Below are 258,260 nucleotides of genomic sequence, written 5' to 3'. Positions count from 1 at the left end.
GCGACCTGTCGCAGCGGCTTAAAGCATCAGAGATGGCAATTCCCTCTCGGGGGCCGGAGGGGTTCGGCTGGGTCGCTGAGAGGCAGGCAAAGCAGGGCAACCACAGGAAGACGCTAGGGAACAATCTAGAGAAATTGCCAACACCTGTACCCTTTGACACCCTGGTCCAGCTTCTAGGGGTTTCTCCTGGAGACCTCCCTCCAAACACAGGAAATGAATTCACAGAAAATCACTGCCGTGTGGTTTGTACGAGTAAAGTCTGGAAACCACCCAAATGTCCCGTCCACAGGAGAGACTGCAGAGGTCTGGACACACCAGGACGTGTCCACACAATGCAAATTCGAGGTGACTGCAAAAGAAAGGTTTGCACGGGGACCTTCTCTGTACAGATGGGGAGAGCGCCAGGATATACCAAGAAAATAGGTTTAGAACAATATATGCATATAGCGTGCGTATCTTTGTGTAAGAAAGCAGAGGAATGTATGTATTCATAACAACCCTGGAAAGATACACGAGACACTAATAAAAACAGTTAAACAGTTACCCGTTGTCTTCTCCTGTTCAAGGTGCTATAACAAAGCACCGTACATAGGCTGGGTGGCTTATAAACAGCAGCAGTTTATTGCTCACAGTTCGGGAGGCTGGACGTCTAAGATCGGGGTGCCAGCATGGTCAAGTGAAGGCCCTCCTCTGTTTGGGGGTTTCTGTTTGTTTGTTTGTTTGTTTGTTTGTTTTCATGGCCGAATCTGTCACTCACGGAAGTTCCCAGGCTAGGAGTCAAATCGGAGCGGCAGTTGCCGGCCTACGCCACAGTCCAGGCACATCTGCAACCCACACCACAGCTCATGACATGCAGCCTTAAAAAGCAATCCATCAGTCAATAAATTAATTTGACAAGGGATTAGTAATAGAATACAGAAGGAACACCAGCAAATCTGTAAGAACAAGCCAGGAACCCATGCTGGAAATGGGCAGGATTCAGGGGAAACTCAAATCGATAACAAACAGGTCAAGGAACCGCGTTACATCTGAGCGACAGGACAAGTCAGTCAAATCTAAGGATGATGGGGAGACAGGCTTCTCACTGATGGAGGGGGATACGAACATGGAAAGGGTGAAAGCGGAATAAACCCTGAGGCCCTGAATGGGCATTGGAGCTCTGTGAACCCAGGGAGAGAACACGTATAAAGGACTTTGTCTGTGTCCCTCCTGCTGTCCCCACGGACTGGGCTGGAAGCAGTCACGCTCCAGTCAAGGACAGTTCACATCCAAATCCGGTTTCCACATAACCCTCTCCCTGAAAGGAACCAGGGCTTCTTGGAGGAATGGCGAATTCGACCCCTAGCCTGGGAAACTCCATATGCCACAAGAGCAGCCCTAAAAAAATTTTTTTAATGTATTTAATTTTTTATTTAAATTTTAAAATATTTTTAAAATAATATATACACAGGGAGAAAGATGGATAAAGCTTTGTTGTGTTTTTCGTCTTTTTTAGGGCCGCACCTGTGGCATATGGAGGTTCCCAGGCTAGGGGTCGAATCGGAGCTGTAGCCGCCGGCCTACACCAGAGCTGCAGCAGCAACACCGGTTCTGAGCCGCATCTGCAGCCTACACCACAGCTCACCACAACACCAGAGCCTTAACCCACTGAGCGAGGCCAGGTATCGAACCCGCAACCTCATGGTTCCTAGTTGGATTCGTGTCCACTGCACCACGATGGGAACTCCATATACCAATTATATCTTAATAAAACCGCTGAAAATTTAACATAAAAAAATAAAGGGATATGGTATGAACAAATCTTGTGATGAGGGCATTTTAACCAAGTCACAACTTCCCACATTCAAGAACTGCATCATAAGAAGGAAAATACTGCATCTAAGTAATTCAGTAGTAAGTGTTATACTAAAAATGATGAAGACCAAGAGAAAGAGAGGAAAACATTATTTCAAAATAAGAACACACAGGAGGAGTTGCCCTCATGGCTCAGTGGTTAACGAACCTGACTAGCATCCATGAGGATGCAAGTTCGATCCCTGGCTTCGCTCAGTGGGTTAAGGATCCAGATGCTGCGAGCCGTGGTGTATGTTGCAGAGATAGCTCGGATCCGAGTTGCTGTGGCTGTGGCATAGGCCGGCAGCAACAGCTCCAATTAGCCCCCTAGCCTGGGAATCTCCATTTGCCGCAGGCACAGCCCTAAAAAGACAAAAGACCAAAAAAAAAAAAAAAAAAGAAAGAAAGAAAGAAAAGAAAAGGCAACATATTGAAAAGAAGAAAATATTTGCAAATCATGTATCTGATAAGGGGTTAATACTCAATGAATCAAAAGCTCAAACACCTTAACAGCAAAAAAACAAACAAACAAACAAAACCCATACTAAATCAAGGGTATATGTCACACTTTTTAAAAAGGAGGGCTCAAGCTGTCCCGGAGCTTTTTCCCTCGACATCTCCACGCTCTCCTTTCCTCAAGGATTTCCAGGCGCTGAAGACTGGTTTTTTCTGGGCTCCCCTTTTTTGCTCCTTTGGGGAGAAGCTGAGCTTTCCCGGCGCCGCCGCTGGCTGGGCGCTAGGTGGCGCTGCTGCTCCCTTAGCCTCTCCCCGCCCCCACAATACAAGGAGCGGAGGTGTCCTCACCACAAGAGGTTCCTCTGCCTTCCTGTTGTTTGCACCCCTGGGTCCAAATTCAAGGTCCAGACAGGTGCATCTGGGGAGGCCTGGGCGGGGTGGAACGCTACCGAGTGCCCAGATGCCGGCGTCTTCTCCAAAGCCCAGCATTCACATCGTATTCGTTTACTTCTTCCCCTCCTCTCCTCGGGGGTCCATTCCTCCTCCAGGACCTTTAAGGACGTGTGTTCAGCCGGTTCCCAAACCTCCTGGTTGTCTCGGCCCCCCTGGTGGTTCAGTCCTGAATGTGAAGAGACAGCAACACGTTCGCCAGAAAGAGCACCCGCCCCAAAGTATCCCTGACCCAGGAAGTTGCTGCGGGTGTGGCCAAAAAAAAAAATTTTTTTTTTTTTTAAGTACAACAGTCCTATTGTTGAAAGGAGAGAAGCACCAGGGAAAGAAGCACAGATCTGTTGAATTAGTGAGTTATTTTATTCACTAATAAATTAGAAATAGATTAGTTTCCTCTTGTCTGTAGTTGAAGTAAGAGAACCATCTCCAACTAGGGTAAGCATGACAGGAGACCGTATTGTCAGCCCAGGGGGCTGTCTCTGCATAACTGGCCATAACAAGAGAATGGGGATGGGGGGGAGGTGTGGGCGGGCCATGAACTATTTCTGGAATCTTGGTACCACACACACCATTACCCATCTCTCGGTCGGAGAAAGATAACCAGAGACAGATGGGAATCACAGAAGTAGCTTTAGGAAGTGACAAGCTCAGAGTTCCCGTTGTGGCTCAGTGGGTTAAGGACCCAACTGGAATCCATGAGGATGCGGGTCGGATCCCTGGCCTCGCTCAGGGGGTTAAGGATCCGGCATTGCCACCCGCTGTGTCGTGCATCACAGATGTGGCTCAGATCTGGCGTTGCTGTGGCCGTGTGGTCAGGGGGCAGCTGCAGCTCCAAGTTGAACTGTTAGCCCAGGAACTTCCATAGTGGTTGTATCAGCTTACATTCCCACCAATAGTGCAGGAGGGTTCCCTTTTCTCCACACTGATGATTAAATAAAATAAAAAGAAGGAAAAAATGAAGTGACAGGCTCAACACTTTGGCTGCCATTCAAGAGGAACCCCCCCACCCTGCCCCCGGCCAATCAGACTTGGCCGTCAAACTCAGCAGGTAAACAAGGCGCAAGGAGAAGGCACAGAATCCTGCTTCCTCCCAGATCCCCCTCCCCCGCACCAACTTTCTACTCCATTCTCCAGGGGGAGACAAGGGGAAAATTAATCTGCCCACAGGTACAGCTTGTTTCCCCCCGCCCCCCCCCACGCCCACCCCACCTCTCCTCCCAGGCTAGTGCCAAATCTGAGACAGTTTGGGCTTTAAAGGAGGCTCACAGAAGAGCCCTGCACCCCACCCCACCCCACCCCGACCCCTACCCCCACGCCTGCCTTCTGCTGTAGTCTCCCCTACAGGCATTGGGGCCACCCCCGGTTGACAGCTGCTGTGAACTTGCTGGCCTCTGCTGGTGTTCCTGCTTGCCTACACCTTCCCCCCGGACTCCAGAGAGGCAGGATTATTCTGGTGTTTCTGATATTCAAGGGATGTTAATTAAGCAAAGGTTTGCATTGTGCTTAACGGTCCAGAAACCTGGCTGAATAGCTTTTATTTTTACGGCAGTAAGAAGGTCACATCTTAACGCTTTCATCTTAACACCATCAAGACAAACTTGGGCAAAGCACTTTCATAACCACAAATACAAAGTGTAAAACATCAACAATTTTTATCCTAGCCCGTGGTTTTTTCACTTTGAGATTATCTGAACGGTGTTTCAAGCTGTGAAACTGCTAAGAGACAAAAGATGGCGCATGTCTCTTAAAAGGAAAAGGAAAATACCAAATCTTGCAGCACTAGAGGGAAAATCTACTCTCCTTAAACTGAAAAAGGAAATTCAATTCAGTGGAAAATAACTTCTGGGGAGTTCTCATCATGGCTTAGCAGTTACAAACCCACCGAGTATCCATGAGGTTGCAGGTTCGATCCCTGGCCTCGCTCAATGGGTTAAGGATCCTGTGTTGCTGTGGCTGTGGTGTAGGCCAGCAGCTGTAGCTCCTATTAGACCTCTAGCCTGGGAACCTCCCTATGCCACGGGTGTGGCCCAAAAAGTGAAAAAAAAAAACACAAAGAGTAGTTTGCACCCCAAGCCACAGCCATCTCTGCTTCCACACCAGAATTCCTGGCTGTGATCTGTGAGCGAGCCATGTTAGCAAGAGAGAAGGGTCAGCACGAGAGTGAAGCCCCAAGGACCTGGCTGCTGGTTCCCAACCGAGGGTCTGAGGCCCAGCAGGAAGCTCTGATAAGTTGGGTCACTGCAGGAAAAATTTATAGCCAAGAAGTAATTGAAAAGATTTTGTGTGTGTGTGTGTTTAGGGCCGCACCCCCAGCATATGGAGTGGGTTAAGGATCTGGCATTGCTGTGGCTGTGGTGTAAGCTGGCAGCTACAGCTCCTATTCGACCCCTAGCGTGGGAACCTCCGTATGCAGAGGGTGCGGCCCTAAAAAGACCAAAAAATAAATAACCAACAGTGGAGTCTGCTCTCAGTGTTATTAAGGCCCAGTGGACTCAGGTGTAGGAGACAAACCCTGGGGCGCTCAGCACAGAGTCCCCTGAAGTCAGGGACCTGGCGGCTGGGGTGACAGAGGCGCTTAGCAACAAGCAAGGCAGACATTCCAGAGACCAAGGTTATGGGAGGCATGTCGAGCCCTGCTTTGGGGACGGAGGGAGGAAGTGGGGTTCCCAGACCCAGCAGCCTGGAGGCTGGACCCCAGGGGCATCTGTCCGCAGCTGGAGACGGATGGTCGCCCCAATATCTCGGCAGGGCCTCCCGCCCTCAGACACAGCCACAGCCACAGGGCCTGTCCCCAGAGAGACAGAGGAGGGGAGGGTCCCAGGACCTGCCCAGCAGGTGGAAAAGCCTCCGTTTCCACTTGGCTCCTCATCCAGCTCAGACTGTTCGATAAACTGCCTCCTGCCACGTTGGCCCCCAAGAGGCGGGACCCATGGTGCTGAGACAGGAACGCCAAGGGGGGTGACCCGAAGTCCCATCTGTGGGGCTAACCTCCGGAAGGGGGATGCCTAGCCACACCCTCTGGGGAGGGCAGACTGATCTTCAGGGTCATTTTTGCCTATGATTTGCCTCCCAGGTGGCCCAGACAGGCCCACCGTCCTCTGGCAGCTCGCAGGTCCCAGAATATAGGGACAGCGACAGGGACACGCCAGGGCTGCCTGGAATGTGCTGTTGGGGGGGGTCCCCAGGAGGGGGACCCTTGTTAGACACCTGCCTCCCATCCCATCTGCACCTGGGAAGGCCTGGACCCTGGGGTGGGGCTGGGGAGTTGCTGTGCGTTTTCCCCGGGACAGGCCACAGTCCCAGCTGTGCTGGAGGAGATGCTGGCAGGCGCCCCCAGGCCAGGCTCCCCACCCAATCCGGACCCCAAAGGACCCCCCCCCCCGCAAGAGAAGTGAACAGAGAGAACACGGGGGCTGACCCTGCCAGCCCCAGCTCCCCTCCTCCCCACAGCAGACAGACTGTTTTGTTTGTGGCTCTTCCACTTCCAGGTGGCGATGCAAATGCGACAACAGAGGGCGGACCAGACTAAACATAATAAGACCATGACGACACGGAAGCCTGGCGATCTAGGGAAACCAGAACCTGCTGCTTTGAGGGGTCTTTCAGGAATAGGCAGCAGTGTAGGGCCGCCTGGGTCAGAGAGAGCATTTTCCGGAAGGGGGGTGGGGGTGGGGCGGTACTATGACCACACCGAGGGTCCCCCTGTCTCAGGGCAGCGTCAACAGGTGCTAGGGTTTCTTTAAGAATTTTCTCATTTGTGGCGTTTCCATCATGGCTCGATGCTAACGAACCTGACCTGCATCCATGAGGACTCGAGTTCGATCCCTGGCCTCGATCAGTGGATTAAGGATGAAGCATTGCCGTGAGCTGTGGTGTAGGTCGCAGACGAGGCTCGGATCCCTCGTTGCTGTGGCTGTGGTGTAGGGCCGCTACAGCTCCTATTCGACCCCTAGCCTTCCCACTCTCTGAGTTCTGATCTCAGGGAAGCAGGACTCTAACCCCAGGGACCCGCAGGCAGGAGCACCCCCACCCCAGCCTCCTTGGGAGGTAGAGGGCCTGGGCCAGGCCAGCTCCACCAACAAACACCACCTGAGTTTGTGCAACTCACACACCTCTGAGATGTAGTTTCATCGGCCCTTAAATGACTGAGTTCCTTCCTGCCAGCCTGAGGCGCACGGCTCCTGCACTGGGGGGTGCTCTTCAGGCCCCCAAGATCTCATCTCCTCTTCCTGCTCTAGCTCCTCCACACAGGCTGCCCCCCTCATCCTGACCCTGGGGCTCCTCTATCTGCCCCCCCGGACTCCCCCCGACTCCTCCCCCTACAGGTCCTGACTCCCACCACCCCTCCCCCTACGGGCCCTCCCCTGGGAAAGCCAAGGACCCTCATCAATCTGTGGAAGCCCATCGCTTCCCAGGTAACACCGACCGCCCCGCACAGCAGGTGTCTGTCTCATTCCTGCTCCTGGTTAAAGCTGGAGAAGAGTATCTTCCTGCGCTGGGACCCTGTGCTTCTCCCCCGAAGCCTCCGCTGTCTTGCCTTAGTGACATAGGGTCCCGCTTATCACACAGGCCAGGGCACGGACACAATGTCAGGGCTGGAAGATGTCCCAGGCCTCCTGTTTCAAATGCACCCCAGAAAGAGAAAGCGCGCACCGGTCACACACCGTCCGTGGCCAGACTGGGTGCAAACCTGTGTGCCCGAGTGCCAGGGGGTCTTTCCACCAAATCTCTACAGTTTCTAAACCTCCAAGGCTGGTTTTTGTGACTTGAGCTCTGTCTGCTCTGGACACGGTGGGCCGTTGGGGCTGGTAGCAGCAGTCAGCAGAAGGAAGCATTCATCAGCTCCCCCACACTTGGCCGGCGGCTGCAGCCACCACAAATCCATTAGCTGCCAGGTTAGGCTCCCTTGATGTTCATTTCCTGCTTGGAGAGCCAGTGAGTCATCTTCCTCTCGCTTCTCCTCGTCTAACTATTGCTCTGAAACCAGAGTCTGCAGAAGGAGAGGTCACATGGAATCCTTTATTTAGTACAGAAGTTCTCAGCCTGGGGGCGGGGCGCACGGAGCACGGGGAGCGAGAAACAGCCCCTGATGGTTCTGAGAACGCACCTGAGCCCGGACGCTCGGTGCAGCCAGGAATTCCTGGAGTTCTCAAAGGTCCGCTGACGCTCTGGATTTTGGAGCACTCATTTTGTCCGTTGGCTGAAAGATGACTTGGGGGTTGTGGTCAACTTCGTGAGCTGGGGTGCGCACGGCTGGTAGAAGCCCGGCAGCCCAGGAAAGCGTCCCCGCTTAAGCGCTTCGCCTGCTGTCTGCCGCATGTCCAGCAGGTGGCGCAGGACCCCTTAGCCGTCAGCTCCCAAGAGTTGTCCGGCAGGTGTTCACCTTGAACCCCGCAGAGACGGAAAATGCCCACGGGTGCAAGGCTATGGCTTAACCAAATAATGTTTCCATTGGGACTAAGTTCAGCCAAATTTAATAGAAAAATATAACAGCGACATTAGCAAGAAAATAGTTTTATTTGTTTCTATGTGAAAAGCAGCCCTGGGCTGGAGGAGGAGCTCCATGAAGACATATTCAGGGTGCAGCCTCCTTCCTTTTCAACAGCAGCCACCTAGGATATGGACCTGGGCTTCCTAGTCCAAAGTGACTGCTGGAGCTCCAGCCATCACATCTGAGTACCATGTGGAAGATAGAGTATGGCAGGAGGACAGCTGGGCCAGAGGGTCTGGCGGGGAGGTAAGGACTCAGACAGGATGTCGGCTTGAGCAGAAGCCCAGCGAAGAGAAACATCATGCTCTGCATTGGGAACTGCAAAGTTCCACATGGCTGGAGGAAGAGAAAAAGGTGGGACTTGCCATGTAAGACTCAGAGGGCCCTTGGGATTTCCTTGAGGCTGGAAGGCCCCAGCAGTGGGTGGAGGCAGTGGGATCCATGATTGTACAAGAGAACAACCAGGAGGGTGGGTTTAAGAGGAACCAAAGTGGAGGCAGAGAGACCCTTTACAACTCGGAAAGTATTCCTGCCCTCGAGACAGAAGACACTAAATCAGGGTGGGGGTGGGAGGGTTAGAACAAGAGGCAGATTCCAGAACAATCCAGGAAGTAAAGCCAGGTGTGGTGACAGGATGCAGAGAAGGAAGGAAAGGGAATAACCCTTGGGGCTTCGAGCCTAGGTGCAGAGATGGGCCAGCAACCCAGAGAGGGACCCCAGGGTGAGGAGGGGAGGAGAGGGGGGGGGGCTGTTGTGATGAATGAGGAGGGGAGGTCAGGCCAAGGGCACACACGCCTAGAGCATGGACCCCTAGGCGGAGAAAGCCCAGCTTGGGGCAGGGGCAGCCTAGGGGAGACGGCAGGTGAGGAGGCTTTGGAGAGGGGCCAAAGTTGGAGCCTGAAGGCTGAGAAAATGAGAGACAGGAGAGAGACAGAGACACAGAGAGAGAGAGAGAGAGAGAGAGAGAGAGAGAGAGAGAGAGAGAGAGAAAGGGAAAGAGAAAGACAGAGAGGGAGACTGAGAGACAGACAGACAGAGACACAGACGGAGAGCCAGCGCACACCTGGGGAGGCAGGCTGAGCCCCCGCCCCCTCAAGGGGAGGCATCCTTTGCCGTCTTCCACCTGCCACCCTCCTCGTGGCGCCTCTCCCTTTAGCTCCTCATGACCACTCATATCTGCTGTTTTGCACTTCTCAGGACCATTTTGGTTGCAAGTGATAAAAACCCAGCCTGAATGAGGTTGAGGAAAAAGAGACAGGCTTTGAAAAGCCGTCGGGCATCACTCCCAGTGACGCTGGGCGAAAGGACCAGAACCTGGAGAAGGACCGACCCGCTGGGACCCAGGACTGGACGGCCGCCAGAGGCCACTGTCCAGACCTCCTGCCTGAGCCTCCCCGGCCGGAGTCCATTCTCACCAGAGGAGAGTTCCACGGGCGGGGGTCGAAGCCCGCCGCCTGAGAGGGAGTGGTGCGGTCCTCCAGGGCCCTTTGCACATTCCCCATGACACTTTTTGACCGGGATCCTTGGAGCGAGGGCAGTGGGCAGGAGCTGCAAGGAATCTGCGACTCACCCTCAACTTGATTGGGGTGAGAAAGGGCCGTGCCCGCCCAGAGGAGTGTGCCAGAAACCACGGACAAGACGTGTCAGCAGCCCTAAGTCAGCCGGTCCCCAGCAGGAGCCTCCTCCCCAGCTGAGGCTCCCCTCTCTCCCCTTCTCTGCCCTCTTTCTCCTCCCCCCTCCCCCGCCCACCCCCAACTCCCCGCCCCCCCACCCTTGGCCCAGGGCGTCCCCCTCCCTGCTCTTCCAGCCCCCTCTCCCTCTAGATTTCGAAGCCCTCCAATACTTTCCACATTTTTCTTCCACCGGGACAATGATGATCCCCATAGTTACCTGAGCCCAGAGCTAAACACAACTCTTATCTAAACTCAGGGTCTGGCCAGTGCCAAGCAGGACAGGGCTGTCACCTCCGGCTCCGGGCGCTCCGTGGCTCCCAAGGCCACCAAAGACAGCGGCATGCGCTCTCTTGGCAGCCTTGTCACAGCTGAGTCACCCTGAGTTTTTGTTTCCATAAAACACGTTTTAAAGTTTATAAAGGGAGTTCCCGTCGTGGCTCACTGGTTAACGAATCCGACTAGGAACCGTGAGGTTGCAGGTTTGATCCCTGGCCTCGCTCAGTGGGTTAAGGATCTGATGTTGCCGTGAGCTGTGGTGTAGGTCACAGACACGGCTCAGATCCCACGTTGCTGTGGCTGTGGTGTAGACCGGCAGCTACGACTCTCACTTGACCCCTTGCCTGGGAACTTCCTTATGCCGCAGGTGTGGCCCCCAAAAAAATAAATAAATAAAAATCATTAGTAAGAGAGAGTGGAACCAAGGCCTAGGATGTCTTGTCCCACAAGATATTAACGTAGTTTATAACAAGTGAACGGAAGAGGGCACAGAATCCTCTTTAGCTTTTTTCTTTTTTCGCTGCCCCACTGCATTTGGAGTTCTCAGACCAGGGATCAGAACCAAGCTGCTGGTGCGACCTATGCCCTATACCACAGCTGTGGCAACGCCAGATCTTTTCACCTGCTGTGCCAGGCCAGAGACGGAACCTGCACCTGGCACTGCAGAGATGCCAGGGATCCTGTTGCCCCAGAGCGGGACCTTCCTTACATCGCTTCCCTAGAAACCTTTGCACGCTCGCTGCTTGACGCTATCTCTGCGAGAGCTCAGAGGAGGCCCCCTTCTCAATTCCCCCAACGAGGACCGGAACAGTGCAGTCATTGTCATCAATCCACGTGGGCAGAAAGAACGGGTGCAGCCAGACTCCCTGGAGAAAAGCAGTGATGTGGCTGCAACCCCCGAGTGTCCGGCACCCGCCCCTCTCGGCATCTCCACTCCTGAGGGCAGAGACTGGGAGGTGGTGGGGCACCACCATGCCGGGCACAGGGGGACCTGCTCCGGGGAGGGGCTCATCACCACCGGGGGTGGCAGCCAATTATTCCGCGATGTGCCCTTCACTGGAAAATAGAGGGATTCGGTTCAGAAAATCCACGCGGACTATTGTGTCTCTTAGAAAGTGGACGCTTTCACGGGCTGCCTTATAAGCAGAGCCCAGGTTGAGCCTAGCTGGGACTATAAGGAGGGAAGCGCCTCTGAGAGTGGGTCCAGGAGGGGGGGTTGGGGCTCTATTCTCGGGCTAGGGCTGCCGGATCAAAGTACCTCGGACAGGGTGGTTGTACCACGGAGCTTTATTTCCTTACTTCTTCCATTGCAGAGGCTGGAAGTCCAAGATCAAGGTGTCACAGAGCTGACCTCTGAGGCTTCTCTGCCCGGAATTATGCCGTCCTCCCTCCGCGTCCTCACATGACCTTCCCTCTGCATGTGTCGTGTCCTAACTGCCTCTTTTTGTTTGTTTGTTTGTTGCCAGGCATGGGGCCGAATCAGAACTGCAGCTGCCAGCCTATGCCACAGCCACAGCAATGCCAGATCTGAGCCACATCTGTGACTTCTGTTGCAGTTTGTGGCAACGCCAGATCCTCAAACCCCTGAATGAGGCCAAGGATCCAGCTGGCATGCTGAGGGATACTAATCAGGTTCTTAACCCGCTGAGCCACAGCAGGAACTCCCAAACCTCCTCTTCTTATAAGGACACCAGCCATATTGGATTAGAACTCACCCATATGACCTCATGTTCTCTTTCTTTTTCTTTTCTTTTCTTTTTTTTTTTTTTTTTTTTTTTTTTTTTTTTTTTTTTGGCCTTCACACAGCATGTGGAAGTTCCCAGGCCAGGGATTGAACTCATGCCACAGCAGCCACACGAGCTGCTGCAGTGACAACACCAGATCCTTAACCTGCTGCACCACAGAGAACTCCTGACCTCATTTTATCTGAATTACCGCTTTAAAGGCTCATCTCCAAATACAGTCACATTCTGAAGTACGAGGGGTCAGAGCTTCAACCTATTAATTTGGGGAGGGAGGGAGGAGGCACAATTCAACCCATAATAGGAGCTTAAGAAATGTGGTGGATACCAGCTTTCATGGAGCGTGTATTAGAGAAAAGGCAGGGATTAAAGCCCTAAGCTGTGTCAGGTCCACTGAAACTAGAGAGCTTAGACCTGCAGAACAAATCGGCAGAGAGCTGTAACCTTCTCCAGAATGACCTCGCAATGCAGGGATCACACAGTGGGAAGCAGTGTGGCCTGCAGGGCACCTGTGAGAGCCAGGCACGCTTGCAAAACCCTCAGAGCCAGCAGCCCACTCCTAGGGATTTTTTAAGAGATAATCAGAAAATTCTCAAAGATGCTTACCCAAGACGTTTTGCTACAGCCCTACACATAATATCAAAAATTAGGGTGTTCCCACTGTGGCTCAGAGGAAACGAACCCAATTAGCATCTCTGAGGATGCCTGGACCCACTCAGTGAGTTGAGGATCTGGCGTTGGCACAAGCTGCAGCCTAAGTTGCAGACGCTGCTCAGATCCCACCTTGCTGTGGCTGTGGTGTAGGCCAGCAGCTGCAGCTCCAATTCAACCCCTAGCCTGGGAACCTCAATATGCCGCAGGTGCAGCCCTAAAAACAAAACAAAAGGCAAAAAAAAAAAGATTTCAGAGTCCGGAGGACCCCCAATTCCTCCCCTGAGGGGTAACCAAAGGCCGAAACACTGCAGGCTGGTAAAGTCAGCGAGCCCAGGCCACTGGTGAGGGCCGTGGTGCCAATTGTTGTCAGCATCTCAAGATTACATCCTGCAAGGAGTGGCTGATGTAATGAGCAGGATGTAACCCACCCTTACCTCCTGCAAGGGTGGGTTTATGGAGTTGTTGATGACATAGAACCAATGGATGGAAAGTACAGGAAGACAGGTTTAGCCTAGTAACAGACAATGTCCAATAAAGGAGATTATGCTTCGTTCCGGTCAGAGGTCCATCCATCTGAGATTCATTTCCTGTGGATATGATGGAATAGTCCAAGGGTAAGGAATGTATATATAGCCCTAGCCCCAATTCTCTCCCACAGTTTTTCGTCTCTGTAAGCCTTTTCTTATTTCCTTCATTTCTCTGATATATTTAGCTATTTCTTGTAGAAACATCTTTCCCACTGCCAACCTCCCCTCCCTATCCTCTAGGTCATGACCCCAGGTCCTCCCCCGATCCTGGCCTGAGTCCAAAAGCTTGAAAAGCCCCTTTCCCGATATTCCCACTGAGGCAATGTTGGTTTGCATGAAAGGAATTGTGATGAGATAATAATTCGAAGGACAACGCAGACAGAAAGCTTAGCATGTTTAGGGAGTAAAGAGACCTGACATGCCGAAGACCCTATGCTCACCCAGTGTCCCTGTGCTGCCTTCTGTTTCCCAGCATCCTTTGCATTTAGGGGGAGCGGCGGACCCGTCTCCACCCCAGGGATGAGGAGCTGAGGTGTCCCTTCCAGCACCACAGGGTGCCAACTATAGAGATGCATGTTGAGAGGACAGAGCCAATAAGCAGAAGCTACTCAGTCCCTGTCACAGCATGAGCACAGCTGCCTGGGCTTTGCACTCACAAGAAATTAAGCCTCTGAGATTTTGGAGTTTGCCTGCTCTGGCAGCTACCATTGCTTAACCTAATGATCTGCCAAGCTTTTTCACACATCCTTTAAACTTCCAGAACTGCGTGTGGGGAGCTGAGAGGACTCCTATTTTGTGGATGCAGTAACTGAGGTTCTGAGACTTTTAAGTTGTATCTCCAAAGATAAATAACTGGCATGGATTGGAGCTCATATTTGAACCCAAATCTGTCTGAGGCCAAAGCAAATCTTTCCATCAGTGCCTTTCTTAAAAAAAGTGTCGTCCCACACGACATTGCAAATCAACTCCACTCCAATAAAATACACTTTTAAAAAAGACTGCAGTCCCAAACTGATTTTGTTTGTTAGGGATTTAGCCCCTCCCCGAAACCCAGCTCCACGTGGCCCTATTTCCACTGAGTGGGAAAAGTACAAGTTAACAAATTCCGATTTTTTAAGTTTACAAGGTTAATTTTTTCCCGCATGAAAGTGCTCTGGACCCTAACCGTCATAAACCTCCTGAAAATATCTGGTCCAGGAAAAACTTGCCTGCTGCAAATAATATTCAGAGCTATACAAAATGTACACAAAAGTCCTAGAGCATAAAAATGAAAGGATGGCAGATGAAAAGCAGTCATCACAAATGTGCTGGAATGAACAGATGAAAATTGTATCCAAATATTTTGCCATGAATTTTTTTAATTTAATGAAGCAACAGCTCAAGAAAGAGATGGTGGGGGGGGAACAGTAAGATATGAAAAGTGAGCTGGCAAACTTCAGAAAAGAATAAAATCAAAAATAAAATCATCGATGGGGAGAAAAGGGAACCCTCCTGCACTGTTGGTGGGAATGTAAGCTGCTACAACCACTACGGAGAATAGTATTGGAAGTATCTTCAAAAACTGTACATAGAACTACCATATGACCCAGCAATCCCACTCTTGGGCATACATCCGGACAAAACTCTACTTAAAAAAAAAACACATGCACCCACATGTTCATTACAGCACTATTCACAATAGCCAAGACATGGAAATAACCCAAATGTCCACTGATAGATGATTGGATCAGGAAGATGTGGTATATATACACAATGGAATACTACTCGGCCATAAAAAAGAACAAAATAACGCCATTTGCAGCAACATGGATGGAATTAGAGACCCTCATCCTGAGTGAGGTAAGTCAGAAAAAGAAAGACAAATACCATATGATATCACTTATAACTGGAATCTAATATACAGCATAAAGGAATCTTTCCAAAGGAAAGAAAATCATGGACTTGGAGAATAGACTTGTGGTTGCCAAGGGGGAAGGGGAGGGAGTGGGAGAGACTGGGAGCTTGGGGTCAATAGATGCAGAATGTTGCCTTCGGGATGGATGAGCAATGGGATCCTGCTGTGTAGCCCTGGGAACTCTGTCTAGTCACTTATGATGGAACACGTAATGTGAGAAAAAAGAATGTGTACATGTATGTGTAAGTGGGTCACCATGCTGTGCAGTAGAAAAAAATATATATGTAAATAAATGATAAAAATAAAAAATAGGAGTTCCCATCGTGGCTCAGTGGTTAACGAATCTGACTAGGAACCATGAGGTTCTGGGTTCGATCCCTGGCCTTGCTCAGTGGGTTGAGGATCTGGCGTTGCCGTGAGCTGTGGTGTAGGCTGCAGATGTGGTTCAGATCCCTCGTTGCTGTGGCTCTGGTGTAGGCCGGTGGCGACGGCTCTGATTTGACCCCTAGCCTGGGAACCTCCGTATGCTGCGGGAGTGGCCCAAGAAATGGCAAAAAGACAAAAAATAAAATAAAAAATAAGTAAATAAAAATAAATAAATAAAATCACCACAGAAAACGAAGATAAAACACGAAGCAGTGTAAGAGAAACTAGACATGGAAAAGGACACATAGGACATGAATCAGAAAGGAGAGCAGGACATGAATCCTGTCATGGCGCATCGGAAACAAATCTGACTAGAATCCACGAGGACGCAGGTTCGATCCCTGGCCTCGCTCAGTGGGTTAAGGATCCGGCCTTGCCATGAGCTGTGCTGTGGTTTGCAGATGCAGCTCAGATCTGGCGTGGCTGTGGCTGTGGCTGTGGTGTAGGCCATTGGCTACAGCTCTAATTGGACCCTTAGCCTGGGAACCTCCATATGCTGCAGGTGCAGCCCTAAAAAGACAAAGAAAAAAAAAAGACAAACAAAAGCAACAAAACAAATATCTAAATAAATACTTAATTTTTTATTTTAAAATTTTATACATTTATATATAATTTTAAATGTTTTAATTAAATAGTTAATAGATATCTAAATAATTCATTTGCATTTCCCTAATGAGATAAAACACTTTCTCGTGTTTATTGGCCATGTGACTTTCCTCTTTAGTAATGTGCCTGTTCTCTCCTTTTATCCGTTCTTCTATTGGTTTGTCTGCCTTTTTCTTACTGATTTATAGGGTTTCTTTGTGCACCCTAAATGTGAGTCTTTTGTAGGCTATAAGTACTGCAAATGCCTTCTTCCACTCTGTGGCTTAGCTTTTTACTCTCTTAAAGATTCTTTTTTTTTTTTTTTTTTTTTTGTCTTTTTGCTATTTCTTTGGGCCGCTCCTGCGGCATATGGAGGTTCCCAGGCTAGGGGTCGAATCGGAGCTGTAGCCACCCGCCTACGCCAGAGCCACAGCAACGTGGGATCCGAGCCGAGTCTGCAACCTACACCACAGCTCACGGCAACACCGGATCGTTAACCCACTGAGCAAGGGCAGGGACCGAACCCGCAACAGCAACCTGAGCTGCGGCCGACGGGTTCTTAATCCACTGCGCCACAGCGGGAACTCCATTGTCCTATTTTTTTTAAGCATAAAATCACTTCCTTGGTTAGAAGTAATCTGAAGTACAACACCGTCGTGATGAATAAGAGATTTGATAAGAAGTCCATGGATGCCGATGAAGACTTGGCAACCACTTTATAAACAGCCAGTCTGTGTGTTGAATCCCTTTCTGGTCCACGTCGCTAGAGGTGCTCCTTTGGTGTGCAGCTTAAGCCTGCCTGATACCCTCGATGGACAAAGGAACAGAGGGAAAGCAGACTAGACAGATCAAGTTACCAGATGAAGAGGAGAAATCAAAAGGAGAAAGACCAGAAGGGGAAGAAGAATGTGGGAAGATACACAGAGACAGAAATATGCTTACGAGAACAGACGCAAGTGCCCGAGGGATCCAAAAGCCCCATCCATTAGAGTCCCAGGGCGATGCTCCGTGTAAGAGTCAAACGAAGTCCGGCGGCATCCGGCCTGGGCGTGCTGGTGGCCATGGCAGGAGACTGAGTGACGACTTGCTGCTGATGTCGCAGTGAAGGGCTGACTTGTTCTGAGGTTGGTGGGAAGCTGGTAGGACGTCAGCCAACAACGAGACTGTTGAGAATGGGGAAGGCTAGCCTGGGACAGACTGGGCGATTGTGAGATTTCGGAGAATAAACAGCTAGCTCTACCAGAACAGGCGACCTCAGATCCCAAACATTCGACATGTGATTTCCAGCAGAGTTAAAGTTCCTGGAAAAGCTCTTCGAATCTTTTCAAAATGAGGCATAAAGGCAAAGGGCATATTAATCAGGCATAAGACCGTGTCAACAAGCTAGGCCATTTCGCCCATGTATTCGCTGGGAAGCAGCTGGAAATGCTCTGAAGACATAAAAACACTGCCCAGAAATGGTGAGTTGGAATGGAGTTGTTGTTGTTATTGTTTTTAAAAGAGACGGATGAAAAAAAAAGAAGAAGAAGAAAAGAAAAAATAAAAGAGATGGATGAGAGGTGGGCCTTGAGGTGAACAGAGAGGTACAGTTATAACAGTTCTATTTATAAGTCAGAAAAGTTCCTTGGGATATTTCTAGACTGCTGAGAATTTGGCTGACACCCCATGCAAGAGCTGGGACACTCAACTATGCACATCCAATTAATTAAATAACCAGTGCATCCACCTGAACTGGTGGATGTGACTGATTTACTTTGAGCTGCCAAGCAAGTGCCTGTGGGCGATGGAATAATGGCCCCAGACAGACAGAGAGAATTTATAGCCCTTGGCACCTATTCTGACTCCTTGCTTCCTTCCCCGCATGGGTGAAGGTTTCGGGCTTTTAAAAAGAAGCTCATTTGTAGGGATTCAACGGTCAGAAGAGGGAGCACAGAGCAGTTCTTTCTGGCTCCCCATTCACTGGGGCCAGAGATAGAGGCCTTCTCTTTGACAGCTTTTCAGGTCACAGACTTCCTAAGGATGGCAGAGGCCCCAGCCTCACGCAAAGTCCACGAGGCGACTCGCCCAGAGGAGACCTCCAAGGGCACAGCAGAGCCGCAAGAGGAGCCCGGAACCGATGAAGCACTTGTCTCCAAGGCCCTGGCTGAATCACGGCCACATGCTTCTCGCTTGATGAGGAGATAGGAAGACCTTAAATCTTCTGACTCCCTTCTTTGGGAGACGTTTTTATTTCTCATTACCCTAGAAATCCCATTATATCTTTATTTAGCCCAAGACTCTTGTACCGAGTGGAAGAGCACCCCCTAAATGTCCATGTGCACCTGTACCTGGGAATGTGGCTTTACTGGAAATAGGGTCTTTGCAGATGTCATCAGGGTAAGATGGGGTCATATTGGATCAGATGGACCCTAAGCCAATGACTGGTGACTTCAGGAGAAGAGACACAGACCCAGACCCAGAGAGAATGTCCCGTGAAGACAGAGGCAGAGCCAGGAACTCTGCAGCCACAGGCCAAGGATGGCAGCCACCAGAGCGAGAAGAGGCAAGAAGGATTCTTCCTTAGACCCTTCGGAGGGGGCGTGGCCTGCCAACACCTTCCCACTTCTGGCCTCCACAACTGGGGGAGAATGCATTTCTTTGGTTTTAAGCCAGCAAGCGTGTGGGACTTTGTTACAGAAGTCCTGGGATACTGAACACAACCCCTAATCCTTATTATGTTTGTTCAGTATGTGTCCTTTTAGACACATTGTCCTGGAGAGGACATTTCTAACACACAGGATACTGGGATCACTTGGTATTTCACTGGTACCCCCAGATACATACTTACACTTCAAATGTCTTTCTTTTTTTTTTTTTTTTTTTTTTTTTTTTTGTCTTTTTAGGGCCTCACTCGTGGCATATGGAAGTTCCCAGGCTAGGGACGGAATCGGAGCCATAGCTTCTGCCCTACGCTACAGCTCATTACCACTGAGCTTCGACGGGAACTCCTAAATTTTATTAATAATTTCAATTAATAAAATGTATGTGATGGGAGTTCCCGTCATGGAGCAGTGGAAATGAATCCAATTAGGAACCATGAGGTTGCAAGTTCAATGCCTGGCCTCGCTCAGTGGGTTAAGGTTCTGGCATTGCTGTGGCTGTGGTGTAGGCAGGCAGCTATAGCTCCGATTAGACCCCTAGCCTGGGAAGCTCCATATGCCTTGGGTGCGGCCCTAAAAAAAAAAAAAAGAAAGAAAATGTATGGGATGAATATACATGGCCCATATTTTTTGGCCACACCCACTGCATACAGAAATTCCCGTGGCAGGGATCAAACCCACGCCACAGCAGTGACCCTTAACCACTAGGCCACCAGGGAACACCGGCTCATCTTTTTTTTAACTTCCCCAAACCTCTTCATAAAAAGAGGATAGGAGTTAACCTCCATAGCAGGTTAAGGATCCAGTGTTTTCTCTGCGGCAGCTTGGGGTCTCTGCAGAGGCGCAGGTTCCATCCCTGGGCCCAGCACAGTGAGTTAAAGCATTGCCGCAGCTGTGGCTCAGATTCACTCTCTGGCCTGGGAGGTTCCATGGGCCGGAGGAGCAGCCATTAAAAAAAGAATAAAACAAAATAAAACAGAAGATATAATAGGCAATTAAAAATCTTAAAAGTCATAACTTGCCATCTTAATACTCAGCAAAGTCGAATTCAGGCCAAAGAAACAAAGTAAGACACTGCATAATTCTGAGTCTGCAGAGCGTAATGAAGATTTAGTGGTAATACTATGTAGGCATGCGATGACTTAGCAATAACTTTCACAAAGCAGAAACTGTGGGAGAGGACTGAAGAAATATACAGAATCACATTAAAAAAAAAAAAAAAACCACAAGAAGTATTTAGAACATGTATCTCAAACCAGATGAGCCAGAGCTAGAGGAGATGCCTGAAGAAAGCTTAAAAACCCAAACCGTTAAGGTTGGTCTTATAGAGAAATTGATTGACAAGGGTGGGTGCTGTAATGTGGCACCCATTTTCCATCCGAAAGGAAAGATTTAATTCCCCAGCTACTGCAGGTGCCACCAGAAGATGGCCCTCGGCTGTCAGCCCTCTGGTAGGTCTATCCCAGCAGAAGAAAACTGCCTGGTCCAAGGTCGTACCTCCTCCCAGAGCAGCCCTCATCTAATGCTGGACAACGTGGAGGATAAACAGCCCTGCCCATGATCCCAACTCAGAGCATCTCTGAAGGACCTTCCCAGCTCCCGAGCCCCCTTTGGGCTTAGCTGGGTCCTCTGTCAAGATGGCTCAATTTGTCCCTCTGCCCAATCCTGCTTCCTTCCTGTCCAAATATCATTCTTTTTTTTTTTTGCTTTTAGGGCCGCATTCATGGCATATGGAAGTTCCCTGGTTAGGGGTCAAATAGGAGCTGTAGCTGCCGGCCTACACCACGGCCACAGCAACATGCGATCTGAGCCACATCTGCAACCTACATAGAGCCCATGGCAATGCCGGAACCTTAACCCACTAAGCAAGGCCAGGGATCAAACCCGAATCCTCATGGATACCCGTTGGATTCATTTCTGCAGCACCACAACGAGAACTCCCCAAGTATCATTCTTTAACGAAGGCCTTACAGGTTAGTCTGTCTCAGAGTGTGTTCCCGGAGAATTCAACTAGTGACAGAAACATACAACTTAAAAATACACTGAGTACAATTTCTCACCTGCCAAATTGGGCCCAAGGCCAAAAGTGTGACACCGTACTCCATTGGCAAGGCGAGAGGAAGAAGTGCTTCTCCATGACTGGTGGGAAATTTAGTAATCTTACACAATTACACAGGCAGTAACCTTTTGGGAACTTATCCCAAAGATAAGAGATGTGTGCCCAAGGCTGTTGGTTGTAGCACAACTTTGTAAGAACAGCAAAGGGCTGGAAACCCACGGCAACCAGGAAGGGAATGGTTCGGGACACAAAGCACATCCATGTGCTGGGGCCTGGGAGCCATGAAACAGAGTGACAGGTGTCTATTCCTACTAATATGGAAGCCCTCCAGATAATAAGTGAAAAAACAAGGGAGAGAAAAACGTGCTGGTAACCTTTCATCCACCTAAAAATAGAACTAGATAGACAGATACAGACAGACCTTTGCTTCCTTTTTAAAACCGTGGGAGTTTCCCTTGTGGCTCAGTAGTAACAAACGCAACTAGTATGCATGAGGACATGGGTTCGATCCCTGGCTTCACTCAGTGGGTTAAGGATCTGGCGCGGCTGTGGCTGTGGTGTGGGCCAGCAGCTGCTGCTCTGATTCAACCCCTAGGCTGGGACCATCCATATGTCAAGGGTGCAGCCCTAAAAAGATAGATAAATAAATAAATAAATACAAACCATGGAAGGGAGAGTTCTCATGGTGGCTCCGTGGGTTATGACCCCAACAAATATCCATGAGGATGCAGGTTCAATCCCTGACCTCGCTCAGTGGGTTAAGGACCCAGGGTTGCCATGGTGTAGACAGACAGCTGCAGCTGCAATTCGAACTAGCCTGGGAACTTCTATATGCCTCACGTGCAGCCCTAAAAAGGTAAATAAATAAATAATTTTTTTAAAAATTTTTAAATAAAAACCATGGAAGGAGGCACAAATATGCCTTAACGGTTATCAAGAGTAGAGGAAGGGAACAGGATAGAGGAGACAGAAGAGAAACTAGACATCTTTGAATGTACCCTGTTTGGTAAATTCAACCTCAGAATTAAACTTAAAAGGTAAGCCCTAGAAATGAAAAGGGAAATTATACAAATGAACCATAATTATGCAACATAACCACCAGTTGGTAATATAACCTCCCAAGAAGGAATTATTCCCAGTGACTTAAGCACCGTCATTTGACTCGATACCCCTAGGGGATACACTGTGAGGACAGAAAGAACTCCGAAAATATCACAAGCTGTTTCCTGTAATCGTATTGTTAGCTGCCGTGGTTCGTATTGTAACTCAGAGACTGCTGTGTGTGTGCACGTTGTGGGATAAAGCAAATGCATAATTAGAATCGGTACCATAAAGCGTCAGGACTTTGAGTGTGAGGAAAAAGGAGATAAAAATGTGAGATCCAGGAGGTGAAATTAAAACTCTATCGTTCTGAATAAGAATTAGTAATATCAGTATAAACACGCTCTACATTTTCTCTCTTAAAACTAATACATATTTCCAAGCTATGGCCCCTGAAAGGGCTCAAAAGCCATGACCAGTCTAGTGGCAATGAGCATCTCTGTCTGTAAATACATTTTCCATTAAAAAAAGAACCAGGATTCGGAGTTCTCACCATGTCACCACACAATGGGATCAGCGGCGTCTCTGCAGTGCCAGGACGTGGGTTCCATCCCCAGCCCAGTGCAATGGGTTAAAGGACTCAGTGTTACCACAACTGCAGCATAGGTTGCAACCATAGTTCAGATCTAATTCCTGGCCTGGGAACTCCATATGCCGCGGGATGACCACAAAAAAAAAAAAAAAAAAAAAGATTCACTGGAGGAATGGCTATTCCCAAGATCAAAACAGGAATGTACCCAATACTTTGTCTGGAACACCCTGTCAAGTCGTAAAACAAGGGAACTATCAAGACACCTAGGGTCGTGTCAAAATAACTCAGGAACCAACTGGAGTTAAGCTCCCAAAGATGGAAACATGTGACCATTAATTAATAACTACAAAAGATGCAGGCTCTGCTGTGGCCTTTCCTGCCTCCTCTGCTGAGAGACTTTCTCAGACGGCCCCTCACTTCATCTCAACTTCAGTCTCAGCCCCGTCTTCAAGGAATTTATAGTAGTGTTAGGAAGACAAGACTCGCACGCATTTCTGTTTTATCTTGCCAAAGGTGAAAAATGCCACCTTCTCCGCAATAGCAACCAGTAAAACATATCCTCAAAATAACTTGGCTTCTATCAGGTCTGTTTCATAATTTGTAACCCTTAACGAGAGCTTTTAAATTCTACTTGAAAATAGACTCACCGACATAGAAAACCAACTTATGGTTACCAAACGGGAAGGGATAAACTGGGAGTGTGGGATTAACATGTAATACATAATGTAACTTATAATACATATAAAATAGAAAAATAGCAGGAACTTACTGCATTGCACAGGGAACTATATTCAATATCTTGTAATAATGGATAATGGGAAAGAATACGTATATGTGGGTGCGTATAACTGAATCGCTTTGCTGAACACCTGAAATTAACACAACATCGTAAATCAACGATACTTCAGGTTTTTTTTAATTTACCAAAGAAAAAGATGTGAAGGAAAAAAAAAACGTAAAAAGAACAACTCCATCATTTATCATTCATTTCCAGACCTCTTTGCTCTCCCTCTGGCTCTCCGGAGAGCAGGTGGCTCTCCGGTCCACAACAGTGTGCCGGCTGGTCTAACTGGACCTTCCTGCTATGGCTGGTCCATTCTGCTGTGAACTAAAAATATTTGTGCCCCCCAAAATTCATATATTAACACCTAATCCTGGTGTTCCCTGATAGTTCAGGGGGTTAAGGGTTCAGCATTGTCATTGCCGTGGCTTGGGTGGCTGCTGTGGCATGGGCTTGATCCCTGATCTGGAAACTCCTGCATGCCATGGGTGTGGCCCCAAAATAAATTAATTAAATTTTAAAAAAAGAAATGGAAAATTAAAAAAAAAACCTAATCCCCAAAGTGATGACAGCGTTAGAATGGGGGGGGGCCTTTAGGAGGTGAGGGTGTCATAAGGGTGGAGCCCTCGTGAAGGGGGTTAGTGCCCTTGTGAAAGATGCCCCAAGAGCTCCCACACCCCTTCAGCCACCTGAGGACGGCCATCCATGAACCAGGAAGCAGGTCTCTCCAGGCAGAGCCTTGCTCCAGACTTCTCTGTCTTCAGAACTGTAAGAAATAAGGAGTTCCCGTCACAGCTCAGCAGGAACCTAACTAGGATCCATGAGGACGTGGGTTCGATTCCTGCCCTCAATCAGTGGGTTAGGGATCCAGCACTGCCGTGAGCTGTGGTGTGGGTCGCAGACCCGGCTTGGATCTGGCGTTGCTGTGGCTGTGGTTTAGGCCTGTGGCTACAGATCCAATTCAGCCCCCTAAAACCTCCATATGCCGCAGGTGCAGCCCTAAAAAAAAAAACAAAAAAAAAAACTGTGAAAAATAAATTTCTTTGTTTGCAAACCATCCGGTCTGTGGTGTGTCTGTTACAGCAGCCGGAACTAAGACGCCTCCGGCCCCCAGAAATCCTCCAGGTGCTGGAGTCTGAATGCCTGTTGTTCCCGCCTCTCACTCCCAGCCAGGCACCCTCACAGAGCCCCTGGAGCAGCAGTTCCTAGTGACCTGGCCCCACCCACAACTGTGCAGGTGCCATCGTGCCTCTGGGTATGACTTAGGTTGGATTGTCCTCAGACCGGTCCTACCTGAGGAGTCAGGGGGCTTCAGGAAAATGGGAACTTCCCAAGAGGGTCTTGGAAGGACTGAGAAGGCGGTCAGTGAGAAAGGCCCTGACGAGGAAGTGGCCGAGACCTTGGGACTGGGATGCCTGAGAGCAGCTTTGAGGTTGTTTCAGGGGCTGTGCGGAGAGATGACTTCCCCAGCGTTCACAGTGGCCCCCAACAGCTTGACTCATCATCCCCTACAGGCAGCGGCTTGTGGTTCACGGTGCTCTGGGATCATGAGGAGGGGGCAGTGTCCACCTTGAGTCAGGGGGGCTGGAAGACAGGTGGTAGCAGGCACAGGAGCTACCTACCACCCGCTCTGAGGACAGATGCCTGCAGGGACGCAAGTCCCAGGGGGGTTGGCCCAGAACAGAAGCCTCGCGCCTGAAGTCGCCCCAGAGACGTGGCGAGGGAACGGACACAGCCTACGCCCCTCAGGACAAGGCTCCAGCCGCTTCTCGGCATCCTAAGGGAAGGAGTCCCAGGGCGGGGGGATGCGGGGCAGCTGGATCACGGCACTGATCGCTGTTTAACCTCGTTCCTCACGCTCCTGTCACTAACCCTGAGAATAACACCTCTGTGGCCCCTCGGAGGCCCTCGTCAAGCCACACCTCCCTGCGTGACGGTTCACGGTCCAGGTGCCTAAGGCAGCCCTCTACGTCCATCTTGCCACCTGCTAGGAGTCTCAATCCACGGAGGCCTCTTCGGACTGTGAGCTCAGCTCCGTTTGACCTTCCTGGTGGCCTGAAGATCGAGTTCTCTCTGATCCCCCAGCTGTCATCGCCTGGCGGAGCAGACAGAGGAAGCAAAGCCGTGACATGTGGCTGCCTCGTGCCGCTGGCCCTGTCCAGACTGTTTCCCTAATGACGGATTCTCTTGCCAGTAAGCATCGAAGTCTTTTGCAGCCAGACCTTATGCTATTGCTAATTTTAAAATAATGGTAAGACAGTTGAGCTAAATTCTTCTGCTCTGGTTTCTAAGCGATGGCTCTTGCCAACTTCCAAGACACTCATAAGGTGTGATTAGAAAATAATGAAGCTAATTATTTAAACAAATGCCTCAGAATGCATTCTTTTTTTTTTTTTTTTGAAAGACCAAAGTTAACCAAAAAAAAAAAAAAGGCCTTGACCTGTACCTAGACTTTCAGAAAATAAAGTATCAGGAATCACTTTATTTTAAATACCCCTGGGACAAGAAAATCAAGATAAATTGAGGCTTTGTAGGGTCTAATAACATGCACTTATACGGCTCAAGAAGCCTGTGAAGGGTCAGTCTTTTACTAAATCTTCATTGATTTTTATACCAGCCACTCCTGTCTGATATTCGATTATCTAAAAATATTTCCAAATAATCACTTTGGAAGGCCCTATACTTCAAATTTGTTTTGACATTTTTTGAGCACTTGGATTGATTGTGTGCTTTGTATGGTCCCCGTGTTATCAGACCAGCAGGAGGCCTACGAGGAGACTGCCTCTTCCCATGTGAGCCTCATGGTGCCCCAAGCAGCCAAGTCCAGCCCCCTTCCTCTTCCACCAGACGAGCCACCCCCTGGGGGAAAGGGGAAAGACCTGAAGTTGGAACAGAAAGGCCCCAGGAGGAATTGATCTCAGCCAGGACATCAAACGACAAAAGAGCAGCCACACAGAGGGAGGCGAGCAGGAGCCTTCCAGGCCACAGCCAGTTGGGACCTAGAGATGAGGCAGCACATGCTGGCAAAGTGCCTGCCATGTCCCCAGCCTCACGAGAGAGGCCTGTCAGGGAGATGCCAAGATGAATGGGACTCTACAGAGAACAGTATGGAGGTTCCTTAAAAGACTCAAAACAGAACTACCGTATGATCCTGCAATCCCACTCCTGAGCATATATCCAGAGAAAACTCTAATTTGAAAAGATGCCTACACCCCTGTGTTCACTGCAGCACTATTTACAATAGCCAAGACATGGAAACAACCTAAATGTCCATCAACAGATGGATGGATAAAGAAGATGTGGTACATGTATATACACAGTGGAATATTACTCAGCCATGAAAAAGAATGAAATCATGCCATTTGCAGCAACATGGATGGCCCTAGACATTATCATACTAAGTGAAGTAAGTCAGAAAGAGAAAGACAAATGCCATATGATGTCACTTACATGTGAAATCTAAAAAAATGATGCAAATGGACTTCTTTACAAAATAAAAAGAGAGTCACAGACTATGAAAACAAACCCACTACTATATATAAAATAGATAACTCACAAGGACCTACTGTGTAACACAGGGAACTCTATTCACTATTCTGTAATGACCCATATGGGAAAAGAATCTGAAAAAGAATGGATTTGTGTATATGGAAAACTGAATCATGTTGCTGTACACCTCAAAGTAGCACAACATTGTAAATCAGCTATACTCCAATACAAAAGAAAATTTTTTTTAATTTTTAAAAAGATGAGCAGGAGTTCCCGTTATGACTCAGTGGATTAAAAACCCGACATAGGAGTTCCCGTCGTGGCGCAGTGGTTAACGAATCCGACTAGGAACCATGAGGTTGTGGGTTTGGTTCCTGCCCTTGCTCAGTGGGTTAAGGATCCGGCGTTGCCATGAGCTGTGGTGTAGGTTGCAGACGCGGCTCGGATCCCGCGTTGCTGTGGCTCTGGCGTAGGCCGGTGGCTACAGCTCTGATTCAACCCCTAGCCTGGGAATCTCCATATGCCGCGGGAGCAGCCCAAGAAATAGCAACAACAACAACAGACAAAAGACAAAAGACAAAAAAAAAAAAAAAAACGACATAGTACCCGGTCCAATCCCTGGCCTCACTCGGTGGGTTAAGGAGCCAGCATTGTCCCGAGCTGCAGCATAGGTCACACATGAGGCTCAGATCCCACATTGCTGTGGCTGTGGCATAGGCTGGTAGCTGTGGCTCCGATTTGACCCCTAGCCTGGAAACCTCCATATGCCACAGGTGCAGCCCTCAAAAGACAAAAAAAAATCTAAAATATTAACAAAGATGAGCAGTACTCAGCGGGTCCCCTTTCAAGGACAGGCAGGCTGTGTGGGGTGCTAGCAAAAGCCTGAGCCAAGTGCAAGAGAAGGTTTAGATCAACTGAGACACCTAGAGAGGTCCTCCTGGAGGAGGTGACATCTGAGCTCGGACTCAAAGGAGGGAAGGGTTTCTTCAGGCCACGAAGGACAGATTTACGAGAGGAGGGAGAGACAGGCAAAGGCAGTGAGAGCTCAAGCACAGTTAACAGAAGGTGATCTCGTGTCCCTGGAGTCTCAAACACGTGGCAGGAGGAGGTGTAAGGGCAGGTACATCTGGAAAGGAAGACAAGAACCCCCTGTGCCAAGAGAGCATGGAGGGCTTTGTTCTGCAGGCAGAGAAGGGAGCCGTCTGGGCACGCTCCAGTCTAGGTGCTCCTGCCATGTAGGCAGTGGGGTGGCACAGAGGGCCTGGCCCAGGACCTCCTCCTCTGCACTGTGGCAGAACCGACCCTGGAAAAGTCAGCAGGCCGCAGGGGCTCCTTCAAGAGGTATGGACAGGCAGGGACGTGCCATCTATTAGGGGACAAGCTTGCTGAGATGGGACGCAGAGGCAGGGGCTCCCCAAAGCTCGGGGGAGTGATAGCCAGCACAGGAGGTCCAGCTGTCCCCAGGATGCCCACCAGAAGAGATTCCAGCCCCAGAGGGCACCAGACAAGTTCCATAATCATAACTCAGAGCCAAGACCAATCTCCGTGCGCTGAGCCGAGCCAACAGAAGGGGGTGGAAGATGTCAACAGCGGGGACCAGCAACCACACTGCCGCGAGAATAATGCGCGCCACGAAGGATGGGCTCCATGTGACCCATGACTCCTATTTGTACCTGAAATGTGAGAGCTGCTGCTGCCTGGGCTGAGCAGCGGCAGGGTCCAGGTGAGGACAGGTGCGGGGGCAAACTTGCCTAAACCTCCGCACCACAAAGGGAATTTCCTGGTGATTTCTATTAAAAAAAAAAAAAAAAAAAAAAAAAAAAAAAAGCGAGATGGACCTTAAAAGAACTGGCAACGCATGGGGAACAAAGGTGGTCTCTGGAGGAAAACAGCCTGAGGTGAGGCTGTGACCCCAGCTGGCCCACAGAAGGACCCCCCCCCCCAAACACACCTGAGAGCCTGCCCGGCCCCAATGAGGCAGCAGGACCCTGTGAGGTACAGCCAGCCCAGGGCTGGGGCCCCGCAATGGGCTCTATACAGACTTCGGCCTTGAGCAGACCCTGCCCAAGAACTTGATCCAGCCCAACAGAGGCACAGCTGCCGTTCACAGTGCCATTAATGTGCTGGGTGGAGCATGGTCCCCGAGAAGGGTGCGGCCACCTGGCCAGGGGAGGGGAGGGCCAGAGCGGGCATTGTCCCCAGAATGTGCTCTGAGGGTCACTGCAGCCCCTCCTGTTGCAGCCCAGAGCTGTGCACTGCCACCTGCCACCATCAGTCAGTCGCTGAGTCTTATTCTCCTCGCGTGGATTAGTGACACCCAGGCACCCACCTCTGTGGGTTGTTAGGGGTTAAATGACACAGCTGGGTGAGAGGAACCATCAGTAAAAGGAGCCACGGTGACCTTTGTCCCCTGCCCACCCTCAAATTTCAGTGGCAGCTCCTGGCAGGAACCTGGCACTGGTGTCCCAATGACACTGGACGCTCCTTCAACTAGACTGAGCGGACTGACCCCGGGCACCCAAGTGCTTCCATGGAGAACAAGCATTTAGAGGCTTCCCCTCTGCTGGCCCAGCCCCCACCCCGAGCCCAGATGTGTGCACCTGCCCACACCCACCCACACCCACCCACACACTCATCCCAGGCAGTGCCCTCACCTGGTGGCAGGTAGCCGCCTGTGAGGGTTACCATGGTGCCCCAGAGGAATAGCCAGTATCGAACCTGATACAAAGCCTAGAGGGTGTGGGCAGAGGCTTCCTCCCCCTCTCCTTCCCAGGCCCACAAACACCCAGCCTTGACTCTAGGGGTTTGACTCTCAGGGCTGGACCCCTAGCCCCTCCCACCCCCTCCCAGCACCCCCCAGCCTTCACCCTGAACAGAGCGGTGTGAAGTGGGGCCGAGCTCCCCGGATGAAGAGGCTGTAAGGTCAGGACGGATGGTAAGAGGGATGGAGACAGTGCCAGAGGGCAGGGTCTTGTCAGCACCTTGGCCCCAGTGTGCCAAAGGCAGAGAGCTCCATCTGTTCCTTCAGGTCTCACCATCAGCCTCCCCATGGCCTCTGCCTGTGTCCGCCGAGATGCTGATGAGATGCTGAGCTGACCCTGAATCTAGGGCATCCCCCCCTGCCAGCTAGACCCTCACACGCTATCCATCAGGAAGGTCTGAGTGTGAGCTCCCAAACCATGAACAGATGTGTGCTCACGCTCCTGTGTACACACACATACACATGTGGCGGAGCCTAACACGCAAAGACACCCGGGGTGTCCTCCTTCTCCCTGTCTTTATGTCCCATGCCTGTCTTCCAGGGCCTGGCCCCCAGGGCACACTGAACTCACAGAGGGACAGGGGCCCCCCTCCCTGGTCATGCCCTGGGGCTGAGGGATGGGCAGGGGAGCCAGGGCCCTGGTGCAGAAGCACGGGGAACTCCTCTCCCACTCAGGCTGGTGGCTCAGAGGTCAGGGTCTCCTCCTAACACCGCCCCATCCCAGGCACCAGGAGCAATGTTCGTCTTCAAAGCAAGGTCAGCACACCACCCCCAAGGCTCAGGGGTTGGAGGATTAAGGGGTCCTGGGAGCCTTGGGCAGCACGATTGCCTGCCCCCAGAACTGCCCACTGGCTCCTCCTGCTGGCTGGCAGCTGCCCTGCCTCGGCCACTGCACAGGGGCTCGTCTGGAAGGCTATGTGTGTACACAAGACCAGCACCTGTGCACACACTTGCACACACAAGGCCACCACCCTTGACTAGGCCCAGGGCATCTGTTCTGTCCTGTTCCTCCAATCACGGGAATGAGACACCCTGAAACTTCCACCCTCTTCAGGCAGCTCCTCTGGGTGAGGGTCACCCGGTGACCAAAGGACAGAGGTGACCAAGGTGAGGCCCATCTGCAGCCAGACACCAGGGGAGCTCTGGTCAGGGCTGAGAAAACCCACATGCCTGGAGACGCTTCCCTATGGGGACCCAATTATAGAGGGTCCGTGTGGGTCGGGGTTAAGGTCAAGATAAGGTGACGATGGGGTTTGGCCAATACAGCCTAAGGGTAAAGTCAGTGTGGGCTGGGTTCACAGACCATGTGAGGGACAGGAGCACAGCCGCATCACCAGTCAGCGTGGGGCCAGCTTCAGGGGCCAGTGTGCCACCCACTGGAGCACCACAACCCCAAGGGGCGGGACTCCAGGCCTGGCATCCCATCAGGACAACCTGTTTTCAGACCAGTCCAGGCGGCTCTCTGCTCCCCCAAATCCCAGACACTCAGAACCAGGGCCCTCCAGAGGCGAGAAGCCCTGGAGGTGTCAGCCCCCAAGGGGCATCCCCACTGCACGCACCCCACACCCAGAGCTGCCCCCGCAGGCCCTATGCACACAGACAGCCCAGCCCGGATTCCCGCGGAAAGGCCAGTGCACGTGACATTGAATGTGAACGTGGGATACGCTGTGCTGATGCTGCACCCTCCCAGCACCGCTGGAGTCTCCTCTGGATAATTATTTATTATTCATAGTCATCAGCATCTTCATTAATTATTCATATGATCCTTAATTATTATCCTTAACAATAAGAGCAGTAAATAGCAGAAAAGTCCTTGAGGTGCCTAAGGCCCAGGGCCGGGTGCCTCCGGGCAGTTAGACCAGCTACTGCCCCCGGGACAGTGGGGGGGGCCACAGACCCTCCAACCACGGCCCGGCCCTGCCCCTGCCCCCACACCGGGGCCCAGGGGACCACAGGAGAAGCTGGTCCCAAGGGCTGGGGGAGGCGCTGTGCCTTCCTGGTCCTCTCCCCTCCGCGGCCAGGGCCTCCTGGGCAGGGCCTCCACGGGGAGGGGCCCAGGCGGTGCGCTGAACCCTGGGTGAGCCACGTGTCCACACTGAGCAGCCCCACTAACTTCCCGGGTCTGAGCCGTGTCTGTGCAGGGGCTGGGAGGTGAGGGCCCCCAGCTGGCCCGGCAGGGAGAGGCGTCGAGCGGGGCCATCTTGGGGTAGCTCCTCGCACGCCATGAACTGGGAAACCTGCAAAGAAAACGGAGTGTGAGGAGCTCCCGTCGCGGCTCAGAGGTAACAAACCCAACTAGTATCCAGGAAGACGCAGGTTCGATCCCTGGCCCTGCTCAGTGGGTTAAGGATCTGGCGTTGCCGTGAGCTGTGGTGTAGGTCTCAGATGTGGCTCGGATGCACTGTTGCTGTGGCTGTGGTGTAGGCCGGCAGCTGCAGCTGATTCAACCCCTAACCTGGGCGCCTCCATATGCCGCAGATGCGGCCCTAAAAAAACCAAAGAGAAAAAAAAAAACGGAGTATGGGAAGCTCGGAGTGGAGGGGGGTCAGGTTCACAGGACAGAGAGGGTCTGGAGGCTCTGGGGACAGACAGAAAACGGCTGCAGGGGACAAGGAGAAGGGTCAAGGCAGGCAGAGCCGGTCTCCAACCACAAAAGGGAGGCCTGAGGCTGGCAGAGCAGAAACGCACTCCCTGTGGGCCAGAGCCAAACCCGACAGCTGGGGGCCCGGGAGCAGGTGCCCGAGGCTGGGAATAACCCGAGGCCAGAGCCGCTTCCCTCCCCAGGGTACACAGCAGCTGAATCCAAACCCAACCTGGAATAAGGAGCCCTGAGCTGGCACAGCTGGACAGAGAGAAATATGGTTCTGTCCTTCAATCTAGAAAGAACTCGGGGACCTAGAAACAGGCGGGCTGGCAGCCAGGCCTCGGAAGGCCAGGGAGAGCGCCAGGGCCGGCGGGAGGGGCTCTGTGGGTGCTGCCGAGTCTGCTGGGAGATCTCCGCGGGGGCGGCTGTGAAAGGAGACTGGCACATTCGCTGACGTGGGCCTGGTGTCTGCAAACAGGAGCAGGCAGCATATGGGAGGGGAGCAGATGCCAGGGGAAGGGGGAAGCAGATCCCCGCCACCTCCGGTCGCCAGAGGAGCCCCCTTCTTGGGGCCCAGTCCCAGCTGCCCTGTCAGGAGGCTGGGAACACACATGTCCACTCAGGAAGGGACAAAGGGCCACAGAGGCCCTTGTCCGGCAGAAGGGGAGTGATGCGGGCCGTAAGTGCTACCCTGGGGCTCAGCCAAAGCCTTCAGGACAACCCAGCAAAGTGCCGAGCGTGCGCGCTTTGGGTTGGCAGTAGAGCCAGACCCAGCGGGTGTCAGTCACAGCAGGGACCTGGGACCCTGTCGCAATGGCGCGCTGGCACATAGCACCCACCACCAGGCCTCGGGCTCAGCAGCCCCCTCACTCCCAGCCACGACACAGGCACCTGATCGGGCCATTCAGGTGACTCTGGGGGAGCGCATGCCACCCAGCCTGCCGGCCTCCCTGGCGCAGCTGTCTGGGGGCTCTGTTTCGGGGCTCCCCTGCCTTGCTCTGTGCTCACGGCTCCTGGATACAGCCTGGAGGAGGGCAGGAGGAGGGTGGGAGGAGGCTGGGGCCCAAGGCCAAGGGAAAAGGACAGCAAAGCAGGTCTGGGGTGGAAGCGGGGCAGAAGAGGCAGCGCCCCGGCTCGAGGAGCTTACCTGAGAAAGCGAGTCCAGGGTGAGGGTGGGGATGGGGCTGACGGGCAGCAGAGGGGACGTGGAGGCGGGGCCAGGCCCCGGGGTGGTCACAGCACTGTAGGCAGGGGGAACCAGTGTCATCTGCCTCTGCAGCAGCTGCAGGACGGTGGCCATGTCTGCACTCAGCCGGGTCTCCAGCCTGGGGCAAGAAGGAGGCGGGTGCCCTGGGTCTCAGGCAAGTGGAGACACCAGTGACTAGGACTTCGGGACCACCCTAGGGACAGCCAGCTGGTCAACCCCAGGCCCCCTCTTCATTCTAGGTGTGGCGGCCCCTGGCTCAGCTCTGAACACAAGGAGAGGATCAGGCTGCTGGACACACAGACAGGCCTAGACAGAGCAGACCCCACCTCCACCCTACAACACTGCTGGAAACCCGCAGCCCACACGCCCTACACCTACTGGCCCATCTCCCCAGACGTACGCAGCGAGGCCTCAGCTGGATCCCAGGGACCACCCTCACCTGTTGAGCTGCCTCTGGAGGGCATCCAGCCTGCTCTCCACGTCGCCCCGGGGCCGCCGGCCGGGGCTGGAAAGAGGGATGTTGAGGAGGCTGGGGGCGGGGGCAGGGGCAGGGCAGCGAGGCAGCTCCTGGTACTGGCGGCCCCGGCTGTCCCCCCAAAAGCTGAAGATGTTGGACACTCCTGAGAAGGCGCCTGGAGCCAAAGAGCTGGGTTGAGGCCGGGGCAGAGGCCACATCCCGTCCGCCCCGGGTGGCCCTCACCCTACCTGACAGTGGGTTACAAGTGTCGCTGCTCTTCTCCACGTCCTCGGTCAGGGGGTCCCCACCCGGCAGCTCTCCGGGGGGCCTGGGGCTGGAGAAGGGCACCAGGCGGAGGGGGCTGGAGCTGCGGCCTGGGCCCTCATCCTCACTGCTCTCGGGGCTGGAGGGGCCGCTGGACAGGCTCTCCCCCCACGGTCCCCCCTGCTGGCCCCGGCCACTCGGCCCTGCCCCCGCCCGGCTCGGCCCCAAGGCTGACACCTCCCCTGGCTGTTCCGGGTCTGTGGGAAACAGAGAACGGGCCTCAGAGTGGGCAGGAGGCACAGGAGGGGACAGGAGGGACAGGAGGGAGGGGAGGGGACCAGAGAAGGTCTGGAAGGTTTGCCCCATGTTTCTTCTGCTCCCTTCCCCCGCTTTCAAGAGGACCGAGGACTCCAAGGACGGGACCAGTGGTCTCTGCCCACTGGCTGCCCCAGCCCGGGCGGGGACACCGCTGGCGGGGCTCCCTGGCCCCAGGCGCCCCCCGTGCTGACCTCCTTGCCCCCCTCACCCCTGCGCGCAGCAAGACGCTGGGAGTTGAGGACCAAAGAAACCTGGGCAGGCCCTGCCCCGGGGGTGGAAGGGGGCTTCCTGGAAGAGGCCCTCCAGCGGGCCTGAAAGCGTGGACAGCGATCCGACATCTGGGTGAGGCGCGGGGCCCTGACGCTAGGGGCAGAAAGGCCTCCGGAGATGCCACATGGAGCAGAGCCGTCGACCCCACCTCCCCACCACCCCCGCCCACCTCTCACCTGGGCCCCGCCCTCGCCCCTCCCTTCCCCGCCCCTCCCCTCCCCCGCCTCACCCTTGTCCGTGCGCCTGCGGAAGGACAGCTTGCGCTTGCGTTGCCTGTTGAAGCCGCCCTCCAGCTCCGTGCTGCCGGGAGAGCCGGGGATCATGTTGGTCTGGAACCGAGAGTGGTGTCAGGGCCCTTCTGCGCCCTCCTGCCTTGCCGGGTCCACCCGGACTCTCTTATTAACAGAGAAGGTGGGGCTGGGCGTGCTCCCTCTGGGGCTGTGAGCTCTGCCCCAGGGCCAGGGCTGAGGCTGGGACTGTGGCATCCTGGTCTGCCCCAGATCCCATCTGACAGATGAGAGACAAGCCCAGAGAGAGGGTCGCCCAGGGAAGCGACAGGTGCATCCCGCCGCACTGCCCACTCACATCTCGCAGGTTGAAGGTGATCTCCAGGCTGGACCAGAAGTGGTCGGAGAACTCTGGGTACATGTCCAGCACCTCCAGCAGGTCGTCCCGGTGGATCTTGTGGAGGTCGCAGTAGGTGAGGGCCCGCACATCCCCGTTGGACTTCCCGGGCCGCGCGTACAGGTTCAGAGGCTCTCCAAAGATGTCGTTCTTCCCTGGAGGCCACCGAGAGGGGGGCTCAGCCCCTGGGTGACAACAGAGGCAGCAGGCGCCTGTCTTCGGGGCATTCTTACCTTGGTCACACCCAGCCAGGTCCCAGCCCCCAGGGCCAGGGAAGCACCAGCCAGCCCCGTCCTCCCCCCAGCTCCCAAAGGCAGGACGTGCAGTGCAGTGCCCTGGGGTACAGTGCGGGACCCTTGTGCCTCTCAGCTACTGGGCCAGCCGGCGGCAGATGCCCAGCTCGGCCCATGGCCCTGGCTTCCTTGGGTTCTAACTCCACTGGGAGCCCCCCTCAAAGCCCATGTCCCAGTCACCATCCTGACCAGTCACTGCACGCTCATAAACACTGTCCTTCAAGCTACAGATCACAACACAGTAGTGAATCGAGGACCAGCCTTTTGCTTACTGAAACAAAATAGGACGGCATAGCTTAGCACAAACCAGAATGTAGTAAGGAGACTGCTGTTTAGTGAAACTCCGGTTTCAGTTGTGTTTGGGAGTGTCTGTGGCATATGTGTGTGTGCCGAACTGAGAAATAAAAATCTAAAAAGGCCCACCGTGACACACCTGCCCTGGGCCAAAAGAAGGACAGGCAGAGGGCAGGCGGTCCCCAGGGCCCAGGCACACCTGCCCACCTGCCCACCTGCACAGGTAGGGCAGGAAGGAAGGGGTGAGGGATGGAGGCGGGCAGGACTCCCTGGGTTTTGGAGGGAAGGCCTGGTGGTATTGCCCGAGGCTGCGGGAACCACGTGGCCCTTAGTAAAATCAGCTGCATGACCTCCCTCCACTGCCCTCCTCAGAGCATCTGGATTTGGTCCTGTTTTAAGGAGCAAGAATGTCACTGTCCTCTTCTCTGAAGAGACCCCAGGGGGAAACAGGACCTGAGAACCCCCAGGGTTCAGCAGCCCAACCCCGTGCAGGGCTCCTCTCCACAGCCCCCTCGGAAGGCCTGAGCTCGGGTGAATTCAAGGAGCCCCAGGTCCCCGTGGGCATTCCCAGCTCCAGAGCCCCAACAGCCGTGTCCCTAGGGGGCTCGGATCTCTCCAGGCCGGGAAGGGCACTTCGGGCCCAGCTCCCGGTCCCTGCCGTACCCAGGATGGCCACGACGACGTCGCCCCGCAGGATCTCGATGGAGCCCCGGGAGATGAAGTAGAGGGCGGTGAGCAGGTCCCCGGCGTGCACCAGCGTGTCCCCCGGTGGCGCGTGCGTCGTCTTGAACTTCATGGCCAGGGCCCGCAGGCAGCCCTTGGTGGCCCCGCGGAAGGGCTTACAGTGCTGCAGCAGCGAGCGGTTCAGGTGCAGGCAGATGTCAGCCTGCAGGCACTCCGGGAAGCCCTTCAGCACCTGGGGGCGGGGGGCCGGCTCAGCACACCCTCTCCCGGGACCCCACTCGCACCCCCACCCGGAGATCCAGCAGGGATCTACCAGGGTGCCCACTCTAGCTCCCCCTCTTCTGGCTGGGCACCCCTGGGGACACCACCCCCCTGCTCTAACCTCCCAGTCCTTACATGCGTGAGGCCTGGAAACCGGCTCCTGCCTGGGGTTGTTGCAAAGCTTAAACACAACCACCTAGAGCCTGGTCTAGCACCTGCCCCCAAATGAGAGCTCTCCTGGGAAACAGGCTCCATGAGCAGCAGGAGGTGAGGGCCTCTCAGGGTCCTGCCCGGCACTAACTGGCACCACCTGCACGTGGAGCGTGACTCTGGCTGCCCCAAGGAGTTCCCGTCATCACCCTGCTCCCTCCAGTCCACCACCACCAGCCCACGGCCAAGCCCAGTGGCCTCACTGCATTCATGTCGATGCCGTTGGTGTAGGACCAGGCGTGCTGGAAATACTCCTCGAGGCGCTGGCGCAGCGGGTTGGGGATCTGGTGGAAGCGGATGAACTCCCGCACCCGGAGCATCTGCGTGTGGTAGCGGGCAGTGCCCGAGTACAGCCGCTGGATGATGGCCGACACGTTGCCGAAGATGCTGGCGTACATGAGGGCTGGGGGCGGGGTGGGTGGGGCCGTCAGCATCTGAGGGACCCCGCCCGCCCGTGCACCAGGTCAGTGACACACGCAGTCACGTCTCAGGGTAAGCACACACGCCAAGATGCACAAACGCGGAAGCCGGGGCACACGCGCCCCTCGGCTCCGCCTTGCGCCTCTACCTGCGTGTCCCGCCCCCAAATACCCCGTGATGGAGGCCCCCGGGGCCTCTGCGTCCCAGAGCCCCACTCGGGCCCCTCTAGCCCGCTCCCTCTCTTCGGACGAAGGCGCTTCCCAGACCCCGGGCCACGGGCTGGCCTCCTCGCCCGCCCCAGGGGCGCACTCACAGCCGATGAGCATGACACAGATGGAGAAGATCTTCTCGGAGTTGGTGTTGGGCGAGACATTGCCAAAGCCCACGCTGGTGAGGCTGCTGAAGGTGAAGTACAGGGCGGTGACGTACTTGTCCTTGATGGAGGGGCCGCCCAGGCCGCTGCTGTTGTAGGGCTTGCCGATCTGGTCGCCGAGGTTGTGCAGCCAGCCGATGTGGGAGTCCATGTTCGGCTGCTCCATGTTGCCGATGGCGTACCAGATGCAGGCCAGCCAGTGCGCGATGAGCGCGAAGGTGCACATGAGCAGGAAGAGCACGGCCGCCCCGTACTCCGAGTAGCGGTCCAGCTTCCTCGCCACGCGCACCAGCCGGAGCAGCCGTGCCGTCTTCAGCAGCCCGATCAGCTGTGGGGGGCGGGGGCGGGGGTTGGGGGGGAGGCGGCGATGTTCAGCGAGGGGGGCAAAGGAGGCGTGGGGGTGCTGCGGCTCTCCGGGGCGTAAGACCCTCGAAGACATCTCCCAGAACCTCCTCATCATAGAAGCACCTCCCACGCTGGGCCCAGCACAGAGCCCCATTAATCGCTCTGCGACAAAGGGCTCACGGTCCCCGTGGCGAGAGTGAGGAAACGGGGCCTCCGAGAGGGACCCCCACTCTCAGGGTCCTCGCCAGAGCGCCCACTAGCTTCAGAGCGCCCTCGTCTGAATTAGAAGACAGCGGCCACGCTGGACAGACGCCTTAGGGAAAGGCGAGGCCCTGCAACCAGCGAGGGGCTCATACGGATCAGGAAGCAGGCACGGGTCACCTGGGGCCTGGCCGTGCCCCTGCCGCCCTCCTTCTCGCGCCTTCCCCGCCGGCCCCGCCACCTCCCACCCGCTGCCCTCCCTTTGCCCCCGCCTCCTTGCCAGCCCACCTCCTCAGAGCCAGAGCCGAAGATGAGCAGGTCGAAGGGGATGGCGGCCACCATGTCGATGAGGAACCAGCCCTTGAAGTAGTGGACGGCGATGCGGCCGGGGTGGCTGACCACCTCCTCGTTGGCGTTGACGTAGGTGGTGCGGAAGTTGATGAGGATGTCCACGATGAACATGATGTCCACGATGAGGTCCACCACGGCCAGCGGCTGGCAGGCGTAGCCGCAGTCGGGCGCCTGGGAGCCCTCCTCCGTCTCCTTCAGCAGGAAGGCGGCCGAGTAGGGCGTGAAGACGGCCGTGTAGATGACCAGCAGCAGGATGAGCCAGTCCCACACGGCCTTGAAGGGGCTGTAGTGCAGGATGGTCCAGCGGTGGATGCGTGGCGCCTGCAGCTTGTACTCCGGCAGCACGTCGGCCCCCAGGGACAGGACCTGGGCGGGCAGGGAAGGTGGAGGTAAGAGCAGAGGCTGTCCAGCCGGGGACATGATGTCTGGGCAGGGGAGGCCAGGCCACGGGCCCTCCAGAGAAGAGGTCACGCAGAGTGAGGGGGGAGGCCCACCCCCAGCCAAGCGGCCAAGCCACTGAGCAGCCCTTGACCTGGGCACTATGGTTCCCCAGGTGGCACGGGACCTGGAGGGCTACCTGAGTGCAGGGACCGGGCAGTAGCCCGCCAGTACTGCCGGCACTGCCGACCCATGGCTGCGGGTATAACTCCCACTCTGCGATCCCACCCACCCCCCTAACCCCACCCAGACATCCCACCCACGCCACGGGCTCCATCCAGAAAATGCTCCAAGGATACAGCTCCCAGCCTGGGCAACGTAAATGGTGCTGGTCACTGCAGTTCCTGACCAGTCCCACTGCTGGTGGCCCAGAGACGAAGGGCCTAAATGTCCCTTCATGCCACTGGCCCAAGGATACCAGCCACCCAGACTCAGGCCCCTTGGCATCCAGGGGAGAGAGACCAAAACACCCGCTCCCCCCTCGGTACTCGCCCTGGCCCGGGGCAGCCGTTCAGCAGTGACCACCCAGCCGTTCACAGGCTGACCTTGCGTCCTGTTCCCCCTCCCCATCCCTTGGGCAGAGGCAGGCTCACCATCCAGACCAGGTGGCAGCAGCCAAACCCCTCTCTCCCCTCAAGCCGAACCACGAAGAGCTGAGGCCAGCTTTCCCTCACTATGGTGGGAGCCTCATCTGCCCCCCTGCGGCCTCCACCTGTCCCCCCTTCCCCCCAGAATCCCCCAAACGCTCCCAGCCTGGCCGGTACTAGGGCCAGAGCTCACATCCTCAGGCCTCCGTGCTGGGAGGGCCATGGTGGGTGGAGCCTCAGAAACTCCTGTTCACATTCAAGCTGGGGATCCCTTGGAATCGCCCTCGCCAGATGGACTGTCTGGAGGACATCTCCCTAGAAGTAACTGGAAGCTGAGAGGGCCCTAATTAGGGGTGTGTCCACCCCACCAGGTGTGCACACGCACGTGTGTGCACACACACACACACACACGTGGGACAAGCCAGGGAAGTCAGACCTGGAGCCGCACACCTCATCTTACAGGGAGCCGGGCTCAGCTCTGCCACCCCCGTGCCACCGTCGGCCTGTGTGGGACCTCCCGTGACCTACGTCTCACAGAACAGGAAAGCTCATTTAAGCCAAACCCTGGGTCCTCCCCTGTGGCTGGGAAGGATGCCCCCCACCTGAACCCCAGCTTCAAGGAGCCCGAGAGCCAAGGCAGAGAGAGTTCAGGTGCCCGGTGATGGTGGCAGGGGTGGGATTCTTGGACTCAGCCCTGCACCACCACCAGCTCCCCCTCCACCTCCTCCCTGAGTCCCTGGCTCTCTGACAGAAGCCCCTGCTGGTAGAGAGGTGGCTCCCAGAAGGTGTCTACAGAGTCATAAGCCTGGGCCACCAGCACCTCAGGCTGCCCAGAGGAGGTGAGCCAGGTGCCTGGCCCAGCCTGTCTTCCCCACTCACCCAGTGGCCTCTGACTCCCAGCCTCCTCAGGCTCCAGCCCCAACCCCGGACCCCAGAGGCAGCCCACGCCTCCCTGGCCTGGCCCACTCCCAACACCCAGTGCTGGAGGGGCGGAGCCACAGTGCCTCCGTGCCAGGCCCGCTGCCACCCGCCCGCCGCTGGGGGAGGTGGGGTGGAGGCAGAGGCAGCTCCCCTCCTCCCCGGTCTCCCTGCCATCCTCTCCGGGCACCCATTTCACTCCTGTCCTCCTTCTCTACCTTTCGCATTTCAAGCTGGAAGACTGGGCCGTGGGAGCCCAAGGAGAGGGGAGGCCCTGGTAAGAAAAACCCTGTCCACCAAGGCCCAGCGGGCCTGAAGAGCAAGCTGGAGCCAAGGGTGGGATGAGCGGGACCAGAGCCCCCTTGGCACCCCAAACCATCCTGCATCTCAGAAGCCCCAGCCCCGGAGGAAGGGGGAGGGGCTGGGGGGTCACCTACCTCCTGGGCTACCAGGCTGGAGATGCGCACGGCCCGCCTCACCCGGCCTTTCCGGGCCCTGGGCTGCAGAGCCCCTGTCCTGCTCGCCTTGCCCACTGGGGCCGCCATGGAGGACTTGGCTCCCCCCAGCCTGCCTGCCCTGGGGCCCGAGGAGGGCCCAGCCAGCGCCTCACCTGCACCCCAACAGCAGTTCCAGCCCAGTCTGCGCCCCAGAGACGGGCGGCCTGGCTCCCAGGGCAGCCTCTGGCAGGAAGCCCGGGTCGCTGGGGCTGGGCCTCAGGGCTGGGGTCACCCTGGCAGTGAGCGTGGACAGCAGCCCGCCTGGCTCGGGCTGCCCATGGTCCCCTGGTGCGGGCCCCGCTGCCCGGGTGCTGCGCTCTGCCCGCTGCCAGCCCAGCAGCGGCGCCGCGGTCGGAACCTCGGCTCCTCCGGGCGGCCCCTCCTCCTCCCAGGTCCCCACCCCCACCCCGCCACACTGGGCTCCCCCGCCCGGCCCGGCCCAGCCCGGCCCGAGGCCCCCTCCCCCGCGGCCGGCTCTGGGCTCCTGCAGCAGCCGCTCCCGCAGCCCGCGCCCCTCCCCCTCCCCCGGGCGGCCCGGGCCTGTCACCGCAGATTAATGGTCTCCCCGACACCCCCGCCCCGCCGGTCCAGTGCCCAGCCAGCCAGAGTCAGACAGATACCCAGAGATGGAGAGGCCTCCCGGTGACCAAAAAGCCAGGAACACACGCGCACGCTGACACACACCGACCCAAAAGCACAGACCGCAACACGACAGCACAAACCGTGGGCACAAGAGCAGGGCAGACGCCCGGCGGGGGGGGGGGGGGGGGGGAAGGGCCCTCCAGGTGGAAACATGAGAGGCGGGGGCGGGAGAGGGTGAGGAGGAGGCTTCCAGATATGGGGCCTAGGGTGTGGAGGAACGTTCTGGAGTCAAGGCCAAGGGGCTGGAGACCTGGCAGGAACCCAGACAACCAGAGGCAGCAGCGGGAGCAGAGCCAGGAGGAGGGACGAGGAGGAGCAGACGGATGGCTCCCTCGCTCGGGCCAACTCTGTGGATGGGGCAGGAGGAGGCAACGGGGACAGAGGCGAGGCAGGTGTGGGGCAGGAGCCCCCCACCCCCAACACCCGGGTGTCCCTGGCTTCTCACCCTTAACCCTACCCCCACCCCCAAGGCCACGACAGGAAGGAGCTGGGATGGACCGGACAGTGCGGGCAGTGCAGACAATCCTGCTGCCAAGAGGGGGCAGAAGACCAGGCTGGCCTGGCCGCCAGGCAGTGGTGGGCACTGCCCCCCAAGGCTGGCAACCCTCTCCAGGGGTTCCTTCCCTCTGAATCTGTGCACCCGCACCATACCCTCCCCTCCCCACGTGCGAAGGCAACTCTCCTCTCCTGTGGAGACAGAGGCAACTCTAGGCCATCTTGGCCCTGGCCCTGGGTCCCCACCCTCTGCCTGGCTCATCACAGGGGCCTCGAAGAACCAGGACCGACCCCTGACCTTGGCCCCTGTGGCCACTTCTAATTTAAAGCCTCCTGTTGGACTGCCCCCCGCAACTGTCCTCACCACACCCTGCCAAGAGACCCTGCTGTGCCCCTTGGCTGCCTCCTCCCACCCACCCCGCCCCTCCCAGAAGTCCAGCCTCACCCACCCTGCCCTCCCTGAGCCTCATCAACCTGGCCTCTGTATCTGCCTCCTCCCCTCCATCTGATCTTCTCTGGGACCTCTCAGACTGTTCTCTCATCTCAGCTCTGAAACTCCTCCCCCAGGCCAGCCAGCACGCCTGCCACCTCCGGGAAGCCCTCACTGACGGCACCCCTCCACTGGGACTTCTGACCGCAGGCCACTCCCATCCCCTTCCAAGTTCCTCCCAGGTAAGCAGAGAGCCAGGGAGCTGGGCGCCTACCTGGGTGACCTTCTCAGTGACGTTATGGGTCCGCTCCTTTATCTTGGGGGCTATGATCTCCCGGTCACTGGTGGGCGAAGCCAGGAAGGGGTCGCCCTTGAGGTCCACAAAGTTGAGGGTGATTTGGGGAATCTTGCTAATGGTGCGGTAGCGCACGAGATCCGAATCTGATGTGGAGTTAAGCAGGCCACTGCGCAGGGGGTGCATGGCCCCTGGGGTGGAGGGGAAGAGAGATCAGGGAGGCAGGGGGTGGGGGCGGGTGGAGGAGCGGGGCTGTCAGGTCCCGGATGTAGAGCTAAGGCGGAGACAGGCCTTGCGTGAATGGACCATGGGGTTGAGCCAGTCAAGGAGGGCGGCTCCGGAGACAGGGGCAGAGTCACTGAGACACCAGGGAGGCTAGACCCCTCCCACTTTAAAGAAGCACAGAGTGACACACCGCTGTGATGCAACTTTGAGCTAAGGACGTTGGAGAGCCGCCATAAGGGTCTGTTCTAGGGTACTGGCAGCGGGCCAGAGGCCCAGGTGGTGGCAGGGACCCAGACTCCCTGCGGGCCTCCTTGCTCCAGGAGGGCCTGGGAGAGCCAGCTCCACGGACCACCACCGGCTCTGAGAGTGGAAGAACGCCATGGGATGAAGGCAGGTTTAATGGAGTAAAAGGCCACTTAATGGGATTAAATAAACGCTTAATGGGATTTCCATCTCCCAGGCCCACAGGACCGGCCGGAGAGGGAGGAAGCTGAGGTCCTGGAAGAGGCAGGCCTGCGAGAGGGGACTCGGGCCGGCCGGGCAGTCCTGGCAGGGGTGGGGCCGACCCTCACCGGTGCTGGCGTGGCGCGGTGGAGGGGGCAGCGCCCCAGCGCGCATGGCCTCGATGTCATCCGCCGACGAGGCGCGGCGCACGCTGGCGCAGCTCTCTCGGGAGCGCGTCCGAGCCAGGCTGCAGCTGGAGCCGGAGCCGTCGGGGTTGAGGCTGTGCGCCCGGGGCGACGGGTGCGGCCCGGGAGCGCAGGCGGGCGGTGAGCCGGAGCCCACGAGCGCGCGCCGCTCCTCCGCCGGCCCGATCCCGGCCACGTGGTTGTCCATGGCTGTCACCTCGTCCAGGGCCAGCGACTCACTGCTAGGCGCCGCGGGCGTCAGGTCCACGTCCACCACCACGGCCCCCGGGGCGCCTGCACTGCCCGCGCCACCCGGCCGCACCGGCGTCTCCCGGGCGGTCAAGGCCAGCAGCGCAGGCAGCTTCAAGCGGAAGGTCTTGGCGCGGCCTGCGGGGAGAGGGGAGACGCGGGGTCGCCAGCAACCCCGGAGAGGGCAAGGCTTAGGGGCAGTAGCCCCAGTCACCAAGAGGAGGAGGGAGGGAAAGCCAGAGAAAGTCCCCATAGATAGCCGGCAGCAGCCCTCCCGCCCTACTCCTACGCCCAGAACTCGTCTCCAACAAAGTCTTATCTAAAGTCTTATGACTCTGACAATAATAAACCGCCATTTCTTGAGCCTCATCACCAGCGAGCTCGGCAGAAACCATCTGGGACTCTCACAACTGCACGTGTGGGCATAGTTATCTCCATCTGAGACTTAAGGAAACGTCTGGGAGTTCCCGCCGTGGCTCAGTGGTTACTGAATCTGACTAGGAACCATGAGGTTTCGGGTTTGATCCCTGGCCTTGCTCAGTGGGTTAACGATCCAGCATTGCCGTGAGCTGTGGTGTAGGTGGCAGACGCGGCTCAGATCCCACGTTGCTGTGGCTCTGGCGTCGGCCGGCGGCTACAGCTCCGATTGGAACCCCTAGCCTGGGAAGCTCCACATGTCGTTGGAGCGGCTCAAGAAAAGGCAAAAAGACCCAAAAAAAAAAAAAAAAAAAAAAAGGAAACGTCTGCATCCCTGGGTTCTGTGATTTGCTGGAGGTCACACAGTAAATGCCAGGAAATCTGGATGGAGGAGGGATGCCTCGGGTTCCCGCAGTACCCTGCCCCACCGCCGCCTCACAGATGGCGCCCGTGGAACTGGTAGGGCCAGCGGGATGTGGGGGGTTATTTATTTATTTACTTACTTCTGAAGCATGCAGAAGTTCAAGGGCCAGAGATCGAACCCACGCCACAGCAGCGCCTCCAGCCCCAGCAGTGACAATGCCAGATCCTTAACCCACTGAGCCACCAGGGAACTCCCAGGGCCAGCGTTATTAATTTTATTTTAGTGACTTTTGTTTTTCCATTATAGCTGGTTTACAGTGTTCTGTCAGTTTTCTGTACATGTATACATTCTAATGCTGTCATCTTCGAGCTTGAGACACCAAGAAGGGGTTTCTTTTGCTTTGATTCTGAGAGAACATTTACAATTAAATCCAAAAAGGCCATGGCGGGGGAGGAGGAGGTCTCTGCCTTTGAGTCTCGGGAGGATGAGGGGAGGCCTCCTGGCTCCAGCCACAGGGAACAATCCCCTCCCATCCTCTTCTCAATCAGCCACGGCCACAGCGGGGAGCTGCCAGTCCAGGATCGAGGACCAGAGGCAGAAACTTCACAGGGTTGAGTCCATGCGCAAGACACAGCTTTCTCATGAGCAGTGGGAGCCGCTCAGAAGTGGCCGGGGCCATCTGGGAAGGGCGCCTTCCCCATCCCTGGGGCTGGAGAGGCCCACTCCCAGGGGAATGCTGTGGCGGGAACCCAAGCAGCTGAAGCTACGAAACCCGTCGCGATCCTGCCCCCAAAGACCTGTGGATCCCGGCTCGAGCAGTCACCCCGCCCCACCTGTCCATCCTGAGCCAGAGGGCACCAGCTGTCTCCTCCGTGTCCTTTCCCCCATCTTTGCATCCCTTCCTACAGAGCATCGGCCTCGGGTAGCCTCAGGGCCCCAGGGAAGGGAAACCACGTATCCCTGCACCAGCTGGAGGCGCAGCTGCACTCACCTGGGGCCAGCCAGCTGGTGGGAGGGGCGCGGTGGTTGGTGTCACGGGCGGGGGACCCCACCATGTCCTTCTCCATCACCACCTCAAAGTTGAGGATGAACATGATGACAGCCCCATCTTCATTCTTCACGGGCACCACGTCCACCAGGCACAGGAAGCAGCTCCCTGTAGAGCAGAGACACGGGCCACCGTGATACCAGGCGGGATGGACCCCCGAACCTGAAGCGGCCTGTCCCCTTCTGCCCCTCCCCCAGGGCTCCTACACAAGGTCCCCCCCCAACACACACTTCTCGCCCAGTCCCGCCTCCTGCCGTGCACCTGCCAGCTTCTTCCCCAGTCAGCTGCCCCAGCTTTCCGCTCTCGAAGCTCTCCCCTGGCTCTGCTGGCCTTGTGTCTCCAGCCCTCTCTCCCCCCGCCACCCCCACCCCCGTGCATTTTCTCCTCCCACCGGCTTCTGCTCCTTTCTTCCTGCATTGTCTCATTTTTTCCCCCATCTTCTCACTGTATCTTTGTTTTTTCTCATGCAAGGCAGTGCAGCCTGGTGGTTAAGCCCACAGACTTTAGGCCCAGAAGCTCGGGGTTCAAATCCCAGCTCTGCTGCCCAGTCATTTCTGCGACTTTTTTCTTCTTCTTTTTTAATGGCCGCACCTGTAGCATGTGAAAGCTCCCTGGCCAGGGACTGAATCCAAGCCACAGCTCATAGCTGTGACATACACCACCGCTGCAGCAACACTGGATCCTTTAACCTACTGCACTAGGCTAGGGATCGAACCTGCACCTCTCAGCAACCCAAGCCACTGCAGTCAGATTCTTAACCCACTGCACCACAGCAGGAACTCGCTCATTTCTCTGATTTTTTTTTTCTTTTTTTTTTTTTTTTTTTTTTTTTTGCTTTTTAGGGCCACACCCGTGACATATGGAGGTTCCCAGACTAGGGGTCGAACGGGAGCCGGCCCCCTACGCCACAGCCACAGCAACGACAGATCCAAGCCATGTCTGCAACCTACACCACAGCTCATAGCAACACCAGATCCTTAACCCACTGAGTGAGGCCAGGGATCGAACCCGCAACTTCATGGTTCCTAGTTGGATTCATTTCCACTGTGCCACCACAGGAACTCCCCATTTTTCTGAAATTTTAACCTGCCTGTGCCTCATTTTCCTCATCTACAAAATGGGAATGATAATGATTCTTTCCTCGTGAGTTAAATATTAAATAAGTCAACATGTGCCAGCTGCCTAGGGCAACGCCTGGCGTGCACTGAACGCTGTAGACAGGTTAGCGGTTACCGTCTCTGTTTCTGTCGTTGCTGTCTCTACACTGGTACCCAGCTGGTGGTCATCCATGACAAGTTCAGAAATTGAGAGCAAGTGTTTCAAAACCTTTACAGCAAGTTACTATTGCCACAATATCCAGGCGTGTGACTGTTTGTTTTGGCTTTTTAGGGCCACAGGTGTGGCATATGGAAGTTCCGAGGCTAGGGGTTGAATCAGAGATGCAGCTGCTAGCCTACACCACAGCCACAGCAACACGGGATGCAAGCGGCATCTGCGACCCACACCACAGCTCACAGCAACGCCAGATCCTTAACCCACTGAGCGAGGCCAGGGATCGAACCCACATCTTCAGGGATGCTAGTTGGGTTCGTTACTGCTGAGCCATGACAGGAATTGCCAAGCACGTGACTTTTGTATTTCACACAAGCATTGGTCTATGACATGTTAGAAATAAAACTGACCCTTCACCAGAGTCAAGAAGCGCTGCTTTTAGATCTTTCATCTCTGTATCTCGTCCTCTCTGGTCTTGATTTTTTTTCTCCCTCTTAATCTCTCTCTCTCTCTGACCATCAGAGCCCCTATTTCAGGTGATATGGCCGAATGTACCCAGTCTGTCTCTGCTCCCTGTCACCTCTGCTCTGTCACCTCCACTCCTTGTCCAATGCATGGCCCTCCTCTCTGCCGATTTCTGAAAGAGACCCTGGTGTGCTCTCAGTCTCCACCCAAAGGCCCAGCTCAGAACCCTCGCCCGCGGGAAGCCCTCGCTGATGCAGCAGGAAAGGGCATCAGCATCCCGGTCCTCCCTCTCCCTGGACCCTGTGGGAGCCAAGCACATTCCTCATCTTCTCTCCCTGGGCAGACACTTCTCTCCCTGTCTCGGCTCCCCCAGGCTCACTGTCTTCAAACTGCAGGGACCTGACTCCCCAGTGTCTACGTTCTCTTGGAAGGGCCTGGCACCCAGAGCAGTGCACGAGGGAGCAGGCACTGGCCAGTGGTGTTGGTGATGAGGCAGCGCTAATGCTGGGTGCAGGGTCAAGGGTCAAGACTGGAGGAGAGGAAGTGGCTGGGGTGAGCTGAGTCAAGGCCAACAACCTGGAGGGGCCAGCAGCCCATGGGGCCCTGGGGGGCAGGTGCAGCTTCACCATGGACCTGAGGAGGCCAGACACAAAAGGGCTGGTTCCTGGGAGACGCTGGCCAGGCTCAGGGAAGACTTGCTGGGACAGGGCTGAAAGGGGGAAGCAGATCGGCGATTCTAGCAGCTGTGGGATTAATCTTCTAGAAGATCCTCTGAAACCGACGGCAACGGGATGGCACTGAGATGAGGGGGGACGGGGCCAGGGAAGGGGCTGGCCAGGAATTCTCCGCCCCACCCCAAAGCCCTTCCACTCACCGCATCCCAGGCCCTCATGGCTCTGCCAGCGGGACCTGAGCTGGGGGGCTCTTTCTGGGTCTCCCTCCAGTAGGTGTCGTTCCTGCCCCCTGACCTCCGGCCTCTGACACGGCCCACTGAAGCACGGCTGTGGTGTCAGGAGCTGCAGGAGGCCGGGCCCAGCTGGAGACCGTTTGGCACCCAGACAGCCCGCCCAGAGTTTATGCCCTAATATGGTGATGGCCAGCAGCGGCCTGAACAGGGACTGGCCCTCGCAGGGACCAAGGAGAAGCCAGAGACCAGGAAATCTTAGCCCTGCAGACCCCCTAACACCCACCCCAGGGATCCGAGCCATCCAGGCCCCTGATCCCCGATCCAACTCATCTCAGATAAATCCAGAGTCTGGAAACCTCATGAGCCCAGCCCTTCAGGATGGTCTGGGGATCCCGCCCCCAGGGCACAGCCTCAGGATTTTGAACTTGAGGCCTCCACGCCCCACACCCACTTCGGTTCCAACTTCTCAGCAAGAGAGGCCAGAACGGCAGCCCAGACAGCCCAGGACCGGGCTTCCAGGATTGCCACCCACCCGCCGCCAGACACAAGGACTCCAGATACTAGCCCCCCCAGAAGCACAGGCCGGCTCACACCCACTCACACTCAGAGCGCCCCCCCCTTTGTCGACATTCAAGGAATTTTTCTTTCAAATAAGTCTGGAAAAGCCCTTGTTATTCCAAAAATGTGAACTGGAGCCCTGCCTGAGGACTGGGGTGGGTCAGCCCCAGCTGCTGTTTTCCAGGGGACGTGGAAGGAAAGAAGGTGATGCTGGGGTCAGCCACTATCCCCTGGGGCTCGGCCACCCTGCCCGGCTGCCTGGGTCTTCTGGGAGCTGCCCTCTCACCCACCCTGAGCTCTTCGGCCAGATCTCCCAGCGGACCCCACCCCATCACTGGCTGGAATTAAGGCGGGTGGAGGTCCCTGGGGCAGCTGGAGGTCAGCAGGCCAGGGGAGGTGCACAGGGACGGAGGGAACGGGGCGTCGCCCAGAACAAACGGCAGCCTGCAGGCCATGGGGCTCTGACCTTCACACATCTCGGCAGAGAAGAAATGTTGCGAGTCGGTAGCTGGGCTGCCTCCCGGGAGCCCTCGGCCGGCCCCGCACGCCTGCACCCGGCCTCGCCCTCCAGGAGCCCGCGCCCACCTAGCCAGGCCCTGCTCATCCCTCTGCTCCTCTGGTCCCTCCGACTCTGGTCCCGGAGCCGAGGCCGACCTCAGCCCGGAGCTGGCGGAGCTGCAGTTCCGCCGAGCGCCGCTGGATGGCAGGCACGGCCCGCGCTCCCGAGGCCGCCGGCGCCTGCAGCGCTTGGGAAGGAGCAAACACGGACTGCAGGGGAGCGGGGAGCGGAGGACCCCGGCCCCGCCTACAGAAAGCCCCGGGGTTCCCGGGCGCAAAGCGGCGGTGGGGCACAGGCGAAGGAGTTAAGCGGCCCTTGGCGCATTGCATCAGAATGACTTCGGGCAAGTCGCCTGCCCTCCCAGAGTCTCAGGCTGCTTATCTGCCACACCTGGAGGTGGCCACGCCCCCCAGTCCTGGCGGGAAGGACAGGACACCTGCGAAGCAGGAGCCGGGAGGAGAGAGGTCTACAAAAAGTGCGAAAAAGGAGGGAGTTCCCCCTGTGGCACGGCGGGTTAAGGACCTCGCGTTGTCTCTTCAGCAGCTTGGGTCACTGCTGGGGTGGGGGTTCAATCCCCAGCCCAGCACAGGGGGTTAAGGATCCGCCGTTGCCGCAGCTGTGGTGTAGGTCACAGCTGCGGCTGAGATTCAGTTCCTGGCCTGGGGAATTTCCATAGGCTACAAGTGCAGCCACTAAAAAATAATGAATTAAAGGGAGGAGGAAAGGGAAAGGCAGGGGGTGGGCCTCAAGGACACAGCGGCCCCCAGGGCCAGCCTGGCTCAGGCGGCTGAAGAACACCCTCCTCAGACCCGCCAGCCCCAGCCCCGACTGAAGTCCCCAGCTCGGGGTGAGGAGGCTGGATGCCCAGCCTTTGCCTGACTCCTGGGCTCAGGGCACCCTGGGCCCCGTGGGGATGGAGACCAGGAGCAGAGAGCTGATGGTGGCTGACAGCCACACACGGACAGGCTCCTCTGCACCATGGAGCATAACAGCCACAGAGGTCATGCCCATCAAGGAAGGCCACTGAGGAAGGGAGAAAGGGGAGGCCCCGGGGACCCAGGCCTGTCCACCTGCCAGGTGCAGCAGGTGGAGTTCCCCCTGAGCTCGGGGAAGGGTGCCATCTTCATCAGAACGCAATGTTGGCTTGCTCTCATCTGGTACCAACCCACGCCCCACAGTACACCCAGGGGCATTGTCTCCACCCAACATCCCAACCCATCCGGGGTGGGCCCCAGGCAGGAGCTGCCCTCAGCTTCTTCAAAGGAAAGGCTTGCCGGGGACCTGAGTGTCCTTGGATGAGCTTGAGGTCTGAGTCTCTAGAGGCTCGTCTGCAAAACTAGGTGTCATCACAGCTCCTTCGCAGGTGGCTCCATCCCCACTGAATATTCACCGAGCACACGCAGAGGAGCGTGTAGGACGTGGTGAACAGAGCAGCCTGTCACCGCCCTCACTGAGCCAAGGACTCCACAGGACCCCAGTCCGGAGTTGGAGATGACACGGCAGAGAGAGGGGTTCGGGGGAGCTGAGCCAGGCTCCGGCAAGGTGGACCCTGGGCACCTGCTGTGTGACTGTGGGCAGGTCGCCCACCTCTCTGAGCTTCAGATTCCCTGTGGGTACTGCAGGGACAAGTAAGCCCTGCCCCAGGTGCCAGATGAGATGACAGATGGCATTGTGGAAGCATCCAGGGCTGTAACCAGGTAGGGTGCCAGGTCCTTGCGGGGAAGGTGACCTCAGGGAGGCAGCCACCCTCGTCCCGGTTGCCGTCCTGCCTTGCTGGAGCAGGAGGAGCTGGGCCCAAAGTCACACTGAGGGCAGGAGGCTGGGGCTCCAGGCGGCCTGTCCGCCCCCAGGCAGAGGCTGTCTCCGCTGGCGGCCCAGGGCTGTGCAGTGTCAGGTTATATTTAGCCTGGTGGCGGCGACAGGAAGATGCAGCAGGAGCTGCTCCTGGCCGGGGGCCACCGTGTCGCTAACACTGCTCTCATGGGCAGGGGGCCAGGGGAAGGCCAGGGACACTGCAGGCCCCGGGGACAGAGCAGGGGAGCCTGAGAGGCCAGTCAGTGAATGAGTGTGTGTGTGTGTGCATGTGCATGTGCGTGTGCATGTGTGTGTGTATGAAGGGGGTGCAATCCTATCCCCCTGAAGCACAGACAGACTTCCTCGGGGAAACTCGCTGCAGGGTGGGGGCTGGGAAGCCACCGTCCAGACCCCAAATCCCACAGAAAGACCCTCTCCAGGCAGACCCCTCACCAGCCCTTTCAGCCTAGCACCTTCCCAGGGGCCTTGGGGGCCTCTGTGAGTCATCGGGACCCCCACCCAAACCCACCGCCTGTGGCCTGTGCTGCCAGCTTTCCCCGGGGCCACTGCGATGGCCTCGGGAGTGGGGCTCTTTCTAGAAAAGCTCTGGGGCTCAGCCCCACCCGCCCTCTGGGGACGCAGCCTCTTCGTCTATAAACTGGGAGTCACAGCCCTGCCCTGCTCCACAAAAGCCCGGGAAGGTGAAACCAGGCCATGTTTATTCGGAGAAAGCTTCTCCTCGTGGCTCCAGCCCATTCCCCGCCTCCCGGAGGCCTCTGCCACTGTAACTCCCTCCTCCTGCTTCCTGCAGCCTGCCCTCCTCAGAACCGCACAGGATCCCCTGCTCCCAGCCGCGTCACAGCCCTCAGCCTGCGCCCCCATCCCCACACACCCAGCAGGCTGGCCTCACGGCCCCTCCAGTACACCCCAGCTCCACAGACCCTCCCACTCCCCACAGCCCCACGCTGCTTCCCCCCAGGCCCCCAAGGACCCCCTCTACGAAGATTTTCTTGACTCCTCCATCCGGCCCCCGTGGATGTTTCCCATCGAGAACTCTTCTAGAAAACTGTATCCCTAACGTGGGGTGCCTGTATGCTGGCTTCTGGGGTGAGCTTCCTCCCTCCCCCCACCCAGAGCCGGAGCCCCGAGGCCAGGGTCAGGCTGGCCTCACCAGACCGGACGTGCTGGGGAAGCAGGTGCCTGAGCGCTGAGCGCGGACGCGGGGCAGGGACCCTCGCTGATGCAGGTGTGGACAGGGCCATCTCCCCCCTCTTTAAGTGCCCTTTCAGACCCAGAGCCACTGACTGTCCTTTCATAAGAGGATTTGCCCCTTTCAAGCCCACCGCGAGCCTGGACAGCAGTCAGAACCCCCACGGGAGTCACGTGGTATCTTCTGCTGCAGCACTTTAAACCCGGTCAACAGCATGGAACCCGTGGGCTGACGACCCAGGAATCCGGACAAGGGGCCAAGGTGGGCCTGAGCCTCAGACCCCTACCTGCCCTCTTCACGAGACACCCATACAGCCTGGCATGGGCAGCAAGGGCACACAGAACCACAGGCCCCAGGAGACACGGAAGGTCCCTGCCCTCCTCCAGGGCTTGGCAAGCTTCTAGAACAGGGTTCCCTCCTTGGCTGCCAGCATTTCCCAGAGAGCCTGTCCCACCAGCCACCCATCGGCCACGGCTTCTCAACCATTAAACCAAGACTCACAATGCTCCCTGACCCACAGGACCAGGACCGACAAGTAAATACAAGTGCAGGTGACAGGCTGCCGAAAAGACAGATGGAACGTTCCAGCATCTACACAGATGGCAGTGACCCAAACATTAACAGAGAAAACCAGCGTTATTTGCAGACGATATGATCGCCTCCTTAGAGAACCAATAAAATCAACAGATAAACAATGAGGACCAGCAAATAATGAGTTCATCCAACAAGACTGCCAAATTCAAGGTCAGCCCACAGAACATATAGCATTTCTCTCCACCAGCATTAAGCTATTAGAAGAGATGTCAAAAATAAGCTCTCTCTCATAATAGCAGCAAAAACTATGAAGTGTCTAGGAACAGACCAAGAATGCATGAGGCCTCTATGTGGGGAGAAAAGAGTCACACCTGAGTTCTCTGGTGACACAGGAGGTTAGGGACCTGGCACTGTCACTGTGGCTCAGGTTGCCAGTATGTTGAGGGTTCGATCCCTGGTCTGGGAACTTAGGCATGCTGAGGGCATAGTGCAGGTTCAATCCCCAGCCTGGAGTAGTCGGTTAAGGATCTGGCATTGCCACCGCTATGGCAGAGGTCACAGTGGCAGCTCAGATGGGACTCCTGGCCTGGGAATTTCCATATGCCGAGGGTGTGGCCAAAAAAAAAAAAAAAAAAAAAAAGCTTAAACTAATAAAGGATACTGAAATAATCTGATAAGTGGAGAGACACTCCAGACTCTTAGATTGGACCAATGTTATAAAGATGCCAATTCTCCCCCGAATTAACCTATAAAACCAATCTAATTCTAATCAAGATACTAGTAGGCTAGGGTTTTTCTTCCCAGGAATTTGATAAACTTTCTCTAAAATTTATAAACATACGTCAACATTTCAAAAAAAGAATAGAGAGGAGTCCCCATTGTGGCTCAGTGGTTAATGAACCCAACTGGTAACCATGAGGACATGGGTTCGATCCCTGTCCTCGATCAGTGGGTTAAGGATCCAGCATTGCTGTGAGCTGTGGTGTAGGTAGCAGATGAGGCTCGGATCCCGCGTTGCTGTGGCTGTGGCGTAGGCCGGCAGCTGCAGCTCCGATTCGACCCCTAGCCTGGGAACCTCCAGGTGCCATGGGTGCGGCCCTAAAAATACAAAAAAGAAAAAAAAAAAAAAGAATGGAGAGGGAAGACTTGCCTTTCAGATACTAAAACATACTAACTGCCTTTTTTTTTTTTTTTGTCTTTTGTCTTTTGTCTTCTTAGGGCCGCACCTGAGGCATTTGGAGGTTCCCAAGCTAGGGGTGGAATCAGAGCTGCAGTCGTCAGCCTACACCACAGCCACAGCAATGCCAAATATTTGGAACGAAACAGAACTCAAAGACAGCTCCGTGGATATACGGGAAATTAACCCATGATAAGGGTGGCCCCACCAATCAATGGAAAAGAATAGGCTATTTATTAGGCGTGTTGGGAAAATTGGCTCAGTACATGGAAAAAATACAACTTGATCTCTCTTTGACACCACAGAGGTAGGCTCAGGGTGGATTAAAGACCCAGCTGAGAAAGGTAAAACAATTAAGTTAGTAGGAGAAAATGCAGACCTTTGCAACCTCAGGACAGTCAAGGATTTCTTAAACAAGACTTTAAAAGCACAAAGCAAGCCAAAAATTCATGCAGGTTTGTTTGCAGCAAAATTAAGTATCTTTGCTGGATAAACTTGACAGATGACTGAATGGGAGCAGATATTTGCAATATCTTGATCAAAAGCAATTAATGTCAAGACTGCAAATTGGAGGAGTTCCCGTCGTGGCTCAGCGGAAACAAATCCAGCTAGTATCCATGAGGAGGCAAGTTCCATCCCTGGCCTCACTCAGTGGGTTAAGGATCTGGCGTTGCGGCGAGCTGCTGTGTAGGTTGCAGACACGGCTCAGATCCCAGGTTGCTGTGGCTGTGGTGTAGGCCAGTGGCTACAGCTCTGATTCGACCCCTAACATGGGAACCTCCATATGCCGAGGGTGTGGCCTTAAAAAGACCAAAAACAAAAAAAAAGAGACTGCAAATTAGGTATTTAACTGCATGCATTTGTATTTTTAAAATCCACAAGCAACTCCTGCAAATCAATGAGAACAAGAGACAGCAGCTTCATAGAAAAGTGAGCAAAGAATATGAGCAGGCAATTCACAGGAAAGAAACCTGAACAGCTTGGACTCGCACGAAATCAAAGAAATGCAAATTAAGGCAGCAAGATATCACTTTCACCTATTAAACTGGCATAAATTAGAAAGGTGGATAATGCCAGGAGTGGCAGAGCTGCAGGGGAGTAGGAATCTCATGCTGTGCTTAGGAGGGCGGGGATGGTGCAGCCCTGCTCAGGTACAGTCAGTCTGACAGTACTTGGTGGAATTAAGTAGGCACATACTCGGAGTTCCCGTCACGACTCAGAGGTTAACGAACCCGACTGGCCTCCATGAGGATGCAGGTTCGATCCCTGGCCTCGCTCAGCAGGTTAAGGATCCAGCATTGCCATGAGCTGTGGTATAGGTCATAGATGTGGCTCGGATCCAGCATTGCTGTGGCTGTCATGCAGGCCGGCAGCTACAGCTCCAATTCGACCCCTCGCCTGGGAACTTCCCTGTGCCACGGGTGCGGCCCTAAAAAGACCAAAAAAAAAAAAGTATGCATGTACTCTGTGAGCCAGCAATTCCACTCCTGGGGATCAACCCCAAGCGCATCCTCACACGAGTTCAGAAGGGGCCGTGGATGAGGACGTTCACCGCGGCATCATTTACAGAGACAATCTGGAGGGCCCTCCACCCCGTCTGGAGGTGGGTGCGAGCACCCCGATACAGACGCTAGACTCAACGTCAAGGAACAACCTGGGGGACTTCCAGGCGTATTCCTGTGTGACAAAAGCGAACACCGGAATACAATATAGAGCACATATCATTTACATAAATTAAACCTATACGCAGCCAGACAAAACACACATTTTGCAAGACCATATGCAAGCCACACATTCTCAGGAAGTACTTTTGAATGGTTGCCTAAGGCAAGGGTAATGGGCCGGGAGTGAGAAAAAAGGAAAAGGAGAAAACTCAGTGAAAGGGAGAGAAACAACCCATAACACAAATGCTTTGGTTTCCATAATGTGGGGAAGAGGCGGGAGCGGGAGCCGGCAGAAGCCTGGCAGAGAGAGGGAGAGGCAGGCAGGCAGGACGCGGGCAGGGCACAGGCAGGGTTGGCTGGCCGAGACCTTCAGCCATCCGGGTGCCACCCTGCCTGATGGCGAGGAGAATGCCAAGAGCCCTGCACTCGACACTGCTTTGCATCTATCCTCTTCTTTGCTGAACCTCCCCCAGCAGGACCCGGAAGGCAAGGTGTTACGATCCTACTTAGTGAACGGGGAATTGCAGCTCTGGGAACCCAAGATAAACCCCAAACTTTCTGAGACCCTGAGCCCACCATGCCTCCACCATGGCCCTTCAAGGGGAGTCAGGCTGCGCAATGGTGTTCCGGGCTGGACGGGACAAGAGGAAAGAGGAAAACCCAGAATAGAGTTCCCGCTTGGGCACCTCCCAGCTAGTAGGTCCCCTTAGCCTTTCTTTTCTTTGATTATTTTTCCTTTTTCTTTTTACAGCCACACCCACAGCATATGGAGGTTCCCAGGCGAGGGGTCGAATCAGAGCTACAGCCGCCGGCCTACACCACAGCCACAGCAATGCCAGATCTGAGCCGCATCTGTGACCTACACTGCAGCTTGCAGCATCGCCAGATCCTCAACCCACAGAGCGAGGCCAGGGATCGAACCTGCATCCTCACGACACTATGCCAGGTTGACCCGCTGAGCCACAATGGGAACTCCCCCTTTAGCCTAAGTGAGAGTTTGGCTCCTGTAAAGCGACGGAGAGGAGGCTCCCTCTGAGGACCACCTGCTGCAAAGCATGCATCTCGGCTTGCAGACTAGAAGGGCAGTCACAGCAGGGAGGGTGCCTGCGAGCGCTGGTTGTGCAGCCGCTGCCACCCCGCCCCCAGCTCTGCTCCCTTCCTCTTCCATCCATCTCTGAGCTGGGAAGGCTGGGAATCCCCAGATGCCTTTCCTGTACCCCACAATGTCCCCCCCCACAGAGCAAGGCTGAAGGATTCCCAGCTCTCGCGGTGGCCACCTCAGGCCACCTCTCCCGGGCCCACCTCCTGGCCCTGAGAGCGTCTGCATCCTCTGGGACCCCTCCCAGCCCTGGCGTTCTTCTTTTTTTTTTTTTTTTGGCCACGCTCAAGGCATGCAGAAGCTTCTGAGCCAGGGATCGACCAGCGCCACAGCAGTAACCAGAGCCACGGCAGTGACCCTTCACCCACGGAGCCATCAGGAAACTCCCTGGCATTCTAAGGCTTTTCAAGAGGGAGAGACTGAGGCCCAGAGATAGGAAGTGATTTGTCCAAGGTCACACAGCAAGTCTATGACCAAACCCAAAACAAGCTCTCAAGGCTCTGACTCCCTGTATAGAGATTCTGTAACACAGCACACTGGCCACCACATTCGTTCAATCATTCATTCACTCAGCAAGCACTGAGCTCCCCCTATGCAGTAGACCCATAGATACAACAGAGAGCAAAACAGACAGGGCGCTGTCTGCCCTCTCGGAGCCGGTGGGGGAGGGGGCCACGGCAACCTCACCCAGAACTGGGAGCGAGGGAGATGGTCAGTCAAGGAGAAGACACCACCCAGCCCTCAAGGTGCTTCTAGTCCAGTAGATACGCGGTCAACACGGAGAGGGGTCCATTTGAGGCCAACCACCGTCCACAGCACGGACATCTTTATGGACCCTGGACTGAGGACAGGAAGGGACTTTAGGGGGACAATGGTTCATCCAAAGCCTCTCCCACACTCATCGCTGTCCCAGGTGTCCCCTCTTCGGGACCTGACCCCCCAGCCTCTTGGCCTCCTCTCTGCACTGAGGGCTAGCTATTTCCGTGCTCCTGCTTACGGGGAGAGGTGATGAGAGGGACAGACCCCCTTTTTTTTCTTTTTAGGGCCACACCCAAGGCCTATAGAAGTTCCCTGGCTAGGGGTTGAATTGGAGCTAGAGCTGCTAGCCTACATCACAGCTCACAGCAATGCCGGATCCTTAACCCACTGAGCGAGGCCAGGTATCGAACCTGCATCCTCATGGATGCTAGTCAGGTTCTTAACCCCCTGAGCCACATCGGGAACTCCAAGAGACGGTCTTTTTAAAGAAAAAGGTTGGAGTTCCCGTCGTGGCGCAGGGGTTCACGAATCCAACTAGGAACCATGAGGTTGCGAGTTCGATCCCTGGCCTTGCTCAGTGGGTTAAGGATCCAGCGTTGCCGTGAGCTGTGGTATAGGTTACAGACGCAGCTCGGATCCCGTGTTGCTATGGGTCTGGCATAGGCCAGCGGCTACAGTCTGATTAGACCCCTAGCCTGGGAACCACCATATGCCACAGGAAGCGGCCCTAGAAAAGGCAAAAAGGCAGAAAGAAAGGAAGGAAGGAAGGAAGAAAAAGGTTCCTTCTCCACCACAGGGAGAAGGTCCCAATGGAGGCATTTTGGGCGCTGTCAGGGAAGATGTTTAGTTGTGAAAGGACTTTTTTGGACCATTTCAAGTCCCTCTGCCCTGAAAGCAGCCACCTCTGGGCAGAAAAGAGGCTGAGTCTCCCCCGTCTCACACCCCCATGCTGGCCCTCCTGCTGTCCATGCCTCCCTCCCCCCAGAGCCCAAGGCCACCATCAAACTCTGCTCCCACCCCAGACAGCTCTGCGCAAATATTTACATAGCTCCTCTAGGGGCTACAGCAGACGCAACATGGTGGAGCCACCCTTCTGATGCTCTCCAGACCCCAGAGGAGGCCAGGGGTTGCCCACACCCTCAGGGGGGGCAGGCCTGGCAGGCCCCCAAGGTGGGACTGGGACAGGGAGCCCCGGAGCAGGCCAGGGCACCTTGCCCCTGCTCAAGGATGATCCCTCCCTGGAGCCCCTGGAGCTGCAGGGGGAAGGCACTGCGAGGGGAAAGCTGCTGGGCCCCGAGGCAGCCCCCTGCCCCGCTCCTGGCCACCATCCTGCAGGTGCCCTCACCTGCCTGGCCCCAAGCTGCCCCCAACCCTGACCAGAAGGCCCAAGGTGGAGGGAGACCCCTGATGGCTTCCCCACCCCCCTAAGAAAAGTGCTACCTGTGTCTAACTGCAGTCACCTTGGTTTGCTTATCTCAAGGACATGGAACACACCCGGGCACCGGCCTCCGTCTGACCCGCCTACCAGCCTCAACACACCCAAGGGCTCCTTCACCAGCTCCCCAGACTGATGGGGGGCGGAGACCTGAGGATCGCAGCCTGGATGCCTGGAGCGGATGGAGGAGAGCGAGTGTCTGAGCTTGGGGCCATGAGGGAGCTGGGGGTGGTGTCACAACAAAGAGTCTGATTTCGGGGACCAGGAGGAGATGGTGAAATGGACTGGGCTGCGTGAAGGACACTGGTGCCGGGGTACCTGCCTGAGCCTCTGGGAAGCTGAGGTCTGAGTCTGGGGACCACCAACCCGTGGGTGTGAGGCCACCTCTGGGGCTCTGGCTCCCCTCTGGCTCTGGGGACACTGGGGAGCACACTGGCCCTCCGGTCTCCGCCCCTCCCCCAGCCCACAGCTCAGCTGTTGCCGTGGGGGCCCCCCCCCCGCTGACCCTGTTACCATGGCAACCGGCCCGCAGCTGGAGTGGAGAAGCCAACAGACTCTTCTCTAGAGACACCCCCATCCCCACCCAAGCACAAGGCCCCCAGGGACACAAGGACGTGGAGACCAGGACAGGACAGGCAGAGGTATAGGGAGCTGGACAGAGATGGGAGATGGAGCCCAGAGAGGCGGAGGAGGCCACCAGGGCCGCGGGAGAGAGGCACGGAGGAAGGCTCGGGGTGCTGACGGTAGGGAAGAAGAGAGACAGCTGCAGGGCGAGGAGATAAAGACCAGGGAAAGGCGGCAGGGAGGCCTGAGCCGAGGGGAGAGGCCCGGAGACACGGGCTGAGCGCGGAGGGGGCTGGGCAGAGGGACGGAAACAAAGAGTCAGGAGAACACAAGGGACAGGAGCGGGGACCCAGGCCAGGCCTGGCAGGAGGAGGGGAGCATGTGAGGTGGAGTCACGCTCCAAGGGGCCCCCAGCCCATTCCAGGGCGACGTGGGAATGCAGGTGTGTGCCAAGGTGCCACCCAGACCCCACGAGGATGCCACCCCCTGGCAGCCGCACGCCTCTGGGCCCTGCTCCCAACTCCACCTTAATCCTCGGCCTGATGTGAACAGGCACAGGCACGAGGCCAGTGAGCCCCTGGCACCTCGTGTCTCTCCCTCCAGCCCACGCCCCCCAGTCTGGCCTCCCCACCTCCCAGCAGTCCCAGCAGCTAAATAATGGGGCTGTCTGGCTCCAGGCCCTGACACTGCACAGAGCTGGGCTAGAGGCACCGACACGGCACAGCTGTCCACGGCGGCGCCTGCCAGCAAAAGGCCCCACCTCCTTCCCAGCCACCCACCTCCCCAGAGCTGAAGCCCAGGGACCCACTCTGCTGTGACCAGCCCAGGCCAAGACCCTGAGAAAGGCCTGGACAGAAACAAGGGGTGGCACTGGCATTTATCACTTCTGCCTCCCGCCTCTACCCGGGCCCAAGACTGTGAGCACATGCACACCTGCACCCAGAGCCCAGGTCGGGCACAGAGATCTGCCCGAGGGGCTGAGCAGAGGGATAGGGAGGCAGGCGGAGGAACACTGTCTGCACCCTGGGCCTCAAGTGCCAGGACAGGTAGGGCCCACACCACCTGAGGGCCAAGGCCAGCCTGTTGGCCAAAAGGAGAGACCTGACTGCCATGGGAAAAGGTGAGAGCAGAGGAGGGGGCAGGCACAGACCGCTGGCACGGGATTTTCTGGGTCACAACCCCATTTGGGTTTTTTTGTTGTTTGTTTGTTTGTTTGTCTTTTTAGGGCCGTACCCACGGCATATGGAAGTTCCCAGGCTAAGGGTCAAGTCAGAGCTGCAGCTGCCAGCCTACCCCACAGCTCACAGCAACACTAGATCCTTAACCCACTGAACAAGGCCAGGGATCAAACCTGCATGCTCATGGATCCTAGTTGGATTCATTACTGCTGAGCCAAACGGGAACTCCCCACAACCCCATTTGGAGTACTACCCTAAGGTGGGGAAAGAGGCTGAACTTGGGTAGGAGGTCTGGGTGCCAGTCCCACTCCCACCCTTATTCCCTGGTAACTGGACCTCAGCTTCTCAGTTTTTCCGTCTGTTACTTGAGCGGGCTGGATTAAGTGATCCTGAGTCACAAGGATTCCATGACAGCACCTCTGCAGAAGGGGTCTCATGGCCACCGCCTCCCAAAGGAGCCACCAGCTCCTCACATACTGCAGCAAAGATAGCAGCACTCAGGCCCCACCACCCAGGGCCCCAGCAAGCACACTATCCCAGAAGCAGAAACAGGCTGAAGGCAGTAACCAGCTTGGCCCATATCACAGAATTTGTTAGACCTGAACCCATTCTTTACATTACACTGATGGTTTGCAAACTTCTAAAATAAAAGTGTGCATAAAGGAACATGCAGTATATAGATATACCTGTGACTACTTCATGTCATTTTTAATATATGACAGCACAGTGAGAGAGGACAGGGCTTGGATCAGACAGATAGGGGTTCCATTCCCAGCTCGGTACTCTTTAGGGAGGTTTCTCTATCTCCCTGAACCTCACTTTCCTCATCCACAAAATGGAAAAATAACAGTATCTACCTCCCAGGGTTGTTGTGAAGATTCCACGAGATGACACACATGAAATACTTCGCCCAGCGTCCAGTGCATAGAAGGCATCCACTGATATTAACTAGTACTGGATAACGATAACCTGGCAGTTATAAAAGCAGATCTGCTCTAAGGTTCTGGGGAGACATTGGTGAAGAGCCAGAAAGAAGGCCCTGCCTTGAGAGTTTTCACCTAGTCTCCCAGCCCCTGCCTTCGAGCCAGAACACGCATTTGCTGTGAGCAAACCCTCTTCCATGGGGCCCCAGGGACTGTCCCCACCTCTAATTCTATCCAGGAATCTCACGGCTGGGCACCCCTGCAAAAGCAGGGCCGTCAGGTCATGTAAGCCCTTGCAGGGAGACCTCGGCCAACCCTGAGCCTCCAGGGAAGGTTCTAAGGGACAGGGCCTGAGGCCTACATGGGCTGCAGGCTCACCCTTCCCCCAGGGAGAGGCACAGAGTGCTCTCTACAGCAGGAAAGCTCGCTGTGGGCAGGCGCCTCCTCCGTCTTGTACACTGTTCCATCTCCCAGACCTTTTGCTGCACCTGATTCACAGGGTTCAGGAAAGGCTCATTAGATGCACACTGGTGAGCATCAGGGTTCAGGCACCTGTCGGCAGTCCAGTGGCACTTTCTGGAGCCCCCTCCCCAGCCCTCTGATACCTGCAGGTCCCCCAAAGCCCTGCTGCACTGCCCTCGCTGAGCAGAGCCCACCCCACCAGGGCAGCCCAGGGCCAGGCGCGGTGTGGGAGCAGCCCCGCCCAGAGCTCTGTTTATCCGCTCTCCGGAAGCCCAGAGCAGCTGGGCCGGGAGGCGGTGGCTGAGCAGAGACACCTGGCGCAGGAAGGGGTGGCGGGCGGGGTGCGCAAAAGATGAGACAAAGGGAACTGAGGTTGTGGGGAAAGGCACACACCTCCGGCCAGGTGCAGCTCAGGTGCAGAAGAAAGACGGGCCAGGAGAGCGGGAGCCGATAGCGAGCCAGCCCTCCCCCGCCTCGCCCCCCCGGGACAAGTCCCCAGACCAGTCACCCGGCAGGTGCTGCCCTAGGGTAGCTAGAAGCCGGTGACTGGAGGTCAGCGCCCAGCCGCCGGCCTGGACACCTACTACTTCTGTCCACGCACGCACCTGCCATGCCAGTACTGCCGTTAAACTCCAACCCACTTAGCTCAACTTGCCCACATCTGCCCAGGGAGGAAACAACCAGAGGCGCCAGACCCGCAGCCAGGCAGCCCCTTGGTCATCCCCTAAAGCACCCCACCAGAGTACTTCAGGTAAAGAGAACCTGGCCGCCTTGCAGCCGGAATACCCAACCCGCGCCTCCCACCTGGCCCACCTCAAAGGTTTCCGCTAGAGTCACGCCCCCATGGAACCCTCCGGCCAATCTCCGGCAGCCCCCAACTCCCAGGCCCCGCCCCCACCCTCGGCCCCGCCCCGCCCCGCCCCGCCCCGCCCCAGCCCGCGCCTACCATCTTTCCGGTAGAAGGCAATCTCCACTTTGCGCTCCTCCGCGCCCAGCAGGGCCTGCGCGATCTGCGCGGCGGCGCGGCGCTGCGTGCGCGGCCCATGCAGGAAGTCGCAGGTGCACGGTCGCTGCATCACCTCGGCCCGCGAGTAGCCGCACAGCTCGCAGAAGCCGTCGTTGCAGTAGATGACAGCGCAGTTCTCCACCCGAGCGTTGGCGATGATGAACTTGCGGCCTGGGGGGGCGGGGATAAGAGGGCACGTGAGCAAGGACCCCAGCCTGCCCGGCTCCCAGCCCTTCCCCGCATTCTCTTGTCATACATAGCTGCCCGCTGGGGAACTCCCCGCCCCAGGGAGCACCACGGGGACCAGCGCCCCCAGCAGGGGACGAACGCAGCTGTACCCGACACAGGTGCCTCGGCCGGCCTGGCGGCGCACCCCCTCCCTCGCCCGGCCCGCGGGCTGGCTGCGCGGCTTCCCCCTGGCCGGCTGCCAGCGGCCCGCCGCCCCCTCTACGCCCGGGGCCGAGGCCAGCCTGGGCGGGTGTCAGCAACGCGTGTCAGCAGCCGCGGCGGAGGGATAAACACTGGGCCTGGAGACGGAGCCTGGGAAGGGCCAGAGATGGCGGCCAGCCTTCCCTTTGCACCGGCTCCGGCTCCTCTTCTGACCCCAGCTCTCTAGACTGGGAGGCGCTCCCTGGGCACTCCGTACCCTGGGGATCCCTAGGAAATCACTCCCCCAAGTATCTGCAGACACTGCCAGGGCAGTGCTTCCGGGGACTTCTGCACCCGCTCCAAGGGCAGTCAGCTGCTGGGGAGTGGGCGCCAGGAAGGATGAGGGAAGCAGTGCCACGTGAGCACTTAGCACTTTTCTCTCATGTGTTACTTTGACAGCCCTATCATAATCCTCGTTTTATAGATGAAGAAACCGAGGCTCAAAAGAAGTTCATGTCCTCATCTTACAGCTTGCAAAAGACAGGGCCAGCTTTGAACCTGGGTCTGCAGAAGGTGAGGCATACGCTGAGGGTCAGAGGCAGAAAGCCAAGGTCATAGGGAACAAGGAAAGGGACCTGCAGCTCCAAACCCTGGCAACACCCAGAGCCCAGGGCCAGCCTGACAGAGTGCCCCACTTGGAAGCAGGGAAAGGGGATCTCCCCCAGGAAGGTGAGGTCCCCCAGTGGACTCACTGCAGCTAGACTCAGCTCACGCCCTCCACACCTGCCCTGAGAGCCAGGCTGGTGGGTGAGCAGCAGGGAGGCAGCAGCCCCAGCTTGTGCCAGGAAAGATGCTCTGGGGATAAGAGCTTTTTATAAACACAGAGGTTTGTGGCCACTTTGGCCTTACCCTGGGGCTTTCAGGAGCAGTCAGAACTCTGCCCCCTCCCTCCCCAGTGGGCACAGCCCTCAGGCTGCAGCCCTCGGGCAATCTCAAGGGTAAGGCCCAGGCTGCTGCATCAGGATCTGGCCTCCTCCCGCCTTCCTCCCCTCCCTTACTCTGGCCTCTGGGAAGTTACTTTCTGAAGTTGGGTCATCTTTAGGTCGGTTGCCCAAGCCCCCTAAAACTCCCAGGCAGCCATCGACCCCAGAAAGCAGGGCTCCCTGTCCCAGGAAAAGACCCCCGGACTCAGCCTCCATCTCCACCTGAGCCCAAGGCAGTCCCCGGTACCAGCCACATATGCACCAGCTGCGGAGAGGAAAAACCACCTGGCCCCCACTCCCAGGCTGGGAGAGAAGAGCCTGTTTCTTCGAAGGCAGGCCCCACCCCCACCTCCTTCACTGAGCTTCTGGAATAACCAAATCAGAAGGGACCTAAAGGACCCCTTCGGCCGCCCCCTCCTTCCCAGATGTGGAAGAGTCACTCAAGGTCACACAGCTGGCAGTAGCAGAAGTGGGGCCAGAAGGCAGGCCCCCAGGTCCTAGCCCAGGCTCTTCTCCTGCCTACAGTCTCCTGGAGCTTTTGGGGAAAGGAGGGCCTCACCACCCTCCACCATGGCCGTCTCCTCCCCCTCAGGATCAGCTTGTTCCTCTGCTTCAGACAATGCTGCCCGTCCAACCGACCCCTCCCTCCCCCCACCACGCTTACAAGCACACGTTGTCCTGTGCTCACAGGGTCATGGGCAAGGAATGTCACCCGCTCCCAGGGCCCTTGGCAGTCACACCCACCACAGCACATGCAGCCTTGGGGACAGGCACACGTATGCCAGGAGGGTGCAAACACCCATACGCAGAACATTCACCTAGCCCGGGACACTTCTGGAAGCGTCCCCTACTGGGCCAGCATGAGGGGTGCTGTAGTCTGAATAAAGGGGCCCAGGACAGGAAGAGCAACAACATGGGGTCACTGAACGGAACCCGTTAGACCCCCCCAGAGCCCAGCTTCAGCCCTAGCTCCCTCTCACCCCAGGGTCCACAGTTCCCTGCCTTGTCAAAGATACCTCCCCACTGCCCATGCAGGGTCGAACGCATGGGTGACACATACGCACACCCAAGAGCAGGTTAGGCACCGACCCTACAATGCTTGGCTTGCACTCCGGCAGCACAGTCAGGACTGGCACATGCAGGGTGCTCTTAGGATCCCACAGTTTGGGCCATGTACATTCTCCTGGTCTTGCCCCCGCCCGGCCCCATTCACATCCAGATGCCCAGAGTTAGGGCTCCCTGCACACTCAGGGCGTCGCATACACTCCCCCGATCCGATCCGGAAGCCTAAACTGAGCCTCCCGCCGCGCGCCCCAACACCAGGCCCCTTGGTCCCGAAGCCCACAGCCCCCAGCACCAAGGCTCGCCCCGCACGACCCCTGGCTGGCGCCTTGGGGCCGGCAGCCCCCACGGACTCACTTGCGGGCTGCACACGGCCCGGGCACGCCCCCCAGCCGCACTCCGGCGAGCTCGGCCCGCCCCCAGAGCCCCCTCCCCTCGGGCCCCCTCCCCCACTCACTCTGGCCCTCAAACTTGCGGATGATGGTGTCCAGGAAGGTGTTCTGCGGCGCGACGTGGCCCCTCCGCACCGGCATCCTGAGCCCATGGGCGGGCCGGGCGGGCCCCCACCCACCCCGGCCCGGCCCGGCCCAACACAGGCTTCGGGTAGCCCGGCCCGGCCGTGGCCCCCGCACCCCGCGGCCAGGCAGAGCACGGGCGGGGCCGGGACTGGGTTGCGGGCGCCGGGTCTCCGCTCGGCGCCGCCTCTGAACCGCGGGCCGGGCCTGGAGCTGCCTGAGCTCGGGCCGCCCGGCCGCCCGCACACCTGTCTGCCGGCCCCAGCCGAGCCGCGGGCCCCGCTCCGCCGCGTCCTCGCGCTGGGTTCCGCCCGCCCGAGCGCCGGGCTCCCGGCTCCCGGCTCCCGCCCGCCGCGCCGACAGCCGCTCCGGCGCCCGCGGCTCGGGCTGCGCCTGCGGCTCGGCCCGGCCGCGGAAGGGTTAACGCGGCGCGCGCCCCTCGGGCTCCGGCCCCCGCCTCCCGGCCCCCTCCCGCCCGCCGCGCGCCCGCAGCGCCGCCCTCTCCCCCCACACACCCCGCGCGCCCGCCCTTCCCATTGGCTGAGCCGCGCCGAGGGCTCCCCCCCAACCCCAGCCCCTCGCTCAGCCCCGGAGCCCCCAGGACTCGCGCGCCCCAGGAGGGGGAAGGGACCTTTAGGTAGGGGAACCGTGAGGACAGGTGCGACGGCCGGCCCCGAGGCGGCCAGGGACGAGACCGGGGATTCCTCTCTCCTCCGCCCCCGCTGGAAGGGCTGTGGCACCGGACTTGAAGGGAGAGGGCCGGCCCCTTGTGCCCGGTCCCCCTCCACGCCGAGCGCTGGCTCGTACACACTGCATGTGCTCAAGGCCCAATGTAGGTGACACGGGCAAAGCCTAGGCCCTGGGAGGACGCGCCCGGGGTCAGCGGAGACCCGAGAAAGGTGAAGGGCAAGACAATCTGGAGGCCCCCAGACCACCAATTTTTGAGATAAGGGTGGGTGAGATTTAGGAGGGGCGCGCCCCCCTAAAAACACATACACACGCAGAGCCCTGTCTGGGGTTATTCCAGGCCCTCCTGTACAGAGAGGGCCATTCGGACAAGAGTTTTGGCCTCCTCGCAGCGGGATCAAAGAGGCCCCCGAACGCGAGGTTCCAGCCTGGGGATCCCCTTGTGCGAAGGGCCCGCCCTCCCTCTGCAGCGCGGGGCCAGCCGAGCAGGCCCAATCCGCGGCCTCGGGGCCCTGCGGCGCTGCGGCGGCCCAGCCCCTCGGAAAACCCTGGCCTAGCCGCAGGCCCCTCCCCCCGGCCAGCTGGCTCCCTCCAGCTGCAGCTCCCTTATTTAGGCAAGGAGGCCTGAGGATGCTCACGGGCAGGCCGGGTGTCTGCCCACAGCCTGCCCACCGCCTGCCTGGGTCTCACTGAGGGTCTCCTGGGCGCCATGTCCCCGGCCTGAGCAAGCCAGGCAGGGCCTCAGGACCGCCAGGGCCGGGAGGCGAGTGTTGACAGCTGAGCTGGCGGGTGGGGAGGAGTCGGCAACAGAGCAGCCGCCAGGGTCGCCTCCCCTGCAGCCGCATCAGAGACCCGGGCGGCAAGATGGATGGGGCCATGTGGGGCCCTTGAGGGCTTGCAGCTGCCTCTGTCCTTGGAGCAAGGGGGTGGGTCTTGTCACCAGGGAGAACTGTCATGGGATGTGGAGGGAGGAGAGGGACAAAGGGCAGGGAAAGAAGCCGCTCTGGAAGGAGAAAGGCCTGGAGGAACAGGTCTTGGTGAGACCACCCCACCCAGACTTTCCCCTTTCACCCAGGAGCAAAAAGAGGCAAACCCTGGGGCCAGATGGGGCCACTGGCCAGAAGATGACGCCCCTTTTCTATTTGCTGGTGGGTGGGCAGTGACTCAGGGAGGCAGCCAGTGGGAGAGAAGGAGGTGGCTCCACCAGCTGATGCTAAAAAAGACCCGAGGCTCTTGCCTGTACAGTCATTTCTTCGGCCCTCTCCACCTCCGGCAGCTTCCTCGCTCACACTTGAAGATGCCCAAGGCCTTCTGTGGCACAGACTCTGCCTCCTCTGTGACCTGGCATCGGGCACACGAATCCATCTGGGTACCGGGAGGAACCCAGTTGATGACTGGCCCAGTTCCTCCTCCACCCTGCAACCACCTCCCCCCCTGGATGCTGCTTGGTCCCTGTCACATCCAGGGTGATTCACCTGCAAGCAGGGTCAAGGGATTGAGAAAGTGAGAAAGGGCCTGCGGTGAGAAGAGGCGTGGGGAGAGAGGCCTCAGACAGGGCCATCTGTCGCAGAGAACCAGGCCGAGGGGAAGGGGGCTTCTCATCTAGCCTGGCCAGCTGTCCACGCTGAAGTACCCAGGTGCCCAGGACAGGCCTCTGATCCTCCAGTTAGAGGGGAGAAATGGAAACAGAGTAGCCCTCCTCCTGTGCATAGAGGCGGCAGCCAAGGAGAGCTGTTCCCTTGGCTAAGGAAAGGCCAATCTCTCTCTCTGTCTCTCTCTCTGTCTCTCTCTCTCTCTCTCTCTCTGTCTCTCTCTCTCTCTCTCTCTCTGTCTCTCTCTCTCTCTCTCTCTCTCTGTCTCTCTCTCTCTCTCTCTCACACACACACACACACACACACACACACACCCCTCACTCAGAAGTCAAAGCTGAATGCACATCACTGACTTTCTGGAAGCCGAGGAGAGGGCCTGAAGGCCGTCCTGCTGAGCCACCCCCATGGCCAAGGACTGGGACAAGGAAGAGAAACTGTGGGAAGAGGATGGATGAGCTCACCCCCAAGGCACCCTTCCTGGAACCACAGGTGCCAGGCCCCATGGGGTAAGGGGCAGCACAGGGGCTGAGAGAGAAGCCTACCCTGCCCCCCACCTCCACTCCCCCTAGATCCCGCAGGAAGAGGAAAATGCTCAACCTTAATACCCAGAGCAACCGGAGCCCGCCCCAACCCCACTGGGGCTCGCTGAGCCATTCGCAGGGATCAGTCCCTGGAAGAGCTCTGCCCCACCGCCTGTGACTGTGACCGCCACTGTGATGGAGGGAGGGAGGGAGGGAGGGAGCGGCTGTACTGACCACGAGACACGGAGGCACCTCCCAGCTCCCACAAGAGACAATTTAGGGAGAAAAGACTTTGGAGAACATCCTGCCCACCCCGCTCTGTGCTCCGTCTGAGGGCTCCTGTCCTGGGAGGACAAAAAAAGGAATCAAAGCCTGCCCTGCTGGTGGAATGCCAAGGACCAGCAGAGAGGCAGCCAAAATGGGGCCCAAGAGAGCCAGTGACAATCACAGGGGACCCCAGAGAGCAGTTCCAGTCAGGTGGGCGCAGGAAAGACAGCTTGTGGAACGGCTTCTCAGAAACCCCGAGGGACTGAAGGCAGAGTGATCCCTTGCTGCTCAGGGAGAAACAGCCAGCACGGTGGGGCCTGTGTTTCTGTGGGTGACTGGGTCCTGAGAAGGAAGATCTCAGAAATGAACTGGGCTTGAGGAGAGGATGATCAGAGAAGCAGCATGTTTCTCTCCAGAAGCGGGGTGCTCAGAGCTTGCTGAGAGCAGGAGGGGGGGGGAGGGAGGGACCCGGCACAGAGCCCTAGCCTGGAGCCAGAGATCGTCCCTTGTCCCTCGGGACCACCTGCAGCTCCACATGCAGTGATCCTGTCAACCCCCTGTCGTAACCAAGGTCTTCCCCCACCACCCCGACACCCACCATTGCTGAGACTTCTCCCTGCCCTGCTGATATCCAAAGAAGCAGCTAAGGTGCTAAAGACTGGGATTCAGGACGCCTGACTTTTAATTCTGGTTCTCTTCCTAGTGGCATCAAGAAATATTTACTGGGGGGTCTCCTTGGTCCTGGGCCCTATGCCAGACACTGGGAGGGACAGGAGGGACAAGCCAGCCTCCCTCCTCCAGGGACTCACGGTCTACTGAGGCTGGAGAGAGGCAGTGTGCAGACAGCAACTGCAGTCTGCAGAGGTGCCCTAGGATTTCAGGAGGTGGCTTGCTTTCAACTGGAGGAGTCTGGGAAGACCTTGTGAGGGGACAGGGTTTCGGAGCAGTTCTTGAAGATTGAGGTTGGGCAGGAGAGAAGCACTGCACGTAGAAGGGACAACATGACCGAAGGTCTAGAGAGTGGAACCTGAAGATCAGGTCTGGGGACAAAACAGCTTGGTATGGTGCCCGTGGAGCCATAGGCTGGAGCCATTCACGGAGGGCTGAAGGGTACAGATTTTATCCTGTTTGCAGAAGAACAGCAGTAGCAGCTGAACTGTATTGTCCTGAATACAGAAATCATGTCTTTGTACAGATCCCAGCATATGGCTTGTGTCTGATGAAGGTCTGTTAAATTAATGAAATGCTTGGAGTGGAGTTCCCGTCATGGCTCAGTGGTGAACGAATCCGACTAGGAACCATGAGGTTGCGGGTTTGATCCCTGGCCTCGCTCAGTAGGTGAAGGATCCCACAGTGCCGTGGGCTGTGGTGTAGGTCACAGACGCGGCTTGGATCCTGAATTGCTGTGGCTCTGGCGTAGGCCGGTGGCTATAGCTCTGATTAGACCCCTAGCCTGGGAACCTCCAGGCGGGAGCGGCCCTAGGTAAGGCAAAAAGACAAAAGAAAGAAAGAAAGAAAGAAAAAGAAAGAAAGAAAGGAAGGAAGGAAGGAAGGAAGGAAGGAAGAAAGAAAGAAAGAAAGAAAGGAGGGAGGGAGGGAGGGAGGGGACGAAGAAAGAAGGAAAGAAAAGAAATGCTTAGAGAACTTTGGAGAAACTGAGACAGATACAAAATGTTTCGGCTACCAAACCCCAATGACTTAAATCCATGACGGCATCTCTTCTGTTCAGGATTTCTTGGGCAAGTTCAGCCGGGACCACTTGTGTCTGCTCCACTCAACTTGGAACCGAAAGGCTCATTCACTCACGTTTGCTGGTTGCTTCTGGCTGTCAGCTGCGACTCAGGACTGAGGCCAGAATGCCTACATGAAGGCCAGAGTGCCTTTCCTCGTGGCTGCCTGGCTGCCTCACAGCGTGGTGGCTGGGTTCCAAGGGCAAGTGTCCCAAGAGAGGTCCAGGCAGCAGCTGTACCACCTTTCATAACTTAACCTGCAAAGTCACATAAAATAACTTCTGCCATAACCATGGCCCATCAGAGTCAAAGAAAGGAACATAGACCCCCCTGCTTCTCCAAGGAGGCGTGTCACTGACATAAGAAAAGCATGAGCAATGGGATCTAGTGGCATGACCGTATTGGAAGAATATAATCTGCCACGTGAGGCTATGCACTAGTCCAGGGAGAGATATGGAAGACTTGAACTGGGTCAGAGGTGATGGAAAGGGGCCCATTTGTTGGGTAACTTTAGGAGGATCAGTAAATCTCACTTTCCTTACCTGTAAAATGAGGAGATCAAACGAGCTGATCCCTGAGATCCCTTCCAGCCCCAACAGTGAATGACTCCTTAACTCTACCCAACCATGATCTCCATCCATCCATCATTCCTCCATTTTCCCTTGATATCCATCTCATCTCCACCTCCTCCTCCTGCCTCTACTCTCTGATCCTCGGTGCCCTTGAGGCCAAGGGTCACTCCACAGATAGGACCCTGATCATCCCACCTGTTTACCTCAGACTAAAAATAAGAGGAGTTGGAGACAGCTTAAGGGCCAGGTGAGAAGGCCCTCGGGTCCATCCATCTCCCACTCCACCCCGCTGTGTGCTGCTCACTGTAGGATCTCCTGAAAACAGACAGACAATACCGTATGGACTCCACCTGCCAGGAGATCATGGTCTCACTGGGGAGAGAGACTCAATGGGCATGAAATGTCTTGAAAATGATCTGCTGTGATCCTGTGCTACTGACAATATGCGCAAGGGAATCCAGAGGACATAGGGCTCTGAGTGGGCTGTGGCAGCCAGGAGGGCTTCCTGGGGATGCTTGCTCCTCCTGGAGTGTGAGGGTTTTCCTGGGCACAGAAGAAGGGCGTGAACATCTTCCTAAAGCAAGATGCCCACAGGAGGCAAGTGTTGAGGTCTCACCCTGATCTATTTACCCTCAACTGAAAAAGAGGAGGGGCTGGCTCAGGTTTACACTGCCTGAGAACTCAACAGCCATCTGCCACCTTGATTTAAAGATGGGGTGTTCCCTTGTGGCACACGGGTTAAGGATGCGGCATTGTCACTGCTGTGGCTTCAGTCAAAAAATTTTTAATTTTTAAAAACAAAGATGGAGCTCAGCCTCCCCAGACCCAAGAAGGGGCTCAGGTGAAGCTCCAAAACCTAGCAAGTAGCAGAAGCTCCAGAATTCTTATTTAGGAGGTCCTGATGAGAAGGGAAAACCTAATGACGAAGGGGGGGGTCTAGGACACTTACCTGGAGGCTGAATTTGCATGTATTCTTTTAGAATAAGTATTTACTAAGCACCTACTATTTACCTGACACTGTCATACGATGTGTGGTGGTGGTTGTTGTTGAATTACGCCCTCGGAGTTTGCAGAATGAGTACACTGTTTTGACATTGATTGGGGGTTTATTTTAGAGTGTCTTTGAGAGACTGAAAAATATCAAGGAACAAGCCATGTTTTAGTGCCACGCCGCAGGGGAAGCTGGCCTGGCAGGCAAGCCCAAGCTCTCTTGGCTGCCCAGGAGCTCTGTCTCTGTCCAAGGTGCTGAAAGCACTTCATGCCAGGCTCAGCAGGAAACCAGGGAGGGCAGCTCAGGTGACCAAGGCTGGGGCTCTTCTCCAGACACAGTGAATTATACAGTCACCCCAAATGATGAAAATGCTTCTGGAACTGGACAGTAGCCCCAGGAGGCAAAATATGGTGACTCAAGAGCTGGCTTTGCCAGGGGAGTTCCTGTTGTGGCTCAGTGGAAACGAATCCAACTAGCAGCCATGAGGATGCAGGTTCAGTCCCTGGCCTTGATCCATGGGTTGGGGAACCAGCATTGCCATGAGCTGTGGTGTAGGTCACAGATGTGGCTCAGATCCCACATTGCAGTGGCTGTGGCTGTGGCTTAGGCCAGCAGCTATAGCTCTGATTTGACCCCTAGCCTGGGAACTTCCATATGCTATGGGTGCAGCCCCAAAAAGTAAAAAAAGAGAGAGAGAGCTGGTTTGCCATGAGTTCCCATTGTGGCTCAGCAGATTACGAATCCAACTAGTATCCATGAGGATGTGAGTTTGATCCCTGGCCTCATTCAGTGGGTTAAGGACCCAGCATTGTCATGAGTGGCAGAGTAGGTCATGGATGTGGCTTGGATCCGTCATTGCTGTGGCTGTGGCTTCTGGTGTAGGCAGCTGTAGCTCAATTCAGTCCTTAGCCTGGAAACTTCCATATGCCGAAGGAGCCACCAAAAAAAAAAAAAAAAAAAAAATAGAGCTGGGCTTGTCAGTCGGCACTAGGAAGCCTCTTCCTCCTCACCCCATCAAGTCATCAAGGAAAAGATATGAGTCCTCCTCTTCTGAAGTTTACATTTGCCGCTCTTTCCCTTGAAGGTTTCTGTTGCTTTCTGAAAAACTAGAGCCAGAAAGAAAGGCTTTCATATTTTAGATGAGAAAACAGACTCAGCAGGGCAGCCCCTTCCTCAAGATTGTGCCACAAATGAGAAACAGAGGCAGGTCCCCCAGTTCCCAGTCAGGTGATTTCTCCCATTACACACACCAGGCAAAGTCGGGGGTCATCTACCACATATAACAAGAGCTAAAAGAACTTGAGAATTCAAGATGTGTTTGTTTGTGTGCCTGAGGGAGAGAGGACACAAGACCTAGAGCGTTCTAGATGCCGAGGTGGCTATGCCAGCTCTCCAGAACTGTTCCTGGTTCATTTTGCTAAACTCATCAGGCCGAATTTAGAGGCTGCTCCAGCTTGGGTGGAAGGGATAGCATGGGAATGCCAGCTCAACACTAACTCCATATCCTGAAGGGCTTCTATCCCTGTGCATGAATTAACAGCCAACGTGAAGGACCAGAAAAGAGAACTCAAGTCCAACCCGATCTCCCACCCCATCATCTCCCCAATATACTCACAGACAATTATCCATCACTTTCTATGTCTCCCATGCTGTGAGAGACCCCTCGAGAAATACATGACATACAATCCAGCCCCCAGGCCTTTAAAAGTCTGCAATTAGTTGGAAAGAAAACAGACTCACACAAGAATAGATCATATTACAGGAGCCGAATACAAATAATGGCAGCCAACAAGATAAAGTCACATGGTCGTAGATCTCAAGTGCCAAGAAGTAGTTCAGACCCTGAATGCTGACTTCAGAACAGGGACAGATCATTTTAAGGCTGGAAAGGGACGGGAAGGCTTCACAAAGCAACAGGGTTTAAGAGGAAATCGGCTGAGCTGAGAGCAGAGATCAGGACACCTCACCTCTGTCCCTCTGGAGAAGAGCAGTCCAGCATGAGGCCTTTCCTAGGAAAATAAAGCTGGTGAGGGTGTGAAAGTGACAGCGGTGGCCAATCACAGGGCAGGGGCCCAGAATGTCCCAGAAGCCAGGATTCTTTGTCCCAAGGAAAAGAAAAGGCTTGGAGAGCTCCCTCTTCTGGACCTACAAGGCAGAACACCATCGAAACTAGGCTCCTTTTAAATCAGCGTGTGGACCTGCTTGACAGCAGCCTAGACGGAAATTAAGGAAGCTGGACAACAGAATGAGGACACAGAAAAGGCCCAGATCACCATCAACAGCAAATATACCAGGAATCACTGGTTTGCTCCTCATTGGGAGTCAAACGGCTTATTATCAGGTTGAGAGGACACAAAGAGAAAGCACACAGTGACTGCAGGTGTATCAGGGTTCGGGATCAGGTTCTCTATCTTACAAATTAGTGGCACAGATATAAAGGCTTCTCCTCCCTCCCCTTTGGAGAGAGAGCCTGCCCTACCCCTGCCCCAGGGCACCTGCCAATCCCCAGTGATGGTTGCTACGGAATTTCCATGCTGGGCACACTGGATGCTCAAAGCCCCAGTTCCCGAGAGACCCAGCACCACAGCAACCACACCAGGAAACTGGGCCAGCCTGAGGGATTGAAAGAGAGACAAGGGGAAGAGGAGGAGGGAGGAAGGGAGTGGGTCTTGTCAGACTAATCCTTAACAACCACGACCTTCTACGTAGAAAACCCCCCCTGGCCTGACACAGGGACCCCCATAGTCATCAACCAAGAACCCTCAGCCCGACCCTAAAAATGCCCCATCTCCCCTCTGGATCCCAGGAACAAAGGGCAATTATTTGAAGACTCCATGAATGTGAAAACATTCAAATCCACCAGGTTCTTGGTCCAAATTCACTTTGGAAGGGCAGGAGCCAAAAGAGGAGACAGGTCAAGGAGTGAGCCCCAGGTCATGGTGCCCAAGGGCTTCTGCCCATGCAGACACACAACCCCCACACACCACCTCAGATGTACCCACCCATCCACACACAGGCACTCACAGGCACAGACCCCACTCAGGGCTGTGGTTCAGAAAGAAGATTTTAAACCTTAAGGAGGGAATTCTTGTTGTGGCTCAGTGGGTTATGATCCCAACGTAGTATCCATGGGGATACGGGTTCAATCCCTGGTCTCACTCAGTGGGTTAAGCATCCGGCCTTGCTGTCAGCTCTGGTGGACATCACAGATGCGGCTTGGATCCAGTGCCGCTGCGGCTGTGGCGTAGGCGTAGGTGGGCAGCTGTAGCTTCAATTCAACCCCTAGCCTGGGGATGGGGTTCCATATGCCCCGGGTGTGGACCTAAATAAATAAACAAACCTCAAGGAGAATCAAGACCTAGAGAGATAGGTTTTCCCTCAGGAAGTTAGTGCCCCTTCTCCAGGCAAGGGAGGCCCCTGTCCCTCCCTGGGTAAGCTCTCGGGAGTCTCGAAGGCCTTTCAGCCCCGTGACTTTCCTACCAGTCTGAGGGCCAGGAAGCAGAAGAGTCTCCATGACAGGGCGGATGCACCCTAGGGAGCCCACCTGTAGGTCCAGATGGCTCTACCTGCACCCCCGCCCCCAGCAGCATCAGAACAGCCTCCTCTCACGAGAGCCCCAGGGCACCTGCAGCTCACGCCCAGGCCCCGCTAGACGTGCTCCTTGCACCTTCAGTTAGTTCCCCACACCCACGTGGTCTGCACAGGTACAGGGAGGTTTCCGGGGAAGGCACCCATCCTCCTGAGTCACAGCATCAGGAACTTCAGGTTTAATGTAGATGGCCCACTTCAGGTCCCAGAGGGCTGGTGTGGACCCACCCTCCCAGCCAGGCCAGAGGCTCAGGCCACTGTCCCTGGCTCCTCCTCGGTGGCATCGTCTGAGGGTCTGGCTGGCTGAGCTCAGGCCTTTGCTCCAGCAGCTCCTCTTCGGCTCTCTGCTGCCTCCATGTGGCTTCCTCAAGCACAGACAGGCTGCTTGATGGCACCCCAGTGCCCGCCAGGAGCCCTTTCCAGGCGAGACAAGGGCTTCCAAAGCCTGAGCCCTGAACACCCCCAGGCCCTGCCCAAAGCCCTTCCCCAAACATCCAGCCTCCACCTTGCAGTCTGGAAGCTCAGGAAGCCTCTCCTTCCCAACATGAGTTATATCCTGAGGAGGATGGAGGCCTCCCCCAGCTGCTCCCTTCCCCTCGCCCGCTTCCCGCCTCCCTACCCCCTTTCCCCTCGGCTCCCCACCCAGGCTTGCCAGCAGGCAGGAAGGAAGCGGCTCATAGTGCGGAGGGTGGGGCACTTCCAGCTCACACTGAACAACCCCGGGCTGGGCTATAAAGGACCAGGGCCTTCCGCTCCCATCACCCGCCACCCACACCCTCCACAGCCCCAACACCCCCCACCCCCCCCACCCCCGGAGCAAGGCCTTTCCTCCCCCCAAGGTTGGAGCATCACACCCCAAGCTCTGCACAGCTTTCAGCTCTGAGCAGGAAAGCAGGGCTAAGGCTTGCTCCCTTCTGAGCCAAGGGCCTGGCCACTCACCCACAGAAGGGTCTGTCACCCTCACTGACCAGGGTTGATGGGGCTGGGGGCTAGGCTGGCCTCCCCCATGTCAGAAAATACAGCCACTGTCAGAGACCAAAGGGCTAGATTCCCAAAAGGTGTCGCTCCAAGGCCCCTTCCAGCTTGAAATCCCATGATTTAAAATTGAGTCAAAAAAAAAACAAACAAGGGGTTCCCGTTGTGGAGCAGTAGTTGACAAATCCGACTAGGAACCATGAGGTTGCAAGTTCAATCCCTGGCGGTGCTCAGTGGGTTAAGGATCCGACGTTGCCGTGAGCTGTGGTATAGGTTGCAGACGCGGCTCGGATCCCGCGTTGCTGTGGCTCTGGCGTAGGCCGGTGGCTACAGCTCCGATTGGACCCCTCGCCCAGGAACCTATATATGCTGTGGGTGCAGCCCTAGAAAAAAAGACAGAAAAAAAAAGTTAAAAATAAAAAATTAAATTAAATTAAATTAAAAGTCTTTCCTATCCGTGGAAACTCAACTGTGTGGGGTTTGAAAAAAAAATTTTTTCAGAAATTACTCTTTAAAATGCATTTGCTTGGAGTTCCCTAGTGGCCTAGGTGGGTAAGGATCCAAGTGTCACTACTGTGGTGCAGGTTCAATCCCTGGCCTGGGGACTTCTTCATGCAACAGGAAAAGTCAAGAAAGAAAGAAAGAGGGGAGTTCCCATTGTAGTGCAGCAGAAACGAATCCAACTAGGATCCATGAGGATGAGGGTTCGTTCCATCCCTGGCCTTGCTCAGTGGGTCAGGGATCCTGCGTTGATGTGAGCTGTGGTGTAGGCCAGCAACTGTAGATCCAGGTCAGCCCCTAGCCTGGGAACTTCCATATGCCTCAGGTGCAGCCCTAAAAAGCCAAAAAAGAAAGGGAAAGAAAGAAAGAAAGAAAGAAAGAAAGAAAGAAAGAAAGAAAGAAAGAAAGAAAGAAAGAAAGAAAGAAAGAAAGAAAGAAAGAAAGAAGGAAGGAAGGAAGGAAGGAAGGAAGGAAGGAAGGAAGGAAGGAAGGAAGGAAGGAAGGAAGGAAGAGCATTTGCTAAGAACAGTCAGCCACTGAGACACATAAGCCTAAATGCCCAATGGGGATGGCTGGCAAAGAGGAAGGCAGAGCCTGGGGAGGGACAGAAAAGACCCCCTCCCAGAGGCAGAATAATCAAAAACCGTCCCTTGATGGAGATGAGGCTATGCAGGGCAATGTTGGCCGAAACTCCAGGAAAAGCAGCCAAAGGGAAACTCCCCGGCAGTAGAAGCCACACTTGACTTTCTCTCGCTCTACTTTTTCTCCCTCTCTTCCTAAACCCTCTGCCAGGGCTCCCTCTGCCTAGATCCACACCCGTTCAGGTCCACTCCAGCCCCTGCCATCAAAGCAGCTGCACTGAACGGTCCCCTGCCTCCCTGTGGCCGGAGAAGGCCCCCTCTTGTGGTCATCACCTTACCAGGCCAAGCCCTCCTTCTGCCCACCCAGACCCACCAGCTCCCTCCTCAGGGGCCCCTTTCCAACTGCCTCTAGGACACAGCTGTGGCCCCCTGGGCATCTGCACGCATTTGCAGCTGAACAAGCCAATGTTCACCAAGCACTGACTGGGCGCAGGGGACTCAAGCCTGGTAGGATCCCAAATGATCAGAACCGGCTCTGTCCGTCCAGAGCACACAAGTTCACTTAAGGGAAATGAGACCCAGAGCGAGCTGCCTAAGACCTGCCCCTGGAGGAAACAGAGCACGCGATGATTCCGTGGCCTGGGGGGTGTGGAGAAAGGAGCTCGAAGAAGGTCTCACGAGGAAACATAGTGGGGCCACGAGTTGGTCAGGTCCTCCAGGAAGCACACCGAGAAGAAACAGGAAGCTTAGGAGATTCATGCCTGTGAAAAGTACCCAGGAGGCAGGGGAAAGCCTCTGGCTCAGGATGCAGGGCTGGCATCTGTGAAAGGAGAGGGGAAGGAGGACCAGATGAGGACAGCCTCAGACCACAGTGAGTGCTGAGTGGCCTCACCGAGGAAGCAGAAGGGCCACGGGAGCGCTGCCCGTGGAGGCCTTTGGTGAGCAGCCACGGCAAGCCCGCCTACCCCCTACCCCGGGCTCAGGGACTGTCGGGCACCCTGGGGGAGCACGTGGTCCTGGTTTGGCTGCTGGACAGATTCTGAGGCCATCACCCCTGCACCTCCTACAGCGGGTTCTCGCTGGGCAGGAGGCCTCCTGAGCTGCCAAGGCTGGGCCATGAGGAAGGAAAAGAAAGATCTTTAGGCAGAGGGCAAAGGGAGAGGAGGAGGCAGCAGCAGAAGCGAGGGCCCCGGGGACAGGGAGACACAAGGACCATTTGGGAATCTGTGTGGAAGCCGATTAGTCCAGAACAGAGCGGAGCATGAGAGCAGCCCATCTGGGAAACTGCGGGCTGGGCCAGTGTGTTGGAGTGACCTTGACCTTGAGTTGATGGCGTCAAGGAGAGCCAAAGCATGAGGTTAGCCCCGATTTCGAGATGAATCTGGGAGCAGAGTGGCCCACGGATGGGAGGGGAGACGCCAAGGTCAGGAGACCACAGGGATGGGCTGTGGTCAGTGTTGCAGGCAGGACGTCATGGAGACTTCAGCCCCTCCTTGCTTGTTGCCACCTTGTCCCCGAGGAGGCCAGCCACAGTACTGTTCCCCGGGATGTGGAAAGGAGAGTCATTCTCAGTCATGGGCAGGTTAGGTGGGGACTGAATGGGAGCCAGACATGGGGTCTGTCGGCTTCAACCGCAGTGAGGGAACAGGTCTGGGAGGCAGGGGCCTGCGTCCCATTTCCGGCCTCAATGCGAGAAGGGGGAGAGGGGGGTGGGGTCTCAGGCTCCAGCCATGGGGGTCAGGCCGGGAGTGAGCACGGCCTCGCAATGCTGCATCACTTGGCTGAGGGAGGGCAGCAAAGCCTTCTGGGAGCCCAGGAGTTCAGGCCTGTCCATGTTTACAAGGCCCCCCACCCTCCTCCCCCCGACTCTGGCAGACCCCACCTTCTTGGTGTGACCCCAGAACTCAGCACAGCCTGTTCCTTCCGGCTGGTCCGCCCGCCCGCCCCCCACCCAGGCCCACACCAATCATATTCTCCGTTGTTTTTCAAAGGAGTCCGGCCAAGACAAATCGACATGTTTGTTTATCTGCCGGTCTGCCTCCCCTTGTCTCTGCCTATCCCAGTCTCTCAACTTCCGTTTCTTTCTCGAAGGTCCTCTTAGTCTCTGGGGTCTCCAATCCACGAGGCTTGGACCTCTGCAGAGCCAGGTGCCCCAGCTCATGGTCCTTCTCCAGCCCCTGGATGGCCTAGAACTACAAACCCCAGCATGCACTACTACTCAAGGTGCCTGAAGCATGCCTGTGCGTGCCACCTGCATTCTGGGACTCGTAGTTTCCTATGCTCTCGCTAGGGCTTCGAGATCTCCCCCGTGGGCAGTCTCCGCCTCTAGCCCTGACTGCGGAGTCTATATGCTGACCTCCCGCCCCCAGGGAAGCATGCGTCACTGGATGACAACGTGGGGGCGGAGGCCCTGGATGGCAGCTTCCTGCTCTTTTGTGTCCCCCACTTGAGTCACAGGGGGTGGAGGTTCCAGGAAAGTGGGGCTGGGAGGGAAAGGGATCCCCGAATGATAGAGCCAAGGACAAAGGGTCAGTGCATCCTTGCTAGGCCTGTATCCCCAAGAACCCCAAAGGACTGAAAGGTAGGGGTCCAGGAGCAGAGACGGAGGCAGGGAGCACCGGGGAGATTCCTACGGTCGCTCAAAGTCTGGGGATCATCGCCTGCTCCCGATACAGTGCCCACCTTCTGCCCACCCCCTCAGGGCAAGGCCAGCAAGGGCGATATGGAAGGCCTCCCCTCCAGTCAGACGCCTGGGTTCCCACTTATCATCCCTCGGCCTTAGAGCAGAGCCCAGGCATCCGGCCCCCCAGCCTCTGGGCCTGTGGGCATGGAGCCGAGGTTTCGAGCCTCCCAGCCAGCCTGGTTCCTGTCCCATTGTGTGTGGGGCAAGGGCGGAGCGAGGGCCAGCAGCGCAGAGCCCCTCCCACTGCCCCCTCCCCTTCTTAAGGAAAAGACTCCGGCTCTGCCCGGAGCAACAGAGCTGACGCCTGGCCAAAGCCAACATGGGCAACTTGAAGAGCGTGGCCCAGGAGCCCGGGCCACCCTGTGGCCTGGGGCTGGGGCTGGGCCTCGGGCTGTGCGGCAAGCAGGGCCCGGCCTCCCCAGCACCTGAGGCCAGCCAGGCACCGGCACCCGCTCCCGCGCCGGCGCCAGACCACAGGTGAGGGCCACGGAGGCTGGAAACAGGTGGCAGGAGGGCGGGTGTCAAGGCCCGAAGACCGGGCTCAGAAGGGCTGGAACCTGCAGCCCAGTCAGGGCCATGTCACCAAGCCGAAAGGCTGTCAGCGTGGAAGAACAGGATGGTCAGGGAGGCTCAGGGGACCCGGCCCAGGGCCAGCAGGCCACGGACGAGAGTCAGGGGTAAGGGTGCCAGCTTTCCAGGTGCAAATGGCCAGGCCATGAATGCTGCCCTGCTGACGAGAGCTGTTTGACTCTGAGCAAGTGCCTTAACCTCTCTGAGCCTCCATTTATATAAAATATGGATATAGCAGTACTTACCCCACGGGGTTTTTGTAGGTTTCTAGTTCGCGGCAAGACTTCAACAAACACCATGATTATTTAGCAGGAGAAGAAAGGAGCTGGGGAGCAGGTACAAGGAGATGAAAGGATGGGGGAGAGAGTTGGGCTGGAAAACTGAGGCCCTCCGTGAGGGACTAAGAAGGCAGGGCAGCTGGGCCCTCGTCCCCTGCTCCGGTCGCCTCCTCCCACCAGCCATCTACCCCAGGACTGACCCTGCAGCCCAGCCTCCAGAAGGGGCCCCTCTGGGGCAGAGGTCCCTGGGACTAGGAAGGCCACAGCCCAAGGCCAGGTGGGGCACCAGGCCAGGCAGAGGAGCTCAGTGGGGAAGGGCTCAGGGGCCAGGGGCCCTGGCGCACAGACGCACCAGAGGCCTGAGTCCCTCCCTTCCTCCCCAAGGCTGGGCTGGCGGCTCTGGGAGGAAGTGATAAGGCCTCTGAGGCTTCCCTTCACAGGACGGCTACTGTCAGGAGGGGTGTGAGCGAGCGAGCGGGAAATCTGGGCTGAGGAATCCCAGCTGGGGCTTCCTTGCCTGGGCCCCCAGCTCCCTCTGCTCAGGGCTGGGTCCGGCTCAACCTCTGGGGCTTGGACACCCTGTGCCGGAGTGGGGGGGGCAGTGGTCATGAGGACCCAGCCATGGGCCAGGGGCTCAGGATCCCAGTGCCACCACCCCAGCAGCCCCGGGGTCTGGCTGAGCATTGCCGAGAAGAGTGAGACGGGCCTGGGTACAGAGGGGACCGTCCTTTCCCAGGCGCCCCCTGAGCCTCAGATGGCACCTCTGTAAAAGGGGCACCGTACTGTGTACCTCCTAAGGCAGTCATAAGGGCTGTGAGAAAAGGTAAGAAAACACACGGGGAGTTCCCGCTGTGGTACAGTAGATTAAGACTCTGACTGCAGCAGCTCCAGTCCCTGTGAAGGCTCAGGTTCCATGTTTGACCCAGAGCGGTGGTTAAAGGACCCAGCGCTGTCACTGTGCGGCGTAGGTCATAGCTGTGGATCAGATTCAATCCCTGGCCCGGGAACTTGCTTGTGCCACGGGTGCAGCTATAAAAACAAACAAACAAACAAAAAAACAGAAAAGAAAAAGAAGGCCCATGGGAAGCCAGCAATAAGTCACTGGATTCGTCACGCTGTTGGGGGGGTCTCCAGAGCGGCCGAAGGTGACACGCTTCTCTCTCATGACCCCAGCCCGGCTCCCAACAGCCCCCCGCTCACCCGGCCCCCAGAGGGGCCCAAGTTCCCTCGCGTGAAGAACTGGGAAGTGGGGAGCATCACCTACGACACTCTGTGCGCTCAGTCACAGCAGGTGAGGCCCGAACCCCTCGGCCCAGTCCGGGTCCAGGAGGCTGAGGCCAGGCCCCTCCGGAGCCGGCCCCTGGTGTCCAGGAGGAGAGGAGACCGGGCCGAACCGGAGGGCTGAGGGATGTGCAGGGGACGTGGATCACACTCAGCCTCCAGCCCTGGCCATTTCTGCCCCCTTCTGCCCGAGCCCCGCCTCCCCGTTATTTCCAGTCTTAGCCCAGGCCCCGTCCACCTCCCTTCCGGACCCTCGTTCCCTCTGCCCCAGACTCCACCTCCAGGCCCCAGGCCCACGGCCCCTGCGCCCCCATGTGGTCCTGACTTTTGTGCCACCTGCTCGCTCGCCTCCCCCGCCCCCAACCCAGGACGGGCCCTGCACCCCCAGACGCTGCCTGGGGTCCCTGGTATTTCCACGGAAGCTGCAGAGCAGACCCTCCCAGGGCCCTCCACCCACGGAGCAACTGCTGAGCCAGGCCAGGGACTTCATCAACCAGTACTACAGCTCCATCAAGAGGTGAGACCCTCCGCTGAGACCCGCAGCCCATCCTTGTCCTCCAGCCTGGGTCCTGTCGAGACCTAGAAATGGTGACAGGTCCCCCCAGGACCACTCCCATTCCTCCCATCCTGACCCCACGCAGGGCTCAACACCCACCATGCCACCCTCCCCCCAACACTCACACAAGCCAGGGGGCTCCCCCACCCATGACTTCCTCCTGCTCCCCTTCCTCTCCAGGAGCGGCTCACAGGCCCACGAGCAGCGTCTTCAGGAGGTAGAAGCCGAGGTGGCAGCCACCGGCACTTATCAGCTTCGAGAGAATGAGCTGGTGTTTGGGGCCAAGCAGGCCTGGCGCAACGCTCCCCGCTGTGTGGGCCGGATCCAGTGGGGGAAGCTGCAGGTGTGGCAGGCTAGCAAACCGTCCGTGTGGGGACTGGGGGACACAGAAGAGGAAAAGAGGGTGTGGTGGCTCCTGAGGTTTCAGGGAAGGGGGAGTCGGGGGGGAGTGGGAGATGCCTGTCCGTTCCCTTAGAAACTGGTACCCAGGGTCTGTGCAGGTGCAGGTGGTCAGGGAGCCTCCGCGGAGGAGAAAGAGCCCTGGTTCGCAGCTTGGGACACCCCCAGCCCGGAGACAGGGCCATGACTCCCTGCCCTACCTCCTCCCCTGCTCCTGGGGCTGACACTCAACAGTCCCATCTCCCTCCTGTCCCCTACCCTGGGGGCTCAGGTGTTCGATGCTCGGGACTGCAGCTCTGCACAGGAGATGTTCACCTACATCTGCAACCACATCAAGTACGCCACCAACCGGGGCAACCTTCGGTGAGTGTCCCCAACCCTGCTCGAGGCCCCGCCCCTCCCCCTGCCGCCACCGCCGCTGCTGCCGCCAGGTGGTGAGGTTGGGATCTGACTAGCTCTTGTCCCCACATCAGCTCGGCCATCACAGTGTTCCCCCAGCGCACTCCAGGCCGCGGGGACTTCCGGATCTGGAACAGCCAACTGGTGCGCTATGCAGGCTACAGGCAGCAGGACGGCTCCGTGCGGGGGGACCCAGCCAACGTGGAGATCACCGAGGTGGGCACAGGGAGGCAGAGGAGGGGGAAGCCATCCCATGAAGGGTGAGGTAAGGGGGTCCAGTCGAGAGCCGTCAGTGAGGAGTTCTCGCTGTGGCACCATGGGATCAGCTGTGCCTCTGCAGCACCAGGACGCAGGTTCAATTCCACCCGGCACAGTGGGTTCTGGCATTGCCACAGCTACGGCATAGGTCACAACTGCTGCTCGGATCGGACCCTAATTCCAAATGCAAAGGGGTGGCCAAAAATGGGAGGAAAAAAAAAAAAAAGGAGCTCCAGTGGTGACTCAGCGGAAATGAATCTGACTAGCATCCATGAGGACACAGGTTCGACCCCTGGCCTCGCTCAGCAGGTTAGGGATCCGGCGTTGCCGTGAGCTGTGGTGTAGGTCGAAGACGTCGCTCGGATCTGGCATTGCTGTGACTGTGGTGTAGGATGGCGGCTGCAGCTCTGATTTGACCCCTAGCCTGGGAACCTCCATAGGCCCCAGGTGGGGCCCTAAGAAGACCAAAAAAAAAAAAAAAAAAAAAAAAAAAAAAAAAAGAGCAGTCAGTGAAGCAGGGACAGGAGATGCCAAAGAAGGGACCCCTCAGACCCAGCTCTGTCCTTGCTCCCTGCAGCTCTGCATCCAGCACGGCTGGACCCCAGGAAACGGCCGCTTTGATGTGCTGCCCCTGCTGCTCCAGGCCCCAGACGAGCCTCCAGAACTCTTTGCTTTGCCCCCTGAGCTGGTCCTCGAGGTGCCCCTGGAACATCCCACGTGAGCACGAGAGGGACTGGGTCCCACGGAGGAGGGGGCTGCCCAGGGGGGTGGCCAGGCCAGTGAGGCTCCGCTGGGGCTCACCCTACACCTTGGCATCCACAGGCTGGAGTGGTTCGCGGCCCTGGGCTTGCGCTGGTATGCCCTCCCAGCAGTGTCCAACATGCTGCTGGAAATCGGGGGCCTGGAGTTCCCAGCGGCCCCCTTCAGCGGCTGGTACATGAGCACAGAGATTGGCACCCGGAACCTGTGCGATCCTCACCGCTACAACATTCTGGAGGTGAGGACCAGCGGCGCTGCGGGGGGAGGGCAGGGAGCTGCATGCCCACCCCCTCGGGCTGACATCGGATCCACAGGATGTCGGTCACAGGGAGAATCTGAGCGAAGTCAGATCTAGTTCTAGTCTGCCTCCTAAACTAGGGCTGCGGAGGAAGGTGCTGGAAGCACCAAGGCTGGGGCTGGTGCCTTCGGGTGAATGTGTGGTTCTTCATCTGGAGGTTGGATCTATAGGTCTACATAGCTGTCATCAGGTTCTCAAGGCGGATCTTGACTCGAAGCATGTTAAAAACCCACTTTAGAGATGAGACCTTAAGACCCAGGGCTGAGCAGTACCTGGCCCCAGGTTCCTCTCTGCTCTGTGGTGCCTCTGCAGGCAAGAACCTGAATCAGCCCCAAATGAAGCAGTCAGGCCTCCTGACGGCCACCCATCCCCTCCCCCACTCCCACTGCCTAACTGGAGACCAGATGCTCTCCACCCACCCCCGCCTCCCCCACCCCTGCCAATGCCATGTGCCTTGCTCCCAGGATGTGGCCGTCTGCATGGACCTGGACACCCGGACCACCTCCTCCCTGTGGAAAGACAAGGCAGCTGTGGAAATCAACCTGGCTGTGCTGCACAGTTACCAGGTACACAGGCCCTGACCAGCCAGGAGCACATGGGACCGGAGCTGAGGCAGCTAGAAGGAGTTCGAGAGCCCCACACGGGGCACATCGGGCCTCCACTTCTGTTGTTTTGTTTTCTTTTCTTTTCTTTTTTCTTAGGCCACACCTCCGGCATATGGACGTTCCCAGGGTAGGGTCGAATTGGAACTGTAGCTGTCAGCCTAGGCCACAGCCATAGGAAGGTGGGATCCGAGCCGCGTCTGCGACCTACACCACAGCTCAGGGCAACTCTGGATCCTTAACCCACTGAGGAAGGCCAGGGGCTGAACCCACATCCTCACGGATACCAGTCAGTTTCTTAACCCACTGAGCCACAAGGGGAACTCCCGGGCCTGCAGTGCCGCGGGGATGCAGTACAGCGTCCCAGGCGCTACCACGTGGGGGCCCAGCGGATCAGCGCATGCTCAGTAATCCCCTCCCAGGGCATGCTGGGTATCGCGATGTGGGACCCGCTGGCTTCTAGAAACTGTAATTCCAGGATGAAGGGCAGGCTGAGCGCTGGAATTTGAGGAAAGTGGTGCCTGCTGAGCACTCAAGTGGGGTCTCAGGAGTTTGGGCAGTTTTGGTGGGGGGCACGCAGATGGCGGAGATGGGAGCACGACCTCGCCTGCCGCAGCAGTTACAGGCGACACTGTGGTTTGAGGTGAGGGAAGTGCAGGGTCTGGGGGCCGCGTCTGAGCCCCTCCCTCGTCCCCCGCCTCCCCGCAGCTGGCCAAAGTGACCATTGTGGACCATCACGCCGCCACGGCCTCCTTCATGAAGCACCTGGAGAACGAGCAGAAGGCCAGGGGCGGCTGCCCTGCCGACTGGGCCTGGATCGTGCCCCCCATCTCGGGCAGCCTCACGCCCGTCTTCCACCAGGAGATGGTCAACTATGTCCTGTCCCCGGCCTTCCGCTACCAGGTGACCGCCCCGCCAGCTCTAACGGAGCAGCCCCCAGGGGCCTCCAACCTTTGCGTTTTTTTCCCTCACTTCTCCCTCCCCTCCCGCCCCCACCCTCACCCCCATCACTTCTCTGCAGCCAGACCCCTGGAAAGGGAGCGCAGCCAAGGGCACCGGCATCGCCAGAAAGAAGACGTTTAAGGAAGTGGCCAAGTAGGTGCCCTGGGAGTGCTGCCCTTCCCCCACACCCAGGGGGCTCCCCGCCCCTCCACACCCACCGCGACCTTACTTGGGGCACACGCGCGCGCTTGGGGAGGCCCTGGCTCCGTGCGCCTGGGACCCCCTCACCCCACCCTGGCTCACTCCCAGCGCGGTGAAGATCTCGGCCTCACTCATGGGCACCGTGATGGCGAAGCGAGTGAAGGCGACAATTCTGTACGCCTCCGAGACCGGCCGGGCCCAGAGTTACGCACAGCAGCTGGGGAGGCTCTTCCGGAAGGCTTTCGACCCCCGGGTAGGACTGAGCCCCTAGGGCAGGGGTCTGAAGTGGGGGGGGGGAAATGGCCTCTGTCCCATCTTCAGACACACCTGGAGGACAGGAAAGGGTCACAAGTCAGGGCCCAAGAGGAACCCCAGAATCTGAGTCGGGACCTGCGGAGGGGTGGGGGCGAGGGGGGAGCAAAGAGTGAGAAGGACCAGGGCAGTCAGCCCGCAGGACATCTGTCCTTTCCTTGCCTGTAGGTCCTGTGCATGGATGAGTATGACGTGGTGTCCTTGGAGCACGAGACGCTGGTGTTGGTGGTAACCAGCACCTTTGGGAACGGGGATCCCCCAGAGAATGGAGAGGTGAGGGGCCCCTGGGAATGAGGGGCGGGGCCGTACTGGAGCGCTGAGCAGGACTCCCGCCCCCACGATGGAAATCAGAGATGCCCTGAGAGGCCCCCACAGCCGGAGCGTGGACCCGAGGGCCTGCCAAGCCACACTCCAGGGCCATCCTTGTGGCTGCACCCCCCCCACCTGCCACACACACACACACACACACACACACACACACACACACACACACACACACCCCTGCTTACTGGGTTCCAAGTCTTTTCCATTATCAATCAGAGTAAGTGCTTAATAAGTGGAAGGCACTTTCTGGCTGGCCAGACAGTGACAAGTGGGAAAGACAACACCTAAAATGAGATCTCAGCTTTGTCTCTTCTTTTTTTTGTTTTTGGTCTTTTTGCCATTTTCTTGGGCCGCTCCCGCGGCATATGGAGGTTCGCAGGCTAGGGGTTGAATCAGAGCTGTGGCTGCCAGCCTCCGCCAGAGCCACAGCAACTCGGGATCCAAGCCTTGTCTGCGACCTACACCACAGCTCACGGCAACGCCGGATCCTTAACCCACTGAGCAAGGCCAGGGATCGAACCCGCAACCTCATGGTTCCTAGTTGGATTCGTTAACCACTGAGCCACGATGGGAACTCCTGTCTCTTCTTTTCTTAATGAAAGAAAAAGAGCACCGCTCAGATGCCAACAGAGATTAGGGAACTTCACTTTCTAAACAAATCCTGGAAGAAACAAACTAGAGTCCTACCCTTGAATGTTTTGTTTTGTTTTGTTTTGTTTTTGCTTTTTGAGGGCTGCACTACCGGCATATGGAAGTTCCCAGGCTAAGGGTCCAATCAGAGCTACAGCTGCCGGCCTAAACCACAGCCACAGCAACACCAGATCTGGGCCGCATCTATGACCTACACTATAGTTCTCGGCAAAGCTTGACCCTTAACCCACTGAGCGAGGCCAGGGATTGAACCTGCATCCTCATGGATACTCGTCAGGTTTGTTACCACTGAGCCACAGCAAGAACTCCCGAATACTCTGTTGTTAACCATCATCTCTGCTGCTTCTCTGTCTCTGGCTGCCCCTCGCTACTCATTTCTGGGGCCTTTATCTGTTTCTGCTTCTAAATGCCTTCTCAGCATTAAGTACCCCGGAGCAGAATTCTGAAGGAAGCCTTCCCCCTTACCTTGCTGCCCGTTTCAGTCCTTCTGATCTGCCTTTTAAAGAAAAATAGAGCAATTCCTGTGGTGGCTCAGTGGGTTAAAAATCCGACTGCTATCCATGAGGATGCAGGTTCGATCACTCAGTGGGTTAAAGGATCTGGCTTTGCTGCAGCTGGGCTCAGATTCAATCCCTAGCCCGGGAACTTCCATATGCCAAGGGTGTGGCTGAAAAAGAAAAAGAAAGAAAAATAGAGTTTCTAACTTTTATAGTGTAAAAGTAATATTTACATCCATGTGACCCACAGTCATAGCTAAACATTTTTATCACTTAGAAAGTCCCCTTGTTAATTCCCCAGGTCAGCCCGCTTCCCCATCTCCCACCAAAGGTGACCACTCTCCTGACTTCTGTCACCTGTTCTAGAACAACCTAGATGGTGGGGGGCTGCAGCATGGTATTCTGGCTTCTTTCCCTCAGCCTGTTTCGGAGGTTCCTCTCACTGTTGAGTGATTCAGGGGTTCATTCCTGTCCACGGCGGAGTGGCGCCTGGGGCATAAACAGTTTATTTCCCCCCCACCCCCCACCCCCGCTGACGGACACCTGGGCTGTTTCCAGCACTTGGCTATTGTGAATTAAGCTGTTATGAACATTCTTGTGCAAGGCTTTTGTGGCCTTATGTTTTCATTTCTCTTGGACAAATACTTAAGAGTGGGATGTCTGGGTCAGTGGGTAGATATGTGTTCACTTCTTAAAATTTATTTTATTTATTTTTTTAATTTTTTGGTCTTTTTAGAGCTGCACCCACAGCATATGGAGGTTTCCAGGCTAGGAGTCGAATCAGAGCTGCAACTGCTGGCCTACACCACAGCAACCTGGGATCCGAGCCGCATCTGCGACCTACACCACAGCTCAAGGCAACGCTGGATCCTTAACCCACTGAGTGAGGCCAGGAATCGAACCCATGTCCTTATGGATACTAGTTGGGTTCATTAACCACTAAGCCATAACAGGAACTCCTACTTTTTTTTTTAATGAAACTGCCAAAGACTCAAACAGATTGAACTGCACACTAGTTCTGTGCATTTCAATGTGTGTGTACATCTCACCTTGAATTTTTTTTTAATGGAGCAAACCTAGGAATTTGCCCCACAGAAAAAGGCATATATTCACTAACACAAACAAGAATATTTATAGCAGCACTGTTCATGATATCTCCACACTGGAAACAATTCAGATAACTCTCAACCATAGACTGGAGAAATGCATCATTGGCTATTCAAAGGAAATGCAACAACAAGGGCGAACAGATTTCAACCACACTCAGCAAAATAGATGAATCTCAAACATCATGTAGAGGGAAAGGAGCCAGACACAAAAGGATCAGTCCATAGGACTCTGCGTTAAGTTCAGAAACAGGCAAAACTAATCCATGGTGTTTTAATCAGGAGAGTGGGTATTTAACAGGGGGGGCGGGGTGGGGGGTGAGCACGAAGGTGACAGGTGACCTCTGGGGTGCTGGTGATGTTTCTTGATGGGCTGCTGATTACACCAGTAGGTTCCATTTGTGAAAATCTATAAAGCTGTGTGTTTGGGGAGTTCTGTCGTGGCTCAGCAGAAATGAATCTGACTAGCATCCATGAGGATGCAGGTTCAATCCCTGGCCTCACTCAGTGGTTTAAGGATCCGGCATTGCCATGAGCCGAGGTGTAGGTCGCAGATGCGGCTTGGATCTCACCTTGCTTTGGCTGTGGTATAGGCTGGCAGCTAAAGTTCCAATTTGACTCCTAGCCTGGGAACCTCCATGCGCCTCGGGTGTGGCCCCCCCAAAAAAAAGACAAAAAAAAAAACTGCGTTTATAACATGTGGCTTTTCTGTAGGTACATTGCACTTCAAGAAAATGTTCAGAAAATAAAATAAAGGTAGTACATGCTAGTTACAGTGAACCCATAAACCCAGCACCTAAATGCACCTGCAGTTAACTCAGGGATGTTATGGCCTTGCCATGTGTTGTTTTTTCCTGTGTAAAGGTTGTTGCACGTAGTTCTAAGCTGTTTCCCGGGCAGCACGTGACACGTCTCAGCCTTTTAGAAGATGTCAGTGTCACCAGCGATCACGGCAATGCAGGGAGATCGAGAGCTGGTTTCTCCCTATTGCATCGGCTAAAGCGTTAGCGGCTGGTCACAGCCAGTGTCGAGAGGAGGGAGGAAGGAGGAAACCGTCCTCCCGATGCTGGACGGCTTGACCGTCCCATCAAGCTTTTAAATCCTATGACTCAGCAATTCTGCTCCTAAGAGCTACCCTGTGAAATATGCAAAGGAGGAAGCACATGGATATGAGTGGTTGAGCAGTGTCCGGAGACCATCCAGATGTCCTCAGTCGGGGGAGTCGGGTACACGATGGTACCTCCAAGTGATGGGCTACTATGTAATCATTCCAAAGAATGAGGCCAGTCTTGGTGTGTGGACCTAGAAGGACATCCATGATAGGTTATTGACAAAAAGCATGCAAGTAAAATATAGTCCCCTCTTTATTTTTTATTCTATTTTATATTTTTAGGGCCACACCTGCAGCATATGGAAGTTCCCGGGCTAGGGGTCGAATTGGAACTATAGCTGCCGGCCTACACCGCAGCCACAGCAACGCAGGACCTACACCACAGCTCATGGCAACACTGAACCCTTAACCCACTGAGCAGGGCCAGGGAGTGAACTCTCATTCTCCTGGATCCTAGTTGGGTTCACTAACCGCTGAGCCGCGAAGGGAACTCCCCCGTTTTTATTTTAAAAAACTAAACTGTAAATACAGATGTGTGTGTAAGTGCAACGAAGCAGGCAGGGCTCAAGGGGTAAACAGCTGTCCGTGGTCCACAGCGGGGGTGTGAGGCTGGAGGCAGGACGAGGGCAGAGTTGCTCTTCTATTACTTTACACCCTCCCGCAGCATTTTCATTGGATGCCGACACTTCCTCTCCGCAGAGTTTCGCAGCAGCCCTGATGGAGATGTCGGGCCCCTACAACGGCTCCCCTCGGCCTGAACAGCACAGGTGAGTGGGGGTGGGGGTGATGGGGGCGGGAGAGGAGGGGGCAGTGAGGCATTTGGAGACGCAAAAGGAAAGGAGATCTAGAAGTTCCCCTTGTGGCTCAGCGGTAACAAGACCAACTAGTGTCCATGGGGATGTGGGTTTGGTCCCTGTCCCGCTCAGTGTGTTAAGGATCTGGCATGCAGCTCGGATCCCAGGTGTAGGCCGGCAGCTGCAGCTCTGATTTGGCCCCCAGCCTGGGAACTCCCATGTGCTGCCAGTGTAAAAAAAAAAAAAGGAAAGAAAGAAAAGGGGTCTAAAGAGGTCTTCCTCTGGGCAACAGGTAATTTTCCCAACAAGCTGAGGACACATGAGCAGAGACGTGGGAGACCTTCTTCCTTGAGGCCTGCCCACTCGCTGTCCCCAGGACTCTTGAAGGGCCAGTCGGTCCTGAGGTCACCTTCAGAGAGAGGAGGGGGGAGGCCAGGCCGGAGGCTGAGAGACACCTGGAACACGGGCCCTCAGCCCCAATCCCGAGTCTGCTTCAGGGAGCGAAGCCAGCTCCAAAGGCGGAGACCCTGAGGCTGTCCCCTGCTGGGTCTGGCCCCGGAATTGTCTCCAGTGCCCTGTGACACCCTTGTCTTCGTCCTCTCTTGCAGGAGTTACAAAATCCGCTTCAATAGCGTTTCCTGCTCAGACCCGCTGGTGTCCTCCTGGCGGCGGAAGAGGAAGGAATCCAGTAACACAGACAGCGCGGGGGCGCTGGGGACCCTCAGGTCTGGGGAGCCTCAGAGAGGGGAGCTGCGGAGCTGGGGGGACAGCTGCCTGTGGCACACAGGGGAGGGACGAGGTGGACCCCAGTAACGGCTCCCTGCACCCCAGGTTCTGTGTGTTCGGGCTGGGCTCCCGGGCATACCCCCACTTCTGTGCCTTTGCTCGTGCGGTGGACACACGGCTAGAAGAGCTGGGTGGGGAGCGCCTGCTCCAGCTGGGCCAGGGCGACGAGCTGTGCGGCCAGGAGGAGGCCTTTCGAGGCTGGGCCCAGGCCGCCTTCCAGGTGAGCCCCCAGGCCTGGCCGACATTTCACTCCCGCCACCCTCCAGCCCCAGTTCAGACTCACTCCCACCTGGACACCTGCCCCGAGACCTGCAGCCCTGAAGCCAGGGCCTCAGCAGTGCCCTGACTCATTTGGTCCCCTGGCTCATCCCGTTCCTCCAAAATCCACCTGCAACCTGCCACTGCCCTTTTGGCTGATTCCTGAACGGTGAGGGACAGCATGGCCCTGACAGTGTGGGAGGAGACTGGCCTAGGCGGAAGAGAGCAGCCAGGAAGCCTAGGGCAGGCCCAGGCTGCCCCCCACCCCAGGTGGGCGCCGAGGGCGGGGGTGCAGGGGCAGGATGGAGGAAGAAGGGTAGGAGCAAGAGAGGATTAGACATGGGCTTTTCCTGTGGTGCCGCAGATTAAGGATTCAGCCTTGTCACTGCAGTGGCTTGGGTCCAGGTTCGATCCCTGGCCTGGGAAATTCCGTGTGCCACAAGTGTGGCCAAAAACAGAGAGGGTGAGAGAGAGGCAAGGGCTGAAGCTGAGAAACTACGGGAAGTCAGAGGCCAGACAGGCTTGGGGTGGTCCCTGGACTGGAGGGAGTCCTGGGTTCTGGGCGTGGGGCTGGTTCTAGGAGGGGCTGGTCCCGGGGCTGTGACTTTCTGATTCTGGGCTTCCTGCAGAGCCACTCTGACTGGGCTGGGAACTAGGCCTGGAGATGAACAGGGCTCCTTCTCCCAGTCCTGACACAGCTCTGAGCCAGGGTCCCGAGGCTGGGGCTCAGCAGCCCTGACCTGATGGCGAGGAGGAGGGCAGCGTCCTAGGAGGCGGGCTGGGGAGGGCGGCGGCACAGGTGCGGGGATCGCTGGGGGCAGGAGGAGGAGAGGGATTGGAGAACAAGACTAAAGAATCCCGACACACAGTAGCGACAGGAAGCTGGGATTGGGGCAAGAGAAAGGAGGAGCATGGCCTGAGGTTTGGGGACATGGGGACACGACATTAGAGGCACAAGGTCAACTGGAGGAGCTTCCAGCCCAAAGCAGGAAGGCTCTGAGCTAAGCAGGGTGGCAGCGGTGGGGGTAGGAAGGAAGGGAGGGGGCCAAGGAAGGAAGGAAGAGATACAAGACCTTCCACGCACAAAAGAAAGATTAACAGGACCAGCGATACGGGGTGGGAGGGAGGGAGCGACCAGTTCTGGGGAGGATACACACCCTTCCCGGGGGGCCAGCCCCTGCTGTGCTGTGCAGCGGAGGACACGCCAGCCAGAGACCCTTCCCGTGGCCACCAGAATTCTGTGTGCCACTCCAGGAGCACGTAAGGGCTTTACATAAACTATCTCATTGAACCCCAGTGGGTCTTTAAGGAGGCGTAGAGATTGAAGCTGATAAGTATAGAAGCCAGGACAGGAACTCAGTTCCGAAGGCATGGATGCGTTCACTGAGGGCTCCCGTGTGCCAAGAGCTGTGCGCCACGGGCTATGAGATTCAAGCCAGAGTAACTAGCAAGTGGCGGTGACACATGCAAAGGAATAGCCAGCACAGCAGCTGAACCCAAAATGGGCTGAGGATCACAGTGCCGTCAGGCCCAGCCCTGTTTCTGGTCCCTTTGTTCCAGCCCCCAGGGCTGCCTCCCCCACAGGAGCGAGCCTCCAATGGGCACCGCTGCTCCGGCAGCCCCGGGAATGGAAGGGGGCAACCAGGGACCCAACAGGCCCAGCTCCACCTCCCCGCCAGCCCTGCTAAGCTAAGGTGGGCTCAGGTGCTCCCCAGCCCTCACCTCCCACCCCCAGGCCTCCTGTGAGACTTTCTGCGTGGGGGAGGATGCCAAGGCTGCCGCACGGGACATCTTCAGCCCCAAACGGAGCTGGAAACGCCAGAGATACCGGCTGAGCGCCCAGGCGGAGGGCCTCCAGCTGCTGCCAGGTACGCCCCAACGTCCCCGACTCTCTGGACTCCCTGCGGTCCTCAGACTGACCTGATCAGGGGCCAGGCCCCGGTCCCTGGCTCAGTCCGTCTCATTTGCCCCCCACCCCCTAGGCCTGGTCCATGTGCACAGGCGGAAAATGTTCCAGGCTACGGTCCTCTCGGTGGAAAACCTACAAAGCAGCAAGTCCACGTGAGAAGGGCCCCCCCAACCCGTCCCTGCCCCTCCCTCCCCAGAGCTGCACCCCCTCCCCCAGCCCTCCTCTAACTGCCCCTCCTCTCTCCCATCCCCAGCCGGGCCACGATCCTGGTGCGCCTGGACACTGAAGGCCAGGAGGGGCTCCAGTACCAGCCGGGGGACCACATAGGCATCTGCCCGCCCAACCGGCCAGGCCTCGTGGAGGCGCTGCTGAGCCGTGTGGAGGACCCGCCACCGCCCACCGAGCCTGTGGCAGTGGAGCAGCTAGAGAAGGGCAGCCCTGGTGAGCGCGGTGTGGTCTGGGGCGTGACAGTGAGAAGCACTCCATCCCTTTGGCTCCAGAGTCCTCTCAGGTTCAGGACCTGGCAGAAGGCTGCCACCTTCACTCATGGCCACTGTGTTGCCTCGTGCCAAGCTAGTCCTGCTGGAGTCTCCTTTTTCAGAACCCAAACCTACACCCCCCATTAAAAGCCATCCCCTGCCTCTGGGCACCTCCCAAAGGCTTCCCCGGCAGCCTAGCCTGCTCTGTAGCTGGCAGTGGGTCTCTTCTGCTGCACCAGTGCCTGGAAATTCAAATAAGCTGAGCGAGCAAGGGGCAGGAGCCCAGAGAACCGAATCCAGCAGGGACCCTCAAACACACACACATACACAGAGGCTGCCCAGACAGGCCCACTACCACTGTTCACGGGCTTGGTCTCCCATGAGGCGCCATGAGGTGTGGCTCGTCCTCGTGTACTCCCCAAGCAGTCAGAGCCCCAGACGATGCAGTTCTGGCATGGCCGCCTCCTCAGAACTCCCCGTGCACCCCCCAGGTGGCCCTCCTCCCAGCTGGGTGCGGGACCCCCGGCTGCCCCCGTGCACACTGCGCCAGGCTCTCACCTTCTTCCTGGACATCACCTCCCCGCCCAGCCCTCGGCTTCTTCGGCTGCTCAGCACCCTGGCTGAAGAGCCCAGCGAACAGCAGGAGCTTGAGACCCTCAGCCAGGTTGGGAGCTACCCCGGGGCAGGGGGCGGGGGGGGGGAGGGGGAGCAGGGGCCAGTGAGGCAGGATGGGCAGGGGGAGGGGAACCCACCTGGCTCTAAGGAGTTCCTGTTCATCTCTGTATTCTCAGGCCTTAAAGAGACACAGAAAAGGTGCCTCCAGAGATGTTTGCTGGCCTCAAAATTCCCACTGTGGCTCAGCAGGTTAAGAACCTGATGAGTATCCACGAGGATGCAGGTTCAATCCCTGGCCTCACTCAGTGGGTTAAGGATCCAGCATTGCTGCCAGCTGCAGTGTAGGTCACATATGCAACTTGGATCTGGTGTTGCTGTGGCTGTGGCGTAGGCTGGCAGCTGCAGCTCCGATTCGACCCCTGACCCAGGAACTTCTATATGCCATGGGCGCAGCCCTAAAAAGACCAAAAAAAAAAAAAAAAGAGAGAGAGAGAGAGAGACAAAGAGAAATGCTCGTTGGCCTGCACTGAGGATGGAGAAACCCCAAGGAGGCTCAGCCCCGGAGGGGTCGAGAAGGGAAGTCAACAGGCCAACAGGCAGGGCCAGGAGGTCCCAAGCTCACTGCCCCCTCCCTGCCCCTGCCAGGACCCCCGGCGCTATGAGGAGTGGAAGTGGTTCCGCTGCCCCACGCTGCTGGAGGTGCTGGAGCAGTTTCCATCCGTGGCACTGCCCGCCCCGCTGCTCCTCACCCAGCTGCCTCTGCTCCAGCCCCGGTACTACTCCGTGAGCTCGGCGCCCAGCACCTACCCGGGAGAGATCCACCTCACAGTTGCAGTGCTGGCCTACAGGACCCAAGGTGAGGCTGGGGAGGAGGGGCGGGGCCGGGGTCACAGGGGACCCCGGGATGGACCTCTTACTGGCCCGCTCCTTCTCCAACCGCCTAGATGGGCTGGGCCCCCTGCACTATGGAGTCTGCTCCACGTGGCTGAGCCAGCTCAAGCCTGGAGACCCTGTACCCTGCTTCATCAGGGCGTAAGTGAGCGCTGCGGGGGTGGGGTGGGAGGGGCCCCGAGAGTGTCTGTGCAAGCGGGGTGGACCGAGTGCCACTTGGATGGATGGGGACAGATGGAGGAATCAGTGGGTGATGGCGCAGGGTGAGCTTTGGTGAAGGGTTGTTGGGAGCAGAGGATCCCCCCACACACAACATATCAAGGGCAGGGCATCCAGTTAAGCCACTTTAGAACTCTGGCTAAGCTTTGGGCCTTTCAGGACTTAGGGTCCTGCCTGGAAACTGCAGTTCCCAGAGACGGGGCTAGGATTCAACCCAGCAGGCCCTCCTGCCATCCTTGGGGTTGGCCTGATGTTGGCAGGCATGGTACCAGGAACTGCAGCGGGTCTGCATTTAGTCCAGGAAGAACTAGTTAAGTGACCACAGTATCACTGAGGACTCAAAGGGAAGGATCTCAGGATCCCTGAGAGGCATGTGCTGTGTTCAGAAGTCTTGCCCCATCCAGCACCCAGGAGCTGAGAGTCTCAAGTGGGACAAAGAAGAGTTCCCAGGATGTCACCAGCTGGGTCCAGTGACCCAAACCCACCCAAGAGGCTAAATTACAAATAAACAGCCAATCTAGTGAATATAAACCAAATACCAATGTTGAGGCTATAGTTTAAAATAAAGACACCAGGAGTTCCCGTTGTAGCTCAGCGGATTAAGAACCCAACTAGTATCCATGAGAACGCGGGTTCAATCCCTGGCCTTGCTCAGTAGGTTAAGGATCTGGCGTCGCCACAAACTGCAATGTAGGTCACAGACATGGCTCGGATCTGGCATTGCTGTGGCTGTGGCGTAGGCTGGCAGCTGCAGCGCCAATTTGACCCCTAGCCCAGGAACCTCCATAAGCCTCAGGTATGGACCTAAAAATAATAATACACACTCTCAGCAAACCCATTATGAACAAAAAAACTACCTGTCCTGTCCTTACTCATACTTTATATGTCCTAAACGGAGACACCAAAACATTCAATTCAAATTTAAGCTTTATTTCCTTTGACCCAACCTCCAGAAATCACAGGTCCAAGGAGTCTCTGCCTATAAGCAGAGTTCTTTTATTAAACACACTGCTTACTGAGCCAGACACAAGCATTAACTCGTTTTCAGTGGAAGTTGAGCTCTCCTCTTTCCACCCTGCTGAGGCTGAGGAGAATGGGGGAGGCGGGGAAGCAAAGCGCGCCTGATGGAGGATCTCTTGACTAGGGCTCCCTCCTTCCGGCTGCCACCTGATCCCAGCTTGCCCTGCATCCTGGTGGGCCCAGGCACAGGCATTGCCCCCTTCCGGGGATTCTGGCAGGAGCGGCTGCATGACATTGAGAGCAAAGGTGAGGCTGGGGCCAGGGGAATGCCTGGAGGGCAGGAGGGAGTCACACAATTTAAGGACGGGGGTGAGGGTGGGGAAGCAGAAAATAGAACAGAGGTGAAGAGAAGCTAATTAGACCGATGGGTGGAGGGCCTGCAGGCAAGGGTAGTGCCCTGCTGGTCTGGGTTTCTGCGCCAGGCACAAAGTAGGTGTTGGATTGCACTAAGAACAAAGGGAACCATGGACTTCTCTTGTGGCACAGCTACTTAAGGATCCGACGTTGTCACTACATCGGTTTGGGTCACTGCTGTGGCTCAAGTTCCCTGACCTGGGAATTTCTACATGCCACAAGTGTGGCCAAAAAAAAAAGAGGGGGGAAGAAAGGGAACCAGAAGTCTGGAGAATATAGGGCTGGGACTCAGAAGGTGGACATGCCCCAGGTGGACTCTGGACTGTGCCTGGGGTGTGTCTGAGTCCCAAGGAAGCTTCACGGTATTCAGTTGGGGCATGGGGTGCCCAGGAGAGCTGATAAATCAAAAGAATGGGGCTGTGACCAGGAGGCAAGTATAGAGTTCAGGAACCGAAGGTGTCCGAGAAGATGGGGATGGAGCGGGGTTGGGGCTGCTCTCCGACGGCAGTGTTAGACCGCACAGAGGGCACGGATTCTGAGTCAGAAGCGCCAATTGTAGCACATTGTCACCACTGGCCCTTCCACCAGAGGGAACCACCAACTCCTGTGTCCCTCCGCTTCTCCAAATCGGGGCCAGGCAGGGTCTCTAGGAAAGTACCCTGCACCCTCCTAGAGCCGAACAACTCAGAGTGGTGGTTCTGCCCGAAAGGGTGGGCTGTCAGCCTGGGGAGGGTGGCCTGCGTGAGGGAGCTCTCCCAAGCCGCAGCCGTGCTTGCAGGGCTGCAGCCCGCCCCCATGACCTTGGTGTTCGGCTGCCGATGCTCCCAGCTCGACCATCTCTACCGCGACGAGGTGCAGGATGCCCAGCAGCGCGGGGTGTTTGGACGCGTCCTCACCGCCTTCTCCCGGGAACCCGACAGCCCTAAGGTGCGGGACCCTGAGCGCGCAGGGGTAACTCGAAGCCAGGGACAAGGGAAGAACCGACGTGCGCTCCAGCGGGACGCCCGGGGCCTGGCCGGCCCCGCCCTCTGCAGTGTGCACCCTCCGCTTGGCTCCTCAGCTCCCACCCCAGCGGCACTGAGACACCCGCCCCGCGCGGCCCCACCCTGTGCCAAGGTCCCTTTCGGCCTCACCCACGCACATCCAAGCCCGGCCCCTTGCTTGGCTTGGTCTCTCTAGGCTCCACCCCCGCGTACCTAGGCCCCGACCTGGTGTGCCCCGAATCTTTCCACACCCAGGGCTCTCCTTACCCCCTACCCCCGGGGCCGGCCCGCCAGGGTCTGCCCCTAACCCGCCTCCCCTCAGACCTACGTGCAGGACATCCTGAGGACGGAGCTGGCTGCTGAGGTGCACCGCGTGCTGTGCCTCGAGCGGGGCCACATGTTTGTCTGCGGCGACGTCACCATGGCAACCAGCGTCCTGCAGACGGTGCAGCGCATCTTGGCGACGGAGGGCAACATGGAGCTGGACGAGGCCGGCGACGTCATCGGCGTGCTGCGGGTGCGGAGGGGCGGGGCCCTGGCGGGGCGGCAGCGGGGCGGGGCCCACGGCGGCTCCCAGCGCCCGCGGGGGCTGTGACCTTCCGCCCTCTTTCCCCGCAGGATCAGCAACGCTATCACGAGGACATTTTCGGGCTCACGCTGCGCACCCAGGAGGTGACAAGCCGCATACGCACCCAGAGCTTTTCCCTGCAGGAGCGACATCTGCGGGGCGCAGTGCCCTGGGCGTTCGACCCTCCCGGCCCAGACACTCCTGGCCCCTGAGAGCCCTCTCGCTTTCCACCCCGGTTCCCCGGAGAGTGGCCGTCAGTCCACTCCGAAGCTGCCACTCTCCTGTTGGCCTGACCAGGACCAGGCACCTCTTCCTCCCCTCCCGAGGTGCCTCCCCACTGCTGTCCAGAGTCTGCAGAGACTGGCCTTATTCCTGGGACTCTCTCTCTCTCCCCACCTGTTTCCCTCCCTTGGGTCTGAGTAACCGGAAGCCCCTCCCAGCAGTGGTATTCCGGAGACTAGAGTCAGCCCTTCGGTGGAGTTAGGTGAATTTTAGATTCCCCTCACCTCTCTCAGGAGTATCTCTCTCATCTCATCTTAAAACCTGATCTGTAAATCATTTAAATATTTATTACTGGAGATTCACCGTAATAGACTGGACCGGAAGTTACCAGAGCTACTGAGACTGCTTCCTGACCCAGAGTTGTCAATACAGTTAAGAGAGTGACAGGCTTTGTTTTTGAACTTGTGCAGACGGTGGGGGTGGTAATTCTTTGACAAGGAGCCTGTCCTACACGCTCCTCTTCCACCCAGCCCTCTACATGCGTGCTTTCCAGCCAATCAGAAGCAGTCACCAGCTGCCAGGAGTGGGAATTTTAGGACTAAGGTCACAAGATGTGCAGCACAGCCAGGAGCAACCTTTACTGCGTGTTTAAGACAGGATGGGGGCCACACCCACTTCCTCAGACGTCACCCCACTGTGAACTCCAAAAACATCAGGGCTTGCCAGTCTTTCCACTTAGTCCGTGCTCCTCCACCAGTCCCGTGGGAGCCTGAAAGCCAGGGGACCTAGAAGAACCTACTGCCCTTTGGCTCCAGTTTTTTGTCCCCTTATGTGTAACTTGGCCTCCACCTTGGCCCTGTCCTCTAACTTGAGGTCCCTTGGGAACGTCTTCCCCGGGCCAGATGGTTGTCCCCTTAGCCCCTCCACGTGGGGACTGTCTCTGAGACACGTTTCCTGATGCCTGGGGCATCTCCTCTCCTACGCTTTCTCTGCTCTCTGGGGCGAGTTCATCATTGACTCCCAAGTCCTGCCCAACTAAAGCATCCCTGGGGGTCTTTAAAGAGGGCTCGGTGTGTCCTTCCACTCCACCTCGTCCCATCTCCTGTTGAGAAGCCAGGGAACCTGGAGTGGGGAGGAGAAAGCGCTTGGCTAGGGGTCCGGGGGGCGGGGGGTGGGTGGGTTCCAGGGATGATCACCCCCATCCCCCCACATTCCCACCACTGTTCCCATCCCTCCAAGTCTGACTCCTCCCAATGTCCTACTCATCCTCCCTGCCCCCCCCAGCCCCCACCCCAGGCCCAGTCACCAATACTGACCCTGAGGGCTCTCTCCCCTCAGTCGGTGCTAGCGGCCTGGCCAGGCTCCTTCTGGGTGTCCGTAGTTTCCTGAAACCCTCCAGGGAACAGATTCTGGGTTCTCTGGGTTCTCCACTGCTGTCTGGGGCTGGAGGCAGGACTGGAGCCTGGTGAGAAAAGCCATCAGCTGGGCCGTGCCGTGATGCCTGCTGTTTACCCTGGGTCTGTCCCCTGCGCACCCTGATGGCCTCACCGTCACTTGACCAGGATGGCTTCTCCTCATCCGGTGAGAGTGTTTGCGAGGGGCTGGACCAGGGCCTGGACAGGGAGGAGGCTGAAGCCTCGCCCCACAGTTCCTGCTGCTGCTGCTGATGGAGCTAAATAGAGGGGAGATGACTGAAGGGGCGCCCTCCCACCCCAGGGGCCTAGTGCGGAGAGTGTCCAAACCTCCTCCTCCAGCTCCTACCGGGCAAGTCCTTACGTTCCAGCCCACCCCTCACTCTGCATTTCACCCAGGGCCTTTCTCTCCATCCACTCACCTGGTGCAGGTAGATGGCATGGAGACTGATCTCGGCAGATGCAAGCTCTGGAAGCTGGGCCAGCTTCTGGCCCCCAGTCCCTCCTGGGGATACACAGCTAGAACAGAGGGCGCAGTAGTTCAAAAAGACAGCCCCACCCACCCACCATGCCCCATGGGGAGGGCCAGGCTTCATCTCCCCTTCCTGATCACCCCCAGCCCAGGCCCCTGCCCGCTTCTCCTGGAGGATCAGCCCCACCACCCCTCACCTTGAGTCCTGGGCCATTCGGGAAATGGAGGCCAGGAGGCTGGCCGTGGCCGCAGCCCGGCTGGGGCCTGTGGGGCTCAGGTCCTGCGGGGGCAGGAGGGGCTGCCCCAAGAGGTTGGCCAGGAAGGCCTCTGGCTGTGATCCAAGAGAGGAGAGGGTCAGCAGAGAGGACCGAAGGGGAGGGAGGAGGTGGGGAAGGCAGGAGCGCAGGCAGGACTAGCGAGTAGCTCGATACCCTCTCGCGCGTGGGGTGAGGCACAGGGAGGGGATGGGAGCAGCAGGGTACCGAGGGCAGAAGGGCAGGCCTGGCTTCAACTCACCAGAGGTGAGGAAGAGTTGCTGAGGACCCCGGGGGTGGGGGGGCTGCGAACCGAGCTGGCGCCCCAGGCGGCTGCATCTTGCTGTACCCGGCCTCGAAGATGCCCCAGGAACTTGGAGCTGTGGCCTGGCGGGCACCATTGCGGATGAACCAGGGAGAACCTCATCAAGGAAAGTTCAGTCTTGCCATCCTCGGCGCGCTGGGACAGCGAGGCCTCCGTCTGTCCCTCTGAGAGCCACTGAAAGCAACGACCATCCTTCAGGGGCTGCGAACGCGGCTTAGCAGGAAACACTAGCCCCATGTTCCGGGTAAAAGGCAGCCACAATGCGGACTTGGTCAAGGTCATCCCAAAACACAGCAGCAGAGCAGAACCTGGGTCCAGACCCGCCAGCACTAGGATTCGGCATGGGCTCAGTGTTCTGCCAACCTGTGCACGCAGGGGATGCCAGGGCCTGGGTGGGAAAACCCGCCCTTACTCCAGCCTCATCCACTTGACCAAGTTGTTTCTCAGCCTCTCTGGTGGTCCCTGCTCTCATTCACCGGTGTTACGCCGTGCTGGGGACTCTGTTAGGGCCCTACTCATACCATCTCATGTAATCCTTCTAACAGCCCTGCCCCTTGGCTCCTCATGACCCTCATTTGCTAAAGGAGGGCTCTAAGGGGCAGGGAGGTGAAGTGACTGGCTCAAGGTCACAGGTGGCAAGCAGTGGAGCTGGGGGTGGAACTCAGCTCTGCTTTGAGTGAGGAAAGCAAACGCCTATTTAACCACAACCCCGCGCAGCCAGGGAAAGGCCCTAACCTGAGGGTGGCCATGGCGCTTCACATCCATAAGGGCAAAGGAGCAGACATCCCCAACCCCGGCCACATCCACGGTGAAGTGATGAAAAAAGTCAATAATCTCCAAGGCACGGGGGCGAAACCAGAAGAGCAGAAACAGTGGGGTGAGGAGAGGGGACAGGAGCTCCTCCATGAGGGAGACCTGGGGAAGCAGGGGTGACGCTGAGAAGGTTGCTAAGGGCAACCGAATCCGCCAGGCAGGAAACCTCCAACCCGGTCATTCCCCGACTCCGAGGCTAGTCAGCCCGGAGCCGTTGTTCCCGCCCTTCCCCAGACCAAGCGGGCAGCAGAGCCTCCTCTGCAGCCCGCAGCCCCCCTTTCAGCCTGGACCCTCACCGCTCGGTATTGCAACAGCCGCGCCATCTGCCGGTAAGCGCCGGTCCTTTCGGCAGGGCGGGTCTCCTCCGGGAGGTAGTGCATGTGGGCCAAGGCCGCCTGCAGCAGGAGCTGCGGTGAACGACTTTGGCCCTGCTCATCCGGAATGAAAGACCTAGAGGGCAGGATCGGGGTGGAGAAGGAGCCAGCGGTTCAGGAGCGGGTGGGATGCGGGGCGGGGCGGGGCTCCCGGGTCGGGGAGGAGGCTCCCGCGGTGGAAGGGGTAGAAATTCTCCGAGGGCTCAGCCCGGGATCCCAGGAATGCCCCCCTCCGGGCATCTCCCCGCGCACCTGGCCACGGTGGCCAAGACCCCGAGCGCGGTCATGGCGGCGAGCACGTGCTCCACGGCGAGCACGTCCTCGTCGTAGACGGTGAGCACGAGCAGCGCGGCGAAGAGCGCGCCGGCGAAGAAGACGAGCTGGCGGGCCAGCAGCGCCACCAGGGGCGCGGGCGGCGCGGCGGCGCGCAGGAAGGCGGCGGCCGGACGGTAGGCGCGGGCCAGGCGCGCGCGCAGCTCGTGCGGCAGCTCGTTGAAGTGGCGCAGCTGCAGGCGGGCCAGGCGGGACCAGCGGCGCGTCCCCAGCGCGCCGGGCTCGCGCCGCAGCAGCTCGGTGTGGCTGTAGAAGGCGTGCAGCACCTGCCAGGCCAGCACCAGGGGGCTCAGGGCCAGGTTCACGGCGGCCAGCAGCAGCACCGTGCGCCGCCAGCGCGAGGCCAGGGCGGCCCGCTGGTCGCTGCGCTTGTAGGCGTCGGGCAGCTCCCAGCCGCCGCGGAAAAGCGAGAAGGGCCCGCGGAAGAGGAGCAGGTCGACGTTGAGCGCCAGGCCGCGGCTGAGGAAGGCCGCCGTGCCTCCCCAGGGCAGCGGGCAGCGGGCCGGCAGCAGGCCCTTGTTGGCCAGCGCCACCTGGTAGTTGGTGTAGCGCAGGATGCGGTGGTGGACGTCCAGCTCCGTCAACGGCCTCGGCTGCACGCACAGCCCCCCGCTCCGCTGCAGCGTCAGGAGGCGGGACTGCACCTCCGCCCAGGGCACGTAGCTCAGCTCCTCCTGAGGAGAGGGAACAGCTGAGCTGAGCGCCAGCGACCCGGATTCCCCTCCACGGAGATGCTCAAAGACCCCGAGGTGACCAGACCTACAGCCCCCAGTGCCGCCGCGCCCCCCTCCCCCACTGTCCTCACCCAGTGCCCCCGGGGCGTGAAACCTGTCACCTTTCCCCTTCTGCCCTCTTGCCCTCCAGTAACCTTGTCACTAACGAGGGACACCTTCATCTCCTCTTCTGATCTGTGTTCCTCAGCACCTCCCCCCGCCCCACTCCTGAGGCCTTGAGTCGTGTGCTTCCCAGGGACCCTGCAGAAGCTACACTCCACGGGTATTTGAGCTCAGCTCCTTAAGAGCAGACTTTCCTGACACCGCCACCCCCGTCCCCACAGCCCTACAGGTAGGTAGAAGGCACATCACAGGTGCAGTAACAAGGAAGTCTGTCTTTCCCAGTCCGAGGCGCCGAAGCCTCACCGCCTTTCACCTGGCCGTGCTGGGAGACGCCAAGCCCCATCCAACTCCATCAGATTAACCTAAGTCAATGGCCAGGTCCACATCTGGGGTGGGGGCTGTCAGATCTCACTCGGATCCCATCTGCAAACCTCATTTTAGCCCAGTTTCACCCAGCTTCCCCAGTTCAGCTTAGTCAAGTCCCTCCAGGCCAGCCTCTCCAGTCCACCCCAGGGTCTCCCTTCCACTGGAAGGAATAGGGGATGAAGGGGAAGAAGGAAGGAGAAAGAGAAGGGTCAGCTGCCTCCTGGAGGAGACTTGGTCCAGCTCCTGGCCTTCCCTGCCTCCATCCCCAGCCCTCTCGACTCTTTCCTGTGCTATGGCTGGTGCTCCCCTATTCAAGGGGGCTTTCCAGAACGTCTCCCTTTTGCTGCACAAGAGGGCTGTGCAGAAGGGAAGCAAGGAAAGTTGGCTGCAGAAGGTAGCCTTTGCCTTAAAGAAAGAACTAGGGCAGTTCCCGTTGTGGCACAAAGGGATTGCCTGCATCTTGGGAGCACTGGGACACAGGTTCCACCCCCGGCCTGGCACAATGGGTTAAGGATCCGGCGTTGCTGCTGCTGCTGCTGCTGCAGCTTAGTCACAGCTACTGCTCAGATCTGATCTGATCGGCCTGGAAACTCCAAGTGCCACAGGGTGGCCAAAAGAGAAAAAGAAAAAAAGAAAGAACTTGGGTACAGATCCAGAAGGAGTATGAGCAAGATGGGAAGGAAAAAAAGAGCAAAGCGTGATGAGGACAGTGAAGGGGTCCGGGAAGGAGCTTCCTGCAAACTGGGGCAGGGCCAGAAAGGTGGGGAGGGGAGGGCCTGAGCACTCAGTTTCAAGCTGGGGGGGATCCACCTCCTCACTGCTGCCCGTGTGCTCATCGCTCCCCACTCCTTCCTGCACGGGGCTTGGCATGCCTCCCCACTGCCGTCCTTCCCCATGTCAGGTAAGCCAGATCACTGCCCTTCCAAAAGTACCCATTGTTGGGACCACAAGCATCATCTTCCATAACTATTGAAACCAACTAAGCGCCAACAGTAAGGACCTTGTGTTAGAAGTGGGAGGTACCCCACCCTCTAACATTATTCGGGGCCCAGAGTAGGTGTCAGGCCAACTGCCCTCTGCCCTCTTCCCAGTGGATCCCTGACTATACGGGCGCCCCCCTCCTCCCCATCCTCGCCCCCCACCCCCGACACAGCACCCTTCCACAGACACACTCGCCCAACTCACGGGGGGGATGTGCAGTGCCTCCCTGTAAAACACCTGGACGTCCCAGTAGCCGCAGAGGTTGCAGACTGAGCGAAGCAGCTGGAACAGCCAGAAGGCAGCAGCCAGGATCAGAAGAAAGACCAGCAGGGGGCTGGAGTGGATCCTGTGTGGGGTGGGCCAGACAGCGAGAGAAAGTAGGGGACCCTACGTTCTCAAGGGAGACTAGGGTTTTTTTGTTTTTTGTTTTTTGTTTTTTTGTCTTTTTAGGGTCACAGCCGCAGCATATAGAGGTTCCCAGGCTACGGGTTGAACTGGAGCTATAGCTACCGGCCTACACCACAGCCACAGCCACGCCAGATCCAAGCTGCATCTGCAACCTACACCACAGCTCCCGGCAACACTGGATCTTTAACCCACTGAGCGAGGCCAAGGATCAAACCCGCATCCTCGTGGATGCTAGTCGGGTTCATTAACCGCTCAGCCACGACAGGAACTCCAGGAGACTCGTCTTGGAGAGCGATGACGGTCCTGGAGGGGGGACCCAGCCAAACCAGTGGTTCTCGAAGTGTGGGCCCAGGGCATTCCCAGACCCTTGCAGTGTCTGCAAGGTCACATTTTTTCAGATGATATTAAAGTTTTCTGTCATTTTCATTCTTACTCTCCCAAGAGTATATACAGTGGACTTTTCCAGAGGCTTTGTGACATCGTATTAACAGCCAGTAGAATTGTGCTTGTGCATTCTTAGGTTTTAAAGCTGTTCTCAGCTCTAATCGCTAGCAAGGTAAATATAGAAAGACATGATTCTCATAAACAAAAGCTCTTGGAAGTTGGATTCTCAACCAATTTAAAGCTGTAGGAAAGATGTCCTGACAGCAGAAATTGACAGAACACTGTAAATTAACTCTAATTTAAAAAAATTTTTAAGGAGTTCCTGTTGTGGCGCAGAGGACATGAATCCAACTTATAACCCGGAGGCTGCGGGTTCCATCCCTGGCCTCGCTCAGTGGGTTAAGGATTCAGCGTTGCCAGGAGCTGTGGTGTAGGTCGCAGACAGAGCTCAGATCCCGCGTTGCTGTGGCTGTGGGGGTGTAGGCCGGCAGCTACAGCTCTGATTCCACACCTAGCCTGGGAACCTCCATATGCCTCGAGTGCAACCCTAAAAAGCAACAAAAATAAAAATAAACAATTTTAATAAAAAAGATGTCCTGAGACCATAAACTTAGAGAAGAGTTGGTCTAGACCAGGAACAAGAGGAGAAGGGGCTTTTGTCTGCTGATCTCCCCGTCACCTCCCTCCCCGCTGTCACTCACCGCTGGGCACACTGGGATGAGGGGAGGATGGCATCCGACAAGGTCACTTTGCTGTGGAGCAGCCCAGGGCTTGTCCGGTTGTTTGGTTGGTTGGCAAAGAGGACGTTGTAATCCACACAGCGAAGGAGAAATGTTGTGAAGGTGACAATGAAAACGAATTGTCTGGGACAGCAGGGAGGGTAGAGATCAGGCCTGAGGGCTGACTGGCTGGGCTCCTGCCCCCGCCTCCAGGCCTGCCCGCTTAATCCAGCCTGCTGAGCCCCTGGGCTGCCTGGGGAGGCATGCAGGGGACTAGAAGCAGCAGGCCCTACTGATGACGCGAGAGGGAGAGCTGGGGGTCTGGGACAAGCATCTCACCCCAGCTGGAAGACATCCTCCAGCAGGATACAGGCAAAGCCGCTCCTCTGGTGGTAGCTGTAGATGTGGCGGCGCGTCAAGAAATGAGCCTGAGGCATGATGGGCTTTTCCTGAGGATGATGCCTCCCCCTCCCAGGTCCCCAACCCACGGTGCCCGTCTCCCAGCCTCCCATGCCACTGCTGCCAAGCCAAGCACAAAAGGATATCTTGGTGAAGAAGCTGTCCAGGTTCTGGATGTGGTGCCAGGAGCCTGGGCACAGAGGAGAGAGCGTTGGGAGCTGGCAGTCACCTGGCTGGTTCTCCATGCCCTCAAGCCACTGCCAGAGGCCCAGGCAGGGGAAACTCTGGAGCCCCCAGGCCCTCCCAGCCCCACACCCACCCGATTACCTCGGAGCCCTTCAGGCACGTGAAGCAGGGGCTGCTGCTCCTCCCCGTGGAGGGGTGACTCCTGAGACCCCTCAGGGTCGCAGTCCTCCAGGCGCTCATAATCCTGCTCAGGGATCAGAGGGCCTATCCGCAGCCCAGGGGGGTCCTGGGGGCATTGGCGTGGGGGATGGGGAGTCACCGAGGCCAGGGGAGGGGCAGAGTGGGAACCCCAGGAGGGGGGAGCGGAGATGGGTGTCGTCTCGGGCTGGACCTGCGAGGCTGGGATGGCTGGGGTGGGGAGGGCACTGTGGCAGAGCTGAGGAGCCCCTGGGGCCTGCGCCACCGGGCAGGGGGGCCCAGGGGCTGAGGGAGGAGCTGAGGAAGGGGCCCTTCTTGCGTGAGGGGCAGGAGACAGAGAGAAGACGGAGACCCTCCCCACCCCAGGCCCCCGACGTGGAGGGGGAGGAAGAGGAGGTGGTGGCGTGGGGAGGAGGGGCACTGATCCAGGCCCCAGGTCTCCCCACCGCCCCAACCGCCCCCTGGTCCCCCCCCAACCCATTCGCCTCACCATCAGGCCAGCGGCTTCTCCTGAAAGCTTGGAAGGAAGGGACCTGCTGTTGCTTCCAACGAGGTCTGGGTTGCTGAGCAGGGACTTCAACGAGGAAGGTGACAACAACAGCTCGTGACTCAGTGAGGGCAGGCCTCAGGCGTCCCAACTCGCAGTCACCTGCCTGGCCACTCACGCACCTTCCAGGGCAACCTGTGGCCAAACCTCTTAAGGCCCCACCCCCCCACCTGGCCGGGCATCAGCTGCTGAAGGGGAGCGGACAGACAAGATTGCATGGGGGAGGCCAGAGAGAAGAACTTACTAACAAAAGCGAAAAGAATCCCATCAAGGATTATAGGGCAGGAGCTCCTTTTGGGTTCAGGGGGTTAAGAACCAAACTAGTCTCCATGAGGACTGCCGGTTCGATCCCAGGCCTCACTCAGTGGGTTAAGGATCTGGCCGGCATTGCCATGAGCTACAGATGCAGCTCGGACCTGGTGTTGGTGTTGCTGTGGCTGTAGCATAGGCTGGCAGCTGCAGCTCCACCTTGACCCCTAAAAAAAAAGGATTAGAGGAAAAAAATACCCTTATCACCCCTCCCTACATCCATACACACATAGAATGATAAGGAAGAATAAAAAGAAAAGAGCGGAAAAAGGCTTGTGTTTCGTGGCTGATGCTCCTAAGGAAGGAAAAAGGGGAGACTGGCTGACTCTGCGCCAGGTTGGGGCAAACTGGGGGGAAGGGAGTGAAGAGAGGAGGGGCAGACAGCTGGGGTGTGAGATGGGTTTTAGCGCTAGCAGGAGAAAAGCGGCATTCCGGAGTCGTCTCATGGGGCAACGGGCTACGGATCTGGTGTTTTCACTCCAGTGGCTTGGGTCACCGCTGTGGCTTGGGTTCAGTCCCTCGCCTGGGAACTTCCACATGCCCCAGGGGAATTCGCCAAAAAAATAAAGATAAAAAAACCCAAAGGTTTTTTGTTTTGTTTTGCTTTTGCTTTTGCTTTTTTTAGGGCCGCGCCCACAGCATATGGAGGTTCCCAGGCTAGGGGTCCAATCAGAGGTGTAGATGCCAGCCTATGCCACAGTCACAGCAACTTGGGATCCGAGCCACGTCTTCAACCTACACCACAGCGCACAGCAACGCCGGATCCTTAATTCGCTGAGCGAGGCCAGGGATCGAACCCGCAACCTCATGGTTCCTAGTTGGATTCATTTCTGATGCGCCACGATGGGAACTCCAGAGTTTTGTTTTTTTTTGTTTTTTTTGTTTTTTTAAGAGTAAAACAGTGGGTTTCCTTGGAAAGTCCATTGTGTTTATTTATTTAAATTCTTGAAACCCTCTCCTCCAAGTTTTGATCCAGTTTCTTGGGCCCCCTCGGAGTCAGGGCTGACCCAGCAGAGGGCAGCTGAGGATCTGGAATTTGGATGGATAATTTGGGTGCCCCATGGATGAGCTGACTATGTTGAGTCCTTTGTTGCCACCTGAAGGAGGAGGCGGAGGTCTAGGCAGCTGGTTTGGTGGCTTGTCCAACGCCATTCTTGAGGCCCTGAGTCATCAGCTTCCTACTGAAGCCCATTCCTGCGGTGCTGACTCAGTCACCCAGGTGCCAGGACCTCCTGGGCTTAGGCCCGAGGGCTGATGTAAGGACCAGTGTCCAGGAAACACAGTGAGGGAGGAACAGAGGGCCTCCCAGATTGTCCACTGGAGGAACTAACTTAGAGGCAATCATGAAGTTGCCCACACAATTTGAGTCTAGATATGTCTCTTGGGAGTTCCTGTCGTGGCGCAGTGGTTAACGAATCGGACTAGGAACCATGAGGTTGCGGGTTCAGTCCCTGCCCTTGCTCAGTGGGTTAACCATCCGGCGTTGCCCTGAGCTGTGGTGTAGGTCGCAGAGGTGGCTCAGATCCCACGTTGCTGTGGCTCTGGCGTAGGCCGGTGGCTACAGCTCCGATTGGACCTCTAGCCTGGAAACCTCCATATGCCGAGGGAGCAGCCCAAGAAATAGCAGAAAGACCAAAAAAAAAAAAAAAAAAAAAAAAAAAGATATGTCTGTTTTTCTCCTGCGCCTCCTTCTGGGAGGGGAATTATCATACTGATACCGGAAAGATGATACTGGAATCTGGGTTTTTGTTCACAGCAGTTGAAGCATGAACTCCTCGAATACACAGGCAGCAAGCAAGCAAAGTCTTTATTAAAGGAAAGCGATTATCTCCCAGGGCTGCTGGGAGGGGGGAGAAGAGGCCCCTTTCTCTCTTGTCCTATAGGGGTTTTGATTCCATAAAGATGGGGTGGTATCAACGTGGAGTCCAGAAAGATGTGGCTTTCTCCCATTGGCCTTGTTCAATTACCTATATCAGTCCTTGTCCAATAGGGCTTCTGGGTTGGAAATGTCCCAAAAGTTTAATGGTTTTTTTTGTCCTTTTCTTTCCTTAGATTAAGTCACCATTCCTCTCATTCCTTTTTTATCAGTTGAGGAGTGGGCTAGAGGTCCTCATTTCCTACAGTAAACAAAGTCTGTGGGGAATGTGCATTTCCTATAATAAAACAAGGCCTGTGGAGATGTTACTCCCTGGAGCCCTTAAGCCACAAAGGTTAATCAATGGCCATATCAAAGAATGCATCCAAGCCCTTGCTCCTACACTGACTACCTGAGTTATCATTCTGCCTCAAGATTACCTCAGGACTTGTGTAGTTTTATCCCTGAGCAAGAGGCAGAGCTATGAAAACAAGACCCCTAGGCCCAAAATGGAACTCCAAGCCACAGAAGGGCTAGGAAGCGACCAAGGTCTCTAGGAGACATCTGTCAACTGGGCTATGTGGGATCTTCTCTGGTCTCCCCACAACCTCACTCACTGCCAGCACCCAGCCCAACCACAATCTAATCCAGGCACATTTTCCTACCCAGATACACTCCAGATTCTCTGGGGGACAGCCTCCCTACCACTGCCCCCAATTCAATTTATTATTAACATATTAACAGGACACTTTTCCGTGCCAGGCCATTTGGAGGAAAGGAGGGGACAGGTGAATGAGACACAGCCCAAAGGAAGTCACAGCCCAGTGCAGAAGCAACTATGCAAACAAATGATTACACAGAAAAAGTAAATCGGTGCTAAACGAAGGTGCAAAAGCTACTGTGAGGAAGACATCTGTGGCAGAGATGGAACCGGGGTGGTGCCTTGATAAGCCACATCACCTCCCTATCAGCAACTCTAAACCACTGTGCGGAGGGAGCGAATCGGAATCACTAGGGAGTTTTTTTTTTTTTTTTTCCCCCAAGTGGTTGCCCTCCCCGGAGCTCTGAACAGCGGAGTGGGTGGCAAAGCACGTGCACATATTTTGAAAAAACGAATTCCGTCCCTTCCTCTCCCAGAACCAGCGCTCTACATTCCCTGGAGACTCCGGGACATCTACAGTCCTCCACGAGTACCCGCAAGGGAATGGCCTTGTGGTCAGCAGCTGACGCGTTGCTGTGGAAACGCCGAAGAGGAGGGCGCACTCCGCACACCTTTAAAACTGCACTCCAGAGCCAAAGCGGGTCGAGGGAGGAGGGGGGAATCCCAACTGCTCGGCTCCTCCCAGAGCTGGGGGCCGGCGACAGGCACCTCTCTCCAATCAGAGTTGCAGAAGCAAACGGGTGAGCAAGGTTTTCTCCAATCATAGCTTGCGATGATATTGATGCTTCTTTCCGCCAATCACCCCGAGCCGCGAGAGGGCTGTCGGGATGGGAGCCTGAGCCAACATGGACGCCTCAGTGGGATAAGGGTGAGCCGCCGTTGTCGGTCGCTCTTGTTCTCTCCTCATCATGTTGGTCCACTTATTTCGGGTTGGGATTCGCGGTGGCCCTGTCCGAGGCAAGCCACTACTACCCTTCCGCTTCCAGACATTCTCGGCCGTCAGGTAAAAAGGGTCAAACCTACTGGGAGCGCGGGCCATTGATCCGCCGGCAGGGCGTGGGGCCCGCCGGGAGATGGAGTCCGGGGCTCGCGCAAGGCCTGCTGGGAGTTGTAGGCTGGCCCGGCCCGGGTTTGGGCGTCAGTACCCCAGGGATTGGCCTTAATTATTTACAGCGACTACCCAGGTGCCAGCAGGAGACTTGGCGCGTCAGTACCCGCGTGTGGGCTGGACGGAGGGGGCGCTCTGGGTCTTTGACCACACCGAGCCTGTTCTCCCCACCAGGGGGCGCCGTGCTGCCCAGGTGTTGGGACTCCGTTTCCGGCCCCTTGTCCTCGTTCTTGGTATTGGTCTATGGATGTGGACAAAAATTATTAGTGTCCAGAGACATTTGGTGCTGCTCTTGTTCCAAAGCTTCAGTGTGAACTGAACAAAAATGGTTCCTAAATATGGATACTTTGAGCAGAAATAGTCAGTTTAGTAACACGTCTGTATGTGTTCTTGTATGTTCGCGCTACACACGTTAGTTCCAAAAGAGCAAGACACAGGTGGGAAATGAGCAGGACCCTGAAACTGACTGCGCTGTAAATGCTTTATGGCAAGAGACCGATTTCTTTCTAATCGTGGAGTGAAGAGCTTGAGGGCCAAGCAGGCAGCAGATTCGCAGGAGCAGGTGGATGTAGACTCGTGTCATTTGGAAAGCCCTTCTGATTGATGGGGTCAGGAGCTGGGCTGAGCTAGATCTAGAAGTGCCGGTGCTGGGAAGTAATCCCCCAGTTCTTGGCAGTGACCAAGCTCTGCTTAGAGCCTTCGTTTGGAGAAGATGAGAAAAGTTGGAAAGTGGCCATGGTAAATTTTCCTAAGGACTCTTCTCAAGCCTTTTAAGGCTTGAGAAGAGTCCTTAGGAAAAGAGAAAGAGTGTTGATGTTATTTAAACCAGAGCGAAACCCAAGGAAAGAGGTCAAATAATATTCTAGTATTTGTGTGTTCATGGTGCAATGTTTTTCATATGTTCAAGTCATAACACATTAGATGATTAAGTGAATTTAGTGAGTCCAGACTATTTGAAAGTGAATATAGGAGTTCCTTGGTGGCTCAGCGGGTTAAGGATATGGTGTTGTCACTGCTGCGGTGCTGGTTGGATCCCAGGCCCAGGAAATTTCACATGCTGCAAGTGCAACCAAAACCAAGAAAATAAAAAATAAAAGTGAATGTATTAGAGTACATGCATGTTAAAAGAGAAATTAGGGAAAGTTTTATTTTGTGAAGCATTTCAATTTTCTGTGACATACATATGTTCATTTTGCTGGGTCACAATGTAGTGTATTTCTGGGCATTCCCGTTGTGGCTCAGCTGCAGGTTAAGAACCTGAGTAGTATCCATGAGGATGTGGGTTCAATCCTAGGCCTCACTCAGTGGGTTAAAGGGTCTGACGTTGCCGTGAGCTGTGGTGTAAGTTGGATCTGGTGTTGCTGCAGCTATGGCATAGGCCGGCAGCTACAGCTCTGATTCAACCCCTAGCCTGGGAACCTTTAGCAGGTGTGGCCCTAAAAAGACAAGCTGTTATTACTGGAGCCCTTAAGCCACAAATGTTAATCAATGGCCATATCACAGAATGCATCCAAGCCCATGCTCCTACACTGACTACCTGAGTTTTATATATATATATATATATATATATATATAGTCTAATGGGGAAGTGGAGCATTTGCACAGGACAGAAGGAGGGTGAGTCTCTCTCTTTAAATTTTGGATGGATTTAAAGTACACGGTGGAAAACAGGCAGGTGGATGGGGTGGGGGAGGCTCAGTATAGAGACCTCATTGAAACAAGGGAAGGATGAGATGGAGTCTGCAGTTAGGAGAGTCTGGAAATATGAAAGTCTGTCATAGTAGAGGAAAAACGTCTCATCTGTTTGTTCGTGAAAAGCCTGTCTCCATCAATAATCTCCTTTGTACTTTTGAGCACCCTACCTGCCATATACCCTTGGCCAGATAACTTCTGCTTCCAACAGGCCTCCGTGTGGCCACTCCATTCCTTCTCCAGCCCACTCCTCTCTGCTGCGATCCTTTTGTTTTGTGTTTGTTTTTCTTTTTAGGGCCACACTCGTGGCATATGGAAGTTCCAAGGCTAGGGGTCCAATCAGAGATGCAGCTGCCGGCCTACACCACAGCCACAGCAACACTGGATCCTTAACCCCCTGAACGAGGCCAGGAAGCAAACTTGCATCCTCATGGATACTAGTTGGGTTCTTAACCCACTGAGCCACAATGGGAACTCCTGTTTTGGGTTTTTTGGGGGACATAGTCGAGGCATGTGGAAGTTCCTGGGCCGGGGATTGAACCCATGCCACAGCATCGACTCAAGCCTCTGCAGTGACAACGCCAGATCCTTAACCTGCTGTGATCTTTATTTTTTTTTTTTTTTTGTCTTTTGTCTTTTTTGTTGTTGTTGTTGTTGTTGTTGCTATTTCTTGGGCCGCTCCCACGGCATATGGAGGTTCCCAGGCTAGGGGTTGAATCGGAGCTGTAGCCACAGGCCTACGCCAGAGCCACAGCAACGTGGGATCCGAGCCGCGTCTGCAACCTACACCACAGCTCATGGCAACGCCGGATCGTTAACCCACTGAGCAAGGGCAGGGACCGAACCCGCCACCTCATGGTTCCTAGTCGGATTTGTTTTTTTGTTTTTTTTTTTTTTTTTTTTTTTTTTTTTTGTCTTTTTGATACTTCTTTGGGCCGCTTCCGCGGCATGTGGAGGTTCCCAGGCTAGGGGTCTAATCGGAACTGTAGCCACCGGCCTACGCCAGAGCCACAGCAACGCAGGATCCGAGCTGAGTCTGCAATCTACACCACAGCTCACGGCAACGCCGGATCGTCCACCCACTGAGCAAGTGCAGGGACCGAACCCGCAACCTCATGGTTCCTAGTCGGATTCGTTAACCACTGCGCCACGGCGGGAACTCCCCCTAGTCGGATTTGTTAACCACTGCGCCACGACGGGAACTCCTGCTGTGATCTTTAAAATGCAAATCTGGGAGTTCCCATTGTGGCTCATTGGTAATGAACCCAACTAATATCTATGAGGACGTGGGTTCCATCTCTGGCCCCACTCAGTGGGTTAAAAAAAGGCAAATCCCGGAGTTCCCGTCGTGGCGCAGTGGTTAATGAATCCAACTAGGAACCATGAGGTTTCGGGTTCGATCCCTGGCCTCGATCAGTGGATTAAGGATCTGGCATTGCCGTGAGCTGTGGTGTAGGTCGCAGACGCGGCTTGGATCCTGTGTGGCTGTGGCTGTGGCGTAGACTGATGGCTACAGTTCCAATTAGCCTGGGAACCTCCATATGCCGCGGGAGCGGCCCAAGAAATAGCAAAAAGACAAAAAAATTTAAAAAATAATAAAAAAAATAAAAAGGACCATATACGACTCCTCTGCCTTCACCCCAGCCCCTGCCCTTGGCAGGCTTTGTCATTAGCCGTTTGTGTGTCCTTTCCCACCCCCACCCCCGCCGACACACACACACACACGCTTGCGCGCGCTTAATCGCCACGAGGGTGATAGTTTGGTCTGTCCGGTTCGCCCCTGTCTGTTCCCCGTGCCCCGGAACAGTAGGCTCACGACCCTCCGTTGCCACATGCAGGTAGTGAAACGGCAGGAAAGAGGTGGCTTGGCCTGTCCCAGATGACAGGATCCCTTACTTGGCTTTTGAGTTCTCATCCTTCCTTCCGCTGATGGGGAGTCTGGCACCCTCTCCTCCCACGCGCCGTTGTATGAGCGCTCGAGCCCCGGGAGACCCAAGGCGATGGCTGTAGAAGCTTCTGACTATGGTCACAAGACTTGGGTCCAGTCTTGAACCTGCCGCCCGTGACCTCGGGCTCGTCCCACGTGGCAGACTAGAATGAGCCTGGGTTCTGCACTCAGACAGCAGGGTTCCTCTCTTGTCCCAGTTCTGCTGCTTGGGGACACATGACTTCACCTCTCCGTCCAGGCCCAGGGCACGCTCGCTCTCTGAGCCGCTTTTGCTGGGAACACCCATGTTCTCCAGCCCCGGGGTCCTCAAGTCTGAGGGAGCAGGGCTGGGAGACGGTCACTGACCCAGAGGGAGCACACCTTTACCTCTCAACGACCCGCCGCCATCTCCTCCCTGAGCTGCTCTCCGCTGTGTGTGTCTCGCTCCGGAACCGAGGTTGCTTAAGGGCTGGCAGGAGCGGGGCCGCTGCTCTGTAGAGGGCATGGCCAGCGGGGCCTTTAGCCGTCAGTGCCCTTCTCTCCCGACAGGTCCTCCGATGGCCGCGCCAGTTCCTGCCTCCTTGGGGCCGTGGCTCGGCTGCAGTCCCAGCTCCGGGCCCGTCTCCCTCGAGCGCCCCCAGCTCCCGGCCGGAGCCCCTCTGCCTGGTGCTGGGTTGGGGGGGTCCTCCTGGGCCCCGTGGTTCTGAGTAAGTGCCCCCGCCTTGGCCTTGTGGCACTGTGTGAGGCAGAAGAGGCCCCTCCCGCCTCCTCCAGACCCTGTGTCGTGGAGCCCCGCTTTAACTGGAAGCTCTTCTGGCACTTTCTGCGCCCCCACCTGCTGGTCCTTGGGGCAGCCGTCGTGGTGAGGTCTTCTCCCCAACCCCCCACACCAGGGTCAGGGAAGGATCCAGCCAGGGGGTTGCAGGCCTCCTGCGTGGCTGAGTCTCAGAGGAGACCCCGGGAGGCAGCAGGGCCGGCTGGCTCGGGGACAGGGGCCAAGGGGCACCAGGAGGACTTCCCCAGGGTGGCTGGGCGGATAGGGTGCAGGGGTCCCCAGGGGCCGGCAGCTGGGCTTTCACTCTCAGAGAGACACTGGAGCTGCAAAACCTGGCCAGCAGAGGCAGAGGAAGGGCCCAGGTCAGGGCCGGGTTTGGGGACGAGCACGGTCCCTCCAAACACTTGTGCCCTCCCCCAAGCTGGCACTGGGTGCGGCCCTGGTGAATGTGCAGATCCCCCTGCTCCTGGGTCAGCTGGTGGAGATCGTGGCCAAGTACACAAGGGACCACGTGGGCAGCTTCCTGACCGAGTCCCGGAGCCTCAGCAGCCAGCTGCTCGCCCTCTATGGCCTCCAGGTACAGCAGAGGGGTGGGCCTGGGGGCCCCTGGGGGAGCCACCTGGGCACCCCTGAGAACCTGGCCTCTCTCCCAGGGCCTGTTGACCTTCGGGTACCTGGTGCTGCTGTCCCGCATCGGCGAGCACATGGCCGTGGACATGCGGAGGGCGCTCTTCAGCAACCTGCTCCAGTACCGCCAGCCCCGGGGTGGGCTGGGGAGGGGGCGAGGTGCCCCAGGGGGACCTGGGGGAATGTCTGGGGGCAGGGCCTCCTCCTGAGGTGCTGTCTCCCTCTTTTCCCCCACCTGTGCCCCCCACCCTGTCCCACCCCAGACAAGACATTGCTTTCTTTGATGCTAAAAAGACGGGGCAGCTGGTGAGCCGATTGACAACTGACGTGCAGGAGTTTAAATCATCCTTCAAACTTGTCATCTCCCAGGTCAGTGCCCCTGGTCCCCCCACGCTCACACACACACACACACACACACACACACACTCTCTCTCTCTCTCTCTCTCTCTCTCTCTCTCTCTCTCTCCCCCTAGGGGGTGCCCCTGGCCAGCCCTGCCCTACCCTGCCCTGCTCTTGGGCCCTGAGCCTAGGCTTGCATGGAAGCAAGAAGCCTGCTGTCTGAGGGTGTGGGTGGCAGAATGGGGGCGTTCACGGGAGGGAGGTGCTGTGGGGGTGTCCAAGGTCAGGACAGGCTGCCTCTCCTGCTCCGAAATCCCGCCTCCCCGGAAAACCTTCCCTAGAACTCAGCCAAGAGCTCTTCCTGGCCCAGCTTTGCCGAGAGCAGAATCCCTGCCTGGCCCCCAGAACGCCTGGCCCGCTGACGGGAGAGTGAGCGGTGGCCTTCGGCTGCATCCCTGATGTCCTCTCCTCATCCCCCCACATTGCCACTGAAGCTGCAGGATCCTGCTGGGCCCTGACCCACAGCCACTCCTGGGCAGCGTTGCCCAGCCATTGCCTTTTTTCTTCTTCTTTTTTTTTTTTTTTTTTAGGGGCAACACCTGCATCACGTGGAAGTTCCCAGGCTAGGGATCAAATTGGAGCCAGATTGTGACCTACACCACAGCTCATGGTAATGCCAGATCCTTAACCCACCAACTGAGGCCAGGGATTGAACGCATGTCCTCATGGATACTAGTTGGGTTTGTAAACCGCCGAGCCGTGACAGGAACTCTAGGCCCTTGTCTTTTTGTTCAGTTTGTAGAGCAGAAAGGAAGGAAAGTGGGATTTGTCCAAGGGAAGGATGCCTTGGTCCAGAGGCCTTCTCACCCCGTCACTTAATGCCTGCTGGTCAAGAAAGGCTCATGTGGAACTCCTGTCATGGCTCAGTGGTTAACGAACTCGACTAGGAACCATGAGGTTTCAGGTTCGATCCCTGGCCTTGCTCAGTGGGTTAAGGATCCAGTGTTGCCGTGAGCTGTGGTGTAGGTCGCAGACGTGGCTCAGATCTGGCATTGCTGTGTTTGTGGTGTAGGCCGGCAGTTGTAGCTCCAGTTCGACCCCTAGCCTGGGAACCTCCATGTGCTGCTGGTGCGGCCCTAAGATGACAATAAGACAAAAAGAAAAGAAAAGAAAAGAAAAGGAAGGGTTATGGGAGTTCCTGTCATGGCTCAGTGGTAATGCACCTGACTAGTATCCATGAGGATGTGGGTTCAATCCCTGGCCCTGATCAGTGGGTTAAGGACCTGGCGTTGCCATGAGCTGTGATGTAGGTCACAGACGCGGCTCGGATCTGGCATCACTGTGGCTCTGGTGTAGGCTGGCAGCTACAGCTCCAGTTTGTCCCCTAGGCTGGGAACCTCTATATGCCACGGGTGCGGCCCTAAAAAGACAAAAAAAAAGAGAGAAAGGGTTATGTTCTGTGACCGGTAGACTGTCGGTTGGCTTCTCGGGAGTCAGACCTGTGGCCTTGGCCTTGTGAGTGCAGAGCTAGCTGTAGCCAGGTGACTCTTGGGAAAGTGCCCCATGTCGTGATGCTGATGCCAGACAGCCTGCCTGTCCACTCCCCAGGGGCTGCGGAGCTGCACCCAGGTGGCCGGCTGCCTGGTGTCCCTGTCCATGCTGTCCACACGCCTCACGCTGCTGCTGATGGTGGCCACGCCTGCTCTGATGGGAGCTGGTACCCTGATGGGCTCAGCGCTCAGAAAGTTGTCTCGCCAGTGTCAGGAGCAGGTACCAGAATTCCCTCCCATCCTCACCCCCGCTTCTCTCTGCCTTGTGCTGCTGTATCACCCCTCCCCATCTCCAGCCCAGCTCCCTAACTTCTGGACCCCATGCAGGTTGCCAGGGCAACAGGTGTGGCAGATGAGGCCCTGGGCAACGTTCGGACCGTGCGAGCCTTCGCCATGGAGCAGAGGGAAGAGGAGTGAGTCCTGAGCGGGGGTGGAGCACAGAGCAGGAGGGGCCCCCCAAATGCATCTCCACCCACCCCATGCCCCACCTGCCCCCTTCCTGAGGGCTGGGCTCCGCCTCCATCCGCAGGCGCTATGGAGCGGAGCTGGAGGAGTCCCGCTGCAAGGCGGAGCAGCTGGGCAGAGGCATCGCCCTGTTCCAAGGGCTCTCCAACATCGCCTTCAACTGTGAGTGAGCCGCCCACCTGGGGACCCGGGTCGAGGCTGGGGGTGAGCTCCAAGGATTGAGGGCCGAGCCCCAGCCAGGCGGGCTAGGGGCAGCTCTGCACCCGTCTGATGTCCTTCAGGCGTCTGTCGAATGCCAGTGAGCCGGTCTGGGTAGGTAGGCCCAGTGTCACCACAGAGCTGTGTGCCAGGTGCTGCTGGGCTGCCTGGGAGGGAGCCATGAGGTGCCCCCAACCCACTTGTTCCCAAATGAAGAAACAGAGGCAGAGACCATGCTGGTGACTTGCTGAGATTCCAGGAAGCTGGGACCCTGGCCGGGGCTGGAACAGGGACCATCACGTGGGCCAGGCTCTGTCCTCCATGCTCCGCTGCCTCTTCCCTGACCGCATGCTTCCCCCACGCAGGCATGGTCCTGGGCACCCTATTTATCGGGGGCTCCCTGGTGGCCGGACAGCAGTTGACCGGCGGAGACCTCATGTCCTTCCTGGTGGCCTCCCAAACGGTGCAGAGGTGAGTGTGCGGCCGATCTCATCCCTAAGCAGCCTGGCTGGGTCAGGGACGGGGCACCCGTCTGCTCCGAGCACAGCTCCCCAACTCCCCGCCAGGAGCCCCTACCGCCACCAGGGCCCACTTGGGGCTGGCAGCAGCCCCTCCAGCCCAGCTCCCTGACTGTACCCTCTGAGATGCACTTGTCATCTTCAGCTTCCAAGCAACCAGAAGTTTCCTTGATAAGCCCGTTTTTTTTTTTTTTTTTTTTTGTCCTTTTGTCCTTTTGTCTTTTTGTCTTTTTTAGGCTGCACCAGCGGCATACGGAGGTTCCCAGGTGAGGGGTTCAATTGGAGCTGTAGCCCTGGCCTACACCACAGCCACAGCAACTCAGGATCCAAGCCACGTCTGCAACCTACACCACAGCTCACGGCAGTGCTGGATCCTCAACCCACTGAGTGAGGCCAGGGATTGAACCCACAACCTCATGGTGCCTAGTTGGATTCATTTCCACTGCGCCACAATGAGAACTCCAGATCATCTCTATTTTACAAAACTGAAATGCTCTGCCTCTGTACCCTGGTGACCCTCCCCAGCCCCTGACAGCCGCGTTCTGCTTTCTGTCTCTGTGAGTCTCCCTCCTCTAGGTCCTCATACAGGTGGGATCACAGGGTGTCTGTCTCCTTGTGACGGCAGGTTTCACTCTGTAACGTCCCCAGTTCACGCATGTCGGAGCAGGTGTCAGAATTGCCTTCCTTTTTAAGGCGGAATTAAACTCTACATGTGGGAGTTCCCACGGTGGCTCAGTGGTAACAAACCTGACTAGTATCCATGAGGACACAGGTTCAATCCCTGGCCTCCTCAGTGGGTTAAGGATCCAGCATTGTCATGAGCTGTGTTGTAGGCCGCAGACATGGTTTGGATCCCGTGCTGCTGTGGCCGTGGCGTAGGCCTGCAGCTGCAGCTCTGATTGGACCCCTAGCCTGGGAACTTCCATATGCCGTGGGTGTGGCCCTAAAAAGACAAAAAATAAAATAAACTCCACATGTGGCTAGGCCATCTTTTTTTGTTTTGTTTTGTCTTTTTGCCTTTTCTAGGGCCGCTCCCACGGCATATGGAAGGGGTCCAATCAGAGCTGTAGCCACTGGCCTACGCCATGGCCACAGCAACACAGGATCCAAGCCGTGTCTGTGGCCTACAACACAGCTCATGACAACACCGGATCCTTAACCCACTGAGTGAGGCCAGGGATCGAACCCGCAACCTCATGGTTCCTAGTCAGATGTGTTAACCAGTGGGCCACAACGGGAACTCCAATGGCTAGGCCATCTTTGACACTTTTCCAGAACTGGCCTGCCATCCTCTGCCTGCCCTTCCCCTGCATTCCCCCCACCCCGCCCCCCGGGCTCACTGTCCACTGCTCCACTGGCCCCGCCTGCCCATGGGCACTAGAGCTCCCAGCTGCTCTGGCACAGGAGCACCGAGGAGACAGCCTACTGTCCCTTCCAAGCTAAGCACTGGTAGTTTCCTCTGCTATTTCTCTTTACTTTGATTCCCCTCCTCACCCCCCACATACCACGTAGACCAAACACACACAAAATATAACAATACGGTAGATAAATACCTAGAGTGCACATGTTGTAACAGATAACTGAGTGCAGACCTGTGTCCCCCCTACCGCCAAGAGAACATCCGCCCAGACGCCCTCTGGGGCCTTTCCTCCTCCCTCCCGAGTCCAGGGGTCCCCCTGCTGGCTCTGTTCCGTGTCTGACCACCTGTGTGTGCGTTAGCCGTTGCTTCCAGAATCCCTCACCCTTATCACCATCCGGGCAGAACGGTGCCAAGTCAGAGGCAGGCCCCAAACCCAGCAACGTTCTTCAAAGACCAGAGTCCACCCATCTTGGCTCAGGGCTCCCTGGGCCTGCTGGGACCCTCTCTGGTTCTGCACAACCTCGTTCCTCCCTTTCCAGAGGCCCAGGGATGGTTCTGTGGTGGTCTTGGTTCTAAGAGGCTCTGACTCTTGTGTTGATGGAACTTCGGGTCCCCCTCCCCCCCACCCCCAGTACGGACAGGGACAAACACCCCTGGCACCCTTTCCGCGGCCTCCATGGGGCTGTGGCAGAAAGTCCCCGTCCGGGGAGGGCAGCACACATCCCAGGCCTGGTCCTCCATCCTCAGACTGGCCTTCCCCGGGCGCCCTCTGCTTTCCAGCCTGGTGCTGACCCTCTCTCACCCCTCTGCCCAGCCAGCTGGCAGAGTTCTATTAGACTCCAAAAAGGCTCTCCCGCAGCCACAGGTCCTGGGCCCAGGCTTTTGGGGGCCCTCACCACACAGATTCTTTGTCACCCGCTTTAGAGGACTTGGGTCTCATTAAAGAAGCTGCTGTTTCCTCTGGGGTCCGGCAGGGGAGGGTGGGAGAGGGGAGGGAGGCAGCCCTGCCCGGACTTCAGGCGGCCTCGACCTCGGGCCCCATCCTAGGTGTTCTTTTTGGTGGCACGGGTCCCCTGGAAGAGACCGGGAGGTGCCCAGACAGACCACTGGCAGGGCCAGGCCGCCTGGCCGGCATCCAGCCTGGGCCCCACTGGGGCTGGACACCTCCATCCCCACCCCCAGCCCGGAGGGGCCTCCAGGAAGAGTGAGGCCTGAGGCCGCATGCGCCTGGTTTTCATCCGCTGCCCGGCACCGGCGCCTCTGCCAGACCCTAATGGCTCTCAGGTCTCTTGTGGAGAATGTGCTCCCTCCCATCAACAGACACTCCGTCCCTTCTGGTGCCTCCCGCTCCCTTTGGCAAGTGCTCTGAGCCGCTTCCTGGCTGCTCCTCCTCCCGCCCCCCAGCTGGGGCTGGAAGACTGAGACTGCTGGGCAGGCAGGCCTTCCTCCTCTTCAAGGGACCTGGTGCACGATCACAGACGCACAGTCACGGGCCCGGACCAGTTGGGGACTGGTGACTAAGGAGCAGTGACTCACCTTCCTCCTAGCAGCTGGCAGCCTGCATGACAGAAGAGGCCACCCACTGGACAGATGCACCCTTGTGCCCTCGCTCCCACAGGGCGAGCCCACAAGAAGTGTCTTCAGGGAGTTCTGTCCTGTTCGGGGCCCCTCCAGGGATCCCCTGGGCTCCGGCGTCTTCTTTCTTTCTGCAGAAAGATTAACATTCGCCTCTCCGCCTGCATTAGACCTTGCTTCCTCGGAACGGGACAGCCTTGGGTCCCACCCCCTTGGTGGGTCTCCTGGTCCCTCCCTCTGTGCCCCGGGCTGCAGGCGCCTGCCTTCCGGGCCCCTTTCCTCCCTGAAGCCCCGGTCCTCAGGCAGTGGACCGTGATCAGCCCTGCCCCTGCCAGGAGAGAGCGGGCTCTGAAAGGAGAAGCAGGAGTTCCCATTGTGGCTCAACTGTAATGAACCCAACTAGTACCCAGGAGGATGCCGGTTCGATCCCTGGCCTCAATGGTTGGAATTGGGGATCCAGTGTTGCCGTGAGCTGTGGTGTAGGTCACAGGCAGGGCTCAGATCCTGTGTGGCTGTGGTGTAGGCCTGTAGCTGCAGCTCTGATTCAGCTCCTAGCCTGGGAACCTCCATGTACCGTGGGTGCAGCCCTAAAAAGGAGAAACAACTCAGCAGGTGGTCTTACCCAGTGTTGCTGGATCCCTGGCTCCTGGGGCCTCAGTTTCAGGAGCAATCTCTGCATTTGGCTGCAGGCCACCTGTTTCTCTGGCTCCATCCACTTCTCTCAGGCCCTCCCTGTGCCCACTCTTATCTTCTCCTCTGCCCATAGGTCCATGGCCAACCTCTCTGTCCTGTTTGGTCAGGTGAGTAGCAGTGTCACGGGTGGCTACGGGCGTCGGGATCAGCCATCGACGTCACTTGTGTGCTGTGGGAACCGGGTGTTGGTGGGGTGGGGAGCAGAGAGGCTGCTATAAGCCCCTCCCCTTCCCCTCCCACCCCCTCCTCCGTCACCACAGATGAACCCCCTCCCCAGGTGGTGCGGGGGCTCAGCGCGGGCGCCCGAGTCTTCGAGTACATGACTCTGAGCCCCTACATCCCGCTGTCCGGGGGCTGCTGCATCCCCAGGGAGCACCTGCGCGGCTCCATCTCATTTCACGACGTCTGCTTCAGGTGAGCGGCAGCGGGTGGACGCAGGGCTAGTTCTGTCTGGGCTGAGGACGGGAGAGGGACGCTGTCCGGCGACCTGTGTGTATCTGTGTCTCCCTTTCAATAAGCGGGGTGGGGGGGGGGTTCAGGGAGCCTGCAGGATAGACCAGGGCAACAAGGGGCCTGGAACCTGGTCTGACTGAGGGTCTCTTGGCTCCTCCCAGTTACCCCTGCCGCCCGGGCTTCCAGGTGCTCAAGGACTTCACCCTCACGCTGCCTCCAGGCAAGATCGTGGCCCTCGTGGGCCAGTCTGGGGGAGGTAAGGGGAGCCCGCCCCCCTCCCACCCTGCGGTTCCTCCCCCTCCCACGCAGCTACTCTCCCTTCTACCTTGCGGCTCCTCCCCCGTCTACCCCGATCCATCGTTCCCCCCACCCCGGGACTCCTCCCTGTGGTAGCCTCTCTGTCGAATGGAAGCAGGGGTCCTTCCACTGCTCCCCGGGGGCCCCTTTCTGCCGGGACACCGCGCCCTCTCCCTGACTGCCTGTCTCCCAACCCCAACCTCCAGGGAAGACGACCGTGGCGTCCCTGCTTGAGCGCTTCTACGACCCCACGGCGGGCGTGGTGACGCTGGATGGGCGGGACCTGCGCACCCTCGACCCCTCCTGGCTGCGCGGCCAGGTCATCGGCTTCATCAGCCAGGTGCCTGCTTCTCTCCGCCCTTGCGGCCTGGGCCTTTTCGCCTTCCCACCCACCTCACCTGCTGCTCTCTTGGGCGGGGGCGCGACGGACTGTCGTCACTGGTCCCCAGCCCTCTTCGGGGCCTGGCACTCAGCGCTGCTCTTGGGATTCTGTTCCTTGATTAAAAAGGAACAAGCAGGTGGGAGCAGGATGGCCGTTTTAGGATCCCTGGGTTCTGATGACCCTGTAGGTTCCAGAAGGTCTAGACCCCCACATGGTGTTGCCGGGGGTAGGGGTGGGGGCTGGTGGCCCTTCTCCGCACTAAGCAGGGACCCGCGGCCCTGGTCTGAAGCGCCTGCTCCATCACTTTCCCACAAAGGGCCACCTGCACCCGCACGTGGACGAAGGGTACCCCTTTGGGAGGAGGAAACCAAACTGAAACCCCCTCCCTGCCCTTCTCCCCAAAGAGGAAGGACCCTGCCTGGCCATATGGCCTTGCTCCCCCACCAACGTCCACTCCAGTCCTTCCTGAGAGGCTCCGAGCCCCGCAGGGTGCTGGGCCTCCCCCGCATTGGACCTCACGGTCTTTACTGGACCTGTGACTTTGACGCGCCCTGCCTGCCCTTAAGGGGTCCTGATGCACCTGTCAGTGGGCTTGGGGCCATGTCGGAGTGTTTCCTGGGGACCCTTCACCTCCCGCCTCCAGGAGCCGGTCCTGTTCGGAACAACCATCATGGAGAACATCCGTTTTGGGAAGCTGGATGCCTCTGACGACGAGGTCTACGCAGCGGCCCGGGCAGCCAACGCGCACGAGTTCATCACCAGCTTCCCTGAGGGCTACAGCACCATCGTGGGTGAGTCGGGGGAGGCATCCTGCTCGGGTCTGCAGGCCCTCGGGTGAGGACAGGAACACGGTCATGGGGTCGGGGGAGACCAGGCCACAGCCGTGGCCCTGGGGGAGGCCAGGCCTGTGTGGTTCAGGCACAAGCAGGCTGCAGAGCCAGGAGCGTGCTGGGGACACAAGTGAGCCATGCCGTGGGGACTCGAGAGCTCACCAGGTCAGCTCCCAAAACCTGACCAGAAGCAAGGGGGTGTTGTCTCCTTGTGCTTGTTTAGTCTCTGGCCCTGCTCCCTTCCCACTTCTTAGCCGTTAATCTAAAGGTGTCTTTTGTTTTGTTTTGTCTTTTTGCCTTTTCTAGGGCCGCTCCCGCGGCATATGGAGGTTCCCAGGCTAGGGGTCTAATCAGAGCTGTAGCCACCGGTGTACAACAGCCACAGCAACGCAGGATCCAGCCTCGTCTGCAACCTACACCACAGCTCACGGCAACGCCAGATCCTTAACCCACTGATCAAGGCCAGGGATCGAACCTGCAACCTCATGGTCCCTAGTCGGATTCGTTAACCACTGTGCCATGGCAGGAACTTCTAAAGGCGTCTTGTTATCTGTAGATTGACCAGGTTGAGCAGGACTCTCTCCTGACTGACTTAGAAGAGGCTCAGGTGCTTTTGGAACATTGAAATAGAGTAGATCACACTAGACTCTTCGTGGTGCAGTTGCAGCCTCGTGTGTTCGTCTCAGAGGTCTTCTTTTCAGCCTTTGGGGCTGTGTTTATCAGCCAGGGTCTCTTGGCTCTGTTGCAGAATGCTCCAGCACATCTCACGATGCAGGCATATCCAAGGTTCTGAACCCTTCTCGAAACTTAGGCCTCCGTCTGGCTGAGTGGGGCCCCCACTGAGTGGAGCCGACTTCCGTGTTCTGTGGGCTCACCCCTGACTGGAGGGGCCCACACATGGCACCCTTGGGCACTTTCCTTGTACCTCCGACCTGGCGCCCTCCTGGGCTCGTCTGGGCTTCAGTCTGTCCTCTCTGCTCAGTGACTGATGTCACCTTGAGGCTCTTTTTGGCTCCCAGGCCTCTGCTGTTCTCTGGGTGTTGTGGACCCCAAGCGTGACCTTCCCGGAAGGCCCAGGCAGATTCTGAATCCCACTGTGCCGCCAGCGCCCCAGGAGCCTGCGTCTGGGTCCGGGGTAACCCCACAGCAGCAGAGATCCAGGAGCCCAGGAGAAGGTGGCCGGAGCTGCAGGGAGTCAGGCCCGTCATGGCTCTGAGCCCCTAGTGAATGAGGGGAGCACGGCACCTCCTCTGAGCAGCACTGAGCCCCTCCGTGTGCACAACCCCTGTCATCCTGTGTGAGTGTGAGCTCACTTTTACGCAGGGACATGGGATCTGGGTGCTGCCGGGCACCGCCCCCACTCTCAGAGAGGGAGGACCAGTGCACACAGGGCCAGACTGAGCCCCTCTGCAAGGCCACCCCAAGTGCAAAGCTGAGCATTGCTTCAGGCCTCCACCCTGTCGCCTTCCCCTCCAGGTGAGCGGGGTGCCACTTTGTCTGGTGGCCAGAAGCAGCGCCTGGCCATCGCCCGAGCGCTCATCAAGCAGCCCACAGTGCTGATCCTGGATGAGGCGACCAGCGCGCTGGACTCAGAGTCTGAGAGGGTGGTGCAGGAGGCCCTGGACCGCGCCAGCGCCGGCCGCACTGTGCTGGTCATCGCCCACCGGCTCAGCACGGTGCGGGGGGCCCACCAGATCGTCGTCATGGCCCACGGCCAAGTCTGCGAGGTCAGCCGGGCCCCAGGGAAGGGGCAGTCGTGGGCTGGGGTGGCTCAGCTGGACTGTGTGAGGGTCCAGCCTGGCCCAGGGTTTGGGGGTCGTATTCTGGAAGCAGCACCCGTGGATTCAGGAGTCCCTCCCCTTAAATGAGCCCTAGCCTCTCAGGGTCCCAGTTTCTTTCTCTGTCCCTTTGGGGAATGGGGGTGCAGAGCCAGCAGAGCTACAATGTGGCTCCCAGGATCAAAGGGGAAAGTTCTCGGGCAGGTGTTCAGAGCTGGGGGAGGGGCCCAGGGCTGAGGACAGAGCACCAGGGATCCTGATCAAGGAGCAGCCACGGCAGCCCCCCCAGAGTCTGGGTCTGCAGCAGGGCTCCCAGTCCCCCAGGCCTTGTTGAAGCCAAAGCTGAGGGGGTTTGCCAGGGCACTGGGCCCTGTAAGGGAGACGGGACAGTCCAGCTCAGCAGGGAGGAGGTGCTGACAGATACAGACGCGCCAGTGGTGACCTGTCACCCACTGTGCTTTGGTTTCACAGTATCCTCTGGGGGGGGACAGTGGCATCGGGAAGATGAGCCCAACAGCTGCTAAGAAGCTGGCCCTCCGAGCTCTGTGCTGGGTGGGCTGACCGTCTCCCCTCCTCCCCTGCAGGTGGGGACCCACGAGGAGCTCCTGAGGAAAGGCGGGCTGTATTCGGAGCTCATCCGGAGACAGGCCCTGGATGGCCCGGCTCCTGAGACGCCCAGAGGCCCCAGGAACCGGCACCCCAAGTCCTGAGAGGTCTGGTCCCCGCCGAGCATCTGTGCCCAGGGCCAGGCTCAGCTTGGGGGAACCCCTGGGGTGGGAGCCCCCAGGAGAGCCGGTCTCCTGGGGCGGGGGGCGGCTGCCTTGCTCCCCCGCTCACAATAAAATCCGGGCCAGGACTGCTGGGCCCACTCCCCCACTGCCAGCCTGCCCCCCTCCACCAGAGCTGAGAGTCCTGCTGCACAGAGGAGGAGGCCAAGTCCCCAGGCCCCTGCTCTGGCCCCTCCCTTCGCCGGGCCCTCCCCACCCCCCACCAGCCTGGCCGCCTGCAGGTATCAGACCGCAGCTGCAGGGATCTGTGCAGCGGCACGGGGTGGGGGTGGGGGTCACACCTATGCCAGACCTCACCCTCCTCCTCTGACCCCAGTGACACGCCTCTGGGGCCCTGGGGACAGGAGAACCCGCCTGAGTCAACCCTTCAAACCCGCAGTCCCCATCCTGGGAACAACTTCTCCTTGTTCCTTTAAGGTCCTTTGTCTAGATTTGCCCTCTCGCCCGGACGCCTGACACGCCCGCTGGCCCTTGGGGGGCGGGAGAGGGCAGGTGGCTGTGGTCTGTTCCACACGAAGCGCCCGGGGGCCAGGCTGTCTCACCACTGCCCTGGCCCCATGCTCCTCGAGTCTGTCACCAGATGAGATTGTGGTCTCCCCCCCCACAAGAGGACACCGCCTCTGAAAGGGACAAAGGAGGACCCCAAAGCCCAGCCACAGGAGTACAGAGTGTGAGCTGACTTTTGGGGCTGACAGTCACCTAAGCACAAAGGCACGGTTGGCATCATGCTCTGGGCTGACAACACATAAAATCAATCCACATCACTGCCAGCCTCTGAGAGAGGTCCCCTGGAGCAGGTGGGACCAGAGCCTCACCTGGAAAGAGGACGCCCCGGCCACCCAGGTGGCACGAGCCTGTGGCCGCAAAGGTGTGAACCGTGTGGGGCAGGACTCCCGTCCGCTTCCGGGGACCTAGGAGCAGCCGGGACTTCCCACCAGCCCTGCTCGGCTCCCAGGACCTCACCCCTCCTGTCTTGCTCCTGCTCCTGTCCATTCCCATCACGAAACCTTCCCCTTCGCTGCCAGTCCGGCCGAGGACTCCCCTGAACCTGCACCCTGGCGTGAGCAGGAGGGCTTGCCCAGGCCAGACCTTCGAGGGCAGCCAGACCTTTTGGTTTACCCCATGGCGTAGGAGGGTGAGGCCACGTCTCCAGGGTGGCAGCCAGGTGTGGGATGGAGCAGGGGCAGCTGTGACTGGAGGCCAGTCTGGAGGAGGGTGCAGCGGCTCAGGTGTGAGTGCAGGAGCCAGAAGTGGGAGTCCCCATAGGCTCTTTTCGGTTTAGGATCAGATGCTGTTTTAGGGACAAAGCATTGGCCACAGCCACCCTGATTTGATATCCTGCTTTCTTCCTGATGAGAGGTCGTGATGCAGGAAGCAGAGCGAGGGCTGGCTCTGGGGTGCTTTGCAGCTAAATGCCTCCCTAGTGAGGGCAGCCGAGGGTGGGCCCCAACTCCTCGGCCAGGTTCGCACTGTCTTGCCCGGTCCCTCAAGGGAGAGCCAGCCAGGCCAGCTCCTACTCTCCCGGCCACAGCCGCAGCCTCCTGCCCCCCAAGACCTTCTGACACCAGATGCTGGCTCTCTCCTCAGGGCGGCCTCTCTGAACCCGCTCCCCCTTAGGGCTGTAGTGAGGTCCATGGCGAGCGGGAAGCCCCTGCTGTCAGCCACACACTTGCTGTGTGGCCTTAACCTTGACCTTGGCTGCTGCAGCTATGCCACATGGATAGTAAGCGCAGCTGTACTCAGTTTTGAGAGCTGGTTTTAGGAGTTTAAATGGAATAATCTGTGGTAACGTGCTTAAAACACACTGCTACAGCCTCAAAAGCTGGTTACACCTGTGCAATAAACTGTTATTCACTCCTTCAAGATGTGTGTTCGTTGGAGTTCCCCAGTGGCCTAGCAGTGAAGGAACCCGCATTGTCACTGCTGTGGCTTGGGTCGCTACTGTGGCGCAGGTTTGATCCTTGGCCTGGGAATTTCTGCCTGCCACAGGTGTAGCCAAAACACCCACAGTGGTTCATTAAGCACCTACTGCCAGGGGCCGCCGTGTCTGCCAGAAAGCGAGGACCTCCCTGCTCCCGTGAGACCTGCAGCCTTGTCAGGACCAATGGGAGGCCAGGCGAGTGCAGCGCGGCGAGATTGCGTGCGCTTGAGCTTGATGAACCGCGTTGTTGCGCTCACTGCCAAGCCTGCCGCCACCAACCCACAGACTCAGTGCTCAGTGGGAGGACACGGAGTGGATAGGAATTTCAGTAAATGAGTGAAGATAAACCTGCTTCCTCTCAGGCCTGCGGTGCAGCAGCTCCCAGCTCCCCAGGGCTCAGTGAGTGTTTAACCGAACACAGGGCTCCATGTACCTTGGCAGCTACGGCTGTCAACTGCCCGGCCTCTGTCCCCTGTACCTTGGGTCTGCAAGACACTCGGTCCCACTCGAGGCCAGTGAGCACCAACCTTGCGGCCGCAGCTCTGCTTTCCGGGGGTGTCTGCGCCAGCCGCTGGGATCGTGCTCCCTGCCTGGCCCACCGTCCCCTCTGGAAATCTGAGGCATCTTCAGATGCCCCCGTTCTGCCCTCTCACAGCCCACGTTGCCATGCTGTGTAGGCACCACGGCCCAGGGCACTGCAGCTGGTTCGGGGCAGTGTCTCTACCTCTAGGAGGGCCTCTTGGTGAAACAGGTGCCCTCCCGTGTTCCTGCTGGGAGCGCAAAGTGGTGTCATGCCTACAGAGGGGGATTTTGTGGTGTCTATCAAATGACCCTGGCCTTTGCCTCTGTTCCATCTCTGGGAGTTTACGCCTCTGCAGTGGTGCTGAGAACACCATTGTTTGTCACGGAAGACTGGAAACCCCCAGTGTCCATCCATAGGGGTGTGGTTGTTAGGAATCCACATAAATGAAATGGTTTGCAGCCACTTAAAAACGTGGAAGTTTTCCAGCCAGGTCCTAGATAGCACACGGTCACCAGAACATGCTATCGAGTGAAAAAAGATGTGAAAGCAGGAGTTCCCGCTGTGGTGCAAAAAGATTGATGGCATCTTGGGAATACTGGAACACAGGTTCGATCCCCGGCCCAGCACCATGGGTTACGGTTCTGGCATTGCCGCAGCTGCAGCTTAGATCACAACTACAGCTCAGATCTGATCCCTGGCCCTGGAACTCCATGTGCCACAGCATGGCCGAAAAGGGACAGAAAAGAAAGATACAAAAAAAAAGACATGAAATCATAGGGATGCATATTACCGGGAGGGTCGCAGGGGGCACTCATGTCCTACCTGGACGGAGCCCAGTGTCACTATGGCAGCCAGCCTCCCAGACAGGAGGCGGGGAGGAGGGTCTCTGGAGACAGACCACTTCTGGACACGGGGCCATCGAGTGTAGGCTGGGATGCTGGGGGCTCAGAAAGAAGAGTCTGCTGATGCCGAAGTTCCCACCACTTTCCAGCTTGGTCAGGAGCCAGCTCCGCTCTTTGTGAAAGAGCAAATGATCCAGGGTGAGGTCAGCGGGAAGGGAGAAGGGGGGGGCTGGCCGAGGGTCAGCGAGAGACCCTCAGGCCGGACAGCAGGGGCTGCAGCTGGGAACCTAGAGGGCCTGAGGGCACCCCCAGCCCCAACTTATCTCCGGGCTCCCCTGCAGCCCCATCCAGGATTGCTGTGGTTTCCTGCTGGCGCCTCTGGTCTCCACAGCCATGGCCCCCCCACGCGGCATTAATGGCTCAGCCTGGGGCCCCAGGGACCTCCCCCGCCCCCAAGACTGCTCTGCCGGCCCCCCAGCCCCCTCACCGCTGAAACCCAATCCTCTGCAGCAGCTCAGGATCAGCAGAACAGCCTCCAGCAGAGCGAGCCACGCCAGCCACGCCGGCTGCATCCTACCTGGCCTCTGCTGCGGAGCCCCCAGCCTGGAGAAGGCTGAGCTGGACCCGCCAGGCCACCACGTCCGGTCTCGAAAGGCCAGTGCCTCCCCACCTGTCCTCCACCCTCTCCTCTCCTTGCCGACCCTCCTAATCCCCTCTCAGCCCCTCCCAGTCCTCGGAGCGACCCTCTCCTTCCTTCCAAGCCCCTGTAGCCTGGGCACCACCCCCCAGCCCTCTCGGTACCCTCACCCCGGGCTCCAGCCATGAAGCCCCCCTCAGGGCCCGAGGAGGCCCAGCGGCCCGCCTCCGACATCCGAGTGTTCGCCAGCAACTGCTCGATGCACGGCCTGGGCCACATCTTTGGCCCAGGGGGCCTGACCCCACGCCGGGGACTGTGGGCCGCAGCCGTGCTCCTATCGCTGGCCACCTTCCTCTACCAGGTGGCAGGGAGGGTGCGCTACTATGGGGAGTTCCACCACGAGACAGCCCTGGAGGAGCGCGAGAGCCACCGGCTCACCTTCCCGGCTGTGACCCTGTGCAACATCAACGCGCTGCGCCGCTCACGCCTCACGCCCAACGACCTGCACTGGGCTGGGCCCGGGCTGCTGGGCCTGGAGCCCGCGGAGCACGCCGCCTACCTGCGCGCCCTGGGCCGGCCCCCCGCGCCGCCCGGCTTCATGCCCAGCCCCAGCTACGACGTGGCCCGGCTCTACGCCCGGGCTGGGCATGCCCTCGAGGACATGCTCCTAGACTGCCGCTACCGAGGCTGGCCCTGCGGCCCTGAGAACTTCACCACGGTGAGCTGGCCGCCCCGCCCGCCCAGCCAGGGAGCCTGGAGCCCCGGCCAGCCCAGCCTGGCCGGCCCAGCCTCCCCCAAAGCCAGGGAACCTTAACACCTGTGCTGGAGGAGCCTTTCCTGCCCAGCTAGGCCACAGCTGCCCCACCCCGCCAGTGGCTTTCTCTTCTGCCCGGGAAGCCATCCTCTTCAGGGCCCCCCCTGCCCCTCAGCCGGACTGCAGTGTGTAAGGTCATGCGTCCCAGCAAGGGGTGCTCACAGGCTGGCCCTGGGCCGTGGAGGCCCACTCCTGGGGGGCGGGGTTGGGGGGGGTCTGGTGTTCTAGGGCAGGAGACCCCTCTCTCTGCCAGGGGGAGGGCACTTGTTTTCCCTCTGCCTCTTCAACATCCTGCCACACCTGGAGGCGGGCAACTGGGAGCCTCTTCCCTTTATGCCAGTCTCCAAAGAAACACTTGCCCTGGGCTGGGGGCCAAGGGTGAGGAATTGGAGTGACGGGAGCCAAGGAGGCCCCAGCTGCATGTGCCCATGTGAGGGAGGGTCTGGGGGCATTAGGAGGTAGGCTTCGAGAGTTCCCGCTGTGACTCAGAGGGAAGGAACCCAACTAGTATCCATAGGGAGGTGGGTTCCATCCCTGGCTCTGCTCAGTGGGTTAAGGACTCAGTGTTCCCACGAGCTGTGGCGTCAGCGGGCAGCTGCAGGTCTGATTTGACCGCTAACCTGGGAATTTCCATATGCCGTGGGTGTGGCCCTAAGGAAAAAAAAAAAGGATGTGGGCGCCAGTGTGCTAAGAAGAGACCCAAATAGAGGATGGGGGTGGGGGGTGGAGGAGAGGTCCCCACAGCCCTGGTGTTGGCCTGGGGGAAGGGCTGGCTGCTGAGCTCTGTCATCTGTCTGCCCCTCCCCCCAAGATCTTCACCAAGATGGGGCAATGCTACACTTTTAACTCCGGCGCCAACGGGGCAGAGCTTCTCACCACCCCCAAGGGCGGGATGGGCAGCGGGCTGGAGGTCATGCTGGACGTGCAGCAGGATGAGTATCTGCCCGTGTGGAGAGACGTGGGTATGAGATCGCGGGTGCGAGGCTGGGGAGCGGCGTAATGGGGTGCCAAAGGCACTGGGCCGGAGAGGAGGTGTGGGGAGGGCCCTGAAGGCTGGCCTTTCCTGGGAGAAAGGGACAGGGTTAGCTGGTCACAGTCCTGGGGAGAGGTGGCCGCAGCATAGGCTCCCCCTTTCCCAGCAGAGGAGACCCCTTTTGAGGTAGGGATCCGAGTGCAGATCCACAGTCAGGAGGAGCCACCACTCATCGACCAGCTGGGCTTCGGGGTGGCCCCCGGCTACCAGACTTTTGTGTCCTGCCAGAAGCAGCAAGTATCCTCCCTGGCACCTTCAAAACTTCCCCGGGCTCCCAACCCCCTCCTCCGCCCACATTACCTGGAACCTCAACCCCAGTGGCCTCACATTCTGTGGGGCCCACACTCCCCCCACAGCCTCCTTAACCCGCCCCTCTACAGCTGAGCTTCCTGCCACCACCCTGGGGTGACTGCAGCTCTGTACCTCTGGACCCTGACTTTGAGCCAGAACCCTCTGATCCTCTGGGTCCTTCCAGTCCCAGCCCGGTCCCAAGCCCTCCCTATACTCTAATGGGGTGTCGCCTGGCTTGCCAGACTCGCTTTGTGACTCGGAAGTGCGGCTGCCGAATGATGCATATGCCTGGTAAGGGGCGGGCGGCAGCGGGAGGAGGGCGTCCGGGGCTGGGGTGGGGTGGGGAGGCCGGTCCGCGCCTGATCCTGACTCCCCGACTCCTCCGCCCGGCCCCAGGCGGCGCGCCAGTGTGCAGCCCCCAGCAGTACAAGGACTGTGCCCACCCCGCGCTGGGTAAGCGGCACGCCTCCCCCGCGTCCCGTCCCCACCCCGCTCCACCCGGCCCGCGACCCCGATCCGGCCCCGAGGGCAGCCGTGACCCTGGCGCCTGTGGCCGGCAGACGCCATGCTGCGGCAGGACGTGTGCACCTGCCCCAACCCCTGCGCCACCACGCGCTACGCCAAGGAGCTCTCCATGGTGCGGATCCCGAGCCGCGCCTCTGCCCGCTACCTGGCCCGGAAGCACAACCGCAGCGAGGCCTACATCGAGTGAGCCTGCAGGCCCGGGGGCGGGGCGGGGGCGCTGCTCCGGGCCCAGCCATCCTGCCCACACCCGGGTGGTACACCAGGCTACAGGTCACCCCATCATCACGGGGCTGGGGACTCTGGGCAAGCTGCTCAACCTTTCCGACTTTGGCTCTTCTGAAAATGGGAACAGTGACGCCCCGCCCCAGGGTCCACAGACCAGAGGGAACGGGGCACCTGTTCCTGCCAGCAGCCGGCACCAGCGGTGTCCAGCGAACGCTCCCGGCGTCTCTCTTCCCAGGGAGAACGTGCTAGTGCTGGACATCTTCTTCGAGGCCCTCAACTACGAGACAGTGGAGCAGAAGAAGGCCTACGAGGTGTCCGAGCTGCTAGGTGTGTGGTGTGTGTAGGTCCATTGTGCGCACAGGCGCCCTGAGGTCTGGAGTGTTGTGGACAGAGCAGGTAGCTGTGAGCTGACTGGTGACCTGGTCTCCGCAGGGGACATTGGGGGCCAGATGGGGCTGTTCATCGGGGCCAGCCTGCTCACTATCCTTGAGATCTTGGACTTCCTCTGCGAGGTGGGCCTGGGCCCTGGCTGGGGGCGGGGGCACAAATCCAGCCACAGGATCCCGGACCTCACCACGGCTTGCCCCCAGGTGTTCCGGGACCGAGTCCTGGGATACTTCTGGAAACGAAAGCGCTCCCAAAGGCACTCCAGCACCAATCTGGTAACAGCACCCTAACCTTCCCCTGCCATCCCTGGTGTGGGTGCCCAGCCCCCACCCCAATGTAGACCCCCCTCCCCACGGAGCTGAGAAAGAGGAGGGCATGCCCTGACCTTGCTGGGCCCCGGGAGGGTGGACCCCTCTGCACCTCTGACCCGCTCCCTCCTCCCACAGCTTCAGGAAGGCCTGGGCAGCCATGGAACCCAAGCTCCCCACCTCAGCCTGGGTCTCAGGTAACAAAGAAGTGGCCCCCCAAGGTCAAGGGAGGAGGGGCAGGCCCAGTCCAGAGGGCAAGTTGTTTCAGGCCTGGGGGCAGGGGCAGGGCGCTGAGTGCGAGGCCTCCTGTCCCAGTGCCGTGGTCTGTGTCTCCCCAGGCCTCCCCCTGCCGTCCCCAAGACGCTCTCTGCCTCCCACCGCACGGGCTACCTGGTCACCCAGCTCTAGACTCAGTGTCCTCAGGGCCGCACCTTGACATCCCGGACACGTGTCCTCGCTGTTTTCACCCCAAATAAAGTTCTAGTGCATCAGCCTCAGCTGCTCCTCTCTCAGGCTGACTGGCCAGGCCCAAGCCAGCCCTTCTCAGGCACAAGACCTCTGCAGCCATCATCCAGCAGACACCGTGTCTGGAATGTTAACCCCAGGAACTGTTCCTCTGAGAGAAGGGCAGAAACGAGCCTGGTCCCCTGCCCCTCCATGTGGATGAGTCTGTCAAACTGACATCTCGGAGCCCTGAGCCCAAAGCCAGGTGTGAAGGCAGGAGGAGGCGGTGGCAGGACAACTGTCCAGGCCCTCTAAGGGAAAGGCTGCAAGAAGGCTCTGATCCTGCGTGTGGCAAGGAGGGAGCGGGGGCAGGACAGGAGGAGATGGGGGCAGGTCCACTTCCAAGAACACCAGCTGTCAGCCTATCTTATGAGATCAGGATTCTTTTTTTTTTTTTTTTTTTTTGGCTTTTTAGGGCCGTGCCCTTGGCATATGGAAGTTCCCAGGCTAGGGGGTGAATTGGAGCTGCAGCTGCTGGCCACAGCCACAGCCACACGGGATCCTTAACCCACTGAGCAAGGCCAGGGATCCAACCACATCCTCGTGGATGCAGTGGGTTTGTTACCACTGAGCCACAGTGGGAACTCTGAGATCAGGACTCTTTGTCTCACATGTGGGATCGAGTCCCAGCTTGCCCCTCCCTGCTCGGAACGGCTCCCCGCCCGCCCCGCAGCCTCCTCACAGAGCTGAAGCCTCAGCGGGAGAGGGGGCTGTTCTCCCTGCCCATCCCACCCGTAAGCACGCACCCAGGCCCGCCTTCCCTGCACCTTCTCTGACCCTCACTGTAGGGGAGAGGGTGTCCCCAGCCACAGCCGTGGGTCTCTCCTGTCCCAGCCCGCAGGCCTGGGTGTGTGTGGCGGGGGAAAGAACAGATCCACGCAGGATAAAGAGAACCTTAAAGAGACGCCCGGGGTTTCCTGCCCTTTCCGGTGCAGGCCCATCCCTGCTCTGACCCTGGCGGCCTAACCGTCAGGACCGGCGCGTCCGGGCAGAGGAGAAAGGGATGTGTCCAAGTTCATAAGCACACGTGGGGGGGACAGTGCGGCCCCCCAGCACAGACACAAGGGGTAAGGGTCATAGCCTCCAACCCCCAGCCTCCGGCCACGCAGAGGAGCAGAGCAAGGCCCAGACAGGTGGGCTGTGTTGCAGCTGGAGGCAGGGGTGGAGGGGGTGGTGATGCCAAGAAGAGCCCCTCCCCCCGCACCCCTCCCCCCCCCACCATGTTACCGCCACATGAGCCAGACTGTGGGAAAGGAGCCAATTTATGAAATTAAATAAAGTCCGCAGGGGGCATGAAGAACACAGGTGAGGGCACCTCCACCCTGGCCAGGCCCAGCACAGCTGGAGCTCGGCTCACCGTGAGTCCCCGCCCGTCCTCCCCTCCCTGGAGGGGCTTAAATAGGCCAGGCCCCAGCCTGGCAGCCTAGGGGGGGCAGAAGTCAGAGAAGTAGGGGTGCTGCAAGGCCTCTTCTGCGGAGATGCGCTGGACCGGGTTACACTTCAGGAGGTTCTGGAGGCACAGAAGGTGAGGCGGGTTCAGGCTCTGAGCCCCGGGCTGCCCTGTCCCTCCCGACAGTGTCCCGGCCCCACCCTCCCCCTGCCCTTGGTCACCTGCAGCAGGTCCCTCCCTGTGGCATTGAGCTTGGGCACGACGTTCACCAGGGACGTTGTGGCTGGGTACATCGGGTAGGGCTGTGGGGTCGGGGAGAGTCAGAGCAGGGGTGTGGGGGTGTGGAGGCCATGGGGAACCAAGGGGGGCCCCTGATGGGCCATGCACCACCCCCATCCCCCATCGCACCTTATAGTCTGGCAGCTTGGTCATGGCGGGCCACTGCTCCTCGGTCGGTGTCCCCAGCAGTGTGTCCACGGGGTCAAGGATCACTCCGGTGGACGGGCAGGTGAGGGGCTCTTCCCCACACCCACCCCCGCCCTCCTGACCCTATCCCCCAGCCCACGACAGGAGCGAGCCCCGCACGTGCGACTCACATACGCGGGCAGCCCCACCTGCATGCTGTTTTCTCTGGCCAAGTGCTTCACAGTCGTTAACGACCCTGACCTATGCCCTGATGTCCGGGGTCCCTAAAGAAGCAGCAGGCCTCCCCTGCTCTCATCCTGCGCCTTGCAGCTCCTTCATCCCAAGCCTGCAGCTCTCTTCTGGAGGGAGCCGTACTTGCCAGCGGGGCAGTGCGCCCCCTGCCCTGTGACCACCAGCGTGTCCACCACCCTTGGCCCTCAGGAGAAGCCCTGAGCACCCCCTGGTCCTGGCCCAGCCCACAGCCACCCTCAGTGCCTGCATTCTGGGGCCCGCGGCTTCCCATGCGCCCCACCCGGAGGGCTGGAGGGATGGCAGATGCGAGGATATCGGAAGATCCTTTTGAGCTGGTCGTCAACGTCGTTGCCGGGAAAGAGAGGCCGGCCGGCATTGGCCAGCTCTGGGGGGAGAGGAGCCGACATGAGAAGAAGCCTCGCTCCCATGGCACCCTCTGGACCTTCCAGCCCCCCCCGGGGGGCTCCTCGGACCCTGTCTGTCCCCTCAAACGGGAGAGAGTGCCTCTGCAGACCCCAGCACGTCACCTGCGAAGATGCAGCCGGCCGACCACATGTCGATGGATGTGGAGTAGAGCTTGGCCCCAAAGAGGACATCCGGCGGGCGGTACCACAGCGTGACCACCTGGAGAAGACCCCACCCGCGGGGACCCCCGATTAGAGGGCCGGGGAGGAGTCCGGGCCTGGGGGCTGAGGGATGCTGGGTGGGGACTCCGTCAGCCCGTGTCCCAGCCCGCTTCCCCTGGAGCTCACCTCAGCCGAGTAACAGCGAACAGGGATGCCAAAGGCTCGAGCCAAACCAAAATCTGCCAACTTCAGCTCCCCGTTCTGAGGCAGACGCAAGGGCCAGGGAGAGGGCTCTTCAGTGGCCTGGTGGCAGGTCCTGCACTCCCACCTTCCCGCCCAGCTCCCCTCGTCCCGAGCCAGCCTGTGGCTCCGCCCTCCGAGGTCCTACCCTCTCCCCAGAGGTACCCTGTTTATGAGCAGGTTCTGAGGCTTCAGGTCCCTGTGTAGCACATTTCGGCTGTGACAGAATCCCAGGCCTTTTAGCAGCTGGAAAAGGAATGACTGGGGGCGGGGGACAGGCGGGGAGGTCACCGGACCCTCTGGGTAGGAAGCCCGCCCAGCCCCGCATCACCACACGTACCGCACCCCTCTTCGCCCTCCGCGCTGCCTTGAAGCCCCCTGGTCTTAGAGCCCCAAGATCAGCGCGACATCACCCTTTACTCTCAGGGAGCTGCTCTGCTCTGTGCTGGGCACGAAAACAGTGGACGGGGGCCCTGGTCCCCATCTTTCTGGAACTTTTTTTTTTTGTCTTTTTAGGGCCACACCTGCGGCATATGGAGACTCCCAGGCTAGGGGTTTAATTGGAGCTGTAGCCACCGGCCTACACCACAGCAACGCGGGATACGAGCCGCGTCTACAACCTACACCACAGCTCACGGCAATGCCGGATCCTTAACCCACTCAGCGAGGCCAGGGATCGAACCCGCAACCTCATGGTTCCTAGTCGGAGTTGTTTATTCGTTTCCACTGTGCCACGACGGGAACTCCTCAGCGGGCCTTTCCCCCGTTCTAGCCCGCGTTAATCCCTCCTCCGCCTGGCCTCACTGAACTCGGACGGGCAGAAGCTTCAGCGTGTGTATTGCTGTATGTTATTATTCAGCACTTCTTTCCCCGGAACCTGGGACAAGGCACCTGGTCTTGGACCTAGAACAGTGCCTGACACACGGCAAAGCATCCGAGAAGTGTTTGCTGCTTGAAAGAATCTCTCGGAAGCTCATTTCCCCATCCCTCAAATGTAAATCCCATCACTGACATCAGAATGTCACTGTCAGGCCAAAGAGACCACGTGAAAACACTTGCTTAAGACACGGAGGCCCTGGAGGCAGAAACGGCATTTTCTCCTTCCCTCCTCCAGGGAGCGTCGGTGTGCCCCTTGGCTGTGCACCTGTGCAGGGCCCGAACTCAGCGCTCAGAGAGCATGTTCACTGAATATGGACTCCAACCCCAGCCTCAGAGGATTCCCAGGACGCCCGTTCCCTCACCTTCACAATTTCAGGATCTAGGTCACCATTGCAGCTGTCGAAATACTTCTTAAGATCCTAAAAAGGGATGGGGGTGGGGGAACCAGAGTTTAACAAACCTCAGTCTGGGTCCCTCTGCCGTCCCAGGGGTGCTGTCCCTCAAGCCCCCCTTTCACCTGGTCACAGAACTCGAAAACCAACGTCAGCTTCTTGTCGCTATGCAGGACATCATGGAGCCTAGGAAGAGGGGAAGGCTCAGCCAGGCGGGGCCACCAATTTGCACTTAATATCCCCATATCAGCCAGCCCATCTCTGAAGCCCCCCACCTCCTCCAACCAAGCCCGCAGGCAAGGCAGACCCCGCCCATTGACGCACCTGACAATGTTCTTGTGCTTCAGCTCTTTGAGGAGGCAGATTTCCCGAAGGGCAGAACTTGGCACTCCCTACACATTGGAGGGGACCAGATGAGCAACAATCATGTGACACCCAGCCGAGGCCCTCAACCCCTCCCTGGCCCCAATGCCCCAGTCCTACCTCATCATCGTCATCCAGCCTCACCCGTTTCAGAGCCACAATCTCATGAGTCTCCCGGTTTTTGGCCTTGAACACTGTTCCATAGGTGCCTAGAGGCAGGAGGTCCGTGGTGAGGGAAAGGATGCGGCGCCCTTCCCCAACCAAGGAAGTCCCTCCGGGAGAGCGGGCAGCGTGGGAGTGTGTTATTTCTGCTGCCAGGAGGAGTAAGGGGGAGAGATTCAGGGTGAGGGCTGGGCATGGATGAGCTTTGTGAGTGGGGATGTGGCAGAGAGGTGTCTGCAGATGATTCAAGGGTGTCTGCGAAGGGGAGGGGAATGGCTTGCCAGAGTGAGGTCCCCAGTAAAGGCCGAGCTTCTGGAAGGTCTGGAAATAGTGAGCAAAGGTTTGGGAGAGAGATGAGGGCCGGCAGGAACATTGAGGTTGGAGGTTTACAGCAAGAACTGAGGCTGGTGAGGTTCTGCAAGTGGTGCCGAGGAGAGGGTAGGAAATGCAGGAGGGGCAGAGGTTGGGAGGGCGGTCTCCAGGGAGTGCTAAGCTCGGGAGGGGGTCATCTATGGGATTTGCTAATGGGGAGGATTGGTGTCTGCACGGAGTGTTGAGCTAGGGACCAGGGCTGCAGCTGAGGTCGGAGTCTGTGGGTATGGCTGACGGTAGGAGAGCCAGGGCTGCAAGGAATGGTGAAGGGTCTGCAGAAGAAGATCTTGCAGGAACAGCTCGTGGCCCCATTACCTTCCCCAATCTTCTCCAGTTTCTCGTATTTCTGCATCGCGGCAGCCGCGCGGGGACCCTTGCGGGCCCTGGTTCTAAGACTCCGGGCCGGCGGTGCAGAGGAGGCGGCACCCCAGCCTCCGGCCCTGCCCCGCCCTCCTGCCTGTGCATGGGTTTCTGGGGCTTGTAGTCCTAGGAAGCAGGTTTCCCAGTAACGTCCGGGGTCTAAAACAACAAGAAGACTACAACCCCCAGCAGGCTGCGTTCAGGCTCTATGCAGCACTCGCCTCCCGGGACTCCTGTTCGACCGCGGAGGCGAACCTTGGACTTCAAGACCCAGAAAGCATCGCGTGTCCGCTTTCCCGGCTCCCCGCCGTCGCACGCGGCTCCCAGTGTGCCCCGCTCGTGTTATTTCTTTCAGTGATTACAACCTTCTTTCGAAAAGGATTTCTCCAGGACTACACGTTCCAGAATGCAGCGGGGGTGTAGGGTGGGGCGCTTTCTAACGTTGGCGGCCTGCTTCTGGAGACCAGGTGGCCCTGCTCTGACCCGGTTGATGATGTCGAGGTCCCAACGATCCCCTGACAATCTCAGCACGAGTTTCCACTTATCCCTAAGGCCATCCGGTGACCTCAGGTGTGATTGGGGAGTGGCTCTGAGCCAAGTCTTGCTGCTGATGACTTCACAGGGACCAGCTGACCGCAGGGCTGGAAAGAGAAGCAGGTGTGACCCATTGGAGACTGGGTTTATCTTACGTCAGAGACTTCTCTCTCCTCTGGGCCCCGTTTGTTGTTGCAGAGCCCGCCCAACTCCAGTTTTTCTCTACATTCGCTGATATCCGGAGGCAAGCTGGCTGGAGCACTGGGAGTTCCACCCCCCACCCCCCACCAGTCTGCAGAGCTGGGGTCCGCAGGAGTCGGCCAGGGTGTGGCCGAGGGCTGGCAGGTTGGTTACTGCCCTCAACAGACAGAATCACAGACAGATGCTACACTTGAAGCAGCCTTGACCTCATCCCTTAAGGAGTTGATTATAGATTTTCTTGCGGCTTCTCTCTAATTGTCTCATGATTGCATTCTTGAGGTCTGTGAACTGGACGAAAACTGCCCCAAACAGCACTCCTAAAGTTGGTGCTAAACATTTGTTAATTAACCCGTTTATGTCTTAACGTTTTTCTGCATACACAATGCTGTACTTTACCCGGTAGTTGACTAAAGAAGAGAAGCCAAACATATATTGCTTATCTGGAAAAATTTATAATTTATTTGAGAAAACCAGAAGTACACACAGATCTTTAAATGACAGGTGATGACTATGAATAGGGTTTGAGGAGGGAGGTCCCTCCAGGGAATCTCTCCCAGGCAGAAGTTCCTCGGGTTTGGAAAGCCTGCGTCAGCCAAGGGTAACGGGCACCCGGGCTCCAGCCGTCATCACCCCTCTGGTCCCGCTCCCCGTCCTCTTGGCGAAGACAGGGTCTTTCTTGGAGACACTGGGGATACTCGGAGTGGGAGGCGGGGGCCAACTGCGGGCGCGAGAGAATCCTGACCCCCGATGCATTTATATTTCAACTTCCTCGGCCCCAAATTTCCTGATCATCTTTGTGCCTCAATTTTCCTGCCCGAGATCCCCTCTTTTCCGCCCAGAGGTGCCTCATCGGCCCAAGAGACGGCGTCCTCCGGGCGCCCGAGCCCCGTGCGGGGAAGGCCGCCGCTGCAGACTCGCAGGGCCGAGCAGAGCAGCAGAGGGGGCGGCCTCCCACGCTCTGGGCTTCTAGAGCGGGGCCGTGCCTGGAAGCGCGCCTCCGCCCCCGGGTCTTGGCCCCCGCTCCCCGCCTCCTAGCCCGCTGCGCCGGGGCCGCGCACGGTGCGCCGGGGGGCGCGCACGCAGGGGGCTGGCCTGCCCGCGACGCGGGGGAAAGTTGAGTTGGGAGAAGTTTGAGCGGCGGGGGCGCGCCCCAAGGTGGGCACGGGGAGGTCGCCGGGCGCGCGCGAGGGCGCCAGAGGCCGGGGAGAGACCCCGAGACCCCAGAACCACAAAGTCCAGAGGAAGCGGGTAAGCAGAGAGGTGGCGGCGGGGAGGGCCAGGGCCGCGGAGGGAGGAAGGGAGGGGGAAGGAAAGGGGGGAACTCGGGACTCGGAGCGGGGAGGGAGTGGAAGTGCAGGAAAGGGCGGAGACTGAGGCGCGGGGAAGCGAGGTCTTGGGGAGAAGGATGGGGAGGCGAGCCGAGTGATCGCTGGTCGGAAGCGAGATCCAGGGTCCGCTTCTTAGAGTTCCCTAAGCAAGGGTGCCGCGCCCCCTGCCACCAGGAGGGGGTAGTCGCTGGGAGGCGCTGCCAGCCCTCCCAACTCCTGGGCGGGCTCCAGACACCCCTCCCCGGCGACCCCCTACTCTATTCAGGCCCGTCCAGCGAGCCCTGCCTAGCGGTTGCCCCAAGTCTCTGCCTCCGATCTCCGGGTTGGGAGGCAGAGGCGGGAAGGGGGGTGGCGGGTCAGGTCAGGACAAGGGATCCGGCAGAAAAAGGAGCAGCTGGGTGGGGATGGAAAAGGCGAGCCCGGAGCGATCGACCTGACTCCTGGGGGGCTGGCTTGTCTGGGTGGGGAGCTCTGCGCTGGGTGTGGGTGGCGGCGCTGTCTGCAATCCAGGGTCCACTTTACCCTCCTCCGTCCACCCCCAATCCCCGCCAGCCACACACCGGAGAGCTGTGGAATGTGCGAATTCACTTGGGAGGTGGTTAATGCCCATGTGGGGGTCCGGAGTGCTAATCCCTTGGGCTGGGGGAGAGACGCTAATCCTCCGGGCCGGTCAGGGCTGGTCCCCGGAATGTGCCCCCACCCCGGATTATCGGCACCGATGCTCTGGACAGAAGTTGCTTTGTGTTCTGCGACGGCGGGGGAGGGGGCGGGGGAGGGACGGAGGTAAAGGGAGGAGGGGAGGATGGAGGAGCACACTGAGGGCACAGCCTGGAGGTGGGAGCCGGGCATCTGCAGGTGCTCAGGACACTCCTTCCCAGACCGGGTCTCCTCCCTCGGTGCCCCTTCCCCACCCGGGACGTGCCCTAGCGGAGGGCCTGCTAGGGGGAGGTGAAGGCTGTGGTCAGCTGAGTTGGGATGCCGGCCAGGAATGTGTCACTCCAGGCTCCCCACCCTGGACTGACCCCCGGACCTACATTGTCTGATCCTCCACTGACCTGTCTTACCCCGCCCGGGCCCTAAATCCAGGAACCCCGCCTCCCCAACAGCACACCGGGAAGCTTCACTACCTTTGCCTTCCCAGAGCCCCTGCTGCTCCCTGTGCTCCCCCCGTAGGAACACGTACCCCAGGTTGCACTGGTCAGGTTCCCCAACCGCAGCTCTTCTGCTCCCCTCCCTGTACACGCGGTGTCCTCCCCAGACACCCCTACAGTCACAGTCAGGAGGGCGTCAGCCCTGCCTCTCAGATTTTCCTGGCTCTGGCCTAGGGGAGGGGAGGGAGCCGACGGCCCCGGGGGCTGAACGTCGAGTCTCTGTGCCCACCCCCCTCCCCCGCCGTCACGTGCCCCTCCCCCATTATAAAGCGCTGCCGGCCTGGGCCGCCGGCTGCCCTTCCTCCCTCCCACTGAGTGAGTTGGGCTCCTGCCCCTCCCCCGGGAGCCCCCTCGGGGCTGGGCTTTCTTCAGAGGAAGGGGCCAGGCCAGCGGCCCCCTTGCTTTGCCGGTTTTGGGCGCTCTCCAGATCTTTCTCTCCTTTCCTCCCACCTCCTCCTCCAGTCTCTGCCCCACGGGGGTGTTTCACTCTCCCAGCACACCCCTCTCTGGGCTCAGCCGCCTCGGAGTGCCAGGCCACTGCTCCGGCCCTGGCTCTGCCTGTCCTCCCCACTTCCTCTGACCCCCCTCCCTGCTCTCTGCTGCTTTCTCTGCAGGTCGGGCCTTGACTCCTTCTCCCCCCACCCCAGCTCTCCCCCTACCCCAGCTCTCCCCCATCCTGCTCTCTCCCCCTCACTTTCTCTTAGTCTCTTGGCCCTTTGTGGCCTCCTGAGCCTGTCTCGTGTTCCTCTCTTTTCCTCCTGTAAATGACTTTTGGCTCCCCCCACCCCCTGACCCTCCAAGGGCCCTTCAGAGGGTTCTGCCCAGCCAGGAGACCCCTCGCAGCCAGTGGCCTTCTGCCCTCCCTGGGACTGGGCATGGGGGGCTGTGCGATGCTGGGGTGCCCCTCGCTGGCCTGGCCCCCTCTCATGCAGTGATCTGTCCCCCCCACCCCCGACCTGCCTGCCCAGGTTATGCCGCCGCCTTGTTGCCCTGAAAGCCGCAGCTACAGCGAGAAGGGCTAAGATTTGGCCATGAGCAGCGCCCCCCGGCGCCCTGCCTTGGGCGCAGACTCTTTCCGCACTGTGAGTATGTTTTTCCGTACTGCCCTTCTCTGTCCCTCTCCGCCCGGGGTGCTCTGGCCAGGGGTGAGGGTCTGCATCAAACAGCAGCGTGTGTGTTTGGAGAGGCCCGAGCGGAGGGGAACCTGTGATGAACTTGGGAGGGACACTGCCATCCCTGTCCCTGTCTGGACCTTGCACAGGGGCTGGTATTGGTGGGGGATCAGGCCGCTTCCAGCCTGGGGAGGGAGTTGAGGCTCTGTTTCCTGAAGACCTGGGTGGTTGTTGAGCCTCAAAGAGAGAGGAACTTTGGGAACCCTGGGTCTCTAACTCAGCGCCACCCCCCCCAACCCCCGCTGGGTCTTTGAGGCAGCCAGCACCTCTGCTGCACAGTAGTTCTGGGCAGACGGCCCCGCCCTCGCCCCACGTGCCAGCCAGGCCCACCCCTCCTGGTCCCCACGTGGCCACTGCCCCACGTGGCCCCCTCCTGATTTTCCTGGGAAGGGTAATGATTAACCCCCCCGGGTGCCATTATCAGCCCCTTATTGGTCACTTCGGCTCAGTGGGGCACGTGACCGGGAAGGGGCACCAGCCAGTCCCCTCCCCCTCCTTCCCAAGTTCACCCCTGCCGGCCATGGACTTCCTCCTGAGGCCTCAGGTGCGAGGGGTTCGCGACCCTCCTCCCCCCACCCTGGGCTAGCTCCCTTCATTGCTGCTCGCTTCAGCCACCTCTCACCTTCTCCCGTGTGCTCATTCTGGTGAGAGTGGGGCCCAGTGCTTGGGGGGAGCGGGGCCAGAGCTGCCGAGGTGGGCTGGGCAGAAGCAGGCCCCTGCTCCTGCATCTTCTTGTATCCAGTATCCCTGCCACCGCTGGCTGCTCCCTTCCCCACCTCGAGTCTCCCCTGGGGCCCGCCCCTCTGCCCAGCCCACCTTCCCTTGCTCTTCTTCCTCTCCTACCCCTGCCCTTGGAGAGCCCGATGCCCTTCAAGCCCAGAAACCCTTGAGCAAATATTTGGTGGTGCCTGGAGCTGAGACCGGCAGAGGGGGGCTGGGGGGCTGGACCGAGGCCGCAGGCTGGGCGGCCGGCTGCTTAACTAGGCTGAGCTCTCCAGAGCGCCACCGCAGTCCTGCCGCTCAGCTCCTGCAGGATGACTCAGGTGGGGGGAAAGTAGGGGGGCGGGGCCAGGCAGCTCCCGAGGCGGGACTCTGTGGGGGATGGGGGGAGCCGATGGGGTGTCCTGCTGCTAAAGGGGGTGGGGGGGACTCTCCGGTCAAGGCGAGGCACTGCATCTCTACAGCCTTGTCCAGGAGCTGGGCTGCAGTTTGATGAGACCAAGCCCCGGCACTTAGCCCAGAGCCCTGCAGAAGTTACTCTCGAGGCTCAGTAGCGGTGCCCCAGCCGAGGGGTGGTGTTCACTGCTCTCAGCCACGGGAACCCCCAGATCACACACCCTGGGGGACACAGCCTCTCCGCGGAGGCTTCCAGGCAGACCCTTCCACCTGCCCTAGAATTGACTGGAATCATGATAGTCAGCCAGGGTCCCGTTAGCCCAGAACGTAGGGGACAGGCTGCTGGGGGACGTGGGGGGTGGTCTGGGTCCCTGGCACTTGGGGGGGGGCAGCTGGGGGAGGAGGCGCTGGAGGCAGGGTGAGGTTTCGTGGGTTCTCAGGGCCCCTTCCTCTTCACAGCCAGAGCCGGAGAGCTTGGGCCCCGTGACGCCGGGGTTCCCTGAGCAGGAGGAGGATGAACTTCACCGCACCCTGGGCCTGGAGCGGTTTGAGGAGATCCTGCAGGAGGCCGGGTCTCGAGGAGGGGAGGAGCCGGGCCGGAGCTACGGGGAGGAAGACTTCGAATGTGAGGGGGGTCGGGAAGCAGGGCCGAGGGGGAGGCAGGGGTGCTCTGGCTTGATGGCCTGGCGGGTGGGGCCGGGGGCTGGGCAGCTGGGGAGGGAAGCTGTGCCCGCCGGCAGCCAGGACCCCTCCTCCCTGCAGACCACCGCCAGTCCTCCCACCACATCCACCACCCACTGTCCACCCACCTGCCTCCGGACACCCGGCGCCGAAAGACAGCCCAGGGCTCAGGCCGGAAGCCGCGCAGGCGCCCTGGAGCCTCCGCCACCGGGGAGACCCCTACCATCGAGGAGGGCGAGGAAGAGGAAGATGAGGCCAGTGAGGCTGAGGGGGCCCGGGCCCTCACCCAGCCATCCCCTGCCTCTACACCCTCTTCAGTGCAGGTGAGCGGGGCGGGGCTCCTGGAGACGCCTGTGGGGCCCCTGGCCTGGCCTCACTTGCTCACGGGGTTCCCTGTTCTAGTTCTTTCTCCAGGAGGATGAAGGCACAGACCGGAAGGCAGAAACGACTAGTCCCTCTCCCCCTCCGCCAGTGCCGCACCAGGAGGCAGCTCCCCGGGCCACCAATGGGGCCCAGACTGGGTAAGTGTCCCCACACAGAGACCTCCCCTGCTGGCATCAGTGAGGTGAGGTGGGGAAAAAAGGCTGAGCCTTGAAATCACCAGTCTGGGGTGCAAATCCTGGTCCTGCCCCTGGGATCTGACTCTGGACAAGCAGCGATGTCTCTGAGCCCCATTTCCGCATCTCTAAACCAAGAATAATGGACGCTTTCTCGCAGGGCGGTAGAGGGATTAAAGGGTGGTGTGAATTAGAGTCTAAGTATGGTTTAGCCTGGCCTGGAACAGACGTGCTGTCTGAGCGGCCTCCTCCCACCCCGCTGCCCCCCCACCAGCCCTGCCCACGGCCTCAGGTGGAGCAGCATCGAACACTGGATCAGGGCCCATAGGTGACCTCTGGGCACATCCTGGGGCCTCAGGTGTGTGAGACAAATAAGAGGCCCCCCAGCCTCACTCTTGGGGGCGGTCCAGTCCACCCTGCTTGTCGCGCAAAATGACGTCAGAACAAGGTCCTGAGTCAGATGACCTGGCTCAGGCGTAGTGTCGGTACCAGCAGGTGATTGGAGTTTGGGGATGTTAGCCAGAGAAGGCTTCCCGGAGGAGATCACTTTGGACTAGGTTTCAAGGTCACGGCTATCACCTCCCTGTTGTTTAATGGGTACCAGGCGGTGTGAAGGGCTCAGGGAGTGAAGGGCAGTTGCCCCTCCTGGGCGGCATGGACTAGCTGAGGACAGGCAGTGTGGATGGAGCTGGGTCCACACAGGCCGTCTGCACTGGGGTGCAGGCCCGTGGGGGGCTGGAAGGCCAGGAGGAGATGGGGGAGCCTCGGAGAGAGCTTGGCATTGGAAAAGTGGGTCAGATCTGGGGGCAGATCTGAGGGCACAGAAGGTGTGTGTAGGCAGAGAAAGCCTGGCCGGGGAGGGACTGGTCACGGGCGGGGGACGGAGGCGTAAAGCTGTGGGAGGCGCCACATGCCCGGACAATGGTTGACAGTGGTTGACAGGGACCCACTGGCAATGGCAGAGAGAAAGGAGGCAGCCCAGTTTGGGGCACAGGAGCAGAAGCTGGAATCTGCAAGGGACAAGGTCACATCCTCGCGACTGGGGGGAGCGGGGCAGAGGTGGCCAGTTTCAAAGGCCCCTTTGCGAGGACTTCACTCCATTGCGTTAGAAACCTGGGGCCCTGTGAACCTCAAGTCCATGGGCAGGGGTATTCCCCGGGCGGGGAAGCAGGGCCCGGGGCGTCCGTTAGGAGCAGGCCCTGCTCTGGATCCTTTTCCGGACTTCACCTCTCCCCGCACCCCGGAAGGCTGGCCTCAGCTCCATTTTGCTGCCAAGTTTGTTTATGTGTGGTTGCTTGATTGGCGAGGCCAGTAAAGGCTCGAGCCAAATTTATTTATTTTTTGCCCTTTTTTTTTCCCCCCGAGCCAAATTGAAATGCTGCAGTCTGCATCCAGCATCCGCTCCCTTTCACATCCACACCCACCAAGAGTGGGAGTGCAGAGGGTGGGATCCAGGGGGCTCCCATTCCTGGGTTGCTCCTGTGCGGCTCCTGGCCAAGGCGGAGGGGCCAGGCTGCTCAGGCTCATGGCTGCTTTTGTCTGTCCAGGGCTCCAGTGGAAGAGGTGGCGGCGGTGGCCAGTGGTACTGCCGGAGGTGACGATGGGGGTGCCTCTGGGCGCCCCCTGACCAAAGCCCAGCCCGGGCACCGCAGCTATAACCTGCAGGAGAGGAGGCGCATTGGCAGCATGACGGGGGTTGAGCAGGCACTGCTGCCCCGGGTCCCGACGGATGAGAGCGAGGCCCAGACACTGGCCACGGCTGACCTTGACCTCATGAAAAGTGAGTGCCAGGACGGGGCCAAGCCCGGGGGTGTGGGTGAGAGAAGGGGGCGCCTGACCCTGTCCCTCCACCCCCAGGTCACAGGTTCGAGGACGTTCCTGGGGTACGGCGACACTTGGTACGGAAGAATGCCAAAGGGTCTGCGCAGAGTGGCCGGGAAGGGCGAGAGCCTGGCCCCACGCCTCGGGCCCGGCCCCGGGCCCCTCACAAGCCCCACGAGGTAGTTTCTCTGCTTCACGCTCTTCTGCCTCCTCCCTGTCCATCTTCTCTCCTCAGCCCCTTCCCACCTCAGACCCGCTATAATCCCCAGCACCAGGGTTGCCGTCTGTGGTTGTGAAGGTTGAACACTGCACAAGAGTGCAACAGACACACTTCAGCAGCACTGATTTTTTTTTTTTTTCCCCCTATTTTTGGCTGCCCTGTGGCATATGGAGCTGCTGGGCCAGGGATCAGATCCGAGCCGCAGTTACAACCTACAGCTATTGCCCCGCAGCTATGTAAACACCAGATCCTTAACCCCTGTGCGAGGCCAGGCATCGAACCTGTGCCCCAGCATTCCAGAGACGCTGCTGATCCATTGCGCCACAGCGGGAACTCTGATTTTTTCTTTTTAACTGAGACAGTGGCTGTGCTGTATTCTGTTAGTCTCGGATATACAACACAGCGATTCAGCAGTTTAAATATATTCCAAAACGTTTGCTCTGGTAAGTCTAGTAAGTGTCCTCATACAAAGTTACTAGGATGCTTTTACTGACCTGCAGTGGCTGCCGTGGGTATCATGGTTCTGGTTCACGTCTTCGGCCCGTCGATGTCTGCATCAGAGCCATGTGCTGGCAGCTGGCAGTGAGGTGTCTGAGGACAGTTTGGGCCAGAGGCAGCTCTGTGGAGCAGCACACTTTGTTTTTCAGAATCCGGTCACTTCTGTGCTCATCCATCCTCCCGCAGCCTGTGAAGATGATGGCCCAGGCGGCATCAACCACAAATCAGGGGCCGCTCGACTGCTTAGCGAGGCTGCTGCCCGTCTTAGACTCCAGGGTTCTGGCCCTGAACTCTGACCCTTCCAGGGGATTTGTTTTTGTTTTGTTTTTTACCTTTTTGATTGTGGCTGAACAGACACACAGGAATGTACACCTGGGTGAAGGGTGCAGCTCCGTGATGCTTTGCACGAGTAAACACCTGGCTGGCCCTACCTAGATGTGGGACGTTTCCCACAATCAGAAAGTTCCTCCAGGCCTCTGCCTAGTTAGCAGCCTCAGAGAGGGCCCTCACTGTCACTTCATTAGTTTTGCCATTTCTTTTTTTCTTTTTCTTTTTTTGGCTACACCTGTGGCATGTAGAAGTTCCCAGGCCAGGGATCAAACCTGCACCACAGCTGTGACCCGAACCACAGCAGTGACCCAAACCACAGCAGCAGTGACACCAGATCCTTAACTGCTAGACCACCAGGGAACTCCTTTTTTTTTTTTTTTTTTTTTTTTTGTCTTTTTGCCTTTTCTTGGGCCACACCCGCGGCATATGGAGGTTCCCAGGCTAGGGGTCGAATCAGAGCTGTAGCCGCCGGCCTACACCACAGCCACAGCAACTCGGGACCCGAGCCGCGTCTGTGACCTACACCACAGCTCACAGCAACGCCAGATCCTTAACCCGCTGAGCAAGGCCAGGGATCGAACCCGCAACCTCATGGTTCCTAGTCGGATTTGTTAACCACTGCACCACGACGGGAACTCCATTTTTGCCATTTGGCATATAAATGGAATTCTATAAAATTCCAGGGTGGGGGCGAGGGTGGTGATCACGCATCAGACACTTACTGTGAGTCCCATTCTGAGTGTTGTGTGTAGTTTTTCTTTTAACCCCCCTTAGCGCCCTTGGAGGTGGGTGGTCTGACTGCCAGCTTCCAGGGAGGTCTCAGGTGGGTTAGGCACTCGTCCAGGTTCGGTGCCTAGGCCAGTGTCCTCCGAGGTCACAGGCCCCATCCGGCCACGCCCTCTCATCTCCCCGCAAGGTGTTCGTGGAGCTGAACGAGTTGCTGCTGGACAAAAACCAGGAGCCTCAGTGGCGGGAGACGGCGCGCTGGATCAAATTCGAGGAGGACGTGGAGGAGGAGACGGAGCGCTGGGGGAAGCCCCACGTGGCCTCCCTCTCGTTCCGCAGCCTCCTGGAGCTCCGCCGGACCCTGGCCCACGGTAACCTGCGCCCCGCCCCATCCCCGCCCCGGGAACTCCCTCTGCCCCTACCCGTTCTCTGAGGACCAAATGGTCCCAAATTTGTCTTGAGCAACAGGGTGCGTAATGTCACCAGAGCCCAGGAGGGAGCATCTCCTGTCATGATGTCACCTCTCATGAGGCCTGCCGTTCCTCGGGCTCTGTCGTTGGGTGACCGCAGGGCAGGACTGACCCTCCTCTCTTGTCTGGCATCTTCAGCAAGCAGCTTCTCTAAGTGATATTTTGAGATAACTGAAGCTGGTATGTGTTGGATGCTGCAGTGTGGTTAAACAGTTTTGGTGGAACGCTTTCTGAAATTCTCGAGCCCCCGGGGGAGTGTGATCTAACCTGCAGGAGGAGTACACACCACTGCATGAGCACGGATGCAGGATTCGCGAGCTCTCTGCCCCAAGTTCTGCTCTTTGCTTCGCTTCCTTTTTCCTGTTGGGGAATCACTCCCAGTTGCCGTTGGCAGGCCTGTTTCTTAGCAGCTGAGAAACCTGCTGGCAGAATTGTTTGCAAACTAGAAGTAAATAGGCTCCGAGTGCGGCTTCAGGGCTTTGGGGAAAGTGCCAAAGGGCAACTGCTTTATCGCCAGGCTTCGAGATCTCAGACTTGGCTGCTCAGGGTTCTGTTTGTTCTTTAGTTCTGTGTTCCCTCTGAGTTGACCTTGACTGAAAAAAATGACCTAGTGACTTTTTAAAGGACCGTCATTTCTATATGAAGTGGCAGCTCAGAGCAGTGAGGGGCGGAGGGATCTAGAAACTGTCCTTGAGAAGCTGCTGAATTTGGGGACGTGGAGGAGCCCAGGGTGGAGGGGGATGTCTTCAGCTGGCTCCAGGGCTGTCACGAGGGCTCCAGAGGGCGGAACTGGGACCCTCGCGTGGACGTGGGGGGAGACAGCACACGTGCACTTCACTCGCAGGGAGGAGCAGTCTGGCCCGAGGGGGTGGTCTGGGGCACTTCTGCTGCGTGCTCCTCAGGAGGGGCGTCTGGGCAAGGCCCGACCCAGGTGTCCTTTCCAATAGCTGGGGTTCCGTGGCCTCTGCTGAGCCCCCCAACATTCCTGAGGGGAAGTGGGGGGGAAGAAGGCAGGGGTCAGAGAGGCAGTGGGACTTGGCATCGAGGTGGAGCTGGGCCGTGCTCCGTGACCTGCGGGCAGGTGCTCCATGCCCTGGACTGCGCTTACGTGGCTGCCCCTGGTCCTGGCTCCCCCCGCCCCCTTCCCACCCTCGCGTCTTGCCTGGGGATGAAGGCCCCTCCGTGGGCTCCTTCTATTCCAGGGGCTGTGCTCTTGGATCTGGACCAGCAGACCCTGCCTGGCGTGGCCCACCAGGTGGTGGAGCAGATGGTCATCTCTGACCAGATCAAGGCCGAGGACAGAGCCAACGTGCTGAGGGCCCTGCTTCTGAAACACAGGTACGGCCTGCCTGGCCCGGTCCCGGCCGCCGCTCTTCCCCCCCCTGCCTGCCTCTCACCTCCCTGCCTGCTCCCTGCAGCCACCCCAGCGACGAGAAGGACTTCTCCTTCCCCCGCAACATCTCCGCCGGCTCCCTGGGCTCCCTCCTGGGGCATCACCACGGCCAGGGGGCTGAGAGCGACCCCCACGTCACGGAGCCTCTCATCGGAGGCATTCCTGAGACCCGGCTGGAGGTGGAGCGAGAGGTGAGGGCAGAGGCGGGGCACTGCTGAGGTCAGGTCCGGCCACCGCAGCGGGTGCAGGACCAGGAGTGAGCTGGGCGGAACACGCAGTGGGAGGGCCACTGGGCTGAGCTCCGTTCTGTTCACCCAGCGAGAGCTGCCTCCCCCGGCTCCTCCGGCTGGTATCACCCGCTCCAAGTCCAAGCACGAGCTGAAGCTGCTAGAGAAGATCCCGGAGAACGCTGAGGCCACGGTGGTCCTCGTGGGTATGTGGGGCAGGTCCTGGGGCAGGGGTCGGGGGGCGACCTCTGCCCTGCTCTTGCCCACGGCCGCTGCACACCCCTAGGCTGCGTGGAGTTCCTCTCCCGCCCCACCATGGCCTTCGTGCGGCTGCGGGAGGCGGTGGAGCTGGACGCGGTGCTGGAGGTGCCCGTGCCCGTGCGCTTCCTCTTCCTGCTGCTGGGCCCGAGCAGCGCCAACATGGACTACCATGAGATCGGCCGCTCCATCTCCACCCTCATGTCCGACAAGGTCAGCCGCTCCCCGGCTGGGTCCCCCACCTCCACCTTGCCCAGCCCGGCTTCCGGCCCCCTGGCCCTCGCCCTGCATCCTCACGGCTCCCGGTCCTGCTCTGGCAGCAATTCCACGAGGCAGCCTACCTGGCAGATGAGCGTGAGGACCTGCTGACCGCCATCAACGCCTTCCTGGACTGCAGCGTGGTGCTGCCGCCCTCGGAGGTGCAGGGCGAGGAGCTGCTGCGGTCTGTTGCTCACTTCCAGCGCCAGATGCTCAAGAAGCGAGAGGAGCAGGGCCGGCTCCTGCCCGCGGGGGCCGGCCTAGAGCCCAAGTCGGCCCAAGATAAGGGTACGGGCCAGTGCAGGCGGGGCGTGGGGAGGGGTGTCAGGTCCAGGCCGCCCAGGTCGGGGCTTGGGGTTAGGGTTGTGGGTGGTGTGTGGCACGGAGGAGAGCGGGGCGGGCGGGCCCAGGGCAGCGACGGGTGCCCTGATGGAGGCCCGGGTTGCAGCGCTCCTGCAGATGGTAGAGGCGGCAGGTGCAGTGGAAGACGATCCCCTACGGCGGACGGGCCGGCCTTTCGGGGGGCTGATCCGAGACGTGAGGCGCCGCTACCCCCACTACCTGAGTGACTTCCGAGACGCGCTGGATCCCCAGTGCCTGGCTGCTGTCATCTTCATCTACTTCGCGGCCCTGTCTCCTGCCATCACCTTTGGGGGGCTGCTGGGTAAGGAGAGGCTTTGGGTCGGGGGCGGGGAGCACACAGGCCCTCGGCCGCCGGCTCCTGAGGGTTCCTGCCGCCCTAGGGGAGAAGACACACGACCTGATTGGGGTGTCGGAGCTGATCATGTCCACCGCGCTCCAGGGCGTGATCTTCTGCTTGTTGGGGGCCCAGCCGCTGCTGGTGATCGGCTTCTCGGGGCCCCTGCTGGTCTTCGAGGAGGCCTTCTTCTCGGTGAGGGCCCACAGGCTACTGGGGCTGGCTTTCCTGCCCCACTCAGCTGCCTCTCCTCCTGCCCGAACATGCCCGCCCACGCCCGCCCTGTGACCCCCCCCCACCCCCGCCCCCGACCTGACAGCCGCCCCTCTCCAGTTCTGCACCAGCAACAACCTGGAGTACCTGGTGGGCCGTGTGTGGATCGGCTTCTGGCTGGTGCTGCTGGCCCTGCTCATGGTGGCGCTGGAGGGGAGCTTCCTGGTGCGCTTCGTCTCCCGCTTCACCCAGGAGATCTTCGCCTTCCTCATCTCCCTCATCTTCATCTACGAGACCTTCTACAAGCTGGTGAAGGTGGGCAGGCCCTCACGGGGACTGGCCCGGGAGGGGTGAGGCTTCGGGACTGGAAGGAGCGGGGGGCGTCCTGCCCCTTTGTTAACCCCCCTAATTGTGAGGTGAGGCTGCAGCCTCAGAGCCCGCAGAGCCCAGGCTGCTCCTTCCGCGTGTACCCCCACACCCACCCTCCCTGTCCCCAGGGCTTCAGATCAGTCTTTAAAACTCACATATTTACAAAACAAAAACAAAAAGGAGTTGCCATTGTGGCTCAGCAGTAACGAACCCGACTAGTATCTGTGAGGATGTGGGTTCAATCCCTGGCCTCGCTCAGTGGGTTAAGGATCGGCGTTGCTGTGGCTGTGGTGTAGACCAGCAGCTGTAGCTCCGATTGGACCCCTAGCCTGGGAGCCTCCATGTGCTGCAGGTGCGGCAGGAAAAAAGATGACAATGGAGTTCCCATCGTGGCGCAGTGGTTAATGAATCCGACTAGGAACCATGAGGTTGCGGGTTCGATCCCTGGCCTTGCTTAGTGGGTTAAGGATCTGGCGTTGCCGTGAGCTGTGGTGTAGGTTGCAGACGTGGCTTGGATCCCGCGTTGCTGTGGGTGTGGCATACGCCAGTGGCTACAGCTCGGATTAGACCCCTAGCCTGGGAACCTCCATATGCCGCGACAGTGGCCCAAGAAATGGCAAAAAAGGCAAAAAAAAAAAAAAAAAAAAAGGAAAAAAAGATGACAAACACAGTCATAGTCTGGGCAGGAGACCCACATCTGTACCCGAGTCAGGGTCAGGGGACATGCCCCCAAGGTCCACCATGCTCCCAGCTGCGTCCCAGGTTAGACCAGACCCCCAGCTGTCTTGTACCCGCCTTTGGCCACCTCGGTCATGTTCTTAATAAGACAAGATCCTTTAGGGCAGACCGGCCGCCCCAACCCCACCTGTCCCACCCGGCGTGTGGCTGAGTGCCGGGTACCTCCTGACGGAGTCCTTCGTCCTCTCCCAGATCTTCCAGGAGCACCCCCTCCACGGCTGTTCGGTCTCCAACAGCTCCGAGGCAGACAGTGGCGAGAACGCCACGTGGGCCAGAGCAGCAGCCACAACGCAGCCGGGGAACGGGAGCTCGGCCGGGCCGGCAGGGCCATCTGGGCAGGGGCGGCCCCGGGGCCAGCCCAACACGGCCCTGCTGTCACTCGTGCTCATGGCCGGCACCTTCTTCATCGCCTTCTTCCTGCGCAAATTCAAGAATAGCCGGTTCTTCCCTGGCCGGGTGTGTGGGCGGGCAGGTGGGAGGGAGGTGGGCACTGGGGGCGGGAAGGGGGGCTGACTCGGAATCAGGACCCGAGTGAGGCGTGGGGCCGCTGAGCGCGGTGCTCGCCCACAGGTACGGCGAGTGATCGGGGACTTCGGGGTGCCCATCGCCATCCTCATCATGGTGCTCGTGGATTACAGTATTGAGGACACCTACACCCAGGTACGGTGGCGCTCGCGCAGCCCTGCGGAGCCCCCATCTCCACAGCTGCCTGGAACCTGGGCGGACACGGCGAGCCCCGTGCAGCTCAGGGCACTGCCTCCAGGGTTCAGCGGCCCCCGGCCCCGCCCTCTGTCCCGCAGAAGCTGAGCGTGCCCAGCGGATTCTCAGTGACAGCCCCCGAGAAGCGGGGCTGGGTCATCAACCCCCTGGGGGAGAACAGCCCCTTCCCCGCGTGGATGATGGTTGCCAGCCTGCTGCCTGCCGTCTTGGTCTTCATCCTCATCTTTATGGAGACGCAGATCACCACGTGAGTGGTCCTGGCCGCAGGGCGCCCTGCGTGTGGCGGGGCTGGAGCCCTCGCTGGGCCGGCTGCTGGAGTTTATTTTGTGGGCAGCAGGCGTTTGCTTAGAGGGGCAGCGTGCAGGCTGGGAGCTGTCCAGGAGGGTGGGGAGGGCCCCTCGGACAGGACTCAGCTCCACGATGGAACCCTGGTCCTGACGGAACGGGCAGGGACCACCGCATTCCGAAAGCAGACAGAGGCGACTGACTCGGCGCTCTGGCGAGACCCAGTTGCCTGCCACGCCGGGCCCGGTGCTCCTGGTGCTCAGCGCGCGCCTGTCCCCGCTCAGGCTGATCATCTCCAAGAAGGAGCGCATGCTGCAGAAGGGCTCCGGCTTCCACCTGGACCTGCTGCTCATCGTGGCCATGGGCGGCATCTGTGCCCTCTTTGGCCTGCCCTGGTTGGCGGCTGCCACCGTCCGCTCCGTCACGCACGCCAACGCACTCACGGTCATGAGCAAGGCCGTGGCGCCTGGGGACAAGCCCAAGATCCAGGAGGTCAAGGAGCAGCGGGTGACAGGGCTGCTGGTGGCCCTGCTCGTGGGTATGTTGGCCTCTTGCCCCTGGCCTTCCCTGAGGGGTCTTGGGACCCCTGCGGGGGAGAGCCCTGGGGCCAGCTCTTTCTCCTCCTCCTCCCCCAGGCCTCTCCTTGGTCATCGGGGATCTGCTTCGGCAGATCCCCCTGGCTGTGCTCTTTGGGATTTTCCTGTACATGGGTGTCACCTCCCTTAACGGAATCCAGTTCTACGAGCGGCTGCACCTGCTGCTCATGCCACCCAAACACCACCCAGACGTCACCTACGTCAAGAAGGTGAGACCTGGCTCGCAAGAGCCCCATGCCTCTGCCCCTTCCTGGTCTGTGTGGGTCACCCTCCAGCCCCCCACCTGCCCACTTTGGCCAGCCACCCTTCAGCCTGTGCAGACCCGGCTTTGGTAAGCATCCGAGAAGGCCCTTCCCTCCCCAGCCCTGTGGGGGGAAGGGTCGTCACCCTCTGATGGGGCAGCCTAGACGGCCCACGAGGGACCAGGGCCCTCGACAGCTGGGGAGACGCCTGGGCTCACCCTCTCGCCCCGGCCCCACTCCCCCACCCCTAGGTTCGGACCCTCCGTATGCACCTGTTCACGGCCCTGCAGCTGCTCTGCCTGGCCCTGCTCTGGGCCGTCATGTCCACGGCCGCCTCCCTGGCCTTCCCCTTCATCCTCATCCTCACGGTGCCGCTGCGCATGGTCGTGCTCACCCGCATCTTCACCGAGCGGGAGATGAAATGCGTAAGACTTCCTGCCGCCCCTCTCCCGCCCCGGCTGCCCTGTCTGCGGTCCCTGCTGAGGCCGATGCCAACCCTCCTGACGCTGCCCTCCCCCACAGCTGGATGCTAATGAGGCCGAGCCGGTGTTCGATGAGCGGGAGGGTGTGGACGAGTACAACGAGATGCCCATGCCTGTGTAGCTGCTGCCTGGACGGACAGCCGAGGGACTGATGGACAGAGGGAACGGGGCTGGGGGGTGCTCTCCCCACCCACCTCCCTCCTCCTTTTTATTTAAGTGAATAATTTAAAGTCCCCTTCCCCCCTTCCCCCTCCCCGCAGTAAAGTGCTTCGGCCCCACCTATCCGAGGCCTCCGGTGGTGTGTGTGTCTCCGCTGGGCGCGAAGGAAGAGAAGCGGGGAGCCCAGCCCACTCCACGCGAGAAACGAGATATGCAACGGGGGAAGAAGGGGGCTTTAATGACAAATCAAAACAGAGAGTCAAAGTGCAAATTGTCCGCCCCCCATGGGGGGGCCATCGTGGACCCCGTGTGCACCCCCTCACCCCCCTTCCGGCCCCCAGCGGAGGCCCAGGGCCTGGAGCTTCTGCCTCAGGTAGCTCTTGAGTTGGGGCAGGCCTCTCTGGGACTCCAGTTCCTCGAAGGGGAGCTGCAGGGAAGAGGGCAGCAGGTTGCCCATAGGACCTGCGGGCGCGGGGTTGGGGGAGGGTGGAGGCCACACTCGCTGAGTGTCCCCAGGGATGGGGTGGGGAGGTTCTCACCGGCAGGAGCTGGTAGCCCATCAGGCCCAGGTGCCGCTCCCGCAGGGCCCGGGAGCCCAGCAGCACTCTGCCATCCCGGCAAAAATGCCAGCGTTCCCGCAGCGTCAGCACCACCCTGCCGAAGTGACTACGGCTCAGAGCCGCTTCCACGAAGGCAGGCGAGGCTCTCCCACCCTCTCCCCTTACCTTTGGGCAGGGTCTTGGGTTGCGTGGGGACAGGACCTGGGAGGATATGGCAGGAAGGGGTCCTGGGTTCTCACAGGAAGCACAGCACCAGAGCTGCTGACACACAGCAGGAAGTCTGCAGAGCAGGGAGAGAAAGAGCCATGGGCTTTGAGCAGAGGCTCCGAGAGCTGGCAGGCCGCTAGCCCACCTGGAGCTCACCTGTGCAGTAGCCTGGAGGCACGGTCAGGTCCTGCCGGTACTTCTCCTCCCCCAGCAGCTGGCGCAGCCCCTCTGCTACTATATCCTTGTGGCTGAGGGGAGAGGGACACGGCATTGGAAAGCGCCCAGCTGTCCTGCCTAATTCCATGCCCCTAGGAAATGCCTTCTCTGCTCTGCCTTATGACTGCTCAGAGCACACCAGCATGGACGGTTCAGCCCCCAGGCTGGTCTCCTTTGCAGCTGGGCCCTCCCCTCCGCCAAGTTGCCCCATCCACCTGTACTTGCAGCGGGCGCGGTCGGTGATGAGTGGCTGGGGGAAGATGGGCACTTGCTGCCTTCGGGGAAGGCGGGGACCCCGGTATCCCGGGAGCTCCAGCTCCACGGCTGTGTCCAGCAGGGAGAGGTAGCGCCGCATGATCAGGGCGTGAGGGGTGCCTGCAGGGAAGCAGGAGCGAGGCTTCTTGGGCTGCAGACCCCACCCTGCTGGCCCCCCCGGCCCCCGGCCCCCTGGGACCCAGCCAGCCCTCCAGTCTCCGCACCACTGATGTGATTGATGAAACCTGGGGAAAAGACAAAGCGCAGGGCTCGGAAGGGCAGGCACCGCAGCTGGCACAGTGACATCAAGATGTTGACAGTTGCCAGGGGGGCCACCCCTGCTTCCCGAGCCAGGATCCTCTCGAGGCAGGGCATAAACTGCTCTTCCAGAGGCAGGTAGTTCAGCCGCCCAAAGGGCAGGACCAACTTCTGGACCACCTGTGGAGCAAAAGCAGCCCATCACCCAGCAGGAAAGGTTTCAACATCCTTCACAAGCTGAACCTCAGGGAGGCGTGGCTGCAAGCTTAGGACGTCACCGTGAAGGCAGGACAGCCCCTCTACATACACACCAGAAGTCCCGCAGCGTAAGCAGTGCTTGAGTCCCACGTGATTAGTCTCCAAACGCAGGAGACACAGCTGTGGGATCTGCCATGAAGGCAGCTAGGTCAGGGGTAAGAGTGTTTGGAAGACGGCAGTAAACCAGGCATACGAGCTGGGGAGGTGGACAAGCCAAAGAGGGTGTGGGCAAAGAAGGAACCCCACCGCACAGAGCAGAGGGCCTAGTGGGGGCTGCCTGCTGCAGGAAGCAGCTGCCCATCAAGCCGGATGGGGGTGGGGGGTGTTGGCCTGAGGGGGTGTCTGAGGATGACTGGGAGAGGAGCCGTGAAGGTGGGAGGTGGTCCCACCTTGCTGTTGAGCTGGGCTTCCTGGACCACCAAAAAGTGAGCAATAGCTTCCAGAAGCTGGGGTTCCCGCAACCGGTGGCGGGCCAGGTGCTGGGCCAGGAGCACCATCACTTGGGGAGTCAGTTCCTCTGGCCTGGCCTCTGTGAAGAACAGCCTCTTAAGCTGGACCCTAAGGCCGGACACCACCACCTGCCTCCTCCTTAGCTCCCCTCCGCCCATCAACCTTAACCCCCTCCGGCACCTGCCAGGCTGCGGATGAGGTGCTGCTGTGGATGCCGCAGGAAACGGGGGCAGCTCAAAGCAGCTTCCAACCTTTGCCCACCATGAAGGACAGGTTGCGGAGAGGGAGGCGGCTTCGAATGGAGGCGGCACCTGCGCTCCTGTTCCAGGGCACGCACCAGGGGCCCATCTGATGGGAAGCCTGAGAGGGAGAGGGTCAGTGGAGGCAGGCCTGGCAACGGGGTTGCTCTGCTCTGCTCCAGTCCTGGAGTCTAGCTAGTGAATTCCCCACCCTTTCACCTCCATTTCCTGGGCTGGAAGGTTTGCTATAGAGAATGTACATGTGTGGACATGCTGGAGAAATGCAAAAAACCACATGAACTAAGGTATCAGAACAGACGGAGGGTAAGGCCTTATACAAAGATGGCAAGTAAGTTCTCATGTCTTGCCAATGGTGACAAGTGGCAGAGGCTTCCTAGAACACTGCACTAGAAGGGAGCTGGAGTGGCACCCCAGCTAAGCCGCAGTGAATGTGCCGTTCCTGGCAAAGCCTGAAAGGTGGGTTCTGTCAGTGATCTTGGGTCCTCTACCGTTCTCTCCTCTCCATTAACACCCACCCCCAGACACCCTCCTCACCAAGTAAGACTGCGAGGTGCAGACACACGTGGATGGTGTGAATGTCAAAGGAGGGGCAGTTTCGGATGATGAGCTGACTCAAGTCCTGTAGTGTGGCCTGCTCCACGGGAGGGGGCCGTGGCTGGGACCCCAAGAGCTGACCCAGGCGACGAAGTGCCACAAGGTAGTGGTGGGCGTGGACCTTGGTGGGGTTCTGGCCCAGCCAGCGCAGCAGCTCCCCAGGGCTCCTTGCCTGTTCCAGAAGCCGCTGCAGCCCCTGCACAGGGCCTACATGGGAGCCTCCTCCAGGAGGCCGGTCCCCCCACTTGCTGGGCCCCAGACAGTAGGGCTGTACTGGCGGGAGCAGCAGCAGGCCAGAGAGCCGAGCGCTGGAGGCCTGGGCAGAGAGCAGGACTCGAAGCATGGAGTTGGGTGATGGAGACCCTGAGGGGTGGCCCAGAAAAGGGGGTGAGGTATTCTCCAAAGGGGAGAAAGGCCAGCTCTCTGCTCCTCACCTCACACTCCCCATCCAGAGGGGCCTGGGGTCGGAGCAACCCAGACTCAGGTTCGCCCTTCTTTGTGGCTACGCTGGTCCTCCACCCCACCCGCACCTCTCTGCCTCCTTCTACCCTTTGAGACAGCAAGCGAATCCTTCAGTGTTCTCGGCGTAGGGATATTCACAAAGCAACGCCACATACATGCTCTCCTCTGATCCTCCTGTGAGAAGGCAGGCAGGGCCAGCATCATCTCGCTTTCACAGGTGGAGAAACCAAGGCCCAGAAAGGCGAAGGGGTTAAGTTAAGCCCGAGGTCACGCATCTGGTTAGTGGTCGCGCTCAGCCTGGAGCCCAGCTCGCCCCAACGATACGCCCTCCCGACCACCTCCCCCTCCCGTAGGAGGCGGCGGCGGCGGCACGGAGGGTGGAACGCGGGATCCGCAGCCAGACGGTCCTGGGTTCCATGCTGGGCGCTCCCACTTACCAGCTGCGTGACCTTGGACAAGTGGCTTCGTCTCTCTGCCCAAGCCTCCTCGCCCGTGAAACGAGAACGCAGCGCCCACCTCGGAGGGCGCAGCTTTGCTATGGCGCGGAGTCGGTGGTGTCAGGGGGCCCCACACCCACCCGGCCAGGGGATGCCAGGAGACCGTAGTCACGGCCACCAACGCCAACTCCCGCCGCCCTCCCGCAGCCCGCCCCTCAGGCGCCACCCCTACATGACTCCCCGGGCCCCGCGCAGATCGCTCCCTCAGTCGGTCTCGGGGCCCGAGAGCCGGGCTCCCCCCGCGGCCTCCTCATCGGCGGGCCACCGAGTCCGCCATCTTCCCAGCAGCCCCCGGATCGCCGCCCAGACGCCAATCGCGGCACGGTCCTCCGCCAGCGGAGACGTGGCTCCCGTCAGGCCCCGCGCGCCAGGGTGCCGCGCGCCCCGCCCCCTGCTTCTGGGAAGCTGCGCGCGCGGCTCCGGGGCGGGGGCGGGACTAGGAGCGGGGCGGAGCCCAAGGGCGAGGAGCCGAGGATGCAGCGAAAAGCAGAGGGGAAGTCGGCAGCCAGCCTGGGCAGGTTGGGCAGGGCGAAGTGCCTGGTAAGTGGGAGCGCCCAGCACGGAACCTAGGACCGTCCGGCTGCGGATCCCGCGTTCTACCGTCTTTCTCCCAGTGGGCAGGAGCTCCCTGCCCCACGGGCCCACACAGGCAGGCACACACCAAGAGTGAAAACTTCACAGTTATTTAATCTGCACATGTTCCAGAGAACCCCCTCCTTCCCACCCACGCTCCCGTCCTTGGGTCCCTAAATCAGCTCAAGATGCTCTCAGGGACTAGAGGTGGCTGGGTTTTCAGGCAGAACACTAAGAAGGGCCTAGGGGCGTGGCCGGGCTCTGCCCAGGGCCGAGGCAGCGACAGCAGCTGTCTGACCCGGAGGAGCTGACTGTCCGTGGGGGCTGAGGGCCAGCAGCCCCAGAAGGTGGCCCAGAGCCATGAAGGTCACAGGGAGGGGCCTCCGCCGGCCCCCGGAGCGCTCTGCGGCGCAGGGCTGGGCTCCAGGGTAGTGGGAAGAGGCAAGTGGGAGAGGCCGGCCGGGGCAGACAGCAGCTCCCACCGTGTCGTGGGGAGCAAGGTCCGGAGGGGCCAGCGACACTGCCAAGAGCCCGTGGAGGCACTACGGGCGGTACATGGCAAAGGCCAGGAGACTGAGGAGTAGGGTGAAGCCGGCCAGACCCAGGGTGGCTGTCAGGGGAAAGAAGGGCCGGTACTGGATCTGGCAGTACCAGAGCAGCAGCAGCAGCAGCAGGAGCAGGGGCAGCAGGAGGCTGCCTACCTCCAGCCCGGAGGGGCCTGGCTCTGACCCCGGTGGGCAGGGTGGGTGTGGGGGACCCACCCGGGTGGACACGTGGCAGTGGAGAACGCAGTTGGGAGGGAGGTGAAGGCTGCCCAGGGTCTGGGTGTCGTCTCCTAGCAGCTGCCCTTGGTAGATGAGTCGCACGTGCTGCTCCCGTCCGGGAAACTGGGTCCTGAGGAGAGAGGGACCTGGGTAATAGAGCAGGTCTCAGGCAATCCTGGCCCCTCGCCCAGAACAACTCTCTCACTTCTCTCCTCCACCTACCACCCAGGGCTCCCTCCGCAGGGGCCTCTCCTGCTTCAGAGGAACAATACCGTGTGAGTGGCTTGGGGACCTCAGTTCCCATCAGCATCTCTGGTGGCCCTTCCACGCTGTGACCATTCCCACCCGACTCATTACCACTTCAACCCCGTCCTCTTCCCAGCTTACCTTTTCAGGGAGCCAATGGTGTCGTGGGGCCAGGCCCTGGCCACCTGCTCTGAATCGTTGAGGAATTTCAGCCGTAGCACGAGGGGCTCTTGGGGGGAGTCCTGGGGTGGCGGTGTGGCCGGGAGCCCCATGCCAGACTCTGGCTGTGCAGCCTGACCTCTGTGTCTCAGGCTCGGGGTCTCAGCTCCTGGGGCCTCCCCTCTGATGCTGTCAGTGACCGCCATGGCTTCGCTGGGCTGTGTTGATGGTGGGGTCCCTGATGGCTGGGACAGTGGATCCACGCCCTCGGCAGTGTGTGTTGAGACCCAGGCGAGAGCCAGCACCAGAAGGCAGGCAAGCACCGCGAAAAGGATGGTCACCTCATCACCCACCCCTTCAATCAGGGCCATGGCACCTGCCTTGCCCGCTGGGCTACCGAGCTGGAGAGGCACAAAGAACCCATGAGGGGCTGGCTCAGCCTCCAAGAGCCCTCTGAACTTCAGGGGCGTCCGACCCCACCCCACTACAACTCTCCCACAGTCCCAATTCCTTTGCCCACTTAGCCACACCCCACCCTGGGACACAGACTGCTCTCCCTCTTGCTTGCCCCAGACTTGGGTCACATGCCCCTTCCCATCACCAAACCCCAAGTCCTAATTTTTTGTAACCTAAGTTCTAGGTCTTTAACCAGCTCTCCAATTCACCCACATCCTACTCAGAGGTCAGGCCTTGACCTTCTAAGCAACCTCTCCCCTAAATTCAACCCCCATCAAACTTCACCCCAAAGCTTACCTATTCTTTCCATCTAATTCATCCCAAAGTTTATCTATTCCTCCATCACTAAAGTTTCTCCAAGGGGGAAGAAAAAGGTCTCCAGACACACACAGACACACAAAAGGCTTTCCTCCACGAACACACACACACACACACACACACACACACACACACACACACACACAGCACACCCCCGCCCCTTTACTATTTACCCAAACCTCCCACCCGTAACACGATACAGTTTCCTAAAGCTTCCCCACGTCGAAACGAGCCCTTTGGCAAACTGGAATCTCCGAGGGTCGCTGCTCCCCACCGCAACTCGGCCCCCCTCGGTCCACTCAAACTCCACCCCGAGTCGGCCCAGTTCCGCGCCTCCTCTTAGACGCCTCTCCAAACCTAGCCCGCAGCAGGACCCCAGATACCGCCGGAATCCGAGACTTTAGCCTCCCCACCCCCATCCTCCATCACCCCTCCCATCTTCCCGCCCGCCCCCCAACCCCAGCGGCGGGAGTGCCAGACCGATCCCGGGGCGGGGCGAGCGGGGGCCAGCTGGCGGGGGCGGCGGGGTGGGCGCGGTCAGAACGCAGGACTCACCGCCCGGCTCCGCCAGCTCCATAGCGGACCCTCGGGCACTTCCGGGCGGGAGGTGGCGAGGTCGCAGACACCTGGAGGCACCCTCCGCTTCCCCGCCGTGCGAAGTATTGTGGGACTTGTAGTCCAGCGCGGTGCGCAGTCCCCGCCTTCCGCGCTGCGGATCCACGGGCAGGACTCGGCTGTCTCGTCCCAGTGCCCGCAAATTGCTGAGGGGACGGCGGGGTTGGGTTTGGGGGGTGTGCTCTCCCGTAGAGGTTTGGGCGACAGCAGGGACAGCCCCCTGCCCGGGGCAGTTGGGGCATCTGTTACTCCAGAAACCAGCGTTAGCTGGAGCTTGTTAGAGCACCACTGTTTCCAGAAGCAGCATCGGGGAAGCTCGAGTGGATCCTACCTTGGCCTACTCTTCTTTCTTTTTACAGCCGCACCTGCGGCACATGGGTGTTCCCAGGCTAGGGGTCGAATAGGAGCTGCACCTGCCGGGCTGCACCACAGCCTTAGCAACACCAGATACGAGCTGCATCTGCGACCTACACCACAGCTCACAACGCTGGATCCTTAACCCTCTGAGTGAGGCCAGGGATCCATGCCACATCCTCACACTGTGTCGGGTTTTTAATCCGCTGAGCCACAACAAGAACTTTAAGTCAGAGTGGACCCCAGAAGTCATCCTGGATCCTCCAAATTGACTCTTCAGCCCAGCGCCCAGTATCCATGGGCTTCCCCACCAGGCTGGCCACGGTGGCTTGGGCTGCTTATTTACCAGGTCCCCTCCTCCCCTTTCCCCCGAAAGACTGTGCAAGAGGCATAGACTTTGGAACGTGGCACAAATGCTGATCCCTTATCCTGTGCTTATCAACTATGTGACCTTGGGTGCTTTACTGAATGTCTTTGAACCTAAATTTCTCTGTTCCCAACACATACCTCAAAAGGCAATTGTGGAGTTCCTGTTGTAGCTCAGCGGGTTAAGAATCTGACTAATCGACCCCTAGCCTGGGAACCTCCATATGCCACAGGAGTGGCCCTAGAAAGGGCAAAAAGACAAAAAAAAGAATCTGGCTAGTATCCATCAAGATGCAGGTTTGATCCCTGGCCTCACTCAGTGGGTTAAGCATCCATCGTTTCCATGAGCTGTGGTGTAGGTCACAGACTCGGCTCTGATCTGGCGTGGCTGTGGCTGTGGCGTAGGCCAGCAGCTGCAGCTCCGATTTGATCCCTAGCCTGGGAACCTCCATACGCCTCAGGTATGGCCCTAAAAGAATAAAAAATACAAAAAAAATTTTTTTAAAGGCAATTGCAAGAAAAATTAGGTGTTTTATTAAATAAGTGTGAAAATTATGCAGAGGAGCTGTCACACGGTGGATATTTGTTCACTTAGTATTAGAACACTCCTTCCACCCAGATCTTAGAGTGTTGCTATGTAGGGGATGTCGAGCCTCAGCCTGGCCTGGGCCCATTCCTTTCCGTGGGTTTTTCTCTCCTTTCTCTGGGCTCCTATAGCCACAGAGATCTCACATCCTTGATTTTACAGGCCAGTCTTTTTTTTTTTTTTTCTTTTTCCTGCTTGCACCTGCGGCATGCAGAAGTTCCCAGGGCCAGGAATCCATCCTGTTCCACAGCACTGACAACTTGGATCCTTAACCCACTGAACCACCAGGGAACTCTATAAGCCAAACTTAATTAAAACTAATATAACCTGTGTTCCAAAGGCAGATACCTTCTTGTGGGAGCAAGCTCTCCAAATGTTGCATTGGGGCTGTTTAGATTTATAACATACAGAACTATCTGTCTCTCATTCCTTCCCTCCCACTTATTCATTTATTCTAGAAATATTTATTAAATGTATACTAAGTGCCAGGCCGGAATGAGAAGCTGGGAATACAGTGGTGAATCAGACCCTATGCCTGCATGTGGCTCCTTTCCTAATAGAAGAGACAGGTGATTAGCCAAACAGGTAGGTGCTGGCGGCCAGGGCAACACTTTGGAGGGCTCTTTACCTTTAGCATTTCTGCTGGAAGATACCTGTGCAACCTTCTTGCTGTCAATTCTAATTAAGCATCTAAAAGATATGTTAGATATTGCTTTTAGTCTTACAGAACACAGGCGTTCTTGTCGTGACTCAGCAATTAACGAACCCGACTAGGATCCATGAGGATGTGGGTTCGATCCCTGGCCTTGCTCAGGGGGTTAAGAATCCAGTGTTGCCATGAGCTGTGGTGTAGGTCACAGACGCGGCTTGGATCTGGTGTTGCTGTGGCTGTGGTGTAGACTGTCTGCTGTAGCTCCCATTCATCCCCTAGCCTGGGAACGTCCACATGCCGCAGGTGCAGCCCTAAAAAGACCAAATTTAAAAAATTAAATAAAAAATTAAACAAAGACTTACAGAACATCATCAAGCTAGGTGTTCTGTGCAACCACTATATGTTGCAGATGATGCCCAGAGAGGGTGCAAGACATTCTCAAGGTCAAGCAGGCAGGCAGAACCATATCTCTCAGGAGCTGGGATGAACTTCCACCAGTTTTTTTTTGCAAGGTACAAGACACCTTATCAATGGTGACTGGGTTGGTACTGGGGTCGAGTTGTGTGGGTAGCTGAGTGGTGGGCGACTATGCTGGGAAAAGACCCAGCTTGGTCTGGGTATGTACAAAGGATGATATGTATCACCTGTACCAGAGGACACTGGGGTGTAGTCCCAGCAGGCGACTGGGGCCAGTGCCTTGCACATGCCACTTCTTAGGGCTTTTAGGAAAGGAGGGAGTGGGGGCAGCCAGCAGAGCCCTCTACAGCTTTGGCAATGGGGACGCAGAGGAAGGAGGACAATGAAGGGAGCTCCCTGGCTCCTGAGTGGACAGGAACACAGGCTGGACAAAGGAGGGAGGACAAGGAAGATTGAGCTGGTCATCTGGATTCTGCTGGGGGCCTTGAATGGGGTGCACGGGCCTCCCACGCATAATATCCGATTCCTTTCCCGTCTTCTTTACCCCTTCCAGTGGGGTCCAGCAGCGTTCCTCAAATCCTCCCCCAGTCGGACAGTGGAGATCTTCTAGGAGAGGCCGGAAGGTAAGACTGGGGACGCTGTTGTTTGAACGTGTCCTTTCCAAGGGCCCCACAGATGAAACTCCCAGGAAGAAACGGAAATAGAAGCGGGAACCCAGATTTCCAGCCTCTGGCTGCGGCGGCAACAGAGGGTCCAGGGAGGGCCAGAGAGAACGCTGGCTTGGACTGGCCTCGGGGCCCAGGGCCCGGGGAGCCAGTATGGCCCTGAAGGCAGGGAGATGTAAAGCAGGCGCAGCTGGGCCTGGGCCGGCGACCCTCCTCGGCCAATCAGCCGCCTTCATCAGCACCCTCTGGCGCCGGGCACTGTTCGGGCGCTGCCCAGAGATCGGGCACCCCACCCAGGCCAGCGCAGGGCGGCGAAAGCGACAGCTGGGGCCGAGAGGAGGGCCCGGCAGCTGTCCGCTCCAAGCGAGTGGCCCCTGCGCCGCGTGTGGGTGGGGGCTGGAGAGGAGGCGGAAGGGCCAGGGCTGGGTGGGAGGGGCCCGGCCGCTGGGGCTGGAGCGCGCCGCTCGGGGGTGGAGGCTGCAGAGCCAGCGAGCTAGCGAGGGGCGGGGGCGGCGGGGAGGGGGGCTCGGGCTGCGTGTGCCGGAGCCGGCGGGGGCGGCGGTGCGTGCGCATGACGCGGGGGGAGGGCCCGGGCCGCGCGCTCCCGGTCCCGTTGTTGTTGCCGCGGGAGGCTGCTCCGAGGCGGCGGGATCGCGGCGCCTGGAAGCGCCCGGCAGCAGCGGCCACAGCGTGCGCGGCGGCGCCTCCCGGCCTCGGCCCCCGGCCCCCGGCCCCATGCACTAGCCCCGCGCCGCCGGCTCCGTAGTCCCGGCCCCGCCAGCCCCGCGCGCCCGCCCGCCGCCGCCGCCGCCGCAGCGCCGCCCCCGGCCCCGGCCGGGCCCGCCTCGGGCCCCGCGGCTCCGGAGCCATGAACTTCCAGGCAGGCGGGGGGCAGAGCCCGCAGCAGCAGCCGAGCCTGGCGGCGCCGGGGGGCGGCGGCGGTGGCGGCGGCGGCGCGGGGGGTAGCGGGCAGTTCGGCGGCGCAGGGCCGGGGGCCGGGGGCGGCGGCGGCCCCTCGCAGCAGCTGGCCGGCGGGCCCCCCCAGCAGTTCGCGCTCTCCAACTCGGCGGCCATCCGGGCCGAGATCCAGCGTTTCGAGTCCGTGCATCCCAATATCTACGCCATCTACGACCTGATCGAGCGCATCGAGGACCTGGCGCTGCAGAACCAGATCCGGGAGCACGTCATCTCCATCGAGGGTGAGCGGAGCCGGGGGCTGCGGGAGCTGGGGCGCGGTGGCCCCTCAGGCGCCGGCTGGGCTTTGAGGGCCCGTTCTGGCCATGCTTTCCCCGTCGGGGGTCCTGGCGCGCCTGAGGTCGGGGCCACGCGGTTTGCTGAGCGCCGGCGCTGCAGGGCCAGCGGCCAGGCTTCGCCATTTCTCGTCCAGGAACATTGAGGGGCTGGGGGCAGGTCCCGTGCCAGGGGACACGTTCTGACCTTAGAGGTCTAGGGCGGGTGGGTGGTGTCGCTCCTGGGACAGGTGCGCTCGGAGCCGCAGAGGTTCCAGGGGCTTGGGGCCAGGTCTGATCAGGCATGGTCGAGGAGGGTGGGCGCGGCAGAGGGCCTCGGCGGGCCGGGAGGTGGGGCCGCTGCCGGAGAGGCATCTCAGCCGCTGCCCCGGCCCTGTCCGCGGCGGAGCGGTGGATCCGAGCTTCCCGTTAGTGGATGGCAGCGTTCCCGGGCCCAGCGCCCATGGGCCCCGAAGGGTGGCGCTCACCGCGGCTCCCTCTGCCGACGCACACCCCCGACGCTGCCGCGGCCAGGAGGGCGCGGGCCAGGCCTGGCTCGGGGCTTGGACGCCCGGGCCGCGTGGGAGGCGCCGGCCCGGCCAGTGGCGCCGCGCGCCGACCGCTGCTCTCCAAGGAGGCGCGGGCTCGGGGCTGCTGGGCGCTGACCAACCTCCAGGGCACCAGGCATTGGAAACTGGAACCCCGGGGCACTGCGCTGCCCAGCGCTCCTTTCTCTATGCTCTCTAGGGCCCTGAGCTTCGGCTGCCGAGGGGCTGAGGAAGTGGGTGCGCGCTGCTGGCAGATGTGCGGGGACTCTGGTGTGGTGGGGCCAGGCCCCAGTGGCATGGTGACCTTTGAGCGCCATTGGGCAGATGGGCCTGGTCCCAGGCCATCTGCTTCCTCCTCTGGCTCTGTTCAAAAGGGGTCGCCCGCCAGCAGGTGGTGGGTTCTGCCTTAGTGGAAGTGCAGGAAGAGTGCAGGGCCTCTGGCTGGAGAACTGGAGTTGTGGTCAGGGGCTTGTCCACTGCTTGGGCCTCACACTTGGGGCCACACTCTCGTCTTTATCTCTGTGTGTGAAGCGCTGAGGGCTCCTTCACCCGAACTCTCCCTTTCTGCTTTCAGAGGTCCCCATGGGCCAAGAAGGAGCTTTTGGTCTTTGGGGAGGGGGGGGTTCAGGGACCCCATTTAGAGCTGGCTTCCTGCTCTTGTAGATTTCAGTCTGACTTCTGTCATGTCCCCAGCGGGCTCCTCTTGCCTCTCAAGGCTGAGTTCCCTGTGAACTAATTAGGTGACAGAAAAAACTCATTAGCATGGATCTGAGTAAATGGCCTGAATCATCGGTGTGGCTGGGGACCAGGAGATGGCGTTTGCCTGAGCCAGGGGCCCCAAAGAGAGAAGATGACCAGTTTTTCCTCCTGAATCTGAAGGGGTGGGGAGGGGAGAGCTGCTGTTCCCTGCAGCTTCACTGTTCCTCCAGAGAAAGTAAGAGAAATTCCCACCCCCACCCCCACTGCTCTTTTCGGAGGGGAACGAGCCTTGGTGGGACAGCCGCAGGAGGAGTGAAGGAGGGTGTCTGGAGCAGGGGGAGGCAGGATTCAGCAGGATTCCACATCTAACTCCAGCTCCCTTAACACACACACACACACACACACACACACACACACAGCCTGGCTGGGCATCTTCTGGGATGTAAAGGGGTTTTTCACCGCCCCGCCCCCGTCTTGAATTCAACATGACAAGCTGAATTTCCAAGCTGAGTTCTTGGAGCCCTCCCCCGTGACCAACTTCCCCACTGCGGTTTGGAAGTACCCCATGTACCGTCTGTTTAGCCTGGAAGCTTGGTGGCACCATCACAGATCCTGGGACCCGATGTCTCATTGTCACCAGGCCCAGCTGCTCCTCACACATCCGTTCCCAGCTCTCGTGGTCCCTGCTTCCCTGCTCTTTCTTGGCAAGGCCTCCCACCTCTTTCTTCCTCCTCTTCCCCCTTTCCCCCGCCCAGGCTCTTCCCTGGAACCCATCTTTATTACCCACCGCACCCCTGCTTTCCCACTTCTGTCGCCCCAGCTTTTCTGCTGTAGGCAGGCATCGAAAAAAAGAAAAAAAGCCCAGAAAACTCCTTCTCCAATTTCTGCCCTATATCCTTCCTCTCTCCATCTGCCAAACCATATTGCTGCTGTCCTGCAAAGCAGCGTCCCTGTCTTCTTTCTCCGTAGAAGGAGGAAAGCAGGCTCTTGGGCGGGCGTTTCCCTGTTCGCTCCGAGCCTGATGGAGCCCCCGTGCCAGGGCCCAGCAGACCTGGGTCCAGGCTGTTACATAAACACATTCACCGCCTGGGAGGCTGATCCCGTGTTTACTAGTGGATGAGCGTCTCGGTGGGAAGGGGTGACATCTTTCTGGGGTGTATTAAGCCTCCCTCCGTGATGCTTCAGTGAAGGGCGTGTTTGTCCCAGTTCTGAAGGTGACCCGGGAGATGCGGTCAGGATGCGTTTGGGACTGAGGAAGTGCCCTGGCACCTTCCCCTCCTGCCCCCTCTCTGCTTCTCTCAGCCCCCCTGATCCGGTGGCCGGGGTGGGAGGAAGCAGAGGAACTTTCAGCTTTCCTGTGTTTCAGGACGGGATTTGAAGGCAGGCAGACCATCTTGAAAAGTTCCTTTTCCCACCAAAGGCCGAGGAAGGCGAAAACCTGTCTACTCTCTGGTCTTAAGAAACGGAAGAAGTAGAAGCAGGAGCTGGGACAGGGGGACAGATCGCTCACCTCGAGTGGAGCCTTCCAGCCCATCTGACCTCCCCGCTGGGGATGGACGCAGGGCTCAGGGGAGCGAGGGACCCAAGCCGTTACAGGCGGGGACCCCACGCGGGGCCTCAGCCAGGAGCCGGCTGGCAGGGAGGGGAGCTCCCAGGACTCGCTCAGGTGTCCTGGTCGTGTCCTAGAAAGAGGGCTGCGGAGGATCTGGGCCTCGGTCCAGGTAGGGGACAGCCTGGGCATGCAGAACACAAGGATGCCAGACCAAACGGGAGCCGAGATGCACTGTTGGGAAGAGCAGCCCTTGGGGGCCCAGCAGGTGGCCTGGAAAGGCCAGCTGGCCCCTGAGTCCATGCGAGCCCTGGGGAGGGGTCTGCTGAGGGGAGGCCCACAGGGAGGTCCTGGAAGCGGACCGTGGTCAAGGGTGACTACTGCTGTGGCAGGAACCTGGCTTTGTCAACTACGTGACTTGTTCCTGTGGCCCTTGGTGTCCCCCCAAGGGAGTTAAGCAGTGAAGTTTCTTGGATGGTCCAGCGCCCGGCTGGCCTAACCCTTCAGACTCTCCCTCATTCATGGGGCACCGTCTGCCTGCCTCTGTGTGCCCCGGGAGTGGTGAATTCTAGGACTCAGGTTCAGAGCCAGCCTAGACAGAAAAGGGGCCTGGAACTGTGGGGGTTGGCTGGAGGGGCGGCCTCAGCAGCCACATCCTTCCTTGCAGGCTCGGCCTGCCTGGGGCTTTAGCATCTGTCTGCTGCTTCCTCTGCGTCCTTTGCTGAGATCCTAGTGGCGGCCCCGTGATGCAGAGAAAATTGTGCCCATTTTGGAGACAGAGACGCTCTCTCCTCGGCTCATTTGCTCTCTTCCTGCTCCTTGGGGGCGGGGGGGGGGGCGGTTCCCCAGCCGGCTGATAACACCCACCGTGCAACTTGCTCCACTACGCATGCCTCAAGCTCCCTCTGAGGCATCTAATTTGGTGGGTTGGGATGGGGGCCCAGGAATCTGCATTTGCGACATCCCCAGGCCATTTTGGTGATTAGTTGGTGTAGGGAATGGGTGCCTGGTTGGGGCTGGTTACTTAGGACTTGGCACAAAAGAGCTCTAGGAATTCCGAAGAAGAGGAGATCCTTGTGGGTGCCAGGGGCCGGGGAAAGCTGTATTTGCTCCAGATAGATTTATTTAGCGCCTACTGTGTGGCCCAGTTGCATCTAGCACAGTGGAACGCAGGTGGGGAGGGAAGGGCCCGAGCCAGAACTCTGGACCCTGAGGGTGAATGGATCAGCCTGTACGAGGTGCAGAGGTGGGGGGTGGGAGTGGCAGGAATGAAGCCCAGATTTTAAGAAAAACAAGGCAAAGATTTAGAGACTGGGGGAGACTCATCAAGACCCCAAGCCTGCAGGAACTCGGGGGGCAGTGAGTGGGTCACCCCCACCACCACCACCAACCATTGAGCCGTCGTTCACTCCAGCGCTCTGCCAGCTGGAAGATACTGTACAGATAAGACAATCCTTACCCCTAAGTACCCCGTGGCTGGCACGTGCCAGCAGTTTCCTTTGCCATTTATTTCTTTAACTGATTGTGTGTGCCAGGCGTGGGGGCTGGGAGATGCTCGGTGCAGAGGAAACAGGTTTACAAAGATGGCAGGGACAGTGGAGGCACACTGCAGGCTTCAAGGAGCAGCTGGCTGGTCTGCATGGCTGGAGCCTTGAGTCCATGGGGCACAGACAGGAGGCCCCTGGTCTGGGCGTTTGGAACGCTTTATTCCATATTCATGTATTTACGCCCTGCCGCACTCCAGGGCACCATTTGAGGTGACACTTAGGCCTGGGGGAGGTGGGCTGTCATGGAAGGGTCGGAGCAGGGGCCGTAAGGTAGGTGGCATTTGAGATGGTGCCCTGCAGACAGGATCAGAGGGAGCAGGGCCACCCGGAGACCCGGAGGGAGGAGACGTGGATTAGTGAGCTCTTCGTGTCCTCACGGCTGTGCACTTGACTGTGAAGCCCTCTTTAGCAGCTGTTGGTGAGCCTCTGGCCTCAGAACCTCCGGAGTGGACGGAGGATGGGGGCCCTAGCCTGGGGGAGCTGAGGCTGGGGGAGGCAGACCTGGAGCCCTGAGAATGCCTGTGTCCCTGCACAGCAAAGCCCGAACACCCGGCCGGGCCCCTTTGGCTTGCCCCATTCTTGCTCTCGCTTTCTCTCTCTCTTTTTTTTTTTTTTTTTGGTCTTTTTAGGACTGCACCTGCAGCATATGGAAATTCCCAGGCTAGGGATCGAATGGGAGCTGCAGCTGCTGGCCTACAGGCAGCTATACAGGATCTGAGCCGCATCTGTGACTTACACCACAGCTCACAGCAGTGCCGGATCCTTAATGCCCTGAGCTAGGCCAGGGATCGAACCAGCATCCTCAAGGATACTAGTTGGGTTCATTACTGCTGAGCCACAACAGGAACTCCCTGAAATCTTTTTTTTTTTTTTTTTTCTGTCTTTTTAGGGCCGCACCTACAGCATGTGGAGGTTCCCAGGCTAGGGGTCAAATCAGAGCTACAGCCGCTGGCCTACACCACAGCCACGCAGGATCCGAGCCGCGTCTTTGACCTACACCACAGCTCGTGGCAACGCCGGATCCTTTAACCCACTGAGGGAGTCCAAGGATGGAACCTGCGTCCTCATGGATGTAGTCAGATCCATTTCCGCTGCGCCACGATGGGAACTGCCCGCCCCCCACCCCCGGCTTTTTTTTTAACATGCCTGTAGCTCCAGGTGAGTTGAACTGGGTCGCGTTCCTCCTGACACCTAGCTGGCCACTCCGTGGGCCAAGGGTGAGGGGCAGCTGATTTTGGAGCCTGGAGTTGAGCACTAGGGTTACAGAAGCGAGAAGGGGAGGGGACCTGGGACACGGCTGGGCTGTGTAGTCTTCTCCTGGGTCACATTCCTTGCCTGCCTGCCTGCCAGAGATCGTCCTGAGACCCCTGTAATCCTGTGCGGTCTTCCCGGGTGTGCCAGAAGCATCTCCGTTTTGCAAATGAAATAGCCCAGGACTTCGATGGAGTCACTTCCCGAAGGCCCCACAAGGAGCTGCAGAGCCAGGGGCCTGACTCGCTTTGCCAGCTTCAAGCCTGGCGCTTTTCCCCTCGCACAGACGGGATGGCCTGAGCCTTGCTGGGCCAGGCTGGGTGCCCAGTCAACCCTCTTGGGTGTCCCCAAGGCAGGCTTTTGACCTCGACCCAGAGCTCTTCCTGCCAGTTTTCTTCTGCAGGTCTTAAATCCCCAGCTGAGCGGCAGCTCCTGGAGGGGTCTTTCCCTCCTGTGAGCAGCGCGGACCTTGTGTGTAGAAGAAAGATATTTGATCAAGAAACACTCTAAGAAATTCCCACTGTGGCTCCGTGGGTTAAGAATCTGACTAGTGTCCATGAGGATACAGGTTCAATCCCTGGCCTTGCTCAGTGGGTTAAGGATCTGGCATTGCTGTGGCTGTGGTGTAGGCTGTCAGCTGAGGCTCTGATTGGACCCCTAGGCTGGGAACTTCCACATGCTGTGGGTGCGGGCTTAAAAGGAAATTCAAAAAAAAAAAGAAAAGAAAGAAAGAAACACTTCAAAGTATTTGAACATTTAACACATTTAAATTAAATATGTGTTTATTTTTTAAGTTATTTCTTTTTTGGCCATGCCTACAGCATGTGGAAGTTCCTAGGCCAGGGATCAAACCTGAGCCACAGCTGTAACCAGACCCACAGCAGTGACAATGCTGGCTCCTTAACCCACCGAGCCACGAGGGAACTCCTAAATAGATGACAAACTAATGCATACTTGTTATTGCACATTCAGATGTGGAAGGAAGGAGAAGAAGCCTGTGTTCCCTTCCCTGCCCCATTCCTGCTCTTGTCTGTCTGTCTGATGTGCATCCTTCCGGTCTGCTTCTGTCCCACGCATACCTACCACCTACAACTCCGTGATCGATGATGTTACTGACGTTTTCCAGCAAAAGTGAGAGTTCTATGGAAAATACTCCGCTGGGGAAAGGGTATTGGAGACTCTGAGTCATGAACAGCCTCTGTGTTCATGCCCCCCCGCCCCCGCCGCCCTGGCTGCACCCCCAACTGTCTGCATCCCCCCATCTGGCAGCTCCCTGCCAGGCAGTCAGGATAGCTGGGTTCTTGTGCCTGTTTTGCCGCTGACTGGCAGTGAGAACTCGCCAGGTCACAGGGTCACACCTTCCCTTCCTCCCCAGGGGCCTGTCCCCCAGGACTGAGTTCTGGTCGCATCTGCACAGCCCGCCCCGATCCCGCACCCGAGTATCTGGGCCGTCTTGGTCTTGGCTCTCTGGCCTTGGATCCCTGGTCCAGGCAGCGTGGGCTTTGTTCAGTGTGAGGTTCTGAGCACCGACTTCTTGCTCACAGCCTGGGACACGCGCTGCCCGGGAGCCTTCCAAGGGCTGCTCATTGAAGAGGTCCTGGGCCTCTGTTTCCTCGGGTGAGACGGGGGTTAATAAGAACTCGAGGGAGCGGGGCGCGACAGGTGCCGAGGGTGGGGCCCGGCACAGAGCAAGTGCCCCGGGACGTGCCGTCGTGATCTGGAGAGGCTGTGTGGTGCCCCGCGCAGGGCTGGGCATGCGATCCCAGTCTCCTGGGACATAGATCTTTGCACACTTGTCTATTTCCTTTGGACAGATGCCCAAGAAAAAGAACATGGTAGGGCTGTTGGCAAGTAGGACTTTTTGGGACTTTTGCTACATACACTTCTCTGCAGGAAGGCCGTTCCTGTCCTGATAGAGAAAGAGAAATGATGAAATGATTTTTGTGGTGGTTTTATTTTGTGTGTATTTGACTGCTAGTGAAGAGTCAGCATTAAACCAAATTTTGTGTGTCCTTTATATTTGGTTCAATTCTGTCCATATCCTTTATTCATCTTTCTCTTGGTTTGTTATTCTTTTTTTTATTCTGGGTAAGACAGTCTTTGGGGTTTTTTTGGGGTGCGCTGCGGTGACATGTGGAAGTTCCCAGGCCAGAGACCCAACTCAAGCCACAGCAGCGACCTGAGCTGCTGCAGTGACAACCCCAGGTCCTTAACCCACTTCGCCACAAAGCAACTCCCAACAGTTTTAATGTCTTGGGGTCGATCAGGCGCACACAGCCGTTTGTTGGAGGTCTTAGTCTCTTGGGTAGGCCTTCCTGGGGCCCCGGGCCCAGCTGGCCAAGCGTCCTCTCGGCACTGAGATGAGTGAGCCCACACCACATGGTTCCAGAGGGATGTGCCTTTGCTGTTTTTGTGCCTGTTTATAGTGTGTATTTTCTTTCTCTTTGCCTCTGTTGATGCCCCCGCCTAGAGCACTTTCTCTTTGCCTTTTAATTTGATGTTTTGATGGCTTGCGAACCTGGAGCCTGGCTCATAGAGTGGGATTCGCGCCTAGTCACGGCCCCTCCGTGTGTCTGTGGTGGTGGGGGTTGGGCAGGTGGCCAGGAGGTCTGGACCCCACTCGAGGCTCCTGCTCTGCTCCCGTGGGAGCTCTCAGCCCCTCCTCTGTGTGTGGTCCCTTCCAGGGAGGGCCGATGCCCTTCCCTGCCCGGCGGACGTTTGTGTTACACAGGCCCTAAGTGAAGGCCCTTCGGTGAGAAGTGCTGTGAAGACTCGGCGGCTTTCAGTGCTTCTGCAGCACCCCCCTTGTCTTTGTTGTTGCGTCTAGACCCTTCTAGATGGTTTTTCGTTGGAAGACGTAAAATGAAGCCTGGGTGTCATTCCTTCTCTGTCTCGGGGTAGTGGGTACCGTCGCTCTGGAGCCAGGCTGCCCTGATTTAAATGCCTAACTCTCAGGAGCTGTGTGATCTGGGTGAGTTCCGGAAGCTGTCTGTGCCTTGGCTTCCTTGTTGCTCAAGTGAAGGAGCGTAAAGTATGTTAACTCTTGCAAAGCTTTTAGACCTGCTCCTCCAGCCGCACGTCCTCCAGCCATGCTCCCAAAGCCAAGCGGGAGAACCAGAGGAGCAGAGTTTGGGGTGAGTTGGTCTAGCCTGGCAGGCACCCCCCACTGCCAGCAGGGGTGCCAGGTCTGGGTTTGCCAGAAGTTCCAGCCGATGGGCGCGGACCCTGGACCACAGCTGCTCACGAGCACTGTGTCACACAGGCACGCACCATCACTTCCAGTTGATTGTTTGCTTGTCGATGAAAATATTTCCTCTAATTCAGCACCAACTACATATGTGAGTCACGTGTACATTTAAATTTTCAAGGAGCCATATGAAGAAAGTAAAAAAAGTGAAATTAATTTTAATAATGTGTTCTATTTAATCCAATATGTCCAATATATTATTTACACGTGTAATTAATATAAAGAATTTAAGGAGTTCCTGTTGTGGCACAGCAGAAATGAATCCGACTAGGAACCATGAAGTGGCGGGTTCCATCCCTGGCTTCGCTCAGTGGGTTAGGGATCCGGCGTTGCCATAAGCTGTGGTATAGTTCGCAGATATGGCTTGGATCCTGCGTTGCCGTGGCTGTGGTGTAGCCCAGTGGCTACAGCTCCAATTAGACCCCTAGCCTGGGAACCTCGATATGCCACGAGTGCGGCCCTAAAAGGACAAAAGACAAAAAAAAAAAAAAAAAAAAAAAGGAATTTAAAATGAGATACCGTATGGAGTTCCTCTCATGGCTCAGTGAGTTAAGAACCCCACTGGTATCCAGGATTTGATCCCTGGCCTCGCTCAGTGGGTTGGGGATCCAGCGTTGCTGTGAGCTGTGGGATAGGTCACAGACGTGGCTTGGATCCCGAGTTGATGTGGCTGTAGTGTAGCCTGGCAGCTGTAGCTCCAGTTCGACCCCTAGCGTGGGAACCTCCATGTGCTGCAGGTGCGGCCCTAAAAAGACAAAAAAAAAAGTGATACTCCATTCTTTGCAGCTTTTTGTCACCATGGATTTTCTTGAAACCTAGAAGTACCCTGTTGAGAGGGCTTGGCCATGTGATGTGTTCTTGCTGAGGGTTCTTGGGCTCGGCGTGGGGGGACCCTCGCAATTCGCACAGTTGTGCTCGAGGTGAAAGGTGGGGAGCCAGCCGGGGCCTCGCTCTCCGGCAAGGAGATGGAGGAGGGGGCTACTGTCTGGGGGCGTCACGTCCAGGCCTCCCTTGTCAGCATCTTGATGGTGACCGGGCTGGCCCCGCGCCCCAGTGTGGCTCTCGTCACTTGGTTTGGCGGGTTCATCCCGTGTGGCTGCTGCTCTGCTCTCCTTGTGTCCCCGCCTGCCCCCTCCCATGACTGTCACAGTCACAGCCGGAGGAACTAGGTGAGCGGAGGGGAGGTGGCAGGGAGAGGCCCTTCCATCTGCCGCGGATCCCCCCAGCTGAGTTGGGGGGTCCAGTGCTGGACCGCAAGCTGCACCCCTTTAGGGAATAGCGCACCAGGGATGTGGACCAGGCAGCCCCGCCCAGCCCTTGCCCTGCGGGCCAAGGATGGAAGCAACTGACCCAAGATTCAAGGTCACTGCTCGGCAGCAGGGCTGGTGGGGCCCCCAGGCCCTTTTGCCTCACGGTGGCCTCCTGTCAGGTCACAGAGGAGAGGCGGGCTAGGTGATCTGCCAGCCCTGTGCCCCTCGGCTGCAACCCACCGCCGTGGTGCCGGGATGTGTCACCAGCAGATGTCAGGCTGTTCCCCTCACCCCATCCTGGCGTTTTAGGTAGGAGCTGTTTTTGTAAGCATGTTTTTTTTTTTTTTTTTTGGTTTGTGTTTTGTCTTTGTGCTGAGTAATGCGGAAAGGCTATAAACATACACGTACTCTTGGCAAACATGTGGCACAGAGTAAGGCCCCTCTCAGCCAGCAGCCCGGGTTGCTGGCTTCTTCGCAGCTCCACCCCTCAGCCCACAACCAGCCTTGAATTAGGGAGACCGTCCCCTCCCCTCACCCCCACTTAGAGAGGAGACTGCGGTGGAGCCGCCCAGGAAGGAGCGTCCTGTTGTTGCAGCAATAAACCCCAGATCTCCTCCAGCCCCTGCTTGTTAACCTTTGTCCAGAGAGCCAGTGGGGAAGCTCCGATGGCCTGGGCTGGCAGGCCGTTGGTGACATCTGGGCTGGGATGTCCTGAGCCCCTCTAGCCAACCCGGAGGAGAGAGGGGCTGTCGTCCTGCAGCGCTCCCATTCTCTCCCAGCCTGTCCCTCTGGGGGGACACGCCGTCCTGAACCCTCCCATCCCTTCCTGGGCCCCCTGTCCCCTGCTGGCTGTGACCCTTGGGCTGTGCCACTCGCAGTGGGTCCTGAGCCACACAGCAGCCCTTCCAGAGCCGTTATTGCCCTTCACTGGTGCAAAGAGCTGGGATCTAAACCTGCCTCTGTCCTGCTTCCCCCGGGGCCACCTTTCCCGTTCAACGCCCTGCTCTGTTGGGTGTTCCGCCAGCGTTCCCTAGTCTGGTCTCTTGTGGGGCCAGGGCGCTCTCTGCCTGGCTGGCGTTTGTCCCGAGGTGGTGTCTGCCTGGCTTGCTGCTTCCCTTCTTGATGCTGAGCCAGTGGCGGGCAGGCCTTGGGCCCCCAGCCCAGGGCCAGCCTGGCAGGTACCAATGACCAGGGCCCTCCCTGCCTTGTAACCGGCTCAGGAGCCCTGTCAGGCCTGGAGGTCGCTCAGGGAGCCCTGGCCTGTATCACACTGCTCTGTCCCCTCCAGGGCCCGGTGGAGCCCCCTCCCAGCCTGGCAGTCCTGCTGCCCCGGGCAGCAGAGGGCACAGGGGGGCTGTGGGCTGTCCGGCACCTGAGGTGAGCTTTGCAGCCCCTGGAGCAGAGCAGGAGGGGGCTGAGCTTCTCTCTCCCAGGCCCTTGCCTCCCTCCGCCTCGCCCCCTGGCTCGGGCCCCGCCTGGGGTGACTGGGAGGAGGGCGGCAGTGCGTCAGTTTCTCTGTCCTCCTCCCTCCTCGAGGGGTCAGAGCTGGGTCAGAGCTGAGAGGTTCTCAGAGCACAGTGTCTGCCTTCTGGCGCGTGCTTCTGACCCTCAGTCGGCTCAGGCCCTAAACCCCGCCACCTGCCCCAGGGCATGTGGGCTCGGCCAGGTTCCAGCGCAACTGTGTGACCCTTGCCTGGTGATCGTGGGCCTCTGTGGGCACGGTGGTGGGGGGCAAGGCCCCATGCAGGTCAGAGGCAGTCAGTTGGGTCCAGTTTGGGGGCACCAGGGCCAGAAACATGGAGACCCTGACTCAAGTCCAAACAGCTTAACACAGACCCCCTGAGGGGCAGGGGCTCCGGGAGGCCCGGTAGGGAATCCTTCTCTGTCTGCAAGAGAAAATCCATCCTGGAGAGTAAGGGGCCATCCAGCCCTCTCATCTCTTGGTCCTGAAAGCCAGGGTGGATGGAGTTCCCCAGCAGCCTGGTGGTTAAAGGTCCAGCATTGTCACTGCTGTGGCTTGGGTTCCATCCCTGGCCTGGGATCTTTTGGGAGTGGGAGGAGGAGGAGGAGGCTCTTGTGAAGCCGGTATTGGGTGCCTTGGCCATTGCCCCAGCCTTTCCTTCCCAGGGCGCCCCTGCACTTGATCGAGGGTAAAACATGTCTTTGGCAAGCAGGGCGCAGGTCCTAGCAGTGCCCGGGGCAGCCGAGCTGGGAGTGGGCTGTGCACGGGGCTCCTCTGCTCTGAGCAGGAGAGGACGGGCTGGGTGATGCTGAGTTGGCACCCAAGAAACATCATGTATCTGAAAGAACGTGCCATGTGCCAGGGCCTCGATGGGGTTTCTACTGGGCGCCCCAGCGTGGAGGGACGGCGGGGCGGGGGTGGAGCGCTGCGGCGTGCCTGGCTGCCTCCATAGGCCCCGCGAGACACTGTTTTACTGGAGTCGTGATTTTATTATCAACATTGCTGGCGTAGTGTGTTTTTAAACTGCTCAAACGTGCCACCCCACACTCCAACACTTTGTTTGTGCTGCAAATGTCGCATGATTGACAGCTCTTGCTGCGGGTGCTGGGGAGCTGCAGGGTTCTGAGCTGAGGGTGGCAGGATCAGATCTGGTGTTCTCAGAAAGAACAGAACTGAAAAGAGGCACAGAGCTGTTAAGGAATTTGCCGAAGGTTGCTCCCCTCACAGTGGCAGAGGCTGGACCTGGACCTCGGAAATGTGGTCTCAGATTCTGTGGGCTGAGCCTGCATATGCTGCAGCACTGTGCCAAAGATAAAGCTTTTCAAAATACAGGAGGGGAGTTCCCACTGTGGCTCAGTGGTAATGAACTTGACTAGTATCCTTGAGGATGCGGGTTTGATTCCTGGTCCCACACAGTGGATTAAAGCTCTGGCGTTGCCCTGAGCTATGGTGTTGGTCGAAGTACGGCTCAGATCCAGAGTTGCTGTGGCAGTGGTGTAGACCAGTAGCTGCAGCTCTGATTTGACCCCTGGCCTGGGAACCTCCATATGCCACAGGTGTGGCCCTAAAAAGCAAAATGAAAAACAAAAAAACAGAAAAAGGAAGTTCCCATTGTGGCACAGCGGAAATGAATTCGACTAGGAACCACGAGGTTGCGGGTTTGATCGGTCAGTGGGTTAAGGATCTGGCGTTGCCGTGACCTGTGGTGTAGGTCACAACGTTGCTCGGATCTGGCGTTACTGTGGCTCTGGCGTAGGCCGGCTGTAACAGCTCCGATTAGACCCCTAGCCTGGGAACCTCCATATGCCACAGGTGTGGCCCTAAAAAGACAAAAAAAAAAAAAAGAGAGAAAAATTAAAGATATTGTCCAATCTTGGGATAAGAGGGATCCTTTTAAGCCAGACAGGAAACCCAGAATTTATAGAGGGAAGGAATGATAGATTCCCCCCCACCCTGGGGAGTCTTTTATTTTGCAAAATGACCACCTTGAAATATTTCAGGGTTAACACTCAGCCCGTTTGCTTTCTCTCTTTCTCACATACACGTTTTTGGCGGAGGCGATGGGCTGTAGTTGTAGCCGTGATGCCCCCCCCCACCCTGCGTGCCCCCAGCACTTCAGCAGTCAGACCTTCCCCCTAAAATAATACCAGTGTCACAGCTAAGAAGATGAGCGGGAATTCTCAGCCATCACTGAAAAGCTCATCCATAACCAAATGTCCTTACTTTTTTCCCCAAATAGCTTTTTTTTTTTTCCCCACACCTGCGCCATGCAGAAGTTCCTGGGCCAGAGATTGAACTTTCACCACAGCACTGGCTCCAGCCACAGCAGTGGCCACCACGCCAGATCCTTAAGTGGCTGAGCTACCAGGGAACTCCCCAAATGTCTTATATAACATTTTTATTTTTCCAAACCAGAATGGTACAGGAACTCAAACTCTTGAGGAATCTGGGCCAGGTTTCTTTTTATTTCTTTTTTTTTTTTTTTGTGGCCGTATCCATGGCATGTGGAAGTTCCCAGGCCAGGGATCAAACCCACGCCCTGGCAGTTGCTGCAGTGACACACTGCTGGATCCTTAACCCGCTGCATGCACCACAAGGGACCTCTGGGGCTGGGTTTCTTAGAAGGTCATGCTCCAATTTGGGTGCTGCGGCCGCTGTTTAACTTGTTCCTCTCTCCCCCTGCTGCCCGTGACCCGAAGTGAGGTCCAGGGGCTTGATGAAATCCAGGTTAAACCCAGGAATCCCTCTGACTGTGTAACATCAGGCCCCGCTGGTAGTGATATTAAGGAGACCTGGAATCCTGGAGGTCGGTTGCCTCTGCCTTTGTCATTCACAGGTAATCTGTGGGGTGAACCACTGCAGCTCGGAAATAAACTGCTCCTAGCAGCTTTCATTCACTGGTTTCCACAGGCATCAGTGATCTTGCTGAAATCTGTCATGTTAGTGTCACCATGTGGCGATTTTCTCCGCTGGACTTTTCTTCTGCAAGTGTTAGCTGGTTTCTGTGTGGAGAAGAGCCCCACCCCCACCCCGACTGTTTTTTGGGGATCCCTCTTGCCTCGTGGATTTTTGTTGTTGCGGCCGTTCAGATGTTAGAATCAATTACAAATTTAACAGATTTAATTGCAATTTTGTAGAATAGAGTAGGAGAATTTGCTTGGCACGTACATATGCCAGATAAGTGATTGAGATGCTTGTGATAACAAAGAGTTCCTCTAAGTTGTTAAAAAAAGATTTTTTAAACCCTAAAGACAAGTGGGCAAAGAATAGGGCCAGTTTAGAGAAGAGGAGATGCAAATTGTTGATGACTGTGAAAAGGTGCTTAGCCTTAAGAATACTCAGAGGGGAGTTCCTGATGTGGCTCAGAGGGTTAAGAACCTGACATAGCATTCATGAGATGTGGGTTTGATCCCTGGCCTTGCTCAGTGGGTTAAGGATCCGGCATTGCCACAAGCTGCGGTGTAGGTCGAAGATGTGCCTCAGATCTGGTGTTGCCGTGGCTGTGATGTAGCCCAGCAGCTGCAGCTCCAATTCGACCCCTAGCCTGGGAACTTCCATATGCCTGTGGCCATAAAAAGAAAAAAAGCATACTCAGAATGGAGTTCCTGCAGTGGTGCAGCAAGTTAAGGATCTGGCCTTGTCTATGCAGCGGCTCAGTTGGCTGCTCTTAGCACGGGTTCGATTCCCAGCCCAGTACAGTGGGTCGAGGATCCGGCGTTGCTGCAGTTTCCGTGCAGGTCACAGCTGTGGCTTAGATTTGATCCCTGGCCTGGGAACTTCACCATACCACCAATGTGGCCCAAAACAAAACACAACAAAGACTGCTCGGGGAAATGCAAGTCAGAAGAGCGAGGTACTGGGTTCTTTGTTCAGTATCGGCAAGCAAGCCAGCCAGCTGGTAACTTGAGATGCTGGGGAGAGCGGCAGAACGGGCATCGTCCTCGTATGCTACTGGTGGGGGAACCAGGGGATGAGTTGCTGCCTCCTATTTGGGGAAGTAATCACCCATTATCTATGAACATGAAAAATTGATGTTTTTCTTCGAACCCAGCTGTCCTCTTTTGGAGCATGTAATCCACGGAAAGAAAACGCACAGGTATACAGGTGTTGATTACAGCCTTGCTTGTAGAGGTTAAAAAAAAAAAAAGGAAGCAACCTGAATGGCCCTCAGTAGGGAGAGGGCTGGGTGATGGATGGGACACATGTACTGCGAAATACGATGATCCCGAAGCATGAGCGAGGCCCATACCCACGGACCAGGGCTGGCTGCCAGAGCGTTCCAGAAGCACTTGCTCCTCGCTGCCCAGGCTGGCTGCTGTGGTGAAGTGCTCGAGGTCAAGTCCTAGCATTGGGATCTTGATGGGGAGTGGACACTCATTCTGGAAGCTTCCATGTGAAGGAGAGGGCAGGGGGCCGAGGGCCAAGGGCAGCTTTCTGAGCGTGATTCGCATGTGCCTTTTTACCCTGAAATGCAATTCTCAAAGGATGGACGGAGTGTACATTTACTCCATTGGTCACAGCCCACTCTCTTCTTTTGAGTCCACCCGGAGCTGGAGGTGGAAGGTTCTCGTGAGCCCTCGTTAGGGTCTGGGTGCCGACCCAGAGTGGTTGCACATGTGGAGGCGCGGGGGCCTTTGGGGACCGAGGGTGCGGCCGGCGAGCTGGAACCCACCCGTCTTGCTGGCGAGCCATTTCTTCCCTTGTCCCGCCCTCACCCGCAGGTGGAATGGTCTTCTGTTGGCGTTTCTTTTTACGAAAGTAGTATATTCTCTACAAACATTTTAGGAAACAGTGAAATACACATCTTGAAGAAAAGCAGAAAAAGGCAGGAAAAAAAAGTCACTGTGGGTTCTGACTGTGACGCCCGCCTCTGTCCTCATTTCGAGATGATCCTTTTCCTGCGTGGTTTTTACGTGGGTCCATGTTGCGTACAATTTTGTATCTTGCTTTTTTGTTTTTATTTTATTATTTTATTTTCTTGGCAGAGGAAAGCAGAGGCGTGATGTGGGAATCTCAGTTCCCAGACCAGGGTTTGAACCCGGACCACAGTGGTCAAAGCATCGCATCCTAACCACTAGACCCCCAGGGAGCTGTAGCTTGCTCCTTTCTTTTTTTAAAAAAAGATTATTAATGTTGCTGCCGTGCTAAGCAAAAAAGTCTGCAGATGTTATTTTTATTTTATTGTTTTGTTTTTTAGGACCATATCTGTGGCATATGGAGGTTCCCAGGCGAGGGGTCGAATGGGAGCTACAGCTGCCCGCCTGCGCCACAGCCACAGCCATGCCAGATCCAAGCCGCGACTTCGACCTACGCCACAGCGCACAGCAACACTGGATCCCTGACCCACTGAGCGAGGCCAGGGATCGAACCCGCATCCTCATGGATACTAGTTGGATTCATTTCCGCTGCGCCACATGGGGAACTCCTCTGTGGGTGTTAGTTTAAGTGATTGTATGATGTCCCACCATTGGAGACATGTCACTTACTCCGTTATTTCCTTAGTGGACTCTCTGGTTGCTTTTCACTCTTTGGAAGTGCTGGACTTCTCTGGGCCTTGATCTTTATGTCCATGTCAGACAAGCTCTGTAGGTGTCCCTATGGCTTTAGTACGAGGGGCAAAGGGCTAAGCTGGGGGGAAGAGAGATCACACATGAGCTTCCCAGCCTCGGGCCTCCCAGACACAAAAGTCATGTTAAGCTTTGATAGGTGAGAAGTAGAACTTTTGTTTTTTAGGGCCATACCTGAGGCATACGGAAGTTCCCGGGCTAGGGGTGGAATCGGAGCAGCAGCTGCCGGTCTACACCACAGCCACAGCAAGGCCGCATCTGAGCTGCCTCTGTGACCTACACCACAGCTCTTGGCAACACCAGATCCTTGACCCCCTGGGCAAGGCCAGGGATTGAACCCACATCCTCATGGATGCCGGTCGGGTTTGTTTCCACCGAGCCACAGCAGGAACTCCCTGGAACGTCATTTCTGATTTCTAGCTCTTTGAGTCCCACGTGAGAGTGAGTGCTTTCATTTGTACTTTCTTTTGGGGGGGCCCATGACAGTGGCCTGCACAAGTTTCTGGGCCAGGAATTGAACTTGCACCACAGCAGTGACAACAGCAGATCCTTCACCCGCTGTGCCAACCGGGGGACTCCCATTCGTACTTTCTTGCTTTGAGATTTTATGTGTTTTGTCTGTGTGCTTTGTATGTTACTAGTGATATTAACCCATTCGCATAGTGACATTTTTTTCCAGGTGCTGGCTTCTCTTTAGTTATATTTCCCTTAGAATTGTCACAGTTTTAAAAAATCATTCAGGACTTTATTTATTTTTTGGCCACATCTGCACATGCCGAAGTTCCCAGACCAGGGATCAAACCCACACCACAGTGGTGACAATATTGGATCCTTAACCTCTAGGCCACCAGGGAACTCGAGGACTTTATTTTTATATGGCAAATCTATTGGTCTTTGCATCCTTTAATCCAAGGAGCCTTGTTGCAAATTGCATCCTGCCTCTTCCTTTTCTGCAGCCCAGCACAGCCACCCCTGTGGCTTAGCCACAGCTCCGTACAGACTCTGTGGCTGGTGGGCTTCCCCTGGCTGCCCGGCCAAGCTGTGCGGGCTTGGCGTGGTTGGGGTAGGAGCTGGCAGCTCAGATCCGATGCCTCAGGGAGGAAGTGGGCTGAGTGAGGCAGGTGCACAGAGGAGCACAGGTGAAGATGCCAAGAGGGGAGGCAGAGGACACCGGCCCACGTGGGGTCTCCAGGCTGTGCATGGGCATCTGTGAAGATGGCTTGTAGGGACCCTCTGCCTCTGCCCTGCGTGTCATCCCGGCTGCACAGTTGTTGCTGACAGACCGGGACCCTGGCTCTCTGGGGAGGGTCCTGCCAGGGGGCTCCTGGTCAGCCCTGCCTGTGGTGTCAGCGCTGCGTGGAGCACAGCAGCTCTGCATGTGACCTTGACCTCTGCGTCCTTCTCATCTTGCAGCCAAGGGCCCTGTGGGGAGTCTCTGGACTGCCACGTGGCCCTGGCAGCCTACAGAGCTCCCTCTGAGTCTCCTCTGTGAGCCCCCACGTGGTCACCAGGGTCCCCTGACACTGTTTCATGGTGATGGCATGGCCCCCGGGGGTCCAGGCCTGAGAGCTGACCGGCTGGTGGGTCAGTGAGTCATCAGGGTGAAGACAAGATGAGAGTAAAATTAAGATGAAAGTCTTGGAGTTCCTGCCGTGGCGCAGTGGTTAACGAATCCGACTAGGAACCATGAGGTAGCAGGTTCGGTCCCTGGCCTTGCTCAGTGGGTTAAGGATCTGGCGTTGCCGTGAGCTGTGGTGTAGGTCACAGACGCGGCTCGGATCCCGCGTTGCTGTGGCTCTGGCGTAAGCCGATGGCTATAGCTCCGATTAGACCCCTAGCCTGGGAACCTCCATATGCCGCGGGAGCGGCCCAAGAAATAGCAAAAAGACAAAAAAAAAAAAAAAAAGTGAAAGTCTTGGTCCTTGACGGCACTGAGGTTGCGTGTGCGACATCACCTCCTACCTGCTGCCCATCTCGAGGGCAGTGCCTCCCTGGAGCAAGGATGTCAAAAAGATCCTGGAAGAGACTTCCCTGGTGGCTCAGCGGGTTAGGAATCCAGTGGTGTCACTGCTGTGGTTCTGGCTTCCGCTCTGGTGCAGGTTCCAGCTCTGGCCCTGAAACTTCGGCATGCTGCAGGTGCAGCCAACAACAGCAACAACGAAAAGAAGGTCCTGGATGGCGGGGGCAACGAGGAGGATGACAGCTGGCCCAACAAGGTCATCGGGGAGCTGAACAGAAAGAACGCAGAGGGCGACATGGCCCAGCAGGCGGGATCCGCATCGCTGGTGGGGCTGTGCCCACCCCGCCCCCTGGGATCTGCAGCTCGTGCTTCGGGTTCTGCCCCTGGCACAGCAGAGAAGAAAGACAGAAGAAGGAGGAGTCTCATGACAACATGGGGTTTGGGCTTTTTGAGTCCTGCTTCTCCGCCCATGAAGCCTTTGTCACAAGCATTTAAAAAAAAGGAAGAGAAGGCCCGAAACCCAACTGCTGCCAGCCTCACCGAGGTTCTGACTCCTCGTTGCTCTGTGATGCGGGAGAACTGGTGGGGCTGGGAGCGCTTGCTGGTGTTTAAAAGAAAACCGTGCAGTTGAATCGGCTGCGTCGGGGGTTGGGGGGCAGCCCGGTGCCCCCAGGGAGCTGCAGCCCGGTGGTCTGGCATGTGTCCTGGGCTGTGGGAGGCATGGCTCTCAGTAGGATGTTCGTTCAGCACGCGTCGCCGGGGACCTGAGGGCTCGGGAAGACAGGGGTCACCCAGGGGCGGACAAACCTCCCGCTTCCGGAGGGTGGCCCGGCCCCTCTGTGCTGGCTACGTGGCGGGATCGGGAGGTGTGCCGAGGGCCCGTCAGCCCCAGAGAGCACCCTACCTGTGTGTCGGGGTTGCTTCTCCTTTGTAAGTGCCACGCGCGCCTGGGGGGTTAGCTTGTGGACCTGCATCCGTCCCTGGTTCGGATCCAGGGCTGCGAGAGTGGGAGTTGGAGAAGGTTGTTTGGAAGGTGGGTGAGGAAGAACCCCCGGGGGCGTCCTTTGGAAAGGAGGGTCCCTGGCTGGGAAGGGCAAGGCTGGAGCACGCTGATGTGGGTGCCAGGCGGGAGGAAAGGAAGCTAGGTCGGGGCTGCTTGTAAGATGCGCTTCTGTGTCAGCAGAAATCTCACCAGGCCCGGGGCCAGACAGCTGGCCTGGGTTGGATTGCCAGCCTCCACCACCAGCTGTCACCTGAGGCAAGTTTTTGGCACCTGTGCCTCAGATTCCTCATCGGTAAAGTGGGGAGATTAACAGTACCTCTCAGGAGTTCCTACCTGTGGCAGTTAACCAACCCGAGTAGCATCCGTGAGGACGCAGGTTCAATCCCTGGCCTCGCTCAGCAGGTTAAGGATCTGGCATTGCTGTGAGCTGTGGTGTAGGTCGCAGATGCAGCTCAGATCTGGCGTTGCTGTGGTGTAGGCCAGCGGCTACAGCTCCGATTTGACGCCTAGCCTGGAAACCTCCATATGCCGCAGGTGCCCCCTAAAAAGACAAAAACAAACAAAAAAAACAGTACCTCTCAGAGTTCCTCTTGTGGCTCAGGTTAAGGACCTGACATCTCTGTGAGGATGTGGATTCGATCCCTGGCCTGATTTACTGGGTTAAGGATCCCACGTTGCCATGAGCTGCAATGTAGGTCACAGATGCGGCTCGGATCCATTGTCGCTGTGGCTGTGGTGTGGGCCAGCAGCTGCAGCTCCTATTCGACCCCTGGCCTGTGAACTTCCACATGCAGCAAGTGTGGTGAAAAGAAAACAAAACAGTACCTTTTTCAAGGGGTTAAATGCATCAAAATGTGTGAGGTGCTCAGAGTGGGGCTGTCATATTCAGTAAGTAGCCATTATTATGACCGGTGGTGTCCCCTGTGGCCGCTGTTGTCTTGAGTGTATAAGGCACCAAAGTGGCCCTGCTGGCCGGAGGGCTGGCTCTGAGCCACAGGCACAGGTATCTTCGACCTTCATGTGCCCAGGAGCTCAGGCTCTGGGCTCCCGTGAGGTGAGAGCAGGTTAGATATTAGCATCTACAGAAGGCACGAGATGAACTGGGGATGAGGACAGGAGGCCAGGTCTGGGCATATGTGTTGTTGGATGCTGGGGGGAACGGGCAGGCTTGGCCTTGGCAGTGGGGCAGAGCCCAGGGTCTCAGTGTCAGCCCCGCATTCAGAATCTGTAATGAGATTTCAGATGCTTTTAAACTTTGTCTATCAGACTCTCAAAGTACCCAAGTCTCTTTAAAAAAAAAATTTTTTTTTTGGCCATGGCACAGCATGTAGAAGTTCCTGGGCCGGGAGCCACAGCAGTGACAATGCCTAGTCCTTAACAGCTAGGCTACCAGAGAACTCCTATCTGAGTCTTTTCTTTCTTTTTCTTTTTCTTTTCTTTTTTGAAGTTCCTAGGCTAGGGGTGGAGTCAGAGCTGCAGCTGCTAGCCTACACCAGCTGCAATGCCAGATCCAAGCCACTTCTGTGACCTACACCACAGCTCATGGCCAGATCCTTAACCCGCTGAGTGGGGCCAGGAATCGAACCTTCGTCCTCGTAGATGCTAGTCAGATTCATTTCTGTTGCGCCACCACAGGAACTCCCTGGAGTCTTTCCTTAATAGTGTACCCGGCTCCTCAGCTCCCCTTCCCTTGAGACCCTGCACTTAGACATCTGGACTAGAGTTCCCAGGTGGGGGTGCCACCGGCAGCAGCCATTCAGTTTCTGCAGCTCTTCCATCTGGGATTGAAAGTAGTTCAATTATATGAATATTGTATTGTGTCTTCCCTTTATTAAAATATTTTACTTTTGTAAAAATAAGATGGAGGCAAACTTTCATTAGAATGGGGATATTGCTGACAAGGAATGAAGATCCAGAAGTTCCCGTTGTGGCCTAGTGGTTAACGAATCCGACTAGTATCCATGAGGACCTGGGTTCTATCCCTGGCCTCGCTCAGTGGGTTGGGGATCCCGCGTTGCCGTGAACTGTGGTGTAGGTTGCAGACTCAGCTCAGATCTGGCGTTGCTGTGGCTATGATGTAGGCCGGCAGCTGTAGCTCCGATTAGACCCCTAGCCTGGGAACCTCCATATGTGGCGAGTGCAGCCCTAAAACAAAAAGACCAAAAAAAAGGAATCAAGATCCACAAATCGAATGCATTCTAGAAGCCTGTTGGACAGGAAGAGGCAGATTTTTAGCTCATGGGACTGTCCTTCAGTTTTGAAGGATGAGAACATTTAAAGAAACTCAGGAGGGGAGTTCCCGTCGTGGCGCAGCAGAAATGAATCTGACTAACATCCATGAGGATGCGGGTTCAATCCCTGGCCTCGCTCAGTGGATTAAGGATCCAGTGTTGCCATGAGCTATGGTATATAATAGGACTCAGACACAGCTTGGATCCTGTGTTGCTGTGGTGTAGGCCAGCAGCTACAGCTCCGATTCGACCCCTAGCCTAGCCTGGGAACCTCCATATGCCGTGGGTGCGGCCCTAAAAAGCCAAAAAATAAAATAAAATAAAAAAGAGAAATGCAGGAAATGTGTCAAAATTGGGATGAAAAGGCCAAGTGCCACAAGGGAGTGTGCACTTTTATTTTCTGAGTCCAGCAACCCGTCTGTCCACGGCAGTGAGGCTCACCACCCCCCCAGAGCCCTTGGAAGTTTCTGAGGATTTCGGGGTACACACGTTGTTCCCCTCTTTCGGGGAGAGCTGTTGAAAGGCAGCGGACTTTTCTCGGCGTTGCTTGTGGTCCTCAGCCTATGCATGCTTGCTGGTCTGCGCAGGGAGCTGTGTCTGCTGTCGGGTCCCTTCGGGGTTTTAAGGATGTGGCAGAGGAGGGGGCAGTGGGGGGCGTGCAGGGGCCTGTGCTTGCCCAGAGCTTGTGGACCGGAAGGACAATGAAGAAGCCGCTCTTGGTGCTCAAAGGGCCATTTGCGGGCTGGGATGACTCTGCCTCCATCCTCTCAGCTCTCCGTGGGGGGGTGGGGAACGCAGCCGCTGGGGAGCTCGCTGAACTTGGGAGACGGCGCAGAATCCGTGGCTTCTCTGCGAGGGGCCTGGGGGGTCCCATCTCTGCGCAGGAGCTGCCCCCTGAGTCTGTAGCTTTCGTAGGTTTTAACATTCCTCTGAAGGCGCCTGGGAAGACCTGCTCCGGGCGTCTCTCCTTGGCTCACCGATGGCCGTCCTCCCCCCGAGTCTCTCCACTTCCCTCTATGTGTGTCTCTGCGTCCACATTGCCCCTTTTTATAAGGACACCGGTCCTATGGGCATAGGGCCCACCCTACCCCGGGGTGACCTCATCTTAGCTGATGATATTGGCAACCGCCTTATTTCCAAATAAGGTCACATTCTAAGGTTTGGGGGGTTAGGACTTCAAAATATGAGTTTGGGTTGGGGGCGGGGACACAGTTCAGCCCATTACCAGCCTTCATCAGATTTTCAGAGACAGAGGTGATCCAGCAGGGCCTCGGGGATCTCTGAGGTCCCCCTCTGCAGTCTCTCAGAGGAGATGGAGGGACCAGTAATCCACGGGCCTTAGCTGATGTGGAGCCGCTCGGGTGTCCAGCTAGATGTCCCAGTTGAAGAAAGCTGACGCTGGCCTAAGTCCTTCCTGCGTCCAGTGGGACTCTCCCGTGCAGTAGGAACGGCTCCTTTGACTGACCGCCTGCATGTGCCGGGCACCGTGCTGGACCCTCCCTGCTCACATCACTGGACTTGGTAGCAACTTCAGCTGGAAAGGGGTTGTCCCTAGTTTACAGACTACACCCCGAGGCCTGGTGTGGTTGATGGGCACACAGCTAGTAGGTGCCAGAGGCTGAATTTGAACCCAGGTCTCTTGACTCCAGAGCACGGGTCTTGCCAGAGCACCCCATGTCTCTTGACTTGGCGTCTGATTTTGGCTGTGAATTGTCTCAAAGCCTGCCTCCCTCCCTACAAGGGGAAACAAAAGCCAGAGTTCGAAGCTGCTGCTGCAAAGACTGTCCGTCCGTCCGTCCATTCACTCATGCATTCGTTCATCACAGAATCACCGCACACCTCCTGCGTGCCTGGCCATGTCCTAGTGGGGTAGCATTAAACACACCAGAAAAATATCTGTGAGGGATGAAGGTTTGATGAATGTTGTGACAGCTGTGGACAAGTCTGCAAACGTGGCCATGGCTGTGAGTGGCAGGTTGTGGCGGAGACTGGAGACCAGAGCAACCGGGGGTGGGCAGCCCAGCATCTCTGCAGACTCCCTAATCCCCTGCCTGGAGACCTGCCCAAAGAGCTCGGCGCTTACTGGACACCCGCTGGCCTCAGGCACCCCAGGGTGTGGCCTTCACTGCCTCCTCAGCTGTGTGGTTCAGGGGCTTGGCCACCCTGCCCGGCCGCTCACCACGGACCACTGCCGGGGTCCCCACTGCCATCGTCAGCTCCCTGGATGCAGGAAGATGTTTTGCTGCCACCTTGTGGGCAAGAAGATCCCAACCAGTGTTGGAGGACCCTGTGGCTCTGGGACCACTCTGGGCTTGGGAAGAAGCCGCAGCCTTGGGCTTTCAGGAAAAAGCTAGCCCTTTCTGGGCTCCAGGAAGGACCTGCACAGGCGGTCTGTGGCTGCACGGCCTCCGCTGGGCACACCTCCACACTTATCAATGGATCACCCAGCAAATACTTGAAAGAGACTAGGTACAAGGTCCTGTGGATTCCTGGGCTGGAGGCCGCCCTTGCTCTTCCTCCCACCAGCATGCTGCTCCTGCGCCCTCCCCTCGCAGGGGTCTTTCTCTTTCTCCCCAGACACCCTGGGTTTGGTAGCGCAGCCCCGCCACCCCCAGGCCATGGTTGCACATGCAAGCACCTTCTTTCAGGTCTGCTTAGCAGGTGCAGCTCACCAACTGTGGGTACGTCTAGAGTCAACTCTTCTGATTTGGCAGCGCTCAGTGCTCAGCCTCTGCACGCTCAGCCTCCAGGGAAGCGGCTCCATCCTTACCCAGAATGTACACTGCAGGCGTTGCAAGAGATTGCGTCTTTAGTGGCCCCAGAAACTTGCATGCGGTCTTACCCCTACACGGCAGGTTCAGCCTGATGTTTCTGATGACCTTCAGAATCAGAGAACTGCCATGAGGACTAGTTTTATGGGATTTCTGTACGGTTTACATGGTCCTAGCCTGGAGCTTTTTAGGATGGTGCTAATTTCCTTTGGGCTGTGTGCAGTGAGCCAGAGCAGAATCTTGTCAGATGGAACTCAGAGACTTGTCCCTGCCCCGAGGGACAAGGAAAAGAGGTGTGTGCCTGCGCTGACCTTTTTGGCTGGCCGGCCTATATTTATGTGTAGGCAGACGTCCTTCTCTGGCTGGTTTTCCTGAGTCAGGAGCGGTTTCTGGGAAGAGGGAATAGGAAGGAGGGGACCAGATGAGGAAGAGGAAGCTGTTCCAGGTTTGGGGGGTGACCCAGGCTGAGCTTTTTGCCTAGAGAGCTGTAGGCGCAGCGGGAGCTGGGAGCTGCTGTGTCCTCTGAGGATGTAAGATGCTCTTTCACCTCCTGGACTGGGCACTGCTGCCTGCCTTCCTGCAGCCCGTGTGTATATGTGTGTGTGTGTGTGTGTGTGTGTGTTTAAGTCACTGGGGGCCTTTTCTTCTATCCCACTCTGCTTCTCTCCCCCGAGGTAGCCAGCTGGGTTCTAAAGCAGCCCCTCGCTGGTTGGGCGCCTTGTACCCCATCTACCCGCAGTCCCCGCTTGTCTCCGATAGCTGCTGGCCTGTGCTTGCATTTTCCTTGGCTTGGGGGGGAGGGTTTGGAAGGAGCAGCCTGATCTTTGGGGGAGGGGTAACCGTGTATGTGTTTGTGGGGTGGGGGGACAGACACACAGGAAGATAGGGAAGTTTGGTGTGTGAGACTTAACCTTGGGAATGTGAGTCAGGATTCCTGGGTTGCGTTCTTGTCTCCACGCCTGCAGGATTCTGGGAAAGGCTCTTCTGCAGAACCGTCTATTATGTGGGGGCTCTGCACCCCACGGAGGAAGAGGCCATCCTCATCACTGTTAATAACCAGTCCCAGGGAAACCCCACATCACCCCTCACCCCTGCGCCTCTCCAGGCCCGGGAGATCCAGCCCAGGACTTGGGAGTTTCCGGCGCTGGGTTCCGAGGGAGCACCTAGGATGGAGAGGCCCTGCCTTCCTCAGGCATTCCCCCCCCCCCCCAGCCCCTCAGGAATGTGCCACTTTTATCTTGTACTTTGCTTCTGACCAGGACTGGGGAATTCTAAAGCACAGAGGAACAGGCACGTTGGGATTTGGCTTGGACTGGGGGCGGAGGGCGGGGTGTGTGTGTGTGGAAACTTGGGCATATGTCTTTAGAGGAAACGCAAAGCCCCCTCATCCTTGCCGCCACCTAAACTGGTTTCTCCTGATCTGCCTGTGGCCTGTGTGGATTGTGATAAACTGGCTCATCTCCGGGGCCTCGGAAGGGACTGTCTTTAATTGCAGTGGAGAGCCCGGCGCCGTCCCCCTGCCCCTGGCCCGGGGCGAGCCCTGTGTTTCATGAGTGTCTGGAGCAGCCCCCACTCGTGGAATTCAAAGGGCGTTGGGACCGGTGCTACAGCCTGAAGCTTCACCTCTGCCCGGCCAGCCCACCTCTGGGCAGCCTCTGGACAGGAGGTGAGAACCAGCAAGCCAGAGGAGCCTGGAGACTTGAGGAACACAGAGGTGACTCACTCGTCCACAACTGTATGGTCCCCGTCCAGAGGTGACCTTTTGATATTCCCTTGCCCTTAAGCGGGACGACACTTAACCTAGTCCAGATGACTTTATAATCTCCAAGGAAGACGGCAGCCCGGGTCATTAACAGAAGAGCTGATTGAAAACATCCAGCAACTCCCAACCCCAGCATGTCTCCGCCAAAAGCCAAGAGGGGCTCTCTCCCGTTGAGGCTCCCCGTTTTCCAGATGAGACTGGAGCCCAGAGTCGGCACACGACCTGCCTCCTGACTCATAATTTAGGCTTCTCCTGATTCCCACTCTGGCCGATCCCCTTCTGCTCCTTCCCTGGAGAAAGGGCACATGGCCCGCTTCTCTCCCAAACCGAGCCCCGAGCCCCACGCGCGGCGGGCCGAGGACTGTTCATTTCTTTGGCCTGCTCTTAATGACAGCTCCTCACCTACCTGCCCAACCGAGGAGGAGCCCTGGGCTGGAATTTCCTGTTTTCTGAGGGCTCCGGGGCTGCCCCGGCAGGCCGGCTCCCTTGCCGCCGCCGTTCCTGGGTGTTCCAGGCCGGGCTTGCCGCCTCGCTCTCGGTGCTGGGCTGGCTCCCAGCCTCTCCAGGTCTGGGCTTGCCGGCTGCGAGGTGGAGGCGTTGAGGGACTCGATCGGCCGACACCAGGTGCCCAAAGGCCGGAGGTCCGTGCGCCCCGGCCGCGGCCCCGGCCCGGGCCCAGCCCCGCGCCCCTCGCCATGGGCCTGGCCTTCGCCCGCGGGCCCTGAGCATGGAGCGGGGCTGGCCGCCGGCGGACAGCTGCAGCCGGGAGCGGCCCGCCGCCTGCCGCCGCGCCCTCAGCGTCTGCGACTCGCTAGACCTGCACGGCGCCCCGGCCGGCCGCGCCGCCTCCGCCCTGCAGGCCGCCCTGTGCGCCGCGCGCGAGCAGCCGGCGCGACCGCGGAGCGTGTGCTCTGGCGGCCCGGGGCCAACGCCGCCGGCGCCCGGCGCCCGGAGCCTGCTGCTCGGCTTCTTGCGCCCACGCCTCGGCCGCCGCGGCCCCGCCGACGGCTGCCCGCCGGTTCCCGGGCCCGCGCTCTCGGGGCGCCCGGGCTCGGCCGCGCCCAGCCCGGCGCCCAGCCCCGCTCCCAGCCCCGCGCCGGCCCGGCGCAGCCGCCCGCGGGGGGCCCAGGCGCCGCGGCCCACCAGCATGACGTTCCTGGAGGTGAACCGTCTGGAGCTGGCGGCCGAGGCCGAGGCCGCGGGCGCGGGGCTGGGCCGCGCGGGCAGCGCGGGCTTCCTGCGGGGCGCCTCGCTGTGGAGCAGCCAGCGCTGGCAGGTGCTGCGGGGCGGGCGCGGCGCCCCGAGCCCCCGGCGCGGCCTGTCGGCGCTCAGGAAGAGCTTCAGCTTCCGCCTGCGCCGCGGCCAGGAGATCCGGCGCGCCGAGTCCGGGCTGCTGCCCCGGGCGCGCACCCGCAGCGACGGCGACGCCAGCTCCCTGGGCGCCTTCCCCAGCCGCCGCGACCTGCTGCTGGGCGCCGAGGCCCCGCGCGCCGCGCCGGAGCCCGGCCGCCCCCGCACCGCCGCCGGCCTCTGGAGGCTGCTCATCAGCCGCTTCCGCCGGAGGGAGCCGGCGCCCGCGCCCGCGCCGGCCGAGCCGCTGTGGACCCGCCGAGCGGCCCCGGCACCCGGGCTCCTGGGCGCGCCGAGCGGTAAGCGGGTGTCCTCTCCGGTTGGAGTCCGGGGTCGAGAGCGGGTGCGAAACAAACCGGGAACCTACCTGCTCCCTGGGAGCGGTGGGCGTGCCGCGTGGGCCGGGGGCTGCGGCCGGGGCTGGCCGAGGGAGCTAGCGTGGGGCTGGAGAAGTGGCCGCGGCCGAGGACGACTTCCAGGCGCGTCCAGGCAGGGCCGCGCGGCGCCAGCACTGGCCCTAGCGCGGGGGCGTGAGAGCAGGACGGCAAGGCCCCTTGCCCACTTTGGGTGCGTGTGGAATGGGGGCCGGGAGGGATGGAGACGCTCTGGGTGGGACTAGTTCGCAGCATTTCTAGAGCCCTTACTTCTAGCTGCCTTTGCAGATGAGTTTAGCGACTGTTTATGGACCTGGTGGGCATAACTACTTTTTGAGTTAGTCTGGGGAGGGGGAGCTGGCCAGAGGACGGCCATTACTACCTAATGGATAAAGAAGAGGGGCCTGGCCACGGCAGGGCTCTGAGTAGCTGAAGTCAGGCAGGAGCTGAGGATGGATGGGAGAGGAGCCGGGAAGGCAGGTCTCTGGCAAAGAAAGGGTGGTGGCCTCCTGCCAAGGAGGAGCCCGGGGAGGAGGGCCAGCTGGGCGGGGCAGATCGCTCCCTGCTGGACCTGCCTCGCACACAACTGGGCCAGGTAAGGGCTCCTCCCTCTAGACGGGTTCCTGGAATGTGGTGGGCGGCCCCACCCCAGAGGGTGAGCTGTTTCTACTCGCTACACAGGCTGCCCCCCAGCCTGGCTTGGGTCTGGCAGGGAACCTACTGCAGCAGCCTCTCACCAGGTGGGGGGTCACCTGGCCCCGTGTGGCTCTAGGCGGGAACTCCTCACCTTGCTGCAGTGATAGTAGCCAGGGGAACAGAGAACTGTCCTTATTCTGTTCCAGTGTGAAAGAACTTTTCCTGCTGCCCCCTAGGGAAGTGGGCATGAGGGTTGTTTTCTGGCTTGGCCTAGGAAGAGGCAGTGTAGGGACAGCTGATGGTGGAGAGCAAAGGTGTGTGTGCGCGCCGTCCCAGTCCTGACGGGTGGCCTTCTCTCCTGCAGACTCCTTTGTGAACAGCCAGGAGTGGACCCTGAGCCGTTCAGTGCCGGAGCTTAAAGTGGTGAGTGAGGCCCGTGGGAGTTGCAGGCAGTCCTGGGGCTGGGGGTGCGGGCTGGAGTGAGGGGCCAGCACTGCCTCCCCGCCTCCAGTCCGCTCCTTCTCTAGGCTTGGCCTCTCCCCGCAACCCCTCTCTTCCCGATCGCTCTTTCCTTTCCCATCTTCAGCACTGGCCCTCCTCCTTCCCAACGGGTTTGCCTCTCCTGCCCCATGTCCTTCCTCCTGCCTTCTGACCGCTGCTCTCACGCCTTCCTCTCCCGCAGGGCATTGTGGGGAACCTGTCTAGTGGGAAGTCGGCCCTGGTGCACCGCTATCTGACGGGGACCTATGTCCAGGAGGAGTCCCCTGAAGGTGAGCGTGACGGGCTGGCCTGGGCTCTGCGGCTGCGCTCTGCTTCCCGCTGTCTGTGGGGGGGCCTCATCCCCTCATCCCCTCGTCCTTCTCAGTCCTCTCGTCTCTTCCGTCGGAAGCGGGGGGTTTCTCCTCTGTTGGGCCCCCGTGGGCTCACTCTTCTGGTTTGAGGCCTGACCTTGCCCTCTGTCCTAGGGGGTCGGTTTAAGAAGGAGATTGTGGTGGATGGCCAGAGTTACCTGCTGCTGATCCGAGATGAAGGAGGCCCCCCTGAGCTCCAGGTGAGGCTCTTGCCCCAGCCTGGCCGGTGGCGCCCCTTTCTCAAGGTTCCCAGTTGGGACTGGGCAAGGCGGCACGTGGGGAGCAGGCGGTGACATTCACCTGGACAGGTGAGAGTGGTAATTCTGCTCGGTCCCCCCTAGTTTGCTGCCTGGGTGGACGCGGTGGTGTTTGTGTTCAGCCTGGAGGATGAAATCAGCTTCCAGACAGTGTACAACTACTTCCTGCGGCTCTGCAGCTTCCGCAACGCCAGCGAGGTGCCCATGGTGCTGGTGGGCACACAGGGTGAGCAGGCCTCAGGCGTCGCTCAGGGCTGTGGGTCCCCAGGTGGGCAGGTGTGAGGAAGCCCAGCTCCCCAGCCTCTCCCGGTGCTGAACCAGCCCTTGTCATGTCAGCCCAGAGCTGGCGCCTCCTCTCTGCTCCGTACACACTGGGTCTTCCCCGGCTAAGATCCTGCCATCCGTGCGGCAATGACATCCACATTTTTTGAGATGGATAAACAGAGGGGCTGGCTCATTTCCACTCAGTGAGTCGGTGGCGGAGCTGGAACAAGGCCCAGACACCCGGGGTCTCATGTTCCCTGTTGTCCGCTGCCCAGGCTCTTTGCCCACCCACCTTCTGGCCACATGGCCCCCCAGTGGCCCCAGCTCCCCAGCAGGCTGAGTCAGTCCCCACCCTCCTGCCTCCAACAGACGCCATCAGTGCCGCCAACCCGCGGGTCATTGACGACAGCCGGGCCCGCAAGCTGTCCACAGACCTGAAGCGCTGCACCTACTACGAGACGTGCGCCACCTACGGGCTCAACGTGGAGCGCGTCTTCCAGGACGGTAACTCAGGCACCCGGGGATGCTCCCCCGAGCAGGGCGGGGGGGCGGTCCGGCCAGCTCTGGGGGGCGGCTCTCAGCTGGGCTCCTCCCTCCTCCCCAGAGGGGTAACTGACTCTGCTGTCCCCTGCAGTGGCCCAGAAGGTAGTGGCCTTGCGGAAGAAGCAGCAGCTGGCCATCGGGCCCTGCAAGTCACTGCCCAACTCCCCCAGCCACTCGGCCGTGTCCGCCGCCTCCATCCCGGCCGTGCACATCAACCAGGTGCGGCCAGCCTCCCCCCTCCCACCGCACGCTCTCCCTGCCTCTCCATCCTGTCTGTCTTGCCTGCCTGTCCCCCACCTCGTCTGGTCCCCCGCCTTGCGGCTGGTTTGAACGCATCGGTTCCCATAGCCTGCACAATGGGCCTGGCCTGGCCTCATCTGTACCCTTTGGTGACTGCCTTCCTGCTAGTTGTCCATCCCCGCGTGACACTCTGCTCGCCCCACAGCCGCATCAGTTAAGGCAGCCTTTGCTCTCATCAGCCCCCTTACGGCTGTCTCAGGACCCCCTTCCCTCGGTGCCACGCTCGGGAGGCACAGAGGCGTTCCTGGAGGCCTGCTAGGGACCAGGCCAGGGCAGAAACCGTGCAGGCCTGCCCCCTTCACCTGCTGGCCCTTCTCGCAGTGTTTGCATATAGAAGGGCAGCACTCAGCCCACAAGGACCAGTGGCATTCATGCCACGTACGGGAGTGGGGGTGTTCCGAGCCAGGTCCTGCCCCTGGTCCGCCCAGAAAACCACTTGGACACCTGCCCGCTTCCTGGGCCTACTGCCTGGTTATTTTTTGGCCCTTGGCACCCAGGCCATTGCTTCTGTAACTATTTCCCAGTTGGTCCCCTGCTCTGCGGAAAGCCCTGGGCTGTCACAGGTGTGCGTGACTGAGCGGTCAAGCTGACAGCCACTCCTTCACTTCTGCCAAGAGCCATCGTCTTTCCAGCTCACCCCCCAACTCCTGCTGCATCAGCCTTCTGACGACAGCCTGGTGGCTGTTCCAGAGAGCCCTCCCTTGAGCGCTTTAGGGGGCGTCAGGGATTTCCCCCTAAGCATTTCCACGTGGAAGAAAGGGGGAGCCGGGGGTCTTTCTTCACTGTCTTTGCGCACGTCTGCCTCAGCCGCAGAATTCAGCTGTGCCCAATGGGCCCTGCCCTGGCTGGGGACCCTGCCCGCCAAGGCCAGCAGCTCAGGTGTTTTGCTCCTTTTGTGCGGGTTAGGATTCGAGGAGGCTGCCAGCACGCATCCTCTACTGAGTGATCACCTAACAGGCCTTTGGAGGACGGCCTTGTCCTACTGCCTGAGTCTCTCTAGTCCTGGAGTAGACCTGCCTGGCGCCTGCTGCCTCTGTCCTCCGGTGCTCCGCCTCCCTTCCCTGCTGCTCGCCCAGTGGCAGACCCAGCTGTTCTGCTCTCTGCCCGCCCCTCCCGCATCTCTGGCCCTGTCACACACACCCAAGCCCTGCCCTGGCCTCCTGCAGCCTTGATATTTGTCACTGACTTAGGGAGCTCATCCAGGGTGACCTGCCACCTGGCGTCACACCCACCTGTGAGCCAAGACTCCGCGGTCTGTTCTCTTCCAGCTTCTGTCACTGATTCTCACCTACTAGTCCTTGCCTCTGATTCAGCTCCTACAGAGTGGCCCCTGCTGGGCCCTAGTCGGGCAGCAGTGACAACTGGCTCCTGCTGGCCTCCAGGCCACATGACCTTTCTCCTTGGTACCATCTGTTGGAACTAGCGGCCCCTCCGCTGCCCCGTGCCCCCCAGGCCAGGTGTCCCTGCCGAAGGGTTCCCAGCTCCCACCTGCCAGCCGCCCCGTGCCCCACCCAGAGCCTCCCTCAGCAGCCCTCTCTGTCCTTAGGCCACGAATGGCGGCAGCAGCGCCTTCAGCGACTACTCATCCTCAGTCCCCTCCACCCCCAGCATCAGCCAGCGGGAGCTGCGCATCGAGACCATCGCTGCCTCCTCCACCCCCACACCCATCCGCAAGCAGTCCAAGCGGCGCTCCAACATCTTCACGGTACGTGCCCGCCCCTCCCGCCTGCCCAGTGGCCTTCACTGAACAGGCAGGGCCGAGCCCCCAGCCCCCGGCCAGGAGGGTGCAGGCGGGAGCCAGGACGATGCCACCTGCCATCTCTGCATCCACACAGTCACGCGCCGCCTCCCTGGGCTCTTTGCCGGGGCCCCTATCTGCCCCCTGATCCGTCCCCTGACTCTGCCAGGCTGTTCCTCTGAGGCCGCAGGGGCTGCCCGCAGTATACCCACCCAGGCCCGCCTCTAGGCATCACGCACTCTCCCGATCCCGTAGGGCTTCTTGGCCAGCTGGAGGGATCTTTGCCCGCGTCTGCTCTAATTCCGAGACTCCCTTGATTCCGCAGTTGTGGGCTGAGGCCCAAGGCTCCTCAAAGCGTTAGCCAGCAGAGCTAGAACAGGGCCCAGGGCTCCTGGTCCGCTCTTTCCACTCTCCCACGCTTCCCACTTGCAGCTGAGATCGGCCTAACGAGGCCTAGATGTCTTTTCCATCTCCTGATTCCCGGCCTCGGTCCCCAGGCTCGTCCTCTCTCCCCGTCCCTGCAGCCCTTGCCCCCAAGGGCCCGCGTGCCTTCCGCTCTGGGGCCCAGCCCAGCAGCTCTTGGGTGCCCTGAGCCTGCATCTGACATGCAGAGCCCGCCCCTACACTCTCACCCTCCAGCTGGGACTTTGCTGGGCCATTCCGGGAGTCTTGGGTCAGACACAGGTGGAGGAGCTGCCCATGTGGGCTCTCAGGAGATCGCCCCATCCTTCCTTCTGCGTCACCGCACGCGCCTCTTTCTGAGCATCAGAGCTTGGCTTTCTGCCCGGCTCTGTGTCCAGCCTGGCAGGTCAGGCCCCGGCCAGGCTCTCAGGAACCCTGCCCAGACAGAGCCAGTGCCCCTTGCTCCTCGCCTCCGCCCGCCCAGCGCACTTCCCCCTGGGCTGCCTGCCTCTGCCCACCCCCTGCCTGCCACACGCGCTCCCCGTCCATTGCTGACGGACCCTCTTGCCACTGACACTTGCTGCCGTGCGTCACCCCCCAGCCCTGCCCCTGCCTGGACCCGCAGCTTCTCATTTCTGTTCACACCCGTTGAGACCCACAGCGCCTTGGGCTGCCTGCTTGTGCCCGCACCGCGTGCTGCTGCTGCTGCTGAGCCCGTTTGCAGTCACTGCCGTCCATGCCCTTGGCACCCGCTCCCTGACATCCTGCCTCTGTCACCTGCTCCCTCCACACCATTCTTCACCTCCCACCCTCCTCTGCTGCTAGTCGTGCAACACCCCAGGGCACACTCCCTCCCGCAGCCTCCAGCCCGCGGGCACCTTGGTACTCTCTGCCCTGCGCTCTGCTGCCTGCCCCACCGTGCTGCCTCTGCCTGCCCCCCTCGCCGCGTGTCCTCGGCACAGCCGCCCCCCAGGCCCTTTCATTCTCTTCATCTTCACTGTGGCGACCTTATTTTTTTCTTGCCATTGTCTCCCTGGTGACCTCACTCGCGCCATTGTCCCCGAGGCGGCCTCCAGACACGTCCGTCTCTAGAGGTGCATCTCGGGACCTCCCCTTCTCATCGTCGCTGCGGGGCCTCCCCCTCGCCCTCACCGCCCTCCCCAGCAGGGCCACGCCTGTCCTGTGGCTGGTGCCCTTGTGACTCTCCCTCTGGACGTGGCCGCTGACGTCCCCATCTGCCCCATGACTTCATGTGCTCGTTTGGTTCCACTCTTGCCCGGCTCCCGTCCTGAAGGGGCACCCCTCGGGGCTCCCAGGGACCCTCTGGTGGTTGGGGGCCTCTGCTCGCCAGCCTGGCTGCACCCCGCTCCCTATGACCGGCTCTTCTGTCTGGGGACCTGGGGGCAGCGGGCCCATCCACCTTCCTCCTTCCTCCCTGGGCCGGAGGGGCAGAGGCTGTGGCGCCCAGGAGAGGCCCCGGGGCAGGCGCTGATGGGGAGCTGCAGGCAGTGGCCCCCGGCCCAGCCCGGCCTGGCCCTTGCTGCTCCTTTGGCTGTGCTCCCCACGCCGCCGCCGCAGTCCTTGGCCTCTTCCTTGAGCTCTTGGCTCCAGGCAGCCGGGGAGAACAGGAGGGACGTGGGGCCCGGAGTGGAGAACACTCCCCGCTGAGATGGACTGTCCGGCCCGCCCGCCGCCGCCGCCGCTGCCTCCTCCTCCTCCTCCTCCTCCTCCTCCTCTTCATCCCGCTGCCACCTCGCCCCAGGCGCCTGGGTCTCTGCCCTCACCAGTGCTGACCGACTGTGCGGGGCTTGAGTATAACTTGCCAAAATCTTTATTCTTTCGATATTTGCAGATATGTGCCACTGTTTCCAACTTTTCATCAACAAAAAGGCCTTTCCAACTCCTTCCAAATTAGAAGACCAGGTGGTGACACACAGCACCTCTGGACATTCTCCCCTGTGCGGGGCCGGAGGCGGGCCGGGCCCTGGGACTGCTCTCAGATGAGAAGCGGCCGCCGTGCTCCCCACTCCAGAGACCCACAGGAACCTTTGTAACTAACCCCCACCCCCAGGGAAGGCTAGGAACGCCGGAGCCCGCGGCTGGGGGCTGCCGGGGACCAGGCCCGGCTGGACGCGCTGCGCCAGGCTTGCTGCATGGAGAAGAAGGGAGCTCGGCCCCACGCCCGGCGCCGGCCAGCGCGACGAGGCCCAGAGGCCGGGGGGCGTCCGAGCGCCCGGCCGGTCGGCAGCCCAGCTGCTCCTGGGGGAGCTCCCCCGCCCCTCCCCTCCTCTGCTCCTTCCTGCATGGACTTCTGCCGTTCCTGCTCCGCTCCGGACGCCGCAGCCACGCCGCGCTTGCCTTCCCCTCTCTTGGCCTCCCATTTCCTAGGATCCGCATTCGGGCGGGCTCTGCCCCAGGAGCCCGGCGGGGGCGCAGGGCCTCTTCTGGCCTCTCTCCTCTCTCTCTCCATCCACTGTGCCCCTCGGGCCTCGCTGCCGTGCTCGGCGCAGCGTGCCGTGCGGCGTCTGTGCCGCAGACGGGCCACTGCCCGCTCACTTCTGGACTTTGCTCTCCCTGGTTGTCGTGCCCGAGCTCCCGGCCATCCCTCAGCCCCACCGTCCACCTCTCCTGGCCCTTCCCTCTTACGCCCCAGCCCCTGGGCTGCGCGCTCCTCACGCCCTCGGTATCTCGTGTCCTTGCTCTTTTGTAAGGGGCGGGCCCGGCCCAGTGACCTGTGCTGCTCTGTATGGTGCCGTGTGTAAGAATAAACCCGTTGGAATACTCGTGGTCTCAGTTCCTTCCCGGTCCCGCCGCCCCGGCCCTGTCCCACTCGCTAGGGCCTGCCCAGGAGGAGGGAGGATGGGAGGGCTGGCTGGGGACTCCTGGCGGGCAGCTGACCCGCAGACGCCGGGCCCGTTTAACACGCCTCTTCTTTTCTCTTGCAGTCTCGGAAGGGTGCCGACGTGGACCGGGAGAAGAAAGCCGCCGAGTGCAAGGTGGACAGCATTGGGAGTGGTCGGGCCATCCCCATCAAACAGGTCAGCACTCCCTCCCCCTGGGGCTGGAGAGGAGCTGAGATGAGGCCCAGGAAATGCTAGAGGACGCTTCCTTTTCCGGGGCCTCTGGAAGGTGGTGTGAGGGGCCAGCGCCCTGCCGCGGCCAGGCCTGAGCACTTAACAGGGCAAGTTCTGCTGAGAGCCCATCACTGGGCAGGGTGGCAGAGCCTTACCGGGCCTGGGCTCTGCCGCGTCCCCCTCACCACCACCAGGGGGCAGCAGAGAGCCACCTGCCATCCTCAGCAGCTCTTTGCTGGTGATGGTTGCAGCGTTGGGCCACCCTGGAGGAGGATTTGGCCTCTCTGGCCTTCCTCTTCTTTAAAAAGGAGCCAGTTCACAAAAGAGTACCTTCGTAAGTGTGGTTGAAGGGCATGTCGCTGAGGGCTGGTCCTACTCTGGGTTCATCAGCGCAGCCTTGCTGTGTGAGCCTCTGTTCTTGAGTAAAGAAGAAACTTAGTGGAGGGACCACATCCTGGTATGGTCTCTCCGCCACCTCCTTTCTGAGTCACTGCCTGGGCTGCCTGATGTTGGATCCTCCCAGACCTCCTGTTGTGGGTCTCTGTGCTGGAAAAAGACGTTGAGTGATGGAGGGCGTCTTTGTGCAGAGTTGATGATGTGCTGGCTGGGGCTCAGGACTGCTGAGCTGGACTGAGGTGGAGCCAGGTTTCTCTCTGGAGCTTGGGTGAGAGCCAGCTGGCTGAGGTGCCCACGAGGATAGGTGGCAGTGGCCTGGTGGTGAGTCCGAGGTACCCCCCAGAATGCTGTTCTTTTCACTGATTTTGGGAGCCGGTGATTAGAGATGCCGTAGCTACGGAGGCCGTAATGTCAGGATTAGACCCCAGAGGAGGTTGGGTGGCCAGAGCAGCAGAGGTCAGCCTGGCCAGGCCCTGTGGTCAGGTTTGGCCCTCTAGGCTCGGGCTTCTGGAGCCTGTAGACAATGTGACGCGAATTCTTGTGTTAAAAAGCAAAGGTCCTTTTTATTTATTTATTTTTTTATGGCCGCACCTGCGGCCTGTGGAAGTTCCCGGGTGAAGAATTGAATCCGAGCTTCAGCTGTGGCAACACGGGATCCTTTTAACCACTGCCCCAGGCTGGGGAGGGGCCCCTAGCTTCAGCAGTGACCCAAGCCACTGCAGTCGGATTCTTAACCCACAGCACCACAGCAGAAACTCTGAAGATCCCTTTAGAATGGGGAGCCTGGGAGGAGTTTCAGGGCCCAGAGGACAGTGGGGAATGCTTCAGCCCTCCCCTGAACTGTCACCGCAATGATGTCTGGCAGGGACCACTCTGGGGTGGGGGTCAGCCTGCCTGGGGATGGGGGGAGGGGCTCAGAGGAGTAGAAGCAGCCATCACCCCCCACCTACTGTGTGTGTCTGGGTGTATAATTGGTCCAAAAACCTGTTGATAGCATGATCTCGCGTGTCTCTGGGGTTGTGCCAACCAAGCGCCTCCTCACAGGGCCGCTCGCCAGGCCAGGCCTGCAAGCATGCTCCAGGCAGGGGACTCTCACTCCCTGCTTTGGGGCGTGTCCTTTCTGGATACACACACACCCTAGCTTTGAGACAGGTGGAGCCCCAAACGCTCCCCTTCCTGTCTGGGGTTTGGCCCAATTTGTCCGTTGCCTGACTCTCCCATGGGGAGGGGAAGCGGGGCAGTGGGGTGGCGGATGAAGCCTCATGAACTTGCACTTAGGGTTCTGATCTGCCTGGAGGTGAAGAGGGGGTCAGCTAGGTTACTAGAGTGTCGCAGGCCCCTAAACCTCGGGGACCCTGAGGAGGAGGAACGCGGCCAGGAAGCCGTGGGGGGTGTGCCTGCTCCTGGGACGGGGCGTCCATGGCTCTCCCCCTCTCCCGAGGTTCCTTGCGCCACCCCCGCTTCCCCGCAGCCCAGGGCCGGTCTAACCCCTTTCCCGCCCTCCTGTCCCCTTCTTCCCATTCCGTTGCTTTCCCCCCCCCCCCACTCCTGCTGGGAGTGGAGATTGCATTTCAGTTGCCATTTGCATTCCCAATCAATCCGGACTCCGCAATTAAGCCGGCTGGCGGAGCTGGGAGGGAGGCGGCGGCGGGAACGGGTCCTCTGGGGGCTGTCGCCTCCGCACCGCTCCCATTCCGCCCCAGATTGCTTCCTGCTCCGCCGTGCGCAGCCGGCCGACCAGGGAGGGGCGCAGGAACCCCTGGAGCTCGCGCTCCCTCCTCGCCAAGCCGGCCGCCCGACGGCCGGGGCGCGGGGAGGGCGGGGCGCGCGGGGCCGCGCAGGTGATTGGCGGCCGAGCCGGCGGGGGCGGCGGGCGGCGCGGGGCGGCCCTCCCACGCCCCGGCTAACGAGCCGGCGTCATTAGCGCCGCCCGCGCGCCTAGGCCGCCCCCGGAGCGGGCCGCGGGGAAGGAGGGCGGCCTTCTGGGCGGGCAGGGGCCTCCTCGCGTCCTGACTCCGGAGTTGCTGCTTCGAGTGGGCCTCCCCCCCCCGACCCCCCGGTGAGCACCCCCCACCCCGAGCCTCTCTCCATCGGCCCAGGAAGCAGAGGCCCAGGCGGTCGCCCCACTTGGCCCATGTTGGGGGCAGAAGGGGAAGCGGAGCCCGGCGTCTTTGCCCCTTGACCAGGAGCAGGGGCTGGACCGGGAGGGAAGGCGCTGAAGCAGGTGACGGGACAGAGAAGGGCGAGGGGCCGGGGGCTGGGGTGTGAGGGGTCAGAGAGCAGAGGCCCCTGGGACTCCCCAGCCCTTCCTGGGGGAGCGCCGGGAGCCTCCTCCAGAGTTAGGCAGTTGTCAGCACTCAGGAGAGAGGGAGCCCGAACCGTCCCGCTCCTGGCCTGTGAGGGCATGGATGCTGCGGTCAGAGGCAGGTCACCGGGCCTCCTTCACAGACTAGGAAGCAGGGGCCCGATTGCTTTCTGGGGGGTTCCCGCCGCCCGGGATCCAGTGAAGGTCCCGTCCACACCACTGGGCTTCAGAAGCTCCTGGTGAGCCAGGCGGGTGTGGTAGCAGCAGGGGCCGCACCTCCCATGGCTGCAATTGTTTGGGGGCAGGAGGAGGAGGAGAGAGGAAGGCAGGGGGGTAGCCAGGATGTGGAACCTCTGTTGAGAAGCGCTGCGGGGATTTAGGGCCCTTTCTGACCTCCACCTGGGCCCGGCTGGCTGCGGGGCGAGCGCGGGCGGGAACCCAGAGCACCTGTTGCTGACCTCAGCCCTCAGGCTGAGCCCTGGGTGGGGGCGGGGGTCATGGAACCAGGTTTACCCAATTGCTTGACTCCCACTTCGGCTTGTCTGAGGGCAGCGCTTTCCCCACCTGAAGGAGAGCCCGGCCCGAGGGCTCTGGCGGCTCCTCCTCCAGGACCCGCTGGAGTGGACCTGCTCCCGCCCAGCAGGGCCATCCTGGCTGTGGGCTCCCCGCCAGGGGTTCGGTCCCGGAATCTCCAGGAAGCGCTGCCTCTTCTCAGCCCTCCTGAGTGTGGGAAGGGGCCCCGCAGGATGGAGGCCAGTCCTGGGGGGGCTCTGGTCACCCCAAGCTCCATCCTTAGTCGTCGTCTCGTGCTGGTTCAGGGCGTGAGCCAGTGGGGGGTGTGGGTGTTCACCCCCACTTTGAGCACCTCTGTCGGCCACACGGTCTCTGCTGGCTTCCCCTCTGCCCACCGGCTGTCTCTCGGGCAGTGTTGCAGTGCTGAGAGTGTGTCGATGAAGAAAGCGCCCAAGTCCTCGCCCCACGAGCCCTTGTTCCTCCTAATGCCCACACACCCCCACAGCCAGCGGCTTATCGGATCACACAGGAGATTCGGTTGCTGGGCTCTGTGGCCAGGTCCTATCGCTGCTGGCCTTGGGGGCGCCTGGGGCATTCTGCAGACAGAATTTTCTGCCCTACTTTGGGGCTGCCACAGGGCATGGAGGCCAGGGTCCTCCTGCGGCCTCTGTGCCCTGTGCCACCCCATGCCTGAGATCACGGGAGCAGCACTGCTGGGAGGCCGACTGAACCCCCGCCTCCCGCTGCCGACATAGCTCCACATCCAGGGGAAGAGGACTCCCCCTCCTGGGACAGTGGCCCACGGTCACTGGGGAATTGGGCCCCAGGCCTGGGGACAGTCAGGGCAGCGGAGTTCCATGCACGGGTTCACTCAGCTGGTTCTCCCTGGTTCAGCTTTCGTCCCGCACAGCCTCTCTGTGCAGATTAGCACAGTGACCCAGGAGGACAGGGGACGGAGAACGTTGTCACCTATTGACACTTGAGGCCTTTCCCCTGCCCGTGACATGTGGGCCTGGCCCCTGATGCTGACCCAGCCTCTGTCCTCAGGGCATCCTGCTGAAGCGGAGTGGCAAGTCCTTGAACAAGGAGTGGAAGAAGAAGTACGTGACTCTGTGTGACAACGGGCTGCTCACGTACCACCCCAGCCTGCATGTGAGTCGGGGGCTGGGGCCTGGGGGGAGACCAGAACCTGGGGGTCGGGGGTGGGGGGAAGCAGGCCTTAGTTCACAAAGACCTTGCCTTGAGAAAGTGTCTTCTTTGGAGTCTCGGGAGCTGCACAGACCCTGAGACCCAGGCCCGGGCCGACCCCGCACTGAAGCTCTGAGTCTTGACTGAGCCCCCGGGGATGGACAAGCCCCCTCCTGGGCTGGGCCCGTGTGTGGAGTCTCAGCCTGCACTCTAGTTGTTTCAAGGGCTGGCTTGGGCCTCTTCACGTGGAATTGCACCAGGTGGGGGTGCTGGTGTTGCCAAAAGTTGTCTTTAGGGGAGCCACACCAGTGGGTACCCCTGGGCTCTTGGGGTGCCAGAGAGCAGAGGGCAGTTAAGCCAGGGCTGCCGGGGTGGTTCAGGGCCAGGAGAGGCCCCCTTGGGAAGAGGAGAGTCGGGGGGCGCAGTTTGTGGGCAGAGGTGTCTGGAGGGGGGTGCAGTGACTGTAGAGTGGCCCCCATGGCAGCTCCCCCACCCTTCCTTCCTCCCTTCCCCTCACCGCGTGGCTCCAGCACACAGCTGTCACCAGAATCCATCTCTGTCACCACCCCACTGTGGGGCTAATGAGTTCTCCTGCGAAGCCCCTCAAGCACAGCACGTGGGCCGGTCCCACCTCCAGCCCGGGGGCCCCGGGCCTGCCTTGGAGGGTCCCCAGCCTGCCTTTAAATCTGCTCAAGGTGTTGGGGGGCCCGACCTGAGAGGTGCTGGGGTCCATGGTTCAGCCAGAGCCCAGCTGAGAGCCCCGCCCAGGGCTGCTGACAGAGCCCACCCGCCCGCTTTGGGCCTTTCCAGCCCAGCCCGGCCCTCCTGGGCTCCTCCGGACCCACCTTCTCTGGCACTGACCCTTCCCAGGCTCAGCGTAGATGCTTTTTTCCCAGCGCCCCTTACTCCTCGGGCTGGGAGCTGGTGTCAGGATATGGGGGGTGGACGGAGTGGGGGGCCACAGCCTGGGGGTCTTAGGGATTTAGCACAAAGGCTCCTGGGCGCCGTCCTCTCCCCTGTCCTCGCCTCCTCCTCACACAAGACCTGGTCCCACTGCCGAGTCCCTGGCAGGCGAGGGGCAGCAAGGCTGCCAGGCAGAGCCGACCCAGAGGCCAGTGGTGTGGGAAGCGGGAGCGTCCGCTGGCGCAGCAGGAAGCGCAGAACCCCCGCATTGCCCAGTGGAGAGCGTCTGGGGCCCCCTTGCTCCCTGCGCCCACAGCCCGGGCGGCCGCCCATGTCCTGCTCAGGCACCTCCTGGCCTGGTGGGCTGGGCACCGGCCTGTCGGAGCCTCTGTTTCCCACCTGCATGGCAGTGGCCTTTGCCGTCCTCTCTGCCGCATCCTCACCTGTTCCTCCTGCTTCCCTGGCTGCGTGCCATCCTCTGGCCCCGCTGCTCGTCCCCACGCCCCAGAGAGAGGAGAGAGAGGGATGGTAGCAGGGTCACGGGATGGGGAAGACGGCGCCGGGTGTTGGCTTAGGGTTTGGTTGCAGTTTAGGAGGTGAGCGTGGAGGCCCGAGGGGTTGCTGTTTTACACACGGCCTGGCAGCCTGGAGCAGAGGCGTGGGGCTTGTCGGATCGTCCGTCACCCAGCCAGTGGCTGAGCTGAGACTCAGTCCCACGACGTTGACTCTAAGCAGGACCCGGTTTTTCTGCGCATTCCAGGAGCACCTCCCTTCGAGGCTGCCTGCGAAAGTGGCTGGCGAGTTACCATCAGGGCGAGCGGGGCTGGTGGAGGGGGCCGGCGGCCTGCGGGTCAGCTGGGGGGCCGGTCGCCCTCAGGGTCCCTTCCAGCATCGCACTCTTGAGCCGTGTGTGACTTAGCGTGTCAGGGGCATGGGACAGGATCTGGGTGGAGGAGCTAGCAGGCCTGTCATTGCTTTATTGCGAGGCGACTCTAAGGCTGTGGCTCTGCCAGCCGCTGCTGGGCCCCTCGTGCCCTCCTGGCCACAGGACGTGGTGGAGAGGTTGAGGGAACGGCCACTTTGGGAGCGAGGGCTCCCATCCTTCGCCCTGGAGTTGTCAGCTCCGAGGTCAAAGTGGCTGACCTTCCCCCACTCCTTCTGTGCTGGATGCCAGGAGCAGTGGGCACGTGCAGGTGGCACCCTCCCTGCCCTGTAGGCGCCTCTTGTCCTTCAGGGAACGCAAATCCGATTCAGGATGGTGGTGACAGTGCAAGTTCAGTGAAGGCCGAGCCGAGGGGCTCCATGTGTGCAGCCGGCAGAGGGGGGTCCGAGTTCCTTCCCAGCAGAGGCTGCTTTGCCCGGATTGCCCCTTGCCCGCCCCTTGGTGTCTGGGTTTCCCTTTCTGGGTGCCAGCCACTCACATGTTGCTGGCTCACCTGCCTCCTGGTGGCCGCGTCTTCCAACCTGAGCAAGAGTCTGAGCTGCCAGCTGTGAACAGGGCCCCCACCGGTGAGCTGCCCGGCTTCTCTGGGAGGCTCCCTCCTGTTGGGGAGCTGGCGGGGAAGGCCCCTCGGGAGCTCTGGACACACACGGGGCTCTCAGCCTGGTTCCCTCTCTTCCTCGGGGCGGCCCTTGCCTGAGACCCGAGGACCTCAGGGCTGGTGACCCGCCCGCTGATGGAGGCCGGTCCGGCCCGTGGGGACAGGCCAGGCGTGCAGGGGAAGGGCTGGTGGGCACGTCTGGAGCCTCGTGCCCAGTTCTCGCCTGGCCCAAGAGAGCCCGCCACAGCCTCCCCCATTTTGCAGCCAGCGGAGCCATTCACACAATCACCTTCTGTTAATTCTATCTGCAACATCAATTAAATTGTTTGTAGAAACTAATTGAATGTGGCTTAATCACACATCTTAATAGCTTTCCACGCTCTGAACTCGTTGTTAATTCCAGTAATAAAACGAGATGAGAACGCTGGCTGGGTAATTAGCGAGGAGGCTGGGGAAGAAATTGCTGTTTGATGGTGGGTAATAAAGGCAGCCGTGGTGACCGCTCTCCTGAGCAGCCGCTGCCGCCGCCACCGCCGAGCTCCCCGTTCTGCTGACGGAGGGAAACGCTGTGGCTCGGCCCCTGACGTCCCTGTCCCTGCTGCTGCTGCTCGAGCTCCTTGCCACGCTCTTCTCGGGGCCAGGCTCCAGCTCTCAGCCTGGCCCCGGAGCTGGCTGGGCCTGGGGCATGGAGCCGGGAGCTCCGGGTGCTGGCCTGGCCCCCAGGACGAGTGCCTGTCCGGGCGGGTCAGAGATGCTCAGGGGGCTGGTCCTTTCCCCTCACGGTGGTTTGTGGCCCCTCGGCCATGGTCACAGTCCCTCTGTGCAGCTCTTTTTCTTGGACTAGGGTCAGCTTCTCCCGCCGTGTCCCAGCCTGGGCGTCCCTGGGCTATGGTGGGGCCTGAAAACTGTTGCAGCTGCTGTGACCTCCTTGTGAACTAGAGCAGCCCGGGCCCCGCCCCCAGGAGAGGGACTGCAGCTGCGCCTTTGGCCCAGCCAGCTGTTGACAGTTGTCTGGAGCAGCCGATCTAAGATGCGCTTGTGTGCGGGGACCTGGGGTGGGCACATGCGGAAGCCGGGTTGGTGGCCTGGTGGGGCCTGGCGTGAGGAAGGCCCAGGTGGTGGAGTCACACACGGGCTGCGGGGCAGAACGCAGGCCCAAGCGGCGCCTGGGCGGGGAGGCCGAGCGTACTGGAGGAGGGATGGATTGAGGGGGTCTGGGGGGCTGGGAGGGGCTCGGGCTGGGGACAGCACCCTGGCAGCACTCAGCAGAGTGGGGGTGAGAGGGGCCAGAGACTGGCCTCGCTGGCTTCTCAGTGCTGTTGCTCTCTGTGGTTCCGAGACGTGAAGCGAGCTCCCTGTGAGCAGGGGGAGTCCAGGCACCCAGCAGCACCCAGGTGGTGGCGGGAGGGCACAGATGCAGGGAAGGGAGCGCCCCGCCTCTGGCTGGCCAGGCTTCTCTAGTCCTTCTGAGGGGCCGGCTGCCAGTGAAGGTGACAGAGCTGCTTGGAGAGTAAGTGACTCCAGGCCCAGCCAGGCCTCCTGGAGCCGGGCTTGGCCGGTGAGGCCAGCATGCTTGCATCGGAGGTGTCCCGTCCTCCCCTTGGTCCGCTCGCTGAGCCCTGCTGCCCTGCCCTGCCGGGAATTCCAGCCTGGCCACAGGAGCGCAAGAGGGGCTGGCGCTGGGGGCCCTCTCCTTCTTCTCACTCCTCGTCCCAGCTGGAACCTTCTCTTGGATCCCTGATGGTCATTCAGAGTGAGAGGCAGCCCCGGAGCCCCTGGTCAGCCCGCCCTGGCCCTGCTTCCCTAAAGGCAGCACTCCCCACGGACTCTTTTTTATTTTTGTCTCTTTTTTGGTTGCCCTGTGGCATATGGAGTTCCAGGGCCAGGGGTCAGATCTGAGCCACAGTTGCAACCTACGTCGCAGCTGTGGCAACACCAGATCCTTTAACCTGCTGTGCCAGGCCAGGCAATCAAACCTGTCTCCTGGTGCTGCGGAAATGCTGCTGATCCTGTTGTGCCACAGCAGGAACTTCTCCATCCACATTTTTTTTTTCTTTCTTTTTTCTTTGTTTTATCTTTTTAGGGCTGCGCCTGCAGCAGTGAGGATACCAGGCTAGGGGTACCTAATGGAGGGTACCAGGCTAGGGGTTGAATTGGAGCTATAGCTGCCGGCCTACACCACAGCCACAGCAACGCAGGATTCGAGCCACATCTGTGCCCCACACCACAGCTCATGGCAACGCCGGATCCTTAACCCACTGAGCTAGGCCAGGGATCGAACCTGTGTCCTAATGGATACTAGTTGGGTTCATTACTGCTGAGCCACAGCAGGAATTCCTGCATCCGCTCTTAAGCAGACAACATTGTCCTTTTTTTCCCTGAAGGTGGTAGGCGAGGGGGTAGAAGGCCTGGGTGACCGGCAGTGGTGGGTGAGAGAGAGGGTTGGGGCCTGGAAGGACCCGAAGGCTTGGGCTGAGCTGGGAACAGGGGGGTGCTCTGGGTGCAGAACGTCTCAGAGGTGCTCCTGAGGGAGGAAGGAGAGGAGGCAGTCCTGAGTCTGATGCCTGGAATCCTGTCCCGAGTTGGGTTGGTGCCACTGGCCGGGGTTCTGCTCTTGAGTGGAAGCTCTTGCCACATTGTAGCGAGGTTGTCAGCTGGGAACTGCCACCCAGGAGCTCGCTGGTGCTGGCGGCTTGGAGACAGGAGTCAGCAAAGCAGGAGAGTGGGGTCCAGGCTGGGCAAGGATGCTTTGCAAACCCCACCCTGCCAGCTGCCACCCTCCAGGGAGGGGTGTCCCAGGCTGGGGTCGAGCAGCTGGAATGGGGGCTCAGAGCACCCAGTGGCTTTTGCTCTCTGGTGCCCCTTCCACTCCCGGGCCCTCGGCTGCGGACCTGAGGCAGGGCTCGTTCCTGGGCTGAGGGAGGCGTCTGCCTGGGGAAGCTGAAAAGCCTGGGCTTGAACCTGGGTCTGTCACCTTCTCGTTGTGTGACCTCGGGCGGGTTGGCCTTTGTCAGCCTCGCTTACTTCACCTGTAAAGTGAATGCAGTGACCGCGTCCTCCTCGGTCACGCTGAGGACGACGTGAGGTAACGTATGAAACGCAGGTGCAACGTGCCGCTCTGGGGCGCGGACCCCTGGCTCGTGAGCGGGCGGGTGATGTGACGGCCATAGTGGTTCTCGTTGCCGGTCGAAGCCCCTGGAACCAGGGACTTGCCTCGGCATCCCTAAGAGCAGCAGAAAGCATCCAAGGCTTTTAACTTCAACAAATATTTATTGTCAGGCATTATTCTAAGCACTGGGGGCTGCTTAGGCTCTAAAAGCTCTTGAAGCCTGAGTGGTGGTGGGAGCTTCTGAAAATAGGGCTGAAGCCCTCGGGGACCCGGAGCCCGGGGCAGCCCTCTCGTCCAGATGCCATGGAGCCTGTCCTTTCCTCTCCTCGGCCCCGCAGGCCCTCTCCCCCAAGTCCCTTCTTGGTCCGGCACTTGGCCTCATCTGCGTCGCCTCCTGGGCCGTCCTTCCTTGGGAGCCCCGCGCCTCAGCTCTTGGCTCCAAACCCGGTGGCCCCCGCTCCTGCTTGAGGCTCCCTGGGCTGCAGCCAGGCAGACTAGGAGGCGAGCCGTGGACTCCCCAGAACTTGGGCTCTTCCCATCCCAGCAGCGCAGAGGGTCAGAGTTGGGAGGGTCAGAGGCGGGGTGCTGCCGAAGGGTGGCCGGTGCTGACGAGTCTTTGTGCTTCTCCTCCGCGTGGCCGCAGGATTACATGCAGAACATCCACGGCAAGGAGATCGACCTGCTGCGGACGACGGTCAAGGTGCCTGGGAAGCGCCTGCCCCGAGCCACGCCGGCCACAGCCCCGGGCACCAGTCCCCGGGCCAACGGGCTGGCCCTGGAGCGGAGTAACACGCAGCTGGGTGCGGGCGCAGGTGAGGTGACTGCGGGGGCGGGGGTGTGGCGTCGGGGGCCAGTGTGGCCTCCTTCCCCTGGAGGGGTGGAGCGGGCCACCATGGGGCCTGGGAAGGTCGGCGTCATGGGGCTGCAAATAGGCGTGCCACCCAGTGTCCTGCTTCGGGCTCGGCTCAGCCAAATGCGTTCGCCGAAAGCCGGCCCTCGTGGCATTAGTAGAGGTAGCAGCCAGGGGACAGCCTTGCAGTGGTTTGGAGGTCAGAACAGGAACAAGATAGCCTCGTGCAGACAGGTGGCCTCAGCGTCTGGAGCCAAGGCAGGGGATGGTGGGGACAGGACCTCTGGCGCCAGGGCCACATCTCAGCCAGGCTTGCCCCGTGGGCAGGGAGGGAGGCGGCAGGGGACAGCGCTGCCCGAAATGAGCCTGGTAACTGTCCTTTGGTCTGCCGTGAAGGTGAGGGGTCTCTGCTCAGGGGAGACCGAGCTTAGGGAGAAGCTGGGGGCCGAGCCGACTGCCACGCGTCCAGCATCAGGAGAAACGTGGAGCCTGAGAGGCTGAGCCTGAGGTGGGGCAGCTCTGCCTGGACCAGCTCTTGCCCAGGCAGGTGATTCTGTGGATTGAGGAAAGACCCTCCCTGGCTCCTAAGCCACTTGGCTCCTCGGGGGGCTTTTGCCCTCCCACACCCCGTCCCCGTGGTCCAGATCCACCTTGGCTTCTGGAGCCCTCCTCCCAGGACCTCAGTGTCCCTGATGTTGTCCTGCCAAATAGGGTCTCGTCTTCCTGGGGCCCAGAAACAGCTGGTGGAGACACTGTCCCCACCCCCGGTGTCAGCTCCTAGCGCAGGGTACCGCTTTCCCCAGAGGGCGCGTGGAGGTGCCCTGCGGTGACAGGAGGCTGGTGCCGGACTTTTGGGGCCGGGGGCTGGGTGCTTATGTCCCTGGAGTGGATGGACTGACTCCGTGGGATTGTCCCAGGCACTGTACTCACAGGGCCATCGAGACGCTCTGGGTTAAGTGGGGTGGGCGTGAGGGGCCTCCTGAGTGTGCTCCTGGTTGGAGGTGAGGGCACACTCACCCACGTAATTGCCAGCACCCACCCATACCCGCCCACCCTGCCGCTGTGGCCACCCATCACCCAGTCTGCTGGCGCTGGAAGAGGCGAGCAGAGGGCGCGGACACCGCTGACCGAGGGCCCCGGTCTCAAAAGCCTGGGAAGTCGAGGTTCTCATCCCGTTTTCGGACCGAGGAAACAAGGGTTCGGAGAGGTTAGATAACCTGTCTGCGACACCCCGCAGGAAGTGGTAGCGCCGGGCATGGCCCTGAGCGCGCCTGACTCGGAAAGCTGTTGCGTCCAAGCCACCCCGGGCTCGGAAAGAGGCCCTTGAGTTATGCGGAGACCGGGCTAGTGGATGGAGGGAGGAAAGGGAGCGAGGACCAGAGAGATGGGGGGTGCGCTCCGGACTGGGGGTCAGACCCACTGGCAAAACTGGCCACCGCGGCCCGCAGTGCTCCGGCTGGAGTAGGGCAGGGTTGGGGACCTCCCCGAGCTGCATCCGGGAAGGCGGGAGGTGAGGGGCAGCCTCTGGGCAGGCCTGGGGTCCCTCCCATTGCACTGAGGACAGAGCCGGGGAGGAAGGCTTTTCTGGAAGGCAGGCAGCCGAGGCCAGAGGGCCTGTTCCTCAGAGGCAGGGGAACAGTAAGACACTCTGTCCTGTCACCTTCCCGGGCCCCGAAGGCCTTCACCTGGGGAGCAGAAGCGTGCGTGGACAAGGGGGCTGCGGCACACGCACCCACCAGCCGCGCCCGGGTCCCCAGAACACAGGGCCAGGCGCTGCCCGAGCCGCGCCCCCGCGCTGCGCGCTGACACCGACCTCGCGCGCACACACATGTCTCCGCTCACCGGGCGATGTTAACATCTCATTATCTTTGTTACTGTAATTACATTATCCGCTGCTTTATGCAGAATTATCCTCCGAGGACTAATTGATGGCTCCATGTTTAATTCATTAATCATTAGCATCAAATTCGACAATTACAGTGCACACTGATTGTGGGATTGCAGGCGTAATGAGGGGAGAATTAACAAAGAAAAGGGAAAGCACTCTCCCTCCCTCGGGGTTCGGGGCTGGGGGGCCTGGGGAGGAAGTGGTTCCGTGATGGCGAAGGCTGGGGCTGGGGCCCCAGGGGCGAGAGGTCTGGAACCCGGGAGGAGATGGGAACAGGTGAGGGGTGCTGAGAGGTAGGAGCCGGGGCCGCTCCCTGGAAGGGGCCTGACGGGGAGGGGGGGACACCCCGAGAAAGGCCAAATTTGCGGGGCCTGGTAGGCAGAGTGGGAGGGCACGGAAGGGGTGCCCCTCGCTGTGAGTCGGCACTTAGTGTGTGTCTGCTCCTGCCTTGGGTGTTATGACAGATACAAGAGAAACACAAAACTGGGCCCCGCCTTGCAGTGTCGTCTGTTCCCAGAGCATCAGGGAGGCCTGGCCTGCTCCTTTACCTTCTAGTGGCTTCAGCTCAGAGCTTCCTGTCCCTCAAGCTTCTAGAAACTTGACCTGTTGTGCTTGCGGGGCTGGTCCGAGGCCCCAGTCTGCCACTGGCTGCCTCCGGCTTTGTCCAGCTCCAGGTGCCACCTCTGTCCTCAGGTCCTACCGCCATCCTCAGACCTCCCTGGCCTTGGCCTTCTGGCCTCAGGCCCTGCCCTGAATTAGGTGACTGAGGAGGGGCCGCGTTGGGGCTCAGCTGTTCCCATCATCTTTTCACAAGCGACAGGAGGCCTGGCGAGGGCGCATGCCTGCTGCCCGCCCTGCACCCTGGCCTCGGCGCTCCTGGAGCCACGGGTTCCCTCGGCTCTGCCGTTCTTCCCCGATGGGAGACGAGAGATTAATTTTCTCCAGCCCTACAGGATAATTACTAATACTAATTAGACATAATTACTTGAATTTGATACACTTATTTCTCGTCAGAATGGCAGCAAGGCTGAGGCACAGCAGACGGCATCCGCGGCCTGGCACGTGGGCGTGGGGTCTGACCAGGAGGGCAGGGGCTGGGATGGCCAAGGAGAGGGCTCGGCAGTGATGGGGAGTCAGCCCCTGCCCCCCGCTTCTGGCTCCCCAGCCCAGGGAGGGGACAGAGGTATGCCTGTGTGTCCTTGGAGAGAGGAAGGGCGTGAAGCCTGCTCCCAGGGGGGCCCGTGAGAGGCCTCTGGTCTCCAGGGAGCCTGGCCAGGATCAGGCGAGCCCAGAGCCCCTCATCTGGGGTCAGCATCCTGCTGGCGTTCCCCCAGTTCTGCCTGTGGCCGTGCTGTCAGGAGAGTCTGTGGGTGCTCCCAACCCCCGCCCCGGCCTCCCCTCCCAGTCTGACCCTTCCACCCCCAGGTGCCCCCCACTCGGCCAGCAGCCCGGCCTGGGCTGGCCCGCGCCCAGAGGGGCTGCACCAGCGCTCCTGCTCCATTTCCAGTGCCGACCAGTGGAGTGAGGCTGCTGCCCTGCCCCCAGGTACGCTGGAGCGGTTAAGCCAGAGGAGGGCGAGCCGGGGAGGCCGAGCCGGGGAACGGGCCCGCGGAGCCCTCCAGGGCTGCTGCGGAGTCTGCGCACTGCAGGGCCGGTGCCCCCCGGGGGACCTGGAGGCGGGCGTCTAGCCCCGTGCTTTCCCTGGGCCCTGCCAGCGGCTGGCGCTAGAGACCCTCCTTCCGCAGCTCTGCCCGCCCACGGCTGTCCCCAGGCGGCGCTGGTGGCGCCCGCATCCCCATCAGCCCCCTGCGCAGCCAGCTCATCAGCCTCGCCGCGGGGGACGGGGAGCGGCTGGGGCGGTCGGAGGCTGCGGGCTTTGAACATGCGTGGAGACGGGGTCAGGGAGTTGTCCTTCCCGCGCCGCCTCCTGGGATTCGGGCCTCGGTTAGAACCCCTCCCTGTCCCGCCCCCACCCCTGCTCCCTCGCTCTTCTCGCTGTCGGTGGCCCTGCTCACCTCCACGCTTCTCCCGCCTCTTCCAAAAGCACCTCCCCGCATCCTCACCCTTTGCCCCGAATCCATCAGCAGGTCTGGAGCCTAAAGGGAAGTGGGCACAACTCTGCCCTCCTTTCCTCTTGGGGTGAGGCTCCCCTGGGGGCCTGGCACACCTGCCGCTCCCCGTCCCCTGTGCGTCTCCCTGCTTTGCATCCCGGAGACGCATCCCAGGCCCCCACCCCCGTGGGAGCGCTGGCCCCCAGCTCTGACCTGGGGGAGGCGCTGGGCACCCACAGCCTGGCCCGGCCCGGCCCAGCCCCCCAGGGGGTGGCCGTGCATGAAGGCCTGGGAGGGGAGCCCTTCCGGGGTCGCGGCCCATGCTGTGGGCCCCTCTGTGGAGCCTGGAAGGAGGAAGGCAGGCAGGGAGGGAGGGCGCGCGTCTGCCTCTAATGAAGTTTGACATTTAGTGGTGAGCGCCGGGCGGGGTGTGGGAGACGGGAGCTTGATTAGCGCGCTCTAATTGACAGTAATTAGGCAGCTCCCTGATTGTTTCTAATTCTGCTATTAATTGTGAGGAGCGGGGAGTGTGATTGAGGATAAATTTGGTGCGGAGCTGCTGGGGCTTCAGCGCCCTGTGAGCGAGCTCCCTGGCCGCCTTCCACCCTCCGGGCTGCAGAAGCAACACGCTCTCGCCCCCACCCTCTCTTCCTCCACCGTGGGACGCCTCGGGGTGGGACTTGCTGGGCAGACCCCTTCCGGGGCTGGGCCAGGGCGTGCGGGGTTCAATGGCCCCGCTGCAGTTCAGGGGGGAGCCCCCAGCGCCCAGGGCAGGACCGTGCTCGCCCCTCCCTTGGCCCACACGTCTCCACTCTCCCTCACCAGCCAGTGGCCCCGCTGAGGTGCTCGGTTCCAGCCCCAAGCTGGAGCCTCCCCCATCTCCCCACTCCAACCGGAAGAAGCACCGGAGGAAAAAGAGCACCGGGACCCCCCGACCAGACGGCCCCAGCAGTGCTGCTGAAGGTTAGGGGGCCCCCAGGGAAACCGGGGCACAGGAGGTGGGCAGCGGGACTTGGGGGTAGTACCCGAAAGGTAACAGCCTTCTCTCTATTCCATTAAGCCCTTTCTAAGAATGAGTCCCAGGAAAAGCAGCTCCACAACTTTTGGTCGCCTAGACCTGGTATCTTAGAAAAGCTCTTTCTTCCACCTGACTTAAAGCCTTTTGGTTAAAATGGGAGCTTAGTCCCTTTACTGTTCTAGAAGGTAAAAGACAGGCTGCTACTCCAAGAGCTCATCCCAAACTTGCGGGCAGGCCCTGTTTTCTGTGTCTCTTGTATCACCCACTGGGTTTCGTGAGTGCTGGGCGCGAAATAGGTGCTTAGTACATGTGCATGTTGGGCTAAGTCTCTCCTTAGCCGCCTTTAGGCTGTGGGGTTCCAGCTTCTCGAACGTTTTTCCACAGGTCCCTTCTCATAATCCTTTATTAATCATAGGGCTGCTGCTCTGGCTTCCCCCGAGAGTCCTGAGCAGGCCTCCTCGCTGCTGGGAGTCCCTTGCTTCTAGATGAGTGTAACTTACACTGATGCACAGTTGCTGGTTTCTGCTCGGATTGTCAGGGTTAGGGGTGTGGGTGGACGGGGGAAGACCACCTCCAGGGGAAGAGCCAGCTCTCCCAGCCAGCCACCCGGCAAGGGGTCCACCTGTACCCTGGAACCGAGCCCCCACGGCTGGTCGAGGTGATGTAGTTTGGAGACGGCTGGAAGCAGGGCGAGGTGGGATGGTGGAGCCCGGGGGAAGAAAGGGACCAGTTTGTTTATGAAGACAGTTCCGTTAAGGGCGCCTTAGAGCAAGAGCCTGGCAGGAGGACTTCCGGGGGACGTTGGCGTTGCTGGGTGCGAGCCTGCCCTAGAAGAACGTGTGGCTCACCCGTGGGCCTCCATATGGGCACCTGGCGCTCCGGCCCCCTCGGCTCTCATGCTGCTGTTAGGAATCTCTTGCCCATGGGGTGGTGACCACGGGAGTGGAATTCACGTGGCCTGTCGTCGAGGGGCCTGGGGAGCAGAGCGTAGCATGGTTTCACCACGTGGCTTGGGGTCACAGTTCAGCTCACAGTGCTTGTCACTGCAGATGTCCTCAGGTCCCTGTCTGCTCACGCAGCCCAGTTCGTTAGTGGAGGACACCCCCTCCTCTCGCCATCCGCTTGGCCTCCCTGCCTGCCTGTGCCAGGGTGGCGGGGGAGGGGCCGGCTCCCAGGAGCCCCACGCTGACGCCGTCAGGAATATTGGGTTTAATGAGCTGCAAAATGAGGCGGCTGCAGCTGACATGTACGGATGGTGCCCGCACCCGCCTCCCCCCAGCACCGCCTCCGAGCGCCCATCACGCCCTCTCCACATGCTCGGCGCCGCTTTCTCCAGGAAGCACCCTCGGGTTTCCAGACCCATTCCTGGCAGTGCCCAGGATGTCCCACCTGGGCACCCACCCTCACTTTTTCACGCAGGCGCCACAGGTGCCTAGGGCAGTGGTTTGAAGGCCACAGGATTCCTCCTTGGAATCTGCCTTGGAGCACGTGGTCCTTGAGGCAGGGGGCTGGGAGTGGATGGACTTGTGGCCTGGCCGTGTCCCTGGACGGGCAAGCCGACAAGGGCCCTCCCTTGATGACGGTACGTGTCCCTGTGCCCACAGAGGCGGAGGAGTCGTTTGAGTTTGTGGTGGTGTCGCTCACCGGGCAGACGTGGCACTTCGAGGCCTCGACGGCAGAGGAGCGGGAGCTGTGGGTGCAGAGCGTGCAGGCCCAGATCCTCGCCAGCCTACAGGGCTGCCGCAGTGCTAAGGACAAGGTTGGCACGGGGGCCAGGGGTGGGGTGGGACCCTACCTTTGCCATGTGACTGACCAGCCACCCCTCTCCCCGCGAGGCAGACCCGACTGGGGAACCAGAACTCGGCGCTGGCGGTGCAGGCCGTCCGCACCGTTCGCGGCAACAGCTTCTGCATCGACTGTGACGCCCCCAGTGAGTGCCGGGGGGCGACGGGGTCTGGGTTGAGGGTGGCAAGAGGGCGCTTGGCCGGCTTTCTAGAGGGAGCATCTCCAGAGGCTTCTAGCAGGCCGAGAAAGGGGGTTGGGGGGCTCGCTTGGCGGCCTGGCAAGGGGCTCATCTGGCTGCCCGTGGGTCTCATCATGCCTTCTCCCCAGACCCAGACTGGGCCAGCCTGAACCTGGGCGCCCTCATGTGCATCGAGTGCTCGGGGACCCACCGGCACTTGGGGGCTCACCTGTCGCGGGTCCGCTCCCTCGACCTCGACGACTGGCCGCCTGAGCTGCTGGCCGTCATGACCGCCATGGGCAATGCCCTGGCCAACAGCGTCTGGGAGGGGGCCCTGGATGGCTACGCGAAGCCGGGGCCCGACGCCTGCAGGTGAGGGGATGGGGCTCCGAGGCCGGCCAGGGAGGGAGGGAGGGGACGAGGGGGGTCCTGCCCGTGGGGGGGGCCCGGGATGGTGCCAGGGGGCCGTGACAGTGCTACAAGGGTTAAGAGTGGCCGTTGTCGCTCTGCTTGGCAGTTGGCCCCTGGGGGTGCCCCTCCCCCCGCCTGTCACTCAGCCTCACAACAACGGGCCCTTTCTGAGCCCTTATCAGCAGGTCAGGGGGCCAGCAGGCCGCGCATGCGCAGGCCCCTATCGCTCTGTGGCTCCAAGGCCACGGCCAAGCTCGGAGATGGGGAGAATGGGCGACAGATAGGGTGTGCGTGGCCCCCGGTGCGGGCCCCCACCTCCTTGGTTGCTGCAGGGCCAGATAAGCCTCCGTGGGGGCCCTGCCTGGAATCCGCCTGCCCTCTCAGCCCCCCACGGCCCCGGGGGCCTCCCCTTCCCCTCGGTTCCTTTTCTGCCTCTTCCACACCCTTTGGTTACCCGCTGCCCCCCGACCGCCATCGGGGTCTGGGCTCGTCTCTGCGTCTCTGCTCCGCCACCTTCTCTCCCAGTCTCCCCCCTCGCCCCCGTGACCACCCTCCCCGGCCCCACCTGCTCACGGTCAGGGTCACCGTGCCGACCCTGTGCCTGCAGGGAGGAGAAGGAGCGCTGGATCCGGGCCAAGTACGAGCAGAAGCTCTTCCTGGCCCCGCTGCCGAGCTCGGACGTGCCGCTGGGGCAGCAGCTGCTGCGGGCCGTGGTGGAGGACGACCTGCGGCTGCTGGTGATGCTCCTGGCCCACGGGTCCAAGGAAGAGGTGAACGAGACCTACGGGGACGGGGACGGGCGAACCGCCCTGCACCTCTCCAGCGCCATGGCCAACGTCGTCTTCACGCAGCTGCTCATCTGGGTGAGTGGCGGCCTGGCCGTCCCGGGCCCAGCCTTGCGGGCCCCTCTCACCTCCCTGGTGTCCTTCCCGCCCCAGCCCTCTCCTTTTTGTCCCCGAGAGCCCAGGCCTGTCCTGTGTGTCCCGCCCGCGGTAAGCGTGTGCTTTCCTCTGCAGTACGGGGTGGACGTGCGGAGCCGGGACGCCCGGGGCCTGACCCCGCTGGCCTACGCACGCCGGGCCGGCAGCCAGGAGTGTGCGGACATCCTGATCCAGCACGGCTGCCCCAGCGAGGGCTGCGCCTTAGCCCCGGCCCCCAGCCGAGAGCCCGCCAACGGCACCAACGCGTCCGCGGAGCTGCACCGAAGCCCAAGCATCCTGTAAGGCCCAGGAAGAGGGCAGAGGGGCTGAAAGGACACCTGGGCCGGGGGCCCCACCTCCCTGCAGGCCCTGGGGTGGCAGAGACACAGAGACTGAGACGCAGGGACGTGCAGGAGGGAAGGAGGAGAGGAGAATGGGCAGAGGCAGCGAGAAGAGCCGACGGGGGAGGGGAACGAAGGAGCCGAGACAGGCTGCGGCTCAGGACATCGGCGACGGCCCCCTGCCCTACGGCGCCACCCAGAAGGGACAGGACCCTTGGGAGGTGCTGGGAGGAGAAGGGGCAGGACCTCGCCCTCCTCCAGACTCCTACCTTCTAGCGCCTGCCCCCTGCAGCCTCTCCGGAGACGGAGCCTGGGCGGCAGCGGCTGGGTGACCTGCAAGTCCTGTGTAAATGTGTACATTGGAATATTTATGTTTGTGTACATATCTGGTGTGTTTGTGTGTGTGTGTGTGTGTGCGCGTGCGTGACGAGCCAATAAACCAGACTGCGTGTGGCCTTGTCCTCCTGTGTCTCCTTGCTCTTCCTGAGACACTCCTCGTCACTCCTGGGTCCCTGGCTTCTCATCCTCACTGTGCCTTAAGGAGTCTCTTCTCCCCTCAACCCCTCTGCCGGGCAGGTGCTGGTGTTGGCAGTGAACCTGACCCCTGAGGCAGGGGGCGCGGTGAGCTCTGTGCTCCCTGCTGTGAGCTTCCTGCGCTGCCCCCACCCACCGACCACTGGCGGCTTTTCCGCTGGTTTCCTTATTTCCATTCGTGTTCTATCCAGTAAGCGCATGTCACACCCTGAGCTGGCCAGAGCTCACCCAGACCAGAGACCCGCTTCCTAGGAGCCTGGGAACCCGGGGCTCCTCCAGTCAGTGCCCGGGAAGAGGAGTCTCAGGACGGCGTGGGATGAGTGGCTGCACATTTCTTAGGTCAGTGCTTCTCCTGGGACACAGGCCTCGGCTTTGCTCTGGAGGAACAGGGAGGAGGTGGGTCCCCAGTGGCAGAGCAGCCCCCTGGCTCCCACCAGCATCTTCCCAAACTGGGGGCAGAGGCCAGAGCTGCTGCTTTTCCCCTGACTACCCCTTGGTGGTTCCAGAAAGAAGACCAGGGGCCCCTCTGTACCTGTGCTGCAGGCTGAGGACCTGCTGGGTCAGGGCCCCGCCTCCAGGAAGCCTGCTCTTCCCTCTCCTGGAGCCGCTCCGCTGACAACCCTGCTACATTGGGTGTGGTGGCTGGCGCTCTGCATGGGCACTTGCCTGTGTGGCAGTAAATTAACCAAGTAACGCTATTCAGAGAGGAAACCAGATTTTATTTTCTTGGTCCACAGCCCCTTTTACCAGGCTGATACGAACCTTAAGCAAAGATAAGGGCAGAATAAAGATGGGGCCGGGGGTGGCGCGGAAGATGGGTTCCCGGGCTCAGAAAATACTAGCAGCAGTCACCTCCAGCTTCCCTAAAGAAGCTGCTCGGCAGCTGAAGACTGCAGGGTATGGTTTAGGAAGCTTCAGAGGTAAATCCAGGGGGGGAGAAAAAGGCAGATTGGGGCCTCGGGTGTGCTAGTTCTCCTGCCCCACCTTCCCTCCCTGGGGGCACAGAGGGCATCCGTGCCAGCCCTGGCTACACCTGGAGACATGAGTCCTGACAGCAAAGTGACGACAGCTCCTGGGATCCTCGACCTCTGCCTGGCTCCTGTCCTAAAAAGACTCTCACCCTGTAGGTTCCCTAGGTGGGTGTCAGACAGCCTTGGCCTGGAGCAGGAACGGGCCAGGCTGGACCACAGTTTTCGGCCTGATTCTCCAGATTTGCTGAAATTCAGTCAAAAGCGAGAGAAGACCCTGGACCCACGGGCCCCGGCTGCTGCGTTGCATGTGCTTGAGGAGGAGAGGACGGCCCTGGAAGGCCTGTCTCAGTCTCACCAGAAGAGCAGCAGCCTGACCCCTAGGGAGGGCAGGAGGCTGGCCGGGGACTTGGCTGAGCGGCCTCCCTCCCTGTCTGGCCTTGCCTCACTCGGAGCCCATTTCTCTTCTCTACGGCTCTGTTCTGCTCCAGCTCTCCTCCCAAAGCAACACGGCCCATGAGGCCGTGTTAGCCACCATGCCAGCGTCCGTGGGCTTCTCTGGGAATTCCCTGTGCCCACGCGGCCGCTCCCGTCTGTACCGGACAGGAGCCCGTCGGTGAAGGCAGGGAAAATGGCAAGTGGCTTTTGGTTGTCCCCTTTCCCTTTCAGTCCTGTTTCCTGCAAGTGCCCGCAAAGCCTCACGTCCCTGCGTTTACTTGGTCCTCTGTGAATGCTGTTAGTTTGCTCACAGAATTCCAACCCCAGAGCCTCTAATTCCTGTCTCTCTAGCTTCCCCCACAGCACATACCTTCCAGAACCATCCGATTCATCCCACCTCATCCACTTTGCAGTGGCTCTTCTCGACCAGCCTCATAACCTGAGGACACGGGATCCCAAGCTTGGGAACTGCGGGTGCACCATGGGTGCGGTATCAGCAGAGACCTGCTCAGCCTCTCACGTCTGGACTGTCGGGGGTGGACCAAGCTGCCGTGTCCTCCACATAGAGAGGGGTTCACGGGTGACCAGGGGGCCCCAGCCTGCGCCAGTCCTGCCCAGGACTGGTAACCTCCGCCTGCACAGCCTGCACACCCCTGAGCTGGCCTCGGTCAAGTTCATTTCCCCTCGTTGACCAAAGGCGGTGAAGCCTCGGCCCTGAAGTCCGCCCTCTTGTCCAGGGAGCAGAGAGCAGAGGTGCAGAAGCTTCTGCTTGCTTACTGTGCAGAGGCTACAGCAGGCGCGGGACAGGCTGGCTGGGCAGGGGTGGGGACAGAAGTGGAGGTAGATGACACAGGGGACATGAGGCCGGAGGCTTCTAAGGAGGTTTCTAAGGTCCCGTTGCGCGTCTCTGCACGTCCCTGTGCTACAGACAGGCACGACGGTGCCCCTTCGGTGCTAGGAAGGAACTGAACTCAGGCCGAAGACCGAGGGACCAGGCTTCCCCAGTCCTGGCGGGGGTGCGGACAGCACAGGCCGAAAGCGCCATATGTACAAACTTTACACGAAATAAATAAGGAGCTGTCATCGGCGTGGCCGCGTCTCCCCTGGAATTCTCCCACCCCCGTCAGAAGCCAGGCCAGAGCCTTTGCCAGGAACCTTCGAGGCCCCGGCCTTTCAGAACCCACTCCCTCCCCGGGAGTCCGCCTCAGGCCACCCGGACAGTGAGGACGGGGCCCCGCTCGCGCTGAGGGCCCCTGGAATGGCTCGGGGCCTCGTGCCCACACCTGAGCACCCCAGAGCCCGACATCGCCGCGCCCCTCCGAGGGTGACAGCACAGTGGGGGCGCCCCGCGGTCCCCGGGGCCCTACCCCGGTCTGAGCCTCCTGGCGTCCCTCAGGGCCGGGCCCCCTGCTCCATCTGCTGGTGCTGGCTCCGGACGGCAAAGCGGTTGACGTGCACAGGGATGGGCACCACGATCTTGGGGTTTCTCACGGGCTCCCCGGAGCGGCTGCTCACATTGCCGGCTTTGATGCGCTTCCACTTGGCCCGCCGGTTCTGGAACCAGATCTTGACCTGCACCTCGCTGAGCTTGAGGGCGTGTGCGATCTGGGACCGCTCGGTCAAGCTCAGGTACTTCTTGCAGTGAAACTCCTTCTCCAGCTCCAGAAGCTGCTCGCTGGTGAAGGCCGTGCGCCGCCGCCGGCTTTTGCCCCCAGGAGCTGTGACCCCCGCTGCTGCCACCGCTGCTGCCGGGGCCCCCTCCTCAGCGCCAGTCCCCAGGCTTCCCTTTAGCTTCGGTTTAGGGCCCAGGAGCGCCCCGGGGCCCCCCGCAGAACCGTCCAGGTAACCGTCGTCCTCGCTGTCACCGCCCGAGCCCTCTTCCTCCGGCTCGCTGCCTGCCGGGTCTCCCGCGGGCGCCTCCAGCTTGTCCTCATCTGAGCTGTACACCTTCCCCTCGGCTGCGGGCGGGGAGGACCGGCCGATGCGGGGAGAGGCAGACAGGTTGGCGGGGCCCGTGGCCAGGTGTGGACAGCAGGGAGAGGTGCAGGCGTGGAGCAGATGTCAGGGGAAGGGAGGGGGACGTGGGCGGGCGGGGGGGGGAGGTTTGGGAAGACAAAGAAATGGGAAGAAAGGTATTAACCAGCACAGACTTCACCACGGCAAAGTCGGGGAGGCACGGGGCATCTGGCATAGAGCGCCATTCCCAGGGCTGGGCACCCCCCCTGCCGCCACCACCAGCTCCGTACCAGCTACCTTCCTGGCTTCCTCCAAACCCAGACATGCAGCCGCAGGTCCCAGGATGGAGCGCTGTGGAACCAGGCTTAGGATCCTTCTAGTGGCCGGAGGTAGGAGGGCACTACAGGCCAGAGTAGAATTGGCTTTTGGGAGTTCCCATTGTGGCTCGGAGGTAATGAGCCTGACTAGGATCCATGAGGGTGTGGGTTTAATCCTGGGCCTCGCTCAGTGGGTTAAAGAGCCGCTGCTGCTGTGAGCCGTGGTGGAGGTCGCAGACCTGGCTCGGATCCTGAGTTTCTGTGGCTGTGGGCTAGGCCGGTGGCTGCGGCTCCCATTGGACCCCTAGCCTGGGAATTTCCATGTGCCACAGGTGCGGCCCTAAAAAAACAAAAAAACAAAATAAAAGAAGTGACTTTTGCAGGACAGAGTGGGAGACCCAGCTGTCACCTTTGCTATTCCCCCAGGACCCCTCACCTGGCCTGGCGGGACGAGACAAGTACTCACCTCTCTTCCGTCTCCCTCCCTTCCCTCTCCCCTCTCAATTCCAGATGGAAAGTTCAGGGCCATCTGATCCACCCCCCGCCCCCCAGTCAGGGTCCTTCGACCTGTTACCCAAGGACGTGAGAGTTGGAAGCTTTCCTATACCTCACCTTCCCAGCTCCCCTCAACCAGACCACCCAGCCCGGAGTGGGGAGCCCTCCCTGCCACATGCCGCCTGCTCAGCGGCCAGATTTTTCCGCCACTTACTTAGCCCCCCAGGATCCTTTCTTCCTTAATTTTAAAAAGACGTCATCACGTTTCCACCGTCCCTCTTTCCTAGCCAAGTTTGCTGAGAAGCACAAGCAGCTGCTTTCTGTGCATTTTCAGAATCCTGAGGACCCTGAGCTTGGTGCCAGTTGAGAGAACGGGAAGGAATGTGGGAGAAGGAGGAAGAAACGCACGTGCAGCGAAGGTGAAACACAGAGAGGGACGCGGGCAGGGAGAAACGGACAGCAGATGACTGCTTAGGTGTCTTCCCAGGCATAGAAACAGTTTAAGCCATACATAGTTCTGAAATGTAATTCAACCACTGGCTTTAAGCATCTCATCAGAGCTGCAAATCACGTATTACAAATGGTTTTAGTGTTGGAGTTTTACAGACTCCCTTATGTTGTGCCTGAAGGACCAATAAACAGTGGAACAACAAAAATCAAAAGAAAACCAACCAATTAGAAAAGAGAATAAGAAACAAACACTCCTCCTACACTGTTGGTGGGAATGTAAACTGGTGCACCCAGTACGAAAACAGTACAGAGGTGCCTCAAAAAAAAAAAAAAAAAAAGAGTTGCCATATGATCCAGCTATCCTAGTCCTGGGCATGTATCTTGACAAAACTATAATTTGAAAAGATATATGCCCCTGTAGGCTCATCTCAGCACTGTTTACAATAATCAAGACAAGGAAACAACCTAAATGCCCACCAAGAGATGAATGGATAAAGAAGACATGGTATATATATATATACAATGGAATATTACTCAGCCACAAAAAAGAACAAAATCATGCCATTCACAGCAACATGGATGGACCTAGAGATTCTCATACTAAGTGAAGTAAGTCAGAAAGAGAAAGATACCGTATGATATCACTTACATGTGGAATCTAAAACAGGACGCAAATGAACCTCTCTCCAAAACAGAAACAGCCTCTAGACATAGAGAACCAACTTGGGGTTGCCAAGGGGAAAGGAGGCACAGGAGAGATGGACAGGGAGTTTGGGATCAGCAGATGCAAAGCAGCGTCACAGGATGAATAAACAACAGGGTCCTACTGAACAGCACAGGGCACTATATTCAGCATCCTGTGACGAACCGTAATGCAAAAGAAGGTGGAAAAATGTACATAGATGTGTAACTGAATCACGTTGCTAGACGGTAGAAATTAACAACATTGTAAACCTTTGACAAAATAATAAAAAAAAAATACACCCATCTAGAAGAGAGAACAAGAGAAAATGGGTCATCCGCAAAGTGAGCAGTCACCTCCTTATCAATGGAGTTCTCTGTAAAGGGGGAGGCTTTGCCGATGGCGGGGCGCATCCATCTACATCACCACGTACCATGCGCATGCTTAGAAGCACAGTCTGAGGCTGCAAATACAACCCCAAGAAAAGTGCCTTCGGGAGTAGTGATGTGCTTCACAAGAGAACAAGGAGGTGGGCGAGCTTGGCTGGGGTGCCTCTCTGCCCCCAACATCCGCCTGATCTCCAGCAAGGACGTCCCAGGACCTCCAGGACCCGCCCAGGAACTTTCAGTTCCCTTCTCGGTCCCCAGAGTTGTCCTTTCTCCTCGCTGTGTAATCCACACCTGTTCCTTTTCCTCAGGAACCACATGTCCACCTTCCTTAGTGGCCAGAATCACCCACCTGCCCAGATCACCCACCTGTCACACCCCAAAGGTGTTGTGCTCCCCCTGCCCTGCCTTTTCATGCTGCATCTAACCTCCAAACCTAAGTGGCCACATCCGATGCTGCCCCTGCTGGCGGCACCCTCCCCCAGCAGGGGGCTGCGCTCTCTAACAGCTCGCTGCCCAAGCGCCCCGGGCACCCAGCTCCGTGCGCGCTGGCCACAGAGGGCGTGCCCCTCCCTGTCCTCACCTCCCTCCACCCCAGGCTTTCCTCGTCCCCTCCTCCCGAGCCAAAACCTGTGTTATTTCCGCAAGATTCACCTCCGTGGTCTCTTCTTTCATCACATTGATGCCCTTCTCGGCGCTGTTTATTTTCTGCCTCCCCAGAGCTCAAGCTCAACACAGCCTTGGCCTTCCTTGCTCAGGGGGTCAAGGATCTGAACTCTCCATCTTTCTCCTGAGCCAGGCTGTCCCCATCAGAACCCACATCTCTCTCATCTCGGTCGACAGTAACTCCAACCTCCCTGCCGTTCCAACCACACCCCCACTCTCTCTCACCACCCGGGCCCAACCCTTGGTTTTTAAGTTAGCTCCTGCCCCTGACTTCTCACCACTCCTCTGCGGTCCGAGTCACCTCATCATCGCTTACCTGATTCATGGGCATCTTCTCCAAACTGGTTTCCTGGCTTCTGCCCCGCCTCCCCCGTTCTTCTCTGATCCTGCACTGGCTTCTTGGGCTCCTTCAGGTCTTTATCAGTGAGCCCATCTCTGACCATCCTTTTTAAACTCCTAGCACGCCTAGCTCCCTTCTCTGCTCTACTCGTTGCTATAGTACATGTCATCAACTTTACCCATTTTTTTTTTTTTGTCTTTTTATCTTGTTTAGGGCCGCACCTGCAGCATATGGAAGTTCCCAGGCTAGGGGTCCAATTGGAGCTGTAGCCGCGGGCCTACACCACAGCCACAGCAAGGCGACCTACATACACCACAGCTCACAGCAACGCCGGATCCTTAACCCACTGAGCGGGGCCAGGGATCGAACCCAAGTCCTCATGGATACTAGTTGGGTTTGTTAACCGCTGAGCCACAACAGGAACTCCTGTCCATTTATTTTATCGGCTATCTCTTCCTTGTAGAATAAGCTCCATGAAGGTAGCCACAGCTGTGCCGACACTGGATCCTAAACCTGATACACCAGATGGGAACTTCCTACAACACACACACACACAGTTATTTATTTACTTTTTTACTGCTGTACAGCATCTAGAATATTGCCTGCACAGAGTAGGCGCTGAAGACACACTTGTTCATTAAAGGAAAGAAGCTACTCCCCAAGCATTTCCTCACTCTCCATTTCTGCACCTCCTTTCTCAAGCCTCTCCTAAAATATTCCCCACGACCCTGCTCCAGGCAGAAAACACTCTCTCCATGAAGATTATTCTCCCCCTTCTGCAGTAGGCCCTCTGCTCCCACATCTGCTGGAGAAGACCCCATATGCGGTGGGAATCTATAGGATCTTAAGCTAAAAGAAATCAAGAACAATCCCCAATGTCATTACTAAACCCTCTAACATTTCATTTCTAATTTTTATTTAATTTTTTGGGTCATGCCCACGGCATGTGGAAGCTCCCAGGCCAGGGATCGAGCCCAAGCCACAGCAGTGACAACGCTGGATACTTCACCTGCTGAGCCACAGGGAACTCCAATTCCTTTCTTTCTTTCACCTTTTAGGGCCACACCTGCGCGCATATGGAGTTTCCCAGGCTAGAGGTCCAATCAGAGCTGTAGCTGGCGGCCTACACCACAGTCACAGCAACGCCAGATCCAAGACAGGTCTGTGACCTACACACCACAGCTCGCGGCAACGCCAGATCTTTTAACCCACTGAGCGGGGCCAGGGATCAAACACACGTCCTCGTGGATACTAGTAGGGTTCTTAACCCACTGAGCCACAATGGGAACTCCTCCAATTTCTAATTTTTAAAATGTGGTTTGCAGTAAACAGTAACAGCAAGGATAACAAGAGCTTGTAAAAACTCAGCCCAATATTACAGTACTTTAAACAGCTGCTGCAAAGGTAGAAACTGGATTTCAGGGCTTGAAGGATGAAATCATTGAGCACAGCTCCAAGCACCGGGGGGGTGGGGGGCTGTCTAATAAATCTATGTTGATGATGACTGAGATGAGGTGCCCAGGTCCCTTGATCTGGAATCATCCATCCCCCTGACTTCAGACAGGTTCCATCAAATCAAGCGCACATGTGCTGCTTTTTTTTTTTTTTTTTTTTTGGTATTTTTGCCTTTTCTAGGGCCGTTCACGCGGCATATGGAAGTTCCCAGGCTAGGGGTCAAATCAGAGCTACAGCTGCCAGCCTACACCAGAGCCACAGCAACGCGGGATCTGAGCCTCGTCTGCAACCTACACCACAGCTCACGGCAACGCCAGATCGTTAACCCACTGAGCAAGGCCAGGGATCGAACCCGCAAGCTCATGGTTCCTAGTCAGATTCATTAACCACTGCGCCATGACGGGAACTCCCACATGTGCTGCTTTTAAAGCCATACCAGAAGCACTGGCTCCCAGGCTCTCTTGGTTACTTGATCCCAGTGGGATCCTGCGTGGCAGGCAGAGAGTCTCTCTCCGAGCTGTTATGATCGGACCATTGAGGGGTCTGATAACAACTCCTGCAAGGACTGGGGGTGGGGAAATCGAAGCAACTGGGAGAGGGAAATAGGGCTAGTTCGCAGAGAGCGGGTCTGGGACAGTGAGTGAGGCAGGAGGAGTGGGACAGAGAAGGGAAGAGCAGGCAGAGAGAGGACCAGGCCAAGAGAGAGCTGGGCAGACAGGGTGGCAGAGTTAAAGGATGAGCCAGAGAAAGTGGAAGGGCTGAAACGTTTAGAGAGAGAAATGGGAGGAAAAATTGAATCAGGGGAGGAAAAAAAAGAGTAAAAAGTGGGGGGAAAAAAGCCACAAAATGCTCTACCTTTTCCGCCCTAAACACCGATACACATGGAGCCCTGCTAGTTGTTCTTTGCTCCACCAACAGAGGGCGCCCTTTAGAGGGCTGGACCCAAAGTGATGGAAACGTCCAAGACGAGGAGCCACACCGCAGGCCTGGAACGGCCTTACTGTTTTCTCATGAATTAGCCAAAAAATAAATGTAGATGATTTCCTTTTATCCAATTCATAGTATTAATAGTAAACATACTCAACACAAAAACTGCACATGGAAAAATGTGGTTTTGACTAAAAATTGACAGAAACACATCTTGTTGATAAAATTTCTATTTGCGAGATTTGATTTAGAAATAGTTGGAGCCAGTAGATACAATGTCCATAAGAGTAAAAGTCTACCTGCAGATGCCCTATAATTGGTTGACATGAACAAAAATACTTGATCAACAAGGCATCCCTGAAAATTTTACACGGGAAATAATGATTCTGGAGAGAATAATTTTAGCCAAAGGAGAAATGTTTCATTGGACCTAATCTGACTGTGCTCGTAGGAAGGCCAAACAGATAGAGGTTCTGTTCTCTGTATGAAAACGACTTTACTGGTGACATAAGAGTACATTTGAGGGGGGAAGAGAGAAATCGGTACTTTGGGATTAACGTATACCCGCTACTATATATACAACAGATAACCAGCAAGGACCTACTGTATAGAACAGGGAACTCACTCCATGTCTTGCAATAACCTATTGTGGAAAAGAATCTGAAAAAGAATACGTAAGGGAGTTCCCTGGTGGTCTAGTGGTTAGGACCCAGCGCTTTGACTGCTGCGGCCCGGGTTCAACGTCTGGTCTGGGAACTAAGATCCCACATTCAGCTGCTGCATGCTGCAGCCAAAAAAAAAATCAAAAATTTTAATTAAAAAAAAAATATATATATACACACACAAACACATGCACACATATATAACTGAATGTCTTCGCTGTACACTTAAAACTTACACAATATTATAAATCAGCTATATCTTAATAAAAAAAAAAGGATATATTGTTTTCAGCTTGTTCCCTCCAGGTAAGTGTACAGAGTCTGTGAAAAAACCCTGGGGCAGCGAGGACAGCCGGGAACCTCTAGGGATCACGTGAGTCCCTCCTTCATCCCAGGGAGCAGAAGTCGCAGGGTTGGAACCACAGCAATTGTAGAGTCCACGCCACGGCATCATTCCCACCCACGAGCAGCTCTCAGGCTCCAGGCACTGCCAGGCACTTCTTCCTGGAGGAGGAGGAGCCCTCACTTGCTAAGCAGCCAGGTCGGACTGGGGAGGCAAGTCAGACTCCAGCAGAAAGTAGCACTGGATTTGCCCGGCTCCCCAGGGTCCTGGCGTGGAAACTGCCCAGGGGCTGGAGGACCATGTAGGCCCCCAGCTCCGGGAACGGGCAGAGCCCCTGTGCCCTCGTCTCTCATCGGTCTGCTCAGCTCTTGCTGACCTAAAACCAAGTCAGCATTAGGCCCAGAGGAGAAGCCCCTCCCCCACAGTTCTGATTTCTCTTCCTTCCGTCAAAAACCCGCTACCTTCACACGCCCCAAACCCCCGGCCCCCCGGACCACTACCCAGCCTCCTGAAGGCAAAACCAATTTGGGTGGGAGCAAAGGTGGGGAAAAAAACAGACATCCCTCAAAATCCACTCACGTTGGCTATCACCTTCACTTCTTTCTTCTGGGCTGTGCCCACCGCATGTGGCAGTTCCCAAGCCAGGGATCAAACTTGTGCCACGGCACTGACCCAGCCACAGCAGTGACAAGGCTGGACCCTTAACCTGCTGAGCCGCCAGGGAACTCCTGCCACCTTCCTTTCTAAACCCTCATTTCATCGTCATGCCCAGTATGTAATTGTTTCTCTGTTCTTTTTGGAGACAGCACTTTCATCTTTTAGAGAAACGAGCTCACATCCCATGTGTTCACTCTCCCCATTCATTTCATGCCCCCCCCACTCCCTCCAATAATGTGAGGTACGGTAAGGAAAATTCATTTTCACTTTCTCTCTCTCTCTTTCACTTTTAGCATGACTCTTCAGCATTCTTTTTGTTTTGTTTTGTTTTACTTATTTATTTTTTTAGGGCCGCACCCCTGGCACATGGAAGTTGCCTACGCCACAGCCACAGCCATGCCAGAGCCAAGCTACCTCTGCGACCTACACCACAGCTTGTGGCAACGCCAGATCCTTAACCCACTGGGCTGGGCCAGGGGAACTCCTTTTCAGCATTCTTTACTCCAAATTGACATGAGCACCTGCTCTGCTCAGCATCACTGCCATCCAGAACCCCACCCCACCCCACCCTCCCCCCGCCGGCTTCCCAACCAGTTCCTGGCGCTTCCCTGCGGCCCCAGCTCAGAGCCCCCTCAGGGTAACTGACACTGCCATTGTCATTGCCAAGAGCCTCGTGCATGACCTTTCGCCTTCCCAAACACTTTCACACGTATTATTTCATCTCCAAGCAACTTGCAGACATAGAGTTGACCTGTTAGCGGTAGTAACAGGAGGTGAGTCACCTTATTTTCAGGTGAAAAGAACTGAGTCTCAAAGAGGTTAAATGACCTTTCCCCATCACACAGCTCAAGACAGATTCGTGTCCAGAATCCTGGTTTCCCACATCTCCAGTCAGGGCTCTTTCTGTCCTTCCCAGTAAGACAGCTCTTCCCCCGCTCCAGTAACTTCCTTCCCCGGCGCCTCCCAGCAAATCCAGCCTCAGTTTAGGCCGTGCCCCTTCCACTGCCCACGCCAGGCACCTGGTCACCCATGCTGCCCTTCGCCTTCTCAGACAAGGCTCTTGAAAACGCCACAGGAGAGGCCTCACGCGCCAAATGTCGCCTTTGTCCCCAACAGGCCATGTCTCCCATCCTTCCCCAAGACAAAACTCCCACGGGATCTTTCGCTTTTTTCCCCTTCTTCTGTCCTTATGGGTTTGTATGATGTAATCTCACCAGTCAGCATTTCTTTCCTTTAGAAATGTATTCTCTCATAAAAAATAACACTGTCCATTTACGGGAACAGGTTTTTTCCTTTCTATTTAGGGCCGCACCTGCGGCACGTGGGAGTTCCCGGGCCAGGGGTTGAATCGGAGCTGCAGCTGCCAGCCTCCACTACGGTTCTCAACAACGCTGGATACTTAAGCCACTGAGTGAGGCCAGGGATCGAACCCGCATCCTCACAGAGATAGCATCGGATCCCTAACCCACTGAGTCACAATGGGAACTCCAACAGTTTTGTTTTAATATCAATTTTCTCTAGCATCTCGTGTACGATGGCCTCTCCCATCTCTCAAGGACAGCTCTTGCTTGTCCAGGAATCAGCTTCATTGCGGAATAGAAATTCGTCTCCCAGGAGGAGGGGAGGGGTGGGGTGGACAGGGAGTTTGGGGTCAGTAGATGCAAACTATTGCATTTAGAAGGGGTAAGCAATGAGGTCCCGCTGTACAGCACAGGGAACTCGATCCCATCATTTGTGAACGAACATGATGGAAGATAATATGAGAAAGAGAATGTATATGTGTGTGTGACTGGGTCGCTTTGCCATGCAGCAGAAATTGACAGAACATTGTAAATCAACTACCCTTGAATTAAAAAAGAAATTTAAGGTGAAAAAGAAAAAAAATTCTTCTCCCATCTGCATCTCTCTCGCCTTCCTGATTCACAGCGGTCCCAGGGGCCCAGCCCAGTATCCAGCCCCCAGGACTGCTTACCCAGCCACGGAGAAGGCTTTCCTCCCTAACATGGAAAGGGAACTGAAGGCACCTTCTCCTCTTTCTGGTGGATGGGCACCTGTTTGGCGGCTGGGCCTGCCCAGCACCCCTTCCCCCTTGTGCACCCCCTTCTGTTGGCCACGGCTCCCCATCCACTGCCCAGGTCAGCGGGCTGCCATCACATCACAAGGTGGGGACCTTCACCGCCACACAGGAGGGCCACCGGGATCTGACCCCCCCGGGGACTTGACCCAAGCTCGTGAACCAATCATCCTGGGATTCTACACACCCTGGAATCCACTGGGGTGCCAACCTGATGACAAAAATTTAGAGCTGCTTCTGCTTGTGCCCTCCCTTTCCTCCCAGAAGGAGGGAACGAGGCGACGGCAGAGAGAGGAGCCAGACAAGAGCAAGAAAAAAGCCCCTTTGCTTTTCTGGATTCCCCTCCTGTATTTCACGGGATGTGAATCAATACACGCCCATTTTAGCCTAAATTAGGGCTGAGCTACTGTCACTAGCAGCCCCAAGAGTTCTGATGCCACACCCCACACCCGGCTGTAAACAGAAATGACAATAATCGAGTGACTCCGGGGAAAGTCGGCCCCTCCCCGCACCGCCACACATTTCCCATCTGAAATCATTTTTCCGAAAACGGTGGGAAGGAACCCAGGTCCTCCTCAAATTATTCGTAGTCTCACCAGATAAAATTCCACATGTTTGAAATTTAAGTTTTTAAATAATCCACCTGAGTGCGAATTTTTTTACTCCAAAGGCTGAGCCCCTAATACTAAGCTGAGAGACAAGGGATTTTGATGAAGGAAAAAGGAGAGGTTTGGGGCAGTCTGTTTGCTTATTTTTGTTTATTTGCCTGTTTTCCTGGAGAGAAAGGTAGCCCAGGCCTCAGTGGGACACAGCAGAAGGGCTTGGGGCACCATGTCCACAGGGTGTCTACACAGAGTGTCTCAGCAAAATGTGAGACAGGAAAGCTGAAAGAGGGAGTTCCCTGGTGGCTCAGCGGGTTAGGGATCTGGTGTTGAACCTGCTGAGGAGTGGGTTTCATCCCTGGCCCAGGAACATGCTGCAAGCACAGCCAAAATAAAAAGAAAAAGAGAGAGAGAGAAAGAGCCAAAGACAAAATTTGAAATCTACCCTTATTAGATTTGTACAATGTCCTCTCCTGGCCTCTCCCATGTAAACGGTCCTTGGGATACAGGGCTACCTCTGTCATCGCCCCCAGGAATATTTGCCCTTTGCAGCACAGTAAGCGTCACCTGTTGCAACGCCTAGTAAGGCGGTCTTCCCCAGCTGAATTCCCGGGATGGCTGCCCGTATTCCCAGTGCATGGATACTACCCATCATTTCTTGCAAACCTATTACTTCAGGATGCTGGGCCAATATCTTCTCATTGAACCCTTAACTCCGCGAGGTAGCTGCTGTGGCCCTTACGGTATGGGTGAGAAAAACAGAGACTTCGGACGCTAGTATTTTGCTGTCAATCACCGAAAGGGTGGAGCCACGCTCTGTGCCCCAAACCTGTGTTCACTCCCTCTGGGCTGCACCCAGCTCTCTGTCATCACTGAAGGAAAAAGGGACTGAAGCCCACGGTCACCCTGTCATCCAGCCTGTACTGGATGGAGAAGGAACACGGAAGACCAGGAACCGACCTCAGCTTTTCTTTTTCTCACTCCCTGGCGGGCACGGCTTCCTTCCGCATTGTGTCAAATCCGTCATAAGTGATCCCCAATCTTTGTGTGGCCTTTTGGCCTCTTCCCACCTTTATTAAACGTTCCTCTCATTCAATATGATGGCTGTGCGTGGCCATGGCTCAGGTGACACCACTGGATCCCCGATGGCAGGGCCTTTTCCCTCCTAAGTGCAGCCTGGTTTCACTCGAGATGTCTGTGCCTGAGGCTGCCTCCTCCTGGTCGGCTCCTGACCACAACACTGAGAAGCCTGGAATCTCCTCCATCCCTCTGCCCAGGAATCTTTTGTTGTCGTTGTTGTTGTCTATGTTCCCAGGCCAGGGGTCAAATCAGAGCTGTTGCCGCTGGCCTCCACCACAACCACAGCAATGTGGATCCGAGCCGCATCTGTGACCTACACCACAGCTCACGGCAGCGCCAGATCCTTAACCCACTGAGCGAGGCCAGGGATCGAACCCGCGTCCTCATGGATGCTAGTCTGATTCATCTCCGCTGAGCCACGATTGGAACTCCAGGAATCTTTTTTTTTTTTTTTTTTTTTAAAGGAAACAATTCATGAACAAATGTATCCTTACAGATAAAACAGAGTGGTGGAGCTGGAAGTGAGCTTAGAGATCCTCGAACTCAAACCCCTACTTTCACTGATGAGGAAGCTGAGACACAGAGAGTGTGACGGGCCAGGACCACGCCGTCTCACACCTCCGGTGTCTGCAGAACCGTCACATCCATTCTGGCATGAAGCACTTCCTACCTGCACTCTCGGGACAGTTTCATCCTCCTCGCCCTCGTGCAGCCCCGTATCACCCTTCTCCCTGCTGCTTCCAACACGGAGTCCCAGTTTATCCAGCACTGCTCCTCGAGCACCGCTTCCTCCGTAGTTCACAGTCAAGCCATCGGCTCCTGTTCCCCCAGCTCTCAAGTACTCTCCTGTTCCCCCATCCTCATCCCCCCACAGTGCTTTTTACTCGTGATCCTGGCTCTGCTAGTCCTGGCAGCTCCCCCCCATCAAGCCCCCCACCCGATCGCCACCACCCCGGCCTCGGTTCTAATTCAGACGTTGCCTCTCATCCCTGGAGGAGTATTCCTTTTGCTTCCACAGGGATGGGCAGGGGGTGAAGGCACTGTTTCCTGGCCACGGGCTGCACAGTGCTGTCTCTTCCTACCACATCCGAATTCTGCTCGTGAAGGTCACTCTTCTGTCACACCAAGTTCGAGCCTCTCTTTCCCCATCACTCTCCCAAAGAGCACACGCAACCTGCCCCACGTGACTCCGAGCCACGCCGTTCTCCCAGCAGGAGCAGCGTATTGCCGGTGAAACCCCCAGCCTCCTCTGCCCCCCCTGCTTTGTCCAGACCTGCTGCTTTGTCCTTCTCACCGTCACCACTGCAGCCAGGGCACACCCCCTTCCTGGGAGCCCTGGCCTCGTCGCGGGTCCAGACCCCAGCACAGCCCGTCCCGTTCCCTCCGGGTCAGAGTTCTCTCCCACAGACAAACTCTTCCCTTCTCATCGTTTCTCTTGAAGCGTCTCTCTTTTCGTGCATCTACTCCACCGCTTTCTCATCGCTGTTTCCTAATTCCCGATCCACTTCCCCGCCAAGATCCTTCTTTCCGTTATTTCCAAGGCAAAAGCCTCGCTCTCCTTGCAGCCCACTGTAACATCAGTCTCAACGCAAAGCCCTCGCTTGTCATATTATGTTCCTCCTTCTCTCCAGTGAAAAGACTTCCCCCTCATTATTCCAATAACCATCTCTCTCCTGTTATTCCCAGTATGGATTATTCGTGCCCATCCCTCTACATATAAGAATTAAGCTCCTGGAGTTCTCCCGTGGTGCAGTGGGTTAAGGATCCAGCATTGTGACTGCAGCAGCTTGCGTCACTGCTGTGGCACAGGTTCGATCCCTGGCCTCCTGGCCTGGGAACGTCCACATTCCATGGCTGCAGCCAAAAAAAAAAAAAAAAAAAAAAAAAAAAGGAATTATGCTCCTAATCATTTATAATCTGCATCCTCAGCATGCTCATCCTTTACAGAGGCCACGGCAGAGATCCAGTCTGTCTGCCAGCCTTCCCAGTGTTGCCTTCACTACGGCACAGGGCATCTCAGCAGCCCAGTCCCAGCCTCCCGATAAAATGTTCCACTGTTGTTCCTGAGATCCCTCTCTCTCTCAACCACAGCTTCTTAACCCTTTTTGTGCCATGAACTCTCTGATAGTCCAACAAAGCCCATGAATCCCTTCTCAGAATAATGTTTTTGGAGTTCCCTGGTGGCCTAGCAGTTAAAGAACCAGCATTCTCACTGCCATGGCACAGGTTCCATCCCTGGCCCAGGAACTTCCCCATGATGTGGAAGCAGCCAAAAAGAAAAAAAAAAAGAATAATGCTTTTAGGTGTATAACATAAAACACGTAATGTTAAGTTAGGAGCCAAATATACACACTGTAGTTACCAACTATTTTAAGAGAATTTGAAATATAATCACTTGTTTCTTATTTAATTTGCTAAACAACAAGATGTCTTTGAAGATTATAAGTTCCTATGAAAATATTGTGATTTCTATTGGTGGCAAAAAACCTCAGGTTCTGTTGAAACCACTCTGCTTTCCAGCCTATCTTCATCATTAAGGGAAGTGCCAATTTTTAGGGGGAAGTTAGTAGAAATAAAGACGCAATTTTTTCCCCACCCGTAATTGAAAAGACCTCCTCACAAGAGGTGAAGTCCATGGTGACAGCTCGACCTTAAATGCTGAGGCTAGAAAAATAAGCTTTTAATTCTATGAAATTGAAAGGAATGTTAAAAGCCACCTGCACTAAAATGTTTACGTTACAGATGAGGAAACTGAAGCCTAGAGAAGCTAAAAGACTTTGAGCCAATCTTCTATAGCCAGAGCCACAGCCACGCCAGATCTGAGCCACGTCTGCGACCTACACCACAGCGTGTGGCAACACCGGATCCTTAACCCACGGAGTGAGACCAGGGATCGAACCCGAAACCTCATGGTTCCTAGTCAGGTTTGTTTCCACTGCACCACGACGGAAACTCCCAATCTCCTGTAGCATCTTAAAAACACCACTAAGGCAGTAACAGATACACAATAAGTGTGCCCCGAATGGAACTGAGCGGCTTGCCAGAGCTGTACAGCTAATGAGTGACAACGCTGAGATCTGAACCCACGCGTCACGATGCCTAAATAAACGTTCCTTCAGTCCTGTTCAGTTAATGCAACATTTGCCTTTCGATAAATGTCACTGGAGCCATCACTCTCCCTGTAGGCTCGTCCTCAAAATTCCTAGGAAAACACTCTCCATCACTCCCAGAACCATCTCCATCCCGTTTCTTACAGCAGAAGTCTCTGTTCCAAGTCCCAAATCATCCCCTGCTTTACTCTCAAGAGCAAACTGATCTTCGTCATAACGGATGATACCTATTCTGACAGTGCTGGACGGTCACCCACCACACTTGCCGGTGACAACCAGGTGCCTCGCTGACAGCGATCAGCATTCGACTGTCTATCGCAGCCCCAGGAGGTCTCCCCCGTGTCCTGGTACCGTGTCCACTGCTGCTGCTAACCTCCGTTCAGAAACGAGCACAGCTCCTCCCGGTTAGTTTTTAAAAACACCGTTCACGGCGCTGCCGTCTCCCAGGTTTGCCGCGTCACAGTCTCTTTTCTATACCGTCTCGACCACCGATGTTCTTTTCTTAACCAGGCTCAAGGCCGGCTTTATCTTTCATCTCAGTCTCTCACTGTACTTTCAGCGTCAATCCTGCAATGACATTCATCCCTCTCCTCTCAACTATTTGTTCTCGGGCAATCCAGCCCTTTGCAGGAGCAACGAATCATTGCTCAGGACACCTGTAACTTAAAGTTTTCTTCTGCGTTTCTCCCAACAGACAGCTCTTTGCATCCTCCCCCATTACGTAGCATCCTCGTCACCTGTCCTCCTTGTGACATGCATTTGCACCACATCGTCTGGGCAGCTTTGATAGCTCAGTCGGAGCTCACACACGCCTCCACATACAAGATTATTTCTGCCCATCCCATCCCAGGCAGAAATCTCTTTTTCTCCTGTTCATTTAAGGGCTTACTGCTCTCTTCTCTCCATATTCCTAAAGCATTGAGGACTTTGCCGTCTACCCAGTTGAAACTCCCTTTCCCCCAATCCCTTTCACGTGACTGTTCCTACACGTCTCTAGGTCTTTTGTGTTGAGTATGGACCATACGTGCTACTGAGCACCTGAAACATAGCTGGGCTGAACTGAGATGCGCTGCAGGTGTAAAATACACTCTGGGTTTCAAAGACTTAGTCTGCAAAGAGGATATAACACATGTCATTAAATTCTTTTCTGTTGATTGATGCTGAAATAATATTTTGGACACATTGGGTTAAAGAAACCATATTATACAATTAATTTCACCTGTCTCATTTTACGTTTTGAACGTGGCTCATTATTTTAAAGACCTAAAAGACTTGTTGGCCCTATTCTGGGCTCTTCTGTTTATTCATACTTTTAAATCTCATTCAAAATTCAAAATTCTTTTTTCTCTCTCCTACTAGGACACCTTCTCCAAGTATCCCTACTGCTCCCACACTCCGAATCTAGCATGGTTTCCAATATCCCGTCCTCAATACCTTTTCTATGTAATTATTTCTGCACATAGTATCTCTTCTGGCCTCATAAGATAGCTTCCACCCCTGCAAGCACATCATGATAAAGTTCTGCTGTCTTCTTCAGCAGTTCTAGTACCAACTGGGTGTTATCTGTCTCCACTCTCAGCAACGTTTTTAGATACGGTCCTAAATCCCAACAAAAAGAACTTCGCTCATCATCGTCCAAAGTGGCAGATTTTCACGGTAATTTCACTAAAAGGGCTAGTAATTACACAACACTAGACACATGTAAATGAAGAATTTCAGACCCATGTCACCCCTGCACACTGGGACAGCAAGTCTTCCTCTGTCGTGGCAAAGGTACCACTCCTTCTCCCAACTCTGCTCATGTGGAGGTTTCATCCCATTTTTCGCCCCGGGAACTCTCTGACTTCACGCTAAATGCTCTCACGCAATCCTCAAAGTGGAGTAGGCATCTTCCCACCACTTTCAGCGTGGGGCCATGTGTCATCACCCCCCCCCCCCAAACCGATCTGACGTCTAACGTTTCTGAAATTGCCTTTTCTGTCCTCAACTATTTTAGGGAAACGTCAGGATTGGGAAGGGAGACACGAGGGCGAGGTGAGGCGAGTTTGCTCCAAGAATGATAAGGAGGAGCCGTCGCCAGCAAGCCCCCCCACGCATCCTCCTCTTCGAATGTTCCTGAAATCTCTCCTCACAGCTCAGCCCCAGAAGCCCCTCGGTAAACCCTCTATGTGTATCTCTTCCCAAGATGAGCCATCACCTTGACGTCAACACTTCCCCAAACTCTTCCTCCCTAAGGTTCCCTTCCCATCATTCTTCGCAAAGAAATCTCTTGTCTGTACTCCGAGAACAGCAATCAATCTCCTTCAGCTTCCAGCAATTTCCTCAGGTGAGGAAGCTCTTTCCTTCATCCTTCTCTCTATAAAAATTCCAGTTTCCTATCACTCCCAGCATAACCTTTTTAAAACCTTTTTAAAAGTTACTCCCGGGAGTTCTCCTGTGGCACAGCGGGTCCAGGGTCGGCCATTGTCACTGCAGCGGCTTGGGTCACTGCAGTGGCACAGGTTCACTCCCTGGCCCGGTCACCTCCACATGCCCCGGGTGTGGCTTAAAAAAAAAAAATTTACTCTGTGTGTGGAAACTTTTCCCTGGTTCCTACTAGGGTATTTATTTAGCTCCTTTCAAATCCTCTCAAGACAGAACTCTTCCACACACACACACACACACACACACACTCTTCTGGCCCAGAAATACTGTTCCGTTTTCATCAGCCAAGGCTGGAACCCTGCACTCATCATCCCCATCGACGGCCCTCTGCTCTCTCACGTTCCCTCTGGAGAATGTGGGCACGCTGCTCGTTCGCTCGTCCTTTCCTCTCTCCTACCCTCAATATGTCTCTTCTGTTCTTTCCCTCTGCTATTCCTTCCTCTCTCTCTCTCTCTCTCTCAATGTCTGGCTTTACAGCCAACATTCTACCTGCTTCAGAAAAGAGCCCCCACTATACAAAGGGGTCAAAATAAGAACTGAGGGGAAGCTGAACGAGGAGGCCGGGTGTCTCCCCATGCCAGGGGGCTACCCCCCAGCCCCGCCCCCTCAGTGCATCCCTTCCTCCGGGGGGTGTCCGGTTCTGTCCTCCAGGCTCCTACTGCCTCCAAAGCCACCCTTCTGATGCCCGCCTTGCCCTCTCTGCCTGGGGACTATCCTGTTCCCCACCCCCACAGACCCTTGCCTCTTCCCATCGCCCTGTCGGCTGCTCCTCCCCCCACATCTTGTGGACATCTCCTCCCACCTTCCAGTCCTCCCTAGGGATGCTCAGACTTCAGTCTGTGGCTCCTCCTGGTCCAACCAGTGGGCAAAAGACAGGAGCCGAATCCCCAAAGCCAAAGGGCCCAGGGCTAAAGGGGAAAGAAGAGGAAAGCAGACTCTACAGCAGCCCTTGGGGTCGAGATGTATTAGCCCCTTGGACAATTTCAAGGAAGGGCCCAGAAACCTATCCAGGAGTTGCTCTCTCCTAGCCAAGGACAAAAGGACTCCTGCATCTATCTCTGTGTCTCCCCTCGGGTGGCCCCCAGGCCCCCTGGGGTCACTTCCACCTGCCAAGCTGGGTGTGTGAAGCAGAGTCAGGTTCATTCTGATGCTAAAGAACTTGAAGCTTCAGGAAGCCCACACTCGCACGCAGCAGTCCCCGTTTTCCCTTCACTAGAGCCCACCCACCAAATCCTATAAGCTTTGGATCTCAGCACACCTGAACCTGCTCCTGGATAGCGGAAAGCCTCTCCAGCTTCTAGGGATTAAGGATAGGTAGGGAGGCCTGTTTAGAGGGATTCTAAACAGGTTTCGGTTTGAAGACACTTGCCTCTATGGGGAGAAGGCCTCCTGGAGGGGCCAGGGTTCCTGAATTAGCTCTTAGCTGGATCTCACTGGTTCCAGAATCTTAGGTGGATTCTGGACTCCAGGCCACACCCAACCCTCTTCAGCCTCTCGCCTTTCCCTCGGTCTCCCAGTCAAGCCCAGCCGGTCCCCTGCCAGCTATGATCTTTTAGGACGCCTAGTTTGTTCCTCAAGCTTCGCTCTACCTGGGCCAATTCAGAAGTGCCCTCTACAACTGAGAGGAAAGCCGGCCATCAACACCTGCCGGCACCACTTTAAGACCCTCCCTTTGCCCCTGAGGTCTCGGAAGCCCTCCCTGAACTGACAGCTGCCTCACTGTATCCCCCCAGGGGTCCTGCCGCCGTCCCCAGGCATCCCACACTCGCCGCCTCTCTATTCCCCGCAGAGGAGAAAAATGAAGGGGTTCCGAGGAGGAGACGGGGGAGCCGCGGCTGCAGGGCCGGCTACTGGGAGGAAAGGCACTAATCTGGCGGGCAGCTGTGGGAGGCGCTTGGTGAGGCGTGGGGCACTCTGGAGACAGAGCAGGGCGGCCCTCCTGGGACCTAGAGGTGCCGCGTTGGGAACGGAAGTGGAGGGGGTTCCGCAGAACCCGCCACCGGGGGGTCTAGGATTCCAGGGCTCCAGGCAGGTGCCGAGGTTCGGAGCCGGCGGCGGGCAGGGGTTTCCAGGTGAACGAGCCTCCCGCCCGGCGCCCCGTCGGCCGCAGCACTTACCCGGCAGACTTGGGAAAGTCTCTGAGAAGTGCGGAGGCGGGGGCGGCGGGGGCTCTGCCACTTTCTCCCGGGCGGGCAGCAGCTCTTCGGCTTCCAGCCCGCCCTCCGGGCGTCGGCCGCCCGGCTCGGGGTTGTTTCGGGCGGCGGTGGCGGCGGCCGCGGCGGCGGCGGCGGCGGCGGAGAGCTCCGGGGGCCCGTAGAAGGCGTCGGGCGGCTCCGCGAAGCTGGGCAGCGCGGTGGTCAGCGCCACCATCGAGGGCACGGCCTGGCCCAGCCCCGCGCAGAAGGTGTTGGTGAGGCGGCCGGCGAAGGAGGCGAGCGGGGCCAGGGGCGGGAGGCCGGCGGGCAGCGGCGCGGGGGCCAGCGCCTGCGGCAGCACGAGCGGCCGGTAGGGCATGAACATGGGGTAGCCGGTGTAGAGCAAGTGGCCGGAGCGCGGCGGCGGGGGCCCGATCAGCGAGTCGATGGAGAAGGCAGTGCCCGGGCCCCCGCCGCTGCCCCCGCCGCTGCCCCCGGGGGCGCCCCCGCCTCCGGCTCTCTGCATCGCGCCCGGAGCTGCGGCCGCCCCGGGGCGCTCCCCTCCGGGCGCCGCCGTGCGCCCCGCGGCTCGGGCGCCCCGCGCGGACACGCAGGGCTCGCTCCCTGGCTCCCGGGCCGAGGTGGCGGCGGGGCGCGGGCTCGGCGCAGTGTGGCTCCGGCGCGGCGCTCCCTCGCTCTCATAAGGAGGGAGGGGGCGGGCGAGCGGGCGGGCTGGGGGTGTCGCCCTCCGGACTCATCCATCTTCCTCAAATTACGCTTCACTTCCTCCCTCCGCCCGCAGCCGCCGCGCCCGGCTCCCGCTCCCTCCGCAGAGCCCGTTCCCAGCGGCCCGGCCGGCCGGCCCGGGACCCCCGCCCGCCCCCGCAGCCCAACCAACTATTATTAATGGAGATTGATGAGGCCGGACACGCCGCTTTGTGAAAGTTTGCGGCGGACGAGAAGGCGGCCGCAGCTGCCGGGCCGGTGCCCCGCCCTCCACCCAGCCCGGCCCCCCCCCGCCCCCCCAGCCCCGGGCGCCGACTGGGAGCAGGGACTGGGAGGTGGCCCCGGCGGGGACCGAGCGCGCGGCGGGGCTGGACCGCAGAGCCCCCCGCCCCGGGCGCCGCCCTCCTTCGGACTCCGGGCCAGTCCCCCGAGCGCGCCTCCCCGCCGGCCGGCCCGCCCGCCCGCGACGTCCCCTCCTCGGCCCCCGGGCGGACGGCGCGGCGCGGCGGGCGGGACGGGACCTCGGCGCCCCCTCGGGCGGCGAGGCGGGGACGGCAGGGGGCGCGCTCGGCCGCCGGGCGCCGCGGCTCCAGGGCCTCTCAACGCCGGGCCCTTTCCGTCCCCGGTGGAGCCCAGTCCCCCTCTCTCCTCCCGGCTCTTCCTCACTCTCTCCTCCGTCGCGGACCCCCGAGTCCCTCACGCTGGCCTCTGTGGCTAATTTCCTCGAGTGCCCACACTCTGCCAAGGACTTACCATTCCTCTCACTTTCCTCCCTCCCTCTTCCTCCCCCTTCCCTTTCCTGCCCTCGTTTCTGTCCCTGTCCTACTCGATTGTTCCTCTTTCTCACACCCCATCCCGGTCCGCCTCATTCTACCCCCCCCCCCCCATTTCTCGCCTGTATCTCTGTCTCGTCTGTCTGCTTGTCTGTCTATCTCTGCCTCCCTCCCTCGCGCTCTCTCCCTCTCCTGCGCTATTAATTTCCCTGATTGGCTCCCCGACTCCAGCGCCGCTGATGAGCCCTATTCATTCCCGGGCCTGACACTCTCGACCTGCCCTGGCTGATTGCTGGGGGCTGGCCCCAGGAGCGCTGATGAGCCCCAAGGGTCAGCGGCGCTAATTATCCGCTAATTGCGGATGACTCTGCTCACCTCCCCCCTTCTCAGTCGCAGCGATGGCGGCGCCTTTTACCCTCCCCCTCCTCCTGATTCCCAGAAGTAAGAGTTGACAATCTGGAGGCAAAAAGTCACGGGCACTTTTGGTTGATAGCAGGGTCGGGTCCGCGGAGCCTAAGGCTTTTAGGACAGGCGAGTCAGCAGAAGAAGAGTGACGGGAACTTCGGGAGACAGAATAAGCCTGGCCAGCTCAACGAGGGTCATCTGGTCACTGGGAAACAGTTCTTCAAGTGGGGCCAAGGAGAGGCAGGCAAGTTGGGATTAATAATAGCGAAGCCAGGCACGTTTAGGAAGCTGCAGTCTAAACAGGGGAAGTTATTTGGTTCAGAGGAAAACCTACACCAGCATCTCAGAGTCTCAAGACTGTGCAGGACAGGAGGAAGCTCTGGATCTCAGTGACCTTTGTCCAGTTCAGGGGTGTTGTGCTGGTCTATGAACACCACTCACGTTAAGCTGAGGCATTACCCTGTCACCACACACGGTCACCAGAGTGGGACAGAAGAGGGTGGGGTCCAAGGAGCTTTCTTTGGTTACGCTTGGCTGAGGATACATGCGTCCAAGAGGTAAGGGGAGAGAAGTGTGGTTTCGGCGCAGTCCTGATCCATCTTGGGCTCTACAATCAACTCAGTGAAACTTCTGGGGGACGAGCCTGGTGGGAAGATGTCGGCATGGAAAGAAGAGATGCCTTAAGTCTGGGAGCACCAACTCACTGCCAATGTACAAGGATAACCCTTATCCGTCCTCCTAAAGATATTTTTCGGAACTCTTTGTAAAATTAACCAAGCACTCCCTGGTACCAATATGGAAGACCAGACTTCAACGTGTATTGTAGGGAGTTCCCGTTGTGGTTCATCAGGTTAGGAACCCGACTAGTATCCATGAGGATGTGGGTTCAGTCCCTAGCCTCCCTAAGTGGGTTAAGGATCCGGCATTGCCATGAGCTGTGGTGTAGTTTGCAGATCCGGCTTGGATCCTGCCTGGCTGTGGCTGTGGCAATGGCCGGCAGCTGTACCTCCAATTTGACCCCTGGCCTGGGAACTTCCATGTGCCACAGGTGTTACCCTAAAAGGAAAAAAGGTGTATTGTATTTTGGAGTTCCCACCGTGGCACAGTGGGTTAAGAATCTGGCCGCAGCAGCTAGGGTTGTTACAGAGGTGTGGGTTTGACTACAGTTCCGGTGTGGTGGGTAAAAGGAGCCGGTTGTTGCTGCAGCTGTGGTGTAAGTTGCAGCTGCAGCTCGGATTCAATCCCTGGCCTGGGAATTTCCATATGCCTCAGTTGTGGCCAAAAAAGAAAAAAAAAAAAGGTGTACGGTATTGTACTTCAAAAGTGATGGGTCAGTACTTGGTGTGATGGCTTTGCAGTGCTGGGTACATAATAGAGGCTTATTGGCTTGAAACATTAATGAGGAAACTTTGGGCTACCATCACGGCAATTAAAGCTGGATGAGCAGTAACAACACCAATCAAATAAAGGCTTTTTTTTTGGTCTTTTTAAAGGCTGCACCTGTGGCATATGGAAGTTTCCAGGCTAGGGGGTCAAATCAGCTACAGCTGCTGGCCTCTGCCACAGCCACAGCAAGGAAAGATCCAAGCTGTATCTGCAATCTACACCACAGCCCAAAGCAATACCAGATCCTTAACCCGCTGAGCAAGGCCAGGGATCGAACCCACATCCACATGGATCCTAGTCAAGTTCATTACCACTGAGCCACAACAGGAACTTCCACGAGAGCCATTTTTAAAGTAAGTGCAGTCTCTTTTTGCACAGGTAATAAAATCATCTAGTATCAAATTCCCGAAGCTCAAGATGATATATATTAAAATATCTCCCTAAAAAGAAAAGAAAAGGAAAGAAATCTCTCTCCCACTAGTCCCCCCCCAGTAAAAGACCGTTTTCATCAGCGTGTCACTCTTTGGCGAGATAGATGGATCATGCATTGTCAAAGACCCAAGGTTAAAGAGCTTTTGATCATGAAGGCGTGTGTCGCCTAGTTCAAGCAGGAGCCTATTGCACAGAACTACACTCAGCAAAGCGGAAGTCTCGGCTCAGGCTGGCACAGAGAGTAAAAGACTTAAAGCTTGTTGCCAACAAATTCCAGTGGGCCACCAACTCCGAAATAAGTGAGACTCCAGGACGTTGTACGGCCCTGGCGGGTGCATTTGTTAGATACCGTGTATGTTCTAACCTATTTGTATCCTCAGTCTGTTCCCTGGCCATGCTGGGGCCATGAAATACGACTTCTGCATAGTCCTTGTCATTCAGTAGCTAAACCAGGGTAAAAACCCTCTCCGACACAGTGGCAAGTGAAGCAGGGCATTTCCATTCCCTGCCCTTGCCTGGGACTCATGTCACATGGTACATGGAAGAGACCATTGGCTGGAGTAAAAAGACCTGAAGTTAAGCTCCTGTTCTAACCCCTCAGTGGCTCATGTGACATGGGCCCCTTTTTGACTTAAATTCTCCACCCCTGAATGAGAGCAATGAACATCAACTCTGCCTAGTCAAAAAGCCAGTGCAGGAGTTCCCGTCACGGCTCAGAGGAAACGAATCTGACTAGCATCCCCGAAGATGCAGGTTCGATTCCTGGGGGCCTCCCTCAGTGGGTTAAGGATTGGGTCTTTCCGTGAGCTGTGGTGTAGGTCTCAGACACGGCTCGAATCTGGCGTTGCTGTGACTCTGGCATAGGCCGGCAGCTACCGCTCTGATTTGACCCCTAGCCTGGGAACCTCCTAATGCCACCCACGAGTGTGGCCCTAAAAAAGACCAAAACAACAACAACAACAAAAAACCCTGGTGCAGGGATCAAGTGACTATGAGGAAAGAGCCTTCAAACCCAGTTCTGCCTTCACTAAGTAGACAAAGAAGAGCAGGCCAATCAGGGAAGACTCCCCCAAATCAGTGCTCTCCAAAAACGGCCTCTTGCTCTCTCATCAGTACCAAGGACAGAAGCGATCGCTATGCAACCTGAACAGAGCTGGCTCCTTTCTGTACTAGGAAGAAAACTCTGTGGTTCTCCTACTGAATCGTGAAGGGGCCGATGTAGGTCAGCACTTGTTATTGTCTAAAGAGGAATTCTGACAGTACTTCTGTAATTGTGCTAACTTGTCGCACTCTCACTCCTCCACCAGTTGGCGAGATGCTTCCACAGAGGAATTTTACTTTGAATCTACCCTCTCCGCTTGTGCCCATGTTGACGCCATCACCTGGCCTCCCCCTCACGGATTGGAAACCCGCACCCAGAAAGAACCAGGTGTTCTTAAATCAGATCCAAATATACCTTCGCCTCACTCATTAGCGGGAGAGGGTCCACTTTCGGTGGGGAGCGTCGGGCCCTGTCCGCGGGTACCCTCTGGTGGCAGCAGCGCGCAACTGCGTCACCGCGAAAGAGGTGCGGAGTACTGCAGCGCCCCCTGGCGTTAGTCCGGGGGACGCGCGGAGGGCAAAGGAAGTGGACAGGTGAGCCCTCCAAGGGCTAGGGGGCTAGGCGCTTGCAGGGCACTTAACTGCGAGAACACTGGGTGGGCGGGTGAATTGTACAGGAGAGCCTTAGCGTCCAGTATGCACACGTGCAGGTTCGTGTATGTGTGTTGCATCCAGGTACTTGAACCCTGTGTATCCTTGTGTTAAATGTGTGCCGATTGCATGTGCGCACGCGATACACGCGGGTAGGTTGATGGTGGGGAGGTCCGCGCTTCCAGTGCAGGGCGGAGTCCTCACGGAGGCGTGAAATTGGTTTGGAGCAAACACATTACGGAAAGCAATTACCGGGGAGAGGTTCTGGGCCCGCGGGACCCGCAGCCAGGAGGCTGAGGAGGAAGCTTCCTGGCTTGCAAGAGTGTCTGGATGTCTAACCCCAGAGAGGACCTTCCTAAGACTGCCCCGCGAAGGGGAGAACGTGGGACGCTGGGCAGCAGCCTCTCACATTGACCACCTTAGAGTGCCTCTCTTCCTTAAAAAGGCATCAGACAAGGAACGAATGCACGCCAGCTACGGTCAGATATCCTTTGCCCGCCTGAAAATTTTCGGAGAAGCACTCCCCCTCTTCTGTGAGGTTTCCCAGGCCCCTGCCCCTGTTGCTCACCTTCCTCCTCAGGAGCCCTCTGCTCCTGCTCCCACAGGTCTTTTGTATTCACTTCATTGCCCCTTGTATTTGAACTAGTTATTCACACAGTTGTTTCTCAGACTAGATGGAAAATTCACTGGGGGTGGGAGCAGGTCTCCGTCACAGCTGTACATCTAGTGCCTAAAACCTGGAACTCAGGAAGCACAAAGTGAATGATGTGGAGGGAATGAACTAGAATTTCCATCCAAATGCTTAAAGAGGACCAGCTCAGGAAAGTCATCCTCTTGAGAGTCAGGATTCTCCTGGGACGGAGCTTTAAACATTTTTCACATGCAGACGACCCCGCATGTACATGCCCGGGCCTGCCCTCATCCCTGAATTCCACAGTCGTAGATCCAAATGGCCATGAAATCCAGCCTCTGTGAAATGTCCAAACAGGCCTCTGATTCTCCCCTCCACCTGCCCTTTTCTCGCCTTTCCCACCTTAGTAATTAGCACCAGCCACCCAGTTTTGTTCAGCCAAAAAAAAGGGGGGGGGAGCCATCCTGGATTATGCTCTCCTCCTTCAGCCCCCACATCTACGCCATCAGCAAGTGCCACTGAGTCTCCAAAGAGGCTCCCAGGTCTCACTGACTGCTTTCCCATCTCTGCCTGGACTCCTGCAGTAGGAGGAGTCTGCTTCCTAACCGTCTGGGATTCTCCCCCCCCCCGCCCCCCCGCTTCCCCCAAGCCACTCAGCAGCCAGAGTCATCTTTCAAAATGGAAATCAGTTCATGTCTCTCCCCTGCTCTTCCCCACTCCACTTACATGGCTGGCTCCTCCTTGTCATTCAGGCCTCAGGTTAAATGTCACCCATTGGAAGAGGAGGCTGCGGCATCACCTGAGCTCGCATGGCTCCCAATCACCCTGGCAGTCACCCATGAATTCCTCTAGGGAGGGCTTATCACTCTGATACTTTCCTGCCTGTTTGCTTAGTGCCTCTGTCCCCACTAAAAAGCACCCTCGAGTGGGGACCATTGTCCAGGCCACAGGAGGCGCTCAAACCGCTGCTGGACAGAGGAAGGCACAAAGGGGCATTCTCCCCAGGACTTCCCCCCCCCACCCCGCGCGCTGGGGTGAGAAGGGGCTCCCCGGGGAAAGGCCGGGAGCAATGAGTAGAAATCTGGTGGAAACCACTTCCTGACCCATCTCCTAGCCTTGTGAGGTGGGCCTGTGGGGTCAGGCCCGGGCTGAAGCATCTACAGCTGAGGGTCCAGGCCTCAGTCAGGGCCCACGGCTTGTGGGCCTGGGTTCTGGGCCTGGGCCCTCCCATCAGGCTGTCCTGTCCTCACTCCGTGTCCACACTTGGAAGCCCAAACAGGACCGCCAGCCCCAGGCCCATGTGGCCAGGTAGGAATCAGGGCCCACTCACCTCTGCCCCGCTTCTCTGCATCTGCGCTCGACTCCCTCTCGAGCTCGGTTTGGTCCTGCAGCGTCTCGCCTCTGGCCCCGCCCCCGCCTCTGGCCCCGCCCCTCCGCCGCGCACCTTTTTGGCCCCGCCC

General features: G+C 58.4%; 12 protein-coding genes and 2 long non-coding RNA genes across 83 annotated transcripts in view; 7 read left to right on the top strand and 7 right to left on the bottom strand.

The window, feature by feature from the left end:
* Positions 1–543, top strand: part of AOC1 (amine oxidase copper containing 1) — an 11,443-nt gene extending 10,900 nt beyond the window's left edge. Inside the window, exon 6 of one of the 2 annotated variants that reach the window (NM_001444832.1) lies at positions 1–543. This exon is cut by the window's left edge and continues 533 nt beyond it. The gene's annotated coding sequence lies outside the window, so the exon portion shown is untranslated. The other variant, XM_085004792.1, reaches the window with a different exon arrangement.
* A 30,527-nt stretch (positions 544–31,070) lies between these two features.
* Positions 31,071–66,660, bottom strand: KCNH2 (potassium voltage-gated channel subfamily H member 2). Of its 8 annotated transcripts, none has more exons than NM_001444833.1 (15): positions 66,197–66,660; positions 63,266–63,496; positions 45,703–45,867; positions 43,625–44,068; positions 42,807–43,018; positions 38,463–38,891; positions 37,569–37,956; positions 37,039–37,238; positions 36,344–36,596; positions 35,055–35,248; positions 34,699–34,798; positions 33,866–34,138; positions 33,600–33,792; positions 33,101–33,278; positions 31,071–31,606 (listed from the first exon to the last, which is right to left on the bottom strand). In NM_001444833.1, the coding sequence occupies exons 1-15, from the start codon at positions 66,270–66,272 to the stop codon at positions 31,478–31,480; spliced, it is 3,465 nt and encodes a 1,154-aa protein (NP_001431762.1). In that variant the 5' UTR covers positions 66,273–66,660; the 3' UTR covers positions 31,071–31,477. The 8 variants fall into 8 exon arrangements, 7 of the variants coding, with proteins under 7 accessions (NP_001431762.1, XP_020934419.1, XP_020934421.1 ...); XM_021078760.2 differs by having other exon boundaries at positions 31,073–31,606; positions 35,055–35,278; positions 66,197–66,411; XR_014833156.1 differs by lacking the exons at positions 63,266–63,496; positions 66,197–66,660 and adding an exon at positions 49,428–49,588 and having other exon boundaries at positions 31,073–31,606; positions 33,866–33,951.
* Positions 66,661–81,258: 14,598 nt separating this feature from the next.
* On the top strand, positions 81,259–100,969 carry NOS3 (nitric oxide synthase 3). Its single transcript, NM_214295.2, is given in 26 exon segments — positions 81,259–81,419; positions 82,964–83,081; positions 83,440–83,588; positions 83,808–83,970; positions 84,298–84,389; positions 84,500–84,641; positions 85,261–85,400; positions 85,506–85,680; positions 86,205–86,306; positions 87,051–87,245; positions 87,364–87,437; positions 87,594–87,738; positions 87,966–88,070; positions 92,186–92,253; positions 92,889–93,005; positions 93,112–93,286; positions 95,060–95,192; positions 95,307–95,385; positions 95,487–95,674; positions 96,204–96,376; positions 96,973–97,183; positions 97,272–97,359; positions 98,582–98,703; positions 99,590–99,738; positions 100,117–100,311; positions 100,413–100,969. Coding segments are annotated over 26 exon segments (3,618 nt in total). The 5' UTR covers positions 81,259–81,261; the 3' UTR covers positions 100,575–100,969.
* Positions 98,347–109,609, bottom strand: ATG9B (autophagy related 9B). Of its 2 annotated transcripts, XM_021078467.2 has the most exons (14): positions 108,988–109,609; positions 108,807–108,850; positions 108,601–108,665; positions 108,244–108,405; positions 106,955–107,096; positions 104,487–105,241; positions 104,157–104,310; positions 103,783–103,962; positions 102,985–103,221; positions 102,666–102,799; positions 102,419–102,515; positions 102,133–102,256; positions 101,901–102,046; positions 98,347–101,706 (listed from the first exon to the last, which is right to left on the bottom strand). In XM_021078467.2, exons 1-13 carry the CDS (start codon positions 109,535–109,537, stop codon positions 101,919–101,921), a joined length of 2,772 nt encoding a protein of 923 aa, XP_020934126.1. In that variant the 5' UTR covers positions 109,538–109,609; the 3' UTR covers positions 98,347–101,706; positions 101,901–101,918. The 2 variants fall into 2 exon arrangements, with proteins under 2 accessions (XP_020934126.1, NP_001177209.2); NM_001190280.2 differs by lacking the exon at positions 98,347–101,706 and having other exon boundaries at positions 108,988–109,548.
* Positions 109,610–113,173: 3,564 nt separating this feature from the next.
* ABCB8 (ATP binding cassette subfamily B member 8) lies at positions 113,174–131,634 on the top strand. Of its 8 annotated transcripts, none has more exons than XM_085005124.1 (16): positions 113,243–113,284; positions 117,693–117,850; positions 118,340–118,495; positions 118,572–118,666; positions 118,809–118,914; positions 120,493–120,654; positions 120,762–120,847; positions 120,964–121,061; positions 121,463–121,568; positions 125,317–125,350; positions 125,521–125,657; positions 125,858–125,952; positions 126,200–126,333; positions 127,019–127,166; positions 128,682–128,932; positions 129,568–131,634. In XM_085005124.1, the coding sequence occupies exons 4-16, from the start codon at positions 118,623–118,625 to the stop codon at positions 129,691–129,693; spliced, it is 1,527 nt and encodes a 508-aa protein (XP_084861250.1). In that variant the 5' UTR covers positions 113,243–113,284; positions 117,693–117,850; positions 118,340–118,495; positions 118,572–118,622; the 3' UTR covers positions 129,694–131,634. The 8 variants fall into 8 exon arrangements, 6 of the variants coding, with proteins under 6 accessions (XP_084861247.1, XP_084861250.1, XP_084861249.1 ...); XM_085005123.1 differs by having other exon boundaries at positions 117,693–118,005; XR_014833494.1 differs by having other exon boundaries at positions 113,262–113,419; positions 117,693–118,005; positions 125,504–125,657.
* On the top strand, positions 130,039–137,770 carry ASIC3 (acid sensing ion channel subunit 3). 6 transcript variants are annotated; one of them, XM_085005138.1, is made up of 12 exons: positions 130,039–133,711; positions 134,056–134,412; positions 135,320–135,470; positions 135,651–135,778; positions 135,922–136,123; positions 136,229–136,285; positions 136,393–136,540; positions 136,818–136,909; positions 137,015–137,094; positions 137,173–137,244; positions 137,416–137,474; positions 137,616–137,770. In XM_085005138.1, exons 1-12 carry the CDS (start codon positions 133,451–133,453, stop codon positions 137,683–137,685), a joined length of 1,677 nt encoding a protein of 558 aa, XP_084861264.1. In that variant the 5' UTR covers positions 130,039–133,450; the 3' UTR covers positions 137,686–137,770. The 6 variants fall into 6 exon arrangements, 5 of the variants coding, with proteins under 5 accessions (XP_084861264.1, XP_084861265.1, XP_084861266.1 ...); XR_014833520.1 differs by having other exon boundaries at positions 133,317–133,711; positions 135,651–135,774; XM_085005140.1 differs by having other exon boundaries at positions 133,546–133,653; positions 133,757–134,412.
* Positions 137,771–139,025: 1,255 nt separating this feature from the next.
* On the bottom strand, positions 139,026–143,218 carry CDK5 (cyclin dependent kinase 5). The gene is given in 12 exon segments (NM_001044621.3): positions 139,026–139,291; positions 139,393–139,473; positions 139,580–139,640; positions 140,144–140,213; positions 140,356–140,452; positions 140,581–140,655; positions 140,800–140,895; positions 141,876–141,932; positions 142,031–142,091; positions 142,230–142,297; positions 142,389–142,477; positions 143,118–143,218. Coding segments are annotated over 12 exon segments (879 nt in total). The 5' UTR covers positions 143,155–143,218; the 3' UTR covers positions 139,026–139,204.
* A 1,754-nt stretch (positions 143,219–144,972) lies between these two features.
* SLC4A2 (solute carrier family 4 member 2) lies at positions 144,973–160,727 on the top strand. 5 transcript variants are annotated; one of them, XM_021078860.2, is made up of 23 exons: positions 144,973–145,145; positions 147,345–147,458; positions 149,124–149,289; positions 149,427–149,668; positions 149,748–149,866; positions 151,450–151,682; positions 151,760–151,902; positions 153,688–153,868; positions 155,170–155,305; positions 155,386–155,551; positions 155,679–155,793; positions 155,874–156,058; positions 156,166–156,391; positions 156,552–156,767; positions 156,847–156,995; positions 157,134–157,328; positions 158,313–158,576; positions 158,691–158,780; positions 158,921–159,087; positions 159,410–159,663; positions 159,761–159,930; positions 160,215–160,388; positions 160,486–160,727. In XM_021078860.2, exons 2-23 carry the CDS (start codon positions 147,408–147,410, stop codon positions 160,564–160,566), a joined length of 3,723 nt encoding a protein of 1,240 aa, XP_020934519.2. In that variant the 5' UTR covers positions 144,973–145,145; positions 147,345–147,407; the 3' UTR covers positions 160,567–160,727. The 5 variants fall into 5 exon arrangements, 4 of the variants coding, with proteins under 4 accessions (XP_020934519.2, XP_020934521.1, XP_020934518.2 ...); XM_021078862.2 differs by having other exon boundaries at positions 147,345–148,192; XM_021078859.2 differs by lacking the exons at positions 144,973–145,145; positions 147,345–147,458 and adding an exon at positions 148,050–148,092.
* Positions 153,920–156,842, bottom strand: LOC146394888 (uncharacterized). The gene is made up of 3 exons (XR_014833554.1): positions 155,130–156,842; positions 154,235–154,952; positions 153,920–154,117 (listed from the first exon to the last, which is right to left on the bottom strand). It is a non-coding gene; the product is annotated as an uncharacterized LOC146394888 (long non-coding RNA).
* On the bottom strand, positions 160,658–164,976 carry FASTK (Fas activated serine/threonine kinase). Of its 10 annotated transcripts, none has more exons than XM_085004748.1 (11): positions 164,562–164,976; positions 164,211–164,332; positions 163,603–164,025; positions 162,989–163,168; positions 162,748–162,887; positions 162,067–162,280; positions 161,803–161,962; positions 161,528–161,619; positions 161,330–161,444; positions 161,144–161,258; positions 160,817–161,031 (listed from the first exon to the last, which is right to left on the bottom strand). In XM_085004748.1, the coding sequence occupies exons 2-11, from the start codon at positions 164,326–164,328 to the stop codon at positions 160,924–160,926; spliced, it is 1,665 nt and encodes a 554-aa protein (XP_084860874.1). In that variant the 5' UTR covers positions 164,329–164,332; positions 164,562–164,976; the 3' UTR covers positions 160,817–160,923.
* Positions 164,977–165,059: 83 nt separating this feature from the next.
* AGAP3 (ArfGAP with GTPase domain, ankyrin repeat and PH domain 3) lies at positions 165,060–228,515 on the top strand. 33 transcript variants are annotated; one of them, XM_085005096.1, is made up of 22 exons: positions 165,060–165,161; positions 169,517–169,643; positions 170,120–170,222; positions 170,681–170,750; positions 171,841–171,991; positions 201,593–201,651; positions 201,911–201,998; positions 202,194–202,279; positions 202,421–202,562; positions 202,970–203,104; positions 203,235–203,362; positions 204,990–205,148; positions 208,529–208,621; positions 212,919–213,023; positions 219,256–219,424; positions 222,776–222,895; positions 224,227–224,364; positions 226,024–226,178; positions 226,259–226,349; positions 226,532–226,754; positions 227,401–227,656; positions 227,810–228,515. In XM_085005096.1, the coding sequence occupies exons 3-22, from the start codon at positions 170,194–170,196 to the stop codon at positions 228,014–228,016; spliced, it is 2,604 nt and encodes an 867-aa protein (XP_084861222.1). In that variant the 5' UTR covers positions 165,060–165,161; positions 169,517–169,643; positions 170,120–170,193; the 3' UTR covers positions 228,017–228,515. The 33 variants fall into 33 exon arrangements, with proteins under 33 accessions (XP_084861222.1, XP_084861220.1, XP_084861223.1 ...); XM_085005094.1 differs by having other exon boundaries at positions 171,838–171,991; XM_085005097.1 differs by lacking the exon at positions 169,517–169,643.
* TMUB1 (transmembrane and ubiquitin like domain containing 1) lies at positions 165,289–167,734 on the bottom strand. Of its 2 annotated transcripts, none has more exons than XM_085004805.1 (3): positions 167,618–167,734; positions 166,346–166,764; positions 165,289–166,088 (listed from the first exon to the last, which is right to left on the bottom strand). In XM_085004805.1, exons 2-3 carry the CDS (start codon positions 166,732–166,734, stop codon positions 165,737–165,739), a joined length of 741 nt encoding a protein of 246 aa, XP_084860931.1. In that variant the 5' UTR covers positions 166,735–166,764; positions 167,618–167,734; the 3' UTR covers positions 165,289–165,736. The 2 variants fall into 2 exon arrangements, with proteins under 2 accessions (XP_084860931.1, NP_001231265.1); NM_001244336.1 differs by having other exon boundaries at positions 167,693–167,731.
* On the top strand, positions 174,763–185,174 carry LOC146394887 (uncharacterized). The gene is made up of 2 exons (XR_014833555.1): positions 174,763–177,091; positions 181,475–185,174. It is a non-coding gene; the product is annotated as an uncharacterized LOC146394887 (long non-coding RNA).
* A 771-nt stretch (positions 228,516–229,286) lies between the features above and the next one.
* On the bottom strand, positions 229,287–256,876 carry GBX1 (gastrulation brain homeobox 1). 3 transcript variants are annotated; one of them, XM_003360076.5, is made up of 2 exons: positions 250,738–251,490; positions 229,287–231,952 (listed from the first exon to the last, which is right to left on the bottom strand). In XM_003360076.5, the coding sequence occupies exons 1-2, from the start codon at positions 251,279–251,281 to the stop codon at positions 231,387–231,389; spliced, it is 1,110 nt and encodes a 369-aa protein (XP_003360124.2). In that variant the 5' UTR covers positions 251,282–251,490; the 3' UTR covers positions 229,287–231,386. The 3 variants fall into 3 exon arrangements, 1 of the variants encoding a protein (XP_003360124.2); XR_014833544.1 differs by lacking the exon at positions 250,738–251,490 and adding an exon at positions 256,738–256,876 and having other exon boundaries at positions 231,843–231,952; XR_014833543.1 differs by lacking the exons at positions 229,287–231,952; positions 250,738–251,490 and adding exons at positions 252,716–253,302; positions 256,738–256,874.
* Positions 256,877–258,260: the final 1,384 nt, after the last annotated feature.

This window comes from Sus scrofa, chromosome 18 (assembly GCF_054392235.1).
Source record: "Sus scrofa isolate SSC_HxYL_T2T_F1_AM1 chromosome 18, Sscrofa_HxYL_maternal_Yorkshire_Landrace_v2.0, whole genome shotgun sequence".
NCBI classification, from domain to species: domain Eukaryota; kingdom Metazoa; phylum Chordata; class Mammalia; order Artiodactyla; family Suidae; genus Sus; species Sus scrofa.
The sequence above is the reverse complement of the archived record's forward strand: the minus strand, read 5'-3'. Positions and strand labels throughout refer to the sequence as shown.

Excerpts from the sequence above, each read along its gene's own strand:
- KCNH2 (XM_021078759.2), bottom strand. The coding sequence starts at position 48,704 with ATGGCTCGGATCCCTGGGGTGGGTGTTAGGGGGTCTGCAGGGCTAAGA. Across the intron at positions 37,239-37,568 it reads CTGTGTCATGCTCATCGGCT|CCCTCATGTACGCCAGCATC; the intron begins GTGAGTGCGCCC and ends CCCCGCCCCCAG. Across the intron at positions 34,799-35,054 it reads TCACCTTCAACCTGCGAGAT|ACCAACATGATCCCCGGCTC; the intron begins GTGAGTGGGCAG and ends TCTCGGTTCCAG.
- ATG9B (XM_021078467.2), bottom strand. The coding sequence starts at position 109,537 with ATGGTGAGGCGAATGGGTTGGGGGGGGACCAGGGGGCGGTTGGGGCGG. Across the intron at positions 108,851-108,987 it reads CGTGCCTGAAGGGCTCCGAG|GCTCCTGGCACCACATCCAG; the intron begins GTAATCGGGTGG and ends CTCTGTGCCCAG. Across the intron at positions 102,516-102,665 it reads CGAATGGCCCAGGACTCAAG|CTGTGTATCCCCAGGAGGGA; the intron begins GTGAGGGGTGGT and ends CCTCTGTTCTAG.
- ABCB8 (XM_003360079.6), top strand. The coding sequence starts at position 113,325 with ATGTTGGTCCACTTATTTCGGGTTGGGATTCGCGGTGGCCCTGTCCGA. Across the intron at positions 121,569-125,316 it reads GCCTCCCAAACGGTGCAGAG|GTCCATGGCCAACCTCTCTG; the intron begins GTGAGTGTGCGG and ends CTCTGCCCATAG. Across the intron at positions 128,933-129,567 it reads CCCACGGCCAAGTCTGCGAG|GTGGGGACCCACGAGGAGCT; the intron begins GTCAGCCGGGCC and ends CCTCCCCTGCAG.
- ASIC3 (XM_085005138.1), top strand. The coding sequence starts at position 133,451 with ATGGCCCCCCCACGCGGCATTAATGGCTCAGCCTGGGGCCCCAGGGAC. Across the intron at positions 135,471-135,650 it reads GCCCGTGTGGAGAGACGTGG|AGGAGACCCCTTTTGAGGTA; the intron begins GTATGAGATCGC and ends CTTTCCCAGCAG. Across the intron at positions 137,095-137,172 it reads TCTTGGACTTCCTCTGCGAG|GTGTTCCGGGACCGAGTCCT; the intron begins GTGGGCCTGGGC and ends GCTTGCCCCCAG.
- SLC4A2 (XM_021078860.2), top strand. The coding sequence starts at position 147,408 with ATGAGCAGCGCCCCCCGGCGCCCTGCCTTGGGCGCAGACTCTTTCCGC. Across the intron at positions 151,683-151,759 it reads TGACCTTGACCTCATGAAAA|GTCACAGGTTCGAGGACGTT; the intron begins GTGAGTGCCAGG and ends CTCCACCCCCAG. Across the intron at positions 158,781-158,920 it reads TTGAGGACACCTACACCCAG|AAGCTGAGCGTGCCCAGCGG; the intron begins GTACGGTGGCGC and ends TCTGTCCCGCAG.
- FASTK (XM_085004748.1), bottom strand. The coding sequence starts at position 164,328 with ATGATGCTGGCCCTGCCTGCCTTCTCACAGGAGGATCAGAGGAGAGCA. Across the intron at positions 164,026-164,210 it reads TTCGCTTGCTGTCTCAAAGG|GGTCTCCATCACCCAACTCC; the intron begins GTAGAAGGAGGC and ends GCCACCCCTCAG. Across the intron at positions 161,445-161,527 it reads GCCTCCAGGCTACTGCACAG|ACTTCCTGCTGTGTGTCAGC; the intron begins GTGAGCTCCAGG and ends CCTGCTCTGCAG.
- TMUB1 (XM_085004805.1), bottom strand. The coding sequence starts at position 166,734 with ATGGCCCTGATTGAAGGGGTGGGTGATGAGGTGACCATCCTTTTCGCG. Across the intron at positions 166,089-166,345 it reads ACCATTGGCTCCCTGAAAAG|GACCCAGTTTCCCGGACGGG; the intron begins GTAAGCTGGGAA and ends CTCTCTCCTCAG.
- AGAP3 (XM_021078863.2), top strand. The coding sequence starts at position 199,596 with ATGGAGCGGGGCTGGCCGCCGGCGGACAGCTGCAGCCGGGAGCGGCCC. Across the intron at positions 201,652-201,910 it reads CAGTGCCGGAGCTTAAAGTG|GGCATTGTGGGGAACCTGTC; the intron begins GTGAGTGAGGCC and ends CCTCTCCCGCAG. Across the intron at positions 226,179-226,258 it reads GCCGCAGTGCTAAGGACAAG|ACCCGACTGGGGAACCAGAA; the intron begins GTTGGCACGGGG and ends CCCGCGAGGCAG.
- GBX1 (XM_003360076.5), bottom strand. The coding sequence starts at position 251,281 with ATGCAGAGAGCCGGAGGCGGGGGCGCCCCCGGGGGCAGCGGCGGGGGC. Across the intron at positions 231,953-250,737 it reads GACTTTCCCAAGTCTGCCGG|CCGAGGGGAAGGTGTACAGC; the intron begins GTAAGTGCTGCG and ends CCCCGCCCGCAG.